This window comes from Passer domesticus, chromosome 5 (genome assembly GCF_036417665.1).
Source record: "Passer domesticus isolate bPasDom1 chromosome 5, bPasDom1.hap1, whole genome shotgun sequence".
In the NCBI taxonomy this organism is placed as follows: domain Eukaryota; kingdom Metazoa; phylum Chordata; class Aves; order Passeriformes; family Passeridae; genus Passer; species Passer domesticus.
In genome coordinates, this window is record NC_087478.1 from 52292954 (window position 1) to 52569092 (window position 276139).

General features: G+C 41.9%; 3 protein-coding genes and 3 long non-coding RNA genes across 12 annotated transcripts; 3 read left to right on the top strand and 3 right to left on the bottom strand.

The window, feature by feature from the left end:
• Nucleotides 1–1541: 1541 nt before the first annotated feature.
• On the bottom strand, nt 1542–160943 carry CHST11 (carbohydrate sulfotransferase 11). Of its 2 annotated transcripts, none has more exons than XM_064420463.1 (3): nt 160671–160943; nt 95335–95420; nt 1542–6402 (listed from the first exon to the last, which is right to left on the bottom strand). In XM_064420463.1, the coding sequence occupies exons 1-3, from the start codon at nt 160786–160788 to the stop codon at nt 5554–5556; spliced, it is 1053 nt and encodes a 350-aa protein (XP_064276533.1). In that variant the 5' UTR covers nt 160789–160943; the 3' UTR covers nt 1542–5553. The 2 variants fall into 2 exon arrangements, with proteins under 2 accessions (XP_064276533.1, XP_064276534.1); XM_064420464.1 differs by having other exon boundaries at nt 160686–160942.
• Nucleotides 9204–23388, top strand: LOC135300725 (uncharacterized). 3 transcript variants are annotated; one of them, XR_010362496.1, is made up of 6 exons: nt 9204–9527; nt 9619–9687; nt 10239–10504; nt 13703–13895; nt 15737–15883; nt 19962–23388. It is a non-coding gene; the product is annotated as an uncharacterized LOC135300725 (long non-coding RNA). The 3 variants fall into 3 exon arrangements; XR_010362495.1 differs by having other exon boundaries at nt 9204–9687; XR_010362494.1 differs by having other exon boundaries at nt 9204–10504.
• Nucleotides 160944–168880: 7937 nt separating the features above from the next.
• Nucleotides 168881–174141, bottom strand: LOC135300727 (uncharacterized). Of its 2 annotated transcripts, none has more exons than XR_010362499.1 (3): nt 172056–174141; nt 170911–171121; nt 168881–170346 (listed from the first exon to the last, which is right to left on the bottom strand). It is a non-coding gene; the product is annotated as an uncharacterized LOC135300727 (long non-coding RNA). The 2 variants fall into 2 exon arrangements; XR_010362498.1 differs by lacking the exon at nt 172056–174141 and adding an exon at nt 171893–172040.
• LOC135300726 (uncharacterized) lies at nt 172194–177560 on the top strand. Its single transcript, XR_010362497.1, has 2 exons — nt 172194–172814; nt 174127–177560. It is a non-coding gene; the product is annotated as an uncharacterized LOC135300726 (long non-coding RNA).
• A 31641-nt stretch (nt 177561–209201) lies between these two features.
• On the bottom strand, nt 209202–244264 carry TXNRD1 (thioredoxin reductase 1). 3 transcript variants are annotated; one of them, XM_064420469.1, is made up of 15 exons: nt 244246–244264; nt 233935–234047; nt 231661–231786; nt 228392–228464; nt 228156–228275; nt 227327–227469; nt 227082–227197; nt 225492–225717; nt 223356–223448; nt 221595–221671; nt 219860–220016; nt 217639–217746; nt 216209–216304; nt 214017–214151; nt 209202–210872 (listed from the first exon to the last, which is right to left on the bottom strand). In XM_064420469.1, exons 3-15 carry the CDS (start codon nt 231751–231753, stop codon nt 210810–210812), a joined length of 1500 nt encoding a protein of 499 aa, XP_064276539.1. In that variant the 5' UTR covers nt 231754–231786; nt 233935–234047; nt 244246–244264; the 3' UTR covers nt 209202–210809. The 3 variants fall into 3 exon arrangements, with proteins under 3 accessions (XP_064276539.1, XP_064276538.1, XP_064276540.1); XM_064420468.1 differs by lacking the exon at nt 244246–244264 and adding an exon at nt 238623–238772; XM_064420470.1 differs by lacking the exon at nt 244246–244264 and adding an exon at nt 236904–237128.
• An 11457-nt stretch (nt 244265–255721) lies between these two features.
• Nucleotides 255722–271388, top strand: NFYB (nuclear transcription factor Y subunit beta). The gene is made up of 7 exons (XM_064420471.1): nt 255722–255879; nt 263911–264004; nt 264488–264618; nt 266349–266546; nt 268254–268335; nt 270646–270725; nt 270947–271388. The coding sequence occupies exons 2-7, from the start codon at nt 263911–263913 to the stop codon at nt 270977–270979; spliced, it is 618 nt and encodes a 205-aa protein (XP_064276541.1). The 5' UTR covers nt 255722–255879; the 3' UTR covers nt 270980–271388.
• Nucleotides 271389–276139: the final 4751 nt, after the last annotated feature.

Consider the following 276139-nt stretch of genomic DNA (forward strand, 5'->3'; position numbering starts at 1 on the left):
TCTCATTTTCCAAAATGATCTGTCCATTTGTTGCATAGTACTAGGATGTGTGCTCCTAAAGGAATGTTAGGTCAGGTTGCTTTTACTCAAAAAATAGCGACAGTCAATGTCAGTCAGTAATGTTATTAAAATATTGGCAACATATTTTTAAATAATGTATAAAGAAATAATATTTTCTATATTTTTTCCTCCATGAATAAGTCACTACTCTTGGTCCTTAATGCCTGACTTAGCCAGCAGGTTTTTGTTGAGAGTGAGTTGAATCTCAGAGTCCAGAGGGCATTAGTAGAGTGACATTTCAAGTAATAGGGGAAACAGTTGGCTTCTTGTCATGCCAAGAGAGAAGATGAAGTTGATTTTACTCTTTTAACATAGATTTCCTTATAAAACTGATTAGCATGCAATCTGGGGAGGTGGCATTTGGATATGTCTTTCAGTGCACTGAGGAATAACACCAGACACTAATATTCCAAATATTTCAATCTTTGGCAAAGTTGCAAGTGCGCCTGGAAAAGCAAGATATTTTTGTGTGGCATCAGGAGTCTGGTAGGTGATGATGTGTAACACAGCTAGTGAGAAAGGCATGGTGCTCCTGGTTGGCAAGCACATCCTCTGATTGCTGCTCTGCTGCTGGCTGCACTTGCTTGATTTTTTAATCTTTTCCTTCCCATTCTCCATATTTTAAATTCTTTTGTAATTATGGTGGAATTGAATGAAATGTGTTTTCATCCAAACAAAGGTTTGGAAGTGTTGGAGGTCACGCCTGCACAGGGAGCAGGTTATGAACAATCTTTCTTCAAACTTTGCATCATCTCTACTGGACTTAATCTCTTTTTTGGGCTGGAGGACACTTCAGTTGTGCAGGATCTGTCACTTTGTCACGCCCTGCAGTGCTCCACATCCATCTCCCAGTGTTGCCCACAGCCCTGCTGCTGCCAGCTCTCCTGTCCTACAGCAGCTGCCTGGGCCAGTACCATGGGGCAGCTGCTGGGTATAAATAGGAAGGGACCTTGTAAATTTGCAGTTATTTAATGGAAAAATTGAGGCTTGCCAAAAGGACAAATCCTCAAGTTTTCTTCCACTGGTGCAAATCAAATTTTTTCATTCTCTGTGGCAGTATCAGAGACTGGTCTTTTCTTTCCACTATCGTACAAGCAATGAAGGAAATCACCCAAAAGCTGTGTACCCAAGGGCTGTGCCGAGAGGCCATTTCTTACTCCATTACCCCAAAAATGGAAGTTTCTGGGTTTGTGTGCAAGTGATTTCAATTTTGTAAAGCCCCCAGCTCCCTCCCTTTGTGGTTGAGTTCTGCAGCTCTTGGTTCCCCCTTGCCTGGGCTCGGTTCCCTGGCTGCTCTGCCCACTGAACCCCACCAAGGGATTTCTCCTGCTCCACAGGAGTAGATAATTTTGAGTGTTCAGTGTGTCCTGCCTATAATATACAATAAGGCAGATGAGAAAGCAAAGCTGTGCAGACAAAAATCCCACCCTGAAATATCTGCCCTGAAAGCATGAGCCATAAATAAAGCACACAGAGAGGAATTTTCTTTCTTCAATTTAATTGAAGTTACTTAGAAAAATAATCAGGCTTGAATGGCTTTTTTTAAGGAAAGATTCATGAGCAGTTCACACTTGTGTTGGCAATGTATAATTTATCTTTTTTGCTTTATTAACAGTATATTTAAGTATGAGGAGATACTTTTCTACAACAAGCCTTCTACTGCATACAAATAGGTTAAAAAAAAAATCCAACCCCACATTGATGTTAAATTATTCGTACACATTGTATTGTGCATGCATGTAAGAAAATAACACTCTCTGTAACAAGAGTAATAGTAAGGACAGTCCCTTTTTGTACCTGAAAAGTGCAGCAGACTACAGTGAAACCCTAAAACTTCAGGGGTCAACTTACTTCTAAAAGCACTTCTGCTTGTGGATTATTTATTTCACTTGTCTTAGCGCATGGTTCAGGCAGTTTGCACGTTTCTGTCGTAATGGACATGGTTTATGAAGAGGCTGAAGCATGGAGTGAGCCAGGTTTGGGGGAACCATCCCACCACCCAGAATTCTCCATCATGTTCAGAGGGGCCAAATTCAGCCTGCACTCCAGGTTAAGGTGCTTGATGCCATTTGGCGGGGGGAGCATGACCCCTCAGCTGTGGGTATCGTGCCAAGTACAGAGCCACCAGCACTGCTGGGCTCAGCCCTGGCCCTGCCAAACGACAGGGAGGCAACAGCTGCTCAGAGATGAGGATCACTGCTCCAGCAGTTTTGAGGGGGCTGGGGACAGAGGTGGGGAGCAGGAATTCCCCCACTGTGTCCTCTCTGTGCTCATCACTACTCAACATAATTGATGCACACCCTTCTACAACAGCAGCTTCCCGGGTGGCCCTTGCAGCCCCACGGGCACATCTGTACTTTACATTTTGCTGTGGCTCCATGCTGCCTGTTTGTCTCCCAGGATCTGCTGTGGCCACAGCAGAAATGGAGCTGGGAGAGAGGCAGAACTCAGGAGCAGACCAGCCCCTCTCCTCCTCCAGCTGGGAGACCCAGGGAAGAGTTGGAGGGTAAAACCAACCCGGTTCCCTGGCTGGCCCCCAGTGCAGGTGGTGGCTGCCAGCTCACTGACATGAGCATGAGCAACCCTGAATGTCCTCCTGTGTGGCTGCAGTGGAAAAACAGATTTTTTGGCTCAGTCAAGACAGCATGCCCAATAGGCCAAAAGAAATGGCTATTCCTTAACTTTTGTCATCCTGCTCTGAGCTGGTGAGGGCTTGCTGCTCACTGCACAGGACCATATCCAGCATGTCAGCTGTTAATTTTAAACACAGATCTACAGCCCATTCACAGCACCTCAAAGTAGATATAACACACTAAATAGCCAGGTTGTAGTAGTTTGGGATCAAGATTTTTCAAAATAAAGTGACTTCAACCACCCACTGAAGTCCACATAAAAGCTTTCTCAGTGCTGAGCATCCACCCATAGAGCTACCCTCTGTGGGGAGCCAGAATTTAGGTAATCCAACCTAAACTGCTAAAAATCCTGGCTGGAGCAACGGTCATCAGATCTCCTGAACACATTTTTCACCTAAAGCTTTCCTATCACAGCTACCATATAGAGGTTTGGTGTCTCCAAAGCTGTGAAACTACAGAGAATATTCCAGAATGCATAAAAATGTGGTGATGGTGCCAGAGAAAAGTACAAAAAGAAAGGGGGAAGCACACCCTGTTCTTTAAATATTTACTTTCTGTACCAACTTTTGTCTTAAATGAAAAAAATCACATCACATTCTGCTGAATGGATTAAGAGTTGACTGAGAAGAAAACTGGACCAAAATATGAGCACCATGGGATGCAAGACCAAACTAGCACAGAAATAGCTTGTAGGAAATATTGGGGGGGGCGGGGAAAGGGGAACCTGCCTCAGACAATTTATTTTTTTTAAACAAACATACAATCATTGAACTAAGAACATTAGAGAGCCAGGGCACTGTGAGAGGTACAGCTCCACATACTCTAAATGAGATTAAACTGCTTTAAAGTAAAACAACAGCCAGTAATCAGCAATGGATCAGGAATTCAGAGGGGTCAGCCAGGCCCTTGTCAGCCACTGGTCCCGTGCTCCAGGTTATAAATAGGGGCTGGGTTATGAAAACTGTGACTGTTCCAGAATGAATAAGAGATTTAATTGTATGGTAAGGTAGAAAAAATAATGACCTAAATCCTGCCTAGGACCAAATCCAATTGTGAAAGGACTTCAGTTGTTGTTTGTTATGTTAATTTTGTTTTTCAATGAGATTTATTCAGCAACTTATTTTTATCAAATAAAATGCAAACTATTTTTCTTCTTTAATCACATCTGTGTCCTGGAAACTAAATCAGTGGATATTACTGGCTACTCTACAATTTGACATTTTTCAGGATCTGGCTCTGATATTGTTGAAACAGCTCTGCCTTCAGCTGAGTTTATTTATATCATCAGTCATTTTTGAAAGGGTTTGTTTTGATCAAAAGATTGACATGCAGGCAAGTTAAACCCCCCATTTTTAACCATCTATCAACTTTAAAACAGATTTTTTCACAAGTGCCTCAATTTAGCCTCTGCCTCCTTTTGCCCATCAGCTGCCTGTGGATGTTGAGGTGGCTACAGAGCATTCTCTCACCTGCATTCAACTGAAACAAACATCTGGAGAAGCCTGAACTTCTGCTCCCACTAGCTGGCTAACAGATCCACACTGAAATCCCATTTTTCATGTTTTATCTGCTGTGTATAGATTAATATTTGCTTACCCAAATCAATCTGCCATCCCAAAAAGCTGTTAAACACAAAACAACTGCTACTGAGATATTCCCCTTAAGAAAAAAGGTCATGGTCTTACACTAGAGATGACTTACATGAATTTCTAACACATTGGAACTTAGAAAAATTCCTGTCAATGGCATTTAGGCATCAGCTAAAAAAGAAGGCTTCTCCTCCGTAGGAAAAAGCCATGAAACCAGCATTTAGGAAGATGAGACCTCTTTTATTGCCTTGCATGCTTAGAGAATCAACATGAAGACAACTTTCTGAATTTTCAAATGGCATGCGCAGATTGTTTACAGCAATGTATCATTACCAGTGTGTCTCTAGTCAGATTTGGTTGCCCATCTTGGGATCAATTAGGGAAGCACGATTTGAAGAGGATGGATGTTCCCACAGCTCCGTCCTGGATATGAATTAAATCAATGCAAATTGCTTTGGGCATTCAAAAAATCTCTTACAGTCACTTTCCAAATGCTGATTCTTTTCTGATGGACCATCCCCAATTCATATGGGCTGGGACGCTTCAAATTAAGAGCCAGTAGGAGTGGTCATATTCTCAAAAACTCATTAAGACTTATAAAAGGAATCTTCTGAAGGTAACTTCCTAAGGAATACATTCACATTTCCTTCAGTTATGGGTTTTAGACACTCACAAATCTACCCAAATCCGGGTTACTTTTCAGGCCTAGAAAGATAGATTTTGTACTAGTACGGAGCACAACATCACTTTCTAAAGAACTTATTTTCACCAATCTTCTCAAAGCTTGTGGTTCCAGAACCATTCCCATATTTATCTGCATCAATGCCTAATGGAAGAATATTATTACCCAAAGCAAGCTGGAAATTGAGGAAAGCAAAAAACCAGACTCCTTTTGTCCACATGTTAGCCTGTCTCTGCTGCTGAAGTGAAACCTACTAAGAGACAATGTTTTAAATAAGTATAAATAACATTAATTAGAACTGGAGGAATGCAGGATCAATGAAATTCACCAGAACACAATTAACATTTGTTTAAACAGTGTAGCAGTATTATTAATTTCTACAGCTAGATCATCACAATCCCGTTACCCTGCAAAGAGAGCTGTCCCTTCTTACAGTTGATTTAAATAATTTTGACTGTGCTGCTCGCAGCATCATTCAAAAAAAGAAAATATTAATTTACAAAATAACCCATTCTCCATATTTATTATGACAAATAAAAATCTTAAATAAAACAGGCCTTCTCTCCCCTCTTTCCCCCCAACCCATCCCTCATTCCAATTTCAGGTAGCTTGGCACTGAGTAATTAAACATTAAAAAATCAAGTTTGTAGACTTCATACAGCTGCGTTTGGTGCAAGGAGCTGATATTCTGGAAGAACTCTGTGGTCATTTCATCAGTAGTTCTCGTAGACTTTGCATAGGTGGGAAATTTCAGGTAGTTACCTACTCCTGCCAGCTGGAGAACGTAATTCGAATCGTCTTCGAGCGTTTCGTACTTTCCTATGAGGTCGTAGTGGATGTGGCAAGGGTGGCAGAGGGAGTACACAGTCTGCCAGTGCTCGTTGAAGGGCTCTTCTCTTTGGGTGTGTGGGTCGATGAGATATGCCACGAACTCTTCAAATTTCACGTCATCACCTTTCCGCAGAGCCTCCTGGGTTGCGTTTTTCCTCTGGCGCCTCACGATTTTGGTGCCGTATCGCTTGTGGAAGGAGGTGTTGTACTTCTGGGTGAACTTGTTCCTGTAGGCTGACACCAGTCTTTCAAAAGGCTCGCGAACAAAGAGGAACTTCATGTAGTTTTTCAAGCGGTGGTTGATCTCTGGGATGCTGTACTGGTTGAGGGTCTTCAGGTTTGAAGACACATGGGCTTCGTTGGCCGGGATTTCCATCGGATCGCTGTACTTCCCTCTTCCCGTCAGAACCATCATGACTCTCTTCCAGTTTGTGCAGGCCACTTTGGGAACATAGCAATAGATCATTTCATGATCCTCATCCACGACCAGGTGCTTGAGATCATTGGGTGTCAGCACACGGCGCTTCCTGCTGGACACGCTGTTTGCTCGGCACGTGTCTGTCACTTGGTCTCGTCTGATCTGGTGAAGAATTGCTGTGTTGGACAACTGCAAAGGAAGCACAGGGACCAGCAGGTCAAGGGCTGGGAAACTCTCAATGCCTTTTTTTGCTTATTATACAAATTCTTAGAAAAGCAGATCTTTCCCTGCATAGAATAATTCATTATGTGGCTGAGTACAACTGACACTATTCTAGAAGATGAACTGTTTCTGTCTCAAAACTTCTTGATACACACTGATTAAATGCTGTTCAGAGAGCATCCAGTACTTGCTTTGAAGACAATATTAAGGAGCACAAGTGGTGGCAAGTGTATTTACAGAACCCTCATCCCAAGATGTGGTCACTGCTTCTCTTAGGCCCGGGAAAAAAAATTTTGCCTCCTCTCTACAGCTAAACCCACAGCTACAGCAGTGTTGGATCTTTTGCTGCCGAGACAGGGTAGAAAGATACTGGAAAATGTGACAAAATGAAAATACTGTGTGTTCTTGTTACTGCTGTCTTTTTGGTTAGAAAATTTAATAGTCATAGCTTGTTTCTGGGCTATGACCTTGAATATGGCATATATGGCTATGAACAGAATAAATGAAGTCCATGGATACTCCTGCAACTCTCCAAGAGGAAGATTCATTCAGACTATGCCAGTGCAGGGCTCCTGTGTTTGGTTATTCAGAGGTGTCTCTGCATGGCATGGAGTTTTTCTGTGCAGCCCTATCCTCACTGCTACAAATAGCGTATTACTTACTGAGAATAAACTGCATCAAAGCAACAGTGGGAAGATGTTAGTAATGTTATTTACATTTATTTAACATAATTTACTTGTGAATTTTGAAGACCCTTATGCTCAATAATTAATTTAGCCTCAAAGACAAGAATTCAGGCAAGTATTGACCTTCTTATTTGATAGGCAGGGAGGTCTGAGATTTCTTCTTGTATGCTGAGTATTTCAAAAGTATTTATCTTGTACCTTCTTGTTGAATTAACAGGAATCACAGGACACTGAAAAGAAGTATTTGAGGCAATGTAGACTCTATGCACCTGCTGTGTGTGTTCCTTTGGCTATATGGGTCTTTCTCCCTGCCAGTATACCAGAAAAAAACAGTACATGCCAGGCAAAACCCTTTGTCCTTGGCAACTGGTTTTGCACCAGCCTGGGAGTTCATAGTGAACCTCCAGTTCCCGCTGTCATGGGTCAAATCTCTGCTTTCAATAGCAGTACTTAAGACATGATTCATATTTAAAAAACCCATCAAAACTCAAAGAACAGAATCCAAATGAACTTTAGAGTCGAAACCCAAATGGAACTACAAAATGGGACCAAGCCAGTGGCAGGATTTCTGAGCTTTGCAGAGAAAGGAATGGAAATTGCTTTGTTACAGACTAGTGCTACGAGCCCAAGTTTGACCCACCCTAGGGGCAGCAAAAGCTTTTGCTGCACGTGAGCAACAGAGATTCTCCCTCTGTCTGGGCTGTGGTGGGTTGCAGAGAAATATCTCCATGGTAGGAGCAACACCAAGGGGCTGGTGCAGCTCAGCTCTGGGCAGGAGGACTTTTTCTTCAAGAGAGTGCCAAGCCTGGGACCTCTGTATTTTGCACAGTGCCACTCACCACTTCTCTGAATTCCCTGATACTTTCCTCATCTCTTTTGCTTCTCTGTTCAGTAAAATTCTGGCTAGTGGTTAAAATGTGCACTAGCCCAGTGCAATTCTTTTAGACAGCTTGGCTTGTCATTTGTGTGTGTGTGTGGTATCCCCCTGGATATCTCCCAGGTGCACTTCAAGGGCAGTTTTATATAACAGTCAAAGAGATGAGAAGCCAGATGTGAAATGTGCTTCGTACTTCCTAGGAAAACTGACTGGCAGGGAGTTTCCAAACTAGATGTTAGGAAGCGGTTGTCAAGGACCACACAGATTTTTCAAGAAAATTACTTTTTACTGTTAAAAAAAATTCCCTCTTTCAATTTATGGCATCCTCAGAACAAAACAGAAGTAATGTATCTCAACCAGCTCTATACTGGTTAGTTACCAGTCAATAATTTTCTAAGAACTAAACAAAACCCTATGCAAATACACAGACATACAGATTCTCTTTTGCAAATAAAAAGCTGAAATCTCTCCTCCTGCAGATTTTCATCAAAAAACATAGAACACAAGACTGCTGTTTGCCCCAGGTTTTAGAGTTAAAAAAAAAGGCCTGAATATATTGCTACATTATAATAAATGCACTGTATCTGATTTTCTGGTGCTGTTCTTAGGATAAATACAGAATTAAGTGGATGAGATTCTATGGTCTGTATTAGATAGAAGGTCAGATTTGATAATCTAATGGTTGCTTCAGACCCTAATCTGCAGATGAATCTTTGTACAGCTGTGCTTTATTCCTGATTTCATTCCTCCATCAATACGCTAAGCACTTCTTCCCCATACATTAACATTAATGAGATTTTCAGACATTTAGAGTAAGGGGAAAATGTAGCCTTAGTATTTGCAATTACCAATGAGCTTGTACTATATTAAATTAATTTAGAAGATTACACTTGTGAATTTTCAAGTGGTACTTTCCTCTCATTCTTTTTAACATGGAAAAAATATGAAGAAATGGCATAAAAGGCACATTTACTAAGTACATAAAAACACCCCAGGGTGAACAGTGCATGTGCTCTGGCCTGCCTGGGGGCACACAGAGTGCATATTAAATAGCAATGCAACAGTAAAAGGGGATTGTCTAGTTCTCATCAATGACAGCACCCTTTGGAATGGCTGATGGATGGAGGGCCACATAGGAAATAGAAAGCTCAAATTCCTTTTTCTTTTATCCTACTGACTTCAGTTTATTAAAAAAAAAAAAAAAAAAAAAAAAAAAAAAAAGACCAATCTAGTGACTGTCTTAGAACAATGCCAAGTGTATCAAAGCCCATTTCTTCTGCAGCTGACTAATATACCTGATGCATCCTAGAAAAGCTGGCCTACCTGCTTCCCCCAGAGACACAGTCCTGCTGGCTCTCCTTGAGGTTTGATGGCAACAGTCCCCTTGCTGAAGCCACATTGACCCTGCTCTAGTGAAAGGCCATGTAAGGCACCTGAGAGCCTTTAATGGAATCCTGAAAGAACCACCAAACTCTCCTTTGCACAAAGGACATGCTCTGTGGACCCTACAGTCTACAGCACCATGGAAGGTAATCATAAGAGCATTTTCAATTTAGTATTTTGAAACCATACATTAACAGTGAGTTAGCTGATGGTAATATGGTTCCTCTTCTCTTAAAGTTACAGGCAAGGCTTTTAAGCCACCTAAGAATTTCACTCCTGAAGCTGGTAAGGGGACCTGGAGAATCAGTAAGTTTAAATGAGACTGGAAACACATTTGTTTAAACTAGAGACCCACTGGGCCAGGGAAAAAGTGCAAATGTGCTCACAGCTAGTGACGAAAATTACCCCACAAATTTAAGCAGCCAGAGAGAAGATCCAAGGAATGGATATCTTTAAACCCATGGATGGTGAAGGACAAGACAAACAATTGGGGTCATGGACTTTTCTTCCTCCAAAGCTGTAACAGATGTGGCTACAGCAGAGTCATGAGTGTGCAGCTGCTGCCTGGACCCTGATGGCTGTGCCCGTGCTCATTACCAGAGGTCCCTGCTGACCCCTCAGTTCTAGAAAGCACAATAAGTAATGGTCTAAATCCACTTCAAGCCTGTGTGCAGATTACCCTGAGAGCAGCGTGGGGATGGTGATAAAGTCTGTGCTCGGGTGTGTCCTCTGACAGTTCAACTTTGACTTCATCAAGCCATTAAAGGTTTTGGGAAGACATCTGATAAAAGCAGCTGTTCTCCCCTGAAAGGATTGACACCACAGATGCACTTAATAATGTTTTTGTTTTCCTGCAGAAGTTGTAAAGGGGGACAGAGAAGAAGGGCATGTCAAGATCAAAGCTTTCCTTCCTTTTCTGATGCAGCAACCAAGTTGAACAGTGAATTGATATGAGCAGCAGGAGACTTCTAAGCTCAGTGGCATTAAAAGAAGAAAAAGAAAAAAGTAGTCTGGGGACACTCTGATCCCAGAAGCTCCTGATCTCCATCAGTCCCAAAGTAAACAAGAGGGGACAAAAGTCCAGCACTCTCTGCCCACGTGGATGTCTTCTGTTCAGTGGAAGGTGGGTGTGTGTGTGCAGGGGTGGGGGAAAGAGAGTGTTTTGTGGAGGGCACTATGCTGACCAGAAATGCATATGCTGACCAACTGCCAGTCATCAACTCATTACAGGCAAAGGTTATTCAAGGTAAACCAGAGTAATGAGATGGGAGGCATTTCCTTCTGGCTACTTAGGCACAGCAGGATAAAGTAATCTTTGAAGACCTTTCCAAGCTTGAGGGCCAAGCAGCAAGTACAGATTTAAACACGGGGATTTTTTTTTTTTAATGATTATAGTAGTCTACTGAAAACTAGGTGCAGAGATCAATTCAATTCACAGGTACCTGCACTGAAAGCAGTTTTTTTAATAGAAGGATGGAAATACTGAAATGTCACTCAAAAAGCCCATTAATTAAATTCTGTTTCACTATAAAAATTATGGTGGAAAGCAGTTCCCTCCACATTTACCAGGCAAGGTTTCATTTATTTTTATTGCACTGCCTGCAGCTAGTTCTGTATTACTGTAACCACAGTCACAGCCTATGCTGGGACTGCTAACATGACACTTGATCATGGAAGACTGAAGGGCAAAATTACCCAAACTAGTTTTTCATGGTGGAAAGAGGATAAATCTTGTGAATAGCGTTTGCAGGCCCATTCCTTGCTAAATTGTTTTTTCCTTTCAATTTTGCCTTGACGAAGACTTTGCATCTGCCTTTAATTCTTCAGTTACCTTTGTGTTTGGAGGTTTGGTTTGTGTCCTACGCTAGAACTGTGCTAGTTGCTGCAGAGCTCCCCTCATCTGTGGTCCATCAGCTAAAAGCCAGCTGACACCTAGCTGGGTCTATCCAGCACTGATAAAACCAAAGCTCATCTCCACCAAATTCTTCTTAATAGTATTTGTTTAGAAGGGGTGTGTACAGCAGCCGCACAATCCACAGAAAGAAAGGTGTTAAAGTGAGAACTGTCAGACAGACTAACTATAGGTGGCACTAATGGTCCTGGTTGTGTGACATCACAAGAGTCAGTTGTCTGAAATCTCAGTTATTATCAGCTCTCCTTCCCCCAGCCCATCAATTACACCATCTGATTTCCAGGAGACGTTTGTTATTCAATATACAAAATGTTTTTCAGTATAACTTTTGTTCTCCCAGATGCTAAAAGGGTGGGGGATTTTTGAGCATGAGGTTACATGCAAGCATGTTTCCAATCCTGTTTTCACATGAAAGGTGTGCATAAGATTCTTGAAACCTTGATGGAGAGCCTTGAAGCTACAAACATGGTTTAGACTATTTTAAGGCTTGGCTTTTACAATGTGCATCCATAACTACTTAGTGTATAGGTGTGCTATACATCAAATTCTAGATTGTATTCTTAAAAATTTTCAGCATTAGACAATAATAGGAACCAGCAATTTTTCATACTTGACAGTCCAAGCATTTCTTGTATCATCACAACTAATTATTACACTATGCAGATTTCTAGAGATGACAGTCAGACAATTGTAGCTGTGCAAATCAAAACACTGTATCTAAAAGAACAATTGCATTTTCGTTAAAGGAATTTTATTAAACTGACCTGAACTGCAACATTTTTTTAAACTAATAGCTTTGCAACTTTTCATACTATGATTTATTATACATTTCATGGCATATTAATTTTGACTTAACTTTTCCAAAAACTTTGAGCACTTAAATGAGGAGCATACCAAAAATTAATATTCATTCAGAGAAAGTATATTGTGTGTCCTGAAGATGGAAATGCTTAACATCTTCCCTGAAAACTTGTGGACAGATAAACTGGAATATGAATTTGCTATGAAAATGTCTCTACAGAGTGACTGGATAATAGAAGATAAAACTAATATTAACTTAGGAGCATTTTTACCAAGTGAGAACATTTTAGAAGCAAATTATATCATCTGAAGGAAACTCTTGAAATATTACAAAGCTGTATTATTTTCTCCATTTCATGCATTGAACCTACTGCTCTATGGAGAAGATTAGGCTGAATATGCTTTTTTTTTTCCAATTCTTTGTATTGCAAACAAAGATAACCACACAATTTTCAGTTCCCATTGCAGAGAATGCACCAGGGCTATGAAAAGAAGGATCAAAGCTCTTTAAAGTACAACACAGTAGCTGCTAACATTGTATTGCCAAAAATCCTGAATTGCTTCATACATTCCCTCCTTCCTCTTCCTATGCACGTCCCCAACTTTGTCCCTGTGTGTCTGTGTGCACTCGGAGAAGGGCACAGCAGAGCAGGGTGAGATAATTCAGCATTACTGTGGGGACTACAATGATTTGATTAAATCCCAAATCCACATAAACTTTGGCATTCACTCGTCTTTAATCAGGTACTACTTGGGTGCTAGAAAAAAACCAACATTGAACCAGGCAAAACCTGGCAAGAGACACACATGCAGCCACAGATGCTGATACTATCCTGGGAAAACTTCATAACTAAGTCATTAAGTATTCGCCTTTTCAGCTTGGAGAGAAAGTAAAGCACCACAGAGAGGCTAAATGATGCAAAATCTGGAAAAAATCAGAGACTGACACCAAATGGCACAGCTGTGTAGAAAACCAGCTTTTTAATCAGGCTAAAACTGTCACACAAGATATTGATCCAGGAAAAAAAAGAACCAGCTCCCTTCCAATGCTACCTTCTCCTATATAATCCCAAACATCTTGGGAAGCCTGTCCATTCCCATTCTCCCTAATAGGAACTATTTGGTATCAGGCCTCATACCATACATAGTGTTTGGGGCTAATAATATAAATGCATACATCTTGTAAAGTATCTCCTCTGAACAAGGAGGGACAAAAGTTGGAAGTCCCAAGCCCAAGGGAGATCATGCAGAAAGACCTATGGCCTGGCCATATCGAGGGTGAAGGATGTGCTGACATGCATGTTGCTGTTGTGAAGCTCTGGGGAAATATTATAAACACAGGGCAGGAAAAACTGATGCGACTGAGTTTAAGTGCAATACATGCAAGAGGTAAGAAATATTCACAGAGTGCTGGAGAAGTCTTGAGCTAGGAACACTTAAAGCAAGCAATCTTCATGCTGGTGGGCTTATTGGAATTTATTTTATAGAAGATGAGTTTGGAGCCTTGTGTTGTGTGTACAATGAGCATTTTGCACTGTCTTTCCAGCAGCTAAACAAAAGGAGGGGGAGAAGGTCAATCCTTTTTTTTCTCTTTTCTCTCATAACAAGAAGAAACGGATGAAACCCAAGGCTGGGACCTCGGCAGCCATGGTGGGGTGAGGGTGATGTATCTGTGCTGCCTTCCCATGGCAGAGGCTCTGTGGTGGGACCTGACCTCTCTGCACTGCTGCCACAGTCGCTCGCTGCCGCTCTGGCATGAAAGGACGGCGTGTGATGAATCTGTTTGCTCTTGGCTCATTCTGTAAGTGCAGTGATAAATCACTGTTTGCATGAAAAAGCTGAAAGGTCTGGCTATTGTATGAATTTAATTTTAAAATGAAAACTCTCTGTCCTTTCCCCTCCAGCACACACACACGGACAGATGTGCACACGTCTGATGGCTGGGGCTGAGCTCATGCTCTCCAGACCTGTGTGTGGAACCTGTAACACACAGGCACACAACCACTGTCCTTCTAACCCTCCCTTCCCAAGGATACACTACTGTTGTCCACAGGTGCTTGGGGAAGGGCCAGGTTTGCAGAACTGTCTCCAAGTCAGCAGGGACAACAGACAGGGTCAAAAAGGCTTCTACTTTTTATCTCACAACTGCCAGGTTACAGTCGGGGTATAGATGAAACATTAACTGGGACAACCCAAACTCAGGGACAAGCACATGGGTTGGGAAGTTTAAAGCCAAGTGAGTGACCTGTAGCTGCTGCACTCTACTATTACATCTTTACTGCAGGAGCTGTATGATTTATGATTTATATGATTTTCAAGGAAAGGCTTGAGAATTGGTTAGGAAAAGGCATGCCATGGACATCAGCAAATGATGAACAAGGAGGAATACTGGGCTGGGCATACATGGAGTCAGCCAGGGTGGAGCTGGGAGTAGCCCTTAAAAAACAGAGTAAGAAACAACATTTTAACATAGCTGGCATCTAGGAGACAATGGAAAAACTGACATTTGTTTCTGTGTTGTAAGGAGTTGTGGTTACAGGGGTGAGATAAACTGGGTGGAGTGAGGAAACCAGATAGAGTAGATACGTAAATACAGAAATACATAAGAAATTCCACGAGGAGGAAAGGAATAATTTGGACTCAGTCTGGTTAGGACAGTAGTAACAGAGCTAAACAAGAGAGACTCAGATACAGGGTAGATCCCAACAGAAAGGTAAGATATGTCTGTGCTGAGACACAGGAATGTCCAGCATTGGGAACATCCATCTACCCAAGAAGGGAACAAATTATCCCACCAGACAGGCAGGTGTTGTCTTGCAGGTCCTTCAAGCTTTGCACACATGGGATGGTGGCTTCTGTAAGCTAAGCTCACTACCATAAATCTCAGGAGCACTCCATGCACTCCAGGAGCAAGGCTTTCAGCAAGCATTGCAGACCCACACAGGCAGGGGCCAGTCAGTACTGTGAATGAAACCCCCTGAGGACAAGGCAACACCATCCACCTCTGCGGCAGGCACAGACCAGGCAGAAGCTCAGACAGAAACTGTGTGAAACCCTTCACAGGACGTGGGGAGAAGATATAGGAGGTCTAAATGCCTGGAGCTGTCTGGGACATATGTGCCCTGCTCCCCTCAGCAGCAATGACCTGGCAGCCAACATTTATGGACGTCTCAGTAACACAAATCCTCCTCCTGTACCTCCAGGTTGCAGTTTAGGTGTCACACAGTTGAGTAGAAATACTTATTTTTTTCTCAGCAGGATATAGTCTATTTTAAGTGAACACAATTTACTGAGTCCCATGCTAAATCAGGGTAATATGTTTCCAATTTTTAACTCAGTGTGCAGCACACCCAGAGCTTTTGAAACCCAAATAGGAGAAACATGAGAGAGTTGCTGCATAGCTGGTTTCCTTACATGTAATTCATGGGCTTTAGCAACCCCCTTGAGGAGAGAGGAACCCTCCAATTACGTGTTTAATGTGTTTAGTTGTTCCCCAATCCAAGCAGGCGTTTGGTTGGGACAATGGGACACTGTGGGATGTCCCTTCCAATATCTCTGAGCAGGTCAGGTGAATGCTACTCCTGTGGGTCAGGGATGCAGGTTCAGGCCCTCACCAAGAAATGCTGTGTTGTTATTTTTAAGGTAAGAGGCTGGAAGTAGAAGTGCTGATGCCTGCCATGTGTAACCCCGCTGTAAGCTCTGCCCTGTGAGCCTTGCTTCTGTCTAACTGGATGGTGCCAAGGTCCAGAGAAGACAGGGAAGACAGAGCTAATCTCACCCTCCCAGAAGGTGAGTGTCAGAAACAAGAACAGATTGCATCTCCTATCTCAATATGGCTCTCTTTTCTTGTAATGATCTGGACAAATACATCCTGACAAAGACTGGCAGAGTACCTAAACCCTTTGGGTAATGATTTTCTTCTCCTTGACTAAACTATCACAAATTAACATTGAGTTTATTTTACTTCCTCTTGGTAAGGTGCTCAGACTAAACCTTGCTAAGGTAACTTTTTGTGGCATGTTTGAATGTGCTGCTCACTAATGCTCACAGAAGGTGACTAACCAGGGTTGTTCATTCTCCATGGCCTTTATTACAGTCAACTGGAAACTTTTCACCTTTCTGCTGCTGTTCAAAAAGTATTAGATGACCTCCTGCTTGAAAAAACAAAAGGCCTCTCATACTAAAATGCTAGCATTCATTTATAATCTTAAAGACAACAGGCTTCCCAGGAAACTTTCCTGCTGCAGAATGTAGCACAGAAATTACGGGTTAGCACAAAAAGCCTGCTTCATCAATAGCTTCCTAGGTCTGATTTATTCTTTATTGAGATAAACACCAGTGACTCCAACCCTGAGGGATATTCAGTCCCAAACAAGCCAACCAGCAGTCTTTTAGCCTAACTAATTCTGTCAGGATTGGGCCCAAAGCGAGATCAAGACAAAAGTCAAAAGATGAACCATGACACAGGAGAGGTAATAATTTGCTTTTTCAATGTTTTCTGTTTCTGTTGAAACCCTCAGCTGTTTCAGTCTTTGTACACCAAAACAAACTCACTCCCATAGCCAACCACAAGTGATTCTACCACAGGTTGGCTGGGAGGCAAAGAGCACATCCATAAGTCTGCTTTCCTTGTTGGCCACTGACACCTCTTCCCAAACACCAACTGCTCCACCCACTGTGCCGGCTCCACACAGACAACATCCAACATTCTCTGGATCCGACCACCAGGCCCTTGCTGGCAACTTCCAGTCCTCCTGGGTTCCTCAGCACAGAAATAAAAGAACAGAAAACACACCTAGGTAACCTTCCTTAGATCCTGACAAGCCTAGGGTGATTTGGTTGCATTTTTAAGCATCTGACTTGCTACATTAATTCTTCCTACGTCAGAGCATGAGGATAATGTTAAAAGTCCCTTTTGTCAGCGATTCAAGACAACTGGAAGGAACGAATATTAGTATGATGCCTTATTAATTTTCCTCACCTCTACAGCTGTGTTTACTGTGATTTCTAAGGGTTCTCTGTCTCATCTAATAATGGATCTATTTAGGGACTGCGTACTAAATGTCGCTTTACAATAAAAGAACAAATTCTTAGTGTTTCTTTAAATGGCAGCTATTTTTTTCAAACTGTTACCTCAATTACAGCCTGAAAGAAATTGCACATCATCTTCTTTTCCTTTTTTTAAAATGCTCGTTCTTTTTTAAACTTCCCAAAGAAAATGAGCAGAAAAGGCCCCTCTGAGCTCAGGCTTCTGAGATCCTTCTCTGGCTGCAGCCAAGTGCTGTCTCCTTGCCCTCTGCTCCTTTCACAGATGCTGAAGGCATGCCAGCCTCTCATCAGTTCCCTCTCTATCTGCTGAAAGGGCTGGCTCCCTCTTCCTTGCTCTTGTACCCTTGTCATCTGCCTTATCCCACCTGCAGCTAAAGCATGCCAGCAAAGATGGGAAGAAAACAGAGCTCCAGGATTGGGTTTTCAGCCAGCTCTCGCTCTGCACGCAAAGCCCCCGGAGCAGGCCCTGCTGTCCGTGAGCTAACACGCCTGCAGCACCAGGCAGGGGCCTTGGCGAGCGCGGAGGGCACGGAAAGATCGGGAAGCTCTCCCCGGTCCCCGAGCAGCCAGGCAAGGCGGAGAGCTGCCAACCCGCAGCCCGAAGGGACGTGGTCCCACAGCCAGCGGTGAGTCGAGGCATTCAGCTGCAGGGCGAGCAGAGCCAAGAGCGTGCGCTCCGTGAGGCTCCGTGGCAAAGCGCCCGTGTGCTCCATGGAACCGTGCCTGCTGCCGCCGTGGGGAACAGGCCGGCTCTGTCCCGCACACAGCCCGGCCTGTCCTGCCCCCGCGGGCTCCTCGGTGGCACAGGGTGAGCCTGGCCTGGAGCTGCTCACAGCAGGGCCAGCTCCTCCGCAGCTCAGGGAGGGCACAGAGCCTGGCAGTTCGCACTCACTGTGCAGCTTCTTGTCAGCTACCCCTGACTTCTGCTTGCCCACCCTTACCAGTCCCAGGGCTTTTGCTTTCATAAGCAACTTATTTTCTCTCTGATGAACAATAATGCCAAGAAGTTAGGCAGGAATGAATGCATGTCCCTCTATACATACCTATGGATAGGGGTATATGCATCCCTACCCACATCCAAGCAGTAAGCACCCAGATGGCACAAGCAGTTACGTGGGTCACAGACCAGGGCTAATGGGTGCTCCCAGGCTGTCCTGAAGCACTGAAATACATTCTGGTGTATAAGTAGGTAGGATTGAAAAAATTCAGTGGCAAAGTGGAGGGAAAAAACATACTTGTTGCTGATTTTTCTTAGTAGGATGGTGTGAGAAGCATTTATGGTGCCCACTCAGTCGGTACATAGAACTGCTGCCACCTCCCTGATGACTTCAGTCAGGACAGCAGAGATGTCTGATGGCTCCTGAGAAATACTGGCAGTAGATGATGTTCTGGTGTACTGAATAGAGGTTGTCCTTCTCCAGAGCTGCCAGGTGACATGGACTTCGGAGCAGGGAAAAGTGACAAGTTCTCATAATGCAGGAAGAACTGATATTCCTGACAGAAGTAGTACACCTAAATTACAGTTTCTTGCTAAGAGAGCTGTCATTTTAGACACTCTGCAGGAGCTTCCACCCACTGGATCCATGAATGAAGAGCTCAAGGTTTCTCCTCCAACTCGCAGCATTGCCTGTCTTCTCAAGACAGGGAGAGCTGCCAATGCTCTGTGCCCCTCAGCTCATGGGGGTGCTTCCATGGCACAAATGTCTCCACAAACACGTTGATAATGAACAGTGGATTTTGCTCTTTGAACATATCCTGTCTTTTATGGATATGTTCACATATCCATAATTATGGATATGCACAGCTGACCTAGGGATTAACAATGACATCCAGCCTGCTTTCAACCATCTTAGTTTTGCATTTCAAATATAAAACTGATTTTATTAAAGTCTGCTTATTCTGTTGTTTCTAAATTCCTTCTGATGGTTGATCCTAGTTGGAGCAGGTCACTGCACGAAGGCCCATTTGTAAGGACCACACTTAAACACTTTTAATCTGGTGTTTGGAACTCTACGCCCAATCTTGCAGTCTATCCCATGGGTATCTTCCACTGATGTGTATCCCAGGCAGCACGAGCAGGGAAGTGTCACAAAGCCTCTTTCCAACTTCTCCTGTTTTTAGAGATATTCACTTCCTGCTTCATGACCTAACTTTATCTCTTGCTTTGTTCGTTTAAAAATAAACTTTGTTCACAGGCAAAAGCAGCACATGGGATTCACTGCTTCCAGGAACAAACAGTAATTTCATTAAATTTATTCTGCTTTCTGAGGCACTCTCTTACTCCAGCTCTCCCATCACTTCTCTTTATGCACCTCCAAGTCCAAACCTACAAATTCAGTCCCTCTTCCCAGTGCCCTTCAGAAGTGGTTATGGCCCCTTAAATCACCTTATCAACACTACCGTGTTCACGCAACCCCTGGTTAATGTGATAGAGGGTCTAAGGTATTCCCAGTTTTAAGGTTAGCCTTAACTCTTCCTTCCACCTGAGCTTCTTTTCCACTTCTGACTTTCACAGCTCTTCCCTCTCTCTCCTTGACTGTTCTCCATTTAACAACCCCTTTTGCAAGCTGCCTTCAACATCAGTGGAACTCAAGTTAAACTTTCAAACCCATGGGGGGGCTGGGAGAAGAGTCGGGGATATGCAAACATTTTCAAAGGAAGACACGGATGTTAAACAGGATGAGTAGAAGACTGCTCCAAAACACAGGTATTCTTAGGAGACTGAGATAAAGCAGCTACCATATACTGCTACTTTAAACCTGATGCAGAACATCTGCTCCTGTTTTGCTTTTCATGATTCATGTCCTCTTGTCTGCAGCTCTGGAGAGAGAAGGATCACCTGAGCAGAGACAAACTGCTGGTTCATTCGACTGTTTCCAGGAGGAGAAAACACTTGCCAAGATTAACTGAGAAATCCTGAACTGCCCAACAGCCAGCTAAGCTATGAAGAGCCTGCACACCAGTGTAACAATATTTTTTGTTCCATCTTCACCCATTGCAGACAGGATTGTGCCCCTCCCATCCACTGGACCCTGCTTAGTTTTTGCGGATCAACTGAGATCAGTAAATCTCAGGGCCACAACTCAGCAGCCTCAAAGTGCAGCTTGTTAGAAGTACTATGAGGTCTCTCAGCTCCCTGTGGTGAGTAGTGGAGCAGACTTGAGTCCACAAAAATATGGACATATTTTAGCTATGACCACCCTCTTTAGGGACTGAAGGCAACAGATATATGTTCAATGGGAATAAATGCTTATTCACAAATAAAGTTCAGGTAAACTGCAGAGGGATCTATCTGCAGGTGCTGGCAGGATGGATAACTTCTCCTGAGGCTGCACCTGGAGCCACTATTGCAGACCAAGGTCTGGGATTAAAAAAACACTCAGTACTTATCTGGTATTTTTTCAATCTGCAGACTTTAAAGTATCATCCCCACTTTCCAGATGTGAGAAGCCAGCCACAAAGAACTAGTTCAGTGTTGCTGCATCCTCTACCATCTTCACAAGCTGAACTTTGTCCTTGTCCAACACCCCTTCTCTGTCCAAGTGCAAATGACAGGCCCAAGACACAGCAACCAAATGCTATCAGCACTTTCAATTTTCTGTCATCTTGCCTTTTTATTAAGGGGGAAAATGGGATTTATTTTTCAGCACTGGTTCCTGGTACAGCTCTTTCAGAGAGAGAATTTCAGAACAAGATATATCTCCAAATATTTATCCTCCCCGAGGTTTCTAGTCCTTTCTGTTACAGTAAGTAAACAGATTAAATTGGAGACTCAAGGTCCAGATTGAGAAACTGTGGCAGTAAGGAATGCTGGAATAAGTAGATTACAGATATTCAAAACATGCAGTTTAGGTTTACACCTTTCCCTCCTTGTCATTTCTTCTCTGAACAGCATTGGGGAGATTCACCTTTGGATGTAACTTCCATAGCAACTTGGTGTCTATGAGAAATCAGTAACAAACATTTGGCACTGCCTATTGCAAAATATTTAGCATGTTCTGCAGTAATGGATATAGCTTTCTGTTTATTAAAACAACTACCTTAAATGCCACTGAGATCTCACAGAAAGAGTTAAGTACAGTCAGAGCACTCCAAGATGTAGCAGGATTTAAAAAATCACTTGAAGTATGAAATAGAAGGGTTGCATGTGTTGGTCTGGTTTTTGATTTAATAATATGAGTTTGCTACAGCCCCGAAAATCAACCTGTATCTTACTGAAAAGAAAAAACAAACCATAAAGTTCACTGATCTTATAAAGCTCATACCAAAAAAATAGAAATTAGATTGAATTTTTTTTTTAATATTGGTTCAGTGCAGACAAGAGAAGTGTGAGAAGCAAACAGTTTATCTGGAATAGGTGGACAATATTAAGATAACCAGTCCAATTTGGAGAAGTAGCATCAAGAAGCTGGTTTGTGGCTATTGGTACAGCTTAAATGAAGTACTACAAATCTGCCTACCTGTTTCAGCCTACCACAACTTACTCTTGGTACTAAAAATAACTAGAAACACAGCAGAGAAAGTGAAGGAAAATGTGAAGGAAAACAAGTAGTCTGAGAAATTCCATTAAAAAACCTCCAAATAGTAACAAAACCACAGCCTGCCTGGAAACAGCCCTCTGGGTTTGAATGGCATGTGCTAAAGCAGCCTGGTACCTCCACATCAGTTCAAAGACAAATGAATGGTCTAAAATGTCTGTCCATGGATGACAAGAGAAAACAAACGCTGGTAAAGTTGTTCCCTCCAAGGAAGCAAGTGAAATCAGAGCCTGGCACTGGTGTTAGACAGTGAAGGGGAAGGAATACAGAGAAGGAAAAAAAATGATACTTAGCAAAAATACTGCTCCTCTATCTCTGGGCTGAAGAGCTTCCTTGGAGAAACTCTTGCTTTTGATGGCAGAGGATGATATCTCTTTGGGACAAGACAGGAAAGGAAAACAGCAAAGTCTGTGATAGATTAAAACTACTAAACAAAAGAGACTGCTTGGGGAATTAATATTTATGAAATGCAAAAAAGATTGTAGTAAAATAAGAGATAACACAGATCTGGTAAAAGCAAAGTTGTTCTGAATTAAAAAAAAAAAACAACCACAGACGCAGAGCCTGCAATCTGGAGCTGTACTATCAAAAAACCAATTCCCCACTGTCTTAGGCAATGTCAAAACAAAAACCCCCACACACAGGCCTGGTTCAAAAGCTATTGAAGTTAATAAAAATTTCCTCTTGATTTCCAAATGCTTTGAAAATGTGACTCCTTGGGAATTTCTGATGTTGTTAAGAGACATATACCAACACTATCACCCCTGAAAGAAATCCTACAGCTCACACCATGTTACACAGAGATTCCATAGGACAGAAGGGGTACAGCCAGAAGTCACCCAGCTTCTCTGCTCAGTAGAGGATGATGGTTCATCCCAAATCCTGCTGTAGGGCATTAGGGAGTGTTACGTGCAGTGTTATGGAGATGATTATTGTTGAAACTGTATATGGGAGTTACTGCACCAGTAGCTTCTTAAAACCTTTGAAAATTTTCCCCATCAGAGCTGTGACCTAGAAAAGATGTTTTCACTTCCTGCTGTGGAGTATCATAGTGTACCATACTCAATGCAGCGCCTGGTCTTGTTTTTGAAGGACATTTGCTTTAAGGGAGGAAAGTATTCTATAATCCTGATGCACTTCTCTGTTGAGAAACATTTCTTTTGATATTCTTCTACAGTTAGGCTCCTTTCCCAACCCATCTCCCCTTAAATATACCCAGAAGATCATGAATGTGGAAATGTGTCAGAAAAGGCTGAATGAAAACCACTGTGAAAACCTAAATTCTGAGTTAGTTGCTCTGTATGTGCATTTCTTGGATGGGGCTTTCATTTTTGGTAGGGTTGTTTTTCATTTCCAGGCCATGGTTTGTTCTGGTTTATGCCCAAGAACTTGCACTAACAAAGCCTGATGGTTCTGTGAAAGGAGTATAAACATAGATGCTGATCACCTGAGAAGGCAAATCTGTACAGGCAACTGCTCTTGGAAATACTGGCTTCTTTCTGGGCAAGAAAGTGTAAGCATTCAGAGGGAAATGCCAAGTCACAGGGCATTTCAGACTTATTAATATAATTTAGAAAGAAAAAGAAAATCCACACTGGGCTATTAGCAACAATCAGGTGTTAGAGTGCAGGGAAGAGGCATAAAACACTGCATTAAATTACAACAGTTTTGCTCTACCTCAGAATATAAAGTTTATTTAATGGCTCCCAGAAGAGGGAAAAATGAATTTGGCACTCAGCAATAAAGTCTATAATTACTTTTTTAATAGAAAATCCATGATTTGTGTCCAACTCCTGGCAATTTTTAATGGTGTTGACTTGTGAATGCTCTTGTCCAGTGCCACCATCAGCGGGAGCAAGATGTGCAGCTGGAGAAGGGTCCTGAGCTATCCCTTGGCTGGAGCCAAGGCAGACAAAAAGCCCACAGAGGAGGCCAGTTCTCCCTGTTATGCCATTGGAAAGGAGTAGGGATGGGTCTTGTCACCTGTCCAAGGTCACCCAGCTACCTGGAGAGCAGGACAGTGACCCATCCACTAAGCTCAGCCATGCTGGAAGAGCCAAACTGATGGATGTGTCTGTGGAAAACCAGGTGTTTGGTGACTCATGGACCCTTGAGCATTTCTAACCATCTGGTTTCCCAGAACTGGCCAATCTGATAGGTTTGCTGCCAAATTAACAAAGTTAACAGAATGTGTGGATATGTGAAATCGTGAGGATGCAGCTAGAGATTAACATATTACTTCATGGAGATGCAAAAAGCTCTGCATCTCTGAATGAGACAGGTTGGGCAGAGGTGGGATGACTAAAAAGGTTCTCTAGCACCACAAGAAAACACTTTTGGATGTTACTTACACAACAAAATTTCATGTTCAAGGTTGCCTGAGTAATTTGATAGGTAGCTCACAGCTATACAGCTACTGTGAAGAATAACAATTACAATTCTGGATGAGAAATTTATAAAGCAGCAGCCTTTCACTAGGGACACTTGTGAACAAGTATACAGCCCATGTCTATGTAGGAGCATGGGCAGTCCCCAGAATTACAAACTCTCAGGCCCACTGTGAAGCATGTAAACATTATCACTGCCCAATAAATGTGAAACTTGGTCATGCTGACATGGTGAGTCAGTGGTAGAGCCAAGCCTGACACTCAATAGTGTCCTGGTGTCCTGTCATCAACATCAGCTCCTGCAAGCAGTAAATATACCAAAATAACAAGACATTCAAAGTAAAGCTTTCCCAGTTTCTTGTCCAACATTTCCCTTTCTGTATCACACTTTCAAATTTTCTTATTGAGTTCAGTGCTCAATGAAAAATGTGCCATCAACAAGGCTGGAATTAATCACAGTATAAATTTCTACCATGTCCACATTTCACTGCAAAAAGACTGTAGCTTGGATCATGTGCCTTATGAAAATTAATGTCAAGCTCGTCAGTGCCTTCAAGGAATCCATAACTTCCTCCACTGTGCTTGTGCAATGTCCAGAACCATGAAGGGCTGATTGCTAGTTGAGACCAATAACTGCTGTTCCAATAAATAGCAAAAATAGTGGGGAAACTAAGCAGACCCAAATTAAAAGGCAAAGAAAATGAGAAAAGTGGGAACATAGACAAATAACGTTAACATACTTTGTCACTTTATAGCAATGTTCTTGTCACTACAAAGCCAGGTGTAAGAAGTTTTATTTCAAATGCCTTAGGGTAGAGCATCAACAGCAGTTCCAGAGGAAAGCACCACTTTGTATAATGAGGGAATGCACAAAAGGTTTTTGTAAAAAAATACCCACAAAGCAGAAAATCTACAAGTGTTTCCAGACTCTATGCCTCTACGGGGCTGCTCTGTTTCATCAGTCTCAAATGATGAAAACTGTCCAGCAGTTATGAAAATATCTACCTGAGAAAGATATGAGAATTCTTGCAGGATGCAACACACACTGCTGAGGGCTCAGCAAATGGCCCACTGACATGAGGGAGATTTATACTATGAGGACAGCTGCTCATGGGTTTTATTATTAAGTTTCACAGCCAAGTTTTCACACAGAAAGAATTGAAAGAAAAAAAAAGACAAAAGGAAGTATTTTAATATCCTAAGCATGAGTCCAGTCCTCAAAGTTTACACAGTGCTGTGACTGAGAACTGCAAACAAAAGAGAAGAATCTGATGTCTAGATCAACACACTGACAGTGCTCTGCAGGTGCCTTCTCTGGTGCTGGGGTTTGTTTTAAGATCTCTCGCTTTGAAGAGCATAATAGAGACATCAAGGGTTGGTAAGTTCTGACCTGAAGACATTTTCCCAACCTTGTAGGTAATTTTTTCCTGCCTCTGCAGACACCAGGAGCCAATGGGACATTCATTCCAAGGCAGTTATTTCATGCTCTGAGTAACATTCCAATTTCTGCAACCAGATTTTTGGAACAGCAAGTTCTTATTTTGGGCAAATCCCATGTGAAGGGCATGCTTCAGTAGACAGATGGATATCCTCAGCTTATTGATATAGCATAACTATTATTAGATGCACAAACAGCTACTGCCTTGTTGTGCTTCATATGTTAAAAACTAGTAATGCAGAATCCTGTTAACACAATAGAGCAATACAGATATTGTAAGTGAAAGAGGAATGCTCTTATCTCAATACTCTAATTTTGATCAAAAAGATTAGCTGCTTTACACTTCATGGTTCAGATGAACTGCAGTGTGTCTGTAAGTGGCTGGGGAGACTTTATCATAGATAAGAGGAACAGGTGCCTCCACTGGAACTTTCTGTATTACACAATCACATCAATTTCCATATTGTACACAATGGCTACAAGACAGAATACTGCCTGTGGGTTCATGCAAAGATGTGGGAATGTCCAGCCAGGAGCTTAAGGGCTGATCTATGGAGAACCAGAACAAAAATCTTCCTGTTTCTACCAGGGATTTATACAAGGCTGCAGCAGGCTGTCATTTTTTTGTATTTGCACATTTGCACAGACTCTGGCAATCTGAGCACAAGATTTCTGCTTTCAGATCCATAATGCACAGAGGATTAGGTAATGTCAATGAAATTCCCTCTTGGGGACCGAATAAAACATGAGAGAGAAAGATGGGTACAGAGACTTGAGAAAGAAATTCTCGCCCTGCAGTTGCAAAGGCTGTTTTCTGGATGGTGCTCAGGAAAACACCTGGCCCATGCCACTGTCAGTCACTGCACAGCAGAGGCATTGGGTTTCCACTACCTTGGACCCTTTTCCAGCCATATCTATGAAGAGGATCAGATTAAAATTTCCAGCCTTTCAGGCAGGCAGCCCAGCACACAACTGGGACTTGCACCAGAGATAGGGTTACACCCTGTGTTCAAGCCCCAGTTGGGTGTGATGTTAAGTCAGGGAAAAGTGTCCCTGCTCATGGCAGGGGGTAGAACTACGTGATCTGCAAGGTCTCTTCCAACCCAAACCATTGTGTGATTCTGTGAATAGTGACCTGCATTGCAGCAGGCCATATGGACATATTCCATGTTCATCTCTCAGACATGATGTGTTTGTTTGTTTGTCAGGCCCACCAGATGGGGAATCACATAACAAAATTACTCTGCAATGCGATACCAGCATTTCCCTTCCTGTCGAGAGCCACAGAGTAGACAGGGGAAACAGCATGATCTAGATGATGCAAAATAAGGTTTTCTGACCCCTGGGCATCCACACCTTGACCCTGGATTGACTGTGCACGAGCTGGAGAAGAGCCCATAGTTGCTACCTCCATCATCATCTACATCACCAGACCCAGCTGGGCACACTGAGGTTGGTCACATCTTTTAAATACCTTTAGGGGTAGCAACTCCACCACTTTTCCAAGCAGACTGTTCCAGCACTTGACAACCCTTTCAGTAAAGACATTTTTCCTAATATCCTATCTAAAACTCACTTGACAAAACTTGAGGCCATTTCCTCTTGTCCTGTGACTGTGAGAAGAGATTCACCCCCCACCTGGCTACAACCTCCTGTCAGGTACTTATGGAGAACCCCCCTGTCTGCCTCCTTTTCTCCAAGCTAAACAACCCCAGCTCCTTCAGATGCTCCTCACAGGACTCGTGCTCTAAAAAGTACACATATTGCCCCAAATACATATGAAAACCAAAAGTAACAAAATTCACCAGGCTTTTTCCCTAGCAAAATTCAGTCTATGAAAATTCTATGAGGGATTTCAGTTGAAAATAACAGGTCTAGTCCAAAGCCCCTTTAAGATTTTTACCCGGCTGCAATTCCCACAGCCTGGACATACTGTCATGCTGTGCAAACGTTACCACACATCACTGCTCTGCGGGTTAGCAGTGCTGAGTGTTGGCCTGAGCTCTGCTCCAACCAAAGTCATGCCAATGAGATTAACTCCCCATTTCAGTGGGGAATTAATTATTATAATGGTGAGTGCTTGCTGAAAATCTCACTTCTTTTGCATTGTAGGCTGGTTTGGTCAGGGTTTTTTTTTCCCTCTTAATTATTATATTTCAATTGAGAAAGGCAAAGTTGGTAGAATTATAGAAAGAATAGCAAAGAAATATTGGAGCCATCCCGCAATACCTGAGTAACTGGCAATGCTCATCTGACCATTTACTCCCCATCTAAATGGGGTCTGTAAATAAGCACTGAACAAATACGTAACACATGTGCTGAATTTTATTTTTGCTATAATAATAAAAGCCATGGAGAGAGATTCAGGATAACATGACTCCTCACTTTACTGCACACAAACAGCATTCATTACATTCTGATGATGTATTTAGCCCTCAGAGTACAAAGAGAGTTTTACCTTTTTTCCTTCTTTTTTTCCTGCATCAATTTGCATGAGAAATACAGAGCATTTAGTCTTTGAATTAATCAAAATATCTCTGCCTTCACTGAATAAATATATTTGAATACATGAATAAATAATATATTGAGTAAAATAATGAAACTCATTTAAAATGAAGCTGAGAATGAGCTCATAGTTTTTATTAAATGTGATATTTTCCACAGTGTTTACACTGCAAGAGATAATGGCCTATATATTTTAAAGTGGGTAACAAACCATCAAAAATCAACTTTAGATAAATTAAAGTAGCTAAATTTTCAGCTAGCTCTGGGCTTTTAACCTGACTTTCTGAAAGTCAGGTTAAGAAGATTCAAGATGAAACTTGAGCTTATGTATCTAGGATAAAAATCTTCATTTAAAATAAAAGGAACCACTTAATTGCCAGGCAGTCCTAAGGACTAGAATTCCAACTGAAAGGTCAGTCTGGCTAAAGCTGTCAGGCACCCACCCTCAGATAAAAATATTTCATCTAGTACTTGCATTTCAGCAACAGACATACCATAAGTACAATATACTGATTATAAGCAAGAATGTTAAGCTTGTACAAAATCCTGTTCCTGGAAGCAAGCAGAGAGCAAACAGGAACTGAACTTGTAAAGCTCTCATGAAAACCCACCAAGCCACATACAAGATCTATTCACCAACAGTTGATTTGAGGACAAGTCTATTTTACTTGGCTGCTTAAAGCCATTGCTTGCCCAGAAAAGTCAGCAAACAAATATGTGAGTGAAACAGGTATAAGAAATGAGCTCAATTAATTCAGAAATAGAAGAGGAAGAAAGGAAGAAGATAAGAGACACCTTCATTAGTGAAATCCATGGGACAGGCCCTATAACTGCCACCACCTCACTCACATCCCAGCAGCCTGCAGTGAGGAAGAGCTGGACACCAATGCATGGTAGCAGCCAGTTGCCAGATTGTTTTCATTTGCTGCAGTCTGCTCAGGGTTCATGTCAATTAGCACAGGCTAATCAGTATTTCATTAAAAACATAATGAAATCCCTAACTCTTAACACAGATTTATACAGTTGCCTATTACCACCATATTTGAGTGCTGTAATTAAAACAGACCTTCATTATGCTTCACCTCTTGTACCTGTGACCCCAGAAGCCTCATAATATTTAGCAGCCACGTCAAACACCCCTTCATGATCTCTTTGTTATCACCTCCATGCTCTCAGATGGCTGAGAGGATGGAGCTTCTCAGAACAAAATGATCCAAAGCACAGCAATATTTGGGGTAATTGGAAAGGTTTGTCCTGCCCTGCTCTTTCTTCCAAGGTAGTGGTGGAAAGGTTACTTGACCACTGATGTGTCACATACTGTGCAGTCACAGTAAAATGGATTAAACACTGAGACCACTTGATGAAGATACCTGACTAAGGGGATTCATATGCCAGCCTTTTTCATCTGAAAGTGTTCCAAGTCCAAGGCTACTCTATATACTGACCAGGTTGGCCAAACTCATCCCTGCACCTGAGCACTGGTCTGCCATGTCCATCCCTGTGGCCAGTGCCATGCAGCCCTCTCCTAGACAGTCCCTAAGTGGGTTCAAGGGTTTGCCCACCCTGGACCATCTGGATGGTCTGGACATGGCAGTCCTGGTCAGGAGGTGAGGCAACTGAGCTGCAGGAAAGCAATCTGTGCCCTGGCAGCTCATCTCTGGGCCAGAGAGCAGAGACTGGCTCTCTTTGCCTGCTGTTAAATCTCAAGCTTTTTCTTCTCTCCGCTCTAAAAAGCAAAATGTTTTGATTTATACTCTGATATGCTTTTGAGTTTAAAAGCCTTTTTGGTCTTTTGGTTTGCACTAAGTAGAATACTTGACATTGTCCATCAATTTAACCTTTTCATTGAAACCTTTATAAATCTAATGCATCCCAAAGCACTCGATTTTCCAGTACAGTGAAGTTATTTGGCTAAAGTAACACTCACAAAGCAAGCAGTGATCTTGGGAAGTCATTAGGATTGGTGATGAAACGATCTGCAGTGTGGCTGGCCCATGGAACGTGCTGAGAAAGAGCTCAAAGTCTTTATCTGGCTTACATAAATCTTCCTCATCAACAAGAAATTATTCATTTAGTCCCACAATAACTCAAGCTGAAGGCTGTCTTTAGGCTGTGGTAACCCCTCTCCACCTAGAAGTCCTGAGGCCCAGCAAGCCCTCCCTCTCCAGCAGTCCTGAGAGGAGCTTCCAGTGGCAGGAATGCATGAGTGGTTTCCACTGCTGTGCCCAGGTATTTCAGCAGCTGAGGAAGTGGGTGGAAGAGGAGTTTGGGAGACATTCTTGGCAAAATGGTGAGGCACTGAAGACAGGAACAGCACGATTTATGGACCCATGGGAGCAATTCAGGTTGCAAGTCAGTGCCAATCACACTGCTATGAATGGTGACAAAGGAGTCACAGAACCAGGACAGAAGCGCTTTCTCAGTTCCAGCCAGTTAACCCTGGCATACCACAGATGGCAAATCCTGATGGTTTATCTAAAGTCATTTTGTTAAACCCCTGCCTTTAAGAATAATAGGCAAATTAATTAAGTACTACCTCCATTGGAAAAAATCAATGCTTTCTGGATACATTTCACACAGCTGGCATTAGATAAAATAGCATTGCTTTAGGGTATCTCTTCACCCCAATCCTTCCTTTTCAGTCTGAAAAATGAGTACCTTATATCCCCTTTAATGAACTCTTTAATTATGACTGACATGTCATATCTCTTGTTTATGCAATTAGAATGATGATTTATGATTTATTGATACAAGCACAGAAGTCCAAAAATACACGTGCAAAACCCTTCCAACAAGCATCCTGCTCAGAGGGGACCAGGTAACTGAGAACCCAATGGTGTCATTATCCTTATTAAATAATGCCCAGTTTGCTAAATGCCATCCTCTGTTACCTGACATGCTCGGATGCTCTGAGCACAAAGTGTTCACTACCACCTTTTAGTCTCATAAGGAAGCATCCTCATTCTGGGAGTGCTTCTGACAAGAATGCAAATTCAATCCTGAATTTTTGTGAGGCTGAGGTTGGGATTGGACACTGTTAGACAGTTAGACCCCGGACATGATGGGATTAGGTTTTAGAGCCAATGTTAAGCCCTCTGCACTGACATGGTGAGCTTCAGAAATTCTCATGAAGATTCTTGACAGGGGTCCGCAGGCAACACTGCCTGGAATGCAGGTCTGTCTCTCATGCTGAAGGTACCTGGAGCATGTGACTCAGTCAGAAGTTAAACTAATGAAATTAGATTTGTTGTTTTGGGGTGGGGTTTTTTTTGTTTGTTTTTGTTTGTTTTAGTTTGTTTGGTTTGTTGTTGTTTTCTTTCCACTGGTTTCTGGCAAAGCTGAAGCATGAAGATCTTCCAGGATAGGGTTTGCCAGCAGAAGGTGCCACTTGGGATGTTGCCCAGGACTGGGTGGCAGAAGCCACCATAATATAGACAGTTAAAGGCAAATAAATGAAATTAAACTGTGCAAGTACAAAGATAAAAAAATGAGCAGAACTGACAACCTAGAAGCACAACCCCTGCTTATAATTAGGCACCAAGATGGAGTGCACCCCAGTGGTGTTGGCAGAAAAGAAAAGTTTCCCATCCTGGCTACCTCCTACCAAGGTCAGAATGGGCAGATGCTATGTACATTTAATGAGAAAACCAGGATTTTTTTTTTTTTTTTTTTTAAGAAGAGTACCTGAGAATAATGTCTTTTATGACCAAGAGCTTTTGAAGCTCTGGGTAAGGAGCATTAATCCTCAGTCCCAGTTTTCTACTCCTACAAGATGTTGGCAATTCCTGCTGCAACATCACATGGAGAATAGTATGCATTTTCCCAGCATTTACAAAATTAAATACACCATGCTCCTTGATTTATTCCTGTTACTCCTGATACAAATAACACTAAGCTGTGATTCATGTTTTAATATTGATCCTGTATTTAGTTCAGTGTAGGTAAGCCTTCATGCTAGATGTAATCCTACATTTACTCACTTGGATGACATTGTAATATTGCGTTTAGATGCTAAACCTTTACAAAGAACCCTTTTTTCACACCGTGTTAACAGCCTGAGGTAATGATGCCTTACCTGAAGTAGACTTCTCATACAACTTGCCTGACGCCCCTCACACACATCCAGATGGGACACGAACAGCACCATCCTTGTCACATAACCTCTTTCAATTCCCTGGGGATGGATCACTCATCCTTCCACTGAAGAGCATCATGGGATTTGGAGAGTGTGGAACCCTGGATCCCATGAAGAGCCATCCCACTGAGCGCTGCCAAGCAGCCTCCACCTCCAACCACAAGGCTGCCAAGGCTGCTACAGTGCCAGCAGCCTCTGTCAGCACCATGGGTGGCTGGTGGAGACGTGGGGAGCACAAGAAGCTCCTTCTGCCAGGCTCTGGAGCAGCTCAGTTATGGCCACCGAACCCAGCAGCATTCCTCCACCCCTTCAAAGCCTCCTGCCAGGAGCCTCAAGGAGCTGAGCTCTGTATCAGATGGTGCAAACCTCCTACCCCTCCATCCGAGCTTCCCTGCCCCATCATCGCGTTACGCCTGCACAGGGGGCCTCTTCTTCCTACAGAGAGAGGAGCAGAATTTTCTCTGCAGTAAAGCAGCCTTCAGCTTCAGAGAAATTCTTCTCACTTTAGATATCAAGAGAATTAGAAATCCATTAGGTAAAGATTAAAAAGAAAAATGTATGTAACCATAATCAGTCTGGTACGGTAGTGTGTGTATAAAGTTCCTGATCAAACTGGACTTCTGGCAACAAACACTACCACAGAAACAACAACAAATCCTGCCAAATTTTGCTACTTGCTGGGAAATTATCATTTAGCAGATTAAACCAAGTCTATACATCCAGTTCTTTCACCAATACCAGCATATGCCCCAGACAAAATACTAAACGCCTATTTTATGCATTACACTGAGTCCTTGGTTATTTTGGGCTTCATTTTCAATCGCACTCACAAAGCACAACTGCGTATTTTCATTTGGTCTTTTTCATAAAGGTAAATTCTTTTAATGATAACTGTTGAGAAACAAATCAGAGACACAGCCAGTAACACAGACTCATTTCAGACATTCAACACTTCTACTGGCATCACTCTCTAAGTTGGAATAAGCTTTGCCTTTCATTCAGGAAAGAGAAGGGAGCTGTTTGTATGGATGGACATTACAGGCACTGTCTGCTTCAGGGTACACATGCCTGAAGTGGCACTCAGCTGATTTACTTAGTGGCCTGCAGAAATCACGTATCACAGATCTTCTAATTTACATATATTTTGGAGAAAATGTCAGACTCCAACTTAGCTCATCATCTCGATAGAGCTGTGCACTTAAGCATGCGTTTAGCATTAAGCCTGTGCTTAGTTGTTGTGAAAATCAAGCAGCTGTTCTGTCACTTTGAAGAACTGTGCCTTCTGCTTTTTTAAAGAAATAGCTATGAAAAGTAATAGAAAAAGTTACTCCATCCCCTGTTACATGCTAAGAATCTTGAAAGCCCTTACAAAATCATCACCATCATTACCTCTTTCCATGACTGCTATGGTTTCTCAACACATGAGAGTGCAATTATCCTCACATTTTGAGGGCAAATGTGTGATTCCAGGGAATCTTGCCATGTGGTATGTGCCACTTGATTTCTCATAAAAAGTATTAGCTGCCAGACAACCATCCTCTATTGCTACTGCCTTTAAAAGGTTAAGAAGTATGTGAGGAAGGCTTTGTGATGCAAAGTGTTGCTACAAAACTGGAGTGCTGCACTTTATACAAATTCATTATTCCCATCTTCCCAAACTAGGCTGTGGGAATGGAGAATTATATATCTGGGAAGTATGTGCCTTCCTTGAGGAAGTTTTCTTGAAACTGGTTGCTTATGTGTTTCAGAAGGACTTGCTTGAGGTGATAAAGTCAGCAAAATTGATAAGTCAGCCAAAGACAATAAATATTCTAGATCAGGACAATAAATGTTCTAGTTTGGTCAGGCTGATTGAGGTTTCAGCTCCAGACTCTGGTTCAGGGGACCAGATTTTCCTACAGTGATGTGTACAACCACATTTGCTCCCATAAGCAAGCAGAGAACAGCATCCCCTGCAGCAATAACATACTTGGGCAGTAGTCCATGTATTCTACTGAGTATTTTTTGACATTTTATGAGATAAAGGAGAGCCAGCACCATTTGACCAAATCTTCTCCTGTGCCAAATGTCCTTGCTAGCCATGGACACTGCCAGACCCCTGCAGTGGATCTGCTGTGAGGCACAGCTGAGAGCAGCCACACTGCTCACATCTTCCCCACACAAGGACCATTCCACACCAGCAAGGTATGACAGCAAAACCATGTGCTCACCAAGCATCTCCATTCCTAACATACAAGCACTAGAATCCAACAAAAGGACATTTCAGGGACATAAGGTCAGACAGCTCTCCTCCTTGAACTTTTGCAAAGAAAACCTGTTTCTAGGCTCTGAAAAATAATGCTAGGGATGGGTAAATTCAGAGTTGTCCTTCAGTCACTGGGACTGTAAGCTACAGCTCTCCCAAAAGGTTAGATTTGCACTGTGATTTAATTACAGGCTGTAATTGCTTACATGGTAGACAAAAAAGGAATTATGATGCCATATGCTGCTTTCTGTACTTCACAGAACCATGGAATCATTTGCTTGGAAAAGACCTTTAAGACCATCGGGTCTGACCCTCAATTTGCTATCTAATGTCTGTGGAAGTGCACCCTGAAAGAAAACCTCCCCTTACAAGCTACTGGGAACGCCATGGGCAAGGTCTTGAATGGTTCCACACGTAGAACAGTAGCCAAAAGGCCTCACATCTCTTCTTTAAACAAAGGATGTTGGGTGCCCAGGGAAGGAAAGCTGAAGCACAAGCCACACTGGCTCCTGTCCTGAGCCATGATTAGTTTGGCTCAAGTTAGAAAGGCCCATGGGCCACATAAAACTACACAATCAAAGTCTGTTCTATAACACCCAGAGGGACTGTGTTAAGGTTACCAGGCATCTCTAATCCTGCTCTCTCCTAAGTTCTCAGAGACTAACTTTTTTTTTCTTGCATTCTTGCATGCAGCCCTGTTTAACCTGAAGTTAGTGATGACCATGACTTTTAACAGCCACAGAACTAAGATAAGTCAAGGGAGCATTTGTGTTATGGCAACAGGAGGGGCTCCAAAGAGAAAACAGACATCCTCAGATGTGCTAAGAAAATTGTTCTAAATTATACTATTTGTGAAAAAATTTGAGAAGTGTCAATATAAGAAAAATTACAAAAATTAAGGGGAATTATTTCCTTCAGCCAGCTATTCATGATAAATGATCTTTTGCTAATTCCTTTAAGCACTCTACAACACGAACACATACAAATGCACTAAATTCTTACAGAATACAAAGCAGTTTTCTCTCTGCAAGAACAACAATGTAGGTCCAAAAATGTATGATCGCCAGGATGCTGACTATTTTGGTCAATTACTGGAATGGGGACAGCAGGTCATGAGCAACAATAGAGCTCTTATTCTTGGAACTAAATACAGTTATTTCCAAAGCTGAACTCACAAAACCAACTCACAGACCTGTCAGTCGAATCACAATCAACATGTTCCCAGATATGGCTGAACTGTAGGAAATAGGAACAAGTTACTGCTCAAGGCACTCTTTTCAGATGAAGTTCACCTCTGTCAGACCATTGTATCTTGTGGAACTTCAGGGAGGGACATCAAGCTAGCTGGAGACAAACAGCATCTTGAGAGATCAGGGTTTACTCACTGTCAGTTCTGCACAGTGATCAGGTATTTAACCATGCTGCTTCTTCCCTAGGGCTCTGATCTGTGGATCTGAGGGCTTCGAAACCTTAAAACAAGGTCAGCTTTACTGAGCTAGAATAACAAAAAACCAAAACAAACCAAGACCAAATAAACAAAAAAGGCTCTGGGAAAAGCTGTTTTTTTACTGTGGAATAGACAGTCTCAAGACTGAAGGCAGTGACACTGGGATAGCACCAAACTCAGAGTTAAAGCCTAACCCAAGAGAGCAGATGGCCTGTGCTGTTAGTGCAATCAGCTACAAAAAGACATATACACTAAAGAAGTATCAGAGCTGTTCTGTGTTGTCCATAAGGATAAGTGCTCATAGCCTTGTGGAATTGTCAGGAATGCAGCCACAGCATAACATTTACAGAGATATACACTGAATTACAAAGCCACACTGAAAACCTGAGCAATAGCTCTACTCCTATTGAGTGTTTTTATTAAGCAAAAGTCACATTCAAGACAACAGAACAGTCTGTAATAACTTTATCATTACAAATAAGCCTCTGTTGCTAAGTTAGCTCAGGTCACTGGCTTCCTTGCTCAGCTGAGGCTGATTTTGAGTAGACATCCTGCAAAACTTTACTAGAGATAGTACATCCTCATGTGTACATCACAGAGCATCAGACACAGCAATGCCTTGTGGGGGAAAATCATACAGTCTCCTGGGCCTCCACATGTAGCTCTCTGGTAGTCAACAGAGTGAGGTCCTGTTCGTATTTCTGGGCACACTGAGCAGCAAAAGATCCTGAAGCAATATGAGAAGAATATCCTTGCTTGAGAGCAGGATGGTCCTTGCAGGACCCTTGCTGCAGAGAGGGCCCGTCAGCAAAGGTGTACCTGAATATATTTCCAGGTGAGCCTGCTGCCCCAGCTCCTACTTGCCACTACACCCAGAAGTGCAGGGTTTGTGTGTGGCCAAGGACTCAAGAATCATTTGAACTGATGCTGCAGAGAAGATAAAATCTCAGCCTGTAGCCCACTGGAAGTTCTCTGTTACACGAATTCAGTTGCTGAAACACAAGACAAATGGATGATATTTCACGCACCTAGGACTTACCTAGTGCAGCGGCCGGAGCTGTTAAAAGATCAGCAATTAACATATCCACATCTTACTCTTGGAGAGGTCACTGTTTTTCAGGCCAAGGCTGAGATCACTCCCAAGGACATCTGTTTACTCATCCCTCGATCTCCACTAACTGCAGTGAAAGCACTGCACATCACATGAATATATGGCAGACCAGTGCTTTCATGGTCACTGTTTTATAAGAGCCTCCAGCAACTTTTAGATAACCTCTACTAAATGAGGTTGCAATGTATGAAAGGGTTCCTCTTAGTTCTGAGTTCTCAGCATAACACAACAGATCAGTTTAATCCCAGTGGATAAAAAATGCAATGATTCTGCCACAGCAATTTATGCACTGGATATTACACACCCTTAACATCAGCCACGGTAATTACTACAGGAAGTGAATCAGAAACACAAAGCCTGGGAGGGTCTTTCAAGGAAAGAAACACATCAGCCTCAGGGTGATGGGGGGGCTAGGTCATGCCTCAGTGCCCCTCACTTGACCCCAGCCTGCCATTACCTGAAATAGCTAAAGAGGGTGGATGATAATGGAGATGCACAAATGGAGGTAGGCACGTGTGCTAAGGCTGAGAGCCATTGTTTAAGGCACTCCACTTTCACCTGCTTTGATTCTGTTACCCTGTCCACACCAGGGCTGCCCCATGCACATGTGCTGCTCAAAAGTGGGTGGAAGAGCTCAGGGTGCCTCTCAAGCCAGCCTGGGATGTGTTTGGTGGAGCCTGTACTGACACAACTCACTGCAGACAATAGGATCTTTGTTGTCTATTCTAAAAACACAGCGACTTCAGGGTGTGCACACAGCTCCGTGTCAGGCACATCTTACACGTATTTGCAGGTGCTTCTGCACAGGCTGCTACCTCTACAGAAGAGGGAAAAGCTCTCGGAAGAGGCAAAATTAGCAAAAAGGTCTTCTCTGGGTCTTAAAAGAGGACGCAGATTATGCGCTAGCCTTCCACAGAGGAATGATTTTCACATGCCATTTCCTGTCCTCTTGTCAACTACCTGATCCTGGTTTTAGCCTCTATTGCTATTTAGAAAAATACTCCTCCCGTACTCCTGTGAAAGCCCAGAGTTAACTCTTTGGTGGTTTGGATTCACAGAGGGGTTTTTTTTGCCTGTTTCCTGGAGGCAATCACAGATCATGCCACCCTCTGAGTTACTTTTCCTTCACACATATTTATCCAAGGACAGGTGAAGCTTTTAAAGTTTCAAGCTAACACCACAGTAACCTTTTACAAATTTTTGAACAAATGTTTAGCTTTAAAGCCCAGAAAGGAAAACTAAGAGGCCATCATAGGCTTAGTCATTTGCTAAGCAAAGTCACTTATCATCAAAGGAGAAGAGAAAGGAATGATATGCATTGATAAAAGTCAGCGAGTCATTAAGGAAAGGAGGAGAAATATGTAGATAGTGTTTAACATACTTTGAAGGATCCCCATGGGATCTAACACTACACAGCATGTATTCACACCAACTGCTCTACCAGACGTAAAATAAGCAGATCCTAGACAACTACTCTTCATTAAGCCTGTGGTTTTACCAGAACACAGATGCCAGATGATTTCATTGTGGAATCTCTTTGTAATTTCACACAGGTGCAAAGTATTCAGCAGCTGTAACCCATATTAAGATGATTCCAGGAGATGACAACAGTGGCCCTGTGTAAAATAACAGATTGTCTTACACTACCTGTACACTAAAGACAGACCTTGTAAAATGACTTGCAAACAATGAGAAGGATTGGTTAACCCCCACCTAAGGCTGGTCCAGGAATCTTACTCCACCAGCATGTAATTGTTCCCTACCACTAGCAAGAACTCTAACAGAAGCTAAGCTTCCAGTTAAGAAAAATGTTTCCACTGTGACCTTTCTTTTGATGTACAGTCAGCAAACCTGCAATTTCATAATCTGTCCTGTTTGGACATGGAAGACACAGTTTGGTCTCCATGGCAGACACCTACGTATGTTTGTGTAAGTATTCAGCTCTTCAAGAATTAACATCACTTTGAAATGCTGTTTTTCATTTCTCAAAGCTATTGATCTGAGTCCATTTCAGAATTACAAAGAGGGCTGTAATGTAAGTAGGTGCAGCACAAGAGAAGGAGGGATGTGCTTCCCCCCTTCCCAAATCAGGGGCTACACAGACCAGCAGGACCTGGGAGAAGCTGCCTCCCAAAGAGGCATTGTGACACCTGGCAGCTACCCAGCAGTATCCTACCTCTGAGCAAGGCTCCCACTGAATTTCAGACCCTCTTGGACTGGACACCACAACTCCCACGTTCTGAAATTCATCTTGGTGGCTGTGCTGAATTCTGCTGCTCCCTGGCATACCTGTTTCCCTATGTGTATTTGCAGGCAGCAAAACAGGTCTGGATTAAATGACATTCAGAAGTGAAATTCTGCTCTCTGTGTCAGAGCTATCAGCTAGAGCAATCTGTGTTAGAGCATTAGGATGTATGAGGCAGGTCTCATGTCTGAGCTCCCTGCCTTGTAACCCCAAACTGAAGCTTGATGAAGTCAGAGGAAGTCTTTCATTATTTTCAGTGAGTGCGGATCAGCATCACTTTAAACTTGAATCACAATACCTTCTAAACACAGCCTTTCATACCTGAACTCTGTGCAAAGATGAACAAAAGGAATATGCTATATATAAACATGTGGAAGAAAGCATTGTGAAATTCTCTATGTTTCTATAATGCTCTGCCTTAATTGAACCTTTTCACTCAGTGCCACATCGCGATAAGAGCCCATCATTATCTTCCCGCATGTAGTATGAAAAACTAAACACAGCCTCACTTTCCTGTACACTCTTATTCTTCCTCACCACTGGAATACCAGCTACAAAGGAGAGCACCAAACCTTCCAGCTAGCAAAGCCAGAGTTTGAGTCACTGTTTAAAAAGATTATATAACATTGCAAAGTCTCAGATGCCTCCATCTCCTCTGAATTCAATGCAGTTTGGCCCAATAATTATCCTGAAGCAAAAGCAGAGAAAGACAGTTAATAAAACCCTCCTCCTTTGCCATCTAATGCTCCATCCTCCCACACTGCCAGTCAACCACTCTTAAAATTACCCTTCGAAAAATTAAATTCCTAGCTTCAGAGGGCTACAAATCCCCTACAAGTCTAATTATATAATTTCTTGAGCCCATGAGACTGACGCTGTATCTTCTTTAGGTAAGGCTAGGTGCCACATAGAAGCAATTGTCTGTATACTGATGGCTCTAGTCCAAAATCAACATGGAGAAAGTCAGAGACTCTATATGCAGCTAGAAATTAATTTTAAGAACACATGGATATATATTTCTTTCACTTTCATACAACATTGTCTACAGTGTAACTGGAATACTCCAGGCTCTTCAAGGAAGGCAGGAAGTACCACACAGTACCTGCTGTGTGATTTAATATCGCTTCATTTGTCTAAGGAAAGCCTCACAAATTACAGACAGCATCTGATGGGGAAATTAAAATATCATCTACATTGCAACTGGTCCGCTGCCAGCTGTATGGATTGCATTTGAGATGCGGCTGCTGTATAAACAGAGCCATTTACCAGCTTCACCTCAGGCAGACGGTTAAGAAGGTTTCAGCTGCCACACAAAAGATTGTGAATCTCTACTTGCCTGCAAATACAGTCTCTGCAGAGCCATAAACATTTTGAAGCCATGTTGCATTTCAAATCCCCCAAATTGGGCCTGAACGGGCTGAGTACATCAAAAAGGTATTACCCAGCTCTTCTGTTGTTGGTAAGAATGTTAAAAGAAACACTGTCGCCAAACTATGTTTTCTTAAAGAAATTTGGAGTTTCAACTTTCTCATCTCTCATAATCCTCACAAAGCAGGATAGCACGTACCCTGGGAGGTGTTTAACTTGAAACTTGTTGAAACAAAAGGCTCCGGATTTCATCAGTATTATGTCTTTTACTTGCTGCAGGCTGAAAAAAAAAAATCCGTGAACAGTCCCATCAAGCTGTTACCTTTGGATCTCATTCTGACTGCTGCCTCCCTGCTCTTGGAGAAAGCTGTTCAGATAAAAGAAAGAGCGCGAGTTGCAATTGAGATAATACACACATAGATCACACTGAGCTGACCAGTAAATTTTATTTCAACGCCTTCCCCTCATGGTTTCATTTGTCTGAGGGACATGCACTAGAACAGAGAAGCATTCAGACAGGGAAAAAAATTGAAATATAACGCAAAATTTGTCTGTGATTTTAATACTAGCAGTTGATTCATGCCATGGGAGGGCGGGGGAGCAGTTCTGTGGCAGTCTAAGTAACAGCGATCATTTTTTTCCAGCATCACCGTAGCAACACTGTAGTTATTGTCAATGAAGCACTTTCATTCTAAGGTGTTATTTTTAGATAATTTTACCTTTCCAGAAGAATTACCCTCTGGGCTGCAATTTATCATGTTTGTTTCTTGGCCCATGGGTGAATTTTAGTGGGACCTTTATTTTATTATTAAAGCAAAACCAACCAGCTGTCTTTTTTTCCCCCGCAGACATTTATGCACTCAGCTCAAAGTGTCTCTGCTACAGTTCAGACATGGCAAGTATCAATGAGGGCTGAGCTTCTGGAAGAACTAGAAACAAAATACCAGCTTCCCTCCCCCAGCAACCACTGGTAAAGACAAGAGGCAGAACAAATACATTTTCAGCACATGAAAAAAGGGGTTGAGGATGGGAAAGGGGGAGAAGTGAGAACAGCTGGAGGGAGGCTGAAGACCCAGCCTTTCCTAAGGCTGGAGCTAATGGTTGCAGCAGCCTCCTCAGCCTGGGCCTTATCCTTCTCCTAGCAGCTTCCCAAATCTCAGCCTTCTCCCTATCACTCCATGCCCTGCAGCAGTATCCCAGGATGCTCCTGCTTAGGTGTTCCATCAGCACAACCACAGGACAACCAGCCTGTGCCATGTGGATGGAGAAGAACATTGGGAAAGCCACGTGTGGATAAGTGTCACTGAGTGTACCCAACATGTTACACTCTACATTTGCTGAGGTTAAATATATATTTGTACAGTGTGTACACAGGACTGAGATTGTTGCACATGTCCACAGAGCTTTGTGGACATGAAGTCCACAGTCCTTTGAGAAGGACTAAATTGACATAGTAATGCCTTGAAATCTTGCCTAATCAGGCAGCCTGAAAGCAGAAGCTGATTACATAACATCCAGTTACAAGACCCAAGTGAGCTCTCTGTTCCTGCTGCTATAAAGTTAAATTGATCCTGCACCTACAGTGTGTAACCACACTCACACGAGATGTTGAACTGGTACACCTATTTCAGCATAAACCTATGTTCCCACACAAAATGCAGAGAAAAATCTCCACATTACACAAATTCTTATGTTTCTGAGGGATTGAGGAATGGTTTAGGAGGCTTGTGATCATACAGCCAGGGTGACAGCCCCAAAGCAATACCACAAGACAAGCGATTAGAGATACCACACAAGACACACCTGCTCAGATGGAGACAGGGCTGCTGAGGAAAATGTCTGTGTGACTCTGGGCCAGGCACATCATTGTGCTTAGCAGTGCTAAAACCTCTGAGAAGGCATGGTGCAAGCCCCACACAACAGTGGCATGCTGCTGGTGGCATCCTAAGGGTCCTTCATGCTGTTTTTCACATCCTAACAACACTTTAGTCTCAGAACCATGACATCCCTGCAGCACTGCAGGGTTGCCAGGAAATGAAGCCAGAAGCACACAGGTTGGGTATGGGGCCCAACATCAAACGTGTACACCATATGCAGTGATGGTACGGATCTGTAGAAAACCAGGAACAATTTCCTATTCGCACTGCTGAATAATGTTATTTTCTGAAACCACAGTCTGCTTTTGGGGTCTGAAAACAGTTCCAAAGTCCCAGGGTTTCCTTAATTCTCTCTCCTGTTCCACCCCTCTGAAATGTGTTGAGCACAATCCCTTGGCATAAATGACATGCTTGTACATCCTCCATCCTGGCAGCCATCCTTGAGCAGGATTTGGAGCACCCCTTGCCCTGGTCCAGCCCCACAGCTCTCATCAAACCCTTCTAATCACGTCATCCTTTGCTCAGAGCTGTGGTCTCAAGACACCAGACACCTAACTCCTACAAATGGGAGTTTGGAAAAGACTAATTTGGCTCTCAAATTTAAAACAGTAAATAGTCCACCTATTACCTTGGCATGGGTTTTGTATGAAACTGCATAAGGGTTGTTGTTCTTAAATGGCTGCTACAAGTGTATGTGACCAAGTGGAGCCCTCCAAAAAGGATGTGTCTCTACAGACCCATTCCTGCCTGAAGTGTTTCAGCTTATCAGTGGCTTCAGGGGGTGATGTGGAGGAAGCCTCCCTGTGGTGTGAACAGGTGAATGACCTCCTTTTGCTGTGATCATGAAATTATAGAGTTCTCGATATTTGGTGAAATGAGAAGGAACACCAATAAGACTCTTACACTGGACTTCCAGAGAGCAGACCTTGGCCTATTTAGGAGACTTATTCAGAGAGTTCCTTGGGAAGCAGTGCTTCAAAACAAAGTTCAGGAAAGGTGGGCAAGCTTCAAAACAAAGATCTTGAGAGCACAGGATCAGACTGTCCCTGTGTGCCAAAAGATGAGCCAACGAGGTAAATGCCCAGCTTGGATGGGCAATGAGGTTTCGAAGGAACTTAGGAATGAAAGGAGGATGTATCATCTTTGGAAGGAGGGTCAGACCTCTCAGGAAGTATTTAAGGGGGTTGCTAGGGCATGTAGAAAAGAAATAGAGAGGCCAAGCTCATTTAGAACTTAATTTGGCAACTTTTGTAAAGAATAATAAAAAATGTTTTTACAAATATATTAATAGTAGGTAAGACTAAACTTTGTTCTCTATTGGATGAGAGAGGTTACTTAATAACTGCAGATGAGAAGGCAGAAGTGCTTAACGCCTTCTTTGCCTCAGTCTTTAGTATCCAAGAAGAGGCAGTAAGAGAACTTCTGAGATGCCTGGATATTCATAAATCCATGGGACCAGATGGGATCTACCCCAGGGTGATGAGAGAGTTGGCAGATGGGCTTGTGGCTCAGCCTGACCTCAGTACCTGGCAAGATAATGGAGCAATTTATACGGAGTGCCATCATGCAGCACTTACAGGATGGCCAGGGTATCAGACCCAGTCAGCATGGGCCGTGTTTGACCAACCTGGTTCCTTTTATGACCAGGTGACCCGCCTGGTGGATGCAGAAAAGGCTGTGGATGTTATGTACCTTGTCTTCAGCAAGGCCTTTGACACTGTCTCCCACAGCAGTCTCCTGGAAAAGATGTCAGCCCACAGCTTGGACAGGAGCACTCTTTGCTGCATTAGGAACTGGCTGGATGGCTGGCCCAGAGAGTGCTGGTGAGCAGTGCTGCATCCAGCTGGTGGCCAGTCACCAGTGGTGTCCCTCAGGGCTCTGTGCTGGGGCCAGTTCGTTCAATATTTTTATTGATGACATGTATGAGGGGATTGAGTCTTTCATTAGTAAATTTGGGCATGATCCTAAGCTGGGAGCATGATCTGTTGGAAGGTAGAAGGGCTCTGCAGAGAGACCTGGAATGGTTGGATGGATGGGCAGAGTCTAACAAGATGAAGTTTAGTAAGTCCAAGTGCCAATCCTGTGTTTTGGCCACAATAACCCCATGCAATGTTATAGGATGGGGATAGTGTGGCTGGACAGTGCCCAGGCAGAAAGGGACCCGGGGGTGCTGGTGACAACCGGCTGAACACGAGCCAGCAGTGTGCTCTGGTGGCCAAGAAGGCCAACAGGATCCTGGCCTGTATCAGGAGTAGTGTGTGGCCAGCAGGAGCAGGGAGGTCGTTCTTCCCCTGTACTTGGCACTGGTGAGGCCACACCTTGAGTGCTGTGTCCAGTTCTGGCCCCTCGGTTTGGGAAGGATGTTGAGACGCTTGAGTGCACCCAGTGGAGGAACGAGGCCGGAGAGGGGCTGGGAACACAAGCCCTATGAGGAATGACTGAGGGAGCTGGGGGTGTTCAGCCTGGAGAAAAGGAGACTCAGAGGTGACCTTATCACTCTCCAGAACTTCCTGAAAGGCGGGTGTAGTCAGGTGGGGTTGGTCTCTTTGTCCAGGCAGCAACTGACAGAACCAGAGGACACAGTCTCAAGCTGCATCAAGGGAAATAAATATAGGTTGGACATTAGGAAAAAGTTTTTCACGCAAAGGGTGATAAAGTACTGGAATGGTCTGCCTGGGGAGGTGGTGTTAGTTGAGGTGTTAGAGAACAGGTTGGACTCGATGATCTTGAAGGTCTCTTCCAACCTTGTGATTCTGTGAAATAACTCTAGTCACAAGTCAAGGAGAAGAACTTAAACAGATTACAGAGCAGTATTAAGAAATCAAGGAATAAAGTATATACTGCTTCCTGTGCAGCCACAATATTTCTATGAAGTGTATATTATACACTGTCACACATTCTTCAAACCTAAACTGTGTTTATTGACTAAGAGGCTCATGAAATAACAAAAGTCTCTGTCTGACACATTACAAAAGACCTACATCGCACCAGTGCTGGAAACAGGACAACACTTCTCACAAAAATACTGCTTTCCCCTTCTGTTAGACATTTTATACTCCAGAGGAAGAAAAGCAACCTTAATTTTTCAATTTTCAACCTTAATTATGTCGAGGCAAGCCGTAGTAAGGCAAGAAATTGGGATAATGTCACTGCTCCCAAACAGTTCTATCACCTGCCACACTTTCATACAAAGAGCACCTCTCGTTAAAGTTTTGTTTTCATAATCAATTAAATGCCCTCATTCTGCTCTCATGTTGTGGAAGCAGTAACAAATAATCATTACTGGAAATTATCTTTTCTGAGAGCTGCTATTATGTACTTGCACATACTGCCATGTTCTTCATGCCTGCACATACCAGAACAACTCCTTGAAGCACCAGCTTATCAATTGTTTGTGGTGACTATGGGGATGTGCTGCCATGCTGAAGTTTCTAATCTAAAGAAAGGAGTGCCTAAAGTATTGCAGCCTCATCATAAAAGAGCACAGGCTGGAAATCTCAGCAGTCCTAAGTTGATTTGAGCAAAACTTGGCCTGATTTTGTAAATGGTAGGTCCAGAAGCCAGTGCCCAGCCAGACCAACAATATACATGAGAATGTGAGTACCCAAAGAAAGCAATACACCAAATCACTGTGTAAAACTATAATTACTGCATTAAAAAAGACTTGAATCACACCATCTTCTCCCTAAAGAAAACAAAGTGAAGTGGAAATATGTAACTAGTGTCCAGGGAAGCAGAAAGAACTGCAGAAGTGCTAGTTAGAGCAAATTTCCTTTGCAGCAATTCTTTTTCCTTCAAAATACACCTCAGGCCAAACAAATCTGGCCACAAATTCCATAAACTTTCTTCAGTCAAAAAGGGCATATTTGTAGTGGGCAAGAATTTAAAATGTTTATTCAATAAAACATTTTAAAGTCACTGGCAAGAGAAAGAAACATAGCCTGCAAGAAAATATTTTTCTATATCACAAAAAATCATTCAGCTTGGGCTGAGAACAAAAAACATAATTTATAATCCCTTAATTTTGAATTTCATTTTAATTGAGAAATCCCTTTCTTTTGTTCACCTCAGACACATTTTCTGTTATTTTGCTGGATGGCCAACCAGCTGAAGAAATCAAGTATTCAGCTCAACTACTACCAAGCCCGTTATAATTCTAATTTAAGGTCCCTGTATGGCAATTGCTTGGTGCTGACATGTGCTGGGTTTTGCAATAGCACAGCCTACATCTTCTGCATACTTGCCAATATTTCAAAAACTATAAATGGAAATCTTCAGAGAGGAAAGTAAGGACATACCTAAGGAAATACACTGGTCTTTTTAAGATTTATTTAAAAAGTCAAAGAGGAATGCAAGTCAAAACTTCTAACGAATCATAACCTGTGCTTGCCAATTAAAAGGGTTGCTAATTACTTGCTTGGAGGCAGAACCTTACCCTAATTTTTATGCACATCTATTGCACAGTTCTGACTCCATTTGGAGCAGAAAACTTTCTAAGCTTCTTTTTACAAACTGGCAGCAGGCATATCTACCTTTGAGATCTCTTCTAGCTCTATCTGGATGACAATGCACTAAGCCCCAGAGTGCACTGGCTGTCCTCATGACAACAGCTCGGCTGAAATCAGTATTACTATATACATGCCTAAACCCAAGTTTAAATGCAGTTTGCTGGGTTTCAGTCTATTTTAGTCTGCTGTTCCATCCTCCAGCCCTCACTGCAGTTTTTCTTCTTTTTTGCATACAATTCCGATTAATCAAAGAAATTATTTAAAGCTACTTCAGTTGGAAGTCAAATGCTGGTTCAAACAGTTCATCATTAAGGTTAAAATTTTAAAAAAGAGTGCAAGAAAACATGCCTGGTGATCCAGTGGCCAGCTTGGCAAGCATGGAAATAACAAACTCCAAAGCAGCCAGGTTCTCCTGGCACTTCTTCCCTGGTCCTTACATCTCTTCTCTGAACTACTACAGTAGTTCATGGATGTTACCATCCACATTTGGTATTTTGCTGTGCTCACCACGCTTTTGGCTTCTGCTGTTCCCTTATAGATCTGAGGTGCTTTGCGCAACCTCTTGTGCACCAGCAGAAACTCTCATGGGGAACCAGGCAGACCCTAAGGGTTCAAGATTCCCCGTACAGGAAGGGACAATTGAGGATATCCAAATCCAGTTTTAGAAAGGCCATATCCCAATAGTATTCCTCAATCTCCAGGATCTCTAGAGACATTATGGTCACTATATAATCCAGCTCAGTACCATGCAGAGATGCCTGTGCTACTGGTACCCTGGATATGAGAAAAAATGAGACCATGCAAAAAGCTCATCCCAAGTATGTTGCACATCTCAGCATGACTCCTAGACTCCATTTATATATTTCAGAGCTAGCCTGGGTGTCTCAAGATCCCTGTACCCTGAAAAAATCTTGAGAGAAGCTAAGCCACATGTTTTGGCTATTTGCTACTGTGCAGGAAAGAAAGGAGTCAATGGCAGGGATGGGCTTAGGGTTCCCCATCTCCTGCATGTCACTCAGTTCAGTCTCCTATCAAGCAATCCCCAATGGAGAAGCAATTTTGGGTTAAAGGATAACTCCCAACCCTAAAATCTGGGAAACACTGAAACCAACTGTTACAATAAGATCTATGTAAATATTTTAATTAAAAGAAATTAATCACATGTACTTTTGCTGTACATCACTCTGGAAAGTCTACAGTTTCCCTTTGCAAGTCTGCAATAATTAATGCATTAAAAAAAAAAAAAGCTTTTTAGGTACTTGGTTTTTTCTCTGCATTTACAGGAGAGGGCACGCTCAGGAAGAAAGGCTGTGTCCTGCAAATCTTCAGCTTTCCCGTGGCCACTGCTTGTTCTTCTTGTTTAGCTACAGCACCCAGTGCAGTAGTCAGCCAGTACCATCTCCCTGGGCCATGCTGGGGACCTGGGAATTGCTTCCATCTCCATCCCACACCTCCCAGAGGCTGCTCTGACTCTGAGCAGCCTCTGGCAGACACAATTCACGGGAGAGGTGCCTCGTCACCCTGAGGAGTGTATGTCCTCACCTGTCCCGTGTATGCCCTCACCTTCAATTGAGCACACAAACTAAACAGTCACATTAGCAATACCATTGCTATGGTTTTCATGTACGCATTTAAAGCTGTCTTTTAAGCTTTAAAAATTCTTACAGCCCTGTGTCCTGGGCTGCTGTGCATTGGCATAGATCACACAGACCTGTGTGCAAATGGTGGGTTTACCTCACCTCTATAAAGCAACAGCACTGTTTTGTATCATTTTATAGTCCTGCTTTGGACTGCAAATATCCACTAAACTATTGTTTGTTACAAGTTTGCCTGCTTCTGCATTATAAAACCTAAAAAAGCTTTATATTTAATTCCTATAGGAAACACTACATTACCTGTGGAAGTCTGATCAAACACTGCTGCTCTTTATGTCCTGTCACTGCTGATAGGCACAGCAATATATCCTGCCTTTTCCAGTATAAACTCCCTTCCATGCAATAGGCTTAAGTTGGGGTATTTAAAATGAAATCCTGTTTTTCACAGGGTCTGGCACCCCTTGACCCCTTCACAGGCGTCTATCACTTCATCAGTTGAATAACTCTTTGTTTCCTGCTGTCTCGGGGTGGGTTTTTTTTTCTCTTTTTCTAAAGCAGTTCTGTATGTTTTCTGGTCTGCTTTCTGTAACCACTATATTGACTCCTTCAGCTAAGGACTGATCATTTGTTTAACCTAACTCTACTTGAAATAAAAGCTGTATTTGTTGTCAGTTGTTTCATTTACTTTTTAATGGTGGCTAATAAAGACAAAAACACATACAAGCTATATATTCCAAAGAAAGCAACAACAAGAAATCAACACAGAGGTGCAATTTTCAATTATTGCTCTGGAGGGGCACAGGAATAGGGCTATTGTCAGGAAAGCCTGGGGTGCTTTGGCGGGGTGAAGGAAATGCCTTGGCGCTTGCCAGCATAATTTCAGGCTGTTCTCAGTCCCGCCAGGTATTGGCTTTTCATAAGCACTGAAATACTTCCCTCTTTTCAAATACATGAATAAACAAATAAACAAAAATAAAAGCAGCACTGCCTGAAATCTTGCAGGAGCAGGAAGGGGTAATCTCAATGTGTCATTTGTTTCAATCCAAATGATCAGCCAAATGGTGCTCTGAGGAGTTTGGCTCCGAGCCCTGTTGCAGAACAGTCATGCTCCAATGTCGCACTGCAAAACAGTTTCCAGTGTGCTAAGGGGCTGATAGAGCTACCCAGCCTGTGCAGTCTGCACATCCAAAATCCGTGGAGGTTTCTGTTTGCACTGCTAAAACTGTATGATGCAGGGCTGGAAGAGTAAACCTGTTGTAGACTTTCTTGCACACTGGGCATAATTTCTGCTGCTTGATCGATTTAATTGATGTCTGCAGAACCATTCATCCATTCCAAACTGGTCACTGTTTCCAGAAGCTAATCCAGACAAAAATAAAAATAGAAGAGAAAACCCAAACTAGGCTTTAAGAATGTACTGGTTTGTAAAATTAGACTGTGCATGAGAGACACACTGGTTATCATTCATCTGCTGAAGCAGGGAATCTCCAAGAATTCCATTTACGAAGGATTGACTGTTCTGTCAGAACCCTGTTCATATGTGCTTTCAAAGTTCTGGAAGTTTTGTTTTGAATTAATTTTGGTTTTCCTAACACAGACTGCATTTTGAAGACCCGGGATCTGAGAGTGTTTTTCAGTCAGCTGCTTCGATTATAAAGCAAGTCTTACAATCCCAGCATGTTCTGGGAGAAGGGATGAGGCTACTAGACGACATTCCAATCTAGATGATCTGGTGAGACCCACCAGGCTGGGGAACACAGGACAATTCCCTGATGCATACAGTCACACAGATAGGTAAACCATAAAAACTTAAGAGGAAATAAAAGCAAACATATATTTAGAAGTTTTGGTTTAAAAATATGCAACTCATTAAGTTTTTTTATATTATTTGGGAGACAATGATGGTTGGGAAAGGTGGCCCTTGGGGACTGCACTAAGAGTTCAAGAGAGTGATTGCCAACCTGTGTATTTTCAGTAAGTGCCAGAGAGCCTCAGCAGTGGCAAAATCACTCTTCTGTTACCACCCTTTGAAAGTTTGTACCCAGCACACAAGATACGACAGTGGATAAAGTGAGAATCCATCCCACCCTTCCTCATACCAGCATCTGAGGATGGGGATGGACTGAGGATGAATTTGAGGGTAGAAAATCCTTCCCTGCTACCATGCCTCTGGATGGCAGTAGAGACAGAAGCCCCATCTACCAACAGTTTGCTTTGGAAAAACAGGAGATGATCTTGACCTTCAGATTCCATGAACAGAGAAGAGAGATGTCCCAGCACATATGAACAAAACAACCCTGTGCAGCAGCTGGCAGCAAAAGCATTGCAGCAGCATGGATTTGGGAAGGGGTGCAAGGGTTTGCCATGGCCCAGGCCTCCAGGGTGGAGCTGCTTGGCTGTTTGGATAAATGGGGGCAAACTCGACAATATGGAAGAAGAATGAGGTTAATGTGTGTCACCACTAAATGGCTAACTACGGAAATTACAAAAATTAAAATCTGCCTGAAATAACAGAAGCTGCTTTTCTGTAGGGGCAGAGAGGCAATTCCTTGGAGAAAAGTGCTGACTGAAGGTGCTGCTCCCCTGTTAAGAGCTATCTAGGTGCAAGTGACTCACAAAAAATAGTAACACAGAGCTTTCTGTTTGTAATATACTGAAAGCTATAGGGCTTGATTCATAAACACTGACAAATCCATGGCACTCCATGTGATTCACTCATATGGGCTTCAGACCAGACTGACAGCAGGTTTTATTTTACACAGAGTCTCAGAAAACCATACATTTATTACTCAGATAAAAGAACATTAACTTCCTCCAGTGGGTATTAAAAAGAAAGAAGAGTTTTCTGGGAAGGAGCAAAGCTTCACTGTTGTAACAGCCAGCCTCACTTAACAAGGAACTTAATTCCTGTTTGTATTTGGGTTTTTTGAGAGCTGCTAGGGTAAGAAGGCAGGGACAGAAGCACAGCAATGCGTCTCCATGCTCTCTCCCACCACTACCAGGAAATACCCAGTGAGCTCTGTCCTGGCCAAGCTGGCAAATGAACCAACTAGCAACTAACATGGCTGTGATACCTGGCACCCAAACTTGCTTCATGAATATAACCATATCTCTGCTGGTGACAGCTCCAGAAAATTAGTCAGTCCAACCAACACAATCCTCGGTTAACATCCGACCACCAAGTGAAGCTGGAAGAGCCCCAGGATGCCCTTGTTTAGATCTGCTTACTCTGGTACTTTGAGGAATTACCCACAGTTTCCACACCTCATGGAACACAGGCATACGGACCAGACTCAGCTGAGGCTTTCTGAGGTTCAAGCACCAGCACAACAAGCCTGGGATGTAGCAGGACATCTCACCCCATTCCCATCCAGGCACTGCTGGTCTGGCACACGAGGGTCTCAGCCCTCCATTTCTGATGTGGACACCACAAGTCATTGCTTGGTCACTCTGGCCTTGACACTGGCTCGTGCTGAGCACATCTTTGCCCATCTTACCCCTGCAGAGCCTGATATTGATGGTTTGAGTTGGTATTACACAGTTCTCCCCTGAGAGCAGCCTGTACCTCACAGCCATGGTGCCCTCAGCTGCTGCACGCCTTCTCTTTAATTCAGGGGAGAGGAGAGCTTTCCTTTTGTGACAATTCTCCTTTCCAAAGAGAAAAAAGGAAAGAAATGTCATACAGCTCCACCCTTCAGAGGCAGTGTCTGCCTGGCACAAGCCATCAGTGTTTTTATTCTGTATTTTTACTTGTCCTGAATTTTAGGAACCACATGTTCAGCTGTGGCAAACACACCCATTAATCTACACAGTCCTGTGTTTGTCCTTGTCACATCCCAAAAGTGAGGTTAGTTTGCATGCCAGAGCAAATGCATAAAAGCAAATACACTCAGAAATTGGTTTACACTGCATTTAACTATCTGCAAATAAACACTAAAAAACATATTTCATACCTTATCAAACTGTTTGATATTCCAAAAGTATGCAGCCAAGTTTTTCAGACTTGTATTAATCCAAACCAGAAGCATCTCCTTCTGAGATCAAGTGTTTGTCATATAAAAATAACCTCAAAGTCAAAAAGACTGTACTCGAATAACTAAAATGAAGGAAAAAGGGATTCATAAACAAATAAACACGACTCTGCAAATAAAACAAAAAAGCTAAAATTACCCGGTTAATTTTACGGATCACACAGAGAACTTTTTCTAACATAAAAACAAACTCCTGATTGTTGAGGCTCAATACCAAGCCCATTAAAAAATGGAAAATGCACTAGAGGCACAGGAACTTTCAGCACAGCTGGTCTAATGTAAAAACAAAGTATGTAATTGTTGGCGATTAACAAAATTGTGCCTTGAAGAGTTGCTAATTTATCCAAAGCTCAACTGTGAGCAAGGACTGACTACCTAATGATTTTCATTTTTCCAAAGACTGTCATACCACAAAGAGGTTGCTAAGAATTTGGCTTCTTAAGCAATGGCTTCAGGGTTGGATTTCTCCCTGTGATACAATAAAAGTGGACTTCTTGATCATCTCTCCTACTTCTCTGTTTCCTTCAAGGACAGTCTGCACCTTCAAAAGAGCAGTGACAGAAAGAAGAGGGGCACTGACATTTTGGTAAGTAGGATAGCATAAACGTCAGTTAAACTTCAGATGAAGTTCCATCTTCACCTTCAGTGAAAGCCACTGTGTAGGAAACCAGGAGGGAATCTCTACTGATTTTTTATGGGAGACCATTAGAGAGAGTTCAGTCCCTTGGGGAGCAGGCACCTGGGACACGGTCTGCAAGAGAAAGGCAGAACCAAGGGAAATATTTAATGGCAAGTGTCCCCTCCCACAGAGGAGGGTGAAGCCCACTGCATTTCCAAGTGGCAGTGACATTCATGGAAAGCCTGCAGTACCTGTCAATCACACCGCACCCAAGAGCAAGTGTGGCTGCCAACAGCAAATTATCCGGGCCTCTAATTTGTTGCTTTTTCGGTATCAAACTCTTTTTCATTGCCAGAGTGCTGTATAAACCCAGAATAAACGTGTTACAAATGTGTTTTCATCTAACTCATTGCATGTTACTGTGCACCTCACTTAATTTCCAAGGTGCCTTCGGATGACCTGCTTCCTATGGATTTCCTACAGCAGCATCCTGAGCGGAAGGAGGGCTCACACATTAACACTTTTAATTACTTTTATATTTAGCAACAAAATCAGAGTCCAAACCAGAGGACTACGTTGGCCCACACAATTAACATAGGGACAAAATGAATTACTCTTTTTTTTTTACCCTTAGGCTGAGTTTCAGCAGAATGCCTGCCAAGGAAGATGATGCTCAGAGATATGCCTTTCAGAAGACATCCATGCCAAGGCCAATAGGAGGGAAATCATTCCCTTAAGATTAAGAAAATGAGAAATCCAAACCAGAGCAAGTGCCCTTCTCCCATCTCCCCACAGATTCACAGGATTAGGGAAGATTACCAGGAGCATCGAGCCCGAGCTACTGCATCGGCTGGAGTGCAGTTTCACAGACAGGCTCCAAACTGAGTAACTTGTCTATGTGAATTTTTAATGACTTTTTGATTGCGAACATATGCCGTGGCTGGGCTTGCTCCAGCTCCCAGCTGAAGTCAGCTGGCGCCTGTCAGGGTGCAGCTCTGTGTCATGCTTCATTCAGTTCAGTGGGGCACTCCAGCCAAAGCAGGTAGTCCTGGTTTCCTTGTCCTGCCCAGCATTTCCTGGATCACATCTGCTCCTAGATTGGACACTGGGGACAATCTGTGTTACTCGCAAGGCTCCACAAAACACTGCCACAAATGCAAAGTTACCAGGGCTTCCTCTTCACTGTGCAGGGGCTTGACCCTGCAGGAGCATCCCCCACCCACCCCAGGATGTGTTGCCTACCTAAGTTTGCTCCAGTGGGAAGAATATCAGGAGCTTGAAAAGTCAGGAATTAATCAATGTTCGTTGTTCAGCTTTTGCACTGTTTGACCATTCAATTTCCAACACTGGCATCCTGCACTTATCTCTGTGCTTTTCCTCCTAAAGAACCAGGTTTTCAAAACATTTTAAGACATCAAGGAAAACAAGAAACCTGAGGTGACTTAACACAAGGAGCGTTATCAGCAGAAGCATTTTGTTAAAGCAAATGTCTTCTGCATTCATCCAGGAATGCACCCATTACTTCTTACTCTGATAAGTGCAAACTGTTTGGAATTTAGGGTCAAAATACAAATAGTATAAAAATACAGTTTCTGCCAGGTACCTGAGCCCCCAAATTTTCTGTTATTCTGTAAGAATAACAACCGATAGCAGCAGAGGCAGTGAGGAAGCTCACAAGCCTGAAATAGAAACCCTTGCTTGCTATTCCAAAGAACCTTAAGAGGGAAAAATAACAACTCCAATTGAAATGTCACAGAAATTAGGTGTCTAACTGCTTTAGGTCCCTTTGAAAACCCTGCCTACTACCTTTCTTTTTCTTATTCTCTTTTGTGGTTATGATATTCCAGAAATAAACACCCTGAGACACTGAAATGGAAAGCTAGATTGCAAGAGAACACACCACACTTCTGATGAGCAAGAAAACCCCCCCACTCTTATTGTTTTATGTTTTTTAGTCTCTTCCCAGGGAACAGTTGATATTTGTGAAAGCTTTGTCTGCAGCTTGTAGCAGCTGTGTAGTATGCATCACATTAAATGCACTGGTGGGTCCTGCACAGTCATTCTGGCACCACTTCTATTTCATACAATGCCTTCAGTTTTTCTATGTAACCTCAATCATTTATCAATCATTCACCAATGCCAATAAATCAAAGGGTCTGGGGACTCTTAAACATAAAAAAAAGGAGCTGTAAAAAAATATTACTACAGCAATTAAAGCCTCAAATAGTAATAAACTCTACTTGCATTACACTTTTAGAAAGCCCCACTGAAATTAAACAAACATCCAATAACAACAATATGAAAGGGGCTTTTTCTTCTAGTTTATAATAGCTATGGGTTTATCCAGAGCAGAGGAAAATTAGGGTTATTTTTATAGATCACGGAGACTAAAATGTAAAAATGGGGGAGGGGAAACAAAGTAGAGAAAAGCAAAATAAATTAGTGAATTTTCTTCCAGAAGACTAGAAGAACATGTACAAGAATTTACAAAATAAAAGTGAATCTTTATTCACAAAGTGTAATCTTTGGTTTGGATCAAGACTGTATGGTTAACAAATCTATTTTGAGTCAACCTCACAAGTGGGTCTTTTAAAGTAAGTTTTCTATTTTAATACATAAACTTCTTTTTTGTTGTTTTCCTCAAAAGGCTTTTTTATTTTCCAGAAAGCTTTTTTTTTTTTTTTTTTACTGCCACCCAAGATGAGGGAAAAAATGATTTGCATCACTGAAAAAAAGAAAATTAAAAATATGAGCCCGATGAGTGAAAACACAATCATGAACAGACCCAGAGATCACCTTAATTAAGATTGCTGCTCAAACCCCTGATGAGAAAGGGCCATTTCTCTTCACAAGGGGTGATGTGCTCTAATTGCTGGGACAGTCTAGCACTGCATTTACTGTAAGAACCTGACCATTAATTTCCACTAAAAGCCACACAGCAACACTGGTGTGTCCCACAGAGAGACCAGGCTTGGGTTTCACCTTATGCCAAAATCCTGAGGTTTTGTCAAAGTATTCCCATCTCCCCTCTCAGGGGATGGGAGCCTGTGACTACACACAGTTTTTCCACCAGGAAGCTTTTGGAAGTGTGCCATGAAGTGGGCCTGGCTCACGCTGCTGTGGAGGGCTCTCCCTGGGCTCCTGTGTTCCACTCATTAGGTGAGGGCAAACACTTGTTGTGAAGAGGAGCTTTTTATGACAGTAAAAATTCTGCAGGGGATCCAAGTGCTTGGATTCTTGTCTTTATTAAAAATTACCAGTCCCACAGTGCTGTTGTTTTGGGCTGGGTTTTGTTACTTGCCCACCACAACTACTGCCAATCCAAAAGGGCTAATGCATCGAACCAAACAATAAATGCTTTGACACTTTTTTATTTTCCCCTGCTCATTTTTGCTGGAGCTGTTTTGATGGGATCAGGTGTGACATCCCACCTTTAAGGGGGCACACCCTTCTCTGGGTCTCTGCACTAACTCCAAGAGCTAGAGGGGGCTGCACCAGCAGCCAGACCTGAGAAGACACGGAGAGGCCCATCTGGGAGTCTCCCTAATGGACCCCAGGTCAGTGCTGTCATGGAACCACGGAATGCAGACCATGGGCTGGAAGGGACCTTGAAAGATCATCCAGTTCCAAACCCCCTGCCATGGACAGAGATACCTTACAGGAGACCAAGTCGTTCACAGCCCCATCCAACCCCACCTTGAATACTTCCAGATGTGCCTGTTAACCATTTTTCTGGCCCAAAGTAATGCATTCATGATTTCTTACATTTATCAATCGCCTCCAAAGTGTGCTAACTAAAAAAAAAAAAAATCATAAATATTGATTTCATCTGAAAGAATAGCACTGGAGACTGAAGGAGGTTTGGTCTGGAGGCTGTACCTAGCTGGGTTTCTGGGATCAGTGGAAATTTCCTTCATGCTTTTTTTGCAACAGTATTCTCTTTCAGTAGTTTCCTCTCTGCTACAAAGTGTGCTTTTATTATATCTGTGTTGAGCCGGTTCCAATGACGCACCTAAAATAGATGAAACTACCCCAGTGTGCTTTCCTGTGTCCAAACACCAAGCTGTGCTGTCTGCAGCAGTGCTGGCACCAAGACCAGGCATTCAGCAAAGCCATGACCTGTGCCAAGCACAGGTACTGCCAATGTCACCACCAAGACAGGGCCAATAAATCCAAACACATTGGGCATCTCTTATCTATGCTCCCTCTGTGCTCAGAAATTCAGGGGCTTCTTTTCCCAGAGAAGTCACTACCCATCTCCAGGCACCTCCACCTTTCAAAACCCAGGCAAGCTGCAAATCTACAGCAGGCGGACTAACAGACTCAGCACAAAGCTTTAGAGAAGCTGCAAAACGAAAAGAGTCCTTGGAAAATAAGCTGTAGGCTTGGAAGATGGCTGCAAGGAAGCCTGGCAGAAGTGGGCATGATGACCTGCACCCAGCCACACCAGCTAGAGATCTGGCTGAGGAGGCTGCACCAAGCATGCAGGGGGACCAGCTGCCTGCCAGCTTTTCACTTTTAATAAATTAGCACAGATAAGGAAGGTAAGATTGGGCTCGTAGACACTGAATATATACAAAACCTCAATGTGAAGGTGCATAAACAGCACTGTTTGAGTCTGACTCATTGTGTCCTTATTACGTTGCTGGTTGCTTGGAGACTGACTCAACGCACACAGCAGCAAAGATGCTGGATTGGGAGTCACTACCCTGCCTTATTTTCTTTTTCTCTGTGCACATAATTTTCCTTTAAAGGCTTGCCTTGCCTCTGCAGATTGCTTGACTCTCTCTGCCACTGTGGAAAACTACAGCAGGGGAGGCAGCCGGGTGTCCGGGAACACTGTCGGTGTTGTTCCACGCTCACCTCCCAGCCCCAGCTCCGTGCACTGCAGGGGGAAAGAAAGCATGTCTTTATTCCTCTACAGGCTTGCCTGGATGCTAAATTTTACCTTAAGCCAAAGCAGTCACAGATTGCTTATTGAGAGACATTCCCACACATTTCCAACAGGTTACCCTGAAATCCTCAAACTTCCTTAGCCAGGAATAAATACCTACAAAATCCAAGAAAGCGGTGGAAATGCAATGGGAAACTTGAGCATGTTCCACTTCTTGACAGGTATGGCACAACTGAGATGGTTAATGTGAAAATCTTCCATGGCTCTTTCCTTACACAAAACTGATCAGAGTGGAGACAATTATTCGTAATTTAACAGGTACTGAAATTTAATGCCTGTCATATCCTGAGTGCTAACAGTATCACACTTCAAAGCGTGAGCCTATAAAATATAAGCTGGACTTTTAGGACACTGTTAAATTACATGGGCTAGAGTCTACCTTAGGATAAAAGTAAGGATTGTGTGTCCATTTCCAACAGCCTAGTATCTCATATATTCTTAATAGCTGGAAACCAAGCAATATGAGGTGGTACAGGGTAATGAATGACCTCTTCTGTTTTAACAGGTCTTTATTCCCCTTATCAATCTCATCTTTCACACCAGGGGAATCAGCTAAAAGCTCTTTAAAAATACATAGGTGCACTCAGGGCACATCCTGCAGATTTTTCTGAAAAGACAATTTCTGTAAATAAATGATTAGAAAGGAAGCAGAAGAAAAGAGCCTTTGGTGGGAGTTTCAAAAGAGTAAATGTTCCCTTTTTGGGGGCCAGAGGGCAAAGGGAGGCCTGCCAGCCTCCAAGCCTTGGGCTTCTCTGACCTCAGAGCTGCTTTCTCTACCCAAAGAGGATGCCAACTGATTTTTGCTGCAATTAAGGAAAAAAGTGGCAATGAGTTACTTGGAATTTCAGGAAGGAAAAAAAATTCTAGCAACAGTGAAGGAAGGAGCCTTAGAGAGTTTATTTATGGTGCACTCAACATGAATGAAATGCCCTGTACTAAGTCCACCTCAGGACTGCAGGGGCACATTGTACTTGCCTGCAGGACTACATGGGTGGCAAGACGAGGGGTTTTGGGAACACTGGTCTCAGCTTTGGGCCCTGTTCTGAAGGCTGGGATTCAGCAGCACATCACTCTGCCACCTGAGCCACCCTGTGTCCCCGAGGCACTGAGCTGGCACAGCTGGGCACCACGCTGCACAAATGAGGCATGACAAGTCTGAATTAATCTATTCAGACAAACTATTCCCTGAATTTCTCTCCTTGCCCTACAGGTGCTCCCAGCAATTCAGCCTGGGAAGGCTGACATATGCTTGGTCAGTAGTCAACTGATCTGAGCACAGCAGGATGCCAAGGCTGCTGTAAGCCGTGCTAGTCCCATGGGGTTGGCACTGTGGTGCTTTGATGGCAACAGGCAGGATCCTAATGGTCCACAGCTGGTGCTGTGCCTGGCAGGATCTGCTCCCCCTCTCTCTGCAGAGACATAACATCTCTGTTAGGCCAAAACCCGTTCCAGAAGTGGTTTTTAACTCACTGTCGTAATTGTCAGCAATGAAAACCAAGCTTTCTGGAAGATTAAATAACCCTTAACAAAAAAACGGGGGGGAGGGCAGGGGTACACCCTTAACCAAGACATAGCTTTTCCAAAAAAAAACGGTATAAAGGTGTGGAAGTTAGTTGCATGCTCTGTGGTAGGGTGGCCACAGAAAGCCTTTACTGCAAGTAAGGTGGGCTGCAAAGCAAAATGTGCAAAAATCAAGTGAACTTAACACTGATGCTGATCATTCAGGGCTTTTTCTTCTCAAACGATTCAGACACAGTTTGGCTCAGGGACAAGATAAAACGAAGGATGAAGTGGCTCTTTAATACCCACATTTGTCCTCCATATATCACACATGGTGAAGTTCTCAATCTCTGCTCTGAAGAAAACCATAAAATCAGACTAAAAATGTGTATAATTGTCCAAAATTTCATCAAAGAAGTATGCCAAAGAAAAAAAAAAATAGTACAGAAGGGTAATCTGGGCAGGCTTCCCTGTGCAGGCCGCTCCCTGCAGCTAATGCTGGTTTTGAACAGGGTCTCTCATTGCATTTCTCCACGGCAGTGGAAGCCAGACAACCAGCTAGTGTATTCTATAATAAATAAACAAACATCCCCCTTACCCCCAGACACATGTAAAAGATGGGGTTTAAATCATTACGATTTACTTAGCTCTGAAAGGGAGTAATTTTTCACCAGACTGCAGAAAACCCCATTGCAATAGATGGACTAAGGCTGAGATTTTCAGAAGAAACAGAAGTATTTCTACAGAATTTCAAGGTAATTTGGCCATGGAGTACCCTTGAGCACCTTTCCCTGAGAACCTTGCTTATACTCAAAGTTAGATTTTTGCTAACGTGAAAAGAAGCAACTGAGTAATAAGGTTACAAGTTGCTCTTAAAACAGCAGTTTACAGAGGGCTTGCTTTTTCCTCCCCATGACTGTACAGTTACAGAAAGGCTAAAGCAGCTCTGTGGATAAAATATGGGATGGGGTGGGGGGAAAGGGTAAAATTCCTTATTCTACTGCTAGCTTTTTGTACACACTTGGGCAGCCAGTTGGAAATTTGTAAGGATTTCTGTGTCCAGCAAGGCATTTTCAAAAGTGCTTAGATTCTCTGGATTTCAAACAAGGACAATGAGGTAGTTTTAAACGACCCTAAATTAAAAGTTTGACAGGATTTGCAAACACTCTGTTGATAAGAGCAAGGATTGCTCTTAACAGCTGGAACTTTCCATCCAAGTAATACCAAAGCTCTTTATACACAAGAATGATTAAGGATGAGAAGTATGCCTGTTACATAGGTTCTTTATTTGCTTGTAGCTCAAATTTGGAAAAGCATGTAAGCACTCCAGGAGGAGGGCCAAGGTAATATTTCATCATAGCAAGACTGAGAGGACTCCCAGGACCTCCTTAGGCTTCCCCTGCTCTATCCAAGGGCTACAGATGAGGTAGACCCCCATCAGCAGCCAGACTGCCGGCTCATTTTGCCAGAATCTTATCCAAGTCCCAGACAAACAGTTCTTCCTGCATTCATGCAGGGAAGCATGGGTGGTTTCTTCTTGCCTAGGGCAGCACTGAAGCCACATGTAAGGTCAGGAAGGCTGATCTTATGTGCTGTCTCTTGCCTAAGTGGACCTTGATGAAATTACCCCTTAGGCCTCAGTAAAAAACTGAGTAGCCCATGTAAATTCAAAGAGGAAAGTGTAGAAGTAATTCCATCTTCATGCAAATTTCCTACCTCCCTTTCCTGCCTCAAGGCAAACCATCAAATGCAATGAAAGGAAATATAAAAAGTCACAAAAGAAGCTTCAAACAACCTTGACTTTCTTCATGCAGCTCTCTCTGTCTTCTCTGTTTCATTATTTCTGATTTCTGACATAAATGTCATACAAATGAGGGGGAGAAATGGAGAAAAGACAACACCATCAAGCATCCAGGAGCAGTCAGACTGGACTTAACCAAACTCACATTTAAGACTCCAGCTCAGAAGAACCTTCACAAAGTATTTCATGGCAGATGCTTATGCCCTGGGCACGCACACATGCACCATGGAGGACACTAAAATTTCCATTACATTTTGCAGAAGCATATTATCTTGTGTTAGCCTTGATCCATATATAGGAGGTGCAAGATGCAGAGTGCAAAGCTGCCCTCCCACACCTTATGGCAGATCCCAGCTCTGCAAGGCTTCACAGCATGTCCTGGTGGCACCACCACACACACAGGGTTTCACACAACTGGAGGGCAAGATCAACAAGGCAACTGCTGGAGAAGGCTCCTACCAATTTCTAAATTGGCAGGAGCCTTCAATTGACTAAAAAGGCAACTGCTTTTTGTTAGAACCAACCTCAGCTTCCACCAACCTTAGCAGTTCCTTCACTGAGCTGTGCTGCACCCTTAGTGAATTGGCACCTGAGGATTTGATCCTAAATGTAGCACAGCCTTTCAATCAAATTCCCCTTATGTGCTGAACCAGAAGCTTGCCAAGCAGTAGGAACATTGAAGCATTAAATAAAGAACATTTTCAGCAGTCAAGGGCAAGGTTAAAAGCATAAGGAATGTGAAGAGTTGTTTTTGCAGTGAATTTATTGTATAGGCAAAGTAATAAACCATTTGCATTTGAAGGATCTATAGCATAATGATGTAGGTTGGTAGTGCTTCTGTTGATTTGTTTTTTAATATATATTTTTTTTTAACGCAGGGAAACTCACTGTTGTCTTCTACAGGGCTTTGCTGATACCCTTTCAGCCATTGTGGCATTTGGGTGAAGGCAGTCATATGCTTACAGTGGTTGGCTCAGAGCAAGCCCTTTTTTCCCAAACCTCCCGCGTTCCTTAAGAAAGGATGCCAGTTGACTGCCTTTTTACACTAATATTTCTGAAGTATAAATTCTCTAATAAACTACTTTAAAAAAAAATTGAAGTTTTAGAGCAGGCTGAACAAGGCTTCCCTTTTATTCTGGACACAAGCACACACAGGCTCTGGTGCAGTCACTCAGAAGCAGAAGGCCCTATCTGCAGATGTCTGCATACCTGGGGTTCCACCAGCAACTACTCAGGCTTGCAAATTAAAAACCTGTCTAAAAACCTGACACTATTCATGCACTCAAATGCTTTTAAGAACATGGGTTTGATCCAAAAGTCCATTAAGGCAAATGGAAAGACGAATTGATTTTCCACTGACTTTGTATTAGATGCTAAATTTGCAGCCAGGTCTAAAGACCATCTCATTCCCTTGGCGTTTAAGCCAAACCTATTCAAAGCCTCAATTTACAAATCCTGGCATTATAATGGGGCATTCAAATGCTGCTAGCAGATTCCCAAAATTAGCTCTTTCGTCTGTAAAATATGCATTAAGCATACCTCCGTGCCAATATAAACATCCAGCTGCAGGGATTTCTAAAAAAAAATCTCACTATAATTGGGCTCAACAAAAATAGGTTACCCCTTGTGATTATTAAAGTGTGAGGGAACCAGAAGAATGAATGAGAAGGCAAAGCTGAGTGACCTCTCTCAAATTCCTCTCCATCTGCCACTTTTTGCTTGCAAAGCTTGCCTGGCAAGTTGACGCTGGCTGACAGCTTTCCAGAAGACAGGGCACAACAGGATGGGAATTCATTGATTGTTAAGGTATGCAACAGGTGATCAAGAACCTTGCACTCTGAAACCAGGAACATATTAAAAGATGCTTTGCAAGGTGACAAATGGTACTGAAAGCTATGGAAGTGTATGTATTTAAAATTACAGCACTTGAACAGAGCAGCTGCTAAGTTGCTTGTGGCTTACAAAGCTGCTAAGTCCCAAAGGCTTCCTTCCCCATGAGGACTGACTGAAAGGCCAGTCAGTCAAGCATCACTGTGGTAGTCCCTGTCCATGCCAGGGGTTAGAACTAGATGCTCTTGAACATCCCTTCCAACCGTGGCCATTGCATGATTCTGAGTCTAACCTAAAATATTTATCTGCTCCCCGAAACAGCAGGTTGAGTTTGAGCCCTCTGCCCATTTGCAATGTTGAGGCACGTACTCTTTGAGACAAAATCCACTTTGATGGAAACAACCTGAAAAGTGGTGGCAAACAAAAGATTTAGAGGCAAAGAAGAGCCCCAAAGTTTTCCTACCTCACAAAAAAACGTAAAGCACACATTAAAATTTACAGTTAATAAACATGTTAACAAGCATAAACAGTTAATAAGCATGAAAACTCTCTTCCAAAACTGCTTTGGTAGACCCAGAACTACTCTACCTCTTCCTGTAGCCTGGTCTAAATACACAAAAATCAAAATTTAATGAAAGCCTGAGGCTGCCAAGTTTCCAAATTTGAGCAAACAATACCAAGAGAGCATCCAACCCCAAACACTCCTATTCCTCCTCTCCCTGAGAGGTCCTGTGTTACAAAAAACTCCTCTTTATTTAAGAATGCCAGGGATAGCTCTCCTCCACAGCACATCACTAAGGACTTCCACGACATACTTCCTTATCAGCTCTTTGATTACCACCAGCCATTGCTGTCCCAAGGAGCCCAGGATGTGCTGTGAGCTGCAGCAGGGAAGTCAGTGCTGGAGTGCTGAATGGAGCCTTTAAAACACTGCTGATTGCAGCAGGAGATGGAGACAGACTCCCTGATTATGGAGTTCATTCCCTGAGAGTGCACAATATGCTGTCTGTGCTGGGAGCTGTTCCTTGTCTCACTGATGTTAGACCCCTCTCAGTAGGAGAAAACAAGGACTCATCTTCAGCTGGTGTTTCGTGATACACCTGGATCCCAGCTCTATTTTTCCTGCAGTGTGCTGTGAACCAGGTGCTGAAAAAAATTCTTTAAAAAGTTGTTGACATAAGACAACAAAGCAAAGAAGCCAGCATCTCTCTGTGCTGGGATTATCGGCCCCGGTGTGCAGAGCTCTGAAGAAGAAAAATGCTGTAATGACATCTTCACTATGTTACACATCAAATGTTCCCCCCAGCTGATGGTGTTTTTCAATTTACTAATGGAGATGGGGGGTGGGGGGAAACCCAGTTCTGAATAAAACAGAAGTCTCAGTCTCTTGTCACTCTCTTGCATCCTCTGTATTCCCTTTGGAACAAATTATATGGAAATATTCAAATACTTGTTGTATTGATACTGGGAAGTGAGGAGATACGTCAGAGAGGGCCTTTGCCAGGCAGAAATCCCAAAAGACAGATGACTAGCAAATGCTTACATCGTGCTGACAAACGCCTGTGATAATTTTTACAGCACGCTGCTGAATGCATGATGGGGATACAATGCCTGCTATCATGTCCAGTTCCCTCTGTTAACATATCCACACCAGAGCTGCACTTCATCGTGCACTGGGTGACTGAAAATTTCCAAGGACAGTAGGACCTGAATGGACTAATGCTGCCAATTTCCACAGCATCCAGCAGCTTAACTACAAACTACCCTTGCAGTATTTTCATTTTTTTTTAACAGACCCTTTCTCAAGTGTCAAAGGGGCAACTTTCAAGGCTTTGCATGAGTGATTTGGACACCCAGCACCCACTTTAGCAGGTGCCTGGCATACCTTGTTGAAATTTGTTTTGTCAGAATATAGTTTTCTCTTCCCCACATACATTACAGCTGTTCTGAATTATCTCAGTCGTAGGTATATCTACAATACACTCTCTGCTACCAGGCAGAATAAATTGACCAGCTCTGTGATTGACTATTACCATCACTCCAATCTGAAGCTGCATGGATCATGGTGCTGTTCTTTACTTGGTGTATATATTTTCCCTTCCAGGGCTGAAAACACAAAGGCTTACAAACTTGCAGCTCTGTTGTTCACTGTCTGACTGCTGTGTTGGGCTGAGGATTTTTAGCTGGCTCTTTTTTTTTAACAAAACACCAAACATTACTGATGAAAACTGAAATACCTTTTCAAAAATTTATTTTCAGTCAGAAAGCCATTTTTCCCTGAATGTAGAGGTGGCCTGAGTGATAACAGTATAATAAAGAACCAAGTAGGGATCTAAATGCCAGACCTGCTTCAGTGCATAAATCACCATTAAACTGTGCTGGTTCTGGGGAAATTGGTTTTAGAAGCACATTTCAGCACAGACATAATAAAAAAGGATATTTTTCCACCCCTGTTAGGCTGTGCAGGTTGAAGAGGGATTTGGGGGTTCATCCAGGAGACTCTGTTTTCTCCTTTAGGCTGTGGGATGAACAAGCAGCCACTCGTTTCAGTGCTGTCATGTATGGTGTGGGGTGGTCTTGCAATTATCATAAAACCCCTAACTTTGGTGGGTCCCAGTGTACTTTAGGTACAAACAATAGCTACAATAGAAGGAGAATCACTTAATGAATCCAAATCTAGGCTTAGGACTGAGGTCTGAACTTCCCAGCTCCTTTGTATGCAGGTATTCACCCTGCAGTCACAGAAGCCAGACATAGGAGATACGGTTACAGGGCACAGGCTCCAACTTCTCTCATTTGCAGACACCCTTGTCTTTTTCCTTTGCCTCCTGAGGTGTCCCACAGAGAACGAGACCGTGAGAGTTGTTTTTACCCTTTGCAGAGCTCTACTCAGATGTCAAAGTAGGAAGGAAAACAATTAAAGTATTTTTAGTGAGATTTACAAAAAATTTGTTTTTGTTCACTTAGGAGATTCCCAACTACGACACACTAGAACAGTTATGGGGTTTTCTAAAGAATATTTCAACAATGTAAGCATTTGAAAAAACTGGATTTTTAAAATCCAATTTGTCATTTTTCATGGGGGCTTAATGACATGAACATTCTCGTATGCCTACCACAGTGTAGTCTCCTAAGATGCAGGAATATATTATCAATAATAAGTTTGTCTAGGTCTAGCAAGGAAAAAAAACACATCAAAACAATACATCTGTATGTTCATTTCCCAACATTATTTTCTGAAAAACAAACAGTCCAGGAAGTTAGGCAGTACAAACTAGACTGACATTTTTGAATACTTTTGAGAGCTTTCACAAAAAATAAAATTTCACCTTCAGACCTTCAGCTTGCATCCATCATTCTCCCAAATAACTGAGGTATTGTCCAAGTGAACCTCCACCACTTTCACTGTCAGCAGCAGACAATCCAAATGTAGGACTGTCCAGTCTGGTTACTTCAAATACACGTACTGTCTCACATTAGGATCTAAAGCCCACCCCTGAAGTTACCAAAAACGATTTCTATTGACATTAATGGGGTTTTAAATCAAGCCCTGTTTCTTATCATCAGCTGCATATTAACTGTTTAATCCTTTAAGTATCTGATTTTGCAGAGTGTCAGCAATCTCTAGAGAGGTGTGGGCCAGCTTGTACTTGTCTCTTTATTCTTTAACAACTGCATCACATACAGAAGTATGTCTTAAAAGCAATAATAGATTAATAACAGAACTCACGTGCCTTATCAGTCTCCCAAGCTTTTATGTTCCAAGAAACATTCAGCTGAATCCGGTGGGCTTAGTACTGAAGGCTTTAAACAAGCCCAACTCCTTCTCAAATCCGTGGCTAAGTAGCACCCAGCCCACATTGAAAAGATCATGAATTAAAGATTATTCTTCAGGAAAGCAACAGATGAGCCAACTCTCCTAGTAATTCATGGTGTTCCTTCAGAGAAGGCTGCTGTCATGTACGGAAATGACACTGAATGGGAAAATGGCTTTCAGAGAACTCTCAGGAAATTGCTATTAAAAATCCTCAGACGATTGCACCAAAATCAATGTCTACCTGCAGCTAGGGAAGGGCTCGTCTCTGCATAGAAATCCAGGAAGACTGTTTCTCTAGATTTCATTGAGCAGAGCTACAACACAGCTCTGCTGAAAGATGGGAAAGTGAAGGCCAGCCCTGGTGGGTACGGAGCTCAGCCTTGTTACTGTGGTGTAGTCCTTGTGGCTGGATTTACTGAGGACATAGCAAGAGACAGGTTAAAGAAAGGCTAGCTCCCACTGACCACACTTCAGAGTGTCCTTCAGATCAGTTGGACAGGTCTGTCATTTCCATCACAGCTTCAGCCATCATTAGTAATATGTAAAATATTAAGACAGCTATTGAATCTCCCAAAATCGTTATGATGTTTGCCATACAGACACATCAAAAAGCCATCAGCTGGTCTCTCTCAGCTTTTAAGGGATGACCTTTACAAAATTCAGAATGCCAAATAATGCTTCCAATTAAGAGCTGCAGTCAGGCAGTCCCCTCTGGAGGTTCAATAGAAAGAGCCTCTATTCAGATACCTATTACATTGAGAAGAATATGTGTTGGTCCAAGTTTTTACCAGTCTCCTTACCAGAAGCTACAGGTTCTGCAACCGTTCTTTACTTTTTAATTTATTTATTTTTTGCCTCAAAAGGGTGAGATGAGCATGGCCCTGGGGACAGACACCACCTACACCTCTGCACAGCAAAACCACAGGCACACAGCTCTGCTTCTGCCTCAACACAGCAACAAGAGGTGCTACGTTCTTCTCCACTGCCAGATGTGGCATTTGTTGCCAGCAACTCTAATTATGTTTCCAGACACAGAAAACCACTAACAGATTTGTTAAGATGTTAGTAGGGATATTCACACTGTAATTTAATAGGAAGATAACTACTGCATTTTCTCACTGCACAGAGTACACCTTGCCTTTCTGCATCACATATCTACTAAGCTACCTTCAAATAAATTTCATTTATTATGCCTTCATACAAATCCCATTACTTGCTCAACAAACAGTTTTGTTTTCCTGTCTGGGCAACCCTCCAAACACAGGCTGCTGTGTATGCTTTTGTAATTACTGATACGCTGTATAAGAAACTGTGGCATGTTTCTGACAGACTAATTAAAGGCAAAGAACAGCCTTCCTGAGACCTTGATTCAATTGTTATTCTCTCCTTGGCTTCCCCTGTGATCTCCACCAAGCCATGTCATCTTTCTACACTTCATTTCCCCACCTGTAAAACGGGGATGGGAACCTCTCATCTGCCTCACCTACTTATGAGATCATCACACAAGGGGCCACGTTAGTTTTACTAACGCCTGTAAAACACGTGTAGTTTAACAAAGACACGGGGCAAGCCCAAGCCTTCCACATTTTGGTCCCACTTAAGTCCCTAAATGGAATCCCCATGGCTGCCAGGCCCCAGGGGCTGCTGCCACTCCCCTGCCCAGGAGGGTGCCAGCATCCAGGGAAGGAGTGCAAACCTCAGCTTCGGAGGCTCCTAAACAAATGTTGAAATGCATGACTGGAAACCTAAGAACAACCTCTTCTTCAAGTCCATGTTTCATACTAAATAATAAATTTTCTACAGCTCAGCTGTCATCTGGTTTTCTTGTACAGTAACACTGAGAGGCAATGACTGTTATCCTCACTGGGAGATCCACGAGGGAAAAGAGGAGGGATTTTAAAACCCCATTACAGAAATTCCTCTGGGTTTTGCAATATCTTTGTGCAAATTAAAAGGAAACAGCTGTCATTTGAAACCAAACATCACATGGACTTGCATTAAATATTTCATGTAAATATAAAGTTTGGAGAAACAGTTAAAGTTGAAATATCAAAACTGTCTCCAACACCACTTGTCTCAGTCTACTAGAGTTTGACCACTGATCCATTAGAGCAACACAGCTTTTCTTGACTAACCACAATTTTTACCCAATTTGTACCTTTTAAGCCCTATTGTACATGCATAATATTAACAATAATAATAATTATTATAATTGGGTGGACAGACAATGCTCTTCAATTTCAGAACTAGAAGAAAAGACCTTACCTTCTCAAAAGCAGCAGGAGATGGGCAAATATTAACAAAAGCAGAGGTCAAATTCTGTATCAAGTGTCACATGGAGAAGCATTCAGGACTGTTATGTCTATTTAATTGGATAAGTAGATGACCTTTTGGTCTATCATCCATCTGAATAAGCTCTCAATGTTTGCCTAATATAATTTCCTTTATTTTACACTGATTGTGCTAAAGGGTTAATGCATACAGGCTAAGCTGGGAGGTCTAATTTTCTCTATTTTCTCTTCAGGTGTAGAGGAGATGAAGATTGCTGCTGATAAATAGTAGAAATTGAAATAGGATGAGGCAAAAGAGAATAGTGACATTATACAGGCTAAATGCTGTCTAGAGATCTGTATGTTAATCTAAGCTTTATTAAGAGGTAGACTAAGTGAAACCCCACAAAGTGGAACCCTGACTTAAAAGGATGATTTTTTTCTGACAAAGACACCAAAATAAAAAATATTTATCTTCTCAACACAATACCAGTATTTTTTATCATTTTTATAACAATTTGGCAAACATAACCATGTAGTATGCTATCTGGACAGCACAAAGTCCAAACAAATTAGAGACTACGTGGAGAGCTCATTTGGAAGAGCTTTTGCAGCTCCTTATAAGCCGAAGGAGAAGTACATTCAGTAATGGTGTTTCCAAACAGGATATCCATGATCCTGACAAATGGGGAATCAGGACTTCTCCGGAGCAACCCAGAGACCATGGCTGAGGCAGGTAAAGCACTCCAGCCATAATGAGCTGCTACACTGAGCCTTGCATAAGAAGACAGGTTATTTCCTTGCACAGACTGACTTTTTTTCCCCTGACACTTCAAGTCTGAACAATACCAGCTTACTCTGCCCATCTTCAACCAGGTGCAGCCTCCCTGTCTTCAGCTACAGCGTGAGGAGCCTTCAGCTCCAACATCCTCTCCATGCAACCTGCCTGTTTCAGAGCTATGCCTGGGCTAAAACCTGAAAATATTACCATGCTTCAGATAAATCTAGTCTCAAAAATATTTCTTTATCCTTTCCTAGCAGGATTTTTTTCCCCTCATCAACCTGAAGAGAGCAGGAAAATATGGCAGGCTGTAAATTATGCCAAAGGTGAGCATGGAAGGAGGGCCTGTGCCACCCCAGCCTGGCAGACAGGTCTCCCTTTTTTGCTATTTCAACTGCTGGAGGTATTAACGAGGTGAACAGGACACAAGCACAGTAGCAAGAAATTTACTTTGTAGTCAAAGTTTTGCACCTCCTTAAATATCCAGGCTGCCATATGCTGATGACAGATAATACAATACCAAACCTTGCAGGTGTCACCAACACAGTCTATATTTAATGTCCTTTTTCTGGAAAAATTGGTGCCTTTAATACTTGCCTCTGGACAAATCCACATTAGTCTAATTTCTACAGAAGCAGAAAACACAAGAGTCCAATTCTGCTTTCCCAGAAATGTGTCCACTGACTTTAAGAAGCCTACAGAGCCCATGCAAAGGAGGACTAGCTTTGTTTCCATTAAAATAAAAAATCAGTGTTCTAAAGAGAAATAATGTTATGTATAATGGGAAGAATTATATTCCTCCAGGCAGTGTCTGCTATTGCTGTAAAAATCTACTACCTTTGGGGCTTCTACTACCATGTTATTCCACCTGCCTGTTTCTCTTAGTAAAAGATTTATGTAAAGCTGATGATTTGAAAGGAGGACTCCAGTGTATGAGTACAATTTACATTAAGGTTTGTCACTAAATGTTATTGCTGTTTCTTTCAGAACACTGTATAGGTTACAAATATATTTTGCTTCAGCTGTTACTCTTTAAAATGAATGCTCCTTTTATACAAATAACTGGTTAGGAGATAGCAAAGCATGATGTGCAGCTTCTGCACATGTGCCTTCTGCACTGAAACTGCTCCATGAGCTGATTCCTGCTGGTTAACACTCCAGTTTTGAGGCAGAGGGTACCAGCTGAGCCCCTTGGCAAATTTAGCACACATCACTGCAAAAGAGATTTTGACCTCAACAGTCCCATTCTTCCACCTCTTTGTATACAAAACCCTGTTGACTCAGTAGCATCAAGTGCTCTGCTGCACTGACAGAGGAAAGAGGGAAGAAGAGGCAGAGGGGAGACAGAAGATTCTGTGATGCTCTAATTTCTAGGGTGGAAACAGCAGACTTACCTGTAGCTACCACTGCAACTTTTTTATATTATGAAAGCTGAATAGGAAGAAAGTGAAAAAGCTGAAACACAATAGCTGTACAGAAGCGTGCTGACAAGAAAATGACTGGCATTTCTGGGGAAAATTACTGACATTTTCACCATGCCCATTTTGTCAATCTTGAAAAGGCCTAGCGTGTATCAGGCATTTAATGAATCATGCAACACATCACCTTGTGAACTGAATACAATCAAGAACAGGCAAATGGGGATAGATTTCAATGAACATGTCATCAGAAACAGAAAACTTGATGAAAGCATGCGTAGGTTCGTGCCACAGCAGTATTGAAACTATCCCACTAAAGGGCACTGTGCAAAGGCTGATGAAGAAAATAAAATGTGAGGGAGCAGTGAAATCCTGTAAAGATGAAGTTGAAAATCAAAACTTTATACTGTCAAAATTGTTCCAGTAGCTCCTCTCTAAACAGTGATCCTCATTTACATACTAAATTTTTCAGTGTTTAATACTGTGACCACTTCAAGTCCTGCCAACTCTGAGTCTGCTCAGTGCTACAGAAACTTACCCACTTAGTTGGAGAGATTTCTAATGGTTTGAGCTTTCTCCTTCTCAGCTGCAAATCTTAAAACTTAGGCATTGCCTAATAAGCCTAGAAAGCTTATTAGATAAGACATAACTTCATTAGGAAGGTTGCTAGCATACTGATCAAATCAGAAGACCAGAGGCAAATTCAGATGAAGGTTTCCATGAATTTAAGGATATTCTGTTGGCCTAATTTTTTCATTCTCTCTTAAGTAAGACTCCATTTATTTCAGTCTCAGATAAAAACCTTTCTTCTCTATGTGCTACAAACACCCTTTGCTTTATTTATAACACTACATTAATAGCAAACACCCAGAGCTGTTGAAATACATCTGCAGAAATATGCAAATTATTGCTCAGTGCAAAATGTGACATTTTCAACCAAACCAGACATTTTATTTCTCCTGCACAGAATTGGAACAATTCTGACCACATGCAAAGAAAATCAAAACAGTCAGAAAAGATGAAGTGCCATTTTACCCCAAAGGGCAGTGAGCAGTATGTGGGACAATCGGTGGTACTGTCTCTCTCACACTCACTCAGTGCTCAGTAATCAGGCAATACGCCTGTAGCCTCTCTGGTCTCTGTAATTTCATACAAATAATCAACATCTGTTCAAGTGGAAATGAGATCTAAAATGCCTTAATTCCAAAAGCTAGTGTCCTAGTGCTGGAGAGGTATAAAGGCATGGAGGGATTTGGCAAGGGGAGAATGGTTTAAATTAAAAGAAGGTAGATTTAGACTAAGACTTTTTTTTTTTTACAATGAGGGTGGTAAAATAGTGAACAGGTTGCCCAGAGAGGCTGTAGAGGCCTCATCTCTGGCAGTGTTCAAGGCCAGGTTGTACTGGGCTCTGAGCAACCTGACCTAGTTGAAGATGTCCCTGCCCATGGCCGGGAGGCTGGACTAGATGACTTTTTTAAAAGTCTTTTCCAACCCAAACTACTGTATGATTCCAAGTCACAGACCTGACATTATGCCCTTCAGGCTGAGAAACATTAGCTAAAAGCACCAAACTAACAAGTAAGGGAAACCCACTAGTAACTCTCCTTCCAGTATAGTAAATCCAGTCCTGAAAAACAAGTGCTGTTGGTAGGTATACCTCTTCTAATGGAAGGTGTCCCTGCCTGTGGCAGGGGGTTGAAACTAGATGATCTTTAACGTCCCTTCAAACCGAAACCAATCTTTGTTTCTACAAAGGTTAGATGGCTGCTTTTAGTATATTGGAGTAACGATCTTAAAAAATTAAAGCTCAGTGCTCCAAGAGCAGCACAGAGCACACTTGCACGCTGGGCAAGACACTGAACCAGGATTAAAAGTGCCCACAGAGACACAGTGAGAGGACGCTGATTCATTGATGTTCACGCAGTACTAGAGATCCTCTGATTGAAGGCTGTACAGAAGCATAGAGAATTATTAACTACAGAGACACTAACTGTGAATTTATGAATAATGAAGAGAGCAGAGGAAGAACAACCACACAGTTCAGTTTCCCTAATCACTGCCTCTCCAACATTCACCCACACTGTCAGATTGGCAGTTGGCAACTGCAGCTCATATCTTATGTAAAAAGAACAGAAATTTAGTAATACAACACTCCCCATACAAGCCTCCATTTGACAATTTATTCAAGTTCACTCTTGAAGCTCACACTTGACTATGAGCTCTGCTGAATGAAGGTCTCAGCACACAGCAGTTCATGAAGCCAGGGCAACACACAAGACAGCAGAGCCTAGGAATTATGGTGAGGGGTGCAATAATCCTTAAAACACTGACTGAGAGCCTCACTCAATACAGCTTGAAGAGCCTCACAGCTGAACAGCACCCTGGTGATGCCCAGCTCTTTGATGTACTCAAGAATACATTCAAATATGCTCTGTGTTGCTAGAAGGTAGAAGGGCTTTCACTGTTGGTTTTCACTTGAGCCCTCTTTATATCACAATATTTACCTGTTGCATGCACCTAACCAGCTCGTGACATGCCACCAAGGCTCCTAACCTGGAAATGTGAACAGGGATTTTTATACAGCAGTAATGGAGAGGTGTCTCACAAGCAGTCAACTCATCAAAAAAGGGTCAAAAGAGAGAGTTCAGGAAGCAGACAGCAGGAACACTACCTGGTAAATATAATTCTATCTAAGACTGAAAATTACTGCACTGAAAATTATTACACGTGTACCAGAGGTTCCTTACCATTTGGCTGGGAGACAGAACTATAAACCCCTTATTTATGATTGCAGTGGCTATAATAGACTTCTCTTCTTAGTCCCATGTTAATAGGTAGGAATCTCATCTCTGTTCCATTTTGAACTGATTTAGAATACATGACTTACTGCACACTGCTCAAATGTAGGGGTATAGCTTAGAAGTCATTACTTACAGAAGCAGCTACCAATGATAAAACAACTATTGTACTGCTGTGACATGGGTTGACAGCATAATGCAATTTTTAGGACTTCCATTTTGGGTTTGCTAGGATGTCTGCAATAACAAGAAAAAGCAACCAAGCAAAAGAAATGGTATTCTGCCAGTGTTTTTGAAGGCTTTTATCAAAAGATACAGAATTATCTATGAAGGACATGTTTTCCATATGAGCTTAGATATTTATTTATATGGCTATCTACAGAGATCACTGCTTATCAGATCACAGTGTCTCAACTGGCAATTAAATATTCTAAATTCAGGGAAATCCTGTGTTGTTCTGGGTTTAGCCTTGAATCGGTAGTAAATGTTCAATTTCTTAATGGTTATCACTGTATGTCAATCTAAACAATGAAACCAACATGAGGCTTTTACAAAAGATAAAAATGACAATTTTCTTCCTTTGAAATGTGCCTTAGTTCTGAAAAGCATTCATGCAAATACAGCTCCACTCTACTTCACAAACCTGCTTATTTATATACAATGCCAAGTGATTAAAAATACAGCCCGAGCTCCAACATCTGACTTTCTGCAGTTTACAACCTGTCAGAATCAGTCCTGTTAAAAAATGCCCAGCTTACACCCCATTTCTCCTTTTCCACCATGAAACAATCCTGTCAAGAGTATTTCTAACTCTGATAATTACTGGCACACCAAAGACAAGGAGTTGAGCCAAGTTACTGCACTCCACCTCTGAGACACTGGGAACAAGGGCAAAAATAGACCAAACTGGAAATTTTAGAGCCTGCACCAGCCTCCCTGTGGATTTTATTTGGGCCACTGAACCTTTTTTATTTCTCATTACATTTTGGAGCAGGGGGAGAGGGCAAGAGAAAAGGAGGAGACGAAAATTTCTCCAGTTTTCAGATCCCAAATGGAGCTTCATGGTGACAAACTCAAGCAGCCCTTCCCAGCATCAGCTGAGAGCACAAGACCCATGTATGTAATATTTTTGTGCAGCAGTTATTTTATGTCAGAATTGCACTTCAAAATTCTCCATGCTGCTGGCTGCCTGAAGCATTTACAGCAGTCCTGGAAAGCACACCACCTCTGTCCTGCACCACAGCTTCAAAAATGAGCACATGGGTGAAGCACAGGCTCCTCCCACCACCTCCACAGTATCCCATCCAAACACCATTTAATTCAGTGGCCCTCTCACCTTATCAGTGGCAAGCAAAGGGTGGGCTTGGCTACATGAATACAGTTAGTACCATCAGCACCACCAAAACATGGGGCTGAACAAAGACAAATGCTGGCTTTCAAATTTAAGATGTGCAGATCTTAAATGGCTCTTTGACGATAAAGTGGTCCATCCCAGTCTTGAGGTCAAAAATCTAGACCTTATGTAAATCCCTGCAGATATCTACGTAAGATCTGAAGAAGTATAAATGATACATAGATGAAGTAGAAATGTGACATACAAATGACCTCGTGCAATGCTCCAGTCAAACCTTTAGCACAGAGTGGCTGCCAAGGAAAAGGACCCAGAAAGCAGATCAAGACCCAGTCAGATGATTCAGTCTGGTTGAAGGATTGATAAGGTCAGTAACAAGCAAAATACATTAGCAATTCCTAAACAACCCTGAACTCTCAAAGCCTGCAGAGGCCAGGATCAAACACTATCACAGTGAGCTGCCTACAGCCATGGCACTGGGAGCCACTGAGGAAGAAAAGCAAAACCAGGAGACATCACTTTCTAAAACACAATTAGAAGAATTTAAACATTGCTTGATGGAATGATGCACTGTTCTGTGTAATTGCTTGTTTGATGAAGAGCAGGCAGTTACAGCTCACATTTTTAGCCTTGAATTATTGCCAAACTGAGTTATTTTGTGAGGTAGAACTGAATCAGCAGTTCACTTACAAAAATTAAGCCCTGGAGAATGTGAAACAGTGAAATATTTCCACTCATTAAAGAAGCTATTGGTGCTGATAGTCAGCATATGGACACAGCCCAGAAAGGTGGAATATTTATGTGTCCAAATCACTTTTTCTGAGATTCATCTGATATGCAAATTGGCTATTACTTGATAACATCTCTTAAATTTACCTCCCCCACAGATTTATAGCCATGTCCTAATCACTGCTTTCCACCACAGGGCCGCAGTGCTCATACAACAGTACCTGACTGGGGTTCTTCCCATCCCCCCTGAGAACCTTACTCTAAAATCAAGCAGTAAAGACAAAGGTTGTGTCTGCACCAGATACAGTGTTAAGATTTAGGAGTCATTCAGTGGTGCATAGAAGCAAACATCATGGTTGCAGCCCCCTTGCCATGGACACACATTCTGATCCTCCAGAGACAGCATTACTTCAGCCACAGAAAATTACTGCAAGGAACTGATGGCTGGATACTGTTCATGCCAGTGTGCCTGTCCCAAGGGAACAGCAACAGATGCTGTAACATATCTGATTTGTGGTTAAATTCACATCTGACAGTTCTTCATCCTTCAGAAAATAAAAAAATTCATGTCCACACATACAAATAAATTACTTTTGGAACATACAGAAGAAAATAATTCGGGACACTTAACAAAGATAATAGTAGCAAGATAATTTAAGTCACAAATAAAAATTGTGTGTATTTCCCTTTACAGTGCAAATTCATTCCCCACTGGATAATATTAGCCTGAGTTGGAATATGTGCAAATTTTAGTTCCAAGACAATTACATGTTTTGGAGCTGATATTTCGCAACTCATCAAAAGCAGAGACCAAAGCTTTTGATGCTTTAAAAGGCAGCATCTCATTCTTCCAAAGAGAATTACAGTACCCCTTTCTAACTTTCACAGATACTGAACCATCAAACTTCACTTTAAATTTTGTCACAGTTGAGAAAAATCTGTGCAATGTAATTTGTAAGAGTTTCTAAATTTTATTTTAATTTCTTCCCCGTCTCCTTGGAGCCTCTGTGACTACTGGAGAGTAGTTTTAGAAGTGGAACATTACTGATGTAAGTCGAGAATGATGCAAATTTGGGAGTAATCTTAAATCCATGCTAATGAGCCTTTATATCACACCTCAAGTGTGTACCTCTTTCTGTATCTGTTAAATGCTTGCGATCTTGAGAAGGATACATCTTCACATGTATCCCCAACCATGCTATTATTACATTTAGAAATCAGAATCCTTGAGTTTAGAACAGACAGTAATGAAAAAAAAAAAAACAAAACCCAGATAAAAAGAAAAAAGAAGCACATTATCCTATGGAAAAATTTATAAGCACAAGTAAGATCCAACATATTTATTCTTGAAACTCTTCCATGATGACTGACTGTCAGGACCCCAGCTTCCTCCAGCCCTCAAGTGAACCATCTGTCAGAAAAGGGAGTCCTGCCCAGCAGTGACTCGAGTCCAGAGCAGGACCTGCAGGGCCATGGACAGTTCCTTGCTCTCTCCCACCTCTGTTCCCAGTGGTCCCAGTCTGATTGTGCTTCAAAGGTCACAGCTGAACAGGATCACAGGAGCAGATGCATATCCCAGAATGAAACACACCGGATTGGAATAACGCATTTGCTATTGTGGAAATTCCTTTCCAGTGCTATTTTTAATACCCAGTATTAAACATGCTTATAGGTATTTCCGTTTCCAGCACAGTTATTACTATTCAATTGCCATTAATGTAAATGGCTGGGGCTGCTTAATGCCAAGCCATGTGATGAAATTATTTCCTTTCCCATCTGGGTTCCTGTATTCTTAAAAAACCAAAAAAGACACCATTGAGATCACAGCTAAAATGTTCATCCTGATCCCCACCAACAACACACCATTTTGGAAGAAATCTCTGTTTTTAGGATAAAGTACATCACAGGCATTATCCTCTCTATCCTACCTAATGTGTAGTGGATAATACTACAGTTAAAAATATTAATGAAAAATGACTAATGGTAACTAAATGATTCACTTAACTTGGCTCCCTCTGTAATGTATTCTTCATATGACAGGCATTTATTAGCTCTCACTGATGACTCCTCAGAAACCCTGCTATGCACAGAGTGCCTGTCTACACATTAAAACTTAATGCACAGAGCAAGAATTATTGATGTTAGCTCTGTTCTGAAAGGGCATATCAGTAGGATTTTTTTCCCCCTGCCATGGCTTTATGTTCCTTACCAACTGAATAATCATGGATTTTAAATTTTACTAGATGCTAGTGCTCAAAAAAACTCTTATCAAAATCTTATTTTTCCCTGAACTGCTGTTTTTTTGTGTGACTGGCTTTTTGTTTTTTGGGTGTTTTTTACAGACATACTAAAGTAAGTACACATGTGATGTTTCAAGACTAAAAAAAACAGCTTGGGAATCCTAGTTCTTGCAAACTGTGTGCTATCTGTAGGCCTGGGGAAGCAGCAAGTCTTAATGGACCTTATGTTTTCCTCAGGATTTCAGCACTTGCAAGAACAGTCAAAGGCTGATAATTCATGGAGCCAAACACTGCATGAAGCTGAATACTGCCTTGAACATGAACATACACTTGTCTTCACTTAATTGAATGTATTTATAGGCTCTGACTGAGCAGGAGCTGAGTGCTTTGCTTCTGCACTGATCTGGCCAAGCATCTCATGTGCCAGAGTAACAACTCACTGCATACAGGCCTTCTCCACCCCAGGTGCTGCTGACTGCCCTAAATCCCAGGCCTAGCTTTTAACACTGCTGGGTGCCCACCAAGATGGCTATTAATGAATGATTTAACTGCCTTCTGGAGTCCCTGACTGAGATTTTCAAGTGCCTACATTCTAGGCACTTGGGAATCTCAGAAAACCCATGGTATCTCAAGTCTTTTGGGAAAACCAACACCAAGTGACTATCTCTAATTATCTAATTATTCTAAAACCAATAGATGTTCCCACTTCTTCCTGAGCTAAACAGACCACAGGCATGATACACACCTTTTTAATGGTGCTTGTCCATCACTGAAGGAGATCCTCTGGTCCCCTGGGACTGTTTAGCTCTCTTTGGTGCAGCACAGCAGTGGCTCCTGAGTGCCAGTACACACAGGGTCAGGATGGAGCTCTGGAGAGCCCGTGTTTGCTGCTGGGGAAGGTGCGTGGGGACCATTTCTCTTCACACTTTAGACAGCTGGACCACAGAGCAGCATTTCCTGCAGCTGGACAGATCCTGCCTGGAAGGATGCAGCTAGAATCTGTCCAAAAGCAAACCTCAGTCAGACGTGTCTGGATATTGCTGTTGCCCTGCAAGGACCTACAGAAGGCACCCAACTGTGGCCACTTCAGGCCAACCCTCCTCTGCCCTGAGCCTGGTGTAAGCCTCATGCCAGCAGAAAGTGGGCAGAGCGGATGCAGAATGATGCTGCCTGGATTTGGCAGACTAAGACACCTGGACTGCAGTCCTTCCCTACTCGAGGAACTGCATAAAGCCTCCACAGCAACTGGAAAAGGGGGAAAAAAAGCCTCCAAGTCGAGCAGTTGAAGTGCTCCCTCTGTTTCTTTTCCTCTGAGTGGAGACAGAAAAGAAAGCACTTTCTAAACTGCTTGAGAGCCTGTACCTAATACTTAACAACCAGAAACCTGGATGAATCACACACTTTTCTAACTGCAGTAACCAGGCTGGAAACTGACTTCAACCTAAGACACACAAGTTTTTACCCTACGCCTAAATATAATTCCCATTAACAATCTGTGTCACACTGCCTTAATATAAATGGCAGCTTAGACCAGATTTAGTAAGGGCCTATAATTTTTTAGCTATGTTTCAACAAAAAAGAGGTCAATAGGTTATTTACCATTATCTAGTTTTAGGTTTGTGAAACTACAAGAATAAGAAAGAAATCAAGCTTGGCTTTTAAGATCAGGAAAGAATGCCTTTCTGTGCATTTTTCTTTTTAAAATAGCTGAATATGGAAGGAAATTGAATGATTTGTTAAATGGATATGTTTGATAAAGGAATATTAATGCATTTTCCAATAATAAAAGTGAAGCATTCTGTTCCAGATAGATATTCCTTTTCATTTTTATTGCACAGACAGTGCTTGATTACAGTTTAGGGAAATAAACTGAAAGAACAGATGTACTATTTTTTTTAATAGGTAGTCAGAGGGGTATTTCATCCAAGAAGATGCATCTGAGAAGAGTTGGAAGGCAGATGATTCAAAGGATAATTGAAGAATGATATTTGAACAGGTTACATTTGTGCCCTTGGGCGTTAAACATAAGAGACTTTTTTAATTCTCAACACAGGAGTTCACATGGCTGAAAAGCAAATGAACACAAGGAATAATTTTTTTTTTCAGAGACATGCAGTTGCTGGCTAGCAAGAAGGGAATTTTCCACAACACTGGGAAATAGCAACATTTTATCTGAAGTTATTTAGAATATGCCAGATGTTATTCAGCTTAATATTCATCAACATTTGTTATGTTATAGTATCATATTTTCAGTAGTTTCAGAACAGAGATCAAAAACATTTCAGGGTAACGCAGGCAATAGCAAGAATGTGCAGAAACAGCCCCAGGTGAAGGACTCTGACTCTCTGGCATTGGGACTCCGATGCAGAGGTCCTCTGCAGCCTGCTGTGACACAGATCACAGCTGGCCCTTGCCTCTGGGAGCTGAGGCTGCTGGTGAAGGCTGTCAGGCAGACACTGGATCAGGTCTACACAAAGCACAAGCGCCTCTGTCCCCTACTTCTGCTGCAAGCTGGGACTCCCTTGTCAGGGCAGAAGGGATACTCAAGGTACACTCAAGATACAACTTTGATGTCAATTTTAATATCAGATTTCAGGAAAAAAAGAGAAAAATGACCCTTCTAAGGGTTTCAGCCCTCACTAATGTGCTCCCTGAACAGCAGGGCAGTCTCTTTAAAACCCCTTCAGGTCTGACACTCCCATATCCTGATTAACAACAGAGCCCACATTAATACTTTTTAATAAAACCAGATATATCAATTAGCAAATTTCAGTGGAGCACACACCCTACATCCAAATCATTGACATGTTAGTGCATCTTGATTAATGTTGTGCATTTCATGCCAATTGAATTCCTAATGATTAGCCACTTAATTCTAAACTGAAGCAATTACTCTTCCCACTGAAAAATACTTGTTTCAGCTCAAAGCTCAGCAGCTGGAGTAGGGAAAAGCCATCTATAGCCAGCCATGCAAGTACATCTTGTGGAATCAAAACACAGGTTTACCAATGCGTAATTTGTATGCATAACGAAGCACTGGGCCTACAAAACCATCCCTTTTCAAGACTGATACAAAAGCTGTTGGCAGGACTGAGCCCATCCCTAATTCATAGACTTCAGCAGCAGCTAGGGCATGCACACACTCATGGCTCATACATTTGTGCATGAGAAAGCAGTTTGCCCTTGGTCCATGAAGGTCTCCACACAAACACTGGTTCTCCCTGAAGTAATTTAGATGAACACTTCAGACTCTATATATAGGTGGAGGCTGCAGAGACAAAGATATATGCCAGAAAAATGAAATGGGTACACCTTAAACAATTATACAAAGGAGCAAATACTTGGCTTGCCTTCAAGTAAGGGAGGAATTTCAGAGGTACATCACATGGCAGCTGTATAGTTTTGGTAGATGCACAATTTACCTTGTAACCAGTAATTACACTTGTCATTTTCTATGATCGAAACACTATGCAGACAATAATTATACCACCAATGTGCCCCTGAGAAACAGGTAAACAGGCAGAACTGCTACAGGCATTACAAGTGTATCAGAGACACAACGATCTGATGACAAAAAGCACTAATGGCAGAACCAGTATTAGGATGTGCGGTGTGCTGTTGGTGCAAACTAGCTCAGGCACTGGCTGAACATCCTGCAGCACGGCAGGAACAAGAACCACACCTTGCCAGGCTGCTGCTGCAGTGACCCTGGTGTGGTGCTGATTACTGTATAATCATTTAGATGGGGATTCAAGGAAGGCTTTAGTGCTGCCACACTCAGACACAGGCTGCAGTACGCAGGGCTGAGTATCGCTGAACAGACGGGAGTTCTCCAGGAACAGTTGCTCAGTGTAGTATTTATACCACAATCAGAGCTGCTAACAGTGTGAGTGGAGCATTTCCCTAAGTGTCTGAAACTAAGGGACTGTCCCTAAGGCAAACTAAGCCACGGAGGAGTCTTTCTGCTGCCTTCAGTAGCGACTGAATGAGACTCTTCTTACGTGTGATACAAAGAGCTGCTCTGACATCTGGAAAAAGATCTCTGTTGACTTTCAAAATGCATCAGGCCATGTCATCACCTATATGCTGACTCACCATACAGTACAGTATTTAGATTTCTTATTCCAGGTGGACTTTGCAGTGAAACACACTCTAGCACTTCACTGTGTAAGAGACTGTGTAAGAGACCCAAGGCTGATGCATATGACAGTGAAGATTCACAAGGGAGTGAGTTATTCCAGGAGACCACTGTGGTGTCCAGGAGATGTTACTTGGTGGAAAGTCAAAAACTGCTTCTCAGAGTAAATTTTACAAAATAAAGCAACAGTGGCTGACAAGTGTAATAGATATGTAACTCCCAATTTCCAGATCAATGCACTTTCAGTGTCTGCAACTGCAGACTGAGCCCTTGCCTTTAGTTTAATCGTTGTTTGGCCTCTGCAACTACCCTCCATGCCCTATTTCTCAAAGACAGAACCCATGTGAAGAAACCACATAAGTATGTTTTCTAAGGATATACACACTGTCCAAGCCCAGTTGCATTCAGATACTTTCCTATCCCCTGTTCTTATTCCTCAGGTCTGACGTGTCAACATGCAAAAGAATAAGAGAGCAAAAGAAATCACAACAGCAACCATCTGGTGGGGCCTGGTGAGTGACCCAAGTTAGTGACCATCCATAGTTCTGTGACAGGTCAACTGGAAACACACACCAGTATCTACATACTCTGCATAAAGCCATCTGCACAAAGCAAGAATCATTTCAATGTACAGCTTCCAAAGCAGGAACAGCTTTAGCAGGGAAGAAAGCTTATTTAGGTTATTTTTGGATGCGGACATCATGTTGAATACATGGATTTTTATCATGTTGGTACTTACACAAGAACAACTTGTTAATGACACAACAGATCTTGAACCCACACAACTGCAGGAGAGCCTTTAATAGCAGATGACAGCACTTGGCCAGTGGCGGGATAAAGAGATTCAGTGTCTTAGCAGATGATACCTTCTGTCTTACTTCTTTAGCCACAGATTTAATTACACCGATGTCATGAGAAGCAAAAATAAATTATTCATTAAACCTGCCTAAGAAATCATTCTTTTATCCCATGTATTTTGTTTCAAGATCATTTACACTTGGGTAAAAAGGCAGTTTTCTTCCTTCCGTGTCAATATTTTATATAGTAACTCACTTAAAAGCCCAAGTGAAAATTGAAGTGGGTCTCTCAGAGAGGACCAGCACATGATACTCTGTGCAAGGCAACAAGGTGATACTTGAAGATTCCACCAACCTTCCCGTGACAGATCAGTGGCTGTGTGAGTGAGGGATCGTAAGGGATCAGGGAGAGATCTGTTACATCCTTTTGAAAACAAACCCCTTCAATGCATTTACATCTCAGTGTCCCATGACTTCTTTAGTGGTTGTTGGAGGTGAAACCATAGGTCTCACACTACTTGTTTTCTAGTTCCCTCCATTTTCATAAACACCTGACCCGTCATGACTTCAGTGACACACTTTCATGTTACTTCTACCGGCAAACAGATAAAATTTTTCTTTTACCTGGTTTGCTTTTGCACTAGTTGCCCAAAATAAACAAATAAACAAGAGTGCAATTTTCAGAGGGAGAAGTGTCTCCAAGTCATTCTTTAACTGTGTGGCTCCACCACTTTCTGACAAAGCCAAGACCATAAACCTACACAGTAATTAATGTAAAAAATATACTCATTTTTGTAAGACAAAAAATAGGAATGGGAGAGGGAGACTGAGCAGAGCTGAAGTCTGAGGAGGACTGAAGCTGAGAAGGAGACTTCAGGACTGGAGGAAATGGCAGGAAGGAATGGAAAGAACAGAGAAGTAGGTCTTGGCGAGAAGACAACCTTACCCCCCTACACACAGCTGCAAACTCAGCAACAGTTTATCACCCCAAGTTTACATGAAATAAAGAAGATAAAAGCAGCTGCGGAGAAAGCAGCAGGATCATTCCTATCCCTCCAGTGAGGCACCCTGCACAGAGTAACTGAGCCCCACGAGGCTGTTTGGGAGCTGGACGTGCTCCCTGTGTGCGCCGCGCTCCTCCATCACTCTGTCAGTGCAGAGCTGTCTGTGCTGTGACATTTCCTACCAAATACACACAACCATGCATCTGTGCATACACATTGCATTCTTTTTTAGCATTACCCCAGAACCCCTGAGTTCCTGCCAGAGTCCATGCCCTACCTGAGCTAGAAACTGTGCAGAGACAGAGACAAAAGCATCTCTGCAGACTCCTGACTGTGCATCAGGCAGGGAGCTTCTTCAGATGAAGACTCAGATTAGCAGAAAATCATGCACAAATGAGAGTCTCATGGAAGGAGTGAGAAAAGCCTACAGATCCAGGGCTTACTCCCATAGTGACAGTGTGCTCCTGCCTGGAAAATGCAGTGTGAAAGGATTTGTTTCCGGGCTGTAAATACATGGCATTTAAGAATAAGAAAGTGCATGGATATGCTTTTTTAGGTCCAAAGTTATGGAAATTAAAGAACGAAAAGCCTCTCCTGTGCTCAGAATACTGACTTTTGGCTATTACTTTACAGACAGATGTCACTGGCACAACAATCTCTTACAGAAAGAAAACAGTGCCTAATATTGCATATCTCACCTTCCCCACAGGAGCCTTCATTCAATTTACATTATGTAAGATGTTACACTTTTGGAGAAGTACCAGTGATTTCAGCTTTTCCTTACTGGTTGAACTAAACATTTATTTTCTCCTTCAGTCAAGCTTTTTATGAATATTTAATGTATCAAAATGAACTGAAAGCTACCACTATGCATCTGCTCTCCAGATCTTTCATCCATCTATTGTCAGCCAGGTTCAGTTCACAAAATATGACACTAACTACATTGCTATGTAAATACAACTCCTTCAACCACTATTTCATAAGTAAAATATATGCAAGGCAAAAGCCAAGTCTGACTTGAACAGATGAAACTGCTCCCTCCTAGCTATAGAGATGTCTTTGTTACTTGGGCTCCTGATGTCAGTTCCCCATGCCAGGTTGTACGTTCATCTTCTGTCCTCTAATTGAATTAATATTCACTTCCTCTTACTAATCCCCAGATGCTTGTCTGAAATTACCTAAGACACAGCCCACATTTACATGGAGAAAAGATTTATATTAAGGCATGAATTTGATAGCTACAGAGGTTGTTAATTTGCTGTGCAGCCAGGCAATCTGACTGTGGGTACATTGTGATTTTTTACTGTTCTTTTAAAATTTGGATGTAATGTTTTGCTTTTAGCCCCGTGCTGGACAACACTCAATATTGTTCAGATGTGATTTAAGGTTGAAAATAAAGGAACACTCCTTCCTGGATTTTCCAGGCACCAGAAATACATATCAGTTGCAATGCACTGTAAATTTTCCAACTCTCTTTGGTTTAGCTTGTATTTATTATGTCACTACCAGGGGAAAAAAAAAAAAAGAGAAATCTTTTTGGCACAAGACCCTCAGTATTTTCTAGTGCAATAGAATGTGTGGAATGATGAAAAGACAGATGAAAAAATACTCACAAATACAGCTCCTTTCTGATCCCCTGGATAAGATATTTTAATTTGAAGTTTGGCCTCTTTAGACCTTAGGAGTTTTGCCATCAATTTTCAACAGATCTAGTTTCACTTTTATCCCAAGGTTATAAATTGATAGAAACATCTACACTGATAGCATGCTGGAAAACCTGGAATAAAAAGCTATTCCTCCTTCCAAAGCAACTGCACAAAAGAATCACTGTGAAGGAAATAAAATTTTGTTTTCATTCTGCCCCCCGCATTTTGCCATTGCCTCATGAACATAGGATGATTCAAATACAAGATCCCATCCACACTAGAATATACAACTGCAAGAGGTAAATAAACCAAGAATGACCTCCTTGAGTGGCCTCAGTGTGATAGGTACTACGTTATTTATAGAGGGAAAAGAGACATACACAATACAAAGACTTTTTTTGTTGCATTCAAATGCTGTATTGGTATTGCCTTATAAAAATATTTTTTTCTTACTTTTCTTTCCACACCTGTTCAATATGAGTAAGAAGCAAGGTCTGAAAACTAGTGAATAAAAGCAGTTTAAGTGTGGCTGCCCAGATGATGATTACTGAAACAACCAATCTTTCAGTCTAATAATTAAACAAACAAATGTAAGGACAACTCCAACAACCAGCAGCTGGGTGTTTGCCATGCATGGGGCACATGTCCACTCTTTGCAGGGATTCAGACCCCAGTTCTGTGAGAGCACCCTGAACACTGGCAGGAATAGCCCAGGACCCTCCAGTTTGTACTCTGGATTCAGTGAACTGTTAATTTCTGCTGTCACAAGGGTTTGATGTCACCAAACAAGACTGTCAGGGCAAGGCAGAATTTCCTCCTTGTTTTACTAGATCAACAGACAAGCACACAAGGTCTTAAATCAGCTGTGGCTGTTATTCTATTATATCCTCAGATCATCCTGACAGAGGCTTAATGCAGAGCCTGCCAGCCTGAAATACTGCTAATTTCTTCTGCTGAGTTTCAGAACACATGACAGCATGAACAGGAGAGACTGAAGACACTCTCTGCACTGTGTCACCTGGATACGTGACCGGCCCAGTCTGGGATGCACAACTGGAATCACCTCAAGTCCATCATTGCCCACACACACACCCCTGTGAGATGAACTCCAAGCCAACCCAAGTGTTCACCACCTACTACAACTGGAAGAACACAGCCCAAATTGCATTCAGCCATTCACAAACGCTGTATTTTCCAGCTGACCTTTCTGCTCAGCCCTGTCCATAACACCATGGAGAGCAGACTCACTCCAGGGGAAGCCACCTCTTGTAGTGCACTAAGTATGGATTGGACTGCAGCACCTGGCTTGACCCACCTTACACTTCCCCACAAACTTCAACTACATGAAAACTTCCTTAGAAAGTGTCCTTAAATAATCTGTGCTTGATTTGATGATTTACACACTTGTACAAAAACTCTACAGCCTGTCTCCCCACAGTACCATCAATTTCCTTACTGTAGGAATCCCAAAAGGCACACTGGCTCTTGAAGCCACATCTTTCAAAGGGCAGTATGGTATGTTAATCTTGCTACGTCTGTGGCATTCACAGAGAAACATTCCTGAATTTCTCTGCATAAACAGACGAGGAGATTATTGTAATTTTACTGAAGAAAGCTTTGGTAAGGTGCAGCTTATTACATTATTGAGGTTAATTAATATTGTACAAAGTGAAAAAGTGAATAAATAGTACACATTGATAGTACATACAATATCAATGGATATTACAGACCATTTTATACAACTTGAGGTTCTGCATCAGATACAGTTAAGTCTGCAAAAATGGAACTTGTGGAATCTAATCTCCTGAAACTAACTGCAAACTTACCAACTTCTTCTGCCCCACCTTAAAATTAAAGTAAAGAAGAATTACAAGTACCAGTAGACAGACTGTATGTCTGTGTTCTCTGATTTTCGTAGTTACATCTATTGGGATACACTACAGTCCTCCGGGGGAGAGAGAGGTTACAGCTGGGCTCTCAGGATTTAAAGAGAACATCTGGCCCTCTCACAAGTGGGCAACAACTCTGCTGCAGTTAAGAAACTTCTTCTACTAAAAAAAGAAAAATACCCAACACAGGGAAAAGAAGGCAGATGTTTAACCAAACACAGCTGCCTTCCTTCACACACCTGAGAAAGCTGCCCCAAAACTACTAGCACTAGAAACAAGCAAGAGAGGCTACAGTTTACAAGGACTAGTCTATAAACACTGGGATACAGCAACTCAGCCAGTGATGCTGGAGCACTTGGATGGTTTTGGATGCTTGGAGCACAGACAGAAAGGAGACACTCTGCTCTGCAGAGACCAGGAGCAGAAATCTGTGCTCATTACAGACATCCTCCCACTGCCCTTTCCTTCCTCCAAACCGCCATATCCTCCTGCATTCTGAAGTATGATTACCCAATTTTTCAGGTCCAAAACTTAAAAATGGGGAGGAAAAATAAGGAATTTCCTGCAGAGAAGAGGCAGGCGAGGTGTCCAATCTGAGTATTACTGAGTTCAGAGCAAGCATTTGACTGAACCAAGAGGGTTCAGGTCTCCAGAGGTCTGATTGGAGACAATTAAACACAAAAAGCCACTGAATGGCACCAGGTCAGAGTGCTGGAGTCCAGGTCTTCTCTCCACCCATCTGTCCAAGTGCTTGCCTAACAGAGCCCACACATTGCATACAGATAATTTTGAAAAGCTGTGCTATCCTCTTTCACCTCCACCACATAAAACCCTTTTGGTTTTGACCACTTTGCTTGTATTATTAAACCTTTCCTCTCATACTTTTATGCCTCCAGAAATCTTTTATACTAAAATTCACATGCTCTCAGAAGAATAAAATACAAATCAAGGACTGGAGAAATTAATTTTATTTTTTTTCTATCTGAGGAATCTGAGTTACTTTGAGTAAAACTATTTTCTTTCATTTCATGCAGGTAACAAGTCTTTTATTAAACACAGGTGCCCAAAAATTCATCCCCACACACTGCAGGAACTTGAATGAGCATGTCCTGTGGATAATTTTAGCCTTGAGTGCAGGTAGTTACTGTACATACTTGTCTGATTAATTCCTCTTGACTTACAAAGGTATCCATCATGTCACAGTGAATGATCTATGAAGCACACCATACCTGAAACCTTCCCCTCCCCAAGTCATTTCCTCAGCATCTGAAACCAGCTCTTATCATTTGTAATCAGTAATTTATAACAAAGCATTCTCACCAGTGCAGTTTTTCTGCAAAGGTTAATGTAATATTTCATCCCAGGCCAGCTGCTGTTTTATGACTTCCAAGCACAACAGTAAGTAATGTCTCTGCACAAGAAGTCATCCACGGAGTAAATCAATTATCTCCTCTTTCATCAGCAGGCATTTTGCTGCAGCAAATGAGGCTAATTACATATGAAGTTGTTGTTTACCAACAGGAGCAGGTACCTAAAGTTTGGCATTGCACATCAACTGTTCTTCCTTATGTCTCCATGCTGTACCTTTCCCATTATGGGGTTTTTAATCTATGATCAATCAAATACTGTGATTATGAGCCATATTTACCATGCTGTTATCATCTGCACAGATTTGCCTACAAAGATCAGCATCAACCACACAACATATGTTTTCAGTACTGGTAGAACTTTTGGGCCACTTCGTGCCCTCGATAAGGACACATACATATTTATGACTCAGTTGCAAAGCATCAATAACTTCTAATATACTGTTCTTTAGATAAACTCTATTTCTCATATTCAAAAGTTCACTTCCCAGGACAGCTATATGGCTGTCTCAAGGAAGAAATCTGAAACCTAGAACATATCGACATGAAAACTGGAGAAAAAACAATGGATAGCACTGGTGCACAGTGCCAGTATAATTTTCTTCTATTACTGGAATTGGCAAGTAACTCTAGAGATCTACTTTTTTTTTTTTCCCTTTCTGACTGATATAGTAATTGCCAGTCATCTCAGGCTTTTCTTGCATGATATAGCTGACAAAAACGCAAGTATGACTCAGGATGCTCATGACCTACAGGTTGTGCTCTGGAAGAGTATAATGAGTTTTTTTATCTTTCTAGTAGTCAGTCACTTGCTGCTGAAGACAAACCACCAGATGAATTGGACATTTCAATGACCCACTCTTTGGCTGCTGTGTTGCTGAGAATGAGGAGCCAGAGCACACTGAAACAAACTGCACAGTGCTCAGAGCCTCAGGCACACCAAAGACATGAAGAACCAGGTCCTAAGCACTGGAACCTTTGTATCAAAGTGCTGTGGAGAATGTGTACACAAAGCTCAGACCACAAAACTCACCACAAACCTCTGTCCAGGAATGGGTACAGCCCCCAGAGTCATCCTAGAGAGTAGAAATCAATTGAAGGTAGCAAACTACAACCCAGGTGGGAGATGTGGGCTGAACTAGGCTGGGATTCACTGGTGCTATCCAGGCAGTCTAAGCCACAGATAATCATAGGGCAGCTCCCAAAAAGCAGCATTTGTGGCCTGAAGAGACTGAGGATGTATAAACACTGTCTGCAAGGCAACAGTTCACTTACTTCCCTTCTCCTGATGGGAAGGAGAGAAGGGGGGGAAAATAGAATAAAAGAAATGGGTCATTTTGGAATGACTGCACCAAACCAGTTCAATACAATTTTATACTGCAAAGGCAACAAACACATGGTCTACAGCTCTGACTCACCAGTTTTAGCAAATTACTAGACCTGGCTTCAGCTACACCAGAAGCAGACACCTAGAAATACCTCTCCTTGACAAAAAGAAATTGGCAGAGTGACCTTTAGCAAAACAGTTAGGTTGATTAATGAATTAAAGTTAGACAATGTCAATTTCAAACTAGAAAGTAAAACAAAGTCATCCTTGGATTTGGATCCTGATGGATAAAGAACTTTATCTCTTCTGTGTTCCTCTCAGAAATCTAGACAGTTAGACTAAGCAAGTGCTACTTGCATTTAATGAGAATTAAATGTTAATCTTGACAACTAGAACACCAAAATCTAACCTTAAAGATGCAATTATTTCTCATTCCTCTAACATTTCTATTTTGGTTTGAAACTTCTTGTAATTCAGTAGCACACCCTCTGTACCAAAGAGATCAATGTTAACCATGAAATTGTAAGCAGTGTTACCCAATTCTGAACTTCTGGTGACTCCAGCTCATGGGCTGACCTACAATTATCCGTTATTCTTGGAGCAGTGGGGCTGTACAAAGCCATGTAAATTACAGGACACAGTTGTATATGTTGTCTTCTAAGAATATGTCTTGCAAGTATTTGTTTCCCCACATTCTTAAATTCCTGGGGTTTCATATGCAATAAAACCCCCACAAAATCTACCCAAGATAAAATGCGAGCTTGTGTCACATTCCTGCAGGGCCCTTCATCTGCGTTCAGTTACATCTAGATTCTCTCCTTTGCCATTTGGTGTGTGATTGAATCCTCTTTCTCTTTCCATTTATAATTATGTGGCTTTTTAATAAACTCATTAAATAAACAATCCATTTCAGCCCTCAAAATTTGCCACTGGTATCTCTGCAGCTTCGTACTAAACCTCCGCCTTAAAAGGAAAGGCAAAACAACAGATAATAAGGTCTGAGACGTGCTGCACATCGCCTGCCATGTATGAGGAGACCACAGCCTGGAAATCCACTTACTCAATGTAAATCCAGTTTGGTTATATTGACTTTCCTTTCCCTCAGGGTATATTAGTGCTCATGAAAAATCTTGCAGTGAAAGCCCTAGAGAAGAAATCTTTTGTCCACAGACAAATGCACTTCCCATTTTCTGCTTTATTACCACAAGCAAAAGAGCAAATGTGTTATTCTTACTTTTCCAATAATCACAAGGCCAGACACCCAGCTAAGGCATAAATCCCACATGGGCTTTGTCATGGACACTTTCTCAAGTCCTAATTCAAGTGCTATTTCTACCCACTTGTCCTCTCTTTCTCCACTCAACATAGGGACAATTATGATTAACCCTCTGAAAAGCTGACTACAATCCTAACATTCAGCTCCTACAAACCACCAAATGACCCATTCAGTCACCTTCAGATCATTGCTACATTTGAATTTCCTAAAGCCCAAACATTCTTTTGGTCTTTTTTTTTTACTGTTATTATTTTTTTTTCCTTCTCTTCTTTTTCCCTTTCCTTTCTCTTTCCTTTTCACAATCATTCATAAGGCCAAAAAAAGATTCAAGAGACAAACGATGGCATCTGCAAACAACTCAAGTAACTCCATAGAAGGAAACAACAGGCCAGGATCAGAGAGGCTGTGATATGTCAACATATTAAATAACAACAGTCAAACTCTCAGCTGGTGGATATCAACCTGTCTCCATCTGGTTTTATGAGGGCAGTGCAACTTGATATTAAACACCGAGTAGAAAAACCTGATTCATGTTAAACTACAGCAACGGAAATCCCAGTGAGTATTGACCCTAGCAGACACCTATTTCAATCAATGACCAACTCCCATTTCCCCAGGCAGGGAACAGCCAGGAGCACACAGAATGCAAGGCAGAATGGGCCCTTAATACATCTCAAATTTGAAGTTTCCTACACTTTAAAATATCACAGCTACACCTAGCTTGCAGTAATCGAAAAGCATAGCTTCAGGGCATCTTTCAGTGGTCTAAGTTTGGTGTTTAAATTACACATATTACTTTGAACTACAAGTATTTGCTCAATCAGCTCTGCTGCTGCTCTGGGGCAGCTGAGCGTCAGAGAGTTTCCGTGAAGGCACACACAGCCACTGGCACCCAGGAAAGAAACATGGATTCACAACATCAGGAGTCCAAAAGGTTCTGATAGTCAGAGGTTAAAAATCTGTTTTCATCGCCTAGATTAGTAAGAGAGATTTTGGCCAAAAATGTCTTTGCAGAATCAAAGATTGGTTTGGGCTGGAAGGAACCTCAAAGATCATCTTGTTCCAACTGCCCTGAGCAGAGACGCCTTCCACAAGAGCTTCCATCCAGCCTGGCCTTGTCTTCTTGCATATTTATTATATATTTGACTTCTGAGCTGACTTTACAAAAGGCTGATTGCAGCTGCTTCAGCAAGGAAACATGAGAGATCTGACCTCCATCCCCCCAATCTTGCAAGTACAGGTGAACTCTTGAGAAACAAACACCCTCCTGCCAAAATATATAACAGTGTCTAATCTGCCACCTTAAGAGAGGTGAGACAGAAGTCTCTTTGGGCACAAATGGAAAAAAAAAATGAACCATATATCTGATGAAGCATTCTAAGTGTCATCTCCAACCTGTTATTTCCTCTGGCAGCCTCAACTCACTGCCTTTTCTTGTTACTGTTTTCCCAGATTGCATACACGCATTTGTCTGTCCCTCTGGTACTGAGGGCAGCATGCAAAGTCCCTTCCAAAAAAATCAAGTACCAACTGAAATCATGGAAAGAAACAAAAATTAAAAGCTTAATAAAAATGGTTATCAGCAAGCTGATGGAAACACTTCTGCATTAAAAACTTCAATAACATCAATAACAATAAACATCTTTAGTTTACCATCAGCTGCCAGAACTGCTGCACTCCCTCAAGCATTGACATTGGCTGGCTCAGCCAATGGTGAGCCCAGAAAGGGATGCTAATGGTTCACTTGATCAGGGTACACAGAAAGGAAGGAGCTGCTAGCTACGTCCCCTGCTTCAGGAAGCTCAGGAAATCTTTTCAGTTGTCCAAGTTTGCAAGGGCTCTGGGATTATGGCCCTTCAGTGGATGGGGATGTTTCTTTCCTACAGCTTGGCCTTTAATAATGTTAAAGGGCAAAAGGTCTTGACTGACACATAGCAGACCCCAGAGAGACTAATTATTCAGCCAGTCTCTTCTCCCTTACCTGCTCCTCTTGAACATCTGCAATGAGTCTTTAAATTTGACCTGCAAATGCTAACAGCTTTCCTTTGCAGCACTGGATTGTTCCTCTTCGGGGCTCCTGCATGCGCTTCCCATTTATGCAACACTGACTCCCATAATGGTCAATAAAGGGCGGTATAACAGTATGACAAACCTTACGTTCCCAGCCATGCCCAGAATTCAAATTGAATTACAAAGTCAGCCTGTGTTCATAAAAACAACTTTAACTAGCAAATGGAACTTTACTGCACTTCATAACAGATATCACATATTTTTGGGTTGCTGTCAATTCTTTATGTAAATACTTTAAATCCGTCAGACTTCGTTTTGCACACTATGTAGCGATCAAATAGTATTTAAAACATTTATTGCCTTGTTAAATCTAACAAGTTAGATTTACTGGGATAGTCACTTTCCCTAATAGCCAATTTAGTAAAACTCAATCTATTCATTGATGGATAAATATATAATAGGCGGTTGTTAAGCTTTAATAAATATTTTTAATAGTCAGCTGGCATTTTCTCTCAATGGCAGCACTTCCTCTCAGCTGCCAACAGGAAATGCCTCTCATCAGTGTGCCAATTCAACCCACATGTAGGGAATAAATTGATCTAGAGGAGCAAACAGGAGCATGAACTTCAGGTAGTTTTCTTATGCTGCTTGTCACAGGAAGAGCAATAACTGAGGTTATTACTCTGAGGTCCTGAGCTGTCACCAAGACAGTCAGGTATTGAACAGCACACAGTGTAAGCAAGAACATGAGCTACAGTGTTTGCCTAGACTCTGTACAAGCCACAGACCAGGAGAAGAAAGGCAGCTGGCTATCTAAAAGTCATATAAATGATATTCAGGTATTATTATGGGAATTTACAGTCTTACTGCGCTCCTTGTCTCGTGCAGGTCATGTCACATACTCTCACCCCATCCTGCCAGTCCATTGCATCAGCTTCTAGCTAGGTACCATTTTAAGGCTTTTAGGTACCTAAGAAAATATTTTGGAGGAGTTCACATCATTGAAACTAAAAACTTTTAAAAATCAGGCTTTTAACTCAAACTGTAGAATGTTATAGTAAAACCTGCAGGTACCAGGATCAGTTCTCCCCAATGAAGGCAGCTGTTGCATGTAAATAAGAAAACACCAAAATATCATGAAAAGAGACTGCATTTATATGCTGAATTGGAAAGCGTAATTATAGCCACAAGACACTCACCTGGGTGGGATTATACAGTTCCTGGAGTGGGCTCCTGGATCCTTTTCGACAGCAAATGTCCATCCCAAATGGATTTCTACGCATTACTGCAAGGGGAAATTGAAATTAGTACAGGTTAGCAACACTGGCTAGCAGAAAGCAATTGCAATACCTGCAGCAAGAAAAGATTTTCTGACAGATCATAGGATTCTAGACAGTGTTGTCACTTAACTCCTGATTTTCCTTTCCCTAGAAATTGTCTAAGAGCTAAATTCCTTATCTATTGTGGAAGTCACTGAAAATAAAATCCCCTTATAAAAGTTGTTATGCAACAACTCTCAGTTTGGATGCACAAAAATTCAAGCATGGGGACCAAAGCAACACAATTTTCAGCAGTGCCAGACACCTGCTTGTCTGATCATCAGGAAGGAGTCAAATGGATTCCTATAATCAGCACCTCTGAGAGGCAATGGCTCAGCCTCTCTCAGACTAAACACAGATGTATACAGGAATCTCATATTAAATTGCATGATTTTAAAGCTTTTGGCCTAACTCTTCTGTTTCTCCCAGAACAGATACTAATCAGTACTCAACATACATACAATCAAACACCGCTGCCCTTCTTACCACAATTTTGCTTTACATATTATAACTGGAAATTTGACTGATCCACAGAACAACATGCACTGTGTTATACCATAAAAGACCAGCTGGCTTTCAAACCAAAGGCTTTGTCAAAGATCTGATCAAGGAGCATTTTGGATGACAAATTTTTCAGGAGAGCTATTGGCCTGAGTCCCAGCAGGGATGCAGACCATCAGCTTCAAGTTAGACCTCTGTGGCCATAAAACTCTTAAGAAGACATTCAGCTCCACCTTCTATAGTCAGGAGGAAAACAAGAGCTTGCTGTGCTTCTTATCTCACATGGCCCACATCATCCTCTGCTAACACTCTCCTGCCCCCATCTCACCCTGGGAAATCGAGGAGCATCAGGCTGTCAGACACCCGCATCCGGCATTGCAGCAAGGAAAGATTTGTCTCATCAACATTTGATTAAGACATAACCAAAAAAAAGGCAATAAGAGATGTTCCTGCTGGGAACATCATGTTATGCCAAGTCAGGCATGCTTTTATCATCTCTTGCCACATTTTGTAACCAGAAGCTATTGAAGCATCCTAGAACAATGAGCTGCACCGCTTGCAGACATGCTATCGTAGGCTTCAAGCCAAGTCAGAGAATAAGTCCAGTAATGCTTTAATACTGAGGCCTAAGATCATAATTGATACACCAAGTAATATAAACCACAGAAAACTGCATATGGTCCAACCTAGAAACATAACTGATTCCTTCATTCACTCAATATCTATTTTTCAACAGGAGGTAATTATCTAATAACTTGCTGGGTTTCTTTTTTCCTAAGCAGACAGATTCCATGGGTCTTGTGGCAGGAGGCAGACATACTCAGTAAACTGGCTTCAATTTTCTTCACAATTAGGACAGTAATGTTAGTAGAGGCAATAATTTTATTTTACACATTTAAACACCTGATTAAATTATGAACATTTTTAGTTATGCAGACAAGTACTGTGATTCCTCCTTTGCTGTGCTAATGTGTCTTTTTAAAAGATAATTTACAATGTGTTTTAAAAAATTAAAAATTAAAAATTAAAAAATGTTTCACAGTAACGTCAGCTTCCAAAGCCTGGAAGTGGTTTTAGGAAGAAAATTTTGAAATGAGGATGTGAGATATCCAACAGCTATTCTAACTACAGAGCTCCTGTCCACCTTATCCCCCCTCCATGCTCTTGTACCAGAACTGTGTCCAGAGAAACTTTCAAAATAATTTTGTAGCCCCTTCCTCAATAAAGAAACCTTTCCAAAATGAAGCCTTCTACTCAAGGGCAAAGCACATTAAAACACCACAGCAGGGGGAAAGGGAGAGGGGAAAATTTTAGTGTATCTAGCTCATTAGACTGTGATTAACTAAGGTCCTGCAACACTGATGCTTTGTTCTGAATTGAGGAATAACAACAATTCTAGTGTGGTGTTCCCTAACTTGTTATTTCACTTTTAATTTCCATTAAATACAGTTAATAGTACAGTGCATAAGTGTATCCATCCCTTCCTACTTCTCTCAGCCAGCAGGTATCAACACTTTATATGCAGCAGTAACAGCAATAAAGATTAAATTATTTACACAACATGAAAGATTTGTTTCTAGATGTAAACAGACAGTAGAAAAAGCTATCTCCCCAGCAAAAGCTAAATGCTAATGTAGAGCCTTAATCACAGAGGCAATTCAACCTATTTTATACTCTCCAGTATTACTTAATTTGTTTTGTTTTTGTCAATAAAGCCTTTAAAATCAGACTGTGGGGTTAGCATAGCAACACTGCACTTGGTTTCCTATTTATTGATGCCAGGAACAGCACTCCTGGTACAATTGTATACAGCACATCTATGCACATCTGGAAAGTACTTGTGCCTGGAGTTTTACTGCAGCACCAAAATAAAGGTGAATACTCCCCTTTCCTCAGCAGAAATCCCACCTGCACTGTTTGTACAACTGTCCTCAAGTGAATAACTATCAGGAACGTTTTTATATAGTTCAAAACACTTTCTGGCATGTCTGTGGGCACACTTACCTCTCAGGGCTCCTACAACATGTTTTCTACTGTCTCAGATTCTCTGAGGCAGTGCTTCATTATGCCAGTGACAAAACCTTTTGGGCCTGAACTTCACATATAGCAATCTGCAGTAAGAACTGTAGTATGGAGGGTAGCTGCAGCTCTACTAATTTTAACAATACTTTTGCTAAGGATCCATCACACCATTGTGGAAGTGAAAATTAAAAAAATCAAGCCCCTTATCCTCACCAAATCTTATTAGCATAGTAAATATCTAAATCTACATTTTGTGGATTGGGCTGATTTCCATACATAATTATGGTTAATTATAATCCAGTGATAAGTACTGCAATATGCATGGCTCCAAGAACCATTCAAAAGATCATGTTCACGCACACCAACAGTGTGAAGCAGCTGACAAAGAAATTTAGAATTGTCTGGGTTGCAAAAGACCTGTAAGATCAGCAGTATTCAGTGACTTTAATGATTCAAGAGTAGTACTAATACTGCAAGTGCAGCAAGAACATGAATCCCCTGAATTTAGCCAGGAGTGTGAGCAACTGGATGAATCGGGAGTTTGTTACTTAAATACAAGAGCTGTAAAAACAAGACATTTGTTCCATCCCCAGGAATGACCTGTCAAAAATGCAGCCTTGGCCCATCTTGCTACAATACATCTTGGAACCACTAGTTATGAATCTAATAAGGAAGTTTGTAGAGATGCTATCTAAGCACCAAATTTCAATTTCTCAAAAGAGGAAGATAAACAGCCCTGCTTATCAACACAACAATCAGCTGTGTATGCATATACAGAGGAGTGTGTAAACCTTAAATCATCCCTGAACAGGAGCATCTGTGCACAGCTCCAGCTTCCAGAAAACTCCATTTAGACCCACCAGTACCAAGAGCAGGAATTTGACTTGTGAGTTACAGTAGTGCACTTAGGACAAGAACATTGAAGATCATTCACATGGAGCGTGAAACGTGAGCCAGGCTTAATCTGTCACCTCTCCTTGGCAAGAAGGCATTTCTAATGCACTTGGTAACCTTCAAAGACCCTATCCTAGAATTGGAGACCTCTGGAGAAAATACTAAATATAAGAAGCTGCATAAATACAATTTCTGCCTCCCCTATCAGGAGCTACAAAAAAACTGAGACAGGGGACATGGTACATGGTAGCATTTCTATTGGGAGATTAAAAATGGCCTAAAATGAATGCGAGCACTGCGATTACCTAGAAAAAGTGAAAGGGTGTCAGGCAGAAATCATGGGAATCAAGATTTTTGAAGACTGAAAGCCATAAAGGTCACCTTCTCACAAAGTGTCAGAAGGGCAAATCAAACAATTTCTCACAAGTCTGTGTGGGATTAATTCCCAGAGGAGACTTTGGTGGAAGAGACACACAAAATAACTGCCACTTCTTCCTCAGCACTGAGAGAGACAAACAAGTGGCATTTCAAGGATGGGTGCCTGCATTCAGCAGCCATCTCTATCACTACCATTCTACTATCTCCTAGATGTCTGAGGCTTCAGTTTCCAAGACTTCTTATATTAAAAAGTACCCAGCTGCTATCTAGCAGCTGCCTCCCTACTTGGCAACATTTAATTTACATTGCTTGGACTACTCTAATTACTGGCATGATAACAAAAGCCAAATGTAAAAATTTTACCTCTGTTCACTGCCTCTTAAGTCTCACATTACAAATATTTGAGAAAAGTTCTGAGGACATATTAATATTTAACTTTTCATTACACTAGTCTAAAGCACAAAGAACAAAATTCCCTAATACAAGATTGCTTAAAGCTGACATACATAATTCATTCCTCCTATTGGGATACAAGTTTTCTCACCGAGGAAGAAACAGTATGCACTGGCAGCAGTATGGTGAAACTCTGGTTGAGGATCAGAGCCTGTTCTTTTTTAAAAGAAACATGCCAAATACATTTCTCTTTTTGATCTGACTGCTCTTCATTTTTGGTCTGATTTCTCCATGAGAGGTTGAAAATGGTTTCTTCTTCTGGCTGAAATACACTGCTCTCCAGCTAATCCATTGCTCCCCTCCTGCCCAACCACCCCTAATTTCAGGCCAGAGTTAATGCTTTCCACAGAGGATCTTCTTGACAGCAAAGAGCAGGTACATAACATAGGAGCATTTGCTTGAGCTGTAACCCACTGGGTTAGGGCCAAACATTCACCTAAACATTCCCTACCCAACCTAGACAGAAAAATCGGTTCCACTTGGTCAAGGCAAGAGAGCAGCACCAATATGGTTACTTACACTTTTGCCATCTCTAGCCATGTTTACACAAGCTACTGCCTTTAAACTTCCTGAATTTTTAAGTCAAAGCAATAATATATAATTATACCCATACTGAAAGTTCAGAGAGAAGCTTTTCAGCTAAAGACCTGGACATGTTTTTTCTTGCATAGATTTCTGCTATGACTCCAAAGCAGCACAGAAAATTACTTCTACTTGGTATGATGCTTCCTATGATGAAGCATTGGAATACATATTTCAATACTATACCAAACACCTTAACCACAGTGAGATATCCATAGCCCAATTGTAAACATTCTCCTGTAAATGGTATTAGGAAACAATGCTCTGTCTGTACTGGCAAGAATTATGCTCAAGGCAAGCTGGTCATATTTGAAAACAAATCAAGCAAGGTTCAATCCAACAGCATTTTGCACATCCAATGCTCTTGAAGCATGGTAACACTCAGGGCAGAGTTGAAGTAAGTGACCCAAAAAAGTAGCCCTTTCTCAGAGTTCCTCAGAGGTTTGGGACTGATTTTTGTTTTTTATTGTTCAATTTGGAACATCTTGTCCACATACCTTTCTGACAGTTAACTAAAATAATGCTGAACAAGCTTGTGATTAGTAAACAGCTCGTTCTGCTTCAGGAAAACGAGTCTTCCATAATGATTTACAACAATTTGCTCTGCAAGACTTCAGCCAAGTTTAAACCACAGGCAAAACAAGAAGCTCAGCAACAAGAAGTCCAACTCATTTCAAATGTCATTAAAATTCCTGTGCTCCCTTCTATGGAGTAATCAGGCTAAGGATACTGAATGATACGAAAGGGTTAATTTTTAATCAGCAACCAGGAACACGAGGAATGAATGCAAAAGCTTGAGTAAGGAGACTTTGAGATAGCTCTCCAGGCAATGATTTATGAACACTAATCCTTCAGCAAAGGCTCACAAAGATCAATGGATTGATAGCAACATCTTGTGACATCTGGGGCCTTGTGCTTTGCTGCATTCAGCTCAGCATGTTAGACTAAATTTTTGGTTCTTCATCTGAAGACCATAGGTACAAGGATTTATGACTAAATTCCTGTCTGGCCTCCTTTGATTTCTTAAGGCAACACTGCAGGTTTCTTCCCTGGGGCTTGAGAGATCTATTCTTAGAAAGTCAGATTCAGATTAGGCATTGTATATAAGCATGCCGAAGTCTTAAATCCAGAGAATGTGACAATACTTCTGTTTATCAATGGAGAACAGATTTTACCTTACACCAGACAGTAACTACAAAAAACAAGGGTTTACTTAGCTTGAGAAACAAACAAAAATGGAGACAACAAAAGCAAAGGATAAAAAAAAATAGCGAGCATACACACCTTAGTGAAATGATTATAGCCAAGAAAAGCAGGAAAGCTGCCAGATATGGGGCCATGGATGAGCAAAGTAACATTCCTCACTTCCCAGGTCAGAAAAGTAGAGGCAAAGACCCTAAAAACTCCCACCAAACCTATTAGTTGCTACATTCTAAATTCATATTAGGAAGTGAGATTTCTATAAGCTACTCATTTGAGCCCCTACAATTAACAGAGGGTCACACCTGCAGAGGTGGGCCACCCCAAGGGGCTCTGGAGGTGGCTCCTCTCCTTTCCACTGACCAGCAATCCTAAATGGTTACGGTCACATGAAATAAATCCTGGCACAGTAAGGCAATTAATCTCAACATTTGTTTCTTGGCTCTAATCACTAATTACAAAAGTTGTAAATGCTCTCCAAAGAATCGAGAGATATTTAATTCCTTTTTGCTTTAGATGGTTTTCCAGAAACAAATTTGTATTTTATCCTGTTTGTTCTCAGATTAGCATGGGGATGAATTTAATTGGGCACAGTGGGGAAGTTAATATCCTTGGGTGAAATTATGCAGAGACTTAGATCTTTGGTCACCCTACGGACATGGCATGTGGCATAAATTAGCACAACATCTTCCCTGTTAATGAACAATGAGAAACTTTTTTCCAGTAATTTTTAAAAAAATGTTAATATATACAGCATTTCTTCAGAAGTCTCAAGAACTTATCCACAAACCTAAATCAAGAGACTCTTCCACATGCTTTACTACTCCCATGAGGAGAGCTCTATTTTGTTTATCTCAAACACACAGGCTTCTTTAAACGCTGCAAGTGGGTGCAAACTACAAACAATATTAGACTTGGTCAGAACTTTTCTGATACAACCTTGTTTTCTCTGACATGAAATGCAGATCTGGGGGCATCACAGTATTTCACAGGTCCATTCTGGATGGATCACTGACCATCTCAGCTGTCTGCTCATCTCTGAGAATGCCGTAATTTATGTCATCAATTACCAAAGCCAGATGTCACAAAATATTGATCAAAACAGTGTATTTCTTTTCTTGCTTCAGTACTTCTAAGTGTTCATAAATAAATTTTTAAAAATTTGGCATCTACGTCAACTTAAGAATTTCTTGGTTTCCTTGCTTTTTTCCATCTCAAATGCAACTTTCTACAAATGAAGTTAGAAGCTTAGGAATTATGACTCGAAATATATATATTTCACAAACAAACACAGGCATTATGAATTTGCATGAATGGACACTGTGGATCCAGTACATCAAATACAAAGAAAAACTCTTTCTAACTCTTTCTGGACATTACACTTCTTCCTGCTTTTCCATTACAAGTCAGGCATGTGTTTTGCCAAATGAGACTGCAATAATCTGGAAAGGTAGGAAGATTTCTAATGAGGCTTACCAGTTTTTAAATATGCCTTCCTCCAATTTCTAGATACTCACTGTAACAACATCAGCAGGCACATCTGCTGCTGGGCTGTCTTCATAGTAAAGAGCTACGTTTTCTACTCTGAATCTTCTTATCAGCCTAGTTTTCAAGCTTGTAGATAGCTGGTTATATCTCATCTCTCTGATGTAAGTTCAAATAAAAACTGTGTAAATGTAGGTCCTAGGGGGAAAAAAGCTGTACATTTGCACTGTCCTAAAAAAATAAGAAGCTGGATTTCTTTTTCTAGATTTTCCACTACTTCCATCTCACTGTTAGTATCAGTCTACTTAACAAAAATGATTTATGAGCTCACAAAAAAAAAAAAAAAAAAAAAAAAAAAAAAAAAAAAAAAAAAAAAAAACCCAGAGAGAACAACCTTTAAAGGAGGAAGGTTTCTTTAGAAAGCTGTAATTTTAAAAGCATTTATCTTGAATCACAGTCAAAATGAAAACGACAGCTGCTGCAGCTGCAGTCTATTTGAGCTACTGTTTCTTTGCTATTCTTCAACAGATGTGCACAGAAGATGAAACAAAATCATATTTGCAATGGATATACTGAGATGCACAGCAAGTCTTCTCACAAGCCAAGCAGAACAGAAAATAGAGCTGCAGCAGTCTTTTTAACCTGCAGCAATGAAAGGCTCAAACTTGTGGTATCTGAACTTGAGGCAGAAGCAGTGCTCACACACACATGCACACCTGACCTGACAAACAGAAGCCAAGGGACTCAGGTCATTCCTGTCCTAGCAACATGTCCAGACAGACCAAGATTTACCACCTCTGTAGCAGTGCAGTCACAGCCCCCTGATACTTTACAGTGATTTATGAGCAACAATTTTCTTTACAAAAAAGAAGCACTAAAGAATTCAATAAGCAGAAAAGACAGTATGAAATCCTGCAGTAATCGCTTCCAGAGCAGTCATTCATTATGGCAAAGAGGATTATGACTGCAGCTTGTTGGATAAGCAGATGAGCTCTCACAAATTAAGAATGCATCTTTCTTAGCAATGTGAAGGCCAAATGCTGATATTAAAAGGAAGAAAGTATTACAGACAGCAAAGGCCTGATTCTGCGATTTGAAAGTTGTCCGAACTAATAATTAATACAGAGCTGGGCTTACTGCCTTATTCCAAGAGTTTATTCTGTTTAATACTTCTAAACTCCAAGTAATCCCAAGGCACAGAGACGGAACGGGCTTCATTGCAAAATCTTTTCCTTTCCCAGCAGCTGTTTATTGCCTCAGCTGACCGGGATCAGCACAACTCCAGGTCTGTAGAGCAATGCTGGCCCCACGTCCTGCCCCAATGGACCACAGAAGTTCTCCACCACTTCTTCTTCCAGCAGGATCCACACATCTGTACAGGGAGGCTGGGAAGCTCCTTTCACACGCTCCTCTCTCCATTAGCAATGAGTGTACACGGATAATATTGCTTTCAGATGTACGAATCCCCTCATGTGGCACTTTTGAAATACCCCAAACCACAGATCCTTCCCAACATTTTACATATGAATAGGACATTGTCAGCTCCCTCAGACCCAGACTGCACTTCACCACACAGAAGAGTAAAATACACATTAGCACCATAAAACTTCATCTCAATTAGCATAATCTGTATTTCCATTATAGAGCCAGCTTTACAGCCAACTCTGGGTGAGGCACTGAGCACTCTGGATCTGTCTTTCTCTGAGGAGAAATTCTCAAAACACAAGAAAACCATTCAGCATGACAAATTCACAAGGTCTCAGTGCCTGCTTATCTTTATGTGGTCCGACTCCCTTCATCTGTCTCCTTCCACTGCCCCCATCATTTCAATGACTTTAATTAAAACCTTCTGATGGACTTTTGTCTACAGTGAGGAAATGCAGCCATGCCTCACACATACACAAGTGGATGAGTAAACTCCACCTCCTGAAGGCACGCCCCAGAGGAAAAAGGAGTGAACAAGGAATGGTTTTTCTGTGATTTTACGTCCAATGAGAGCATTCAAAGGGGAACCACAATAGGCAGCAGTTGTAAAAGATACATAATCTGGTATCACTAACAAATGGGACAGACTAAACACTTTAAATTGACTGTGACTCTTCCTCCAAATAATATAGATATGCTCTATGCATATAAAAGCAACGTGCACAAGTAGCAAGAGGCCACTATGCAAGTAGTTTTCTTCTGCGTTAGATGGGAATGAAGGAACCACACAGCACTTCAACATGTAGTTTCTAAGGCTCCAGAATACTGGATACCTATGTGACCTCTACTGGTAATGACATTATTTAATAATTAGTGTGGTGAAGTGCAAAATACTATGCTGTGCTTTCAGTAAAATAGCCTGCCAACTGCATTGAGAAACTGTCAGTGTTGCAGCTGGTGACCAGCAAGTAGCTAAAATCCAGGATCTCTCTTGACAATATCATTCTGAAGGAGACAAGCAACAAAACTGCTTGACCAAACCATGGAGTCAAAAAGTTCTTCCATAGGGAACAAATGCTGTTCTTGCCATTGTGATGTCTCATGCAGGGAAGGATAGAAAGAACAGGAGAGGAAACAAAGGAAAGCACCCTTTCTAGAGGATTTTCCTGAAATAATTCCCAACTAAGCAATAGTTCACCCTCCAGAAAGACAACTCATCTTGTTTCTAAATTTGCCAGGAACAGAAAATACACCTTGAGAAACTGATTTGATATCAAATTTTCCTTCCCAACCATACCCTTCTGCTAAGCTGATGTGACCTATCTGCACCTCCCAGACACCTGACCTTGTGGTACATCTGTCTCCTCATCCCTACGCATGTAACTTACGATCAAGGCACGTTCTAACTTCCCTTTATTCTGTGACAAGTTCTCTGGGCACCTCATCACTCCTTCCTTTCTTCTGAACACACTCAAAGCTAACACTGCAGCTTGCTGACATCAGGGTGCCCCACATTCACATCACACAGCACAAGCTGTGGCAGGACTCTCAGGATGAGCAAGTGCCACCTCCCCTTGCTGGCCCTGTCCTCCACCCCCACATGCTCTCCTGTGTGCCAGGCAGCAGGCAGGCCAGCTGGTGAACCATCACCCTCAAGCCCTTCCCAGGTCTCACTTCCAACAAAAAAGGCTCCTCTACTAAGTGAGCATTGCCTAAATTTTATTCCTCTATGCATTCAGTGCTGCAAGATGACTAAAACAAAGCTGCCACCCAAGTCAGTGGGTATTCACAATTCTGCATTAATGATTTGCAGTTCTCTTCCTCTCCATTGACCACTGCCCAAACTTTTGCATCCTCTGTAAATTTGATCAATAAATGAGTATGTTTTGTTCTGGATGATAAATTAGAATATTTAACAAGCATGAGCCCAAAATCCAGTGCCCTGGGGATCCCATGGGAAATGTATCTCCTTAGTGATGATTTCCCAGTTACAATTATTTTTAAAAACTGTTCAAAGTTTTTTAAAATCACTAATATGTGTGCCAAATTGACATTCATTCACTTGCCAATTTAACTTTTGGGTTGTTCATTCCCATATCACCTATACAGAAGTAATTCTGACATTCAAATATTGCACATTAAAAGAAAGAGGGTTATCACCTTGGACAATTAATTTAAAAACAGTTACTTCTGAAAAGATATTTAGTCTCATTGCCTGTCTTTAACCTTCCAAGGCTGCAGAGAAGGCTTCTGTGATGCATTCCAGTCTTGCTTTGCTCTCAACTATGTATGGGTTAATTTTATCACAAGTTCTTGAAAGCTGAAACATCAAAACTGCATTTTAATTGAAAGTACTTTAAACTTTCAGCTTAAAAATATAGAGCAGAATAAAAATTACAGTCTAAGTGATGCTTTCCTCAGCCACAGAGGTGAGCTGCAAATTGTTCCCTCCTGATCATTCTTATCTCACATGGCTGCTGCTTTTGGGGCAATTCTTACACTTTATTCTGAAAACTCAATTTGTCTTCATTAAATATTAATCAGCCTTAACCAAGGAGTATACGTAAAAGCTGTGTTAAATAACAGAACACAACAAATGAAAAAAGCTGATTTGATTTCAAATTTGTAATAAGGGGCTGTCACATATCATCCCTCTCCAAGCTGAGATAAATCACCTCAGCTCTATGAACTCAAACAGATCACTGTTCTTCTGCATGGTTGGGAATTGCACCTGAACTGTGAAAGGTAAAAGGAAGATTTACTGAGATTGACTTCTTGAGTCCTCAGCAGGCAAAGCAGTGTAATCATTTCATTCAGCTGGGAAGGACACTATTTGTGTACTTAGGTGGAGCTACCTGTGCAGGTATGATATGAGTGAGTAAAATACACCCATACATGAGCGAGCATATACTTGCATCAATTGATGTTGAAACAGAAAAACAATGTTTAATCCACTGCCAGATGCTGGTTTTGTGGTTTGTTTTTTTTTTATTTTGTAAACAATTTTCAAAAGTTGTAACATGCTGCATTATGTTCTACTATTCAAATCCAACAATGAAATACCAGTTTATTTTGGTTTCTCCTTTCCATTCTCTGTATTTTGAATCTCCCTATTTCATTACAGGACTCCCAGAATGAAAGCTTAAGTAATATTCAGAGAAAATGGCAATGTGAATTTTTCATTTAATACCAGTCTCTTATTTAATAACCTTTTTTTTCCAGAACACACGACTTTTCAGCTACTCTATTTAATCAAGCTCTTGACATAATATTTTCCTGTCAAAACCTATTCTATTTTTCAGGAATCTTTATTGTCTTTTTATTCCTCTCTGACCTTTTCTTTTCTTCCCTCACCCAATTATTCGCCCTTTGCTACTCTGTTGCTGCTTCCCAACTAAGCATTTCTCTTCCGTCATCTTTCCTAGTCTTTCCACCACAATCCAGCTCCCTTCTTCCACCCTCTAAAGACACAAGCCAAGAAAAATCCCAATTTACTCCCCAATCTGGCCACCACACCAGTAACCTGTGTCCTGCTCAACACGGAGCAAGGGGTGGTGAGGACAAGAGGCGCTGAAGGCACGGAACTCAGCCCCAGCAGCTCAAGAGGAAACAGAAACCAGCCCACTCCCATGTGTCCCCCTAGGTTTTCAGGTTTTACTCCCATCCCTGAGACTGGCAGACTTCCATTATCTCGGTGCTCCATTCCCAGCTCAGTGCTGTCACTCCACACATTCCTCTCCTCTATGCCCAGGAGATCCCATTTACTCAGGGGTCCTGCATCAGCTGAAACCAAAAATAATGAACAAGAGGCTTGAGAGGAAGGCAAATTACAAGGCCAGGAGGTACAGCGCAGCAAGGTGAGGAGGCATGACTGGTCTTATTTATAGTCTTTGCTCGAGGCTTTGTTTTTCCTGCAGTTAAAAAATTCAAGAGAGATGACAGAGTTCAAGGCCAGGAGCATTGTCACAGGCACACAAAGGCATAATCAGCCAAAATGTTTGGCGGCAGCATTGTCAAGTGCTTTCCCATTTCTCAATGAACAGCAGCTTTTCCTTTCCTTTTTACATTTTCACTTTCAGTTCTCAATCCCAAATGTTTAAGTAAGGAGCAGTCATCCCTCAGACCATTAAAGGCTGTGAGTATGGAAAGTAATCCAAGACTTTACATGCTACTTTCTGATAGGGTGCATGGGAACTTTACTCTTCCCATCAAGGCTGTGGTCCAGCTAAAATCAGTGTTGGAAAAAATTTTCAGATAAATACAGCCTTAGAAATTAAGACTGCCTATTGCCTCTACCTCAGCTCTGAATGTTTTTTTGTAGGGGGAACCCCAAACAGAAAAGAAAATGAGAACACCACAAGTTGATAACCCACTGCCACTAACCTTGCAGAAACTGCATTTGTAGTATTGTGTTTGTGGCTACCACAAAATGTGTGCTAATTTCAAAGGACAGCTGAATATGAATACTTTAAAAAATCAAATTTAAACCACTAGCACCAACTAATTTTGCTCAAGAACTTAGCTATCTCTTTTTCTTGTTTTACACTGCCCACAAAATAATGAGGGATACAAAGGCTGTAGATGAGACTATGAATGAAACTGAAAAATAAGTGCTTTGGATGACCCCAATTGCAATATAAGTAAAGAGTGCAGGGTGAAGGTAACAAGTAATTTAATTTAGATCGTCCCTACATGAACAGGATTAATTCTATGCCCTGCACATGTCCTACTTATGCTATGCGGAAATTAAAACACAGGGTGGGGTTTGCTGTGTACCCTGTTCACCATGGTAAGAAAATTTCACTGTTTCTCTAGCAACTATGCTACTTCCTTTCTCAAGAGGACAACAGTCCTAAAGCCTGCACCCTCCATCAGCCCAGCACCAAGGATCTTGTGCCTCACTGTGGAATGTCCCTTTAAACAGGAGACTCTCCCTACCTATGTCATCTTGCCATACCAATAATTACAGAATCATGGGATGGTTTGGGTTGGAAGTGACCTTAAAGATCACCTAGTTCCAGCCCCTCCGCCATGGGAAAGGACACTTTCCACTAGACCACGTTGCTTAAAGCTCCATTCAACCTGGCCTTGAACACATCATGGATGGGACGTCCAAAGCTTCTCTGGCAACCTGTTCCAACTCCTCACCACCCTCACAGTCAAGTATTTCCTCCTTATATTTAATCTGAATCTATTCTCTTTCACTTCAGAGCCATTACACCTTGTCTTGTCACTTCATGCCCCTATAAACAGAAATGCTAGCGATGTTAGCTTAGGCTAAAGTTCAAGGTCAAATAACATGTGCTTCAGGATTTAGTATGAACTCTTCCATAAGCTTCCACTTGTGGTTTTCTTTAAAACATTTGACAGCATCATCCAACTTTCCAAATGTCTACCCCATCACAGCTACAGCTAAACACCAGTTTCCATTTGGACAATGCAAGAGCAACCATCTCTTTCCAAACCTATTTTGCTTCACAAACTCCCTGTTGGAGGCAGTTCTCTGCATCAATGCTTCTTTGTGTAGAAAAGGGTGGAAATGCTCCACTTATATTCCCACCATTTTCCATGCAAAGAAGCTTCAGGGAAGCTTCTTCATGGCCGTGTGGGAGCTGAATCTTCAGCATACGCATTAGATGGTGCTCAGGGCTGGTGGTAGGTGGAAGCCCATCCCAACTTGCTCTCCATAAAACCAGCCGGCAGTCAAGTCATCCCTATTCTTAAGTCAACCCCTAATAAAACTCACAGTGGAGGAAGAGAAAAAGGGAAGTGACACACAAGCACAGCAAGCCCCAACCAAATATTTAGGATTTCTCTCCTTCACTTGTTAGCTCTTTGTACCGCCAAAAGACAGAGTTAAGGCAGGCACATGCATAAGAGTTTTCAGCAGAGGAGTTTCCCAATGCTATTTGTCTAATCAAAAAGTCAACAAGCTCCGTCAAGGATTTTTATCCATAGGACAACACTGAAGAAAGAAACCACAAGACTTCACTTCCTTTCTCCCATGTTTTTCAAACAACATCTGTTTGTTCACCGCAGACAAAACAAAACACAGGCTTCTTCTCTCCCTTTAAACTCGAGATTAAGATACTCAGATAGTCTTTAATATTGAGAAACATGTGACCAAAATATTTCTTCCAAACCCAAGCAGCATTCTTCTTCCCCAGCATCCAGACAAAACATGGTCACACCAGTCACAGGGCTCAGCAATCTATCTCCTTCCCAGAATCTCCCTCCCAGCAATGCCATTTATCCTCCTCATAACAAAGCTTAGGTCAGGATTAAAGGAGAGGAGGGAATGTCTGAAATACAACAGGCCTTTTACTGGCCACATCAACTACAATATGTGAGACGGAAACGATAAAAGCCAAAGGAAGATTTTCAGTGCTACTTCCCAGCAAAAAGTAGCCATTAAAAGCAGTCATCAAGGGTGGGTGCCAAGCTAAACACACTGAGGGTGACAGCCAGCTCTACCACTTGTCACTCGGTAAAATCACTGTCTCTGGCCTAATACCTCAACAAGCACTTAAAGACATCTTGCTCCACAAAGCATACTGAGAGGAGATGAGCAGGGATGAACTGCAGGCCGCCCCCAATGGTCACAAATGATGCAATCTATTTCTAACAGAAATATCATCACAGCAATCAGCATTACTGCTTGACTTGAGAAGTGTAGAACACAGCAAGATCAAAAACTTCTTCTTCCCTAAATCACCCCTTTCCTCTTCCCATGGCCTTTCTCCTGAAAGTGTGAAGAAAGTGATAAGGTGAAAATAAGACTAATAAAAAGCTGTGCCTATTTGTCACAAATAAAAAGAAATTTAAAAGCTTCCGAAAAAACCCCTCAGTTTCTTTAAAAAACTAATGATATTCTACTATCTTTCTCTTTGCAATGACAGCCATTACAGAAAAAAATTGTACGCTTTCTTACCCAATTCTATAATTTGACTGCTGTCACTGCACAGGCACCAGTGGTACTGAATTTACTTGGGAGTCACACCCAGAAGGTTATTAAAAATACAAATTACACAATCCAGTGCTGAACACAACAGCTTTCCTGAATTATGGCTGTTTCCTAAAATATGAGCTGGTACCACACTGGCAACTGGAGCCAAAAGCATGACCAATCCGTGTCTATCCAAACCAGGTCAAAAGAGAGCAGCAACAAGAAGTGACTGCAAAGCAGGGACACTCAGCCTGAATTTTGAATGCAAGCACGGGTTTATTATTAGGTTGTTCTTTTGAGTTACACAACCAATGCCTTGGCTACACTGGATAAAAATAAAAGCACAGTTACAGATCACCTGCCTCTCTTGACGCGAGAGCCCATGCTCCACAGTGAGAAGGAGCACCCAGCTGAAGGGAGGCACACAGAGAAGCCGTGTGGCTGCCTGCCAGGGGTCCCAACCACAGCCCTGGGTGAGTGGGAGCAGGGACTAGGTCACACAGACACCCAGCTGGCTGCCACTACCACTAGCCACACTGCACAGCCCTTCCAGAGGAAAGCAGAGAGTAATGGAGAGGTCCAAGGCAGGAAGAGCATGGCCACAAGCCAAGCTTGACCACTCCGCTCTCAGCAATGGGGAGAAAAATACTTCCCTTACTGCAACAGTGTGGGGCTGGGCCAAAAGAACATGGGGGAAGCTAACAATGCCACTAAGGCAGAAGATGGCATTAAGGATTATATCTATTTGGAAGATAGAAGCAAACTAGTCACTGGTAGACAGGATTCATTTTCAATGTGTAAAATCTGAACTCCACTATGAAGGAAAGATAAAAACTACAAGTCTTTTCAGGAATCAGCAAGAGCAGCAAATCTGTTATCTTTCTCAGATTTATACACCAACAGCTACTCACACCACTCAGCAGTGGCTGCCTCTCACCTTCCTTCCCTCCACTATGAGTGACTTCAATGACTCTTCTCTAGGCCCAAAGAATCTTTGAGTTACTAAACTGCAAAACAGCAGCTATTGAAAAACAAAAGAACACAGCTGAAGATAAAACATACCATGCCTGAACTTCAGGAACAGATTCAGCAAAAAAATACTCAGACTTCAGATTCCCTACTAGAAAGAAACCAACCTTTACCTACCAACTCAAGGATACTCTATGACTCTATGATCATTATTTGTCTCCATTTGACATTTCTAAAGAACAGCTCTTATTTAGCAGGAGTTAACCAGACAAACTTGAGAAGTGCCTAATCCCATCATAATCTTCTTTCACATCATACTCATATACCTTGTGTCCTGTTCTTAAATGTAGATATGCACTTCTCAAAGTCCATGGGCAAGACTCAAGTCTTGGGCCAAAATTCTTGCCCAGGAAGCAAAGGTGTCCCCCAGCTGACACCTCTCACTGGAGTTTACTTCTGGCTTCTACTTTTGGCTCCCTCACAGTCTTCTTGTGTAACCTTGGGGGTACTGCTTCAGCCCAAATTCATCAGTATACTGAAGCCCTCGCTTCACATCATGCATATGAGTTGAAAGTCAATGTAAGTATATTGATACAGTCATGACTTCCTGAAGGTCAGAAAACAAACTGGTGACAGAGCTGGAAATAAAGAAGAGACATCCTGATCTCAAGATCAATTCCCTTAACCTCCAGGCCACGTTTGCATGAATTAACAAGGGAAACAATTCATCTGCATGTGGTCTGAGTCATTTTAGTGATCAGGTAATGCGTCCCAGTTCTGTCATTGTTACATTTGATGGCTCTAGGATCCGATTTCCACCCCCGTGCCACTTGCCCAACAATTTCTGTCCTTGGGAAAAAGTAATCAAGTATGATAAGATGACAATCATAATTAGCTTAAAATATAGGCCTGCTGGCATGTATTGAAAACACATTTTATATAAAGAGCTCATGCAAAGGGAGCAAAACTAAAGCAATAGAAATTTTAGATTAATTGCCTATGGATATCCAAACCCAAATTATGAGAAATCATCATTTTAAGAAGTGGTAGGAATTCCCTTTACATAAATTACTCCTTTAAATATTTTAAATCCCACTTCACCCTCACTAGAAATTAATGTTTAATAGCTGCTCTTCTATAACCTGACAGAAGTATTTGTAAAATGCATTTAGCCTGGTCAGTTCCAACCTGCTCTCAAAATATGGGCAAAAGAAGAGGGACAAAGACCAAACAAGGTAAGAAACAATCAAGATTCGCTAAGCTACCTGTCACAAAGTAAATCACTTCCCAGAGAAGAAAGAAGAATGGACTCAAATGCTTGAAGGTGACTCTTTGTAACAGCAACCAGTTATGAATTATATCACATTAGCACCACTTCTGTGTTGTAGAGATTTTCTTTCCAATATATTTGTCCACCTTCTGCCATTTTTCACAGCTAAGCAACTACTGGTCTGTTGGAAGGATGCCAGCTGTCAGTAATTCTGAGTAATTCTGTCAAACTGACACTTCACAAATCTGTAATAGTCCGCATTTCTGATGATGAATTCCTCACTGTGTGTGTGACAGGATAAATTACTGCCAGCAATACCTACACAATGACTCCATGGGTCAGTGGGCTCACTGGAAAGAGAGACAGGCAAGGCGAAAAGCACTGCCATGGGATGACAACTGCCACACTGGGGGATTTAAAGAGAAAGTTGTGTTTGTTTTCTGACCTTCACTGAAACCCCAGCCATCAAAATGCTGGGAGCACTATGACCATGCCCATTACATCAGTAATATGTGTGATAAGAAATAAGCAGAGAAAAGGGATATATCTTTATCAAGGAAGCTTAAATAGCAACACTAGGTTCTTTTTCAGCCACATGGATAGGAATTCTCAGAGGACCAGTTTTAGAACAATAAGCCTGGGTAAAACAACTCTTTTCAAGAGTTTCAGTTAAACATCCACTGACTCTTAAACCTCTTGTCCATCCTACAGACTCATGTATCAGAGATACAGAGATTGATGTCACACTGATAAAACACAGATATCAAAGCATTATCACAATGAGCAGTATTTATCAGAGTGATATTGGTTACATGTATCCACTGCATAAGCCTGCCATGGAAATTACCTCTAAATTTGCCCTAATTAATGTCTTTTGCAGTCCCTACCAACACGTAAGCTTAGCACAAGTAGTAACTCCGGTGTATTTCCACTCCTTTGCCCTTCTCACTGAATTCCATTCTAAGTTACACATTGTCCCATGAGGTGAGGAGAAAAAGACAGTGTGGGATCGGCAAGCTGATAGATAAAAAAGGTTTATTTAATCAACCCTTATTGAGCAGAGCCTGAGTGATTAATCTGTGCAAGTGCTCCACTCTTCCACCAGCTCCTTTGCTCAGTCTCTCCTGAACAACTCATTAAACAGAGCAAGGAAGTATCACCCAGGCAGGATGATTAAAGTCTCTGCATGAGGAAGCAAGGAACCCTCTGAGATCCCATAATAGGACTCAGAGCCAACAGAGGTTTCTTTACAACTGAGGAAAGAAAAGTGATGGTGACTGTGATTAAAAAAAAAAAAGGCACAAAGATATTCCCTTGTTCTTTTAATGATTTCCAGTGCTATCAAAAAACACAGAGGCACATGTACATCTGATACAAATCTCAACAAATCCACTGACTTTGACAACATTACACAAATCTGAAGCACTTGAGATTTTGGACCCAAAATCTTAACAATTACAAATTTTGGTTCCCATTTGAAAACCCAGTGACTGCGGCTAACAAAACTGAAAATACTGACTTAGATTTCTGCTCGCCCAGGCAAAATGTGCTCAAACCTAACAAAGAACTACATGCTGCTTAAAATAACAGCAAATACTGCCTGCTTCCTCCACTCCTATAGTTACCTTTCATTACTGGAAGCGAGCAGTCATTGCACTTAAGTTTTCTGGACAAAACAAAACCAGAAAAAAATACAACAGTCATCATAGAAGAACAAAATGTTTAAAACAAAACAGAAAATATTGAGCTATTTGAAGTTAAATATTAGTCACACAGATTCCATCAAAATTGTTACTCAGTCATTATTACTAATATAGGATAATAATGTACTACAGACAGCACACAAAATGTGTCCTTTTCTAAAAACATAACTTATATATATATAAGTCCATATATAATTTATTTGAAAGACTACAAAACCACAATTGCAGGGAAGATGTACGATACAAAAAAAGATAATACTTTTTCTTTTTTAATCCCACAAACTGCTGAAACATCTGGTTATTTTCAAAACAGGATCCCCATAGTAAATGAAAAGCCACTGAAAATAGCACAAAGACCCCCAAATAGCACTGAAACCCTGACAGAATTAAAGCCTCATAGGAATGTGTTGTAAAATGTTTAACTACAGCTTCCCTAAATAACCCAGCCACACGTGGATTATATAAATCATATTTTTTAAAAGGACAGAGCATCACAAGCAAGTGTAAATCAATAGGCCTGCACATATGCAAGCAAATGCTGAAAGCGAATGCAAAACCCTCTGTGTTGAGGGAGACCTTGCAGCTGCTCCAGGAAAACACCAGAGCAAGCAAATCCATGGAGCAAGGAGTGGAGTGTGGTGGAACAGTATTTGGACAGCACCGGAAAGCTGCCAGCACTGAAACCCCTGAAGAAACACCCTGACTTGGGTTTTTGGGGAGAACAGGGAAGGATCTGGAGCCAGCAACCCACGTCACAGCCAGCTCTGGCCATCGGACTGGAGACTGAGCCACAAGGTAACTGCACCTCCATCCCAGCAGGGCAGGGTTTGGGCTTGTTCCCACATGGACTCTTGATCCAAGTCTCAAAAAAAGGGAGCGATGTCCCTGTGGCTGTATTTACTATGGGCCACATTGACCACAGGGACTGTAAAAACCAAACTAGACATAGGCCATACCAACCAGCCATATTTATGTAGAAATGATTAAAGGCATCCTTACAATTCAAAAGCAGACCTGAATCTTGGACTAATTCCTCCCTAATTTAGGCTAAAAAAAGTGAAAACTTTAATTTTATTTTTTTTAGCAGCACATTCTCCTGTAGCCTGAGCAACCCAGCTGGGACATGCAGAAGGTCTAAACTGGAACTGACTACAGTTTTAAACTAGGATATATTTAAAACATGTTCAATGGGTGGAGCTCTGTCTCCTCTCCTCATTCAGGGCATAACTAGACAAATACTGTAATTTCTTTCTCTATGCAATAAAAATAAACGACAGCACAAAAATCTGGAACTTTAAAATTACATACAAATCTTCTAAACTTAAACAAAAAAAACTACCTGGATTAAAATATTTTTCCATATTTTACCTTGTTAAAACATGACACTGGAATAGTAGAAGCTGTGAAATGGAAAGATACAGCACTCTGCCCTTAGCACATGAACTAAATATTAGAAATAAAAGTAACATCAAAAACTGCATCACAAAAGATGCAAAGTACTAACAGAAGAAATAGTCTCTACATTAGTTTTATTTTTAAAAAAATCAACAATTATTACATTTAAAATAGTGCAGTTTGCAAATCTAGACTTCAACTACTATGACAGGAGTCTGTGATAAAGACACAGAAGACACAAGAGATCCCTTTCTTGACTTACACTGCCAAAACTAAGGAAGGTCAAAGGTAAGCAGGGAAAAGAGGAGAGAGGAAACCCAGCTAGCTGATGCATCAAGGTACAGCTACAGCTGGGAGCCAGGACTGTGATAACTGCTGAAGAAGCCTTTAGGCAGCAAAATGAAGGACATGACTTGAGATCCCACACAGCAAAGGTAGGTAAGGACACTTCCCAGAAACACGGAGGGATCAAAGAAAGGGCAAGTGGTCTCAGATTGGCTGGATCACAAGCACTGAATGGAGCCAGAAGTAAAAAGAAACATGAAAAAAAGCAGCTGTCATTAAAGAGGAATGACAAGACATGTTGGGACAAAACACGGGAGGAAGCACAGTCTGGATTCACTGACGAAAAGAGGACCGGCAGCAGATACAGGCAGAGCAATGCTGCCAGAGTACAAAGCAAGAAGCAGTCTGGGAAACCCGACAGCATAGAGCAGGGCAGAGGCTAAAAAGGATAAATAAAGGAGAAAGCTATAGCAATCAAAATGACCTTTGAAAAAAAAGCTTTCCGAGAAGGAAAAAAAACAGGTGGAAGATGCAGTCTCACATCACCTCCATGCCATAATTCAGGGTAGGAAACCTACACAGCAAGGGCAAAGCTTGGAATAAGAATACAAAATTTGCTATAGAAGATAATCCATCTAAGCATCTCACAGCCTGTTGTGGTCCTATTTATGTTTCTACAGAAAATATCCAATTAAACATCTGGCACTTGGCTGAATACAAAAGAGAAAATCATGTCCTAACACCAACCATGGTCTTCCAGTGGTGAATGCATCATTACCCTAACCAACCTAAGCTTTACATACTTGACAAGGGAAGTCACTGTGAGGAACAAGAGTAGACCATTTCTCTTGCACTTTAACTTCAAACAATTTCTTTTAGACAATTTAATTTCACTTTGACAAAATGAAGACCATGCCTAGCCATGGAATTTTTTCTCCTTTTAATGAAGAGATTTCTCTCTTCTACTTCTAGGATAAAAAAACCCCTGCACACACTAATTCATGACACATTCTTGCTCATACATTCATTTATTCAAGTCTCTTTCAAAGAGATCTGCCCAGATGTCTCTCAAATGAGGCTGTGCCAGCCCTGGTCCCAGACTACCCACCTCCAATAATGTTAACAATTCAAGAACTCACTCTGTGCTCACAGTGATTCTCTACTTTGCTTATCACAATTCTATTTCCTAGTTTCTAGCTAAATTGCCTCTTTCCTCTGTGGCTACTTATTTTCCAGAACAGCTGCTTTTAAAGGAAGGCTTCAGTTTTGAAAATTCAAGTTAGTTACAGCCTCCGGGTCAGTTTTATTTGCCATTATGTTAACTTTCTCAGGTTATTCTTTGCAGATGAAAGGAACCCTTGCAGAACCTGAGCACAGCTCAGGCATTGGCACGTGGCTGGAGTGCAGCCTTGCTCTGACCAGCATGTTCCAAGAAACCTAATTTTGAAAATACAACAGTATTTTACCAATGAAAAACAACATAAGTAAGGAACAGCTTCATCTTTTCATGCCTGGACACTCACTAAAATGGAAATTGCTTTTCCAGCCTCGATGGCAGAATTACAGTTAAAACTTCTGTTTTCTTTCCCTCAACTGCCAATGATAATAGATGCAGACTCTTAATAATAAATCCTATCTAGCCACACCCAGAATTAGGCCACATCAAGACTATTTCTGATGTAGTTTTTGTAAGAAAAGCGCAAAATCAGGTTTTCAAGCCCCACTGGACACAGAGTATTCCCCCTCCCTCATCACACTTGAGAAGCTGAGCTGCCTTTCCTTTAGAGCTTCCATAGCTGGCACCATAGTTCAGTTCTTTCCTTCTTTTCATCTTCCTCCAGTGAAGCCCTTTTGTACTTCTGACCTTTCCAACACCAACCTCATCATCCAACATGAACAACACAAGGAAGGGGAGGCAAAGGGCTTCTGTATGGAAACCAAAAATCTCCAACTGGTGTGGTTCAGCACTTCTGCCTTGCTCCATAGTTTCTGGGAACCCTCTTTCCATATACAGGAAGCTTGTCAGCCAAAAAGCAGAAAGCACGCATCTGGAGGCTTTGCACTGCATGGGGACCTGCACCTATGACAGGACCTGTTTTTTTTCCCCCTGTAGCCTCTGGCCACTCAGTGCAGAAGAGAAAGAGCACTTCCAGTCCCTGCCTGATCTCTGCGGGTGGTCAGCAGGCTGCTTTCATCAGGAGAGAGCACTGATGGTCAGCTCACCTGCTGGAATTACAGCAAGGGACTCCATTAACAGATTAAATCCTGTCCTGAATGCCACCATGGTTTAGCCTCTCTGTTCGACTTGAATTAATAACTGACATTGTTGTGCTTTTGGGTGGAGCTCTGAAATACCCATCAAGCATTTCCACACACAGGGGAAGAGGAGGAGACGTGGTGTACATCCTCTGGAAAAATCACCATTTTCACAACACACAATGCATCCATTTAAAAAATACACACCTTACAATGATAAATAATAACAAATGAAAACTTCTATTAGGTTTCCTGTGCTTATGTTTTAAATGACTGTTAACCACATCCCTCCATCTTAAAGAGCTGCTTCAACTGCAGCAAACTGTTAGAAACCAATCAGTTCTACAAAATACCAATTCATTACACAGGCTAAAATACAAATGCTAATCCCTAACAGCTATCTGGCAAGGATGTAAACTTGATTCTCTTCATGTTTTGCTTATGTCTTGCATAAAATGCAATATTGTCTCACCACTTAATACAATGTAAAGATGGTATGAGTGTATTAGAGAAAAATAAAAGTATTTATTACAGACCTAATCAAATGCCAAGTAAAGCCAGACTAATAATTTTTTAGGTCGTTTTTGTGTGGATTTTTTTTTTCTAAAACAATCAAAGCAGCACTGAGGGCCTGCTAAATAGGAGGATTAACACAGGTGTTAACATGCACCCACTCAACTACTTTTATTTCAAATTTGCTTTGCTTTTAAAATCAGGGATATTCCAGCTTTGAGGAAATAGTTAACACCAAGCTATGGCTGTGATTTGAAAGTACAGCTGCAGGACACACAGCCACTGTTTGCTCACAGAAAACAAACACATTACACAGAAAGGATTTAATTTCTCAAAAAAGATTCTCATCACTTTGTACATGCTTCTGCAATTTAACCTCCGCCATCTGGTTCAAGCAATTTCCCAGGCTCCGTTAACCTTACTTTTGGGGTGAAAGGAAGCAGGAATCATTATTGTTTACTGTGCCTACTGCGTTTCTGCACCAGAGATTTTAATTTGGGGGGTTTAAGGAAAAGTGTAAGGAAATAAATTGCTGTGTGGTACATGAAACAGAGTCAATCTTAGAAACCTTTCCCAATGAGACTCTGAGTCTGACTTTATCCTCTGGGCAAAATATTAAAAATTACTTCATTCCCACATGCCTGCCAGTTTGGATACTGCACTTGCTGACACAAAAGCATAAAAAGAATATGCTAGTTAATTAGATTAATTATAATGATTTTGAAAACATCACTAAGAAACGAGGTTGAACATACTTTCACTTGAGGGATTTTCTACTTCTCTGCAAAAACCAGCAATTTCCAAACTTCCAGACACAGCTCTTTGCAGCTGTGAAGTGCTGCAACAGAGGCTTCAGGGATATGAGGACATCACACAGAGAACTAGAATACTCTCCTTCCTGTGACTTTGATATTTTTTCTACAACATGACAGCTGGAATACTAAAGTCACTTTGTTCTGGCTTTTTACTGTGGTTTGACACTGGATGAATAAAATTTTAAGAGTCAATAACTCCAGATAGTTCAAATAAAAGAAAAATAAGATTTTTCTTCCCCGTAGCTGAGGTACTTGTTTGAGGTGGAAGATAAGACATAAAACAAGATATCCTAAAAATATTAGTTAGAAAAGGCAGAAAAGTCAATGGTTGCTTTTCTTATAACTGAACTACCTTGCCTTACTAAACTATGTACCTGTAGTAGGGCTACAGTTTACATTCACAAAGGTACCTGAGGGTACCTTTTGCCAAAGTGCCTAGTGCCTTTTACTCTTACTGCTTGTTTTAGGAGAGAGGGTCATTTTTGACAGATCAGAGCAGTAATAAAAAATTCAGTCCATAAAGATGACAATTGCTAGGTGATTTTTTTTTCCCCAAAAAAAGAGAAGGAAGTCACCCTTCACCTGGCCTTTTAAATGTCTTCTATGGACACTGTCAGGAAAAGATTGCTTAACACATTGTGGATGCCACTTTCCCCAGAGCAAGAAAGCCTCCTTTGACATCATTTACCACATACAGTGCCTTTCTATGATGTTGAATAATGGCAACTGATGGCATGCTTGCACTGCACAGCTGACAGATACATAATGCTCTTTTCCTCAAATATAAATAAAACATCTCCGTCCTCACCAGCTGTTGCTGCCCAGGCAAAGCAGCCCCTGGATAAGAAAGCTTCCCCGTATGTGCCCACCTGATTGCTTCAGCTGTCTCTCAAATAATGGGTGCTGTCACTCAGGCTTTTATTTAATCAGTCATCTGTCACCCATTTTGTGGCTTGGCAAGTATGACTGGTCTCTCAGGTAGGTTCAGAGCCACGTTTTCATAAAATGCAGCACAGGAATATAGTGCGTGACAGATAAAGAATTATCTTGCCGATCACAAAAGAGATTTAGATTCCCCCAAAAACTCCTTCAGTTACCTGCAGCTTAACAGGAAGTCAGCAAATCTCCAACAACTGGCACCCTTCTGCTTTCTCAAGTACAAACTACTTTTTTTCTAGAAAGAAAAGTAACTTCTTAAAATTTATAATTAATCTGTACTTTTGAAAGAAGTTTGTTCTGCTGCTGCCTTTGTCAGGGAGCAAAGTTACCCTGCAGTTGTCTGAAAAGAGACTGCTTACAGCTCCTAACTGGGGCACAGAGCAGGAGTTTTTACAGTTGAAAAAGGACTGGTAAATCTACAGAGGATGTTTCCACAGGACATCACAGAATTAGCTATGTAAACCAAAAGACTTGGTTTACGGATTTCCTCAACACCACAAAAATAAGGAAGTTGATAAACATTCACATGATCCACTTCAGATAATTGAGTGCTTATTCAACGTATTCCAGTAGTGTTTTGTTGTGTGTTGTCTTGGTTTTGTTCAAAATGTACATATTTTATGATCTTAAATATGCCCATATTTTTTTGGCATTAGGAGTACTATAGGTGGACTACAACATTAAACAAAATTGTAAATAGATTCTTTTCTTTCTTCTTCCAATAATAACAAGTATCTTCATTATCACAGCCACTTTCCTGTGACAAGTCTTTCCAGTTTCTCTGCATTAGTTTCTTCAGTTTTCCATCCCTCTTTCTAGAAATGCAGGAATTATTAAAAAATCTTCATATCACTTTTCTCTGTGCTTTTCTCTCCTGTACTTCTATTAAGAATTGTTTTGGATCTTATACCTGAGTTATTCACACCTTTCCTTAGCCACTCCCCCCTGCAGTACCTTGGGTGAAAGGCAGAGTAGCAGTGGATAGATGTCCAATTTAAGGGTGACAGAGCACCATGGCATTTACAATGTCTTGCTAGAGGGTTCAACAGGAAAAGAAAGGACCATAGGACAGCACTAGGAAGGAATACCAACTAGTTTGAAGGAAAATGCTTATCTCCCACTAGTCTCTGAGAAACAAGGAAAGGAAGACTCACATCAGCAAGGAGCCCCAAGCAATTTTGCTCTCAAGATCACTGTGAGTAAACAACCTATAAAAAGGTACCCTGAACTGTCACCTGCAAGTGATCAGGCACTACAGAAAACTGTAGTTTTCTCCACTAGACTGAAATGAACTATATACACAGAGAGAGATCTCTAGTACGTATGCCTTGGATCCAATTTATCCTCACTGGCTTTCTGAGACCATTCTCTCTTTAAAACATGCCAAACAGCTCCTTTGGTTCCACCAGCATCTCACTAGAACATTTGAAAGAAAAACTGTAATTTCCAGAGAAAGCAGATCAAAGGCAATAAACCCTGCACCTATCTTTGCACTTACAGGGCCCAGCAACACTTTGACTTGCTCACTCAGACAAGCAGCAAAACACACAGCATTAAGCTCTTGAGTAGCTGTCAAAGATGATGCTTCCCTGGCGTTTCTTTAAATTTATTCTGTGGTGTTATACAAGCCCTAGAACTACTGAAGGGATTTTATGCTAAGAGGCCTCAATAACATAAATGTTCATAAAAATTCTGAGCTTTAACGCACGTATATCTGCGCTCAATGGCATGTCAACACAAAAGTGAGACAAAATGTCAGGTTTTGTAAAAGCAAGTTAAAGGGATCTTAGAGGATTTCATCACCAGCAAATCTTCATGGATAGTCCTTTCTGAATTATCTACATCTGGAACAAAAGCACAAATCTGTCTTTAAGAGGTAAGGCTGACCCATGAGCTCCTCCAATTGGGGCAGAGAAGCTGCAACAAGGCAGGCAACACCAGCACCGAGCCAGGCCTTGTCCTCCACACCCATGCTTGGCTCAGACTGCATCTCCAGCCACACTGCACTGGCTTCCACTAGAACAGTTTATTTTCTTCACAGTGGCTATGTTTTGGATTTTATTGAAAACAGTTAGCAACACTGGGATGTTTTCCTTACTGCTGAGCAGTGCTTGCAGAGAGTCAAGGCCTTTCCTGGCTCGCATCCCACCCTGCCAGTGAGTAGGCTGTGGTTCACCAGAAAGCTGGGAGGGGTCACGGCCAGGATAAATGCTCTGTTGGAGCCCTGCTTCATTTGGTGGCCTTGAAATCCAAGATGCTTTGTGGCCACATGACTTTACCATGCAGGGGGTGAAATCAAAAGGAAAAGGTTTTTCACTCAGAGGGTGGTACAGGCTCCCCAGGGAAATGGTCACATCACCAAGCATGTCTGAGTTCAAGAGGCATTTTGACAACACTCTGAGGCACATGGTGTGACTTGTGGGGTGGGTGTCCTGTGCAGGGTCAGGAGGATTATTGGACTCAATGATCCTGATGGGTCCCTTCTATCTCAACATATCCCCTGATCAAATATTTTAAGAGATATAATCTGAATAGGGTACCAGACTATAGAAGAGAATAGGTTTATGAAGTATCAGACTTTCAACACTGATGTAATCTGGATCCTTAAAAACAGTACCTTGGCTTTGTTTTCAAAGAACAGAAAACTTACAGTAGAAAGAATTGCAAAACAGTTTTAACTGCAAACATTGCCATTGAACATTGTGGAACATCATCCAGCCCCAGCTCCCATTTGATGTCTTCCCCATGTGAGCCCTGGCAGGCTGGCAAGAAGGGGCAGCCACAAGGAGAGATGGCCACGGCAAGGCCATCGCCTTCCCTGCCTGCTCCTGCCACACTGCAGCTCCCTACTGCAGATGTGGGATGTGCAGCCCCAGCTCGGACTTGAGCCATGCAGGGGTCTCCCTTCTGTGCTTTTGGCCTCTGTTCCCTGTCTGTACATCTGTAATTAGCCAGCAGACAAAGGTGTCAGCAGACAGCGCTCAAGAATCTGTTACACAGTTCCTGGGACCACCAAATCCAACAAAGCCCATGGCAGATTGCACAGGACTCAGTTGGAAAAGCCCTACCTTGTCAGTTAATAGAGAAGCTATGTATAACTCCACATGCAATCTTTGGAAAACTTAATACTCAGAAACCACCCTGTCAAGATACGGTTGAAGAAAAACAAAATCCCAGTTCTTCCAATCCAGTTTTCATCTCTGCTAATTTACCCTCCAAGCCTCCTGTCCCCCAGGCAGTATTTTATTATACAGTTCACAAAGGGGAGGAAAAAAAATGTAAACAAAAAACAAATTACCTCTTAGGTTGCAAATTCATTCCACATTTCCCTGACTCTACAAAATGACTGCTCTTTCAACACATCCCTCAGCCAAAGTTCTGCACTCCCATTGCCCCAAAGAGCTGCAGTGCAATAGGGAAAAGAAAAAGGAAGAAGATTTCTATTCCAGCTGCTGCTGCCAGGAATTGAGCTATGAACCCAACAGGAAAATTGGAGGACACAGAAGAACAGGGTGAATATGTTACATAGATTCTGCTTTTGGCTCAGCAGTCCAGAAATGCCTCCTGCACACAGCAACAATCAAACTTGTCTTTCTGGACTGAAATTATTAAATAATGGAACAACAAAGTGCAGTTTTTGGTTAAAACCACACAAAAACTCTTTGTAGGGTGAACTTCATTTAAAAATTATTCTCCGTAAGATTTGGCTACTGCACCAGAACAAGTATTCTCAAGGTGACCTTTTCTTCTGAGCAGCTCTGCAGTCTCTGTGAACACAGGAGCTGTTCTAATACACCATGTCTGTTTATGAAATTCATAATAACTTGGGTGAGTTTTGAAAAGGTCTAGAGCACTCAGAAGAATATCTCCAATTATTTTTCAAGAGTGCTCACATGCTGAAGTCACTAAAGACCCACCTTTATGAAAAAGCTAATAGATATATTATGAAGAGGTGTCTGAGGTTAAACATTTTAAATCAAGTGGACGTAATATGGACCATAAATCAGTTGCATGATCTTAATTTAGACTAATTAAAAGCTAAAACATTAACACATGGAAGAAACATACAATGGAATTAAACTGATGAAAGTTTCTGAACCTAAAGTTCACTGCTGTATATACTGTAGATCCTACACATCAACAAGCCTGAGATACTATATGTACTAAACTCTTAAGTATGTGGATGATCAGGAACATGTACCTTATGTACCTTTGTTACAAAAAAATGTATTTAAAGGCTGTCATTTTTTTATTTCCTCCTCCATCTTCATGGCACCATTATCCAAAAAACACAATCATTTAAACAATTAAATTCAAAATCTCAGGCACACATTTTTTGGGTTTGGTTTTGTTTTTTTTTTTTGTTATAAATAGTAGATTCAAAAGGTGAGACCAAAGTACTACTAAATGTCATGACAGACATACTACATTATCCTGAGAAAGGTTACTTGAAAGTGTTACCAGTGGAACAGATTTTGCTGCTGTTAAAGGTCACACACATTTTTTCTAATAGCTTCCATTGGAATAAGATAGGGCCATTTTGGTAACTGCTCTGCAACAGCAAAATGGATAAAACTGTGCACTGAATAAACAGTAAAAGCCTAGGAACAGTTGGGTATTTTTATCTAACTGGGCTATCATTTTGTGTATACACTGATATCATGTATTTACACAGCTAGCAAATTATACCGGTAATGGTTACAAAGCTACAAGGATTAGTCACCAAAATCAATTCTATTGCTACCAATCCCAATAAATATTAATGTCCCACACAAAAATACTTTATCTGCCACAGGGAATCAAAATCATTCCAATTTCACAGAACACTTGTTTATTCCCAAAATTTCATGAGTATTACACCTTACGCTGTTTATAAGAGGAATTAGTGCAGTTCCATAAAATTGATTGTGTAAATCATCCAAGTGGCATCAAAGGACAGCATGCTTCCCTCTGATTTTACAGTGTCCTTCTTTTGATGGGTAGCACAACATTAGAGTTTAATCTTGCAAAGACAAATTCTGCACTGGTTGTAGCAGTGCAGGAGACTGATTTCCAGATAATTCTGTATACAGTAACTTCAGCCAGAAGCTCCAGCACAGAATCAGGGAGACCTGCTTGGCTGCAGAACATCCCCCAGTGCAGCAGGACCTCTCAGGAAAGCATCCCAGCACACACCCTCTGTGTCCTGCAGGGCAGTTCTGATGCATGCCTCATCTGCCACTCCACGGAAAGCAGCTGATGTAGCAGATGAAAGAGGAGCCCTTCCAAGGCAGAGTGGCAGCTGTCACTCATTGATTTTGATAAATGGGTGCTCAACTTTGAGGACCTGGGCAACCCAGCTCTCATTAAGGAGCACACAGCAGAACTGCAGTTTCCCTTTGCATTAAAGCCACAGTGACAAGGTCACTCATCCTCCAACCTTGTGATACAAGCCTCCCAAGACACTTGCTAATTAATACTGAGACTCCTAGAAATGAAGCAGAAATTAAAAAGATGTGGTACAAATGTATTCTCCATATGTGACTCTGACCACAACCTGCTCCACAGTTGCTGCAAGTTTTTCCATGTGATTTTAATGAATAATAACCTGGTTGCTCTCAGCTTTACAGTGATCTCATAGCTGAAAACATTTCAAACAGACAATTCAGAGTCTTTCTCCTTTAGTGTCAAATATAACAGAAGTAGCCAAAAACCCACAAGATTTGCAAACCCATAAAATCGCATTTGGCTTCCAGCTATGGAACAAAAATAGAACCAAATCACAGAGGTCTTACATAGTGCCTGGAAGCTTCAATCAAGAAACAAACACAAGCTGCAGCCTTTGCCCAGTTTTTGACAGATCTCTGTTTCCAGCAAAAGTAAAATGGGTTGATGGTTATTGAGTTTGATCTTCTGCGTAAAACAAGCCTCCACTTTCACTACAGCTGTCTTTGTTCAACAACCTTCATCTAACATGGATCACATTATATAGAATCCCATCCAATTTAAATAAACACTGTGGGCAACTGAGGATTTATCACATCGATGATAATTAGTCCCACTGCTTCACTGAATCCACTGTTAAAAATATCCTTTTTTCCCCTCTTGATTGAGTTTTGGTGACTAACATGGAACCACAGGAAGTAAAGAATCCCCCAAGGAACAGATATTCTCCTTGTGGAAGCAGTTATATACCCTACAATCCAATGCTTTCTTTTTTATGAAGAAGCCAACATGTTTAGTTTAAGTTCTCATTATAAAAACATGTTTTCATAAATTCTCTGCAGTTAATTCCCCATACAGAGTGGTCTGAAAATCTTGTTCTTAATTAAACAATGCTTCTCTTGTACTTTGCATGCTTTCCTAATTATCTTTTTCCTTTTTTTTTTAAGATGAATTGCTTTGATGTGTGAAGCAAAGCCAGTGGTAGTCAGAACATTTCATATAGGCTCTCCACTGTCCCATGCTTTGAGCATCAATACTGCTATCTGGTTTTGAAGATTTTATTCCAGACAAGAAAGAAATATTAAAAAAAAAAGTGTCAGGATGAAAGTAACACAGTTAATCAGTAAATATGGAATTTAATTGGTTAATTAGCTAACTAGTAAAATATGAAAGAGTAGATTACTTGTTTGTGACCAGTTTTCTGATTATGACAGTTACAACAAAGCAATCATTTCATCACCAGCAGTTATTTATTACCTATATGAAGCAACAAAGGAACCCACTCTCCTTCAAAGACAGGCGGTTCCCAAAATCAAAGAAGCATAAACTCCAGCTGGCTGCAGCCAGTAAATGAGGACATGCCAGGGTCTTTCTGATGGCAGTGTACATGCCTTAAGAAGCACTGTTAGAAGCTTTCCCAGTGACTGACAGCTCCTACAAATAAGACATAACCTGGGACATGGACCACAGTGACCATCTAACCTGCCTGCCCACACAGCACCGGCCCCACACAGGCATCCTCCCCTGAGTTCATCAACTTGGGCCAATCTCTGTCAGATGGCAAAAACTCTAAAACCCCCACAAGACACGAAGTTTCACAGGTTGTGTGCATTGCTTCCCAACTGCTTCCTTCAAAGGATCTTCTAATGGTCTGATATCTTTTCAGGGAAGGCTGCCAATACAGCTTTCTGTATGGCCAGGAGATTCCACAACCACTGCATAATCCACAGAGCAGCAAATGTTCTAAGTGGATTTTTCCCTCTTCACTTCATTCATTGAGCACAAGTACTCTTGTCATTTCACTATTAAACTATTTAGTTTTCTTCTACTGTCCAAGTTAGGACATGTCCATGCCCAGTCTTTGATCAGTGGCTGTGAAATACTTCCTTGGCCAATGAATCTGGCCCACAAAACTTGGAAACAAAACAAATGTTTGCACATGAACAGAAATATTTCATCACTACTAAAATCGATAAAAGAGCCTAAGAAGACAAATGCACAGTTCTCAAGTGTCAATCATAACACCATAAAATGGTTTGGGGATTGGAAGGGACCTTTAAAGGTTATCTAATACAACTTCTCTACAGTGACAAAGGACATCTCCAACCAGATCAGGATTCTCAGAGCTCTGTCTAACCTGACTTGAATGTTTCCAGGGATGGGGCATCCAGCATCTCTCTGGGCAGCCTTTTTCAGTGTTTCATCACCCACATTACAAAAAAAATCTCTTCCTTGTATCTAATCTAAATCAAACTTCTTTGAGTTAAAAACTATAACCCCTTTCCAATCACTACAGACCCTGCTGAAAAGTTTGTCTCCTTTCTTATTAGTCCTTACCCACCCTTTACAGACTCAGATACAGATCCAGTAAAAGCTCATGCAGAAATATGAGCAGTAACTGCAGTAGGAACAAATCCTCTCCACTTTGCTTTGTATGGTGACAGCAACAACAGTAAAAACCATGTGAATGTTTTAAAACCCTGTTAAATCACTGCAGTGCAATACATACAAATATCCACTGTACACTGCAGGACTTCAGTACCAGCTAGCACTTCCAGTATATATATATATATATATTTTTTTACTTTGTAAAGTAAAACCAGCCTAATTTTGAAGACCATTGGGCGCCTGCTGCTCCTGCTGATAATGACAGCAATAACTCCCCAGCAGCGATGGGGAGGGAAGCACTTTCACCAGCACACACTGAACTACTTTGCCAGCAGGTGCCTAACTTAATATGATTTTATGTGGATCTGGGCCTGAACAATATGGAAATTTCTGAATTAAAAAATATAGCAGTGTGGTTGGTTTGTTTTTCAAGAATGGTTTTCATAATGTTCATGGAAACTGAATGAACAAAAAGATACCACAAAACCCTATAGAGACTAACCTTTCAGTCTTTGGAACTTCAATTCTATGTACATCAGACAGGATAGGGCAGAGCTGTTTGACTTTTTCTTCCTTTTTTTTAATGTCTGACACTGAAGAGTGTTCAAGAAGGATTTATTATTCAGGACAAAGACAGGCCCTATCTTGCAGTCCTTGATGCAAATTCCAATACAGAGAACAGAGGCTGGGAAGACAAGGAGTAAAATTTAACTTCATATTCCTGTTTTCTGAGGGCTGCAACCTTTTCTAGGTACCAATTCTGCAAGCACTTAAATTGATGCTTATTTTCAGTCATACCAACCATCTCACTACAAGCAAAAGAAAGTATATAAGGCTAACAGGCAAAGAGTTTTATTTGCCTGGGGGTTTCTTGTGACAGTGATGTGTTGATGTATTTAAACTCAATTTCCCTGTTTTCATTCTTACCTTTGCTAAGGATTAAGACATACAATTACTGAAATTGAGACAGACATTCTTTATCCCACACCTGCTCTTGGACAGGCATTTCTAAACCAGTTTCAGTGTTGAGGCAGTTGGGACTACTGGAGATTCACAGAGGAACTCACAGGGGCAGATTCCGCCCCTAAGCAAAGTGAGCAGTAACCTGAACTCCTGCAGCTTGCTGGTGGGTTAAGAATTAATAAACACACAGCTATCAAATTATCCCTCCTGTTCCCCCACATTTAGTCCACAGGATAATTCTTTTCCTCCTTGGCACCCACATCACCAGGGAGAAAAAGAACCTTTTAGCTTCAGTACTACAGCTAAAGTGAAGGTGAGCACTCAATGAAAAGCCATTTGTTCAAATGTAACTGAAAGGTTTTTTTAATGATCTCAAAAGAATGTTAAAATTTTGTGGCTGAACTGTCTAGACCAGATTTGAGCTGTAAAATATTCCATTTACTGGGGAAAATGCACTCAGAAGCAAGTCCACTTTCAAACAGGATACTCTCCCAAACTGCAGGCACAAGAAAATAGTTGCCAGTTTATGTTAGTTTTCACTTCTTCTATTTGTCCATTCCTTTAGACCATCTGTACAGCATCTTGCCTGTTCTTGCCAGATTTGTTATTGAAAGCCTGATCACAAATGACATCAGCTCAAATGAACTGAAGTTTCATCCCTATTTCTGGCTCTCTCCCCAGATGCCTTGCTCCTAAACAGGAATATATTCAGCTATGGTGTTTTCCAGGGACCTCACCAGTCTCTAGAAAAGACTCCAGGCATGGTAGTGCTATTGCCTCTTAGTGCTGGGTATGTTATCACATGACTTTTCCTTCTCCAAAAACCCAACAAAATCTGCTGTGCAGGGAATTATAAAATCACAGATACTGGCTTTCAAATGACACATGGTTCTTTCCTCTCTGTGCACACCCAGCCTGGACTTGAAGCCCCACATCTTAGAGCCTCCAGACACACAGAGGATACTTGCAAAGAAATCAGCAGCACCGCGGAAAACTAATCAGTGTTCCAAGTCTCTGAGTTGTTGTTTGCATTGATGCAGTCTCAGGTTTTTCCTCTCAAAGACCAAAGTTTTCCATGGGATGCAAATTGCCAGATCTTACCAGCTCTGAAGATAGGCATTTGAATAAAACCCAAACTTCTAAGCTATCAGCTTCTTCTGCATAAGACATTATTTCTGTGCAGACATACCCCTAGCTAGGCACATTTCAATTCCTGTTAACTTTAGAGTAACTTTGAAATGAATACGACATAGGAATCTCAAAGTCATCTAGTTCCTAGAACTCTTGGGAACATAAGCAGCAGAGAAGAGAGACTACCAATGTTCCCCATAAGGAAAAGGCCGTGTCTTAGTCCTCATTATAAAGCAGAAATTCAACATTGCATGGAGGAAATGCTGACAGGGAAGATGAAAGGAGGATGTTAAAGAGGCAGTGCTCTGAGCACAAAATCCACAGCTGCATCAGCAAGCCTCCCCATGATGCTGCTGGTGCCAGGTAAGTGCATTCTGCTGTTCCAAGATCTATTCATCTGAATAGAAGGGACAAAGAACTTATCTCTCCAATGGTGTATCAGGTTTTGCCTACAAACATAGTAATCCTGAGCTAGAAACTGTACCAGTTAAGGTCTTAGACTCCATATGACAGACAATTAAAGTACACACCTGCTTGCACACATCAGCATAACTGCTATTGAGTGGAGACCTTCCACTGGATACTGGTGACTACAAAGCCCTGCCAAAGAACATGTCTATTGTTCAGTGCCTTGCAGGGCTGCTCAGATAACAGATGTCTTGCCATAAGTAGCAGCAATCTCTTTGAAACAGAAAATACCCTCACAGAGATCAGCAGCTTTCCAAGTTCCTTAAATTACTTCTAAATGTACACAGTACAGCAGATTTTTTTTTTAATTAAGATATTCATCTGAGCCTTGCAGGAGATCTCAGTGCTGTGTGCTAGCAGTACAAAACCAGAAGCGTGACAAATAACTGTCATTAAAGCATAAAGGTCAGGGCAATCCCAAGCACAAATGTAGGCTGGCTGGAAAATGGATCAAGAGCAGCCCTGAGAAGGACTTGGGGGTGTTGGTGGATGAGAAGCTCACTATGAGCTGCAATGGGCACTTACAGGCAGAAAGCCAAACATGTCCTGGGATGCACCAAAAGCAGTGTGGGCAGCAGGGTGAGAGAGGGGACTGCCACTCTGCTCTGGTGAGACCCCCACCTGCAATGCAGCATCCAGAGCTGGGACCCCCAGAATAAGGAGGACGTGGACCTGCTGGAACATGTCCAGAGGGCTACAAAGGTCATCAGAGGGCTGGAGCACCTCTCCTGTGAGGGCAGGCTGAGAGGTTGTTCATTCTGGAGAACAGAAAGGTCCAGGGACAACTTACAGCACTCTTCAGTACCAAAAGGAAACTGCAAGCAAGGTTGTCCTTTTACAAGGACATGTAGTGATGGGACAAGGGGCAATGGCTTTAAACTGAAGGAGAGTGAGTTTAGGTTAGATCTTAGGAAGAAATTCTGCCTTTTCATTTGTCTTCTCTGCAGCTTCCTCCTGTTATACACCCGTGGCTGGGTAAACTAAATATAGTCCTTCCCCTTCTTCTTCCTCTCAGCGATCAGGGATTCAGACTGCAGCAGCATCAGATAAATCTTGCAGCTGCCTCATTGGCAGATGAGTGGATCCTGCCTCCACCTCCAGTTTTCCCTCCTCCCTGAGGCAGCTGCTCTCAGTGACAGGCCTGCTGCCACCACCCTGGGGCTGCAGATGAACTCAGGTGGATGCCAGGAGCCCCTGCACAACCCACATGCTCCTCATGCCACATCTGCCAGGGAGCCACAGGAGCCAGCCATGCAGAGCCACAAGTTCGGAAGGGAAGTCAGGCTTCCCACCCCATGGACCATGAAAAAGTGCCACAAGCCTCACTTCCGTGAAAGAAATGATGCAACATGGTTTGGTCTTAAATGTAACATCATTTTCCCCCTTCCTCCATCTACACCATAAGCAGAAAAGAAGAAAATTAAATTGTGGACCAACATCTCGAGGCACCTCTGTCAGTTATCATGGGATTGTTTGCACTGGAGGCAGAATAAAGGGCACAGAACAGCAGATACGTGCTTTAGTCTCCTTTTGGGCTAAGCAGCAACTGAAGAACAAAACCCAACGTATGCACACAAAAAACAGATAACATGCAAATCCTAGATTTATCCTTAACTAGGATTTAATTGTCTGCTTCTACCCTACGTGTTCATGTGGTCTCTCATGGGGCTGACTGAAAAGGATTGCCCAAAACAAATATGCCAATACTTTCATACTCTGAGGGTCTTCCAGAGAGATGCAGGGACTAGAATTTTTATTTTTTTTCATTTCAGTACCTGGTGATCATATCCTTTTCCTCAATAGTTACAACACACACCCATGAGCCAGGATGTCTAAGGATCATGGTCAACTTTTTACCACTGATGCTATCTGAAAGGACCATGCTGCTTTGCTACTCTTCAGCTCTCTCAGCTCATTGCAACAAGACAGTAAATGCTACTTATAAAGATTAGAATGTGTTCAAATGCTCTGAAATCCTCTAGGCTCATTTAGAAGAAGGAAAGTGTCAAGAAGCAGAATTTGGGGCAGTTGCTTACGGAGCACAGATTTACAGAAGAACCTCACCCATGAATAATGGGCTTTTTCAATGATCTAGTCCCTGTTTAGCCACCAAGATCAAATCTGAATATTTCTAAGAGAAAATTGAGAGAAAAAGAAGAGGGAGAGCTCCTGGGGCTGAAATCCTGCAATAAAGAATGAATGCCTAAACCCTTCTTAAAAAATGTTTCCTTCACATTTCCATACTTGCTACTTGGGAAAGGTTCCTTAGATGAACTCTAAGCAATCTCTGACAATGATTTACTAGAAGAGAAATGAGTATCTTGAATTGTCTTTTTGTAAGTTGAAGAGAGTCTCTTGTCTCATGTTTCTGAACAACATTTTAAACCAAATTTACAAGAGCTGTCTTAGAAACAAGCAACATCTCACACTAACGTAGGTTTAACAAATTCAGAGTCAATAAACACTTCTTTATATAGATTTTGTGGGCTGAAGGCTGTTAGCAACTTTCTAAAAGTTTTGGAAAAGAAACGAAGTTTTAATGCAAGAAAATCCAAAACTTAAACCAGCAGATTCTGTAGGGATTACTCTAATGTTTAATAAACTGTGCACTTAGGAAAGTGTCAATAAGTCAACAACACAGTGTGAACCTCAAATAAATCAGGTATTGATTTCAAGACAATTCAATTTAGGCAAAGCAAGCAAAAAAAGCTATTGCAACTGCAAGTCATCTGTCTTTATTCTACAGACACTTGGGACTACTGAAGGTCATGTACATGAGAAGTACTGTTCAGGTTACAAAGGAGCTGAAGAACACTTTGAGGCAGTTCCCAACACTAAAGCCCTATAATGCAATGCCAGGCCAGAAAAAGTGTCTTGACAAAATACTGTTATGGTTCAGACAGACTTTTGTTTCTGTTCCTGATCACATCATCCTTCACAACTTGAATCTAACCCTCTTACCATTAATTCTTCACAAAGGTGGTTTTGATGAAACAGAAAAGTCTGGGTCTGCTGTCTTGACTAGCTAAAGGGAGCCTGGACAGCACCTTTATTATTTATCCCTGTTTAAAGTACTCTCTATTTTTCTGTAAAATATTTAGGGTATGTTGTTCTGCCTCATGAAACGCCTCCCCAGACAGATGCAACATGAGGCTTCCCTCACATTCCTTGTGCTCAGATGCAGAACTACCCTGATGATTTCCTGAGTAGCCATGGAAAACAAGACTCAGCATAAAACAACTGAGTGGAAAAGAGCTGCCCACACCATTACTCCTTCCCTGTGACACAAATGTCTCAAGCTGGGAAACCAGACATGGCTGCATCTTCCCTGAGCCCCAGCCAGACCCACCCTGCAGCCCTGTCCATGGTAATTTTAGTATGAAACAGTATCCAGTAGTTTAAAATTAAGATCAGCAATAGCAATGCCATTCCAGAGTCTCAAGGAAAAATGTGAATTACAGCAAGAGCAAGCAAGAAGAAGCCTCAGGAATTATGTTTACATCCATCATCACACACACAACCCACAAGCCCCAGTGATGCACACAGAGCCTGGGGCCAGACCTACCAAGCTGCTATTGACATGCCAGGTGCCAGTCAATGTGACCTTTTCCATATTTAAGCATATACACACTTAGAATTTCAGTGAAGTAAGCTTCTGTCATTCACTGTTGCCTCAATGTAAGTATTAAATAAAAAAGAATTTAGTAAGCTGCAAGTGGGAGGAGCTAATATATGCAGACCTGACTGCAGAGTCAGCAGGAATAGCAGATTTTATTTTAGAGCTATCTGAAAGAAACAGATTTATTGTGAAAGAACTGAACTCTTAAGCACCCTCCTCCTACAGAATGATTAATCTATTTCTGCTCAAAAGCTAAACTACTTTAACTGGCCTGAGTAATCGTAGTGGCTTCTGTCAGCTGCCTGCTTGCATCCCACCCTCTCAGATCCCTGGCTAGGCTATGGACTCAGCACCTGCAACAGGCTCATGAGGCACAGCCTTCCCAGGACAGAGGGCGGCCACCTAAGTGCCCACAGTGCGCAGGAGCCAGGGAGCTCGTGTTAGAGGGAAATGTAAAAGGACTGCAGCAGCTCTTCCAGAGAGAGCCAGCTGTGGTGTGGTTCTGAAAGTTTCCTTTAATAGACAAAAATACACATGAAAATTGAATTTAATACCAGGAGAGAAAACTTATATGAAGATACAGGACAGCATTACTTGGTTTGACACAAAACTGGACTTCATTAACCCTACTAGAGGCTCCTGTATTAACACACAGTAAGACACTGGTGAATCAGCTCCTTGGTGCACATGTTACATGAGAATACAACATTTGAGCATGGAGGAGAGGAGGTTGCAGCTGCAATGTCACACTGAAAAACCAGTGGAGACAGATCAAGGTAAATGAACTAGAGGACTAGTATAGGAGCTTGTCTGAGAAAAGTCTTGTCCTTTAACAAAAACAACTAAGTAAACAGAAAAGAACTGACACAGGAAGAGGCTCTTCTGACCATCAGAGATACAGAAAAAGAAATCCACTTCTACTGGCATACTGCAAAGCAGAAACAACAAACTTGACTGAAATACCCCCACAGGTGTGATGGCCGATGGTATACAGGACCAGAGATGAATCAAGGAAGATGTATTCACTCTCTGGCTCTGCGCTGAATCCAATACAATTGTGAACAAGCTACTCAGTTTCTGTGCTAGAGCATCCTTCCCAGTCCCAACACCTGAAACAATATGCATTTTGACTCAGCCTCAAACCATATGAACATGCATTTCCTAGGATACCAAGGCTCCTGTAATGAAAATATTTCTAAATGTGTATCTGCCTTTTACTGATACAAAGTGGTATCCATGGTCTGACTGTCACTTTGCATTCCCATTAGAAACAAAGGAGTTATTTTTCCACTCAGGAAAGAGAAGACAAAGTGAGTCACTAGCAAGGGGATGAGTCAGTCTACTTATATGCTCTAGCTTTGTGATGATGAATGACAAACCCCACTGCAGTCTGGAGTCTCCTCCAGCCACAGAGCCTGCAGCAAAAAGAGGCCAGATCCTGCCACCATCTCTCACTCCAGCCTGGAGGCCCATAACAGTTCCCAGCTTCCAGAGCCCACAAGTGAGATTACACAGGAATCAAGTTAAAGTGAAAAGCAATTGCAAATTTGAAATCTTGATGGAAGAAATCTAAGTTTTCAGTGGAAGGACCAAAATACTTGCAGTGGAGTTGCTAAGTTAGGAAAAGACATCTTGCTAGTTCCCAACAAGAAACAAGTGGCACCTATCACTGCAACCTAACAAAGCCTGACAAAAAAAACCCCAAACAAAAAACAACACAACAGAAAAACAGTTAGGCTGTCTGTATCTTATACAGAGTAACTCTTCACCTGGAGCTTTTCAAATTAATTTACTTTGGTAAAGTAAAAAGCCTAAATGGTTTCAAAGCCATGCACTCCCACAACCAAAAGCAACCAGCAGTGCTTTGTTTAAAACACCAACAATTTGCAGTACCATGCTTAAAAGCACATTTGGTCTAAATTACTAGCAAAAAAATAAAGATAAAAACAGCAACTATGGAAAAAAAGACAAACCACAACAAGCTTTATCTACTATTTGTCATGGTTTCATAAGTCTGACCTTTCCCAAGTTCTGTCATTCTAGCCTGGCCTTATTTTGGCACAATAGTGACACTAAGCAGTTTTCTGTTACTGCTACATACAGATAGTGAGAACTGCCACCAGCTTTAGAGAACAAGTTTTTGTTCTACTACATAGTCTGTGATCAGAGAGACAGCTTCAGGGTCAAGGAGACACACACTCAAAAGGTAATTATCTGTTTGTAGAAGTCCCAGGCACCAGGCAGAGAAGCTCTGATTTCAGTAGCCTCAAGGCAGGAAGAGATGGTGGTTCCTGCTCCAAAACACTTTCACAAAAGTAGGATCTATCAAAGAGTAGTGTCTTCTTTTAGTTCAGGTCTCTTCAATTTGGTTCAACAAAAATACTGAATCAATGGCTTTCTTAGACTTTCCCCACTTCTGAAAAAAGCGGTTAATGTTGCAGAGTTCACCTTGTTCAGCTCAACAACCAATTTTAACAGAATAATGCTTTTACACAGCAGCTAATGTATCATGGGCACATCCTAGCGGGAAAAACAATGCACTGTTATTACAGTGATGGCCCTTGGATCAGGCTGCTGGATAAGGAGAATTGGGATCAATTATAACTGGACCAGGCCACAAGAAAGAACTCAGCCCAGCATTGGAATGCTCAACTATACCCAGTAGCTTGAACTGTTCATTTAACTGACTAACTGGGGAATGAGGGTGGTGTGACATCATAGGAGAGATTCAGAGTGAAAATCTGCTGTCAGAACCTTAACAAGATTTTTTTTAATATATTTTTCTGCATTTTCAAGATGTGCTTTAGTCTGTGCCCACATTCTGCCTTGCAGTCCACAAGATCCCCAAAAGGATCTGTGATTTGGCCTAAGAAAGTCATTAGCAACATCACCATTGACTTGTACCATTATCTTGTCATATTTTAGACTTTTGGAATGAGCAAAATGGGTAAATTGCTCAAAAAACCCCAAACCAACCTAGAACAAAACACAACAGCCACATCACGGGAAAGACCCAAGAACAGGTGCAGTTATTATGTATTTTGTGGCATACAGATCTAAATCGGCCTTTGGAGGCTGGAACTGAAGTATCTAATAGTGTTTTCTTTTCAAGCACATAGAGATCCAAAATTCAGTGCTTTCTTTCAAGTAAAAGCTATATATTTGCCAGGTGGACTAAAGCAATTATGACTGCCACATGTCCTCAGTGCATTAAGGCATGACTCAGGCTAGTTATTCTAGGGAGTCATGTTCAGGACAGATCATTGCTTCTTACTGCTGCAGGTAGCCATATTCTAAGACACATTTTATAAAGTATTTAAAGGTTTAACACTCATCTATATTATTTATCTTCCTTCTTTTCAAAAAACTCTTCTGGTGGATAATTTATTCATACCCAAAGTATGTATATTTGTCCATTATTTTTAAAAATAATCAGGTCTCCCTCATCTTGTGTCATTCTTGTCAAGTAGCAGTCTCCCCTCACCGGAGTGAAGCACCTACAGCTAACACTGAAGGAAAGACCCAGGCACTTTATAGCAAGGAGCTCTGTGCATTTCAGACAAGGATATTGTGGAAGCAGTTGTCATCCTGATACAGCTGCTTTACTGAGTGCCTTTGACCTAAGAAAGTTGGTGCAGAAAGTTCCTGTTGCAGCCAGATGCCAAGCTTTGGAAAAAATCCTCCCCTCTAAATTGTGGAAAGTCCAAAAGTTTATGGTGTCATACACAAGGTATTTTGGGACTCCACTTCCAAAGGAGGCATCTCTCTCAGTGCAAACAATACATGCAGGTTTTGAATAAAGTGAAGAATCTACTTGGCTTGAGCCATGGCTAAGAACTTGACTTCCGCAAACAATTCCCTGCCACTAACTGGAAACTGGACACAAAGCCAGGTGACCTCCCACCCCACTCAATACACTCAACTTGCAGGTATTCAACTCAAATTCCTTCTTTGTTTCCCTCCATCCAATGGAAGAGATGAGTTGGGAACTGTTCGGGAAGTCATTAATAATTAACTAAGGAGAGGGGAAAAACCTCACCTCTTTTTTTATGCTTCACTAAATTTTATTCTTTATTCAAATACTGGTCAATTATTTTTAAAAATCAGAATTAAAACCTCTTTCACGTACATCAGTGCCTTGATTCACCTACACATGTGGTATCTACTTACCAAGTGATACACTACATGTCTGTAAGAATGAACCTTTGCTTGACAAACACAGGTTTCTATTAGGCATTCCCTCAAGCACTCATTCATTTTAATGGTGTATGGGTCACATTGAAATTCAGCCTTGAAGATGTTTATTATTACTGGTGTTTCATTGCCCTTCTGGTGTTCTACAGCAAACCCTGATGAAATCTGTCATGTGCTTTATTACACACTGCAAAGCCTACCATGAGCAGGGCTGGTTTGGGGTTTTTTTAACCATTCAATGCTTTCAGGGTGCATACCTGGTTGACATACCTTTGAACTCACCTTGCTCTTCACCTACATGACTTTATCTCAGCCACTTAATTTGCTCAACTCACACAGCCAAAGATTGTGCTCTTCACCACAAGTCTCCAAAGGTTCTGTGGTGAATCAGCTTTTTACCACACAGCTTTTCCCTGTGATAGGAGACATTACAAGCTGTAGATCCCATGTTGTGTTGATACATTTGCCAACAACTGAACTCAGATATTGCCAAATTACACCAAAATTAAAAAAAAAAAAAACCTAGTCACATAATTACTAAGAAACTTGATGGATATAAAAGGATGACTTAAAATTTGTTACTGTGATCACATACACAGGAACAGAAGTCAAGACAGGACAGAAGAGGAAATTCCCAAATACAACAGGGACAACATGAATTAAGCTTGCAGCCCATTAGCACTAACCTGTATTCAAATACCCTCCTAAATATCATTGCATGAAGCATGAGATGCAGCAGGAAAAGCACAGCATGTTGGAAAAAGATGTTTATCAAGGGAACACTTTCATTTGCCAAGCAGTGCTTCATATCCATTGTCACAAATTAGCATTAAAGCCCTGCATCCCCTCAGCCAACACAAAGCACATGCCAAATCTATTTTAGTGTTGTTCCCTTATATTAGATATAGAATTCACATGCACAATTCACTGATAGAATGAACATGGATTACATTCTAGTTCATCTCAACATCATTTAGTACCATTTATTTCACATCAAATTCGAAGACGTTTCAAGTTCCTTAGCAACAAACTCAACCAAATATACAGGGTGGCACTGTGTAGAAGTGTAAAATATACTGATACAGGCAAATATCTCTAGCATGAGGCCCTCATCCAGTAATCCTGGGAGTATTCAGCAGTTTAAATCACTGTTTGTACAGCCTCCTGGGCCAACCATCACACAGTGCTGAGAAGGTTCAGACACCAGGACAAATGCTACTCTACTAGTTCATGCACAACTTCTGTCCCATCTGCAACAAAACATGCAGGAAGCATCTTGCACTTAAGTGGCTGTCTTACAGGTGACTTCTGAAATTCAGGTTTGCATGCTTTCTTCAGATGTTGGATTCAAATTAGGTCTCACTTTGCTCACAGATTTCCCACTGTGTCAAAATCTTAACATAACCACAGACATTCCAAGTAGCAGAACTTACAAGCAAAGTATGGAAATAAGTGAGAAGTGCTCAGCATGGACCAGGATGACTCAGCAGGTGATCTTTCATATATATATACACACATATATATATATATACACATATACATATATATACACACACACACATATATATATATAGCTAGATGAGTAAACAGGGGTCCCTGGGGAGGAGGGCTGGTTGTCACTTCAGAAGGGTGGGTTTTGAATTAAATAAATAATACACATTAGTAAGTATTTTATGTTTTAAATTCTCTGAATTCTAATGACACTAAATGGGAAAAGCTGAAGGCAGAGCCCAAAACCAGGCTGCCAAGTACTTAAACTTCCCCATGGAGAACTAGCAATTTCAGATGCTGTAGGTCAGTTAGCTGATAGTGATCCTACAAAACTATGCTATAAAAAGACTGTTGTAGCTCAGTGACAAAATAAGAAATGAGAAACTTTTCTTTTAATTTCTTCTTAAATACCTTTTCCATAATCTTACACACACAAAAAAAAAAAAAAAAGAAAAAGAGCTTTTAAGTTTTCTCCTCTCTCATTTTGCTGAATTTCTCTAACACAAAGTAGCTATGAAAGCAAGAAACTACTAAACTGTTCATTGAGGACAGCAATTAAAGGTGCTGGAAGGAGAGGGCATAACCACCAGGATATGAAGTTCCTTTGGCTGATTCCCTTGGCCAAGTAGAACAGCCTCACAAGGCAGAGGGAACACCAATCCCCACAGCTCAGTGCCATGGGCTCCCTTCTGAAAAATGTGAAGTCACAAAGTTTCTTTTCCCTGCTTCACTGGGAGCCACCTGAGGGATACAATTTCATCTCAATTGAGTAAAGCAGACAGAACTCAAGAGTTTCAACTTCCTTAAGCAAGTAAGCTTTGAAAACAAGCAATTTTGCAGCAGGAGATAAGAAAAAAGAAAGGAAGGGTCAATGAAAAGTTAAATAAAGACAGAAAAAGGTCAAAATAATTTTTAATGGAATACTAACAAAGGAAGTCAGATGACAGTGCTGCAGTGTTCTACATAGAGAAATAGTCTAGTGACTAAGTAAAACAAAACACCAAAGGCAAAGGATACTGTGGAGTCATGCCTGATCAAAAACGTTTAATTAAGACTCTGGGGCTGGTTCAAAGCCACCAGAAACAGTTTGAAACAAAATAAAATTTTTATAGCACCACCAAAAACTATTGTTGTTAGGACGTGTTGGAGGTCAGAGAGCTTACACTGAGCTTGGAATAAAAAAGTTAAGTAAAAATAAAAGAAAAAAACCCTTTCTCATCTCATTTGTGTCCACATCACAGAGCATTCCCAGGAAGCTTTCACTTGACCTGAAAGCAGACCCTGAAGCAGCTTAGACCGACACAGATCCTCTTGGCTTTCAGCGCTCTCTGTGCCCCAGGGAGATGTAGAGGTGACCTAGAACCAGAATATTTTCAGCACCCAGTCCACATTCAAAGCTTCATAAGTTCTTCTTAAAACATAGGAAATCTTGGATTTAGTAATTATATAATCTCATCCTTGTTGAGAATGCCTCCAAAACACAGAAGCTATCATAAAATTTGGATCACTAATGAAGAGAAAATGCTTTCTGAGCTCTTTGGATCCTGCCAAAAAAGACACAGCCGTTCTCGCCAAATGTTGCATTCTTTGCAATTTCTAAAGAGACGTGCCTCTTCCCTGTACCAGTTTTTAACTGGCTCTGTTACAGTCCCCTCCAGATTCACTTACTGGAAAGGGAAAATAGAAGGAATCAACTTAGAGACAACAGAAAATCTGCTTCTTGCTGAAACTCTGATGCTAAGACTCCAGCTCTGACGGAGCTGGGGTAGGGCCACCCTGAGAGCTCACCTGGCTGTGACTGTGCATGGTGTCACCTGCCCCGATCTCACTGCCTGTTTGCAGCTGCACCTCCCCAGCAGCTCTCACACCACACTGACCTCCTGGGCCAAGGCACCCACTCCCTAAAAACTGCCCGAGACACGCACAGGCACACACATCCCGCCAAAAAACATGATTCTGCTGAAGTGCCTGATCAAACAGGTAAGTGCCAGAGATGCCAGAGAAGTGGGGCTGGAGCAGTCAGAGCAGACAAGGACAACAGTATGCAGGTGACACACATCAGGTGACACACAGAAAACTAACGTAAGAAATACAGAATGGTTTCAAAAAATGAACAGACTCTTGCTCCAAATGCACATCCAATTGTTTTACCCCTGTTTTTTTTTCACAGCATTTCCCTATGCCTTCCACCTGTGACCTCCTGGCAACCCCATGCTGTTCACCCTCCCCTCCCAGCTGTCACTGTAGTACCTCACACAGATGAGGACAGGCAGAAAGATGATTCTATGGAATGAGTGTTTTCCTCCACTTCAGCTATGCCAATCACTTCATTTTGAAAGCCGTGCCTGTAAGGGTGATTTAAAGGTGTAACCTACAGCTACAGGCACATCTGAAAACATTCCCTGGATTGGCTTTTCATCACTGTTAGCCATAAGCACATTAGTCCTACACAATGATGCAGCAGCAGCTACATGTGACTATCTCCCACAAAGCTGCTGTCCTCTGAAGGCTACCCAATCCTGCCCAGCCTCCTTCCCTGAGGGAGGGCAGCACATCCCTACTCATAAATGCTGCAACTTCAAACACAGACAAAGCCACTGCCTTCAAACATTCATCCTTAACTCCCTAGCAACAATTCTCTTTTGCCAGAATTCTCCATGCCACTTGCACTTTTTTATTTTTACTGAAGTCTCTTCTTATAATGCTTACAAGTACACAGTCTCACCTTCATCTTCAATAAGTCTTTTAAGCCTCAAAGAGTGAAGATTTTCAGTACAATGGTGAATTTTTCAGTTGAAGTTTAAGTATGGAACAAAATCCCACTTTAAAGTAAGATGCCTCAGTCTGACACTCAAGCTTGAAACAAAATGACATTTAGGCTTTGATCCTCAGTCTTACTCACAAGTCAGCTTTGGAAACAGACCCAAAGTTATCAAGGGCCAATCTCTGAATCAATTTCAAACACGACCCAAATTGTCAGTCTTGCAATTAAGATCCCCTTTGCAGAGATAACATTGTATAAATTGACATAAATTCAAATTCTCCTTCCACAAACATAAATTTTTACAGCCGGATAACTTAAACTTTCCATTTACAGTTTGGCTTCACCAGAAGTCCAAGCCCAAGACTGAGCTCTTGGATGCCATGAAATCTTGTCTCTTTCAGACTAATGTAAATCAGGAAGATTTGGGGGGTTTTTTCAGACAATATATGAAGATAAAACAAGATTCATTTGTTTTTCATGTCAGTGTTGTATCTGCTTTGTCTTCTTGCCTTCCTTCAAGGAGAACTGGCAACACCCATACTGCCAGCACTATAGTAGACCCTGAAAAAAACCGAGCAGCATGACTGCTTCTGCCATTGCAGTTCTACAGCAAGCATGGAAAGATCAAAATAAAAATACCAAACAAATCCACTGCCAGTCTTGCTAGAAAAGTCCTAATAAATTCTCCTATGGCTTCTAAGCATTCTTGGCCATCCTGTTAACTTGTGCTTCCCAGTCAGTCCTGTGCACAGGTAGAAATACCTTCCTCCTCCAGCGGCATTGCCCCGGAGTAATATATTTCAGGAAAAACAAAAGCAGTCAAGTACAAGACAGAAATCACAGCTAAGAATAACCAGTGGTGAAACACAAACCCTAACAATATTAATCAATAATGCATTATAAAAATGCAAGCCTTAGCAGTAGAAAGTGGCATACTAAATTGCTCATAAGAAAGGATTAATATATTCCTGTCATAATGGAATTGAGTGACACATGACTGAGAATTAGGAGAGCTTGTCCTTACTGCTGAAGATAAACTGCTCTCACTGTTACCTCCCAATTTAATTTGAAGTATGTGTTAGCACTGATAACCCAGCCCTAAGGTGGTGACTGTCAGAATGAAAAGCATGGCAACACTGCAAAAGAATATTCATTTGCAAATTAACTAGGATACATGGCAAAAGGATAAAAATGTAAATTAATAATTAAAATTTTACTTATCAATGTATTATTCCAACACAAACTGCAGAATCTGTTGCTAGTTAGGTTGACACTTCTCAGCTGAATCCACGTTTCTTCTGCTCAGTCCTTCAGAAGTACAATTCCCTCCCTCCAGACGAGCCTTCTGCAGAGCAAAGAGTAAGAAGCCCCAGTGTGCAGCAGCTCCCTTTTCCCACACGTACAAAAACGCTTCTCTTGCTTTAACATCAAGCTGCAGGCAATGGCTCGGCACACTTCCTACTTGCACCCAGAGGTTCCAGTGGTGTTCTTTATTTCATGAAAGCATTTCTTTTAACAATATTAAGTTCAATAATCTCTTTTTAATTATACTGAAATTCTGACTCAAAAAACCCCTACCTGGTGACATATTTCTCCTCAGTACTAATGCTCACTAATGGGAGTATTTGAAAATCCCACATTTTAAAAGCAAGATCTAAAAATCCAATTAGACATGTGCTTTGATCAGCTTTTGCCTGCTTCACCACCAGTTCCAGCTTGAGAGGCACACCAACATGAACCATTAGGAATGGCCCAGCATGGAATAGCAGAGAGTGGTTTGCATGCCAGCACCACCAGAGCAAGATAAAAGGACCAGCAGGCAGAAGAAGAGGAAGCAACAAAAGCCATGACCTGAAATGTTCTTGCCTGTCACCAGCCAGCTCTACCAGGGATCACACACTTGGAAAGCCAGTCCTGCCCCTCTGTGAACACGTGCCAGGCTATGTGTATCCTTTTAGCTGGAAGTTACTGGCTTTCCTTTGAATAAATATTTCTGATGAATATATTCCCCTAGGAGGGACTGCTCCTCCTACATTATGCCTTTGCTTTCTGTCCTGAAAGTATACTCATATTTAGCATCCAAAACTGAGAAAAGTCTAAGAAGCTAAGGTTAACTGCAACCCACTACACGAAACATGAAACCCTTACGACCATGGTGGTGGATCAACTGGCACAGCAAATTCTTCTCACTGCCTACCACTTGTCTCTGGGCTCCTCTGCAGCCCAAGGCCATCTGTGAGGGCTGCCAGAAGAGCTTCTTCAGGAGTTGGTAAGTTAGTAAATCATAAAAATGAGCTAGCAAGCCTACTGCCAGAACCCTGATGGAACCAAGATATCTCAATTAACTGGACCAACCTTCCTAGAGTTGCACCTCTGTCACCAGGCCCATCCCTTCCTTCCCAGAGTGCTTGTCCTTGTACCACTGACATTGTCCAAAGACACGATCATTCAGTAGTAAGCCTGAAGCTCACTAGGTTGAACTCCCAGCTCCTCCAACCACTGAAGTTATGGACACATGCTAGGAAGGAAGTTAGTTTTTACTTATTTGGCCAGTTTACTACAACCTGGTCTCCCAACACAGCAGGTGACCCACACAAGAACATTGCAGGGGCACAGCCCATCCCAACACAGATGTCAGGAGAGCATGCTGCTCACAGAGACAGCTCAGCCCAGTGCCCTACAAAGCAGGACACTGCCTGTCCCAGGAAGGAGGCCACAGGACCAACTTACAGAGCACAAGCTCACAGTATTGGTAAAAGGCATTGCAAGATACGCAGGGAAGAACGCAAATGGGAAGCTACAGACAACTTGTGCTTGGCTTACCATGCTGCAGACATGGGTGTACATACTCCTACTCCAGCAGTAATGAAAGGATGAGTGTTTTCTCCATCCATACCTCGGAGCTCCCATGTAGCCTGTATCTGACACAAACCCATTTCAAAGAAATTGCAGAAGTGAGGTGGTAATTGGGGTCATGCCCATGTTCACATTTGAATTTGAATAAAGTTGTCAGAATTATCCATTTGGTAGCCAGCCAGGTATCCATTTTGTTTTCAGCAGTAATTTGCTTTTCCATTGTGCTGGTGATACCCCCCTACCTATGTTAACTGTACAGGTTCAGAGAAGCTCTGTAACACACATCACTGTTGCCACTGCATGTCAGGCCCATCAGACTCCTGCCCTCAACCTCTGCTTTGTGGCTGCCATAAGGACCATGCTTCAGTTGAGCCACAAAGGTGGACTGTGCCCTGGCGCTGCAGAAGAGCAAGAATAGAGATAAAAGCAAGGCAGGAACCAACCCCTCCTTCCTGACAGCCAATTGCTTTGGTCCACTTGAACAGGAACTCATCTTTGCACCATCTGTTCTGGATCAACACCCTTCACCCTTCCCAGTCACACTTTTGCCATGAGTGCAGAAACACGGGGTTCTCAGATCACGTTCATTTACAGCACAACTCTCTTGCAGCTGCCTTGCCTGCATATGAGAAAGTGAGATGCATTTGAGGCATAAGTGCTCAGCTTGCAACTGACCTGCCAACCTTGAGCTGTACTCACAGATTATTGGCAGCCTGGGAAGACAAAGCTTCCCTGCTTCCTGGGATCAACCTCTTCTCCCCAAGGACCAAATTACAACGGGCAAAGAAAGAAGCAATTAAATAAAATCCATTATTTTTTTCCTGAACTTGACAACATTTTCATGTGTCAGAAAACAGCAAACCCATTTGCCAAAGGGCACAGGAACAGATGGGAACTGAAAGGGCTATTACAGAAATTAAGCATGTAAACACTGGTTGTCTGCTCAAAGCCCCGCTCCTGTAATTTCCACGTGTGCAGTATTTGATGTGGCCATAGCACCATTACCACATGCCCTCACTTGAGGAAGATGGGTGCACATTTTTCCAGTTTGCTACATTGTGCTTAAAACTGCCTGCAGCTAGGAAACATGACAAACATGACAGAACCCTGCTATTTCCAGCAAGGGAGTCAAATGTGAAAAAAAGACACCATGTGTATTTTTAGGCTATAATTGAAATTTTAAAGTGGCCCCTCTCCCGAACATCTGAACAACGTAGTGTCCAAGCAATCCACTACCAGCCACAACTTGTGACAGAGCAACATTTCTCATAATTCAATGCAAAATTAATCTAACAGACGAGCAAGAAGCAGACAAGCACCAGAACTTCAGACACAGATATATCTTTTATTAGGCTTGACTGTGAGGGGGATACAGAAACTTAGAGGTCAGCAGAGGAGTGAAAAGGTAGGAAGAAAAGCATTCCTAGATGCCTTGCAGTGATGACAACGAGTCCATCTCTTCAAAATGCCTCACTGCAGTTCTTAGTCCTGTGCACTTGTGGGAAACAATCACACATGTTCAGCAAGACAGATGGGAAACATTTTGCTTCCAAGACTGAGGTAAAAAATACCCTTTCAAACACATTAAGTAGCTTCAATTTCCCCACCTTGCACTGCAGGAAGCATTACTTCTAATGCCCCAGAATTCACAGAAACTGAAAAAGATGCTAGATTGAGATCTGAGGCTGCTCTGAGCAAACATTCATGAAAAGCTGCACCAAAGTTTCCTTTTTCAAGGAACAAATATCAACATGTCCCATAGGCACCACAGAAACATGGGGGTCTAAAAGGGAAGGATCTGGGAGAGCATCAGCCAGCAGCTGCAGCCCCTCACAGAGACAGCTGCTGATACTTTCATGACTTTGACTTTAAAACTGCAATAAGAGACGAATGAGCAAAGTGCAGGGACAACACACTTTACAGAGAGGCAATATTTTAATTTACAGCTATGTTAAACATTGGTGCATGAATGAAAACCCAGGATGCATCATGCACATCAGCTTGATCAACACGTAAAAGCTTTGCTCACATAGCAAGACCATAGAAAGGATACAGTTTCATTGTATGTGCTTTTTTTTTTTCTTCCTTATTTTAGTAAACTTAGATTTGCTGGCAAAACCTCTAGCAGACCTGGACAAAGAGGTAAAAGAAAATTAAAAGAGAAGAGGCAGACCTTTTTTCTACCTATATTGATCCAGTAAAACCTTCACTGGCAAAAGCTGTCCAAGCACAACACTATCAAGCGTAAGTCAGGGTTGCTATTCCGGAAAACGGACTTCGAGGCACAGGTGTGGCCTCCACCTCAGTGAGGTCTCATGGAGGCAACACTTTGTACGGGAGCTTTCAAAAGGAGCTCTCAAAGCCCCATGTATCTGCACCAGGAGCATTTTCCTGTTAGGAGCACTCCACAGAACACAAGACTGTCCACAACCATCATCCTCACAAGCAGAGAGCACACTTGAAGGGGGCTGCAGAGGTGTTACTTGGGCTGAGCGCCGGGAATTGGGTTGTGCCTGATATCTAGTTTGCATACAGTCTATTCCAAGCCTATAGGGAATTGCAAGCCTCACATCATATAAGCTAAAGAAATCCACCCCATACCTCCAGTTTTATTCCTGAATGTGCCACTAGCCTGGTGGAAAACCATTAAACAAATCCCAGCACACATACCCTTCCTGACCATGCCTCAGTGTCCCTAGCTATAGAGTGAAAAAGAAAGCATGGACCTACTTTGTGGACCATTTTGAAGCCTTCTGATTAAAGTAAGTATCAACTGCCCCAGAAGTACAGTTGGACCCAAATTCTTAAAGATTTCCGGAAACACCTCTCCTAACTTGCTCCCAGTGAAAGCTTCAACTGCAACAGACAGCATGAAAGCACAGACTCGCCACTAACCAACATACAACACACATGGCTTGACACTCAGCAGTGTTTACAGGCTCCCAAAATGCTGAAAAAGTACACCAGGCATAAACCATTCTGGCAAAGTAGGAGTGGCTGAGGTACAATCTGATGACAAGAGATCCCCACACGGCTGGAATGGGAACCTAAAATAAATCTCCTGGTCACATCCCAATGAATGCAGAAACAAGAAAAAGATAACACACAAACAAACACACCAAACCTAAAAGGCTAAAAGGAAGGGGGGAAAAGCCTCTGTAAAGACTGGCAGTGGCAAAAACCCCTAGCTATTTTGGACAAACAAGAATTATGACCTGTTTCCCTTGGTGCCCAGGCGCACTGGGGGGAATGAGACATTTCTAGCTGCACAGAGTTCTCACAGTACTGTGTTATCATGCATTTTGTTTTGCATCCTCTGCAAATACTCTCCTCTCTCTGCTCTGGAAGATTTTCTTTAAAAGTGTTCAGGAAACAGGCACAGAATGGGGAAAGACTCACCAGCAACACTGATGTGCTCTGGGGAGGAGAGAAAGAAAAAAAGGAAACAAAAACAAACCACAAAACAACCACAAGCTGGCTCAAGACAGCCATACACGAAGACAATTTTAATTAAATCACGTCTGTCTTATATCATCTATTTCAGCTAATTTAGCATCTCAAACAAGTTTTATCTCAAAATAGTTAATAGCTCTAGAAGCCCCAACTTTTTTCACTGTTTTTTTTCTTTAATGCAATTACATTTTTGCTGCTGCACGAGAAATATTAATAGCCTTTTCTGCATGAGACAGAGAAGCTATACAGGAGAAGAAAGCTTTGATCCTATTGATGATCTGCATGCTGATGGTTACATGCAGCTTGTCTGTCAATGTAATTTCTACTGAAGCTATTGAAAATAGGCAGCAGCCCTCTCAATACTTCAAGCATGCATCTCTATAGGAAAAAAAATTATATTCTCTTGACTGTAGAAAGGACAAGTAAGTGGGAAAACAGACAAGCAAAGCTGTTGTTGTTGTTCTACTGTATATTGGTCTGTAGGAAGACACAGAGGGACAAATTCTGCTCTTCATTATAGTACCTTTGATCCAGAATTGATCTAACCTAGCCAATGGAACTGACCCAGATTTACAGGGGAGAAAGAGTTCAGGGCTCCACCCAAGCCTGCAATCCTATATTTCTACATCCAAGGGAAAAGTATACCCTTCGTACAATCCAAAATCCTCTGCTGTAGCACAGTAGACTTGACCCAGAACTCACTAAAATCAACTGAAAAGCAACCACGGTCTCCTCCAGCCCATTATGCAGACCTCGTGCCATCCACCCACCAGCAAATTCCAACCACTCAATGTACACCTTTCAGGAAAAAAAAAAAAAAAGGAAAATCTTATGTCTTACCCCAAATTCAACACCCTAGCAGGGAGCCACGTTCACCCTATCTGAGCTTCCCTAACCTTGCCACAAAGGACAAGTAAAACTGATTTGGGAAGAGAAGGAATGTGGAGAGGCAGAGATTATCTGGCACAGTCCACAGGATTGCCAGTGCCACGGTGGCAGGAACTCTGCACAATGTCCAGCCGACTGATCCTGTAACAATTAACAAATCCAGCAAGTGGGACACAACAGTGCCTGGAAGTGCACGTGTCCACAGACACCCTTGCAGTCTATCACACTGCTGTATCACCCCAATGATTAGCAGTAACTTCAACTTCATAATTATGTGCACACATACACATACTTAATTCTACAGATGAAACGCTTATCACTATCTAGAAACTCAAATGTACTTTAGAAGTTAACCAACACCAAAATACACAATCAAGACAGGCTTTATCATTTTGTATTTATGACACCAACTGACACATTTTATTAATCACCAAGTGTTTAAATACTGTTAAGGCTCTCCTCCTCAGTTACTATAAATTTTCTGCCACCACTTCCTGCTGTAAAAATACAGATTACTAGAAGGACATATTCAGCTCCTGGTACCCACCAGCATGGGTGCAGAATGTGCTATTCCATGTCAGGTCACTTCAGATAATACAGACGTTTATGTTCTGCCTGCATATCAATCAGCTTTAAAGCACTATAATGCAAATAGTCGTTAAAAGGATTTTAACTACCTAAAGCTCTTTGTTTTAAGACAAGGTATTACAGTAAAGATCATCCAGGAGATCCAATTACAGTCATCTTATTAATTATATGTCTACCTTGCCTAATTCAAAAATCCCTACAAGCTATGCATTTTAAAGTTTTTGATTCTTCCATACAATCATTTAACAGCCAAAAAAGCATGAAAATTACTAGCTACAATGTCATTTATTAAACTAATTAAGAAGGCATTACTCTAAGGGTCCAGAAGCCCACCTATCTTGAGTGTCCATGTCTTAAAGATGAACAAAAGACAAAAAGAAAAAAAAAGAATCCCACAGTTCTCTGCTTTTTACAGAGTACAATGTGTTCAAGAAGTGGATTGAAACCCAACAAAGACTTTTATTCCTTGTGGATAATATATGTGCACTCTGCAATTAAAATCTATGTCTCTTATCACTCAGCCAAATAACATAAAAAGAGACAATCTTTTGATATTAAGATGACTAAGGAGGGCATCTTTTAGCTTGAGACAATACTCAAAGCAGCAGCAGCAGTTCCTCTGCAGATTGAGCACAGCTGAGGATGAAATCCTGCTCTTTTACCTCCTGGAGAAGAGACAAAGAGGGGCCTGATCCTGCAAAACCACGCACTGATCACTTTACTCATGTCCTTGAAACCAAGGCTGCCTCCCCCTGCCAAAGGAAAGGCAGACAACATTTACAGGATGTGAGCATTTCACACCTGTTTTCGCACGGTGCAGTCCACCTACCTCCATGGCATGTGTTGGATAGAGCTACCATCTCCCAAACCCCCAGAATCACAGTGCTGTGAGAAATTCTGCTTGATTGCATTGATTGTATTTTCCATTTCCCCCAGAACCCTTTTCCGTTTTTTCATAGGAGTGTGAAGCCATCGCAGCAGTGATTGATAGTAACGGAGCAAAGTCATCCCTCAGTGTCTACAGCCTAGCACAAACAAGATGATGGCTACCTTGAAGAGGCATTCTTACTGTTTAAATTGATACCCTGACAAACTATAAAAATCCTGGCTCTTCTACAGCCTCTACAGCCTTCTACATTAATTCTACCAGGAATTAATAAAACGATTCCTCTGTAAACCTTGATGTTTCCAAATGTGTAAGTTGAGAAAGAGTAGCAGAAATGAGAAACCACACTTACCACTCATTTCACTTAGTAAAATAACAAAGGCACCTATGTGGAGCACGTGGCACTTCTGGGATTTCTTTTAATATCAAAGAACTTCATACTCCTTACAGCAGCCTTATTAGGAGAAAAAGGTTTGCACTTCAGAAATCAGTGCATTTGGATTACCTGGGCCACCAACTACAGACTTTGTAGAGGGTGGGAAGATGGGTGAGTGCATGTGCACATTCACACACATTGTGTGCAAAGCCCTCTTTTTTTTTTCTAGTCAGCATTTTACAAGTGCTCATACTCAGCTTTTTTAATGCACAGATTCAAATTTGTCAGGGGAAAAGACATGAAATACTTAGTTTCCAAATCTAGCCTCAATGTCAGTTACTGTGTTCTCATGAACATTTTCCTTCAAATGTTCCAGTGGCAGCCATCTAATTTTATTTCTTTTAAATAGCATCCCCTTCTGATGCTTGTAACTTGAATGTTAATGCCTCATTCAGGACCTCATCTCTAATGTGTAAAATTAATATGACCAAAAGAAAAGCCGTCATCTGCTTTCATTGCCAACACTGGGCACAGTGTAAAAAGCAACCCAAAAAAGCATTACTATTTTAAAATAACTCCAAAAACCTTGGATATTTAAATGTTAAATGCGTAAGGCAGTGATTTTTTTTTTTTTACACAAGGAAGCCTTCCTTGACTCCCATGGACACAAAGCTTCCTTGCTGCAAATTAACAAATGTCTGTGCTGCACCTACTTATACCACGCTGTTATCTGAAGTCCTGTTAGCATATCACAGAAATGAGAGTCCTGTCATCCACTGGGGCTCTCTGAGGCTTGCTGCCACAGCTTTTCAATCTCTGAGCTCCCAGAGTGGAACTAGCAAAACACACAGCTCCCACAGACATGCCTCCCCTCATGCAGCTCCCATGTCCTGCCTGAGGGGCTCCCCACCAGCCTCCAGGGATTGGACGTCACAGGAAGGGCAGAGCAGAGGATGCACACTGCCACGGGATAGTCAGCACCCTCATTCCTTTATTCCTTATGGATAAGTGCTCCTAATTTGTGCACAAGTTGCCTTCCATTAATTAATTCCTAGTGATGCTACAAGTGTTATGACAGCCCCAGAGGACACAGGGGAGGAAACTGAAATCTAACATGGGCCACTGATGTGGAAACTTACAATTTCAGTTTCACAGAAGGGATCTACTCCAGACAATCTCCCCAATAGCTAGCTCCTTATGAAGGAACATGTGGAGAGGGCAAGAAAACAAACCATATTCATAGATCAGCATTAAATGAAAAGTGGAGGATGAAAACATTACACAAGAGAAGCAACCCAGAGCCCAAGCGTATATGTGGTAAAATTTTGGTTTATCCATGAAACCTGAGTTTCAGGTGCCAAACAATTACATCAAAGGGGGAACATACTGCACCCACCGCAGATTACAGTCACAAAATTGAAATCCAAGAAAATCCCTGTGGCATTAACTGCAGATAATTAGGAACTGAATTCTTTCACTGGTTCACAGTAGTCTCTGGTGGTCTCAACTTCTAGCTAAGAGCACAAGGCTTGTGCCAGAAACACCACTTGGTCACACACAAGAATTCTGCCCATAACGAAAGGATAATATCTATAACCTGGGTACTGAAACACAAATAATGAGGAATTAAATTAACTCAGTTGGAATTGTGACTGTAAGGACAAATACTTTGTCCACAGAGATCCTACATGATTGAGCTACAGGGAACAGGAACATCCAAAGTATGAACATGCTTTGAAATATTATCCTTGTAAGACAGTAAGTGGCTGCTGAATCTAAGTAACCCACCACAGACAAGTCTTCATCTTTATCCTGGACATGCCAGGCCCACACATTCCTGAACTTAATTTCGTTCTTTTAATGTGAAGGGGAAAACTCCTCTTTTCATTGATTTCAAGTGGGCCCTTCACCCATGCATCTTATGCTTCATTTTATGTACGTTGACACTTCAAGTCACACACAGAACTCAAACGTTTGCTTTGAACAGCACGAACAATCAGAAAAAAACCCATCAGATTCAAATCATTGTGTCCCCCATCCCAGTTCTTAACTCCCTCAGGATCAACTTAGAGTTGATACATAATACATATGCATCAGCCCAAAAGGCTTGAGAGGAAAAAAAACTGTGCTAGAATGACATTCACACAAGGACAACTGCAGCAGCTTTGTCAGGCAGGATTTGATATAGTACATCTGGCAACAGTCAAACAAAATACAGTAATGCTGGCTTTGGAAAAACTAACATGAATCTAATTTCTTCCAATTGTCTGAACCACTTTTAGAGTTAATTACATGGTACAGCACAAGATAAACTACCTGCCACTTCTGAAACGTAATGGAAGCAACTTTAGAATTCAGAAAGATGCTCATATTTCTGAATATGAAATAAAAATGAGATACCAGTTGTAACGAATCAATTGTATCAATTTATTCATAAAAAGCACTGGACATTTCTGCTCTAGATGCTGTTTTACTAAGTTCAAGACAAAGTTTCCATGCATACTGACTTTATCTCTGGAAAAGTTACTTAAACTAATTCATGACACTTCACATCTGTGAATAGAGTGCCTGTGCTCTGAAAGTTAGGACATATATTCCCAATACTGATACACAGTAATAATAATAAAAAACTTATAAAAAGCTACATAGTAGAAAATATAACAGTGGAGTAATAAATATCCTGATAAGTTAAAACATTATAAGACATGACTGCGACATAATTACCCAGGTAATTTTTGCACAGAGACATTTTTATTTCTTCAGTTCAGCGAGCAGTTGTTGCAAAAACCGACCTACACTCATTTGCACTGCAATAGAAAAAGCTGCTCTTCTAATAAGATTCATATTCACCAACCAAGAAGATTTTCACAAGATACAAAGGGCAGCTTAACTCTCAACTCAAAGCAGTTCCAGAGTACCAGTCTCTTTGAGCAGAGTGACCAGAGTAGGTTTGCTCACACTGATGACAGTTCCATGGAAAGCTATGAAAAGCTTTTATAGGGACACCAACAAACAGATACAGCACACGGCAGGGTTTCTGGGGGATGGATTTCATTGCATGCAATTAAATGAGGGCCAGTTCTTGTGGCTGTCAAATTTCTCTGTACCCCAAACAGAATAATTTAAAATCAGTATACAGGGTCCATCAAAGGAATGCCACATACCCAACTGCCTTGCAGATCTCATTCTCCTTTGTAAGCAAGAGAGAAAGCAAGGATCAATTGCAAGATGGGAGACTGCTGCATTGATTTTCAAACAGAATCTGCCATCAAAACCAATGGTGAGCTTGTCTTCAGACATAAGGAAAAAAAATCTCCTGTGGTCTGAGTTGTTCTGATATTTGAGCAGAGGCAGACATCAGCTATCAGCCATGCAGTGCTGCATATGTAACTGAGATGATCATGGAGATGAGGCAAGTCTGACCTGCACGATCTAACCTTCATCAGCATCCAGAGGAGAGCAGTGCAACACTAAAACAGGAGATGGAAAACTGAGGAAAAAAATGCAAGTGGGAGGGATGGGAAGGGAATCAGGTTTAGAATAAGTCAGTTTCATAAACCTGTCTGAGGTAAGATAAAGATGGTATTAATTATCCTGCCTCTGTGAGGAATTTCACACTTTGGGGGATCCTAACACACCACCAGTGTGACCCCCAGCCTGGCAGAGCAGCTCCTGCCTCACAGGAGTGACTCACAGTCCTCTGCCTGCTGCAGCTGGGAAGCCTACAGAACAAAGCAAACACATCTGTGAAAGTGTAGGCAGGCTAAAGACCAGTGAGCAAACTGATTTCACGGGAAACACAGCCGATAAAGATATGATGGGCTATCACATAAAACCCCAAGACTGCCCTATTTCACACAGACAGAAGTTCCAGGAGCATGGAGCAAAAATAAGCTTGCACTCAGTTATCTAGATAGCACATGGCAGGAGAGTGAAAGGGGAAAATATTTGAGCAAAAGAGTCAGGGAAAATCAGCTATATATTGCTATATCTCCAGCTACAGCAAACACTGCAACATGTTTTTTTTTCAGTAAAGGCTAGACAGGCAATAGGAAAACACATCGAAGTCCCCACTACCACTTCTTCCCTCGGGACCCAACACAGCTTCAGATAAGCCACAACAGCCAGGATCATCTCCAGCATTTTCTTCACAGTGGTTCTGAGCACTGGAGAGCTGCACAATTCACCTTCCCTCAACAACAACTGGTTGGGAACCTAACTCGGGAGGGTGGGTTCCCAGCTCTTTGGCAATCTCTGACAAAACTCAAGACAATGCAAAGGTGCAATAACCAAACAGCACATTTACAGCACATTTACACATTTCCCAACAAAGAATGGGAACACAGCCAAAAAGAGAAGATACAGTAAAAACCACCTGATTTCCTTCCAGCAAGAATGTGTTGGTATTTGAGATACGGAACAAGGGATACATCATATGCTTTTGCAAAGACAAGGCTAAGCTCATCTTCCCAGCTTCAGACATTAGGTGTGTTTGTGTTGTTTGGGGTTTTTGTCTTTTTTTTTTAAAAAAGGTTTCTGTTAACTACATAATTTTCTTTTCTTTTTACCCCAAAGGAAAAAAAAACCTATCAGCAGAAATTTGTGTCTCAAACATTTCTAGCAAGAGTTCCATATTCAGATCTCCTAAAATGGAAAATCCCCTCTAACAGATAAATCTTTATCTTAACGCGGATGGGGTTAGACTCATCATCTGGTGGCCTCCTAGCACCTTTCACCTTCACTTTCTCTCACCTGAAACTGACGAGACAGCTCTGTAAGCAGCCTCCTGAAACTCACTGAGAGAACTCTGGGGCTCAAGAAACTGACAGTAAGGACCTGACACTTCTCGTTGAGGATTTATCTGAAAACCTTATTTTCTCTCCAAAAGGTTTGGGTGGGAATTTTTCATCTAATTCTGATTGCAAAGTGCCTCTGCCAGAGAGCATGGTAAGCAAGAGCATGTCACAACAGTGACACTGGCAAGCCAGAGATGAGAGACAGCTCCCTCCTGCAGCCATCCAAAGACATGCCGCAGTGGAGACCAGGTAGAATTTAGAACCCCCCTCAACAACAAAAAGGACATTAACCAAGATTTTGAAAGCTCTTAATACCTCCAGTCCTGACATACTCTGCCCAGGATCTGGCTCCGGTGAATTCTGACTCACAAGAAAGGTTACGAGCACATGTTACAAAAAAAGACTTAATTCCTAAAAATTATCCACTACCCAACGTATACCACATTCACGGGTCTACCACCTCCCTCCTTCCTGATCCTTCAGGAACTCCACATTCATCTATCAGTTGCGTTACCAGGATGGTACCATGTACAATGGCATAACAGACACCTGGGGGAGCAGCAGTCTGAGCCCCACAAACCGTGGGGAACCCACTCTGCGCATGACTAAAGCGGAACTCGAGAACTTGCCAGCAGTTTCTGCTATGGAAACAGCCCACAAAAAAAAAAAAAAAATCAGAATAAGTTATGATGAAAAAGGCAAAATACAGGTTATGTTCTATTTATTTCCATATCTACTCCACTCACACTAACAACCTAAATACATGTCACACACGACATGGGTGCACATTATCCTCCCGGTTATTTCACAGCTTCGCATTCTCTCCTCAGAGCTTATGCTAAATCCTTTGAACTGTACTAAAATATCAGCCTATTTATAGCCTCATAATACAATGAACAAAAAGCCATAATCTCCAATAGTTAACTATAGAGCACATTGAGAATTCTTAAAAGATGATTTTTCTACATTCAAAAATTCACAGAAGAATATTTAGCCTAATCTCTCACCTACTAAATGTTAAGTTTGTGTTCCAGCAGTGTAATTCATCTGAAACAAGGGGAAATAATAAGTCTTGGCCAAATTTTCTGAATATGTGAGCAAACTATATAATCTGTGGAAATCCACCAATTAAAATATCACACTTCTATTAAATTGGTGAAGCCATGTTGCAACCCATAATTCTGCATGGTGCCTTGAAGAGCAGAAATAAAGCCTTCTCCAGGTCTGCTAAGGACTGAGCACTCCTTGTGAAACCAGTAAGCATGGCACAGACACAGCAGGAAAAAGAAGAAATATGCTAATTTTTCCAAGAAGTCGACAGGTATTAACACAGATGGGCACCATACAAGAACACATTCATCAAGCAAATTATACCAACTCTGGAGGAGCAGGCAGCTGATAGAAAAACACCAAACAGGACTTGGCTTCACCACAGAACAGCAGATCTACTGATTCCTAATTCTCTCAGTGCACCAAGCCTCTACCATTTGATGAAAAACTCTCCAGAAAGTTTAAGGAAAAATCACTTCTCATAGAATCATTTAGGTTGGAAAAGACCTCTGAGACTGAGTCCAACCACTAACTCAGCACTGCCAAGTCCACCACTAAACTACGTCTCTAAGTGCCACATGCACATATGGCAACTACGGGAGCCACAAACAGGGAAAGAAAAAGTCGATCTGAATAGGTCCTTTTTCCTTTTACTGCGATTCCCTTATCAGCTACAGCTATGTGCCTGTAGGCAGGACGCTTGAGAGGTGGCAGAAGACAATAGCAGGTACGGCAGGGAAGGCTCGCCTGCTGAGGAGTGCAGCCAGCCTGCCAGCTACAGCTGCTGGCCCACGAAGAGGCATCACTCCCTCTCACCAGCGTCGCTCCTCTGCTCAGCTGTCAGATCCCTCCAGAAAGACACTGCAAGTGCAATTCCCACGTCATTTCTCAGGCAGAAGGGGGAAAAAGTGAGACAGACAGACCAAAATGATTTTTTTTTTGCCATGTTGGACAAATTTTACCAAGCTGCACAAAGCATCCACGAGGGGTCTGTGCACACAGCTGACACCTCGTGAAGTTTCCACAGCCCAAGCCCACCTTTGTGTGAATCAGTAGCTGATCTACGTGGGACTTCCCTGGGAGCCAGCATCCACTGCCCCCGGTACAGGTCCGTCCCTAGGATGAGGGAAACCGGGAAGCTAAAGTCTCTTTAAGGCGTGGAGCCGAGGTGATCCCTGCGCCCCTGCACAGCGCTCCGCAGCCTGCGTCCCTGCGGGCATCCGTGCCCAGCCAGCGGCTCCACCCGGGGCTCCTCGGCCGCCCGAAGAGCGGGACGCGGCCGGGCCGGGCAGCAGCGCCGCGGGCAGGGCCCCGGGCCGGGCCGGGCAGCCGCCCCTGCCGCTCCACACAACTCGGGCGAGCCGGAGCGGAGCTGCCGCCGGCGGTAGCGGGTGCCCTTGCTCGGCCGCGGTGTTCCTGACGCTTCCAAAAACGAAAAGATGGGAAGACGAAGGCCCGCGACCCCTGACAGGAGGTGGAAGCTGGGGTCCCGCTCCCGGCGAGGGGAACCCGCGGGGACCGGGCAGCTCCCGCCGCCCCTCAGCCACGAAGCGCTCCCCAGCCGCCGTCGTCTCCCGTTCCCCCTCACCAAGCGCACGATACAAAGCGGAAAATAACAAAATCCTTAAACAAGCCAACTTTCCTCCCTCCCGCGGGAAGTTTCCTGCGGGGGGCGAGGCGACCTTGCCCGCCCGCCGCCGCCGAGCCCCGCGCCTGCCGCAGTGCCGCCGGGAGCCGAGAGCTGGAGCCGGGGGCAGCCGGCGGGGCTCCCGGGGCGGCTGCCACCTGCGCCGGCAGGGAGCGAGGAGGGCGCTGCCCTCGGCGGTGCCGGCGCCGTTGCGGTGCCCTACCTGGGTGCAACATACTTTGGAAATAGAAGATGACGAGAATGAAGGAGCCCACGGAAGTGACCAGGACCATCCTGCACACCCGGTTCATCCTCATTACTTCCAGTACCGCCGGCTTCATGGCGTTGTCCGGCGGCGCAGAGAGGGCGGCGGAGCGCGCAGGGCTGGCGCTGGGAGCCGCTCCGCGCCCGCTCCGCGCCGAGGAGCCGCCGCCGGAGGATGCCCGAGCACCCGCGCCCCGCGCCGGGGGGCGTTAATGCCGCGCTGGGCGTGACCACGCGGCGCGCCAGGCGGAGGGGCGCTCTGCGCGCGCTGGGGGGAGGCGGGCCAGGCGGGGCGGAGCGCGGCCCCCCCTCGCCGAGGGCAGAGATGGTCCCGCCCGGCGGCGGCGGCGGGCGGGGACGAGCCGGGCGGCCCCGAGGGGCTGCGGCGCCGCGCCCTCACTGCCCCTCACGGCCCCGAGGGCGTCCGGCAGCTGCCGTCCGAGCGGCCCCACTGCCCGTGAACTTGACCACCTCCGGGTCACTCTCGCCCTCTTCAGGGGAGCGGGGTCCGGCAGCCGCCGGCGGGCAGGAGCATCCGTTCCTGCCTGGCTCTGTCCTGCGCCCCGTTCCTGGAGAGAAATTCTCCTCTCGCGCTCTCAGTGGTGCCCGTCGCTCCGCTAACCCTAAATCCTTGCAGGTCTCCCCTCGCTCCGCAGTTCTGTTGCAGCCGGTCCCTGCCGTGGTGTTTTGCGGTGCCGTTCTGTCCCGGCCGGGAGCTGTTCGTGTTACCCGCGGCGCAAACGCCAACTTGAGGCGCACGGAACCATCCCGGGGCAAACAGTGCCACCTGGCCCGACAGAAATGAAAGGGGCTTCTTTTGTTTCCAAACCCGAGTCTTGTAGGTTCTCTGCATTAACTGACACTGCTCATTTGTCAGTGGAACCAAAGGGTCCTTGCCCCGCCGAAGGTGGATCTACCTTTGGGTGCGGAGAGCAGCAGCCGGCGATGAGATACGAGCCCGTACGTGGCAGGAATGCCGAGGAGCTGCGAGCTGCAGAACAAAAGGCTCGGCCGTGCCCAAGCGAGCATCGTGCGGGACAGCTGGGGCTGCTGGGGAGACGGGGCTCTGTGTCCCGGGCGAGGCTTCCCAGCGCGAACCGCACTGCACAGCTCTCTAAATGGGATTATCCCCTCGCCCTGAACTGCACAGGTGTTGAAAGCACAGTGCTGAATCGAAATGTCTTCTTAGCAATATACCATTCATCTTTGTGCGGTGGTGACAGTTCTGTTTGTTCCCCTGACGCTCCCAAATACCGCTTTGCTATTAGTTTTCTTTTTGCTAAACTGAAGATGCTGATACCATCTTCCCGTGTAGGGATTTTTTTCCCCCTGGCGCTTCTTTCTGCTCTTCCGATGAGCTGGGGGAGGGGTCTTTAAAATGAAAATAGCCCTGAACAGTCTGAATCCGAAGCTGGGAAGCAAGTGCAGTAAAACGTACTTTAAGCTAAAAAAACCCTTCCCACTTCCATTCCCTCCCACCCTTGCCCCCTCAGAAGAGGCAAACCCCACAAACAAACAACCCGAAACAAAACAAACAAGCAAACAAACCCAGAAGGTATGAGTGTTCATTCCCAGTTAATTGTGACAGAAACATGCAAAGTCATCACAGTTTTCAATTTCCGCTTTCCAAAACCCAAAGGTTTTACCTCAAGGATAAACCAGTAATTAATTAGACTTTTGCAAAGGAGTAGATTATTTAGTTTTGGCCTGGAGTTCCTTTCATCAGAAACAAATTTCATTGTTCATTAACAAAGGTTTTACACAACATTTTGCTTACTTTCTCTAGATTTTCTCTGGTTTTTTCTTTTAGCAGTTTTAGCACTAATACGCAGTGACCATTTTCTACTCTTCCTAATGTAAAGGAAGCTTTAAATTTGTTTTCCTCTTTTAAGTCCAAACTGCAAACGTGAGAAAAAGTCATTCTATGAAAAGCACTAGACAAAGAGAAGCATTTCTATGTAATGCATCAAAGTGGCAGATTGGGTCATTAAGGCAGCCAGCAAAAGTCAACCAGGAGCAGAGCCTGGCATTTCAGCATGCCCTGGCAATACATGTGCTGCAGCACAACAGCAACGGCAGTATTTTAACAGAAAGAACTGGACTGTCTCCAGGAGCCTGCATAAGACATCGAGGACTGAGGGGAAAAGCCTAGAACTCAACACTCAGCCAAGTTACACAAGAAGAGAAATGCTTTGTGCTGTTACAGAAGGTGGACGGTTTTTCAGTGTGGATTAACAATAGTTACCTCTTTTTTCTTTTTTTCTTTTTTTTTTTCTTTTTTTTTTTTTTTTTGTGAGCATTGTCCTCTAATGGAATGATGGAGAGTTTTAAAACATTGAGAAGAAAATCACCAGCTGTGTTGCCATTTGCTTTTAAAAGAACATTATAAAGCAATAGCATCATTATGGGCACTGGCGATTATAAACTCAACATCCACCCAAATGCTTACAGCATCTCTGCAAATTTCCAACTATGACAACCTTCCTGGTGAGTCAGGACAATGAAATGCAGCAGCCTATTTTTGAGACAGACAGTTTTTTGTTTTCCTACAAAAAAAGAGCATAACTGAGGTAACATAAGGAAACACAGTTGTCTTTCCAGGTGGGTGCCAAGTTATAGAATAAGTACATGAACAGCTCAGGCACTTTTTCTAAAGTATGCCTCTCTCTGAGTGTAAACTCCAGCAGCTCCAGAGCAGCAGGGAGTCTGGATAGTGCCGTGGGTGTGATCACCTACCATTCCCATGATAATAACCAGCGTTCAGTATCTCTGAATAAAAATAGTCCCATCATCCAAGAGATGTCTGGAAAGAGACTTAAGAGCTAGATGCCAGTGACATCAAAAGTACAGACAGTGTTTTGTGGATTATTTTGTATAATAAAGGAGCTTCACAAAACAAAACAAAAAAAAAGGAAAAAAAAAAAAACCAACGCCAACCACAACCACCCACATCACTATTTATTGATAGATCTCAAAAATAGCAAAACTGCAATTGAAGAACAGCAGAGATATAAATACAGCATGTTGTAAATTCAGGGTGCAATTTATCAAAAAAATGACAAGCGGACTAATATCGAAGAGCGTGTTGAAAGGTTAAACAGAATGCCATTAGAAAACAGAGGTATCTGAGACATAGAGGGTCTGTGCAACTTTTCCTCTCTAAGAAAAGAATCTCAGAAAAAAAGTTGTTTTGTTTTATACTGATAAGCTTCAGCCTTTAAAAAGAGAAGATGAAATTTTTACAGAATGTCTAATGTTGTTGAAGAAATACACACAAGCTTTAGGAAGGAAAGTTGCCTTCAGATCTGAAACAGAAACTACAAATTTCAGACTCTGTCTAAGACCATTTCAGACTCTGAGACCATTGTGACTCCAATCCCATCACACCATAGGATAAAGTCAGGTGGATGAGAAAGTCTTCTGGATGTATTTTCTGATTATATTCTGCGGGGATAGTTTTTAACTTCTCTGGTGGAGACAGCAATATTGTAAAGGGACCAGCTCTTAGGCTTTATTCCCCAAGGAAGAAGGACATGGCTTTAATGATTCCAGCCAGTCAGTGGACCTTTCATTTGACAAGCTACCTTAAAATGTGCTGTCTGAAGGCAGGTAGACGAATAAATAACTATGTTAATAGTCAGACACTCTCCCTACCTCAGCCTGAGATTGCCTGTCAGTCAAAAAGTGTTTGGCAATGTTATTCCATTAACTTATGGGAACATCTTTTAAGATACTGATGCTGAGCTCATTAAAAAAAGTATGTGAGTATCTCCCTAACCCAGCTGATTCCAGTGCAATTAGGACAAAGCTAATTTCCCTACACAGATTTCTCCGTCAGCAACTCACTGTCTGCATGAATGAAAGGCCACTCACCTCCGTGAAACCATCTCCATAGAGAACTGAAAGTTCTTTCTGGAGCTAAGCAGATGTCATGCCCCTTCTTCTTCCCTCCAAATAAGACCCCCCATGTACCTGTGAAGCAACCAGGAGAAGCAATATATGATGTATTTCAAGGTTAAAATAGGACCTTCAAGCAAAATCTATACTAGATGTGAGAGCACTTTCATATTAATTGTAAAGGTCTTAGTAAGAAGACTTGGAGGTGACAGGCATAGAAGCAATTTTTAAGCTTTGCTTTGAAGGATGCGATTTCTAGAGGGGATGGATGTTTACACCTGTGCCCACTGCAATAAACAGCTGTAGGGGATCAAACCCAGTGGTCCAGCACTGTCCAGGACAATGTCATTGGCTTCAGAGGAAACATCAGTTTGCCCTGCGATAGGTAGCAGTAGTCAAGTCTGCCAAAAATATGGTGTTTGCTTGTGACATTGATTAGGTAGAGCTTGGCTTTTGTCCTGCAATGCAAATGGCTTCACTTGGGGAACACCCTCCTGAAAGTCAAATCCAAGAAAATTTCCAATGCATCCTGTCACCACAGTTACAACCAGAGCAGCCAATACAAATTCCTGGGCAAAGCAGACATTAAAATATTTGCCAAGTTCCATTGAAGTTCAGCTCTTTTTTTTCCACTGTGTGTATACTTCCTTTGCAGTTTTCTCCATTGCTAGTGAAGGATATTTTTAATGAAGTGAAATATTGGAGTAAAACTTAACAATTCTAAGGGTCAAAGCAGCTGCAAGACAAGCAGAATCCCCTTGTTGAGTTTGTTGGCCGTGTTGAAAGGAGATTTTTAAATGGCCAAGCATTTTCCCCACTAATGACAGTGCACCCTTAAGTTGCACTGAAACTCAGACCTCTTTGTCAGCTGACCTTGGGGCATCATCTTCAGTGTGACTCAGAGCACACAGAGGCTGAAATAAGAGGAATTACTAGCTTTTTGTAGGGTTGCTCACACCAATTCTATTCTCAGACACCAGGGATTACTCATGCTCTTCAGAACATATTGCTGGCATCCTGCTCTGCTGCTCATTAGACACAAGGGTGTCAGAATGAAGCCTGGTAGCCAGGAAGGCAGGATGTAGTGAGCAGAAGCAGCCCAGCACCAGAACAGCACAAACTTGCATATAGTTTACAAAACACAAGCAGCTCCTTCCATTCACCAGGTAGCACTTTCCCAGCTAAAGTTCAAGCAAGGTGCTTTCAGGAGCAAATTGATTTGTCTCCAAGACTTGGAGTGGCTTATGTGTTACTTGTGGGTGGGGAAATCCAGCTGAATAGGAATGAACACACAGGCTTAAAAAAACTCCAAAAACGTCTTTGCAGAAGACATGAAGAGCATCATAGAATAAATTATTATTGGAGGGTTTTTGAACAAGGAAAGATCTGCCCCACCCAAAAAGAAAAAGGAAACTGGAAAACCAGTTACTCATATTGTCAAGATTTTTTTTTTTTTTTTAATAAAAACCCATCTCCTGTTTGGGATTTTTTAAGAACTTTTACATTATTTTTTGGCTCTTCTGAAACAGTCTCTAATTATTTCTAACTATATGAATAAATTGAAATTATATCTGATTATAGAAATAAACTGAAATATCTCCATGGTATTTTCTGTGAAGTGTTTTTTTCAAAACCATTATTACTGTCTCTCCTAGGGTAGATCCACTGCCCCAGCTCTCATATTCCATCCATCTGGTCTCCAACTGGTAAAATGTTGTTACGTGGTTAGTCAACAGAAAACACATTTGCATGACACAATTAATTTGCCCTGTTTTAGACATCCAAAGTGCAGTGAGGTGAATCATGCCCTGAAAGTGCCCATTGACTGAAAAGCTCCTGGATGTCTGGCTCTGCTACAGACACCTATATTGTACAGCTAGGTGAAACAAATCCCAGCAGAGCCTTCTAAATCTTTTGTTTTTGAAGGAAATGCTGCCAAAGCTCATGTTTTCTGTGTGCTAATGTTCACCTTGTATCCTGTTATCTTCTCACCTACATTACAGTCGAAAATGGGACCCTGATTTTTTGTTGTACTTGACCACGTTAATCTCAGTACAGGTTGTTTTAGGTCAATAATATGTTCTCTCTTTTCCTAGATTTTTATATTAAAAATAATATTAAACTACATACAAATATAAACTTTTTTTTAATAAAATGTTTTCCAATAAAAGTATTAACCAATTTTCTGGCAATCATAAGGAACTGAAATCTTGAATGAAAGTATGGAATTTTGAGATAGAGTTTTCTCTTTTCTTTTCCTTTTGTGCCAAAACTGAAGACAAGAACATACCCTCTTTGGATACCTGAAACATATTCAGAAGACCATTTTAAATCAACAGATGCTTGAAAATTTCTTTGCTATTTTTCAGTAGTGAAATGAGTTATATGCAATTTTTCATTCTAGTTTACATGTATAACTACTACATGTTCAAGTTACACACATATTTGTTTAATTGTGTTCTTAAATGTGTTGAATAATTTCCAAAATCAGCAGCAAGTCAACAACATTAAATGGAAAGTTACAGACCTCTTATGTTGTTATGCTTTTTCCTGTGTCTCATTCCTTTGACATTTGCACTGGGAGAAAAAGATCCACTGAAGCCAGTAGAAGTATGGACATTAAAAGGAGATCCAAGGTTGAAAACAAGGTGGGTTTTGTGCCCAAAGGACAACTGCACTACTAAAAATCAACATACTGAAGAGGAGAGGCAGAATTTTGTACTTACAAGTAGGATTTTTCTCAGTCTACACTACTGTGACCTTAGGCTTGGGAAGTGCTACGAGGTGCTTAACTGAAAAGCACTATGGGATTATAAGAAGCAGTTTAGGAACACATTTAAAATAAAAGCTTTTCTAGAGCTAATTAAATGCTAGGTTTTTTCTCTTTCACCATCCCTTCTCAATTAAAAGGTGTGACTTCAGGGACTCTTTCTATTTAAAGGATGTCTAGGTGATTTTACAGGAGAGGGAACAGAGATAATAAATCACACAACAGCTGTTGAAATAATATTATCCAACCTGAAAAGACATTTTTCCAAATCACTTCACACATCCATCACTCCAAGAGTGTCACATCTGTGCAATGAGTTACTCCTTACCTTTGCCCTCTGGTGTGGCTCCCTATTCTTATGAACTGCCCACGCTGGAGTTACAATTCCAACTGTGCTTTGAAGTGCTTGCAAAGGAGAACATGACTTAGCTCCAGCAAAGAGAATCTATAAACCCTGTTGAGAGGTGACTACGGAAAGCCATGGCTGAAACAGTGAAGTATACCCTGGCCTATGTGAGAGGAAAAGTTTGAGTTTACCACTAGTTTAATTATTTTAAGAAAAATTAACCCAATTAGAAAGGTTACCCAGTTCTGGTAATTTGATACATCTTCCTTCTACAGTCTGGAAGGCAAAAAGGGATATTTATGTCACCTTTCTTCAGAACAGAAAGTTAACAATGTCTTCCAGAGCAACAGCAACAGCTACAGTACATTTTCTCAATCCATTCTGGTATGGTTTCAGATCTGATTTATGAAACATGGGCCATAATTCTATTACAGCTTATCTCTTCCTGGAGATGAGCTAGGATAACATATCCATATTGACTCTATAACATCTGTCAAAGGCTGATGAGGAACAAATACCATTAAGCTGTCTGCCCAGTCCTGCACGGGAAGAAGAATGACCATTTGCTACATGTGATTCATCATTAAAAAAAACCCCAAAAACCACCACAAAACAGAACTGTTTTCTGGAGGCTTCATGCTGCCTCATTATTCTCTTGTTGTCAGTATTTAGGCAAAGCAAATAGAGAATGCATATGCATAGTGCAGTCTGCAAAAGACTATGACTGATGACTTTAAAATCTGCATTAGTTCCCTTTTCACTGGTCTCAAAATCAAATAATGTTGTAAATGATCCTGAAAGGCACATTGTTTTTCCCCCAAAAATATATAGGTAACCCTAAGAAGAAAGTCTTCTGTCAATGCAACTGCAAACCCATCTTCTTTCAATGACACAAAACTTGAAATCACTTTATAAATAACAACTACTGGTAGAGATTCTATTTGAATGACAGCACTTCAAACTCAGGCTATTGAAAAGCAAACTGATCTGCTGAGAGAGTGCCGTTTCTGCAAATGGTGCCATGCAATTAAACTGTTGGCATTACTAGGGAGAGTGAGATTTTCTTAGAGGACATCAACTTCTGCCAATTCATTTATAGCCAATTAGAAATAAATATGGTGAGAAACAAAAACAGAACTTAAAAAAAAAAAAAAAAAACAAAAAAACCAAACAAACCAATGACAAAAAAACCCCAAACCCCAATAAAATCCAGAAAAATAACCTCACCTTCACCCCAAATCCCATTCCTCCCAGCTCAACCTCCTGACTCTTCTGCCTCCCTCTCCCCCAAGCAGCACAAGGGGATGGAGGGATGGGGTTTGTGGTCAGTCCATAAAACAGTTCCTTTCTGCCTGCCCTTCCTCCTCACACTTCAGCACAGGGTCTTGCACAGTGGATATCTGCTCTGACATGATCCTCCAGGGGCTGCAGGAGGACAGCCTGTCTCAGCACAGCTTTCTCCATGGGCTGACCTCTGCTCCAGTGCTTGGAGCACCTCCTCCCTCTCTTTTTTCCTTGACCTTGCTGCCTGCACAGCTATTATTTTGTTGGGGGAGTTTGCCTCATTCCTCTCTCTATCACAACTTCTACACAGCATGTTTTACCCTTTCTTCAACACTTTTCCATCAAGGTGCCACCAGCCTCACTGGTAGACTCAGCTTTGGACAGCAGTGGGTGTGTTTTAGAGCCAGCTGTATCTGGGATGGGGCCAGGCCCTGATTTCTTCTCACAGCCTTCCTGCTGCCAAGACCTGGACACATAAGTTCAAGACACTGAGGAAGTAGGTTTGTAGTCCAGACACACGAAGGAAGATTATATCATTCTTCCCCTCCTTTTCCCCTATAACTACCAGTTTGTGAAGTAAAAAATTAAACAGACCTAGTTCACACCACAGTGTGCTCACCCACCATGTAACTGATGGGATTAAAGGGAAAAAAAAAACCCAAACAACAAAACATCTGTGATTCATTCTAAGGAGAATATAAACCATGATCATAAAGCACTTTAGAGAAGTGGATTTTAGTAGTGTGTGCACAGCTTGGATACACATTAACACAACTTTTACTGAAATGAGGTTTGAGACTTTACAGAACCAAACAGTAGCATTCTGTGCCACTGGCACAAATCCCAGGCTGGAGGCTGGAGAACAACACCATCCCTTGCTGCAGAAGTTCTCAGCAGCAGCAGTAGTGCTTCTGGTTCTCCTCAGGCTGGCTGCTTCCTGCAGAGCTCCTGCCTCTGAAGGCTGACCCCAGGCTCCAGCGCTGAAGGCAGAGAGTCCTCCTCAAGGCATACAAGCCATGGTGGTGAAAGTGCACTGACAGGTCCTCAAGTGCAGGCAGGCACCGCTGTGTTTCTGAGTGCTGCTGATCTCAGAGGCTTTCATCCTCATGGAGGAGGGAATGCCCTGCAGTGTGCTAGGAGATTGCCTTTCTCTTTGGGCAGCAAGCAGCGGCTTGTGACAGCGCTTCACTGCACTTTTGGGAACACTGAGAGAAGCTCCCTTGTAAGAGGGTCTCCTCTCCATTCCACCCAAGAGATTCCCCTAAAATACCTGCAACTTTGTTGCTTTGATTTGATGTTATGTAACTCAGTGTTTCAGATTGCCCAGAAGATATGGAACTGAGGGAAGAACAGAAAAACAGGCCATTTCTTTAATCACTATGTTCAGTGGCAGGGCCCACCTTTAGCTTTGTCTTTGCAGTTGTGCTTTTAATTACTTTATTTTAAAATTTATGTTAATTTTTGTAACTATCTCTATCTGTCACAATGCTAGCTGCAGGTGCCAAATTAAAGCAAATATCAAGTAGCTTTGCAGTTAGGGCAGGGAAAAATACATCAAAATTAAATTCTCTCTCAGGGGACCCAGTCATCCTGCCAGTTAACACACACCTGATGAAATGATTGTGCCTCAAATTAAGCCTTCTAATTTGTGTAAAACTAGGTCACAAAGCTTATTTCCTCTTTCCTTCACAGCTCCTATATATGTTAGTGCATTATATTACAGAGAGAAAAAACTATGCTGAAGGTTGGAGCTTTGTAGATGGCTCTTCAGCATATCTACATCATGTGTTAAAAGTACAGCTTGCAGCCAACCTGAAAACCAAATCAAAACAGAGGTGCTCTTTGAATCTGTTACTGTTACCCTGGCCACTAACCATAACACTATCAATGTGATAATATTACCTCCTCCTTTTTTTTAAAATTTCATTTTCCCACTCGTGTCACCAGCATTGAAAAAATCTTCAGGGCTATTTTTTCAAATGTTTCTCAGCCCTTTGAGTCATGCAGGCAATTTCCAGACTGGAATTTGTAAGCTAACTTAATTGTTGTCACTAGATTGCAAAATGGCCATTACAATACACAGTAGCCGCAGAAGATTTCTGTTTTCTTCCCACTAGGTTAAAAAAAAAAAGTAAAAAGATCTAAAGTAATCTGTATTTATTTAAAAGAATTCTACTGTAAACTGGGACATAAAACATTTGTCACACAGGCTGACAAAACCCCACAACCAAAGTCTCTTATCTCTCAAACATCCAGACAAACAACTGATGGTTTTATTTCCCCAACAGATGTTCCAGCTGCTCAGGTTAGCAGAATACACACTTCCATCACTGCCCAACAGCAGCAGACTCCAGCTCTTGAAAGTAACCATCTGACACCAGGAATAAAAGGTCAAACCATAGTCTAGACATAAGCTGTAAACTGGGATGCTCAAAAATACCAGTCTGACAGACCAAAATAAGAGCTAAGCAGGGCCTTTCTCAACAGATTACGTGCATAATATGTATTTTATCAAACATACCTTGCTCAGATTTTGGCTCAAACTCCACTCTACATAACTTAATAGTTGTTTATGATCCCAGCTTATCCATAAAGTAACACAGTTTTCTCTATTTCAGGAAGGTACTCAATCATCCAATGTTAGAAAAGCAGATACAAAAGCACAAGTCAAACACACTATAGACATATCTTTATGGAGGTGGGATCAATTCAACTGAAGTTACTAGAAGAGTTCCAGAGATTCATTTAGCTCTAGGATTAAATTTACTCTTCTGTCTGGAAACATCACATTGAAAAGCCATGGCAAAACAGAGAACTAAACTATACAACTGTTGCACTTCCATTCTTTCTCTTTCCCAACCCATCACAATACTGCTAGTGTTACCTCAACATCAGGTAGTACAGGCTCCCCAGTGAAATCCTTGGTACTTTTATTTGACTTCCTCAGAGCCCAGATTCCACCCCCCCTGTTTTATAGCTCCCTCATAGAATAGTAATCTAAGTGATGAATGAAAAATGCAGCAAAACATTCAGGATTTACACTCAACTTGTGCCTCATTATGTTTCCAACTCTCTATGTTCTGCTGTGGTGTCATGGAGCACAGTTGAACACCTGCATTTTGCTACACAGCTCTAATATGCATGCAGCTCCCGTGCCTCCTGCCTACCCTGAATTCCCCTAATTTTGGCAATTAACACCAGGAGATTAACAATTGGCTCCAGGACAATTGACTCTGGAGGCAATTAGCCTCTTACAGGCACCTCACTAGCTGCCGATTTGGTGGAGGTGAGAGGTGCAGGGGCTATTAATGAAATGCATCAGGAAGAAATAACTGAGCTGTCAGTTAGTCTTGGGCCTCATCCATAATTCTGCTCAACAACAAATGCTGTAATTCCACATCCCATGTGACTCACAGGAGGCTAAAGTGAAGTCACCTTAGATGGACAGTTTTATTTTTCCCTAAACTAGGAATTCATTAGATTCTCCCATTATGGTAACATCCATTTAAAATTGTCCCAATTTTATACAAATTAAGTGGTAGTGAAGTGAAATTACAAGGACATGGCTGTGCCAGCTGGAGTCATACCACTCCTGTCTGACTTCTAAAACACTGATTAGACACATCTCTCTTGCCAGTCTCATGTTGTGTATAAAAACAGATATCTCTGCAGATGAGTGCTGTTTGCAATGCTGTGGTCAGTTTGTAACCAAATCCAAAAATACATGAGCAGTTCCAGAAGCAGAAATACACGAGCTGTTTCAGAGGCAGATGGTCTACTTGAGCCATTTAAACAGCAAAAAAAAGGTAAGTTTTTTTGGTTTTTTTTTTTTGGTTGTTTTTTTTTTTACTATTTGTAGTTTGCTATAAGCTCAGTTCAGCAACCTTTAAATCCTATTTGAAACCTTATTTATATTGGTAAGAGTTGTGGGGGTTTATATCCTTTGAGAATAAAAAAGGTGGCTTCCAGATTTGTACTGTTCAAAGAGCATGGAAATACACTTCATTCAGCAAAGCCTCATGTTAGAAAAACAGGTAATATACAAGTAACACAATGCTGCCATAGCTGTATAGCAGAAGCTTTTCAGAAGAAAATCTATGAAAGGAATTAGATGTTTTAACTCTGCAGAGGAATCTTCCTGTTCTCAGAGATTATCAAGGCTGACAAGTAATAGTGCTGAGCCATCCTCAGAGGGTCCTGAAGGAGAGGCTGGCATCTTGCCTCTTGTCCCCTTCTGTGACTTTATTTCATGGCCATGGCCACTGGAGGCCCCACAGTGAAGTTGCTGCCCTTTGTAGCCCTCAAAGGGGGGCTCCAGGAGCAGACCAGGCTCCCTTTGTTGAACTCTGAGAACAACTCCCTCACCTGCATTTCCACATATCTGTGTTTAGGCTCCTCTCTGTACAGAGTCCTGGACCTGGTGGCTAGCAAAGTAGGGGAGGAAGGTCACCTTGGGCTGAATTAAGAACAAGATCTGCCAGAGGGATTCCTACAAGCAGGACCAAATGGTTGAAAGAATCTAAACCACCCTTACAAAGAGCATTAGCAATTCTGTTTTTTCCTGCTAGCTGCAGCACAGTGGGCAGCAGGATGGTCTGGCTGAAGGACCTCCCCGTGCAGCAAGGAAGATAGGCAGAATTTAACCATATTGCAGAAGAGGATGCATGGTTAAGGCTGCACTTATTTATCCTGTGCTTGAGTCTGTTTCCAGGAGTTCAATTTCACTTTCTCTCTCCCATTCTAAAAACATCTCTCAGCTTGTATAATCCTCCTTCAAAAGATATTTTCCTGTTAACAAATTAAAACTAGTGCTCTGGAGGCTAACAAAAAGCAGTCTCTTAGTGCAGGTGGGCTTTTTAAAAGGTGCTGAGCATTTTATTTGAGAATTGGAGAGGGAGAAACAGTCACATAAAAATTAAATTACACCTATTTGATACCAGTCATCATTTTATTGCACATAAAACCTAAAAAGCAAAACATTTAAACTCTTCTATATTTTCAAGCCTAGTAAAATATTGTATTTAGCATAAAATATATTCTCAACCAAAATATTAATCTTCCACTAGATTCCACTAGACAGAAGGCAAATAAGTGTCAGTTTAATGTCTCCCATTTCAGTTTAAAACCTGTCAGCTACAAAGAGAAGGAGGTTAAGTCATGCCCCTGTATGCACATTGGGCTGGTTTTCTGACAAGATCACAAGCAAGGGATGCACCTGAGGCTGGTCCCTGACTGGGACAGAGAAAAGAAGAGAAACCACAGTGCCAGTGCCCTCAGATAAAACTGGATTGCCTGCACAACAGAGGGAACACAACTGCTCTCCACAGCTTGATTTCTCTTCCACGGTATTGCCTGTGAACATTGGGGAGCACAATAGAGGTGGAGTTGCACACCAGGTATATGATGGGTGGAGGAGAGGGACAGCGTGGCTGATGCTAAGGTGCTCATGTACATAAATGAGACAGGCAGTACTAATGTTGAACATAATTAATCCCCTCTAGGAAGGTGTTTTGGAGGCCTCCTCCATTTATGACACAGGTATTTCACCTAGGAATATATCCACAACTGGATTGTGGATTCACACTCCTCCATGCAGCCTGGAATGTCAGAATTTCAAGGCAAGACAGAGCTGGAAGCAAGCCTGACAGCGTAGGGAGCAGCAAACATTCCCCTGAAAACTACATTCAGCAGTGTCTGAAGGGAGGATCTATACACACCTGAGAGAAACTGAAGGCAAAGTCCACAGAAAACCTGTATTCCTACAGAAACCAATACAAGGACCCATTATCTGACAGAAGGTGTGTTATACCACACTAATTCCAACTGCTCCAAGCTGGGTCCCTCTGCAGAACACCATCTAGAAGGAGAGGGTTGGATATGTCCTTTTCTAGCACGCAGAGCTCCAAGGCAAGAGTGCTACAAAGGAATGACAGCTATGCTTCAATGTGTGCTGGTATTCCAGGCACATCTGTGACAGACTGCTTCAGAACAGGAGCAGAAAAGCCGTGACTGAGAAACAAACAAAAAAATCATTTGGATAGTTTCAAAGCTTTTCAATCCAACCAAAAGCAAAAAACTTCTGCAGAATGTCCAGTCTGTGTGAACAGAGCAGGATGCCTCTCATAATAGGAAAATGTAGCTGTGCATTTTCATACCTAGGAACTGGTATAATGCCTGACTGCCTCACAATAAAAGTCATATCAGAAGCTTAATGGTATGGGGCAGGGAGAAGCCTTTGAATTTGACCCTAGTCAGAAGAGGATTAAGAGTTAAAGGCCACACATGTGGCTGAAAAGCACAAAATTTCTGCATGCAGCTTTGGTAAAACAAATAACCAGAAGAGCTTTGAAGAGCTATTGCTGCCAGTAGAGATCAACTTCTGTCTTCTGACAAGCATATGAACATTTTGAAACTCTGGTCCAGGTGCCTCATCAGCTCTGGGACAATTCTCTCTCTCACCATCCATGTGCAAATTACTCTCACACTATTCCACTCGCCAGCCAGGTCACAGGGTGCTGCTGCTTCAAGCTCATTTATGGTTTGATTTCACACACCCTTCAACTGTTTTTTTCAGTCTTAAGAAAACTCAGCCTCTGCACAGAGGCCAGATTTTTTTTTTTTCCAAAAGAGCTTAAGCTACCAGAGTCTCTTCTTATTCTCAATGGGAGATGAACCCCTTAGAAAATGTCAAATCTTCATTTAGAGTGTGCAGGTCTGTTGGAAATCCAACCCTTGGTGTTTTGGAGAGCATTACACACCCACGTGCTATGTCCATGGCAATTGTTTTGCAGCTGAAAGGAAGTCCAACACTATACAACTGCATTCTTGATGAGTGGTCTGAAACTGGAGGAAGCATGCTCCCTTTTATCAGCTGAAAAGAATGCAAGCTAAATACCTCTGAAGAGGGCAATTAACCTTCATATTTAGATAAGAAATCTTAGGTATTTCATAGCTGTTAGCACAGTAATGCCTGCACAATCTCTTGATTACACTTATCCCCATGTCACCCTTTTGGGATGGTGTTATCACCTCCATCTAGCCGATAAGGAGCTGAGACAGGGAGATGGATTATGTTAAATCACCCAAGGTGCACTGAAAATCTTCACTGAAACTGTCAGCTAATGCAGAATTCTGCTCAGGGCTTGGTAATGAATGTGGACTCTTTAACACAGAGTAACTACAAAATGTGAAATGTATGAATTTATATGCCAGAATTAAAAAAACCCAATCACAGTGACCTCATTTGATTATTTTAAGGAATATACTGATAGCTAGTGCCAAGAATGACTCCTGCATTCTAGACAGGATCCTGATATCAGACAGCAAGCTGTAGGCAGATGGAGAACTGCAGTATGGGTCTCTGAGAAACCTGCAACCACCTTGAGTTCAATACCACACAGCTACTGTAGGCACCATATCAGTAGGAAAATCCATTGTAAAAGAATCTTGTTTGGTGGAATTGCTAAGGGGAGGGGCTTTTTGTTTTTTGGGGGTTTTTTTCTGCCATAATGCCTCTTGGGTGTTAGTGCCTATGGGTGCTAGTCCTATGAACCCTTGGCCCCTTTCCACCCCAACAAACACAGCTGCTCACAAGTATTTCTCAAAGAGATTTTCTTCCATGTAAAGTACTTGCAGAACTGTGTTCTTCAAGACTAGAAACCATCATTTCTGAAATGGGTAGTAGTAATGGATTTTTTTCCCTTTGTGTCAATGAAGCAAGCTAATATTACAAGGACCTTAACAAACATTACTGTCTTCTCCAGAAAATCTTTCAGACCTAACTTATTTACGTGTTCAGCCCCTTTTGAAACTTTCTATACCTACCTTCACCTTTTCCTTACCTTGTCCCCTGGAGCCAGAACCTACCATGCTCTAAGGGCATGGCTGTTGTCATTGCCATAGAGCTTCCTGGTCTACCAGAGGTGCATTCCTTCAAGAGTCCTTGCCACTGAGTCCTGAACCTGGAAATGCTGTTGCACAGCTGAAATCATGCAAAAGGACTTGCCCATTCCACTCTCACTACTCTGTTTCAAAGGCCATTTCCTCCCTCTTTCCTCACGGGCTGGGAACATACCACACACAATTGTGACAGTGTAATCCTCCAGGGCTGCACTTTGCTCACAGAAGATGTCTACAAACTGTTTTCTCACCTGGGTCACCTCTTTAAAGGGATTTTCTCCTGGGTTTGTAACATTTCTGTAGAACATTTACTACATTGCTATTCACCAGCATGAAATCCATGCTCCGTACGAGTTCAACAGCTACAGCACAGCAACTTCCTAGACATCCTGCCAAGCCCAAGGTGCAATTCTTAAATACAATTTTCTCCACTTTAAGGCTGGCTGTCACAGTTTCCATTTGAGACTAATTGAGTAGCTCAATTTTAGAATCTGTTACTCCCAGCAATTTTAGCAAGACTGGTCTAATAAAGGCAATTTTTCAAAGGTGAACTGGTGCAGTTCTTTGTTTCTCCATCTCATTTACAGGCAAACTATTTATGTTCAGTACTAGGAGGACCTCCACTTCTTGAACAGCACTATTCTTCATACAGAGTTATATGTTACCATCATGCTCTCCAGGTGCTGTATTTTCTTCCCCAGAGAAGAAAAGCAGGCTGCTATTTCCAGCACTGTCACCTGCAGACTTCTATTCTGCTTCTACCTCCACTCTAAAGATGCTACGTAAGGCCAGTGCTTCATCTTCTGTGCCTCAGCCCCTTTACCTCCAAAGTACAGATAAAATGGATATTGCCACAAATGTTTCAGGAAAGAGGGAAGACTTTTGGCCTAACCAAAAGTGGGAGAGCAAGCCAGAATACAGCATTTGAATGTTTCCATCCTAGTGATCTTGCTTGTGCTATCTGTAGCTATTTCTCCCACAGAAGCAGTCACCTTCCTCCTTGCATTGTTTGAGTATCATCCACAATCAGTAACAGCTGAAAAGCTCTTTATGGTCTGTCTCACCTCCTCTCCAAGATGTTTCTTGAATGTGTTCTGCACTCTCTGCTTTTGCAATGACTATCCATCACTGCTAATTAGCCACGGTGTCATTACAGGTCTCTAATCAGTGAAAAAGGCCACCACAGAATCTTGTACTGGACACACCTCGAATGAAAAAACAGCACCTCTCGCAGTGGATTTACAGCGTGCAGGGGACCATGAGTCAGTATATGGTTGCACAGAGCTCCAAGTAAAAGATGAGGAGCAGGGAAACTGCCTCTTCCGCCAGCAATTCCGAGCATTGTGTATGACTGGTTAATCCCCTTTCTTCTCCTGAATATCAGCTGCAGATTGATGCATACAACACCCCAGACAGCTTTAGTCCTGGCTTCCTCACAAGGGACCATCTCAGCACATTCCTGACCCAACTCAGGCTGCCACGGCAGCTCCCAGAGCAGCAGCAGCTGCAGCCATGGCAGTGCCCAAGATTAAAGCACACTAGGACAGAAGGGCCTGCCCTTCTCTGCCAGCGCAGGGGAAAGGGAAAGCTGCAGGGCAGCAGTGCCCGTGCAGCCCCTGAGGGTGCTATGCTAGATCTAGATTAGGTGAGGAGATCTGTGCTGCTCCCTCATTTAACTCTTTGTTAAGCTTCTGTCTTCTGCCCTCAAGCAGATGCACATTTACAAACTGGGTCTGGGAAGTCCTGAGTGCAGCTCAGGGAGAAATCAGTGATGAACATCGGCTGCAAAATCTGGCTTACTGAAGAGATTCCCACAGAGGATGGAGACCCTGGTGTTTCTATGGCCTTAAGGCACTTGGGATTTTTGTAGGCTCCCAGGGCCAGCCCTACATATAATGAAAACCACAATGAAAAACAGAGTCCCTGAGGTCTCCTAGGAATAGAAAATAAGGACTCAGACCTGAAAATTAACTTGTTTCCCCCTCTCTTGCCTGCACAGAGCTTCATCTGCTGGGACTGGAATTCCCCTACATTCTCCCAGTAGGGAGGCCCAGGATCCCAGCTAACTGGGTGGCCTTTTGCTAAACAGCAATTTCCTCCTCCTTTGTAAGGACGCTGGAACAGATTAAGGCACAGACAAAACTGAATTTTGCTGCCCTGAGAAGTGGGAGGTGAGTCAAACCCAAGCTGCTCCTACTGTCAAGCCCCAGAGGGGACAGCAGGCTTTCCTCCTCTTGGAGGTGTAGTGGCACAGAGGAGGTGGCACATGGCCTGCACGAATATTTACTACTAAGTTTAAGTTTATGACCATGTCCTTTTTGTCACAGTAACAAGGAGAAAGACAACACATCGCAAAAAAATGCATTGATGTGATGCATACAAAGTTGTCAGTGAGAATTTGGAGAAGAACATCTTTGTGCATGCTATTGTGATAGAAAAAAGAAGCCAATTAACCATGTCTCCCAAAAAATAAGGTACAATTCTTTTTCGCGTGTGTTAAAATATATAAACACATATATAAAATATGTGTTATACGTTGTTTTTGAATCACTGCATCAGTTCCTAAGATTATGTGGAAGCTCAGATTTTCTAGTACCAAAAGAAAGCACGTATGTTCAGGTAAAATTAATAAACCCGTAAGTCAGAATAAAGTAAAGTCCTTAATGCCTTTTAATTTTTTTTCCTAGTACTTTTTCGTGTAGGAATTAAGAGTTCATCGGTAATTAAAAGCCGATAATTTGGGGGTGTGTTGTTTTCCCGCGGCTCGCTGAGGGCCCGGCCCGCGCGGCGGCGGCGCCACCTGGCGGCGCGGGAGGGCCCGGCCCGGCCCGGCGCCTCAGGGAAACGCGGGATTTCGGCCTTATTGCCCCAAAACGGCGCCGCGGGGCTGCGGAACGGCCGCACGAGGACGGGCTGAAGTCGCTTACGTTGTTCAGCCTGGGGGTCTGCAACATCCTCACCAGGGGAAGCTCGGGGCAGGCAGCGATCTCCGCTCCCTGGTGACCAGTGGCAGGACCCCAGGGAACGGCCTGGAGCTATTCCAGGGGAGGTCCAGGTTCGTTCTTAGGGAAAGGCTCTTCACCCAGAAGCTGGTTGGGCACTGGAACACGCCCCACAAGCCTGCCCGAGCTCAAGAAGGGTTTGGAGAATGCTCTAAGGCACAATGTGCGACTCTCGGGGCTGTTCTGAGCAGGGCCAGGAGTTGGACCTTGATGGTCCTTGTGGATCACTTCCAGCTCAGGACATTCTTTGACACCATCAGATCTCCAAGCTCCTAATGGAGACAACCATGGCAGGAGTGCCCCTTGGCATGAGAGGGATTACTTAGTGACCAGGTGGCTTTGGGTAAGAACACCACACAGCTGAAGGAGAAAGGCCTGCAGGGAATGACGTGCTGGGCCCCTTCTGCTCCCGGACATGGATCAATGTGGGATAACCAGCCTGAGGGGGAGGCTGGCAGTCAAGTGCCACTGGCATCTTGTCCTGCAATGAACTCACATCAGCCACACCACCAAGAAGTGGAGAAAAGAGCCAGGTCTTCAGTGTTGTTCACCTGAAGGCTTCTCCTGACATCTGAACCGCTGGGCAAAATGATTGAACTAAGGAAAAAGAGAGGGGAAAAAATGATCTCAGTGTTTTCTTCTCCTTCCTGCCCAAAATAATGATCCACAACCTGCTGAAGCTTGTTTTAGCGATACAGGAGCTTTGTCTGCTTGTTTTACCAAAGTGGTATTTTGCAGCGGTGAAGACCTGAGAACTCTCTTCCACTTGGACAAAGACTGAAGCTGCTAAAGCAGTGAGATAACAATGCTGCACCGAAGGTGTCTGTGTCTGTATAAATAAAACTTTAAAGTTTCTTCTACCCTGTCTTTTTTGTCATTTTTTATTGAGAAATACACTCAGATGGTCCTTGCTGTCACACCAGAACATCTCAAAACTGGTGCAGCACCAATAATCTTATGCTCACCTAAATTTTAAAAGCAGGCCTTGGCCAAAGTAGACTGCCCACAACACCATATTTCAGTTGCCCCCTACCAAAGGCACTTACCAAGCTCCTTAACGGGTACTGTGACATTGCTTTAGAGGTAAGGGCCTTCCTACCATGTGTACTGCTTGAGAAATGAATTAGAGAAAAAGGGTATTTTCTGTAATTTCAGAGTAAACCTCCTCTGTTACTACTAATTTAAATATGATTACCCCTGTGGCCTTTTTGGAGGAGTTTTGACAGGTGGTGGGATGAAGGCAGCTGGTTGGAAATTCTTTCTTGCCCCAGACATAACAAATCCTTTGAAAACATTTTCTTGTTTGCATTTTTGTCAGAGGATCATTGCAGAGATCAGGAAGAGATGCATAAGACAAGGAATGGCTCCAGTCTGTGCTGGAGCTTTATGCTCAGCTACATTTAACTTGAGCTCAGAGGAGATGAGTGAGGTTTGCCCAGAAGCCGCAGATAGAGAGGAGTAGAAGGGAAAACAGCCAAGTGGAATGTAGGGGCTTCTGGACACAGAAAGGAGTGTGGGAGAAGTCCACGCCAGAGTGTTTTATTCTCCCTGGCAGATACTCCCCTTTGAGAGAAAGTGCTCTTCATAAACAGAATATTCTCCAAACCACGTTGTCATACTAAGAAACACACTCTTAAGAAAATGCCTTTCTTAACCAGTTTGCTGTTTCCACCTTTACCTTTTGGCAGGAGGAAAGGCAGTATTTATAACATGGACTACTTCTGCGGAGAACTACAGATGAGCCCTTGTCTCAGCAGAAATGGAGAAATGCCATTGAGAGGGATGTGACAAGTTACAAAGAGGGTTATTCTGAAAAGTTGGATTTTTTTTTCAAAATTGACATTCCTTGCCAGAGAATATTTTATATGCAGAGAGGCTACAACACAAATGTTTATGCTACAGTGGGCATGCCCACACTGCTCTAGGAATTTTTTGTACATAGAATTCACACATGCAGAGGTGGAAAGGGTCTGAGCCTTGCAGGGTTGAACTTGGTATATGCCACGCTTGACTGACAGTTTTCTAGATGTTTCTTAAATACCTTCCCAGCACTGAAGATAATGCTGTCTTCCTGGATAATCTATCCCAGTACCTCACTATCATTCAGGGACAAGTATTTCCAGATGTTTAAGCATAAAGCCTGTGACAGAAATAATGTATGAGATGTGGCTAGCAGTATTGTGTGGTATTTTATCCAGCAAGGCTGAAGGTCATCTTAAAATTCCAAACAAATTGTCAAAATTTCCAAATGCCCCTTGGCAAAACCCCTGGGCACAAAAACTGTAGGATGTCAAATGCATGTAAAACCTCTTCCTGCACTTTTCCATTGGCACTGCAGAAAACCATAATGGCAAGTCAAAAAGATTGCCATTTTAGCCAGTGTCACACATTTTGAGGAAGAGATGATGCAAACAAGACTGCATTTGCGGGACAGGCTCAGTGCCTGCAGAGTGCAAGCACAGTGGGCTCTTTTTCATTGCACAGCCCAGCTCCCACGCAGAGCACTCCTCCAGGCTGGTGCAGTGTCTGCTACTTGGTCTGAGGCAGTGGGAGGACGTGAGCAAGTAGCAGCTCCTGCTGCCAGCTTCACTGGGTGTCCCAGCCCCAGCTTCCTGCTCTGCCTTACTGCACCCTGTGTTAGAGACGTAGCACTGACTTGTGCCTGAAACGCCTTCTCCCTTCAGCATTGCAGCTATTTGGCTTTGCCATCCTGTTACCAAGACATTTTGAGTAGTAGTAGATCCCACATACACCAAGGGATGCTGTGTAAAATATCTGCCATGGAAGGATTTCTACCATATTACCAGCAATCTAGGTAGCTGTTTATATCATCCATCCCTCCAAGAGCTCTTTGTTTCTTTGCGTTTATACAGACGCCTACTTTTGCTGAAGAAACAGGTGTGGGAGTCAATCCAGTTTTAATGTGCAAAATTCTCTACAGCTCCTCAGTTGAAACGCTAAACTGACTATTCTCTGAGGTGACATTCCTAACTGGAACAGCAACCATGCAAGAAAGGTGAACTGTTTGGCTGGCCAACGCTTGCATGATCAAACAATTAATCAGCCTCAAAGGCAAAATTAGATTTCCAGTAACTCTAGTTCTTTGGGATTGGATTTTGGCGTGGAAAAGGTCAGATTTTGTCATTGTTATTTAATTTGTAACAAGAAAAATAGGCTTCCATCCTGAGCGAGGTAAGAGTTTCCTTTTTCTTGTTAAAGTTCATAGGGCAAAATCCTGACATGCTTTCTTAAACCTCCAGTAGTTACTTTTGGCTTCATCCCAGTTTAGTTTCTAACAGCTATTTATCTGCACTACAAAAGCCCCCTTGCCATGAGCAATTTTTTTCACCCACTGGAGAGAATATCCAGGCTGGACAGTCAGGACCCTCTAATTTGCCATTCATCATAGATCTGACTAAGACTGGACTCCTAGCAAGATCTGATTGTGGAGTTTTTACTGCTGCTGAAAGACGGCAGGATCTATCCCAACATGAAAGAGGAATTAATCTTCTTGTGCTATTTTGGATCAGGAGAATGGGTGCAGTGGGAAACAGTGAGCCCAAAAGCACTTGACCCATCCCTATAGAGATGGCAAGCTGTGATGGTGATAGAGCAAACCCCTGGGCCACAAAACATGACAAGAACCTCTAAGTTTTCTTGGGATGCCAATTTCTGGTAACAACTTACACAGATGTAGAGTACAAAGCCTGTTAAATGCAGAAGTTAAGCCCAGCTTCAGAGGTCCTCAGCTGCTTTGAAAGCAGAGATGAATGGGAGAAAACCCAAAGCACTCAAGGATTTTTCCTTCTGTTCATGTGACACTTCACATGCATTCCCAGCACAGCTTTCACACTAACCTTCAAATGGCTGAGTCCATTTCTGATGCTTCTATAGAACCTGAATACATTTGCTCCAAAAGGGGAATCTCCCATTATCTCTAATACTCCAACATTTTAAAAAATATTTCTTTTGTCTATACTTACTTGATTAAAAGTATTTATTATTCCTTGCAGCACTTAAAATCTAAGGAGAAAAGACAGAGCAAGACAAGGCAAGGTAAGAGGGCAGGATGAGAAGACTCTTCACGGTCACTCAGGTCAGTGTGAGAGACTCAGGCTAATTTGTGTTATTGTAGTCCCCACAACCTTCAGCCACACAGCAGGACTCCAGAATATTCCTGACAAGCACATGCTGGGAACAGGCACTTTGGCCCTCCCTTCTGTTTACTGGTAGGCACAGCCTTGTAAGTTTCTTTCTTTAACATGTGAGCCCCTTAAGACACATCTGTCAGTGGTTAAAGAGGGCAAGATGGGGATGCAAGGAAAATACATTTATCCTACAGCTTAGGAGTGGACCAACTAAACAGCAGGCCTCTTTACATCAGGTACACAGGGCATTAGTAGAACTGAATATAATTCATGAGTTGCCTACTGGTGCTAAGCTCAGCCATCACCAGAACTTTCAGTCCTTTCCTTTCCTGAGCAAAGAAATCTCTCCAGTTTGTTTACTTTCTAAACAAGAAATAAAAACTAGGAAGAGTGGTATTTCTAAGATCTCTATTCACTGCCAGTTGTTTACAGATATGCTGCTGGTACAGCAAAGTCTGGTTTAGTGACTGATTGCACTATGAAACGTCCCAAAGACAAATTTCTGTTTTGCCAAGAATAACCTTTCTGTACCAAATTAATTTCCATAGTGAGTGTACAAGGAGGAGTGGAAATTTTAGAAGTATGCTTGAGAAATAACACATTCAATTACAAGCTCTCAACAGATTCTGGAAACATTTTTTTGTCCACACACCTATGTGTTTTAAAAGCATATAAGGTCACAGCATAACTGGAGTACTGTTGCCTTCATTTTCAAATTAGGAGAACAGCAAGCAGATTGCATCTTACCAGGAAACACCTCTGAGGTTATATGTAAATGATGCATGCAGACAGATCAACAAGATGTTTGTTGGCAGTAAGCTTTCAGCTACTGCTTTTCACTCTTCACGGTTCCAACCAATGTCACTACTTCTGAAGAGCAGGCAGAATAAAACAATTTGTACTGCTTAAGGCACACAGCTGTAACACAACCACCTCTTTTGCCACAGAATGGAATATTTTCCATTTTTATCTCTAAGTTACAAGATTCCTCTTAAGCAACCCTAATTCCAATGTATTGAGGAGTAACCAAGAAGGAGGCTGCTAGCTGTGACCTTCTAGTCCCTTTCAAAGATACAGGATCGTCTCAGAGAGAATTCATCGCCAGACAAATTTAACTGTGTCTCGACCACTGAATTACTGAAATGGACTAAACACACCTAAGAGCCTGGATATGTGAAATTGTGATTTTTTTTTTTTCTTAAAGCTGATGTAATTCACTTGAAATATACAGAAAAAATCTTGTTTATCTGTTGCTCATAAAAAGCCCAAACTTAAAATGCCTGACAGGAAAGTTTAAAAACAAGCAGGTCTCAGTCATTGACTACAGCAAACTAGTCCAGGTTCACTCCTTTTTTATCAGCTTAACATAAGGTTTACATAAGGTATAAATGATAAAATTTGTTTAATCTGAACAAAGAGGTGAACGAGGGAAAAGTACTGCTCCTTCTTCACTGATGAAGAAGTGAAGCATGAAGATAGGTAGGACAATGACAGTCATGAAGAAATAGATCTGTGTTGAGCTAGGAAATCCATGCAGAGCCATCTTCCTGAGTTGGATAGAGTGCCTGGTCCTTCAGGACATACATGTGTGGGCTTACTGCTGTGGGTGAAGATATTAAACTGCTGCTTACAGAAAATGTGATGCAGGGAGAATCCAACATTGTGTAAGATGTTCCCTTCTATTCCCATTCTTAGTGATGTGAGCTCACATGAGGCTCAGGATACATCTATTGTTTCAGGTCACATCATGGGTGTAACTCACAAAGTTATTTGATTGGGATGGTGGAGCTGGCAAATGCCTTCTGTGAGGGCTGAGAGGGTCAGAGAGGAGATTCAACATTCCAGTTGATTAGCATCTCAGAAACTTGTGAGGATGAGAAACGGTATTTTCCTGGGGGTCCAGGTCCACTCAAGACATGTGGTGACCAAAGCTTGGCAGGCTGGGCATTTCACGCCTCAGTTGCCAGTTATTCACACTACTGGGCCTTACAGGTCGCTTGCACCCAGCTCTGGGCTGCTGCACGTGGTGATGGGCAAGTTTCTCACAATGTCTGGCATCACTGCGGAGATGCCACAGTCACCCACCTGGAAAAGGAACAGCAGAAAGGTTTCTCTTCTGCTCTACTCCACTGACAAGGCCACAGAGAGTAATCCTTCTTCTGGAAGGAACTACAGAAGCGGAGAAGTCTGCCATGGCAATGTGTCAGAGGCAGTGTTTTCCCCGTGAGTTTTATGAGCCTCCACAAGAAGGAAATTAGAAACTGAATTCTACACTCTCTCCCATTTATAAACGTGTCTGTAATGTGTACGTTGTGCTGTAGGTTAATGATGCAGTTCTCAAGCAAGATTAACTGCTGCTTCAGACAGCCATCAATTTTTTATGATTGCAAGACCATTTCCCTACTAAAAATGAAAGTTACATTCCCCAAGGGATGGGCTGTATTCAACATCAGTCAAGTGTGCAGGGTGGGATGATGGGAATAAAATTAAAAAAAAAAAAAAGAGAAAGTAAAAGACAAGTTAGTTCCCCAGCTCCTACACCAGGGAACAAGTTTGTGACCTTCCTCACTGCCGCTTCTGAGCACCCTTGTGAGAAACAACTGCTCACTTTGAAAATTTAAAAAGGTTTACTAAACCTTAACAAAAATACAACAAAGGACTACATAAGGAAAAAGCTGCAGCACTGGTAACTGCCCTTGTGGATACCACATGGCCAGTTCGTTTTCAAGATGGATGCTCAGTCTTTTATACCCCTGGGGGATGCATCAGACAGCCCTGGCCCCTCCCAAAGTCTGTCAGTCAGCTTTTCTTTGCTATTTATCGGTGTACACTGCTTTCTTGTAACTTGATTGGAGGTCAGGTGTTGCCATGCTGCACTCCCTAAGCAACAAGCTTTTCCATTCCCACCTGCCCATGCAAGGGACACACATGAATGCCTTCTTTTTTACCTTGGCTGTCTGATGGTCATAATACAGGGAGGAAAAGGGAACTATGGGGAGAACAGAGGACATCTAAACTACCATAACATAGCCATACATCACTAAAGCTTTTCTTAATATTCTCACAATAATTATCTTTTAATTGCGAGAGCCAATCATCTCATTATCCATCTATAACAATCCTGAATAAAGTTAAATATGCAGATGGATATGCCACTGACCCTCACTGATGGGGCCAGCTCCCTCTGAAGTGATGTTTGAGGCACTCAGTGCCCAGTAGCAAGCAAGAGTGACTTTGTACAAGTGTCATCCTGCCTCAAAAGTCTGGGACATTGTTCATGCCTGAGACAGACAGTCCAAAGATTTCTTATGCTACAGTTGAGCTTTATATCAAACTTAGCCTATATTTGGCTCAGCTTCTGAGAAGATGCCTGTAGCTGCATCAGCACAATGAAGGAAGTCATCTCACCCACCATTGCCTTTTAAGACATCTGTCTAAGAAAAGTGGGAAGAATGGTCCTTTGTAGGTGTCTCTCTCATCCTTTCTCTCTCTGCAACAACTGCAGAAGGGAGCTTGATAGCTAAATTTGATTAGAAGCACATTTTTTAGATGCCTGAAGCAAGGGGAGATGAATCTTCATCTGAAGTACAAGTTTTTGTATCAGTAATTCATACCAGGTACATCAGGTACTGGTGTGGCTGAAAGGATCCCAGCTATCTTCATTAACAATAACCCACATTTTAACCTGATTGATAAAACCATTACCACTCAGTTGGAACCTTTTCAGAAATCTAAGCCAAAAACCACAGCTGTCATCGCAGGTCCCCAGCTGGGTAATAATTAGCATTGACTCCATGATTCCAGAAGGCTGATCAATTGCTTTATTCTACTATATTATACTATTCTTATTAAGAAACTCATCCCCTTACCGACAGTCCGATACAGACAGATCCAATTGGTCAATTAACCCAAACACCATCCAGTGTCCAATTAAGAAATCATGCTTTGGTAAACAAATCTCCATAACACATTCCACATGTGCACAACAACAGGTGCAGCAAGTGGAGATAAGAATTGTTTCTCATTCTTTTCTCTATCTTCTCACAGCCTTCCCCAAGAAAATGCCTGTGAAAGTCTTGCCTGCTGCTCTCTATGGAGAGAGCTGCAGCTATACACAGCATCTTTGTAACTATATCCTTTGAGTTTTGGGCTGGCTCAGCCTCACATACCTGCTATTTATTGTATGTGGAGAAATGAATGACTTCTATGCAAAGAATCTTGTGTCCTAATAATCATATCTTTGTTTTGTTTTTGACTAAAGAAGTTATGAAAGTTGAAAAAATAAATTAAAATCAGGCCTCATATCACTATCCAACAAGCTACATTGCCTTTACAGTAGAAGTGCCACTGAAATTTTTATTGAAAAATGGGACTGGAAAAAGTTAAAATTGCAACAACCAGCTCCTAACTAAATGCAATCCAGCTACTCTAAAAACTTGTGTGCTGTTTGTTCATAGACAGCAACTGGATAACCTTCAATCAAAGCCCACGCTTAGGTTCATGCTGAACTCTATTTCTTTCACATGCTTGGATTTCACAGCTGAGAACTCTGGGCCTCAATAGCATATTCTAGGCCTCTCCCAGTTTTCAATAATCTCAACTGCAACTACGATTGGGCATTTTTTTTGAGGAAAGAGTTTCTGGGGTTGTTGTGTTACAAGGACTTAGGGTAGAAGGATCCAGATGGAAACTCCCAATTGTTCAGCTCTCTACAAACCACACCCACTACTGAGTTTATCTTTCTACTTCAATATTTGCATGGTATGATACAGCTGGATTATCTTCCAGACCCCATAAACAGTTTGAGTAGGTTTCTTGATAAAGCAAGGATGGACTTTGAATTATTTTGCATAGTAAATATTGTTTTCTAGACCTAAGTCAATGAGGACCTTTCTCGTTAAGCCTGAGTTAACAGACTATAGATAAAAGTAAGCTGATGCATCCATTAAGCAAACAATTTAAATATTTATGTGGCAGGAAAATATTACAGCCAAATATGCAAGGTCTCCTAACCCTCTGTAGGGAAACCCTGTAAATCTTACGAGGATATATTTGTAACTACCCTGAGTTGCTACAGAACAATCATTTATGAGGCAGAATATAAAGCCTACCTGCGAGATTCGGAACACCAGAAGTATTTCCAGTGAACTGTATTTAGGGTTAACTGTAAAGGCTGTTTCCCTTTCAATAAAACCACAATCAATTTAGAATATTGGAAATGTGTGTACCTTCACTTTTAAAAGAGCCAGCTTGCATATCGAATGGTTGGTGTGTCATTCACAGGAGATGTGATGCTTTTCAGGGCTGAGGAGCATCCACTGCATCACTGGACTGCTGAATCCTCACAACACGAAGGTGGCCAGGTCAGGCTGTAATCAGAAAGGCCAGGCTGACTTCTCCCTCACTGACTCCTCAAACACTCCAGCCAGGACAGGAGAATTACTGTAACCTGTCAGTCCACACCTGACAGTGAAAATATTTATCAGTTCTTGGGCCACTACAGATGCAAAATGCTGACACAAAAATGAGTTGTGAGAGGCATTTCTCCCCTGTATCCTTCAGCCATTTGGAGAACAGCAGTAGCTATATTTAGAAAGCTGAAAGGCTTGAAAAAGTAATACTTAAATGCAGGACGTGTGCCAAAATTATAAGTGCAGGGACTCAAGCTTTCCATTCATATGCAGAGCAGGTATAGCAGAAGCTGTAGCTACAGAAACTTCAATTTATCTCTTTCTGTTGTCCCACCATCTCCTGAGTGTGGCAGCTCCCCCTGAGTTCTCTGACATAGTGGTAATATTTTCTCCTTCTGCAGCACATTCAAGATAAAAATTGATTAATCCCAAGCTTGTTTGCCTGTTCTGACTCTGTGTGTATGTGTACATGGAAATTCAGGCACTTTTGCCTGTCTGTTTTTATGCACAGTGCTGCTCAGAAGAAGAACATAGGACATCTACAAGCTTACAGGTATAAAAAATAATTTAAAATCGAGATATGCAAAAGTCCACAGCTCCTGAACTGGCTTCCTTCCATCAGCCTGAAGGGAAGAGAAAACATCATTCTTGGGTACAAATAGCAAGAGTTGCTGTCTCGTTTGCCTAATAAGTACAGGCAAACACACAAGACAGGGAACTAAGTCTGTAAAAAAAATTCAAACAAGATAAAAACGTTAAACTGCACATGCTACATGAGAGTTGTGGCAATTGTGATGGTAATAATTTTCATGTGTCTTAATACTTCTGCAAGGTACTCATTCCACTAGCTATTATACTCCAAAATTGTCACAGTGCAGGGGGGGAGCCGGGATTAGCTTCTATATCTATAATGTGATCACTGCCAATACATCAGTGTATGAAAACAAATGAATGCATTTTCCCTATTACCAGAGTAAGAGCCTACATATCAAAACCATTTGACTTAGCCTTGTGAGGCAAAAATAAATGTTTAAAGAAATAGCATTTGAAGGCAGAAACGCAGAATAACTTTATGGTCATTTCAAAAGAAAAGCAGAAAGCTCAGATGAGGATATCTCACACCACAGTGGCTGGTCCTTACACTAGCAAAGAAAGGAGTAGGAGAAATATGTCCTATTCCTCCTTTTCTCTGTTTTTAATGAAATAATTTTCCCAGTATTTTTATATAGGTGTCCTAGGTTACAATACAAAGATGTACTCTACTCCCATCCTCAAGAGCTGTTGAAGCCAGGAGAAGCATTGTTTTGTTTTATCTCCTGTTAATGGGCCCATCACTGCCTTGCCCATGGCTCAGAGATAACTCCCTCTGAGAGCCATTTCTGTTTAATGGACAATCAAGGACCCACAGCACGACTGACAGAATGATATCAGCCCATTGTGAGCTGCTCCACCCAGTGGGGAGGAGCTAAGCATCCCCACCTGGATATAATCTGGGTTTGGGACAGAACAAGCTGCCCTTATCCACTGGTTTCCAGGGGACAAGTGCTGAGTTGCTGTCCGAGGTTTTTTCTCTACTCCCCCGAGCAGGGGAGGAGTCTGCACCGGCCGAGCTGTGGCACAGCAGCTGACAGCCGGGGGGCACTGCCCGGATGCGCCGGGGGCGTCCGGGGAGCGCCTCAGCAGGAGGCAGCAGTGAGCAGCAGGAAGGCGAAGTAGAAAAGAGGGACCCGAATCAGGGCAAAGTCCAGAGTGCTTTAATGTCTCCAGGGAACGCCAGCCGAGTCGGGACCACGAGGCAGGGGTACAGCCGATTAGAAAGGGACGGAACATAGAACATTTCAACCAATGAGGGAGAACTCGGGAGGGAACAAACTCGTGACAAACATGCCGGCTCGCCAATAGGGAATGTGAGAGGGAGGGACCCTTGTTCCCGATCCAGTCACCCACCGAGGAGGGGAGAACTTTCTGGAAATAGGGAAGGGGACAGTGGCTGATGGACAGGAACTCAGGGAGGGATTGACAGAGGGTAACCAGGGGAACAGGGGTGGAGACAAAAAACTGACACTCAAAAGGAGGGGTTGCCAGGGGAGGTGGGGGGGGGGGGCCCTAGGACCGAACCATTATAACTTTAGGGGGAAACGGAAGAAACCAAATGAACCCTGCACCACAACATCTCCCTCTTCTTTGTTTAAAATAAAAATAAAACTGAAATTGTTCTTAAACTGGCGTAGTAACTGAAAACCATAGGGAGGATTGAGGGGCTTGCTCCCAATGCGTCTTCTCACAGGAAGGTTCTTCAGGGATGGGAGCAGGGTCAGCAGGAGCCTCAACATGGTTGATTTGGAGGGTTGAGGCAAACAAAATTCTGGTCAGTAACTTATAGATTATGCAGAAACCAAAAATTAAACAGAGCAAAACGAAGATAATAACTAAAATGGTACGAATGATGGAGCCCACCCAGCCTGTCACTCCCATTTTGGATAGCCAGTCCCCCAACCAGTCCGAGGTCTGTTGTCGGATGTTGTCGACGTCCTCGGACATCTGGCGGATGGTGTGTCTGGCGTCCTCGGCTCGTGACGACAGGTTCATGCAGCAGAGCCCCTCGAACTCCTCACAGTGATGGTTGTGAAGTAACAAAAGGAAATCGATTGCCGCCCTATTTTGGAGGGTCGCTTTCCTCGTTATTTCCTCGTCAGCTAGGAGGTCCGCTAGGGCAGTTGAGGTCAAATTCGCTTGCTTCGCCACCCAGCACTCGAGGTTGCCCAATTCCCCTAGTGCTTTAGCTGCGGCCACCCACGGCAAAAATACCGAAACCGCAATATTTCTGGGTCTAGACCAATGAACAATTTCGGTGTCACATTCTGGGTCAATTTTGTGGGTGTCTCTCTTAACCCTGGCCAAATCCTGTGTGACATTTTTCCTTTTCCAATTGAGAATTTGAGTATAGTTGGGGGTAAGCAGCGTCAACCGCCCAAAAGTGCAGGGCCCTCCGGACAGGCGAGGGGGAATTCCAGCCCACGCTCGGTTACTGCAAATTAAGAACGTGCCTTTAGGGAGGAGTGCGGGTTGCAAATAAAAGCTATTGGGGACATAAACGGTGGTGGTGAAATTGCACTAGTTCTTTGTTTGATACCTCTCATTCTTAAAGTGTACCACCCGGTCTGGGATCGCACCTTGGTGAGGGAGGAAATGGAGGCAGAGGGAGGCGCGTGCGGAGCCGAGCAGCTCGAATTCCATGGGCTCATCAGTGGTATAATTAAGAAGTTTCATGATTTTTTCCCACCAGTATCTGGGATTGATGGAACCAACAGGGTCGAACTCCAGAAACAGGTGCTTTAGGTGGGGGAGTAAGGGAGGGGGAAAATCATCTAACCCAAATGGAATTCCCACAAGACTAGGCACAGGTGGTCTTGTCCCATCGCTTGAGCCAAGGTTCGCCAGACATTCGCCTTTGGTTGGGGAACGATCCAGGGGTCGGCTGGGTGGATCATCAACAGGAGCGAAATCATGATGAAGAAGGGTCCAACTGAAACAAACGAAGGAAATAGGTTAATACAGAGGGTTCAGCTGGTGGCGGTTCAGCCTGGGGGGTACCGGACCTACAGACTTCTTTTCTTTGTCGTCTCCAAGCTGCCTCCTCCACCTGTGCTGCAGAGCCGATGTTACGGGCTCTTCCTGGAAGGTAGGGCTTCACCCACTTGGAAGGGACCCACCTCAACCCTGTGGGGGTGGACACGCAGGCGTATCCACGACCCCACGTAACCAGGTCAAAGGGGCCCTCCACCTTCCAGGTTTCAGGGTCTTTCACCAGCACAGGGGGTTTCGCCCTTAGGTGCATGTCTTCATAGGTATTAAAGTGTCTTGCGATGGGCGGGTTCAGGCAGTCAAAACTACAGTTATGGAAGTTGATGGTGAATAAGGCCCTGGCCAGCCGGATCTGAGGGGACTCCACCTTCATAGCACCTTTTTACGCTTGATGCTCTGGTGGGCCCGCTCAACCACCGCTTGTCCTGTGGGAGAGTAAGGGATGCCGGTTTTGTGGCTTACCCCCCACTCCTGCAGGAAGCTCCGGAATTCCCTGGATTTATATCCTGGCCCGTTATCAGTTTTTATCTCCTTGGGGATGCCCAGCACAGAGAAGGCATGTAACAGATGCTTTTTAACATCTGTCGTCTTCTCTCCTGTGTGGGCAGAGGCGTAGACGGCCCCAGAAAAGGTGTCCACGGAGACGTGCACACACCGGAACTTGCCGAATTCTGGGATGTGTGTAACATCCGTCTGCCAGATCTCGCAACTTTTGAGTCCCCGCGGGTTGGCGCCGGTAGCCACTACGGGCAGTTGGAACGCCTGGCACTGTGGGCATGTGGCCACAATTGCTCTCGCCTGGTCCCTCGTCAGGTGGAATTGACGGACCAGGCCAGGAGCATTTTGATGGAATCGTTGGTGGCTGAGTTTCGCCTGTTGAAAGGCGTCTGGGAGTGGGGCTATCTCAACTGGGGCGGCTAGGGCATCGGCACGCCGGTTGCCCTCCGCGATGAACCCCGGTAGGTCGGTGTGTGACCTCACATGCATAACATAGAAGGGTTGCTCTCGGTGGGAGACCAGATCTATCAGTCTCGAGAGCAAACTGAACAGGTCCATGTTGGAAACCTCCTGAAGAATTGCACTCTCTGCTCTGGAAACGACACCGGCGACATATGCAGAGTCGGTTACTAGATTAAAAGGCTGAGAGAACCTTCCAAAGACTCTGACCACTGCGGCCAACTCGGCAATTTGAGGTGAACCCTCAACCTTTTCAATGTCTGTCTTCCACCGCTGAGTTTGAGGATCCCGCCAAGTCACCACAGACTTGTGGGATGCTCCGGACGCGTCTGTGAAAATTGTCAGAGCTTTCAAAGGCTTCCGACTCTGAACTGTCTTTAACAACAGTTTGAAATTCATCCCTGAATTAAACAATTTGTGGGCCGGTTTGTGAATCGAAATTTGCCCAGTGAACGAGTCCAGAGCAAATTGGAGAGCTTTGTTTTCCAGGAGTAGATGTTCCAGCATGGCCTTGGTTAGTTGGCCCGAGTTCAAATTAATTGGAACATGAATGCATGAAAAGTCAACACCGGCCAACTCCCGGATCCGGAGGCGAGCCTTCCGGATCAACTCAGCTACCAACTCTTGTGGCCTCGTCATCCTCTTGGACCTATGATGGCTGAGGAAAACCCACTCTATAATCAAGAGAGGGTCCCTCGAACCCTGGTCCTTAGATGTTTTGGTGGATGACTCCCACTGGAAAATCAACCCATGCGGGTGTGGCAGCTTTCCCAGTATGATAAAATTGAACGGCAAGTCCGGGTTGTACCGATGTGCCTGTCTCTGCGATAAGATGTTTTGCACCTTTTCCAAGGCTGTGGCGGCCTCCTGGGTAAGGGTCCTGGGAGAACTAAGCTCCTCTCCCCCTTTCAAAAGATTGAAAAGGGGGGCTAGGTCTTCCGTAGGAATACCCAGCCAAGGTCTTACCCAATTCAAAGACCCACACAGCTGGTGAACATCAGTTAAGGTTTCAATTTTGGTGTTAAAGGCCAATTTCTGCGGAACAATGGTCCGCTTGGTGATCTCCAGGCCAAGATATTTCCAGGGTGGCATCCTTTGAATTTTTTCTTCCTGGAGCTCGAACCCTGCAGAAGTCAATGCATTGATTGTCAGGAAAAGCGAGTGGGTAAGTGTGCTGTCATCAGGTGCACACACCAGAATGTCATCCATGTAATGTAGAATGATGGCATCTTTTGCTGCTTCTCGAACAGGGGACAGCAAGGAAGAGACGTACTACTGGCAGATCACAGGACTCGCCTTCATTCCTTGTGGTAGGACTTTCCAATGATACCTCTTCCTTGGGGCTTCTCGGTTGATGGTGGGAACTGAGAAGGCAAAGCGTGGGGCGTCGTCAGGGTGTAGAGGAATTTGAAAGAAACAGTCTTTTATATCCAATACAGCCAACTTCCAATTTTGAGGGAGCATGGTTGGGGACGGCATCCCTGGTTGGAGAGCGCCCATATTTTCAATAACATTATTAATTTGGCGAAGGTCATGCAGGAGCCGCTATTTGTCTTTGTTTGGTTTTTTAATAACAAAGACAGGGGAGTTCCATGGTGAATTGGACTCTACGATGTTGCCTTTGTCTAGCTGCTCCTGTACGAGCTCCATGAGCGCCTTTAACTTTTGTTTGTTGAGCGGCCACTGCTCTACCCATATCGGAGAATTTGATTTCCAGGTTAATTTTTGGGTAGGGCGCTCTTCAGTGGCCGCTACTGAAAAACCTGAGGAGCCGTTGGCAGGTCAATTGTGGCTCCCCATTGGGCTAAAACATCTCTCCCCCACAGGGGTTCCGCATAGTCCATTACAAATGGGCAAATAGAAGCCAATTGCCCATTTGGTCCCGTAATTTGTACTACGCTCTTAGACTGCTTAGCCAATTGTATGCTCCCTACACCTTGAACGCGTTCAGCCGCGCGTTGCAACTCCCAATGTGGCGGCCATTCCTCACTAGGAATGATCGTCACATCCGCCCCTGTGTTGAGCATGTTACTGATTCTGGTCAATTGACCATCCCTGCTCACATTACACGTTAGTCGGGGTTTCCCCTTTCCAATTGCATGAGTCCAGTTTACGCGCAATGTTGGTGTTGTAGCATGTGTTGAAGGTGGTATTGTGTTTTCTACTGATTCAAATAACTCCACAGGGATGGCCTGGGCTATAATTTGACCTTTTTGCAATGTAACCGGTGGGCGTATGCAAAAAAATCTCACTGCAAATGAATCAATGGCATGTGGTAATAAACCCGGAATGATGGTGATTTCCGGTGGTGTGCACTTAGTGTCGCCAATGACAACGCACTCACTCTTGATCCGGTTCCAGGTACCTGGTGCCTGAGGTGCGACCATCGCAAGATGGCACTGGGAGTCCATGATCTTAACTGACTCGACTAACTGCAACCTGTAGGGCGAAACCAAAGAGGAGGTGGTTTAGAGACGTAAGAATCGGTGTTTTGCAAGAAGTCAAGTCCGGTAAATTGTGTTGAAGAGTTGGGTGGGTAAATTGGGATCCCCTCCCCAAATCCCCTTTCTTAGATGTTGAGTCACCCGCTCCATTTTTGTCCTCGCGCAGGGAGGGGCTGCGCTTCTGCCTTAGTTTTTTTGATCTTTCTTAAGACCCTCCTGGGATGCCGTCTGCTTCCTCCTGAACTCATAAAACTCAGTTCGGAGTGGGCAGTCCGGCATCCAGTGTTCGGTGTTGCCACAGAGGTGGCACTGTCCACGCGGCGGCGGCCTTGGCAGGGTAGGAGTCCATTGTGGCTGTGCGGGCATTGCTTCAAAGAAGTTCCTTGGTTCGGCGAAGGACACCCGGCGGGGCGATGGCTTGGTGTCAGTGTCCTGCCGAGCGATGACCGGAACCTTCGTCTGGCAAACCTCTATCATTGCCTGGATGGTGGGAGGCGGGTCCAAGGGCAGGCTGAGGATGGCTGCCTTGCAGGCGGTGTTTGCATTGGCGGCAGCCATCTCGAGCAGGACGCTCGGTCGAGCACTCTCGCTGTGGACTTGCTGTTCTATAGCCCTGCGGAGACGCTCGACAAAGATTATAAAAGGCTCCTCACTGCCCTGGATTATTTTAGAAAATGTAAGAGATGGTACTGCAGTCTTCAACGATAGGAAAGCCCGCTCCGCTACCTTGGCGCTTTCCCGGAGCACAGCACGGGGGATATCCCTTGCTTGGATTGCTCCGTCGGCCTAATTTCCGGTACCGATAAGGTGCTCGGTACACACCGCTTCACCACCACGGATTGTGCTTGTTTGGGTATCTGCCCATAAGTCTGGGAGGATGTCCCTTACTCCCTTTTTCCATGCCTCTTCCCATACCCCGAATTCAGTGGGGTTGAGGAGACATGAAAAAAGTGTCCGCAAATCAGCGGGAACAACATTAGTTTCTAATAAAGAGGCTCGAAGGAGTCCCCGGAAATATTCACTCTCTCGGGAGAACTCCTTTTGAGCCTTGCACAGCTCCTTGATGGTGGAGTGGGGGAATGGGGTCCACTGCGCTTTGACCGGTCCCTGTCCCTCCTGCTGGTATGTGACAGGGGCTGCAGTGATCACTGGTGCAAGCCCTGTGTTCCGGTTCTCCAACCCTGCCCCCCCCCCCGGGAACCGGGTTGTGGGAACCAGGAGGTGGGGCGTGGGAACCAGAGCAGGGGAGGGAGGGGCATTGCGTGGGAACCTGGGTGGGGCTGGGAGCCTGGGCGGAGTCGAGAGCTGGGACATGCTCCGCCTGTGGGTGGTAACTTGGGGGCGGGGCTAGGGGAGGGGGAGGAGGAAAGGGCGTGGAAGAGGGTGGAGGAACAAAGGGTGGAGCGAAACAGGGGTGGGCAGGGTTTTGTAGGGGAGGGGAGGGGACAACAGGCTTGGAGGGAAAAAGAAAAGGATTGTGGGAAGAAGACAGGGTTTTGGAGGGAAAAGCCATGTGGCTACCTCCATCTTGAGCTCCATGGGAGCCATTTTGAGACAGAGTCTGAGAGTAGTCACCCTCTGGAACTAAGAACTCAGCTTTGGGCTTGACAACCGGGGACTTCGGGGTGGGGGAAACAGGGTTCGGGGAAGAATCCCCTGAAGTCTGGCCAGGACTTCGGAGGTGGAGGGGTGGAGGACCCTGAGGAAAACCCGGGGGATGGCAAGAACCCAGAACTGTGCCTGTGTGAGCTGTTTCCCTCAGGATCCCCTTATTCTGAGGTACAGAGGAGGTGGAACAAGGATCTAGGACTTGGGGACAGGGTGAACATGAACCAGGGGATAGTTGTTTCCTCAGTTTCCCTTGTTCTTTTAAAGCTATAATAATTTGGAAGCTCCAATAAACTAATTTTTTACTCTTTGATTCCCCCTCAGAATCTAATTAGGATAATTTTGTTCCAACCGAATTCCAAAAATCTATCCTATGAACCATTTCAGGGGTAATCTGAGGAAACTGAGTAAACAACCACATTATCAACTGCTTTAACTCCCTCTTAATTAACTTAATATTTCTCCCAGCAAGGATAGTTATAACTTGGAGATAAACTCTTTTCTGCTGTGTCGACAGTTTAGCACTCATGCCGACACAGAAAACCCACCCCTTGGAGTAAAAATAAATATAACAGGAACAGAAAAAAACCCTCAGCCACCAGCCCTAACCCCACCGGGTCTGGGACGAAACCACTGACCCGACCAGACGAAACTGGGGGGGGGCTAAGCGAGGGGGACCACCCGAAGATGGGGAGCTGGGGGTACTCACCCTCTGACCAGCGCCGACTGGGATAAAACTCCAAGGGAAGGGACTTCGCCGGGGACCGACTCCGGGGTGCAGAAGCTGCCGATTCCGTCCAGGTCCGGAGCCACGCCTCTAAAACGAGGTCTGCTCACAGACAGGGTAGTTTTGACGTCTACGGAGTAACTGATGAACTAAGCAAGAAGGGCAAAACTTGCCTGCTGGCCACTAACCTCCTGCACCACAACAGACAAGAGCTACCAGATCTTTTCTATGGGATCACCACTTCAACAAGACCATTTCATCTGGACTGCTACCACCACCCTAACTAGCAGGGTGTCAGGTTGTATTCAGACTCTGTCAGTGGTTTTTCTTTTGTATTATTGCATGTAATTTGGTTGGGTGTTTTTTTTTGTTTTGTTTTGTTTTTTGGGGTTTTTTTTTGTTGTTGTTGTTTTGGTTTGGTTTGGGTTTTTTTCCCCTTTTCCTAATAAATTGTATTTCTTACTTGGAGTCTCTCACTGGTCTTTCTTTCAAACCAGAACAATAGGCTATAAATATTAAAACATGGCTGCACATTCTTCGCTGGAGGAACCTGGCAAGCTTATTGTGATGTTGCATAAGTTTGTAACTTTAATAGCAGATCGTTTCCTCCCCCAGCTCAAGTTAGATGGAAGGCATACTGAAATTCACGCCCAAAGTTTGGCCCTTTCAGATGAGCCCCTGCTTTGCTTCTCAGCTTGCTTGGAGCATAAGAGGTTTAGCTAAGGAAAGGCATAGAATTATAAGGTTAAAGGGGAAGAGGGAGAAGAGAACAGCTTGATTTACTGATCCTTCAAACACTTTGGCTATTCTGAATTCACAATATAGTGAGACTTAATGAGGCAGAACTGTATTCAACATTAAAATGACCCTAAAATTGTTAATGCTCTATTGCTGAACACCACACAAGAAACACAAGGCGCGCTCTTGGACCCACTTTCAGACAGCCATAAGGAACCAGTCTCCCTTTCAAACAGATCTGCTTGTTATGGAGCACATGAGGGACAGGCAGGTGGACCAGAGAGAGCAGCAAGCCAAGCCAAGAGGGGATGGCAGTACAGAGAAGGAGAGCAGAAGAAAGTTCTATGAATTACTACCACGGGCTTGGTTCTTCCATCTCAAGTAGGAAAGGCCACAAGAATGATACTTACCACCTGCTCATCATTTCTCCCTGTCACATAGGGTATCAACAAGTATGATATGAATCACTTTGCGAGGGACAATGATGCTTCCAATCTTGACAGTTTCAAAAAGCGAGGCTGTGCAGTGGTGGCTTTGAGGCTGCTCTCACGGGCCTCAACACTCCTGGGTCTGGTTTGGGGCTCTCCTAATCAAGCAGAAAACAAACAACTTAGTTTAAACTATTTTCTAACCGAGAAAAGATATTTGTGTGTCTGTCTTTAAAACAATCCATACAATGCATTTGGAAAAGAGAAAAACCCAAAACAACAAAACTAAGTATTACAATTATAATTTCTGTATAATTGCATGTTATAAATTCTTATGAAAGCCAGCCTAATGCATATGTGCACCTAAAGACCATCATCTTCATCTTCCTGATATGAGGAGCAACTAAAGATCATCCTTGCAAGGGAAGAAGGGTGTGTAATCTTCATGCTTTTTTCTCCTAAATCTCATCCTGGTTAGTAGATTTATTCAAAGCTCTCCTCACTAGAATCCAGCATGGCAACTTTCAGCATCAATGAAAATGGTAAATAACTTTCATACTGGTTTCAGTTTTCTGTCAATTTCCTCCTAACCATGGGCAGGTCCATAAGAGACAGGACCATAAGGCAGTCCCAGAGTCACTGAATCCAGGCCTGCACACATGCAGACTAGGAGCTCTATGGAGAAAAGATCTGTCCTGATCACCCACAAGGGACAAAATTCAGTGTCTAAACATGGATGTACATTCTGCACCAGGAGAGTTAACAGCTATGGTGTTTAGACCCAGATCCCTTTGAGTCCAGGGGAAAGCAATTTTGGACTAAGAGACAACACAACTCTATTTCCAGTTACATCTGCCCAATTAATTTACTTTGAGCTGGATTAGAGAAATTGTAATGTTTGGCTTGTTTCCTCATTGAGCATTGTGACCCTGACACCAATGACACAAATTAGCACAGTCCCAAGGAAATAAGCAAGGAAGACAACGGATACAATCTGTAGCAGTATGAATGATAGACTGTCCCCAACATATATGGTGACATTTCAAATGTCTGATGCATTTGGATAATTTTCTTTAGGCTCTAGACCTGTGAAGGGAAGCGAGTCAGAGAGAAGTTGAGGAAGAAAAGAAGCTCTTACCACGGGTGGCTCGTGACCTTGATTTGCAAAATCAGGCAGAACTCGCCACTTTGCAATCCAGTCGAGGTAGCATTCAGCATCAAAGATGGGTTTCCACATGTGTCGCCATTCTGGATTTATTGCTGGAGAGGAAATGAAAATACAATAATGAGCAACCTACCTTGTAGGCTAAGAGCTAATTATGCACCTTCCTTCACAAAGTAAGTGGGAAACACACGAGCTTGGAAGATATCCACGGAGCAATTAAACATGCACTTGTCAACATGTCATAAATACTGTGTTTTTACAGTTGAAATGAAAACACAAAATGCCATCTGATTGAACTTCAGACTAATTAGCACATCACAGCACACAGCCACAACAAGTACCTGTCAACAGCTATCAGCACAGCAATGACATTTTCCACTGCAAATAATAATGTCATTTTCCACTTTGGAGTAGTAATGCTATTTTTTTGTCTTTTCAAAAAGCGACATTGTTTATAATAGATACAAATATATTCTCCATAAAACAAGATTTCATTCTGCAACATTAACGCTCAAACAGAATTATTTTGCAACCAAGCTTTAATTCCACATGTAAAAGTCAATGAACCTCTAATTCCACCTCGTAGCTGGAGGGAGAGGAGGAGGCAGCTTGTGGAACACAGTTTTTATTAGCCAATGGCTATTTACTCCCAGAACACTTTCTCTGTAAGCCTAGATTCATAACCAGCAGTGCTCTGGACTTGTACTAAATGGGATATTTCTTCCAGGAAACACACCAATTAAAAAAAAATATCCCACAGTCAGGTACTGTAGGTGGTTTTCAGAAGTTTGCAGGCAAGATAATAATGTCAGCTTTGATGTTCTCCAAGAGTAACTCATTAACAAAGGTAAGGACAAGTAAAAAAAGTTTCTGTAAATTTTTATTAAAGTTTTAAACTGCTCTACTAGTCTGTTTTCCGTAAACAAGCTGGTTATTAATAGATGTGATTTAAAATGCGAGTTGAATTGCACAGACTGGCACATTCACCATTTTGGGTGGCTGTGTACAATTTTATGCTTGTTGACTATGACTTTAATTAACAAGTCATATGAGTTTAGACTGTTTTATGTCTTTACAGTCCATTAAAAAAACATAGTTTCTTACTAGCAACAACAGACTGAAAAACCCTACAAGGACAAGCTTTGAAAGAAAATCTGGAATAAATCAGTATAGTGACAGCCTTGAGTACCCACGGTAGGGCAGGACTGGGGGAGTCAGATCCCTTATTTGGTGCAGCTAGAATGAAATCACTGTCTTGATTTGCCTGATGGAGCATGCAGTTTTCCAACTTGCAGCACACCGGGCTTTCTTCTTCCACTCTGCCTGTGCTCTGAAAGATCACAGCACAGAACAGCACCATGTGGAGATAATGGAGCTGCCTTCCAGAGCCTGAGGCTTGGGTGGCAGCATGGAATAGCCAGGCTGGCTGAGCACGCTGCCCAGGCTGAGAAGGAGGGAGGTAATTTAGGGGGAGTATTTCTGCATGAAGTACTGCTCTGTCGTGACACAAAGTTTTGCCTTACATGATAGGCAAATCAATTCCTGTAGCTATTGCTAACTTGACTTGTCTGCCCACCAGAGTGACAGCTTTTAATGCCAGCTGGAATAAGATTGGTGCCATCACAACAAAAATTCTCAATTTATATTAATAGGATTAAGTAACTGATCCATGGAGATGTCTCTTCTCCACTCAAAGCACAGAAAACCTCCTCCACAGAAATCTGTATCGTTATATCACAGTCCAGAGCAGTCAGTTCTGTCAAGGCTTCACGTTCCCTAGCGCGGGATTTGGCTCATCATGATTTCAGCCATTAAAAAGGCAGTTTTTCATCTTAAGTGGTAGTGATGGCTTCTGCTATAACCTGTGGAAAGATACCACTATCTCCAGACAGGGAAACTTCTCATGTGTCCCAGGCACTTGTATCTGCAGTTTCCAAATTATGCAGAACAACTATCTGACTATCTATAGTTGCTGACAACTCTCCACAAATCTGCAATGCCCCCAGAATTTCTGTAATGACAGAGTGCCTGTTGTGTTGCTGCCTGCCCTGCCCTGCAGCCTAGTGTCCCAGAGCAGAGATGGCCAGCCCCAGCTGTGCACACCACCAGAGTCTCCCCCAGAAGCTGTGGGATGGGGCCACCACCTCATTCACTCTGTCAGTGAGAAAACTTGAGTGGTAGGAAGCCAGAACTCAAGAGTGAGAACTTGAGCTCTACAATAAACTTGCTGATTACAGATGAGACTGTAATTGCAAGCAGCAGGGATTTCCTGTTTGGTTTGATTTTAGAGCCGTGCAGATTTAGAGATTCATGCCTTGTGCAGACAAGAAACTTGTGTGGAAGTTTTCAAACAAACCAACTACTGAGCCCCTGTGCTGTGGTCAGTCATTGTGGCTCTACAGAGTTCACTCATACTGTCCTGGAGCTGCAAAGAGTGATAGTGTGCAAGTCTAATAGCTTGCTTGCAAGCCACTATGAACTGAAAGACAGTAAATCTTCCTTAAAACTAAAATTACCTGGGGATCTACTGGAAATTCACCAGTCAAGTTTAAGAAATTTCCACTCCACAGGCATTAGGCAGTGAATTTTGCCCTTGTTGGAGGTGAGATGGGCTGTCACCAGAAGAGCTGACCCTACTCTCCTGTCCTTCTATTCCATCACCTCCTCTACTGCTCATCCAGCTGCTTGGTAAGCAATTTCAGACCTCAGACAATTAGCCCAGGGGAAAATAAAAGAAAAGAGGGCAGAATACATCTCCTCATTAATGATTTCTATGTTGTTTTTCTTAACCGATTTAATGTTTTTGCTTGTTTTGATGGGTTTATCCTCTTTCAGGAAAGAAAGGAAGAAGGTCTGAAAAGAAAACCCACCAAACTGAAAAATAGATGAATGCAGGGCCAGCTGGGGAGAGCTCCCTTCTCCAGAGAACCATGTAAGCAGCTCAGAAGGTAACTGAGCTTGCAGTCTCCAGTACAAATCACCCTTCAGAAACAATTATTGTAATTCTTCTGTATCCACAGGGTTTGGTGTCATCAGCCAGGGCAGACACGTGGGAGACTCCACAGCCACTGTGCATGAGAGAATTCCCATAGGAAAACAGTGTTAACAACTCTCTCAGCTGAAGTATCTTAGACAGGATAATGCCATTTTTACATACCAGTGACATTGATTCAGCCCATGGCACCACTGGAGGAGAACTGAATGTTCTTCAAACAGCAGTATGAACACACCTTGCAACAACTGCACAGTGCTAGAACCACTCCAAAATGGAGACAAAACACTTTCATGTAAACTGCAGGTCTAACCACTTCACTAAAATTTATTAGTTAAAGGTTATATAAGAAAACCCATAATGAATATATACTGATGTTTCCTGCAGGATTCCTGCCTAAGCTTCCACCACTTGGGGTTGTAATGACATCCTGCACCATAAACTGCAGTCAGATTTCACTAACCACCACTCTGTATGCATACAATTAATCTCCTTTTCAACATAGGTGTGTTTTTATTTTATAACGTACCATGACAGTGACTTGCACTTAGTTATGTGTAATGCAGAAAACCCCAACCTTTCTTGACTGCTTCAGCCATAGCTCTTCCATGGTGAGAAATGGTGAATCCTTGCTCCTTGTTTGCCTTTCCCACAAGTTTTATGATTTTAGGACTTCTAAAAACATGCAGAGAGAACTCCACAAGACAAGTCTAAAACAATAAAAAAGTCATAAAGGAACAAAGGGAGAAGAAAGACAAGCTGATTAAAGCAAAAGTAAATATGTATCAACTCAGAGTGTTAAAGCTCTGCAATATTTAAATAGGTGTTGGTACCATGCCTCTTTTTCTAAGGAAATCAACAGCACCTCACATTTCCTGAGTGCATTGCTTTTCTCCTGTCTATTTTGTAGGAGACAGCATGTCTAAATCTGGCACTACTTTGAGGTGCTTTATGGCAACTTCCCCACTGGTTTTATTTTCAGTCTGCTTTGATTTCCACTATGATTTCACCTGCAAAGGTACTTCACAGCATGCACAGCTGATGGTTCATGTACACATCCCCAGCCTAGTCAAGAGTCTAACTCTTGCTTTGACACACATTTTTCATTTTTATCTTCCTAAATTGAAAGGTACACATGTACACACCCCAACATACTTCCCATCAAGTGTCCCAGCCTAACAACTGTGCTTTAATGGCCTCAGGCATTAAAAAGAGCCCAAGAGCTGTCTGAGCACTGAACTGTGGCTCCCATACATTTTCCATTGTTTTCTTTTAACGTTGTACCTCAGATAGCAGAGAAATAAACATAGGCTCGGTACCCATCTGTCAGACTCATTAAAATAACACATTCAAAGGGGTTAGCAGCATCCCTGCTTTGCTTCCTCTTCGGGCCCTGCAGTAAGAGCTGCTCAGACTGTTCATGAGGGGGGTGATCTGCCCCGACAGAAGTAGCCTCAACATGCTGCCTTCACCTGTCCCAGCCCTGCGACGAGTTCTGCTCATCAAATGTCCTCCAGAAATAACCCACAAGTCCATTGTGGAAGCCCTCAGGGAGACTACTCACCTCAGACATGGGCACCTTTCTACCTTCCCTGGATTGTAGCTGACCCTCCTCCAAGAAGAAGCAAACACCTCCACAATCAGGATTACCTGTCCAACTTCAGCTACCAAAAAGAAATCTGGAGGACGTAAGCTTTAAATGTGCAATAAGCAGCCCTTCTGGCATTCCATGTTGGAGTGACCAGCGCAACTTTAACAGTTTGACGCGAGTGTAAGCCATTAATTTAGCTTGGTTATTTTTAGCAGCTGTAGAGGTAAGGAAGAAATGGTGCTTGCAGAGCCAAGAAAAACATAAATAAGGGTGGTGTGGTCTCTCTGTATTCCCCCTTGTAGTGGCACCATGGTGCTGACCTGCCGTGCCCTCTTCCACACACAGCTCCATTGTGGGCCCCCACACCCCCGAGGAAGTTAAAACAAGTCAGAGTTTTTATTTTAAGATACACTGGTGGTGTTGGGTCCACGAGACACCTCACATCATGCAGTTTCTCTCTCTGCATTATCCTTCCCTTCCATGATGTAGCAACCTCAAAGTGTCACCCAAGAGAAAATATGGCTGCAAAGACATTATTTGGGAGCTGCCCCATCCCAAAGTTCGTGTATATGTATCTGTATATACATATAGATACATGTAATTGTGCAGAAGCTCCAGAATGTGAAAAGCTACTGTGGGTCAAACCCAAAACCAAGTTACCACTTTTGCCTACCTCATATCACACCCCATGGCATACACACACTTCTCATCGTGGGTGGTCAATTTACATTGACATTAAGAGGGAAAGAAAATCTTCAGGCTAAATATGTTACCATTTATTTTTGAAAGCTAGTGAAAAGGCAGAGCTCAATTTACTCTGTGCCTAACCTAGGATAAACCCTATTTCCATGGAAAGAATCACTTGATAAGACAAGTATATACAGAGGAAGGAAGGAAGGATCTGGAGTTTAGCTGCAGATTTGTCACTATGTGCCTAAGCTGGCTTCTGTTGCAGCCTAGAGAAGGGGATGGATACTTTGGGCTCATGGTGGCCACTTGCAGCGGGGAATGGGCTCACTCAAGGGTCTGGCCACAGCATAGCCTTCCTGGCAGAATAGCATCCCTTGCTGGCATCTGATGGTCAGCCAACTTGATGGGGCAGGTCAGGAGTCACCGCTGGTGCTGAGCAGGGGTTTGCTAGGGGAAAGGAAAGCCTTCCCTCTCTCTCCTGATCTACATCCCACTTGGCACCAGCTTATTTCATGATTTTAAGATGCAGAAGTGCACTGGGAGAACTCCCGCAGACAAGTCTGTAACTAGGAAGATTTCTAGCTTCTAGAAAAGAGACATAAAAAGAACAATTGAATTGAAAAAGAAATTGTATAAATTGTATGTGTAAAGTAAAATTCTGCACAACAGAACATGGGTCAGGAGCATTTGGCAAATAAAAGGAAAACAAACATATTTTGATCCACAGGTTCTTGCAAACCCTGCAGGATGAGCCCAGCTGAAGGACAGCCCCTCATTGCAGAGGCCCTCCTGCATTTCCCAAGCTCTAAGGAATCTTGGGAGCACTCTCAGCCATACCCCCCCATCAAGCCCTCTGGCACCCATCACAGCATGTGACCTGCACTGTGCCTTTGCCTTTCCACACTGGCAACCCTTCCTACTCTCCCTGATGGATGCCAAAGCCCTTGCTCCACTCCCACCCCCTCCACCAGCAGCCCCCAAACCAAAACACCCTGGAGGCACAAATGGTTGCCTTCAGGATGGAAGTATTTCAGGAGCATTTTGCCATTTTGTGCATGAAGAAGGGAGGCCAGTGGTGTGGCAGATCCCCTGGTGCCTTCTTTCTAGGTTTTTTCTTTGTACTTTTCAGGTTTAATTTCTCTCTGGAGGCCAAACAGGCCTTGGCAAGAATAGTCTCACACCATCCCACACTGAGGACAACTGAGCAACCAGAAAAGGCGGTCACCAAAGAGAAAGGGCTGCTGAAACGTCACTCTCTGCAGGGCTGACAGTTACCACCAACATTTACACCCTATTTTGACCTGAAAGGTGTCTGTCAGGTCTTGTGTAAAAGACTCAGCCATCTGGCTCCTCCTGGCACAGCCAGAATCAATAACAGGCTTTATGAGTGCTGGGTCATCCCAGCCGGCACAGCAAGATGCCTACTCTGTCACGAGATCTCCAGCATCCACGGTATCCCCAGAAAACCCACTGTGCCTGGCACAGGTCCTGCCCAGCCTGCAGCTCCACAGCGAGGGAGCCTCCTGCACCGGGGCTCTGCGCAGCCAGAGGGGCTCGAAGGAGGGAAGGTGGGATGCAACTTGGAATACAAAATTTCCAGAAAAGTTAGGATTGCTCAGACAACTCGCACCAAGGGGAGAGGGGTAAAAAGGGGAATGAACAGCTGGGGTAGACAAGCTTAAAAAAAAAAAAAGAGAGCAAAAAGAGAGAAAAGAGAGAGAGAAAAGAGAGAGAGAAAAGAGAGAGAGAAAAGAGAGAGAGAAAAGAGAGAGAGAAAAGAGAGAGAGAAAAGAGAGAGAGAAAAGAGAGAGAGAAAAGAGAGAGAGAAAAGAGAGAGAGAAAAGAGAGAAAATTCTGGGAGCTGTCAGTGAAACTATTGAATTCTCCGTTCATCTGTAAAATTTCCTGTCAACATTTGTATCTGTGGTATGTGAGGCTGATTCTGACCCTCATGTAAGAGCATCCAAAAATGTTGATTACAAATCAATACGAGCAGAACATAAATACTGATTAGCTTAGTAAATTTTCTAGTATGTGCTTCCAAAGCATGCATTACCCCAAGTATGCTTAATTTGATAAAAAACTCTGAATACTTAGCTTTGGTGTTTAATAAATACTTATGTGATTATAAGCATAATAATATATAATTATTTAGTAAATCCTTATGTGTATATTATATACCTCTATCATCATGCACAGATGACATAAATACACATCCTTATGGAGGATTAACAGAAAAAATCCTACCAAAAAACGTCTCACAATTTTAAATCTGAAGTAAAAATAGAAGTAATTAAGCCAAATACCTGAATTAGTGTAGAAGCATGCATCATAAATGATGACATGACCCAAGAATAGATATGTGTAGGTCCAGCCTTACAAAGCCAAGATCACACATATCTTTATTTCCTCCAGGAGTAAAGAATCCTAATCTCCAGAACCTTTCTTAGACACCTGCTTGAAAATGCTGCTATCCATGTGCTTAAATATGAGCAGCTACACTGCCCAGCAGCTCAGGAACCTGCACTCCTGGGTTTTCAGAAGTTACATGGATGGCAGCTGGTGCAAACAGTGTAAGATTTGTTTCCTAATTATCTTTTAAGTATGTCCTTCTCAAATATTTAACATGCAAAATAAATGTGTATGAAACAGCCTCAAACCCTGTTTTTAAGAGAAATATCTACCTTCAAAATGCAAGATGTGAAGGCAAATCAAGCTGGATTTATCATGGTGCCCTCTTCTGGCCCTTGAAAAACAGTCGCCTTGCTGTCATCTGGTGTCTGCTTGGAAAAGGCATCACAAGGAGCATCTGCTTGTGCAAATCGATTTATTTATTAAACTGGCCAGAAAAATACCATCACAGACCCTTGTAGATACCATAGAAAACACATTTAAAAATTTAAAATGGGTTTGTAAAAATAACTTACAACACTATTTTAGAAATCTCAGGAGAAATACATGAATTTGTTACCAGGTAGGAATTTAGGCATGAGGCATTCTGCCCACAGGGCTGGGGAATTCACCCCTGTTCACGCTGCACTACTGAACTCCCAAGAACCATTTAATAAAAGTAATCCAAACCTTTCTGCTAAAAGAGAGGGAAATGGGAAAACAGATGAAAAAAAACACATTCATCTCCATTACAAAGAGCCACTTGACAAGTAAATATGCAGCTTATCCAACACAGGAGGGATACTCAAGAATCTGGTATTTTCACTGAAATTTCCATTTTAAAAGTATTGTTTTCTTAATTAAATATAAAACATAGCACACATGGAACTAAATAGAACTTCCAGACCCTATCTACACAACAGATTTTTCACTACTGGTTTTTGGAGTTTGGCTGGAGGGTTTGTTTGGATGGTTGTTTTGGGGGCATGTTGTTTGGTTATGTAATTTTTTTGATTCTAAGGGCTCACTAATCTTCAGGAAATCTCAATACTTTTATGTTCAAAGTGGGTAGTTTAGACCTGAAATAGTGCAGCTTATGACAGCTCACCTGGAAAGAAAGAAATTTATTCAAATTTAATGAAGTTGCACAGAGTTCTTGGAAGGACAATTCATTCAATATTGGAATTCTGTCAGCTCCAAATCAGATTCATTATAATCACATAAGCTTCAGGAAGAGCTAAGATCATCACATCTGCATTATATGCATGATTTCAGGGAAGAAACACAATAACTTTCTGTATCAAAAGACCTTAATTATTTTCCTTTCTCACTGAGAAGAACGTTTTCACAAATAAGGCTCTCTAAATAAAAAGTCACAACAGAGTCAGTTTGGAAGGCACGAAATATGTTATTTTAGGTGGTACTAAACTTTTTTCTAAGGCTATTTTCTTCCTCGTGATCAAACAAGTAGAACTTGCCCTCCATAGGCATGTGAGCTGGTAAAGCGTGTGCTCATGAGGAGACCTTGCATTTGCTGTGTCATGACCCAGAACACAGGAGCTATTTCATCTGATACAACTACCTGGATTTGGGGGGGATTTTTCTGAGTTGGAAAGTTCTTTTTTCTGGAAAGAACTAGAAAGGAATGTTCAGGAAAGAAACTAGAGAGGAATAAAGCCAAACCAAAACAGTTGTTTTCCAGCTGTGCTAGCAGTTCTTCCATCACTGCCCACCAGACAATGCAGGCTTCAGGCTGTGACTTCATGAATGCATATATTACATGCCCTGCTAATCAGCAGCTCAACAGTCAAGATTCCCATTGCATTGCTAATTGCCAGCCAGGCACCACAGGTGATCAGCTCCCACAGAGCTCTTCTCCTTAGGACGATGGAGTGTCCAGGTTAAGCTCTACACATTTCTGCAGGTATCCAAGGGTGACTTCTCTCAAAATCTTCTGAATCGCAGGAGTCAGACACTGTGATGAAAGTCAGTCTCTGGCAATAGCAAGGATGGGGGAATTTAACCTCAGCATCCACTCACAGTGGTGCTTTCACCAGAACGCTTAGTCACGGACAGGGTGGTGAATACCTTGAGACAAAAAAGAAAGAAAACTCAGTATGGCTAATTTTGTTTTTCCTCTGGAAGATTAAATTGAGCATGATGCTCAAAACAGCAGTCATTTCTTAAAGTACGAAAATAATACATTTAAAATCCTTGCCTTGAAACAGCACACACACATACAAATGACTTTTATTCTCTTAATTTAGCTTATGTTCTTCCTTTTACAGTGGAAAAGAAAGAATTAAGGAAGTCACATGGCTTTATACCACCTCTTGTCTTAATTCTCATAAGTTTTTACAGTGGGAACAAGCTCAGCAATAACTGACTCCAGTACACCTAATGAATAAGTGTCTTTATGGCTCAAAGAAAACTCCTTTGTTTGGGAAAGTGAAGTTAACTCAAGGCCTGGGCATTTGGAGAGAATTTTGCCTTTGTGCCTTTCTAGACATTACAGAAATGTGGAAGTGATTGCTGATGAAGGCATTATGTCTGGGATCTGTGTCCTCTCAACAATAGCTATGGGAACACTGAGTAAAACTAGTTTGAAAAATTCCATTCTTTACTGCTTTCAAGTCACATTAAAGAAAGTAACATATATTTATGTATATATAGATATATAAATTCCTAAATAATTATTGTAAAATTAACAGATTAAAATTTGGGAAGGAAAATTCTACAAAAATTTGCTTAATACTGGTACTTTACTATGCAAATAATTGCATGGTTTTGCATACATACAATATAGAAAGGAAAAAAGGAAATCAAAATCACTGCTATCTAAATGCTTCAAAGTTGCAATGATTAATTATCATCAGAGCCATCTCTCAGGAAGAATAAACTTAGCACAGAATAAAGTACATACATGTTTCAACTATGCAAATAACACTGAAGTATCTAAAGATAATGAGGATCAGAAAGACCTATATTTCTTTAAGTAGAAGCTTTGCTGCATTAAGACTGCTAGCAGCTCTTCAGAGAATGACATCAATAAATTATAAACCTTTTTCACTTTCTATAAGCATGAAAAGCATTATACACAAATCAGGAAGACATGCATGTCTAATATAAATGGCATAAGAACAGCGACTTATCTAAAATATAGTGCATGTCTTGAGAGAGGGGTTTGTAGACTTTATTTCTGATCCACAGCCTGACAACATATGGGAATCAGGAATCTTCATTTATTGTTATTTCACTTCAAAAGACCAAGATTGAAAAGCACAAAATTTATCCGCTTTCCTCCTGGCCAGACTGCAAGCTCCAGGTGTGGGAGGGGACCACACTGCTCCCTAGTAAGCCAGCTGAAGTAATTTGATAATTGTTTGAAGCAAGTATTTTTAGATAGAATTTGTTTGTTACTTAAGAGAGGACAAAACCTTAGATCCAATGGCTGAAAAGCCATAATTAGCTACCTAGAAGAATCACCCCAGCTTTCAGAAGACAATTTCTCTTCATCACAGATTATCAATAGTACCCCGCTGAATTTCAGGCAGCACAGTGCGGTCGAGGCTGAGATGTAATTCTCTGTAGGGCTGAGATCCTACCAGTTCTGTGCTTGCAGTTATTTGCACTTAACCTTGCAAGAAATACCATTCTGAGCTCCTGTTTTCTGCAGAATAAAATGCTGCTTCAAGAAGAGAAGGGGAATCTGGCTCTAATTTGTAGACAGTGAGAATGTAACACTTGGTCTTAAGGTTTTCTTCAAGTGGAATAAAACCATGTTTCACAAGAGACTTAACAATTAATTAGCACTAGTGCCAGTGAAGATGTCAGCACTTGACCCTGTAATACTGGCCCTTTCCTGTTCAAATCAGATTTCATTTTCTTTAACTTTTACAGGGATGTAACAGTGATATTATCCATCGTTCTATTCATCCAATATGCTCATCCCTCACAAATCCCAGTTTTCAAGCATTTTCTAATCAAAGAGTGCCATCTTGCACTTTGATTTTTGTTTACCGCTCAAGAGATTAAATTAAGTAAAAGCATAAAAAAACCTTTTGAAGACTGTCACTAAAAATGATCACTGTTCCCTGGAGCTTTCAAATAGCGTATTTCTTCTGAGGCAATTTCTTCCTCCCCCACTCAAACAAATATGATTATCTGAAATTACCTCCCTGAATTATGTCTAATCATCATTCTATTCAGTTTCAATTTTAGCAGCTCAGATGTCCAGAATAAATTATGACTCTCATCCTCTCTTCACACTGCATATGCTAATACTCCACTTGAGTTCACAGGTTTGAATGCTGCCCTCAGAGATCCCCCTCCACAGGCCTCCTGGGAAGATAAGGACCTGCTAGCCCTCTTCAAAGGCCTCCAAGAATGCCATTAGATGGTACTACAAAGAACAGAATATATTGTGGATGCTTTGCAGAGCATTCAGATTGCTAGCAGTCCATTAATGGAGCCCTTATTACATTGCTTTTACTAAACCACCTAGAAAGTAGGAAAGAAGAGAGGTGGATGTCACTTCTGCACAGGAGCATTCTGGTGCTCCCTTGTACTGCTTTAGTTCTAACACAGCCAGAGACTCTGTATGAAGACTTACACAGGTCATAAACAAGATTTCAGGGATCCTCAGCAAATATACAATGGTCCTAATGGTACTAAAATCAATCTCTGATTTACATCTGGGAGGAGCTGTTCCACACCTGCTAGAGCTCTTCATTAAAGAGGAACAGCAAGATAAAAAGAAGAAATATTTATGTGCCTTCATGAATTGAAAGCCTATAGGATAAAGAAAAGATCTTCAAGAGAGAGTTTAATAGGAAAAATGTCATGTAGCTGGTCCATTTTCCCAGCACTAGTTTGTAATCCTATTTTGGGAACACTAATCTAGCTATGACAACCACTTCAGCAGAAATAGTATTTGAAGCCTTCATAATCTTGAGTAGGATAAAAATTCTACACTTTCCAGTAGAGAGAGAACTGGATTAAGGGAAGCCATACATTTTTAACAAATGAACATAATTAAAAAAAGAAAAAATATCCCAGACTAAGCCTAAGTGTTAGAATTCTAAATATTAAAACAGGTAATTTCTTCTGCTTTCCTCCCCGCTACCTTCCTGCAAATTTGGACCTCTTTAATAGAGCTCTGTTATTCAGATTTCCAACACCTTACCCCAGAATGCCATGAAGCGGGGCTTAGAGATGACATTGTATACAAACCTCTGCACAGACAGGATGAATTCCTACGGTGCTGTCCAGCTGTTCTTTTGTCAACCCACATTTAATAGCAGCTGCAAACCCTTGGGTGACTTCTCCAGCATTTGGACCAAGGACATGGAAACCAATGACTCTCTCCTAAATGCCAAAGACAATCAAATGCAAGCACAATCATGAATTCAGTTCTCTTTAGAGAATGTGTAAAGCTTTCTTATTCAGAGTATATAATTTAATCAGCTCACAAAACTTATCACAAATTAATGTAACCACTAAAATGTGAACTATTATTAGCACCAACAGATGTGAGGTGGTGTAATTTTGTTCTCTCTCTCCCAGGATTCAGCTAGGAACTCGGGAAATTTTATTCAGGTGAGTTATTCCACTCATGCCAACAGAACACTTGCCTAAGTAGAGGTGAGCACCCTGCATTAAGGTTTTCAGTACGAGGGCCTGTGGTAGGGGGCTACAGGGTCTGTATCTGCTGAAGAATTTTCAATTTGATAGTTGCTCACAGGAAAGGACCACAAGCTGAAGTTGTGGCCAACCAGACACGGCAAGAAGTCTATTATAACTGAACTGTCAGTGACTCTTGTGGCAGTGTTGGTTTTCAGTGGGAGATAATACACTTAGAGACTGGCAAAAACCCCATCCAGTTACAAGGAAGGTGCCATTCACACTTCTCCCCTGTATACTCCTGTTCCATTGCAGAACACGTTACACTGCACACACATCCTCAGAAAACACCCAGCAGAACAATCTGTACTGACTTGACTTGCTTTTCTTAATGAGAGAAACATGAAAATTTAGCACATGTCACCTGCTGTGAGCTTTAGTGGAATGATGAATTCAGGGAATTCATCAGTTTTTGGTGAGCGTAGATGTAGCCCAGTTGAGTATCAAAAGTTATCAGCTCTTCCTGCTAAATATCACATATATTTGGTATAGTGAATTCTTTCAGTAAGTCTGAGGACTGAGATTTACCACAGGGTTTATTTAAATAAGAAAAGCTACAATTGGGTAATAAGTAAAAGGGAATTATCCTAATTTTCCTTTAAAAATACTGACATATGTCATAATAAAACCATAGCAATGAAACCAAGGCAATGAAAGTTTTAAATAGTTACTGAACTATTTTTTTTTCCAGGGTAACTTTCAACACTACCCCTAGATGTTTAAACACGTTTCAACTTTTCAGGAAAAGAAGTGAAAATAAATTAATGAAACACTTTAAATCACCATTAAAACTTTGCATTTTCTTAGTTGACTCTGGATTAGAGCATAGCTAAAGGCTCTAAAATACCTTCCATGCTACTGCAAACTCCTCCAGAAAGAGGAGATGGATAGGTTTGCAAATTTTACAAAGTGTTGACAAGATGCTTAAAAAGACTGCAGGAAGATAAATCTGTATCTAAGAAAGATGAATATAGGTTAAGTAAGTTTTGTTTTTTTCTCACAGGACAGATAGCTATGCCACCATCTAACAGGAATACATTTTAATAGACTATTACTCTTCATAATAATTTATATTAATAAAATCAACTACATTTTATTGAACAGATGATGATCATTCTGAGATGACCACGCCAATTCTTCTAACCAATTACTAGCATTGCTTTTGCTCCAGTGGGTACAAATTTCCATGGCCAGGAAATTTGATCCTAGTCCAAGGATAATCCCGGCATTATCACCCTAAATAGGATTTGTGCAGGCAAGATACATTATCCTGTTAGGACAAGCTCACGAGTTTTATGAACACATGTGAATTTGGAAAAGTTTCAAGTTGTGATAGTTTCTGAGAGACCTCAGTTTCAGAGAGAAGAGTCTCCCAGAAGAGAATGTCCCAAGTCTGGGGCAGAGAGAATAAACCAATAAAATTTCTAATCATTTTTACATGCACTGATTTGCTCACTTCTCAAAGTGAATCAACAGTCTAAAAGATCTCTACTTCTTATTTTACATATATGGAAGAAGTACCATATGCAAATAGCAATGGCAGAATTTTGTATTTTACTGGGAGTTGGTTTTGTATACACAGAAATATGCACCACTATAAATATTTATAACACTTCAAAAGGTAGGCAAATTTAAATAAATTCTAATTTGTTAGAAACAACCTATTTATAGCTGCTGTATCATCAACAGTTTTAGGATAAACATTTAGATATTGTTTTCCCAGGAAGGAAAGATTCACTTACATTATCTTGAATATTGCAAATTATCTTTGCATAGCATTTGTTGTTATCTCTGGATGGCACAGTCCACTCCAGTGGCCAGAAATGACTATGGTACACCTGGAAATAAAACACAGGTTAAAAAAGAGTTGTAAAATTTCCAAGCAGAGAACATGAAAAGCTGCCAGATTATCCTAAATAATGAGCTATGTACACAGCATTTAGAGCATCTGAAATCATGATGATACTCTTTTCCCTTAATGAATGCCAAAGACAGAAGTCTCTATAAACCAAATACTAGTGACATCCAATAATTAAAAAAGGAGAAGCCATAAGAATATTACACTTCCAGGACACAGTTCACCATGTTCTTACTAAACTACAAAATCACAAGTGACTCAATAACCATATTGAGGCTTGCAAACACAAAAGCCAGTAAGGTGACACAATAAAGAGGTCAGAATACACTAAATGAGGACTTAGCCAGAGCACAAATGCTTCTGGGTGCACATTTTAAAAAATAAAATGCTTTGAAAATCAAAAGCCCATTTTCCAGAATAAAGGGTCCAGTGTTTCATATATAACACCAAGAATTTCACTCAACAACAAAAATGTTGACAAACTTTGCAGGGAGAAAAGAATTTAAGCCTTTGCCCTGTGGTCAGGTTAACTGTATTTTTCACACAGCCATTTTGAGTTGTATTTACTTATTTTCCTCCGCAGTTCAAATCAGAAAATGTCAGCTAAGAGGGGGGAAAAGTTCTCAACTTCATGCACTACCACTTACCCACTTATTTCTGTAAATAATGCTCCTCAGCTGATATTTGCAGGACATAAAAGTTCAGTTTATTGTGAGATTTCCTCCCCTCATGCTTTTAGTAGTGTGGTCAGTATAGCATTTTGGAAGAACAGCCTCAGGCACTAAGTGCTTATATTTGTCTAATTTTACTCCTGACCAGCAATCCCAGGGAATGAAAAGGGATTACTCACATGAGTATAATTAAGCACATACCTCTTTGTACAGTCAAAGTAAACAGGAAAAATGAGCCTAACATTTGGCTTTATAAAGTAAAAATCACTATGGTAAGGAATTTGCCATGCTGTAGGTACAAAAGCTCCACTTTGGCATTAAAACCAGTGTATGGCTTCCAGCATATACCCAGTTTAAAATTATCCTGAAGTATTTTCAAACACAAAGAAACCCTTTTTCTATTTTTTTTTAACCAAACATTCCACCTTTAAGCCCCCCTTTGCCAAAAATAGAACATATCTGCAATTAGAGTTTGGAATTGAGGATTATTTTTATAACATGTCTAGGAACAGCCAAGGAAGACAAAAAATGTACCTGGTCACCTCCTGTCCTTAAAGCAGAAAATGCTGTTTTAATTTACTCTTAACATTATTTAAAATTACAAATTGGAAAACTAAAACTCAGATGAAATTAAGGCATTTACCTCAATGTTTTCCTCCCCAAATTTCTCCACTGCGGTCTCTTCAGAGTACCCACAGGCTCCATACTCCAAAGGAGTAAATACAGTAGTTGGAACATTCACATAGTCACACTGTACGGCATTCAAAACAAAACAAAAACCCACACAACATCAGTAATAAAACCAGCATACAGCAGTCTGAAACACAGCAAGAAAAGCTTGATTATTCACAATTCTGAAAGCTCTTTTGTTTTTTTTTTTTAAATTGTCTTAAATTAAGGTACAATTTTGTGTTTGTTCATTCCAGAGGTGTTAATTAGAGCAAGAAAAAAAAAAAGACAGCTTAAAGCCACTCAAACATTAGTATGCATTGATTAAATGGAAAAGGAAATTCACTGCCCCATTTTAAAAATGTACCAGATCACAGGCCAAACTGGAAATAAAAGTTGCCTGTTCTACCACTTCTACAAAGCATACTATTTTTAGTTGGAGATGCTGCAAGGGCACGACTACCATTCAAAACTCATTTTTCATCAGCTGTGGCCTAGGTGACACCAAAGAACCAATGACATGTAGTACAACCATCTGGGGGGACAATGAAAACTTGTCACTTCTCCCAGTTTTGTACCAGCTCCAAACTTTCAGAGGGTGCACTTGTTCTCAGCATCCAGATCCACTAGTTTAGCTGTTAAACAGCACAAGAACCAAGCCCAAGCCTGTGGCACACCACCAGTGACTGGCCTTCAGCTGGTGTCTCGAATGCTGGTCACAGCATTAAGGCTTAAAAACTTGTCTGTTCAGCCAGTTTTCAACCCAGCTCACTGCCCACTTACCCAGCCTGCAATTCATCCCTTTGTCCATGACAATGTTATGGAGACAGTGTCAAAAGCCTTCACTGGCTCAAAATAAACAAACCTCCACTACTCTTCCCATTATACACCAAATGAGTAATTCTGTCATAGCAGACTAGCAGGCTGGTCAGCTCTATTTCATGTCTAGCAATTTTATTTTCTACATATTTCAACTCTAATTAATTTCCTTTGTGACTGGGGGTCAACTAAGGTGCTGACTACTGTTCTTGCCCCACCTATCCGTAACACCTCATTACATTTCAATCACTTTCTCCAGATTTGTTACCAAGGCAGTATAAGCCACACTCCCATATTTTTTTAAGTAGTTACTCATTTCTTGGATTCACTGAATAAGAATGCTTCCTTTGGCAGCGTAACAATTTTTGCACCTTGACAGACTTATCTGGCATAAAATATAAATTAAGACATATCCATAGCATTGTAGCAACAAAAAAATTTGGCTTCTGCTACGGTTTGTTAAACCTTGCCTGGCTATTTCAATGACATTATGCACACTGATTCAGGGTTCTGTTACTGCAGTACCTGCCAATGTAAAACAAACAACTCAATCAAGCTCTAAATCTGGCTGATAGTTGAACTTGCTATGAATACAACAGGGTCTGAAAGGGACAAACCTTTATGGTCGTTCCATATGGTTATGAAGGTGAGACAAGCACCCATATCAGTGTAACAGTTCTTTAAGGGCACTCTCCTTCTGGTTTAAACATAAGGTGTAAATGAGCACCTACGTTACTCCCATTTGAACAACCATAACCTGGCTGAAAGCCAGAACTGCACTAGTACAAAACATGAACACTGAATCCATTAATTCAACTACTCAGGTATAAACGTGAGCTGAGTTACTGGTACGTCTGATCTTCCTTCGTGTCCACATTCAACTACAATTAGAACTGACTGCATATTACACTGAAAACATACAGATGAGAAGTGAAAAAAAATTCATCAAAATAACTCTAAAATTAAGATCACAAACTCCTATACCACTCTATTTAGGGACCATAGGAAGGTTCAGCAAACTGCATTTGAACTGGTGTTACAGCACTTAACAGGATGGGAAAGATTGCTGACTTTTAGGCAAGGCAGTAGAATTAAAAACAAGTTAAATTATCTCTGTTACTTTCATTATCATTATACTTTGAGAGAAAACTAAACCCTCTTAATAGGAAAAAAAAGAGACTACTGCTTAATCCACAAGGTATTAATTTCATCCTACACAATTAGCTGAACACATCTGCAGTAATATCTTTGCTGGGGGAAAATTAAAACGATCATCAAAGCTAATACTTAAAATTCTATTGGGTTTTCCACAAGCAAACAGACTTGCACTCCGCACTCAGAGCAGTGACAGTGTTTCATGGCAACTGGGTCCTTACCTTAGCAGTTGCCCCAGCATAAAGCCTCTGAACTAACAACCTTCCTGCCTGGATTGCCACTGGCGTGAGCTCCAGCTTGTCCTGCAGGATATCTCCAATAGCATAGATATACGGAACATTTGTCTGCTCCTCATCGTTGACAGGAATTTTTCCCGTTCTGCAATTAGAATTAACAAGAAAAAAGATCTAAGTGTTCTGCTGTGAAGGCTGGAGGTGTAAATAACCTTAGGTTTAAGAGAAAGACTTGTTATGTGAAGTATGAAGGAAATAATTCGTATTCATAATCTTACAGACTCGGGCAGGAATATAAAATAGGGCAAATTTGACCAAAACTACAGGAATTAACGCACTGGATAAGGAGGTAGCTTCAGAAGCTGCAATTCATCTCCTGAATCACTGAGGTGAAGCATAAATCTCTTCTTGAAACACCTTCTACCACCAGCTGAGCTGTGTACTAGCAACTTTCAGGAATGACAGGAAGAGATATTTTCCCATTCCATTTGTGGGACAAAACAATTTTTCCACTACTGAAATTTCAGTCCAGTGGCTGAAGCTCTTTATAGAAACTTATCCTTCAGGCTCCTACACAGAGACAGGTCAAGTTGTTACACACCCTACCTAAGGGAAAGCCAGCAAGCTTTTTAGCTGTAAGTGCACTGAGCTAATGGAAGTTTTTAATTATTAATATTTCCTACTTCATCAATAAATGAGATAATGCAGTAATCACCACAGGAAACACATGTAACAGGGAAACCTAATCAGACAGATACAGAAACAGTCACACAGTTACTGGAGAAACCAGTAGCAATTCCCATATTAAAAATCCAGCTTCCTCAATTTTGCACTTGTTAAAAAATATACAGTTTATGCTAATAACTTTATAGTTCATTCTATTAAGCTAGTAACAGGTGTCCTGACACCAGAAAGATGTGTACTGTTCTACAAGCCTACGTGGGTCTGCCAATTTTGAGTGGACCAAAATTTCCACTTATTTGTTTCCCTTGACAACATCAGTTACTGCATTCATATATAAAAATTCTTCATTGGTCAAGGTCATGGTCCCTTGTCTTCTCTTCAAAGGGAAGACCCACATGCCTGCAAGATGTTTTAGTTACCAATACTGAAAATGTTACTGACAGCTCCACTCACTGGTACAACAACCTCACTACATTAAACATCAAATACTCTTTTACAGAAGACACAGATTGTATCCAAGGGCTGCTTAAAGGCAAGAAATAAATAATAAAACCCTCCAAAACCTAAAACACATCAAGAATTTAACCTGGGAGTTTAAGGAATGCTACTTGAACCTTATCTTTCAAAATAACATATAATAGCTTTTACATTAAAATATGAACAAAACTCACTGCTCTAAAAGCCTGTATGAACAAACGGATTTTTATTCCAAGAGTTGATAAAAGCAAGGAGATGAGAAAAAGAGAGTACGAAGAACTGACAGATCTTAGAAAACCCTGTAACTGGAAGAAGCTAAGATAGAATGAAACAGACACTTTTTTCTCCCAGGAATTAGAAATTGACATTTCAGCAACAAAAAAGCAAATGTAGCAGTACTATGGGAGAAAATGCAGTTATCTGCCACCTGGTCTCCATCCAATTGTACAGAAAGAGGAGACAAATTTTTCTTCAAAGCTCTTGGGTGCCTCTTCACCACTACCACTGTAACAGCACATGACACAAGCTCAGCAGTGAGTGGTGCACATACATCTGTCCTTACCTTTCATTGATATTCACTCCAACTTTGTCCAAACCAATTTTTCTTGTGCATGGATCTCGTCCAATTGCCAGCAGCACCTGCAAAACAGCAATGCACATGACTGATTTTTAAAAACTCAGAAGTGCATTTTCCTTTGGCTATTATCTTTAATATATACTAGAGATTAGTATCTAAGGCTTGCTCACAGTAAGGTGAATACATTTGTTATCCATTGTACATTCATAGAATTTAAGACAAGCCATGTTACCACCATGACCTAACAATACCAGGTTTTAATGCTAAGATTAAAAACAGGCAAATAGCTTTCCCTAGAAGAATACCCCAAGAATATTCTAAACCAATCAGTTAGGGACAGATTCTTTATTTCCTTCCAGTTTTACACCAAGGTATTATCCCAAATCCTTACCAGAGTAAGTGACCTCAAAATGCCCCATAAAGAAAGGGCTCTTTAGGAAAGAAACTCAGATGCTTAAGCAAATAAAAATATCATAAAATAGTATTTTTTAATCTGAAAATATAATTTACTCATATAGGCTCTCAGCCAACCACTGTCAAAGAATATGATTTTTGAATATTGTTTGTTTGAACATTTGTCCAGGCTGAAATCCCATCCTATCAACTCTGCTAACTTAATAAACCATGTTCCAACTTTTGCCATCACAAAGAAAATTGCTACATGCTTTGTAGTCTTGGACAACTGCCCAGATAACTAATAATGTTTTTCATATGACAACTAAGAACTGTCCTGAAGGAATCCCAAGATCTCAGATGATCAAATGCACCACATATTTAGAGCTGAAGGTCTTAAAATGCAGCACACACAGCTCACATCTTCTATGAGGAGCGACAGCATTTCAGTGACGATGTAGCAACAAGAAACCAGAGGTTTCATTAATGAGAGGATGGTATTGATTTCCTTGCTAGTAAGCTTTCACTATTATGGACTGGAAAAACCCCAGTATTACAACCCTGTGCAACAGCTCTGCTACCACTGTTAAACTTTCTCACAGTATTGGCTCACAGATACACTGAGGTGTGTCCTTGTTAGGGGATGACTGATGCACTGTACAGGTAAACGAGGTCACTGGCACACAGTATTTGCAGTCTGGAGTCTCAGGCTGGCAAAGGCCTGCCTTTATGCATTCTGTGTAGTTCCAAATACTCTATTCACAATTTTTTTTTCTCCTTTCAGCATCAAGGCCTATGAAAATGAGTGGAGTGGCGTGTGATGGAAACAGTCAATCAAACATACAATACCATGCCTGCACACTGCAATTTTACTGTTTTAAGTGTGTAACGAAGTTTCCTGACTGACTTGCCACAAGGTATTAGCTGTGTTTGTGAAAATGTGTCAAGACATGTCACCCGTTTGTTTAACTCCTGCACTGACCATTGTTTTGTGCTCACTACAAAACGTGCCCTAATTACTATGAAAGATAATAGAAATCATTACTGATCATTTATTACAAATATCCCATGAGGAAAAAATCCTGCAACTGATTCCACAGGACCAAGTTCATCTACCCCCTAAGCTAAGAAACAGGTTTCAAAAGCATGCAAACTGATTTGGCAAGGCAAAATAACCATTGACATTGGGACTTTTATTTCCAGATTAATTACCTGCTGAGTGTGTGCAATTAGCATATTGTAATGACTAAAATAATTTTTAAAAATCTAAAGTGTGGATAAAAACACCCCACAAAATATCAACATTTAATGGAAGGCTATTTCCCATTCTTCATGCATATAGACAGAACTCACAGTATTGTACTCCGCTTCAATGATTTGGTTCCCTGTTGTGGACTTGGCTGTAACTTTCAGTATTCCAGGAGCTCCTTCCTTAACCCGCTCAACCTACAACAATTTGGGGATTGGATGGGGTAAAAAATAAAAATTTTCAAATAAAAATATACCAATGTATATTTTTCCCACCAAATATCATTGAGAGTTTTAACCATGATCTAAAATTAGGCACTTACTCCAAAGATTCTTTACATTTCTACTTGCATATTTTAATGTGTTTTTTTAATGTCCCTGTGTTTATTCTTACGACCAAAACAAAATCTCATTTCTGTTGTTAAAAGTGGACACATGGTTAAATTCTTGTCCAAGCCCATCACATGACCTGGGGACGTATGCCCTCATTCCTCTGGGGACAGAGGAAGCAAGTAGGAAGGAAACTCTTACAAGGCCTGGAAACACCATCAGACATTTTCTCTAAGTGCTGACGTCATTCCCTCCACCCATGGAAAGCCAATGTCATAGAAAACCCTCATTGGTACATACAACAGACATGTAAGTGTGCAACACTTAACATAATTCTGGGAAATTTTAGTGTTCATCCTACAGATGAAAAGGTACTTTTCAACACCACCTTGTTCCTACTTCATGTTCAATATTTAGAGGCAGAAAGAGCAAAGTTTCTGATGAAGATTTTGTGTCCTTTTTTAATTTAGAAAAGCCAACTGCGCCATCCTACCAAACTTAAAGGATCACTGTGCTGAACTGCTTCTATTCAAAGGCAGCATTATTTATAATAATTCATCTTCTATCTTCAAAAGTCACAACAAAGGGTTTTAATAAGCACAACATGCATAACCTCAAACACAATGTCTGAAAGAGATGAGAAAACTACCTACCAAGTAACTTAAGCTGAAAGATATTCTCAATCAGAAAAAGGGCCAAATATTTTATTCCCATTGAAATCAAAGACATATAGTGAAGGAACAAGGCAAAATACACAGAAATGCATTTTGTGACTGTGGTGATAGACTGCTCATCACAGGATGCATCTGGAGGAACCTGCTTGGCATTTAGTTGAAATTACCTGCTTCTAAACACAGCTTCCTTCTTTCTCATTCCCCATTAGAGCTTACAAAAGGCCATGTCTGCAACAAAACCTAGATAATCATCCCTACTTTTTATACAGCAGGGGATTTATGCCACAAAAAACCTGCATAAAAATTAAGTTCCTGGAAACATCCATTTTGTCTTCTTACAGCAACTCTCATTCTGTGAGAGAGGCTCAGACCCACAGTAGTAACTGGCAAGAGCATTTTTAAAGCTGCTCTTGATACTGCTAAGAGTGGAAATGAACAGTCTTCCTGAATTTGATGTTTTAAACCCCAAAGTGTTAAACTTAGCAGTACGCTGGTTTAACACCAAACTGAAATTGCTTCATATGTGATTTGCTATTTCAAAATAAGTAAGGACTATTGTGAAAAAAAACATAAAGAAAAATACTGTTAGCACCCTCTGAAGTCTTTGATAGGGCAATTTTCCATTAGAAAAGCTCCAGAAATTCTGATCTGGTTTAAATTCAACCTGAATTTACCTATATATGCAACTATACCTGTATGTAAGTGGCTGCATGAGTACTCTTACTGAATTCAACCAAAATTGAGCAAGTATTTAAGGAATCTGCCAAGTAAATGATACAGATGATACTGCTAAAGCCCATTTACTTTTCTGGATAGTCCACTAATCCTCAGCATATAAACAGAATTTGCTGGCTGAAAATTTGAAAATTGGCAATGAAAAATGGAATTGTTTAAATGTGCTGGACCCTGATCTTAGAGAAAATTATGCATCTGCTTAATTATGGGCCTGCAAGAAGAACCAGGACAAGCAGGTGTAACATTTTCAGTGTAACATATACTAAGCTAGGTCATTCTGATAAAAACAATGAACTTCATAATCTCACAAAATTTTCATATTAAAATTAAATTATACCTTTCAATTAATTAAGTTTCATGGAGTTGGTTTAAAACAAAAATTAACCCTATGTCACAGCAGATACTGTAATGAAAGTTCAACTTTTGTATTAATTAACATAATGTACATCTTAAAACATTATGATAGGCACATCCCAATCAATTGTAGTCACTTTGAGCCTACCTTGATTGGCACAAACTCCCTAATGAACTTGACTCCATGTTCTGTCATATATTCACCAATTCTGTTTGCCATGTCCTGGTCAAATCCTCTTAAAAGAATGGATCTCACCATTACAGTGACATCTAATCCGAGGCCTGCAAGAAAACCAGCACACTCCAAGGCAACATAGGAAGCTCCAACCACCAGGGTTCTCCCTGGACAGTAAGGCAGAGAGAAAAGGTCATCACTGGGGGGAAAAAAAAGGAGGGAAAAGGGAAATTAGAGGCAGGCAGTCAGAAAAATGTATTGTGCTTGATATTTGTCAATTATTTTTTTTCTGTAAGAATAGAACTTTATTCCTTTTCCTGTTCACAAAAAACCACCCTGCTTAATTTTTTGGAAGTTCATTTGGAATACAAAATCAGTGTGTGACAGATGTAAAAGTTATATTTAGCAGTACACATAAAAAATAAAGGAGTATGAAAATTCTGAATCATCACAAAAACATGGAGAGTTTTTTCTAACAGAAATTTAGGACAAATTGTTGAAAGAGGCAGGTGTTGATTTCCCCTCTGAATCTTGCTTTAAATATTTTGCTGCAAAATTTAGCTCCTGAGAACTGAAAGTAGAAGGGGAAGCTTTAAGATAAAATACCATCATCACTTTGAAGACTTATCCTTTTGCTAAAGCATTATACACAGTGCCAGATATACATAGACAACAAACCACAGTACCAGGTGAAGACAGAAGTATGAAATTATGGAAAACATGCTCCTTTGCCTGCTTTTCATTTCTTTCAACTGCTTCATCAAGCCACATCAGTTCTTCCACACTTTGGACCTAGGCTATAAAACTAGGGCTTCTCCACAGAGCCAGGACTCAGGGAGGCACCACATTTACTCAGCAGACAGAGTCTGGCAATACAGTTCTGTGTATATTTGACTCTAAAATAAGTGCCCCTTTTCTCAGGGTGATGCAATAAAATGTGATTGTGCAATTAAAGGCTGTAGCATAGCTCCTGTACTCCTAGGATCACAGTGAAGATTACACAGTGTCAATCTGATAGTCTAACTCTGGGATTTCTGACTCCTCCATCTTGAAGCTACTTTAAAGTACCATTTTACTTTAATGGCTGTATTATCTGTCACCTTTAATTTCATTACTACTTATTAAAAGGGAAACACACCACATGGTGTTTTGGTTTCAGAGGAATTGTGCCAATTATTTATTTCATTGCTATAGGTTTGCCAGTCTGTAATTCCAACCTCTGTTTCTACAGCAAGTAACTTAAAAGTTACTCTGATATGAAAACACATTTTATCTTCATATGACATTTTTGCTTGGCAGTACAAATGAACCAGACACTCAAAAACAGTTTTTTCAAATGTTGAATTACCTTCACTGAGTAGCTGGGGAAAAAATTGTGCTGAGTTTCAAGACTGCCCCAATGCATGAAGACAGATTCCTACCAACTTCATAACATCAGCAGCTATGCTATTCCCACTTTCCCTAATATCTAAGTACAGAGTTTTCTTTCAAGCAGACTGTGCTCCTCAGTATGGGGAAGCATTTACACACAAGGAATGACTTTGTATTCCTCTCTGTTTTTACCTGCTAATGCAATATTCCTTGTCTCCAGGTATACCCAGGTAGCGTGGTCGTTCACCAGTGGCAATGATAAATCTCTCAGCTGTGTACAGCTTCTCAACTCCCTTTTTGTTTGTTGCCTGCATACAAAGTGTTAGTGCCAAGTGAGTGTTTTACAGTCCCACCACAGGAAAAATTATTCTATTTGACAAGCATTTCTATTCAGAGAGCACTACAGGAAGACACAGCAAACAATGGCTATGAAGTACCTTAATTGTGTGTGGCCCGACAAATTGTCCATATGCATTCTCATACGTGACCTTCTTGTCTCTCAGTGCAACCCGATAGCCCCAGTTCAGTGAACCAATGTAATTCTGAACAGATTCTGTCATGGTCATCCAGTTGTGTTTGACTGTCAGCAACAAAAGAGGAAGGTTCATCTTTTAGTCTTTTTCTTTTTCCACAGCAAAACTGCAATTCTCAAAGAATGCAATAGGTATGACTTAAAACATTGAAAATTAAGACTTACTGAATTATTGGCAGTTTTATATTGACAGGTATATATTGACAGCTGTGAGCAGGTGACATTGCTCAACAAATGAAGACAATGCATGTCTGAGAGGTGCCTCCGCATGCTTCCAAATAGAGGATTGCAGCCTAAATAAATCATAATCCTACAACCATGCACATCAGAGATAATAAAAAGTAAAATCTGTCTTCTTACACAGTAGTGATGGACACTTAGGGAAAGGAAATCCTTGCTTGTAACTATAAGAAGCTTCTGTCAGTCAACATTCTGTTGTGCTCCCTTGGATGTTGTGGTACATTCAGAAATGGACCAGTACCTTTTGCTTTTGTTCACACAATAGTCTCATCAATTACTAACATGATCAGGAGCTATTAACAAACAGATAAAACATGGAGGCAATGAGCCCCATGGCTTTAGACTTGAAAAGCACTAAGTTTATGTGTAAGCTCTCCAAAGTTGCCTCACATTGTCAAAGCCAGCACATGCTGCAGTGCAACAAGCACCTGATTATGAAGCACCTCAGGATTTTCAGTGCAAATGACAAAACTGGAAAAAGTGTTCTTCTTTACCTTCTTCTGTAAACTGCCACCCAAATTTGCGTGAATCTTGCAAGGCTTGTCCCAGTAAAGCTGCCTGATGCATCAGTTTTTTAGGTATACAGCCCACATTTACACATGTTCCTCCAAGACCTGAGAGAAAGGAACAAAATGTGGTTTTCACATCAGTGTAGCAGATTTCAAACAAGAAAACCAGAGTCTCTGAGTAAAGCCCCTTTATAACAGGATTACAATGAAGAGAAACTTACCCCACGAGCTTCCCTGAGGTGTAGGCATGACAAAGTCCAGCACCATCACTTTCTTTTCATATTTGGCAGCCTCCTGCAAAACAAATTAAATAAGACACATATCTAAATATTAGAGGTTAAATTTGGAGCAGACAATAACATCATGCATTGCTGAAAAGCTTTGTGACTTTTAATTAAGTAAGAGTGAATGATTTGCAAGGCAACAGACAGTCACTAATCTTCTGAATTCACCTGTGTATTCAGGTGAATTCAGGAAAAAGAAGATGAAAGGCAAAATAAGGCATTAATTCTACTACAAAACAGCATGGCACCAACTGATATACAGGAGACTCTGTGAGTCCAGCCTCCTCTTCACTCCTCCATCCTGTCACTTTGTTCAGACTATTTCCCAACATACCCATGTACTTTTAACTTACTTAACAAATTCCTAATTAATCCAGATTTCCCTTCAAAAAATGGTTTCTCCAGCATTTGTTTGAAGACACATGAGAAACAACACAAGCAGTCACATGGCCAAGCATGACAACCTTAATGACTCCATGATCCTATATTTCCCCTAAGAAATTTCACTAGCAAATCTACAGTTAATGCCTGTAAATGATACTGAGAACTATATATTAATTTCATGGCTCCCTTTGTGTTTTTTAAGAAAAAGGCAAAAACTGACAGGAGTAAACTGCTGCCATGGAAAAGCACTTAGGTAAGCACTAGGTAGCTGAGAAACAACAAAGACTGATTCCTCCCATAAGACGAAGCAAAATAATTTTGCTACTTGAAGTAACCACAACTATGCTGGCATCATATGATGAATTCTCAGACATGTGAGCAGTAACAACTATATGAACGGGATATTACTCTAAGGCCTTGGGTTTGGTTTGGGAGGAGCTGGACAGCCTTCAGCATTCTGTTACCAGTAATACTTGTTAATCCAAATACTTGACAATCAGAATTTCAATTTTAAATGTATCTTACTACATGCAAAATGCAAATCACACTTGAAATAACGCAGGCTATAGACACCTTTGGAAAACATTGCTGTACTGGCTTTCCACTTCCAATAAAGATCTAGTCTGGCCAAGAAGCTAATTCCTATCCATTAGCAGCACCTCTGTGAAAGTTCCTCAGAAAGGCACTTAGGGACTGAGACGGGTCATTAAAGCTCCTTATGATGACAACTCTTAAGCACTGCTCCACAGAGCCTTAATCAGGGTTAGCTAAGCAGAATGCATGGATTCCCAAGCTTCCCTCAGCTACATGCACACATAACACAGCACAGCATTGCATCGCCACCTTGGCAGAGATCATACACAGGTATAACCACTTCTGGGTGGGCTGAGTCATCTGCCCACAGCCACAAACCTGCCCTGTAGGCTCTCAAACCTTTCAGGGCTCAGTGCAGTGCCCTGAACACAGTGCAGGAACACAACAAGGCTGCGCAGGGAGCTGTTCTGTGTGAGCTGAGAGCAGGGGCCTGGCACCATTCTGAGTCTGTAGCTGAGTTGCACCCAGTCAGCCTGGCAGTGTTTGCACTCCCTGTGGAGAATGGCCTCCAAAGGAACAAGCTCTGAGCACAATGTAAAGAGGAAGATGTGCACACAAAGGTGCAGGCTTCAGAGTGAAAAGCACACATCTAACCAGTCTAGGTAAACTGCTGCAAACCTGAGTGCAGATATCTGCAACTTTGTATGAAAGCTGTGTAGCTGGTGTTTTTTCAAATCACTGTCAGTTAATTCTTTAAAAAAATTGAACAATCTAAGTGAGAAGTTTATGTGCGTAAAACAGTTTCACTTCAACTACATTAAACTGATTTCAAATACACACATTACAACTGATAGGGATATTGACTTTATTGATCTACCATCTTCTGTTCTGCTTAACGATCAGTTGAGAACACTGAGAATCAATATACTTCACACACTGGGTTGAAGGAATTAGGCAGTTTATCTTCCTACTGCACACTTTTTCTATTCTACAACTGAAAAATTATGCAAGAAACATCACTTGTTTCTTGTCAGTCTCCTTATAGAAATTTCAGCAGATGGCTTCTTATTACTGCAAACTCTTTTTGCATTACTGCAAACTCTATTTTACTCTTTTTACTCTCTCCTGACCCGGAACATCTCCATCCTCTGAAAACCAGGATTTGCTTCTCTTTGTTCTCAGAACTTTCATAGATCTTTCCTTCAATCCTCAATCTACACCATGACAACAGTGCCCCTATCGATAGAAAGCCACCAAACTACCAAAATAGATGGATCTACAATCCATGACTCAGCCCTGCACATTTCCCTTATAACAGAAGTACTTCTAAGGGACCAGGGTTCACTGTGAATCCAACACAATTCTAAAATATTTTCTCCTTATTGTCTTTCACTGTGCAGTGACCTCCTCCACTTCTTGAGAACAAAAGAAATGCTCCCAAATGGAGGAATAATCCAGCTCCAGGTCTTGAACAACAAAGTAGTTTTATTCACAGGAATGCTCAATTCACTTCTAAATAGCTAATCCTACCACAGACAGAAGAGACACAATGTGCCTGACTACTGATGTAAGGAGAGCTACTAACTTACACTAAAATTCTTCAAGTTTAAAATATTTGGGATTATGACAGCTCTAAGAGCTGGTACATTTTGTACCACTGTGAATTCTTTCATTTACTTCTAGATATGCTTCTAATAGCAATATTCTAACAAAATCACATAATTCATCTGACTACAGGCAGGAAATACCAGACCCTAAAAAGGGAGGGTGAAACCATAGCTTAAGTATAGGCAAAATCTCCATTTATGCAACTATGTAAGCTCAAAAATCACAGTCTCCCTCATAGCCAATAATTAAAACAAGATACACATTTATGTCTGAAAATATAGTACTTCTATACAAAAGTAGATACCTCCTGATGTTAATTCTGAATAGAACCTTTTCATTATTGATTTGAGTTTAAATTGAACTACTAATAAACACCATTAAGATATCTGCTGTTTTCCAGCAGCATCATCTCCCATAAATGGGGCCCAAGTTTCATTCTAGTAAGGAGTGTTAGGGAATATTGAGGAGTATACCATGTTTTCCTTCTTCAGAACATAAAGAAAAGAATATTGAATAATAGGCACTAACCAAAACAGTGAAAAAGTGAAATAGTAAAAGAAATTTCACCAATCAGACAAAAGTGTTATGCCCCTACAGTGTTAAAGATACCAAATCCAAGGCACTGGGGATGTCACCCACCTACTTACAAGGAAAGTATAAGTGTGTTTTCCCTCTCATACCTTGGCAGCTGCCAGACCTCCTGAGCCTCCACCAATGACAATGAGATCATAGTCATAGGAATCTGGCACCGGCTTGAGCCCATTCATTTCCATTGTTTTCTGAGGATTTTCTTCTTCCTTACGCGCCTGAACAGAGAAAACAAAAGTATTGGGGAATATTGAAACATTACCTACAGTGTTCATAAATTAGTATTTTCAGTAGCAAATATTGTGATAAGGGAACATAATTGCATCTGAATTTTCTGAGCTCTGCTTTTAATTAGCTTTTAAGTTCATCTTCCTAATCCATCTATGAATAGCTCTGTACCTGCCAGATACTGAACTATAAATTTTCTTGTTCATTGGAGCACTGGGCTTCCTTGCAGAGCTGTTTCTCACAACAATGCAACCCTAGAGCCTCCTCATACTGTACTCCAGGATGAGATATGTACTCCTGACATAAGCATTCCATTAATTTATTTTATTCTTTTCATCTGCCCTGGACTTTCCTAATTAGTGTTTTTCCCTTCCTCCTGCATATGTTTGTAGGAAAATACAACAATCCTATGCAACGCTGTACTAATCCCCAATAATTACCAGCCTTACTAACAGAATGAACAGAAGTGAATGAAGAAAACTTTGTCTGAAATCTGTGGTTTTGTAATATGCCAGTGTTTATCATCTCTTTGGTTTAGCACAACTTTGGCATTAAATGGATCAAATGTGATCACTATGGTTTCACAGAAGATTTTTTTTTTAATCACAGCTACTACCACAGAAAAACTACCTATTAGTCCTAAAATGCATTTTGGCAGCTTATGCCACAAAGAACATGACACTGTCTTCATATATACTTTCTAAAATGAACCTTCATACTTCATTTGTAAAACTCCAATTTATTAGGGCTTCAGACCTTCGAGCCTTTGGAGTTGTGGCAAAATTCTTAATGCCTCTCAAATGGCAGGACAAGATCTGGAGTGAATAAAAATCAGATTCCTTAGCTGATGTAAATCAGTGAGCATCAACTAAAGTAATGAAAAAAACTTTTAAGACCCAACCTATCAATTAAGAAACCCATACTTTGCCACTTTACATATACGTCTTTCTGTCTGCCTAGCTTGATAGAACTTGATTCGGTACTACTGGAATAGTTGTGGCAAATCAAAGGAAAGAGAAGAGCCCAAAAAGTTTCCCTTGTCTTTTCATCCTAATTTTGTTTTGCATTAAACAGCCCTTTGTACTCAACCCATTTTACTGTTGCCTTCCTCTGAGGTTATTCCCTCTCTGTCGCCTTCCTCTGAGGTTTGATTAGTCCCTCCCTGTAACTATGTCTACTCTACTGACTGCTGCCAGTGCAGCCATCCCATTGACAAAAATCCCCTCTTGCTCAGATGAATTACACAGCAATGTCAGGAGAAATTCAGGCTGTACATCTGCCTGCACAAAATTAGATTGTAGTAGTGTTTCATAACCCCAGGCAGCATGTTAACAGTAGAAACAAAACCTCTAAAACACCTGAGGCCACTGTGAAGACATTCAAAAATACCTCATTCTCCTTCCTCTTCTCGTCCTGCTCCACCACCCCAACACACACCCCTGCCACTGAACCTACTTTGTGCTTGGTTCCCTTTTCTCTACTTTTTTAACACTGCCATTAGCCAGGATCAAAGAGCAGAGGGGCATATATTGTCCTGTGATAAGCAGCTTCACTTCATTTGTATTTAGAGATATAAAATCAGAGAAGGGGTGCCTTTTCAAAGCATACCTTCTTTCTAGCTTAGTGGAAACAGGACGGTGTGAAGCATAAAGGGAGACTAACTCCTCCACAGTCATCAGACCCAGCTACCAAGAATGGTATCTTTATGATGCACAGAAGGAAACCACACCAACTAGTCATTTGCTTAGATCATTACTTTTATCATGATACTTTTCTTTCCTCCTTTTACAAATGCTTTGTTTTCACATGGATTATGAAACTTCAGCTTTTATTTCCTACTGTTTGGTTCATTTCTCATTAATTCTTCATAATAGCTCTTTATAATAACATATTAAAAGCTTAAATTAGACTAAGTACATTACTAGCTTCTGCTCTTCCTCCTGAACCCTGCTCCAAAGCAGCCAGGCTCTTGACAAGCTCCACATCCCATTTACAGGGGGAACTTCTTCATGACCATGATCCCATCCTGGGAACAGACCTCTACTCTTCAGAACTACAAATTTTACAATAAATTCTACACTCTGATTATTTTTCAATGTCAAAACTAAATTACAGACTTTGAAATGTACTCCTCCTACCTTTAAAGTTCTCTCATGATCTCCTGTTTGCTTCTCCCGCGCAGAAACAACTGGCTGGGAAGTTGCTGCTGCTGCTGCTTCACGCTGCCCTTCTCTCTGCTTTGGGGCTCCCCCTGTGAAATCAAGGATAAAGTAACGTAGTGTCTGGAGAGATGTCCTTTATGAGGGCTGTGCTCCTCGAGAGAAATTATCTGGGGGAGTGGCCTGGCAGCTTCATCACTTCCTCATCTGTGGCATGTCTGTCCCAGGGGAGAGTTTCCTAAGGCGACTCGTGACTCATTTGCAGCGTTAGGATGACTTGCGATATTTTCCTGCTGAATAAAATCCCATACAGAGTTGGCTGAGATTTCAGTACTTTTGGTCAATCTAACAATATGATTGGATCAAAGCAAGGAAATTATATTTCCTGTGGCTAAGCCTGAGACTTCAGTCTTAAAAGAACATGATGATTTTTATTATTCTTGCCCAGAAAGCGACACATAAAATCTCGTACTTTTTAAACTTAATTGAAAGTTTTTAGTTTTCTTCTGCAGTTAGTTGCTTGGAAACTTCTTTCAGTTCAATATATTGATAAAAAGGCTGGGAAAGATCAGTCTTCCCACTGGTCATAACTGATCATATATATATATATACACACCCCCAATATAAAAGTTCAAGAATATTAGTGAAAAGAAAAAAAAAACATACTTACACACAGTGAAACTTTATTTGATGTGGCATTGAAAAAGAAAAATGTGTAAAATCTAGTAGCTGATTGGAATGCATTATCAGCTCTGCTTTCCGCCACATAACCCTGAATTACATTACGCTTAATCTCCAATAAATGGGTCAGTACGCAGTTGTTTGTACTTAATCACATACATACTTTGCACAGTACAACCAGCATTAATTAGCAACCCCTGACACGTGCCTATACTTAGAGAAACAGCCCTACTGAATGCTATGTATACATTCCTTGGGCACTGAGCCCACAAACCTGAAAAGCATTCACATACACACAAATCAAAAAAGGTAGCCATTGAAAACTGGTCTGTAATCCTTGTAATTTCTGACTTCTTCTCTGAAGCTTGTTGCTAAAATTCCTTTATCTCACAAAGGTATTGGGAAGAGTACTTTGGTGATGTTGGTAAAGGGGTTTAAAAGATCAGAACTCTTAACAGTAATATTAGTGATGGATACTACTTATCCTATTCTAGTTGGGGAACACACATGTAAAAAAAGAAAAGCAAGAACACAGGTTTTGAACTGCCTTCACAAAGGATAAATTTTTGCTTCACTATATTATATTAAAGCTACAGTCCTGTGCGTACCTGAAGTAACTGAAAGAATATTTTATTCCTGCAAGTTTGAACAATCTCAGGAATGTTCACCTAAAACTGTAGCTTCAGTGAGATAAAATCTAGACATTACCCAACACAGGTACTTGTATAAATATCTCTAATTATTTTCGTGTAGATCTGTGCCAGAGGTACCAGGTTTTAGCAATAGCCCCAAAACCCAAAGGCAACCATAGCCCCTGGCAAAGACTTGAAAGAGTTTGTATGTTGGCTGGCTCTGCTTCTGGGGGCCTCTCCCTTGTTGGTTTGGGCAACCTGCCACAGGCAGCATGACAAAGCAGAAAGTGTTCTGTGTGTCACCAGCTTGCTCTCTATAAAATTCCATCCGTTAACAGCAGTTGTGATAACCCAAGGTCCTGGTGAATAATTGATACTTTCCAAAAACTAGTCAGCAGACACCTTTATTCAGAGTGAGACTGTTAAAGAGAACCCAAACCATGAATCTGCTTTGAATAACCCTCCGAGATGTGGTGGTGAGGATGACTCTGCCTGGTACGTATCAGTGTTATTCAACAAGTTCGTAGCAAAGAAGCCCAGTGAGGCTCTTGCCCTGCACTACCACCAACTTTTGGTTTTGTTAATCCCAGTCTAGGAGGTGGCAGCTGCTGAGGTGGCACCTTCCCTATGACCTGCCAAGTGCTCCTTGATATGGGGTGAATCAACCAATACTAAAACAAGGGGACAAGTCTATTCTTTCACCACACTTTTTTTCCTTCTTGGCGCCTGCATACTTGGCACCAGTTCTGGCAGACCTCAGACCCGTACATGAGCTAAATCAACTCATTAACCTAGGAGAAAACTAACCCAGGAGAAGAAAAGTTGTGGACAGTTTCCCACCAGTCTAACAAGCTCAACCAGCTCAAGGAACAATCTGTGATCACCACAGCTGGTGCCAGGACAAAGGCATTACCAGACCATTAGAGAGTAAGAGGAGGCAGCTACATCTCTCACTGGTAGTGGCAAAACTGCCAGGTTTGCTCAGAACTTGTTAAACCAGAAAAAAACCCTACCTGGGGAGATAAAAAAAATACAGTGAAACAACTGTGGTGTTTTCAATCCATATCCTTCCTTATTGGGAGGAAGCTTCCTCACAAACCAAAGTCCTCCCTAGCACTGAGGCCTCTGAACTTTTGACTTTTTGTTCTGTAACTTCTGGCTAGAATGAAAAAAGGTACGATTGGTTTCAGAAGGCTTTGATCAGGTGGGAACAGGACCAGCCCAACCCAACAGCCTGGATGAGCTTTGTAAGCAGAACTGCTCCAGGATAAGAATTGCCTTACGCTGCAAAAGTGATCCAGTGATCCCACCAGCTGCACAGGCAGGACATGGGCACCAATGGAAAGCACTTGCCTTTCAACTACTCACTCTGGAGGTCTAGAGGTGGTGCTTCAAGGCAAAAGTCTCCACTGATTTACCTAGAGTTTCTGTATCACAGAAACGGACATTACCAACAAGAATAAACTTCACATTTTAATAAACTATAACTTAAAAAAAATAGTTGTCTCTACTCCAGGAGTTCAGAAGACACCTCTAAATTTGTAATGTTTCTGAGCAAGCACATGAATTGCTTTACAGCTCTATCTTCAGGCATTTGGGAAGTACAGGCTATTTCATATGACAATGAATATTTACCTTATGCCGAAGTGATCTCTGTAGGTTGAGAAATTTTCATGTTTTCCTTCTTCTAGATATGCTCATTTCTGCACTATCCCCACAGGTCACTACCTCCCCTATTGCGCAAACTAAAACATTTCATAGTGACGGCAACAGAGCCATTACATCATTCAGATTACCAGGGAAAATCCCCGAGCCCTTAAAAGATACACCTCCAGCCTGGATCAGATCACAAATGCACACTGAGAGGTTGCCTTGCAATCAGCTGAACTGACAAAACTCAGAGGAAATGGAAGCCTGCAGCCTTGCTGGCATGGTGTCATTTGCTTTATCTACTAAATTGTCTTTGTCCCAGTTTTGAGTTTTCTCACCTTCACTCTTCCAATTTTCTCCCCATCCCACCAGGGAGGAGTGAGTGGGGAGGAGTGAGCTGTCAGCTGGGCTCTCAAACCCAAAACCCACCAAGCTTTAATACTTGACAAGCAAAAGAGTAAAGTGCATTTTCCTAAGAAATGAGAAATTCTCTGAACTATGTTATTGCTTATATTTATCCAGTATGTTGCTGCAAAGCCCTTTAATTTTAATTCTATTTTTTTTCGTGTCCTTTTCATATCTAAGAGCTTAAAACTCCTCCCATTTAAATAAGGGACTGCTTGAATAGGATCAACATCAACGCACAATGTGGACTAACTGAACTTTGCAACTAGTTGAAGCAAGGGCTCTACTTGGTCAGACTTCTGTTAGCAGAGTCCTGACAGTGGCACATAGTACTACTGCAAAACACCTATTTCCTTAATGAAAATATAAATTCTTTGTTTTTACCACAACTATTTGAGTACAAAAAGCATTTAAAGTAAATTCTATAAGTGGAAAAACATTTAGATACAAACTTTCTTCAGGGAACTTTCCAACCTAAGTGTTGAGTGCTCTAAGCCAAAAGAGAAAAAGCCCCCACCATTCTCAGCCAAACAAATGCAGTTAATATATGAAAAAGGCAGGAAACAGCAGAAAGCCCCAGAGCACAGTATTCTCAAAGGAATTACAAAACCTAGAGCAACCAAAGAAGAAACACTGACAGAGGAATGATGAACACCAGATCAAAGGAAAGACAAACATCGCAGAGCCTGAATAAAAGCTCTCTATACCCAGCAGAAAAGTTCCCACTCAAAAATGGCATTAAGTAATAAAATTCACCCTTTCAGGTTAATTTTCCAATGAACATCTGGGAACTGACTCAACAATATCCTCCAATCAGTTTTCCACTCAAGATAGGTCAGCACTGTGTTTGGAGGGCTCCAATCCACCACCTTTCCATCCAAGAACCTAGGACAAAACACTCAAGCATCCCCTTCTCTAACAATCATCCACTCAAATTCATAATCTGTCTCATCCAGATAGTCGGAAAACAAGGGTTCTAAAACTGGTCTCAGCTCCTAGTTCCTAGCAAAAGAAGTAATTCCTACTTCCAGGCTTCTGTCTTCCTTTTGCTTTTCTGAGTACTCATGCAGCTACCACAAAGTCCAACTGCTTTAAGAAAAAGTATATTAAATAGGGATTTTAACAGGGACATCATTATACTTCTTGGTTTGTTATGAAGTCCTACAAGATATATTTCTCCCATAATAATTCTGGAATTTAAAATCCCACTCCAATAAAACCTGGGCTTTCTTACAGACGTTCCTACTAGCACTCTCACTCACAGAAGTTTCTCAGTAGTATCAGGCAGTGGGTACTTACCCTTGAAAGTCTTCAGCCATTCCTCATTCCTTATGTAATTGTTTACAGTAAACCATACAGGAATTAGCCAGGTTGCTCTAATTAGCACTAATAGGGATGTTTTCTGAGAGCATAACATCACATGCTGACCTCAAGTATTTCCAGAACATCTACAATACAAACTCTGTTGGCTTTAACAGAACAAGCTGTACAAGTTTAACAAAAATAACTCTCAGATTCTCTCCTCCTCAGTAAAAGGCAACCAATCTTACATTACTTATGTATCTTGGACCACTTTCATCTTTAATTTTATTTCATTCTGAACTAAACTAAGTAGGATATGAAATTCTTAATATAAAACTTGTCTGCCTCTGGAACTGTGGTAAAAGCTACAATATCTCATATAACAATTTATATGCAATCTTTATGGAAAATATCACCTTACAACACCAGTAATTTTAGCATAGATTTTTGTCTATTTCCTTCAAAAGTCACAGTTGCTTTGGGATTTACTAATATTTGCTAATGCTTAATCTAATCTAGATCAAAACAAAGGAAGCTGGCTTCTGATACAACTACCTGCAAAGTGTATCATGCTCACAGTGCCATCCATACTGGCTCACCCTTTATTTGGGATGACCTGAAACAGCTGAGCTTCCTGACTTTTCTTCTTGAAATTCCTGGGCCAGCACAAACCTGTCATTCCCACAAACTGTGATCAATATTCTCATGCTACTTTTTTTTTTTTAATTCCTGGTCAGTAAATAAACAACCCTCCGACACAAGGAGGAAGCATCACCAGCCTCACTGGAATAAGTGTGGCACCTGAGGCCAGAGAGCTAAAACAGTACTTAGCAGGGATGGAACAGGATCTCCTGGTGCTGGTGCCATTCATTAGTCCCTTCTGCCACTGGCCATGCCTTTATTGTTTCTACCACAACTAAAGCCATTTATTCATTCACACATTTCTTTGTAATCAGGCTTGCGTTTGAGTCATAGAGAACATAAAAAATGGTGGAAAACAACTCACACACAACCAGGGTTTTTTGTCTAATGACCCAGTTATTAAAAGTGAACACAGTTAAAAGAAAGCAAGCCTGTTGCAGGTAATCTTACAGTAAGGGCAAGAAGTTTAAGGCAGGTACAACACCACGGAAAGTACCTGGGTACTTGGTTCAGAAACATGTGATTTATTTCTACCTAAGTAGGACTTTTTAAAGAAGTGAGAAAAAAACCCAGATATTTTAATCCAGAGTAATCGAAGTTTTTTGTCTTTGAAAAACAAAAGGACTTGAGTGGAACCATTTAATCCTGTAGCAGCCCAGCAAACAATGACACAGCATTTCTGTGAGGAGAGGGAAGCAGCACAGTCTAACAGGTCACTCACTGCCCTCTAAACTCTCCTGCCACCAAAGCAATCCAACAAACTAACCCTGTGCACACAGCCCTTACAAAGGTCTGCCTGGGAACAGTTGTGAGGGTGGCTGGAAAACAACAAACACCTTACACCTGTGAGCCAGAGCTACTGAGAAGTGCTTTGTGTCAGGCTGTGCAAACAGCAGAGAAGATAAGGAAGTTGGGAGTTTCCTTCCCACCATGCTGGGGATGCAATGCCAGGACACAAGAGAGGTGACCTTGTCAAACAGCTCTTTCTTCCTTGAACATCTGACTCAACAAGCAAAACAGGCAACTTTGCTAGAACAGGAGATAAAACGAGATGGTATCTCCATTCACTCAGTAAAACCAGTTCATTAGCAGATTCTTAAGAAAAGCTAGGACTACACTAGACTAAGTCACCACTATTTCCTATGGAAATAAAAGTATTTGCATGCTCTAATTACTTCCTCTCTTTGCATTTGTATCTCTTTTATGCAAAAGACAGCGCTGGGTCAGATAGGGTTGTAACAGCCAAAAATTATGGGGGATCACACAAATCCATAGAGTTGACCATAAAAGAATCCCTTTACTTACTCAATACTACATGGCACAAAGAGTACATATAGGAAAGGCAACATGCTATGGAAAGCAACAGCTGTGACCTTGTGAACTTTTTGGAGGAAAAACAGAAGGTAAAACCAAACTGAAGATAAGGAAAAAGACAGGGCATCAGATATAACCAAGCAAGTTAGGGGATAGTTCTGCAAGGAAGACCTAAAACGTGACACCACATTCAAAAAAGGAAGTTATTTAAAAGCTTGAATGGGGAAAAAATTGAACAAGCAATGGAAAAAAAAACCCCAGGAAATACATGAGTTGAGCTATAAACTGGAAGGCAGCTGCATGACAACAGGCAGGTATAAAAAACCAGATATCAAAAAGAAGGGAGGCACTGTAGATAACAATAGATATCTACCACTATAGATAGCAGTGGTAAAGAAAAAGGAGAATAATTTAGCAATTCAGTACACTAAGTAAGCCCCAGTGCACAATTTTATCTGTTATTTGGTTTGTTTTCTACAAGCAAAACCAAAACAGAAACAAGGCACCCTACCAAAGGGTTACTGAGATGGGCTTAATGGAGGAACAACCTTCAAACAGGAGCAAGCAATGGAGTTCTATCTCCAAAGTTTTGAAAATAGAGAAACCACAAAAAAGGACTAGAAAAATGAGACAAATACCAAACACTGTTGAAGGCCAAGGACTGTTTCTGTTCACAGAAGAAATTAAGGGGATGGCATCATTATTAACAGGGGTAGAGGAAATGCATGGGCATCCAATAAGCCACATCCAGGATTTGAGTTCACTGTACTTTTTTGCACAAGGAGTGCCATGACACATTTATTATTGTCACCTGAGCAACTAATATGTAAATTATATGGTCAACACATTTCCAGGAAATACTGCAAAAGTAAAAATATTTGGGGCCTCATTACTGTGACGCTCACCACATGTAAATGTCAACACAACCTAATTACCACTGGTGCTCGTACTACTGCACAGAATTAGGACCACCAAAGTGGATTCCCTGTTACTCCATCTCACAGTTATGCTGCATTCAGAGGCTCTCATATTAGCACTAAAAATGAGGAACAATTATGCTAAAACTACTTTTTAAACTGATTTTGTAGATTCCAGCCCAAATTTCATTCCCAGTCTACTTTCCAGGCCCACCAGTGAGTGTGTCCTGAGTGCCCAGTCCTGAAAGAAGCTGAGCAGCTTCAACATACAACAAAGTCAAACCAAACTAAAACACAGCCCCTCATAATATTCAACTATGATGGTCTGGGATGAAAAAAAAAGTAGCACTTGATATCATAACAAGTTAGAGTCCCACAGAAACAAACTATGTTTTATAAAGCAAAAGCTGCAACCCAGGCTATCTTAATTCTGAGATGTCTAAGTTTACTCCCTTATTGTACAGCTTTGAATTTTGTCCTTAATCCTTTCTGCAATAAAGTGCATGTTCATAACACAGAAAATTAAGTGTGGAGATAATTTAACAAATGTATCAGGAAAAGCACTGTCTTCTCAGTTACTTCTAATTTTCATACCTTTACACTCACAAAATGCCATAAATACTGCATGTGCAAAAATGCATTTGTTGAAGTATACTGAATGCTATTTGAAGATTGAGAATAACCTTTTTGAAAGCACAAGGTAAGGACATGGGAATGTATTTAAGACCTTTGTTATGCCAGCTATATATAAGCATATATATAAGCTATATATAAGCAACTCTCCTGCTTGTTATGACCAACTATAGAAAGGGGGTAATTTTAGATTGCTCATGTTTCAGAGTCAGTTAAACAATGAGTAATTAGCATATTTGGATTATGTTTCCGGTTTCATGTAAATTGTGTATCTCTGTTCAAATTTCTGTAAAATATTTTGCTTTAGTGTTGTGTATAAGCCCTTCAACAGCACCCAAAACTCCTCTCATTTCTTGTCCTAAAACCAAAAAACTTTCTACACTAAAAACTTTGATGTGTTCCTTTAGAAAATGGACATAGGGTTTCAGATAATAATTTACTCATAAGCAACTATCCCAGAAGAAAATCTGCCTTGATGCTGAAATATAAACCTTGTCTCACAGTTTAAACCAACCTTCCTGGAGAATTACTTTAAGATGCTGCCAGAGTTCTAGAATAGGCAACAGGGAATAGTAACATCTTAAACTGAAAAAACAAAGATACAGGAGAGCACATAAACCAAAGCCCAAACAACATGTTCTTTTAAGTTGTTTAGCCTAAATGAGTCAGCTTCACGATGCTGAAAATGCTCATTGAGATGCAGGTTTCATTTCTGATTTTATGCCAGCAGATAGATTGTTGGCCAGAGAAACCAGGTTTGGGTATAACTCCAGAGCAGCTCTCTCTGCCCCAGACTCCATGCTACCACACCTGCACAGATTCCAGTATCTGATTTAAAACTAAATTAGGTACTTCTAAATCATAACATGGTAGTGGCAGCATTAGGTAAGGGAACTGCTGTCAGGTCACAGCAGTGCCCCGAAAATTTAAGGACAACTGGACTCTCTAGACAGTGCTTTGAGAGGTTTTTTTAGTTTTGTTTTGTTTTTTATTTTTCTTCCCCATTCCTTCTTCTTAGGATCAAGGAACATCTGGGGTTTCCAATGCTCAGGCTGGAGGATTTTATGTTGGTGTAATTGAAAGATCTAAGCAATATGGAGCCATAACAATAAGCCTATTTCAAGAGTTTTAACTGTTGCAAATGTCATCTTTGTATTTGTCAGCTTCTGCTGTGCCTTATGCAAATTCTTACTGCACAGGCATCTTTACTTTTTGTTTGCCAAGGTTTTGACAATTTCCGTCCTGCATAATAAGACTTAAAATATCATGTAACACCTTAAAGCTCCCAAGGTGGTTTTCTGTCAATGTCCTCAAATTACTGCAAGTGTAAGAACACGTTTAAAAACAGTCTCCTCTCCCAGGGATGTGGTAGAGCTGAAACACTCCTATAGTAGTACATGCTCAATGAAGTACTACATCCTAAGAGTGCCTTTTCATTTAGGCAGAACTGCTGTTCAGCGCCAGATGTAAGCATAGGCTCGTTTTCAGGTGTTCATTACTTCGAGCCCATTATTTAGCTTCTTTCATCGGGTTTATAGAGCCGGCGAGAGCACGGTTAATGCTGTGCCCATGGAGGATCTCAGCCTGAAGCTCTGACTCTGACGAGGTACAGAGCAGTCAGCTGAAAGACAACCTTCCCCATTCTGTTGTGGGAAGATGGTAGGCAGAAATCATATCCATGGATCAGAGGGCCATTTAACTCACATCTAATTCCAAATGGTGTTCCTAACTCCAACTCTCGTTCCCTCCTCAGCACAGACATCCTTCAGGCCACACTGTGGCAGCCCTGGGGGAGGGGGTCCCACAGCCAGCACAGCTCTGATCTACCGTGGGCAGGGCGATGCGCACAGCCTGCCCCGTAAGGCACTCAGGGGACAGCCGGGCTCTTTGGGGACAGCTGCCCAGCACCCGCGGGGGACCCGCGGTCACCCTGCTGAGGGCACAGCGAAGTTCTGCAGCGCGGTACCCCCGCGGGGCGCCCGGCCGCCAGCAAGGGAGGGGGCCCCAACTCCTCCGCCAGGGAAACCGGAGCCGCTCCCTCCGCCCGCTCCGCCGTGCCCGGAGCCCGCCAGGTGCGAAGCGCTGCCGGGCGGCGCTGTCCGCCTGCCGCCTACCTGCCGGGCGCCGCCGCTCCGGGGGCGCGCCGCCGGGCGCCTGCCGCACCGCCTGGCTCTTCCGCAGGGTGCTGCCCATGGCGCGGCCCGGACAGGAGGGGACGGACGGGACGGGCTGGGACGGGGTAGAACGGGATGGGGTAGGACGCGACAGGGTAGAACGCGATGGGGTAGGAACGGATGGGGTAGGACGGGACGGGATGCGACGGGCCCGGATCGCCGCCCCTCGGCGGCGGCGCCCCCTGGCGGCCGCGGTGCCCCCTCAGCCCCGCGCCCCAGCGCGGCCCGGTCACGATGGCGACCGAGGCGGGCGGGCCCAGGCCCTGCGCTCCCCGGCGAGCCCTCCCGCCCCCGGGCTGAGAGCTGCAGGCGAGACAAGGGCGTTCAGGGGTGTTCTGGGAGAGGATTTCCCCTCACAATTAATGGTTCGTGCTGAGAAATACAGAGATAGAAGAGGCGCTGTAACGGGAAGGTCACCTGCGTGAGGCTGGTCACACTGCTACTATGAGGGCTTGGGCCATTATTTGCCACCATTACCTTGCAGTGCTGTCGAGCCTGTGGCCCCGTCCTGGTGGCTTACACTCCAATATATGCCAAGAGAAGCATCTGCAAAGGACTCCTGGAATCAGCTGAGAAGCCAAAGCACGATGAAAGCCGTAACCCTTTAAAGTACTATCAAGCCTGTACACAAATGTCCGCTGTTGTCACCGGTCAATATGAACTTTCTTCACTCTCCTAGTGGTTTGGCCGTGGCTGGATACCAGACACCCACCAAAACACTTCTGTCCCTCTCTTCCACAAGTGGACAGGAGAGAAAAAAATATAACAGAGGATTCATGGTGTAATAAATATGTATGATTTGTGCGGATAAAATTGAAACAGTAATCAATATTGATATAGTAATTAATATATATCTATAATATATATATATATAATTCATAATATATAATGAAACAGTTAAAGGTGTAATGCCAAGAAAGAAAGGGAGAGGAGGGGCTCCCCCCCCCTCACCTTCTCCTGTAGATGTTCAGAACAGGAAGAAGCAAGAGATAACTATTACTAAATTTAGTTAGAAGAGAGGAAAATTTGGTTGGACCCCAGTAAAATGTTAATTATATGAGATTTATTGCTTTAATGTTAGAACATAATATTGGCTTATACTATACCAACTTGGTGCACATGTGTAATCCAAAAGGTGAACTACAGGACGCCGAGGAAGAGGAGAGGCCTTCCTCAAAGAAGACCCCCAAAGAGTGGCACGACCCCCTAAAAGAATGGTGGAGCATGCAGTGATGATGAGGGCAGTGATACAAGTGTGACGAATCAAAAATGGGAGGAGATGGTGATGACATACAGCATAAAAGGGGGAATTTTGACTTGACAAGCTGGTACCTGAGGTGGCAGGGGTCAAGCCCTGCACTCTGTACCCCGCACGGTTATTTTTGCTTATGCATTATTATTAGAACCAAATTAATCCTTATTTTAACCAAATTATATTGTCAATATTTCAAGTGTATTCAATTTTATATATTTTAAGCTACTTAATTAAAATTGCTGTTACTTTTTTTTGTTTGTTTGTTTGTTTTTTAATTAGATAATTGGGCAAATATAACAATGTGTTGAGATAGTGTCTGGGAGAGAGCACTTACCAAAGACCATCACAGGCAAAACAGACTTGAATTGGGGATATTAACTGAATGTATTACTAACAAACCCAGAGCAGGATAGTGAGAAGTAAAATTAATATTAAAAACACATTCCCCTTAGCCCTCCATCCTTCCCAGCTCTACCTCGTCTCCCCCAGAAGCACAAGGAGACAGGGAATGGAAGTTATGATCAGTTCATCCCAGGTTGTTTCTGCTGCTGCTCAGGGAGAAGTGTCATTTCCCTGCTCCAGCATGGGGTCCCTCCTACAGGAGACAGTTCTCCATGAACTTGTCCAACATGAGTTCATCTCATGGGCAGTGGTTCTGCATGAACTGCTGCAATGTGGGTCACTCTTCCACAGGGTGCAGTCCTTAGGCACAGCCTGCTGCAGCCTGGGTACCTCACAGAGTCACAACTCCTACCAGAAACCTGTTCCAGTATGGAGTCCTCTCTCCACAGATTTGCAGGTTCTGCCTGGGGCCTGCTCCAGCAAGGGTTTTCCAAATGTTCACAGCCCTGTCTGGGGCACCTGCTCCAGCATGGGTCTCCTCCATGGCTGTAGGAGGATCTTTGCATCCCCATGGACCTCCATGTATTGCAGAGGGACAGCCTATTTTGCCATGGTCTGCACCACAGCCTGCAGAGGAATCTCGGCTCCAGCCCCTGGAGCGCCTCATCCTCCTCCTTCTCTATTGACCCTGCCATCTCCAGAGTTGCTCCTCTCACATATTCTTACTCCTCTTTCCTCTGTCTGCAATTACATCTATACAATAACTTTTTTCCCTTCTTAGAGGGAAAGCTTCTGGCATCTTCTCACAGAGATCATCCTTGTAACCTCCCACTCCAAAACCTGGCCACACAAACCCAACAAAACGCTTCACGATGTGTGACATTACATCAAACAAGGCAATTTACCTGGTCAGCATTCTTGTTTACAGCAAATACTTGCACTTGTTTGAAAGGTTTTAAAATTATGCAAACTTAACCATTGATGGTTTTGGCTGGATGAGTCTTCTTTTCAGTTGCACTGGTTGACTACTGGGATCTGTGGCTGAGTGAGCACGAAGGATGCTGTGCCACCAACATATGACAATGAAATGAATGTTGTAGTCCAAGGAACTCTTAGTCTTAGTGACTGCTGGGTTGCTCTGTTGCCCTGCATAGGTCCTAAGTGTTCCACAGTGTACAATGTGTCATGTCTACTTCAGTACTCTGCCACAAAAGGAATAATGAGCGGCCACAAAGGATCAAAAGAAAGGGAAGCAAGAGAAACAGGATAATAACTTTGAGTCTTGATGTTTAAGAGGCACTGCCTCCCTCTCTCCACATTTTTTGCTCAGAGGACTTCAGCAATGACTATTTGTGCTTCTGTATTACTCTTTTACTCTGCAATGATATCTCCAGTGTCAGCTGGAGTTTCAAACACAGAAAAAAACAAACCTAAACTTAAGACTGTTAAGTGGAAAAAAGTCTCTGAACTTATGAGAATTACCACTGTGATTTTAGAAGTTATGTCTTCAATATAGCTATCCATAACAACAAAAATTATAATAATGAGGATAATAATTGTTGCAGGCATTAATGAATTATTATGGCTTCAGAAATACAGTTATTAAACTAATTTGCTGAACAAGCTTAGGGAAGGAACTCTATTCTACCAAACCCATCTCAATATTTTCATTACATGAGGACTACCAGCTGGCAATTCAGCCAATTTGAGAAAAATCAAATTTAAAAAACCACCTTGCAGTCCTGTTAATCATTCACAGCACTTCGTTTTGCTTATTCTTTTGCAATTATCTTTTAATCAGGTTAATCTTTTAACCTTTCATTAAGAAAAAGGTCTTACATTGCTGAGGTGCAGATCCACTGAAGTAATGAAAAAAATTAAGTTCTACTTTTGAGATGTTTCATAAAACCAGTGCATACAAAAATCAGAATTACCCAGTGTCACTTATAATCAGGGAGTCTAACTGTAGAACAGTGGTGTGTTCACCATCTCTACAAATCACAAAGATTATGTTAAATTAATACCAATTCCTCTAACTTCTAGCAAATCTGCAGTATGTCATCTCTTACAGTCGATCACTCAGCATGGTTTGCTTGTGACTTTACTCAAATACCTTGAGAATCAAGTATTTTAAGGACATTACAAACACACGGATGTGTCAGTTTTAATCATATACCAAGATGTGACCTGTAAAACTTAAGACATGGGACATTTCCTTTGATAATTTTGAAATGGTAATTTCAAAAGCAGTTGTATACCTCACTAAACACATGACTCCTACAGCTCTGGCGTGTGTTACACACTGGTATTCCCCACATGGCATTTTAAAATGCATTCTTTTTAGACATAAAAAGGGGGAATGCCTGGTGCTATCTATACCCCAAGTCATTGGACACTATGAGAAGGATTTTATATATTTAAAGATATGAGGACTTGAAGATTTTATCTATTTAAGGATATGGACCACAGACCTGAACTGAGATAGACTCTTTCTCCTGTTTGTTGGTTTTCCCACGGCTCTAAAGTTGAAATATTTTCTGTTTGTAGAGTTAAGTTGTAAATTTGTGACTTCCAAGTAATAAGCCTGTGGCATGCCATTTTGAGAACTTGTATAGGTGGTAATCCCGCCTGACAGCTCCTGGGAATGAATATTACAACTTCAACCATTTATGGGATGCATCACTGGCTGGGAGAGGCTAGGCATGTTGAGTTGGATGAAATCATTGGTGTCATCATGATGCGTTGTGAAGGCTGACCTAGAACAGAGGCTAGACAGAGTTAAAGAATAAAGTAGGTATTTATTAGAAGGCCTCAATGGATACACCTTGGGAAGCACAAGAGCCCAGCCAGGGCTACACCCAAGATGAACCCAAAATGATCACAAAATGGATGACCGGTCATGAGGTCTCTCACTTTTATAAGTTCTGGTCCCTTAGCATCTTGGAGTTAATTGTCCAGTTATAGCTTTTAGTTATGAAGTCCCAGCCTTCTTGTTTTTCTCTCTTCACTCCACCATTGTTTATGCTCTTGGGCCTGAAACTTGGATCAATTGTCCTTGGTCCCAAGTTAGGAAAGGAAATTTTTTTGTCTAGCTACCCTGTGAAGAGAGCTTACCATCACTTAATATGAAGCTCAGAACTACACACTAAAGCAGTAAAGGATCTCAAAAATATAAAAGCTAAAGCCTAAGGCATCAATCATGCTGTCTTGTCATCCTGTCTGCAAGGTGCCTGCAGAGGGATGACAAAGAACACTTTGCATTTTTTAAAACAGAAAGGGGGAAGTGTAACAGCTGTAGCTGGTCTATAGCTGCCCAGATAATTTGGCATAGCAGACACCAATTTGACCAGCCTGGCTTATCAGAGAGTGGAAGTAAACAAGCCCCTGGACACAGTACTGATAGGTCAGATTCCATTTCAAACTGGGGATCTCTGCCAAGCCCTCTGAACTACGAAGGGAATGCATCCATATCATTGGCCAGTGGAAATTTGAACCTCCTATAAAAGGCGACCAACAATAAAATCTGGCTGTTGCTGCATGATCTCCGTGTGTTCTTATCACATTCCTATCTTCGTCATCAGAGACCAATATTAATGTAATTGAAATACCACTGGTCATTTTTGCAAGCTGAGATTCATTTTCTTACCTCCAGATCTCACCTCAAAGTTTGGCCTCTTGTGTAAGCTCTGGATCTAAGCTCCTTCTGCAGCCAACAGAGAAAGACAGGCATATCTAGGTGTTAGCCCATCCTTCTGAAGAAAGGCACTTCAAAGGGTGACCTTATATCGAGTCCTTAGTCCGGACAAGTTCAAGAGAAAAGAATTTCAGCTTTCATGTTTAAGTTGACAGAAGTCATCTATGTCTCTGCCTACACTGCAAATGCAATGGTGTCAGTCAGTACGTGAGTTCAGGGCCATGGCTAAGATGTTCCCTGTGTGACCAACTGTAAGAGAACAGTTTTATTTTCATCATGCTGCTGACAGAATGGTAATGTACACAGGCCTTTGAAGCAGTGTAGTTTAGGGTCCCATATCTACAAGAAGGAAACTACAAATACTGACAAATGCCATAGCCTCTGGAAATCTCTGATACCTCTAGGAAAGTCCTGAATTCCTCCATTCATGCTGGGTTTGTCTGAGAACGAGTTAGTTTTTTCCCCAGCAGTTAGCACAGTGTTTGTTTTAGATTTATTATTAGAATAACGTTGATAATATATTGATGTTTTAGTTGTTGCTAAATTGTGTTTTACTCTAAGTGAAGGACTTCTTGTCTTCCCAAGCAGTGACAGCTAGCAGGGGTACAAGAAGCTAGGGAAAGCACATAGCGAGGACAGCTGCCCCGGGCTTGCCAAAGGGATAATCCATACCATAGAATGTCATGTTTAGTAAATAAACCATGGGCAGTTGTCCAGAAGCTGCTGATGACTGCCTGGGGTCAGGCTGGGCACTGGTCAATGGATGGTGTGCAACTGTGTTGTGCATCACTTGTTTCTCTGGAGTTTTATTCATCTTTCTCCTTTTCTTTACTACTACTACTACTAGTATAATAGCATTTTATTTGAATCATTAAATTGTTCTGATCTTGATCTATGAGGTTTACTTTTTTGTTCAGATTCTCCTTCCAGCTGAGGTGAGGGGGACTGAGTGAACAACTGTGTGTGTGGAAAGTGCTGACTGGGGTTAAACCATGGCACATGCCAAGAAAACCAAGTGCTCAAACCTGTTAAGAGCTGTGCAATTCAACCACAAGGACCCAATGTGAAAACATGGGCATTATGTAAGCAAATATTAATGATCCAGAGAAGAGCTTAGTTCTGTAGCCCAGCAGATCTCCTGCTCTGTAAATCTGCTATGCCAATGCTGACAGCCTCAGGGCTTCTAGAACTGTAACTTTATCATCAGAACTGGACTGGGCAAAAGTCCACATTTCCTCACTTCCCATCTTCATTTGACATGCCTTCTGTGCTCCCTCTGCAGTACCCAAAACAGAGCTGTAATGGAACCCAGCTTCCCCACCCCTGGGAGATGTAGGATTTCACTGCATAGCCATTAAGCAGCTGCTTGTCCTCTTGCAGAGTAGGATTAAATAAGACATCTTTCACCCTACTTGTACCGCTGAAAACTTTCAATCCCACATGTAGCTGGTAACAGGGAGAAAATCCAAAACATAACCATAGAATGCAGCTGAATACTAGTGATATCTGACAAATCCATGTGAATAACCCTTGCAAATGTGTAATAAATTTAGTTATGAAAAATTAAATTGAAGTTTTACCAGAGCTACTTAGCTTTTTCATTTTATACCTTATATTACATGTCATAAGGTTTGAAAAAGCTAAATGATTTCAACATTTGCTATTTAAAATGAGCATTGATTTTTTTTCTCTTCTGTGTTTTGAGAAGAGACAAAACCAATGCTAATGGTTTTATCCAGGAGGTTGTAATGGCACAGTTGAAAAGCAAGCTGTTCTCAGATTGCATCACAAAATGGTGTAGTTCCTTTTTTGAAAACAAAGCAGAGGAGATATTGTTATAGTTTCACCTCCACCTGTTGCTGTATTACTCATGTACAAGTTAGAAGCTTCTGCCAAGATCTCTTCTAGTCCTTCAAGTGGTTCTGTCTTGCATGTGTACTTTGAAGTTTCTATTGCTTGTGTGGAATGTCTATACTTGATGTTTTAGACATGTCTTAACATATAAATTACCTGATTACAAGTCAGTGCTGTTCCAGCTACCTTTCAAAGGGATTGCCGCCAGCCACATTTAACCCCACCGGGCTTAGATTAACTAGCAGACCTAAACTTCAAGCTGTATCTTTGCATCTATTTGCTTGACTATCCATTCCACTGGTGAAAACAGTAAGCTGGTTTTTCTTTTCTCTAAAGGAACAATATTTAGGCATGAGGTACAGCCTATTTGTCTTAGTTCCCCCAATAAATTTTGAAATGTTGGTCAATTTTAATAAAGTTTACTTGGTGGAATATGTCTCAACATAGTACATTTCTGTGCATCCTGTGAAGGAAAGGCAGTTGAGCAGTAGTGACGAAAAGGCTCAAAAATTAGTTCAGCTCTCCTTAGGGATTGGCATACAGCATCTTGGTCTCAAGAAGCCTTCAGAAAATAGTTTCACTTGTCATTTCTTACCTCTGGTACTCCTGCCCCCACTGCTTTCCCAGTATCTGAGAATCTGAGCCATTCACAGCTCAGCTCAAGATAGGAAAATGATACTGCTACTGATTTAGCAGACGGGGAATTGAGGTACAATATGATCGAAATTCAGATTTTCACAGGCATTTATGCATGTCTCAATTGAAATCTGATGGTTTGGATTTACAATAATTTGCCCAAGGTCATACAAGAAGCATGGAATAGGCCTGGGAAATTGTATCCATGGTTGCACATTGCTCTTTGGACCATACTTCCTAAATGGGATGTAGTAATTTCAGAATTGCACCTTCCCAGCCCCCTCTTTGGTGGGATACCAGTCTGCTGTGAATAAACACATCCTTTGGTCCTCATGGCACGTGCATCAAAGCTAGCTACTCTTCTAGATTGGCCTCTCAAGTGCACTGGCACAATGCAGATGCTGTACATGTCTGCCCTTCATAGCTGTGGGATCACACAGCACAAAGGCCACCTGAGCACACAGCTCATTCCAAGTGTAGCAGATATTTTACTGTTAAAGGGGTACTACTGCCTAAAAGGAAGGCATGTCTAATTAGCTGAAGAATTTTTCAACATAACAGCGAGATACTGATCATTAGAAAAATAAAAATGTCTTGAACTTCATTTAATTCCACCTGGTCTCTTCCCACTCTGACTTGGTTAATTACCTGTAGATAATTTCTTCTGGATTTCCACATTTCGTCTTTTTCAGGTAGCATTGCTTAGCTCTGTAGCTTCAAGAATCTTTTATTCAGGATCATCGAATACAAATAAGAATGCTCTGATCTACAAAAAAAAAGAAGAAAATTAACATTAGAATGATCACTATGAAGAATGAATACCAGTTCCTGATGCCCCATGGAGTTCACAGTTTGATGACAGACCTATTTCCAGTCTATTACACTAAGAATTTCACAGTTTTGAGAACTCTGAAGAAAGTTAGACGAACAACTCACTCACCCTACATTCAGTGCTATTTCTACAAAAATCAGAATTTCTTATTTCAAGCACTTATTTTTCCAAATGACAGAGTCCACAGCACTAGTAAGGCACATTCTGGAACAATGGATATATCTGTTCTGGTATAAAGAAGCATACTTGCTCACCTTAGCTAACACCTACTAAATGGAACAGATACCTGAAGATTTTGATTTCCTCAATGAAAATTTTAGGCACAAAATGACAATTTCAGGAAGTAGATCATTGCCTCACAAAATATGGAGCTTGAGAATATACTTAGCATGGGAATAAAATAACAAACCAATTGAAGACTGAATTACAAGTGTGTGATATAAATTGTTACTAAAGGAGGAACACAAAATAAAATGTTTGTAAATGGGAATGCTGGCTTGGATTCCCTGGCTGCAGCTGACTGACAAGTTTAACCACTAAGTGCTGTTCTGTCACCAGTAACAGTGAACACTTGTTCCCACTGTGCTGTCCTAAAGAAAAGTGCTGAGTAGAGGATAAGAGGATAAGTAGTTTTTCCATCAACACAACATTGATAAATATCAGTACAAAAAACCACAGGAGAAACAATATTTTCATTTCAAATTTGAAAAAAATGCAGTAGAAAAATGTGAGGGCTATGTTTTCAAGAAGATTTAAAACTAGTGACTAGCAGCTCAAAAAAGGGCACTGTCTACTCTGTGCCCTGGAATACCTGCACACTGGTCAGCGCTCGTTTTTCTAATCGCTTGTGAAATTCTGGGCTGGCATGACAAAATCCACCCAGAGATCTTAAGAGTGCACAGATTAATAGTGTATTCACACAGCACTGTACTTAGTGAACACAAGCTATAAAATAGATAAAGGGGAAAACGCATCCCCTAAGGTCCCAAACTTAGTGAATATTCTTGCATTACTTAACATCTTCTGGGCATTAAAAAAGAAAAAAAATTACTAATTACTGCTCACAGTACCCATGAGACAGGATTAAGCTGCATATAGCATTTGTAGTCAAAACCCATGGCCACGCAAAATTCTCCTCATTTGATGTTTCACTTTAAACTCAAAACAATCCAAACACATGGACATTTTGAGTGAATCGAAAACTTTATGATATATCAAAGCACATGAAACTAATGTTGTTATGTGAAACCATGTGGAAATGAGTTTCACTTTGTGTAAATCCCAGTGCCAGAAGAGAGTTAGGAGAGGCGTGTATTTATTGTATTTATCAGATGTTAACCAGAAGAGGATGCTAGCAGAAGCTACTGTGAAATGGGACTTTCATACTAGTTTAGTTAAAACACTTAAGATCTTCAAATAATGAAGGTTATTAAGAATTGCACAAACCAAAAATATTCTTATTACCTCTGTTGAGAGGAGGTTGCACACACACACATGTGTTGGTGGCGGATGTGTGGAATATTTTGGGCTGCTTTTTGGCCCTTTCTGATTCTAATTAATGGAGGGACTGGTGGATTATGAAGTGTTTCATATAAATGCTTCATAAGAGAGGTTTATAAATCCCAGTGGAGAAGTCAGTCCAACTAATATCTTCACTCAGCAGCCTGTATTTCTTCAGAAGTGGAAGAAAAAGGTTCTCTTTAAGCTCTGTATCACCAGGGGGAAAGGATCCTTTTTCATTTGCAGTAAAATTTTACTTTTTTCTGGGAAAGGAGAATGGGGAAAGTAATACAGACCCACAGATCCCCTCTCCCAAGGTTCTATTCCACCAAATGATTGGTTAGACCTGGGTTCTATGAATCATCCTCCGATTTCTCAGGCTGCACGAAATGTAAGAAGTCACTGGGGAGGTCACCTGTTCTTCTCTCAGCTGGTAAATATTGATGCAGGTGGAGGACAGATTGGAATAGATCTAAGGAACCTTCACAATAATGGTGCCTGCCTTGCTGAACACAGGCACCAGGCTGGTGAGGCAAGAGGGGCGTGAGGCCAGGGACAAGGCCAGTGGGACACAGCCGGCCACTCTCCCCCATCCCCTACTTCCCACGACAGCGAGGATGACTGGGGGACTGCAGCATCTCTCTTATGAGGAAAGGCAGGAGGAGCCTCAAGAACAGATGATTGAGAGGGGATCTCATCAATGTCCACCAGTATCTGGAGGGAGGGGGTCACAGGATGAAGCCAGGCATTTTTGGTGGTAACAAGCAGTAGGACAAGAGACAACGGGCAGAAACTGATGCACAGGAAGTTCCACCTGAGCATGAGGAAGACCTTCTTTACTGTGTGGTGACCACACACTGGAACAGGTAGCCCAGGGAGACTGCAGTCTCCCTCACTGGAGACACTGCAGAACTGCCTGGATGCAATCCTGTGCTTGTGCTCCAGGATGACCCTGCTTGAGCAGGGAGCTCGGACCAGCTGTCACACTGCGGTTCCTTCCAACCTGACCCATTTGTGATTCTGTGAGACCGAGGCCGCAGGAAGAGCTGCCCCTAGTCAGAGGCCCCGCTACACAATCGCCAGGAGCAGCAGCAGCCCTGCGGGACCGAGCCCGGTGGCAGGGACAGCTCTCGGTGGCAGGGACAGGCCCTCGGTGGCAGGGACAGGCCCTCGGTGGCAGGGACAGCCCTCAGCGGCCGCCGCCGAGCCCCGGCCCCGCGCGGGGGGGCGGGCGCGGCGCCCCCGGCCCAGCCGCTCCATAAAGGAGGCGGGCAGGGCCGGCCCGGCGGGAGGGTGCGCGCTCAGGGAAGAGCCGACACGAGTGGCGGGGAGGCGGCGCGGAGGGAGGGCAGCCCGGCTGCGGGAAGCGAGGCTCCGCGCTGGGACTGGTTCCTTCGCAGCCATTTTCCGTCCAACCAAACAGCCGATTTGCGGAGGGAGCCAACCAGGGCCGCACTGGAGGTTTGTGCCTGGCTCCGGCCAATGATTGGTAACCGGTTGCACTGCAGGCTCGAATGAAATGTCCGTCTCCCTCCCCGGGCCCCGGCGCTGCCGCCGCGCCGCCGCCGCGGGCACCAGGAAGTGCGGGGCTGCCGCCCCGGGCCCCGCACCGGCCGCGCGTCGCTTTATGCGGCCGGAGCCGCGGGGGCCGCGCGGCCGGGAAGCCGAGCGGGGGTGGGCGGGAGGGGAGCGGAGCGGGCGGACGGGCAGGCAGGCAGGGAGTGGAGGGAGGGAGGCGGCAGCGAGGGGGGTGTCGGCAGGGGCGGCGGGGCAGCTGCCCGCACCGCTGTCCCGCTCTCTCCGCGGGGCCCTCCTCGCTCCGGCTCCATTTTGCGGCCTAGGCAGGGATGGGGGCAGCAGGCGGAGCTGCCCCGCGGCCGGCTGGCATCCCTCACCGCCGGCTGAGAAGCAGCGGGCACCCGCGGGGCGCACGGCCTCCCGCCACCCCTCCGTGTCCGCGCTCGCTGCGCCCCGGGGCCGCGGCTTTGTGGCGGCCGCGCCGGGCGGAGGGGGCTCCGCGCTCTTTGTGTCCCGCCGAGCCGCCTCCCCTCGCCGCGGGAGCGAGGGGCCGTGACCCCCACCACGCCCACGGCCCCTCGCCGGGCCCAGAGTCGGGTAGCGGCGCTGCAGCGGCCCGGTCCCTTCTCCCGGTCCCTTCTCCCGGTCCCCCCCGCGCCGTTGTCGGGACCGAAATTTCCTGGAAGGCTTGGCGGTATTTTGCAGGGATGAGGAGCGTAGGGTGAGGCCCTGGGATGTGGTGCCATACCCGGCTGGGCATGCGAGGCCTTGGAGGGCTGCGCGGGGGCCCGGCGGAGGCGCCCGGCCGGCCCCGGGCAGGTGCGGGCAGCGCGGCAGTCACAGCCAGGGTGACCGACAATAAAGTTGCTGATTAACTGAGGAGTCGTCGTCTTGTGCCATTTGTAAACAAGGGGTCACGGTAGACGAGTTGCCTCTCGATCACATGCGAGCTGGGTGCCAGGAAGGCTCGGAGGCTGTCGGTGTAAGTAGGAGGGTGTCCCCCTCGCCCCAGCGCTAGCTGCGTTTGCATCGTTGAAGGGCATGAAATCAGGAAATGGGATCGATCGGCTCGCAGTGGCACAGAGGCAGCTGTGTGGCTGTCCTGTGACACACATGACAGATGGGAGAGACACGGGACCCTGCCATTATCAATGTCTGCACAACTTTTCGGTGTGTGGGAGGTGTTCTTGGGCAGACCTGTGTGTGCTAGCCACTGTGCTGCCTCCAGAAATTATGTAGTTGGTGATGCTGAAGAGTACTGTGGAGGTTATTCACAGACAATCCTATCAGAAAACCACAAAAATTCCTGTGTTCTAGTAACGTTTCTGTGGCTATGATATATATTCTGCAGTACAGCAGCAGTACAAAATCAACTTCTAGCTTTACCAATTTCTTTGAGGCTTAACCAAAAAGATTTTTTCTGAACTGTCAGGTAAAAGCTACCTAGTGTGCTTGGGTTGCTTTTGGGATGGCAAAATTACTGATAACAATGATCTGAACATTTTTAGACAATGAGGAACACAGAAATCTGTGTTCCAGCCCATTCATTGACCCTATTACATGTAATAACCTTTCCTTGGCATGTTGGTAGATGGCAGTTATTGTCAATGAAAAAAAAAATTCGGCTTTCTCAAAAGAAGCTCTGGCAAAATGATTGGAAAAAGGAAAATGGCAAACACCACTTTGGGCAGTATTCAGAGTCTGGTTTTAATTGGCTTGCAGAAATGGAGAAATATATAATCATTAGCATACTGTTCCTAAACAATAAGCTGGTGGTTGCTTTCTTTTTTTCTTTGCTTATGTGGCGTGTGGCATGACAGTTGCAGTGTAAAGGCAAGATCCTTCTAGAGTTCTGTAGGACACCCAAGATGGCTCAGTTGAGCCCTTCTGAGGCCTGTGTGAGTTTGGTGCTGTGCATTGAGCAGGTGATAGACGTCGTCCTGGCTGCTGGCATTTACAGCCATGGCATTATACTGGGAGAAGTTAAGAGCACTGCATGTTACTCTTTAGACTTCAGGATTTGACAGTCACAGCAGTTCAAAGCTTAACACTTATTTGTGGTAATAATTACATGAAGGAGGCAATGTTCAGAAATTGAATGAAAAATAATGTTTAAGGTAATGTCAAGATATGAAACATTAAACACTGAAAGTTTGAAAGTCTGGTGCCTTGTTTTGTCAACATTTAAAAAAGGTTTGTAAGGTTCTTCCTTTAGTGCTTTCAAATATAAATCTGATGTTGCTCCACCTTTAAAATTTTGCTTAGAAAGAAACTTGACTATGTACTGAGTTTTGCAGTAGTGTTTTGAAGAAACTTAGAATATGGAAATTGATGTTTTAGTGGCAGGATGCTTGTAAAAAGAGCAAAACATGGCTATATGTGCCCATAAACAATATGGGTAAATAACATTGATAGAATAAAAGCAAGTGTCAGCAAATCCAGTAGTTTTGGCCAAAAATAGGCTGGTCTGAAGCTAGGTCAGTCTGCTCTGAACTAGTTTTGTAAAACTCTTACTTGCCCTGTTGCTTGAGAGGAAAAAAGCTGCTTGGCATACTTGAGTTACTACCTCAACAAAGGAAAAATAACCTACTTTAAAATGTTCTTCTAAAAGGAAAAAGACAGGATTTATGGATTGCTGCTTTAATAAACAGATAAGCTTAGTTTTTTACAAAAAATACTAGAGAAGTATCAAAAACTTACTATTGAAAGGTAATATGGGGATTTCAGTCAGGTTGCTGAAGGACTGAGGTTCTAGTGCAGTGTGTTCAGCACTGCTTTCTTTTTCCAGCTTCTGCAAAAGCAATTAAACTGCCTCCATTCCTCTGCTCATCTTGTTTATTTTCTCCTCCAGCTTCTCTCGTCTACTGCCAAAAAAGAGAAAGTGTGGAAACTCCATTTCTCCTGCTTGCTCTGTATCACTGACCCTCTCCTTGTTGTGAAAATGCATGAGGTATTAGTCCAGCCATGTATATTGGAGCTAACAGTGCTTGTGGATATTAGCCAGCCTGGGAAGGAGCCACCAGCTGCTCTAGCAGAGCTGGAGGGGCCTGTGGTCAGTGGCACTGGGGCTTGTGAGATAAGACATAAAGTTGATAGAGTGTTACATGGAGTGGGAAGGTGTAAAGGTGGCAGTGCCTTCTTTGGATTTCATAAGAGAAAGTTTCCTCCCCATGGGCCAGGGGAAGGATTCTGGTACAGCCCAGATGCAAATGAGACTTGGTGACACTGTCTGGTCCTCTCAGCATCAGTCTGCTTTTCCCTGTGTTATTCTGCTGTGGGGGAAAACACTGAATGTAAGGGATTAGAGACACCTGAGATGGAGAGAGAGTGCAGCATCTGGTTTTGTTCTAGCCATGTGCGAAGGGGTTTAGCATTATATTTTTGTGTGTCTGCTAGAACAATGTCCTGTGAATGCATTCACCAGTTGGTATTTCTTACATACCTGCAGGTGAGAATTTAGTGGGAAATCGGGGTCCCCAGAAGTCACTGAAAAATAGAAAGAAATAGGTGTATTTTTAATTGAAAAATTAACAGGCAAGGGTGCAGAAAGCTCAAATAAAACTCTGTGTCTCTGCTGTTACGTACTGATTCACAGTTCTACATCTCTTGTGACAAGATGTGGCAAAATGAATGATGTGGTTACTACCTACAGCTTTAGCTATTGTTTCTGTCCTGCTTCTTTGGCAGGCATGACTGCATGAAATGTGTACCAAGTTCATTGCCTATCATTTGCTACTGTCCCTGTCATAGGGTAGCAGTTTTGGGAGACAGGGTGAATAAATACCACATGAAATACTTCAATCACAAGAGGTTTTTGGTTTCCTTTCAAGAGGTCCGTTTGTAAGTCATTGCCAGATAACTTCCTCGTTCTGAAAACAAAAATCTTGTTTCTTCAGTTTTTTTTCTTCTTTGTTTTTCCTTTTATACTGATCTAAGCTTTAGTCCCTTATCAGTGCTAGCAGGCTTGGGCTTGTATTCTTCTTTAGTTATAATTTAGCTGAGACACTGATATTGACTGGACTCTTAAGAGAACTTACAAGATTAAACAGGATGCAAGATTTACTTTGAGATACTGATGTTTTATTAGTTTAGTATAGACATATTATAGGAACAGTCTGAGTTATGGGCAGCTGACAGTAGCAAATTTTTTTAAGCATCCTCAAGAATATTTATATCAAATGTCAGTGTAAACATGTGTGTTCACTCATGTGCATCTTATCACTGAACCTTCTTTGATGCTCTTGAACTGTTTCTCTTATAACATATTTCTTTGGTTAATTTCCACGCATCAAGTAGTTTGTATATCTCTAGTAATATTATTTTTTTATTGGAGAGAGAAAAACCAAACAGAAAGCGACTATCAGAAAGCATTGTGCTGCTGCTCTGTATTCAGATTTTTCTTCTGCAGTGTAGTGTTGAATGTTTATGTCCTGTACTTGTTTACTCTCCCTGGTTGTTGATAAAATCAGATAGTGGCATGGTCATTTTAGAGACTGACATGTCACTCTGATATACTTAGCTCTCTGTCTTGATTCAGTCCATGTGTATGCATAGAGGAACTTCAGTGTCTTCCTAGCACTCCAGCACTTCCTAGCACTGGAGCCTGAGGATAATGTACAACCTGTAGTAATTGCTTCCTGCAGTTATGCACTGCACTTGCTGCTGGAGGACTGAGGTGTTGCAAGCCCTCCCTCGTGTAATTTGGCAGCCACACAAAGGTAGGAGATGCTCTCATATTAAAAGGCACTGCAATGTTTGCATGCTGAAACTGCCATGCAAATGTGGTGTATAATCTGCAAATGGCTACTTCTCCTTAAAGCAAGTTGTAACAACTCAGCAGTCTAAAGCAAAATCTGAGAGGAAAGCTCTTGCCCACCTGAACCTTTTAGGATTAGATCTCCCAGGATTTTGCCTATTGTAGCATCTACTTCCATCTAAAGTAGTAGGTCTTCCTACTGAATGGGCCAATATAAGAACTGTTGGCCTTTAAGTCTCTCAGTGACTGCAATTAGTGTATGCGAGGTGGTGTTTCTGTGCTATATTGGACTATTGCCTTTTCCAGGGCAACTTCATGGACACAGAATTTAGTTTGTGTCATGGTTTTGGAGGGGTTTTATTGGTTTTTTGGGGTGTTTGTTTGTTTAAAGGAGAGAGATTAATTAGCAACAGTGTAGTGAGAAGAGTGCTTTCTCATTTTCTGAACATTGTCAAGCTCAGCATAAGTTCTGTAACACATATAACAATCAGGTAATGTGGTGATTGACTGGAGTTTTGAACATCTGAACTGAAAACTGTAATGTGTGAGCATGTAACTGTTTGTTATGAGATGACTGGGATAGCAGTGGTCACATTTTCTTGCAAGGTCATGTTTGCCATCCATCGGGCTCAAAGAAATACTAGTAGGGTGATTTGGATGGCATATTAATTACAGTTGCTATATTCAGATGCCTGGATCTAGATTTGAATTGAATGACAACTCTGGCTGAAGTTCTTCCATCAACTTACTTTAATTGAAGTAGTGTGCTGAGATCCCCTCCCTCCCTCATGGCATGGTCAGCCGGGCTGTGGAAAAGGCTCGTGGGGCAGCTGGGCCAGCTCTGTCTGTGGTGGCCTTCAGGATGTGGCTGGAGAAAACCCTGAGTGCTCTGAGCTCAGAGCTGCCCTGCTTTTAGCAGGGGCTGGAGTAGAGACCTCCCACAGTCACTTCCAACATGAATTACCCTGTGGGCCTGGATCAGGACCTGGTTATGCTAAGCATTATGCAGAAGGGTGTTAGTGCTGTCCCTAATCTCCTGTCCCAAGGTTGTCCTGGCAGCTAAAAATCTTTCTTCAAGTAATACTGACAGAAGTAATTTCAGTTGATGTTAAGCTGTCAGTGCCTGTTTTCCTTATCTGAGTCAGATCTGTGGTTTTTTGTTGCAAGCCTTTTCCTGTCAATTTTGCTAATCGCTATTTTAGATTCATAGTGCTGATAAATGTCCACACAAATTCCCATTAATGGTGAAATAATACATCCTGTAAGTAGATCTGGAAATGTGCACACAGAAAAAAATAGAAACAAAGGTACTACCTTGAGGATGCATTAGTCTAATATGACCAAAATGTCTGTAGATGCAGCAGAGGTTTGAAAGAGATTCAAGCAGGAATTGTCTTTTGAAGGCAAGCTGGGCTAATGAAAGCAAGGTGATTTTTTTATTTATTGCTAGGTCTTGGCAATAAAGATTCAGAGGGAGTAGCCTGCAGGAGAGGTGAGCAGAAACCACATCATGGCAGAAATTTGAAGAATATTGCAACCCTGGAGGAAGGAAATAATTTATAAGAAATGTTTCACAGAAGATTTAAAAAAAAAAAAGAGGGAAAGAAAGATCAAGGTGTTTAAAATACTTTGTACTGGGGCTGGTAAAGATTGAGATCCTGAATTAAATTCCAGCAGGGATCAGAGAGCCAGAACTGAGAAGAAGACTACCAGAAAACTCTAACTTAATTTTGGAAGTAGTTTTTGGGATTTACCAGACTACAATTTTAATTGTTTCAGAGTGCAGAAGGGAGAGAGAGGCACAATTCTCTTAATGATGTGTGATGTCAGTTCAGGTGATCATGGCATGCAGGATTGTGGTATCCTTGCATTGTCATTACAGTAAGCTGAGTAAGGAAACTGCAGACCCTTTGGGAGATTGAAAAGCAAAGTTAAATCTCCCAACAAAGAATCTGCAAAATGTGGACAAAGTGAGTTTATGTGAAGGTTGCCACACAGAAGGTTAATGCCTAAAATACTGCCCTTCTTTTGGGTAGAGCTGCTGTGAAGGAAGTGAAGCTGGTTTACAAAAGCCCAGCAAAAGGGACCTGAAATTCTTTATAAAAGTGTGTGTAATATTCTGCGCAATGAAGAAGAGCTGGAATAGTCTTTTTCTCTTGAACAGCTCCTAAGGCTCCGTCCAGCTGTTGTTGGAATGTGAACAGCACTCGTCTTGTTTGTGCATCTGTGGCCACAAGCAAAGTACAGATTAGTGGGAGGTTAAATACTCATATTTCTGGGTAGGTGTAAAGATAACACAACATTGCCTCTCTCTTTCTCTCTCTCTCTCTTTGTTTCTCTCTCTTTCTCTTTATCTCTTTCTCTCCCTCTTCCTGGGTGTGCGAAAAAGTCAGATCTGTGGTCTCACTGACAACAACCATGTGATCCTTCAAAGACACCAAGGTACCCACACAGTGGGTGTGGGGTCAGTGAGTGAAGTCAGCTGGGCTCTGCCTCTCCAGGGGCCGTATGTGTAGCTTGTCAGTAGGAAGGAGGGAAGCACAAGCTCTTTTGGCTTCCCTTTTTCTCTTGGCATTTAAGTTACCTATTAAACTGTGACCACCCCCATCTCCAAACCCTCATGAAGAAGTCTTCTTGTTGGCCACCACATCAGAACCTTTAAAGAAGAGCACATAAGGATGCCCAAAGAGTGAGGCAGGGCAGGACCAGGTAATGCTAGAATGTGACTCAGAAAGCATACAGGAGTAACTGATGTCTCGGGGAGGATGAGGGTGCAGAGCTGGTCCCATGGTCTGGCTAGAAGTTTGTCAGTGGGCTTGACAAACCAACATGGAGGGTAAAGGTGAGTGAAGGATGCATTCTGTGTAGGAACTAATAGGTAAAGCATTCAGAGAACAGCGGGCTGTAGATTTTGAGGATTGGTCAGAGACACCTTACATGTTCTGGTTAGACTTTCATGGGAGCTATGTGCTAGATAAACCAAATGATTCTGTGCATAGCCTGTGCCTCTGGCTGAGTTTTTTGAAAATCCTCATAAAACAGTTGAACTATTTCCACTGTCAGTAAAACTCATTAATGACAGTGGGGATACTGTTCTCCAATAGCAAAATATTTATGCTTTGTATAAAGGGATCGCGTCGTTTGTGCTGGGTTTGAGTAATAGCTGCACTTAGTGATGTAACAATCACACCTGAAAGGTTTCCTTCTTCTGGTTGTAGATGGATGGTGACAGCTCCACAACAGATGCTTCTCAGTTAGGAATTGCTGGAGATTACATTGGTGGCAGTCACTATGTCATACAGCCTCACGATGGTAAGAAGTGAGAGAGTAAATGCTACTATTTCTCTGCGAATGTGTGTATACGTCTATTTCTTCCAGTACTTGTATCATTCTCTGCTATCTTCTCTCAGGCTAAGAATTTGCCATTGTTTTTGTAATGCCTCACTGTATAAAGCATTTTCTGCAGTCTGAAGGCGGGAGGTTGGATTTCTTGATGTTGGCACAGAGTCCTTGAGGGGATAACAAAAAAATTGACCTTATAGGAAGCAGTTTGTATTTTGACGTGGCATTAATAATGGTTGTTGATCAGCAGCCATGTACACTTCTGTGCATAATGTGATAAAATGCTATCTTTATAAAGGTATCCTGATATTGCATATATTTTAAAAATTATTTCTATGATGTTAAAACACTGTGCTTTCAAAGGTCTTCATCCTTCAATATAAGACTTTAAACTGAATTATTGCCTGCTGTCTATCAAATACAATTTCTGTTAACTTTTCTTCATTTCATTAGACACAGAAGACAGCATGAATGATCATGAAGATACTAACGGCTCAAAGGAGAGTTTCAGAGAACAAGATATATATCTTCCAATTGCAAATGTGGCAAGGATAATGAAAAATGCCATACCCCAAACAGGAAAGGTAATACTGTTGTCTGGTAAAGAAAGTGTGTTAATGAGTTTTATTCCTTCCTCTCAGTGAACTTGAGCTGATTAGAACAAGATATTTTTCCAAATAATGCTGGTTTATTGAAGAAAAGCGTTATAAAATGAAAGGGAAAAAAGCCCCAGGAGCAGGAGGTGATTGAGACCAAGCCAATTTCTCTTAGATTTCTCAAAGCTTATAGTATCTTCAGATGTGTTCTCTGAAATTGTCATAAAGGATCAGACTTGATGATAATCACTAAGAATATTTTCTATGCAATTCTCTTGAGAGATTTAGTCTGCTTTCATTGAGGTGCATAAAATTTGGAGTAAGTGAATAATAGAAGTGGCTGAAATAGAAATTCAGTACTCGTCCCGAAGGAGAGAGAATGGTTAGCTTTCCATCACCTGAATATTCACATACCCAAATGCCAGAGTGACCTAAGAAGTCTGCTTTATATTCGTGGAGCAGATAAGGCCAGATATTGAAAGCCTTATTTATTTCTTACTTCTAAGAATAGACTTTTTAATCCATTCTGCTGAGCTGGTGATTGTATAAGTACTTCATCATTCTAGCGGTTTATCTTAAACCTTTGCAGGGCTCCTATGATTTGCTGTTTCTCTATTGCATTCCAATACAATTCCAGCCACAGTAACATTTCCTCCAGCTAAAATTGATCTCTCTTTTTGGAGATCACTCTAAATAGAAGCAAGACATAATTTACTCACATCTGCTTGTATTTTCATAGTGTTCAGGGCTTTCTGGAGATCTGGATGTTACATTTATAACTTTGCTGTGAAAAACTGTACCCTAGTCCATATTGTCATAAATTTTTAGTGATCAAGATGAGATTTTTCTTGAGAATTTAGCATATGGGATGTGGAGCTATCTTGAAAGATCAGGATGATTTTTTTGTAAAAAACTGCGAGGGAAGCTGCTGACTGATGACTTCTGAAAATCTCACCCTACGTGTCTGAAAATATCAGAGGAGCTAGTGAAGACTCTGCACACAGTGACTGCTTCAATTTTTCAAGTTCTTTTCATGTGAAGAATAAGAATCTTAAGTATTATTATCTTCTTGTTGACTTCTGTCAGCTTCCCAAGTAATCATGAATAATACTTGCTGTAATTTTAAGTCAGGTAAATGACTTTTGTCCAGCTGAAAACTGTAATCAAATTTACTTACTTCATTCTTGCCAGGGGCATATGTTGCTTCATTTGAATTCTCATGTGGTAGATTTATACCAGAATACTAAAGCATTAGAAAGGCTTGCTGCTAGGTGTATATTCTGGTCCTTGAATCTAGGCAGGATAAAAATACTTGTCAGTGCTGAATTTGTTGGAATGTGATGGGGTAGGGTTTCTTAAAAAGGTCTCTTAAAAAGAAGAGGAAGAGGGCTGTGACATTGTAATGAACAGGTTTGAAGAAACATAGGTAAGCAAAGCAAGAAGCATCTGTGTGTGAAAGCCTGTATAGAAATTAGGACTTCAGAAGATCCTGGCAGTTGGCTGAGCTGCTTGAAATAGTAAAACCTGGATAAAATCACATTGCAGCTGGTCTTGCGTAGAGGAGTGAGGCCATCCAGTGGTTTGCTGTGCAGGTGTTGCCTAAATGGGTTTTGGGATGTTTCCTCTATTATCTGTTCTACTCTTTGGGGGGTTTGTGGTGAGTTTTTTCAAGTCTTGTGTATTCATTAATGATTTTATGATACTTATTTCCTTACTAGATTGCTAAGGATGCAAAAGAATGCGTACAAGAGTGTGTAAGTGAATTCATCAGCTTTATAACATCAGAAGCAAGTGAGAGGTGTCACCAAGAAAAAAGAAAGACCATCAATGGAGAGGATATTCTCTTTGCCATGTCTACCTTGGGGTTTGATAGCTATGTTGAACCTTTGAAGTTATACCTCCAAAAATTCAGAGAGGTTGGTGTATATGGTTATTTGCTCATTTATTTAATCTGCTGGTGTTTATCCTTAGCTCTCTGTTGTTGTAACTATAATGGCTAACTTTCACAGTATCTCACAGCTCTTGGTCAGGGAGTAAAATAATGTTTAAAAGTATTCCAGAGAATGTCAAGAGAAAAAGGAGGAAGTAAGCATTTTGATTAGACTTGCTTATTCAGAGTAGTTAAAGCTTTCAACTGAATAAATTCTCTAATATATGTGGTAGTAAATTGCTCTGCTCTTTAAGGTTCCTATTAAGAATGTTTAATTGGATCTTTGGGCTCAGTCAGTATGTACTGACTGCATCCTCTGAGGAACTGGCCTCATGCCTATTGTTTGTCTGGACTTCAGGTCTGCAAAAGAAAAAAAACTGTTTTTCTCATGTTGGAATAATGATTCACATGGAAAGCCATTGCTTCAGTGGGGTTTTTTAAATTATTATTTTAGACTGTCCCTTGATTTGCTTTTGATACATAGTTCATGCTAGGTATGTGATTCAAATCAGTTAATTTAATTTAACCCTTCTCTAGTAGAAAGTGACTTTCTTCCTTTCAACAATTTAGACCTTTTAAAAAAAGGAAGTTGCTTCTCCTTGGGTTTTTTGTTCTGGTCTGCCTTCCCTTGTCTAAATTGGCAGAACAGTAGATAAGGATGTTCTTCTGAGTTTCTTTGTTTTGTAAACCTAAGATTTTTTTAGTTCAGACTTGCTAACAATATTTGTTTTGCTGACAGCACTTGAAGCTTCCTCTTCCCAGAAGGTCATTTGCTGGATAACTGAGTAACAGGAGGTGTAATGTAGTTGGAGTAGAGCTGTGTGCTTTTTCCAGTTTTGTGTAGCAGTTGCACATGCTGTGATAGGGCTTTTAAAAAGGCAAGTATTGCCTAACTAGTTCCAGTTCCTACTGAATAAGTCTGAAGTGGGTCTGTGATACTTTCATTCTTAATTGACCATTTTTGCAGATTATAGATGCTGTGGTAGCAGAGTAGTTGGATTGGATTTTAATTGCATGGATGGGTTAAACAGCTTTGCTCATCAGTTTTAAATCTCCATTCCAGCAAGGGTGTCTTCAGGGTGAAATACTTCAGTTTTCTAACTGAGTATTTTGTCTGCAGCAAGCAGTTGCAGAGAATCTTTTTTTATGCCCACATTATTTTTCTAGATGTTCTTATGTAATAGCATAGAGCATCAAACTTCAAACTTGTAAAACTGCATGCAGATGACTGGGGCCTTGGCTTTCTATGCTGATATCCTTTCTGGCTGTAGTCCTTGATGAAAAGAAATTCCACATCTTGGTTTTAAATGGCAGCTCTTAGTTTATGGTGATGCTGCTTGTGTGTGGTTGGTAAGCAAATGTTGCACATTCTTGGTAGGTGAGATTCTGTGATTTCTTGTAAATTCTCCTTCTGGATTACCATAGATTTTGAACTTTCTGCAGAGGGTGAAAAGCCTTTCTTAGAACCATACAGTCCTAGTTTGCCAAGTTTTTTGTTTCAGGAATATGGCTAAAATAAAAAACACTCATGTAATATGCACATTCTCAAATCCCTTAGAGTTTTAACAGTTCATGGGATTTCAAGCTCCAGCTGTTGCACTGTAACTCTTCTGCAAGTTTCAAACCTTGGCTAGAGCTCCTGGGGCTTGAAAAAAATCTCAAGCTTTTTTTTTTTTTTGCTCTCTCTTCTTAGGCAATGAAAGGAGAAAAGGGAATTGGGGGAACAGTTACAACTGCAGATGGTCTAAGTGAGGAGCTCACAGAAGAAGCATTTAGTGAGTAATACTTTTTAATTTATCATGTTATTACTACAGCTTTTATAAATACAGCACTTCTGTCAGGCATCAGCATTCTTACTTGAGGAATATATCCTGGACTAATTATAGCTCATGTCAACTGTGGGAAATTCGTAAATGCATATATTAGTGCTTGTATACTTGTACACTTAAACACAGGTTGTAATGAAAGGTGCAAACCTTTTTTTTTTTTTCTTTTTCCCCAGTAGCTACATATTTAGGCCCCACCCATTCTACTTGCAAGACTCTTGGGGGAAAAAAGTAAAATGAACTCCTCTTGGTGACTTGAGGAGCTCATCTTTGAGAAATGAGGTAGAGAAGAAAATCATCTTTGTCTAATTCTAAAGAATTTAATGTATCTTACATTCAAAAGAATGCACTGATTGGCAGCTCGAAGGTGTAGGGTGAGGAGTATCATGTGCATTCAGCATAGTTTTTCTTCCTTTTGCTGTAGATAAAGCCTCAGTTTTTTGGGATTTACTGATTTTGTTGGTGCTGATTCTTGCATGTAGTCTCCACCTTGGCTTTTAAATCTTACGGCTGCTAATGTTGAACCTGATAGAAGAGGAATTGGGAAACACAGCTCTAGTCTTATCTCCTGACAAGATTTAGTTTTTTAAGTACATGATAAAATCACTGGTAAACCACCAAACTAGCACAAATTCAAAGCCTGAGGACTAAAATGAGCTATTCAGGATTGGAAATATTCAGGATTGTTCCCAGTTTGACTTTTGCTGCATAAAACAATGCAGTCTTCTTGGGTCTCTTCTAGCCTGGAAGAAGAGTTTTAAAACTGTCTGGAAATTAAGAATCTATATCTAAATATTGCAAGGGTCCCTTGTAATATTTAGATTTAGATTCTTAATTTCCAGACCTTGGAGCCTCAGAGTGCTCTTTGAAAAAACTTAGGTTGCTGTGATTTGAAAAGAGCAACTTTAGAAATGTCCTCACAGGATTAAGGGTGCAAAGGAGATGTTGCAGTATTAAAGCAAAGTAAAAAATAGGGTTAAATAATCGATCATGTCAAGTGCTGCAGGTATTTCCCTCCACAGGGCCAGCTATCACTCTGTCTAGAATGAGTGATCGTGTCACTGCAGCAGTAGCAGTGATAGCTGTTCTTCTGTGGCATAACCCCCAGCTCTTTGTGGTGGCCTCATGCCAGGGCTGGGTCAGGGACTGTCCATTAAGCTGTGTTGGATGTGGAACGTGCACTTTGAAGGGCAGTAAATTTTGGACCTCCCAGAGCCACTCTCACTAATCTTAATGCTTCTCTTAGCCTGCAACTGAAGCAATTGAAAATTTGTTCAATGAAGGAGGAAGGAAAACAAATAATAACAACCTCAAATAACCAACCAAAAATCTAATTACAAAACCCTCAAGCATCAGCTTTCAAATGAAAACTGTTAGGATTATGCTGTGCTTTCAGAATTTGTATTGGTTATACATCTTGTTTATATTTAGTAACTACATGAACAAAGCCTCATTATTTGTGTCCTACCGGGAAATGTGCTACAGTGACAACCTACAGTATGAGAGTTGTGCTGCTTTGCTTTCAAATAGCAGTTGTAAGGCACCTACTCTGAGTGTGAGAGCTCCAATTACATATTGTGAAGGTCTGCCTTGGAGCATCACTCCCTGTGTTTCCTCTCGGTATCTCAGAAGTACTTTTTACTCCTTTTGTTGGCCTCCCCTTTCCTCTGTGAAATCAGACTCTTCTGTGTGCCCTGAAGGAGTTGCTGAAGTTGACCAGTACAATGTCAGGCTCTAGCAGTGCCTTTTATTTTTTGTCATTGTCTGTTCCTATTGTTCTCTTCTGCCTTCCATGAGACTTCCATATTATGGAGTCCCTGATGGATCCCAGTTTATAAAGCAGTACAATGATTTAATTGAGTTCCTCCCCCATGGCTATGCTCAAGTGCTAACTTTGTGTTTAAACTAACTGAATTCTCCAGGCTTGTTGGGTTACTGAGCACTGGAGATGGCCTTTTCAGTGGTCAGGGTGGTGAGCTTCACTCCATTTGCCTGTGTGCAGGTTTCGACATTCTGCTTAGCCTCACAGCAAAATCAAGTTGGATTTTATGTGTTTTTTCTGAATGGGAATAAACTTGTTCACTTATAACACTTGGTAACAAGTGTGACTATACCAGTGTAGGATAGTAACTCAGGAGATTAATGGCTCTGTAGTCCTGGAGTGGATCATAGTTATTTAAAGGTGACAAGACACATCAAACAAGGCTCTGTATATCAAGCAGTTCCTGCCTAATGTTTTTAAAATGCTCTTTCTTTCAGCTAACCAGTTGCCAGCAGGCTTAATAACCACAGATGGCCAACAGCAGAATGTTATGGTCTACACAACATCATATCAACAGGTATGATCCTGTATCTTGTCCTCTACTCTCCCTTCTGCTGCTAAAATCCAAACAATAGTTCAGCTGCTCTGTTCTGAAAGATGAGAATTAATTGTATTTAGTTCTTTGGTGGTGGCTGTCATGCCATTCCAACACTGAGAATTCATGGCTGCTTGCTGTGAACTGCTCTGCAGCTTCAGAAAATGTGCAGTGGAATGTAAGCTTGCATTTTCTTTCTCTAGATCTCTGGTGTTCAACAAATTCAGTTCTCATGATTTTGAAGAAAACTTTCCATCTGGGAACACGACACAGAAAACCAGTGCAACTCTAACGAAGAGGCAGTTTTAATGACTGGTGAAGAGATTTATCTCTTTGTATATTAAATAGCTGTAATGTAGCTACCAGAAGCTTGACTAATTGAGGTGTGAGTTCTGACTCAAATCTTTTTCATGATGATTTTAAAGAAATAATTGGATTTTAAAGGTATTAAAGTATTTTTGTTTTGTACAAGAGTTTGTTGCTCTGTATAACTCCTGTATGCATTGTATATTGCAATTTATTACTGTCAGAGATTTGTAGACAGTTTCTTATTTTCATATTGAATCATGTTACTTTTGTAATTCAGGTAAACAGCTGGGTTAATTCATGTTTACCCTTTGAATAAAATTGTAAGGGTAAAGTTCATTTTTGAATGCAAGTTGCCTTTATTATAAAGTTTGAGTTAGTCTTGATTTTGTAACTTGTCTTGCATGACAACTTCAACTAACTTGACATGTCAGCTTATTTATTGAGATTTTGAAAGGGAATTTTTTCCTCATGAAACTAGCAGCTCAAAAGAATTGCTACAATTGTTTTTTCTAATGTAACTTCTGAATTTAAGATTAATCAAAACCAATGAATGCTCTACTACATTTGGAGGTTTAGAGCTTATCAACAGTGTTAATGAAAGCACTGACTGTGAGATGCAGGTTTTCTTTTTTTAAATTTTTTTCAGTTGCATTAACTCTCCTTAGACTTACTTTGATACTTTTAAGGTAGTCTTTCTGCTATTGAAATAACTCCTCCTTTTTATGTATGGCTTTTAGAATCCCAAACTTAGAAACCCAAGGGTAGGGGAATTTTATAGTCCTTGTGGTAAAAGATCTCATTTTAACTTTTTACTGAAATGTTTTAACATTTCTTGTGAGCCTGTGGGAACTCAAAAGTGGTAGTGACTTTGTGTCTGGGCTGCGTGTTGTGTGGGTGTGTATGTGCATGAGTGGCTGACAGCTGAACAAGTGATACAAATCTGAAATGGAAGACAGACTTCAGGTTTGCTGTCTCTTCCCTGGTTTTGCAATAAATTCTACCTAGGTAATGTAGTTCTGTATATTTAGTGAGCTGTTCTTGGTAACATTGCTGTTTCTTTAATAATTGGGTGGGTAATTTTGGTGCCAAGTCTTAGCCTATTAGGATAGGGGTGGGGGTTTTAGTAATATCTTACTCAGACTGGATTTTGGGACCTTCCGTATTTTTACTATTTTCAGTGGACTGAAATGTAATATATTAATTATCTTTCCACATAGCTGTTATTAATTTAAGCAAACCACACTTTGAAACTTGATTGAAATATGATTTCTTGCTTGTTTTGTCTTTCCTTAAAAAAAAAAAGAAAAATAACAGTTCAATATTGGGAAATCAGCATAACCTAAGATATCCCAGCTCTTTAGCTAAACAAAAACTTCATATGCAGATTTGAGCAGTGTTTCCTACCAGTCAGCATCCTGCTGGCAGAGCCTCTGGAGGCAATCCAGTGTGTTCTGGGCAGTCTGCATGGATGTTCTGGGCTTTGTGGCAGCCTGTCGTTTAGCAGCTATGAATAAATGGAGTTTCTCATTAAATGTAAAACTGAATAACACAATCCCTACAAGAGCCCCTTCTGTTTGTATTCCATTTATTTCAGGCCAGCATAGCCTGTTCTTGCTGTTCCCAGATTTGCAATGGAAAAAGGCTGTGATACCAACTAAGGAGAAGCTAGGAAAGATTTGGTATTTTGATGTATAGAAAGCAGGTTCAGGTGATCCCACACACTTGCTTGAAACAGGCAAAAGTTTTCAGGCTCCCCTCTCTGCTGTGAGTTTAGGTTAAAGTGTGTTAAGTTTGTGGTTTATACTCCATCATGTGAGCAATGAAGCTGATATTTAGTTTTTCCTTTTTCTTTCTTCTCCCCTCACCCTCTGAGGGCCAGGGACAAAACTGCATAACTTCTCATTCTCTTCCTGAAACTACAGCAGTAAAAGTAATAGTACAACACTTTGTTCCATGTCTCTCTGAAACCTTTCTCCTAATAAAAGTTTGCAGGGTACTGTAGCCATGGTACACCAAATAAAAAAAATGTGGTCTGAAGAAATACTTGCCTAATTTTATTAGTAGCAGCACAACCAGTGCATTCTTTATATTTGTTCAACAAATCTGTGTTCTCATTTTGCTCTGTTTGGGTGTTTACAAGTAGCTAAAACCTGAACCAAGAATGACCATTCTTGCTACATCTCATCTGCTTCTACAACATTCCTGTCTTTGGTCTTCTGAATGTTTTTTTTTGAACTAAGGTACCCCCAAACTGAGCTTGAGTTTGAGGCAGCTGTGGCAGCGTATGTTAAGACTTGGAAAAGCAGTCATGTTCAAAGATCTTTTTCCAAGAAGAGTGATTTTTTTTTAGGTGCCTTTTCACAACACAAGCAAGTTTTACCACAGCAATTTTTTGAAAAATGCATTTTTGTGTAACTTGATCCTTCTGGTATTTCTTTATAGGGTGCTTTTGGTGTCTTTATAAGCACAGAATTGCTGTTATCTCTAGTCCAAATGCAATTATGAGAAAAGCTAATTTAGATGGTGTTCTTCTACATCCCATTTTCATTACAGGCAAAATGGGAACTGAGGCTCTGCCTTTCCCAGCCTTGTTGATATACATATGCATTGTTAGCTATTTTATTTATTCCTCCCTTCTGATCTCTACTGAATGCTAAAATATGTGGCTGGATGGTGTAGCCAGAACACAGATGGAGTTCTGGCGTGAGGTGGTATGTCCTAAACACCTACTGCCCCATGCTTGGCTGACTGTAGCTAAAAATCAGCCTGAATTCTATGGGCTATTCTTTCAAGAGCTGTCTTCCTTGAGCTGCACTCTGGATCACTCTGAATGCTGTGGGATGATTCCTGTTGCAGAATTTGAGGGTGATGCTCATGAACGTGTTGTAGGCATGGAGAGTTGATTTCTATCTAGCCTTTGGGAGGAGAGGAAGCATACGGGCAACTGCACACACAGAAGAGATTGCTGAGTGCAGAGCAAGGGGCAGAGCCAAGGGCTAGTCTTTTCCCCAGCACCTTGCTGTCATGATATGGGCTGGCAGCAGCTTTGCTTATAGCTATAATATTCCTTATTTTGCAGAGCTCTGTGTGTGATTAATGTGTCCAGTTAAATCACGGAGATTCACTGCCTCAGTTATATTTACAGCAGTAAGACAACTTGCCTTTAAGTCACTGTGTTACCAAATGGTGCAGGCTTGATGGTTTTGGGGTTTGATTTGTACCAAATAGAAGAAAGGAAGTTTTTCACTGAAACTAGGTGTGAATTTTGTGTCTGTAGATGAAAAAACCTCCAAAGCTGGATGTAGATTCTAAGACAAGTAATGCTATAAGGAAACTATATATGCAGTCCTATAGAAAGAAGTTTGATAATGTTAACTCTAACGGTTCCTCTTATTTTTCCCCTGTTGCACTGGTTTGGTGAAAAGAGCAGTGGTGGGAGGGCGCCTTTTGCATGTGGTACACATGGACCTAGTTGAAAACATCAACCAATTTTTCTTCTTTGAAAATCAGATATGCTGTTGTGGCAAAATAATTCACACTTTCACCCTTTCAAAGGCTGAAAAATACATTTAAGCAACCAAATATTGATCTGTTTACCTATTGATTTGTGAAATTGGCATGGTAATGGACTGCAATGTTACTTCTGACCCTCAGATGTAAAAGTTTAATGGGAAGCTCCCTGGAAACTGCCAGTTCAGCTTGCAGTGACATTCAAGGCCATGTGCTCTTGGGAGGGAGGGCAGTTTGCTGCTATGCACAATAGTCTCCAAATTGGTGCCAGCTGCACTGAGTTTATTAAATCCAAGTCCCCAAGGATGGCTGTGGAGACAGGGCCAGAGTGATGCAGTGCACAGCAGGTCTGAGGGAGTCAGCTAGCCTGCTTTAAGAAATCTTCCAGGCAAAGTTCCAGGCTCATTTCCTGGAATATTTTACTGCAGTATACCAGGCCAGAGGGCCCATTTATCAGAGCAATGGCACCTGATTTGCTTATGTGTGAAAGAAAACTATTGAAGGTTTAAATCTGCTGGGCAGAGGAGCAGCCTTTGGGCTGCTAATTTAATCTATGTGTGCCTGATGCTTACCCAGCCTGTGAACAGCAACGTGAACAGCAAATAAAACCACCTCCAGCAGCACAACCAAGACTCAGTTCATGTGCAAGGGCCATGTCACTCGAAATGCAGCTGCAGCTAAAACATTTGCAACAGTATATGCTATTCCTACTCTCTGCACCCTGAGGGAAGACAGTCCAGCAGAGCCCATGTCCCAACACTGTCAAGAGCAGCATGACGCAGATAAAGGATACTGGGATACACAAGTTTGTTTCTGCACTGTTCAACTCCTCCTTGGCCCCAGCCAGGAAATCCAAACCCACCAGACACCTGAGCTCCCTGTGCAGTGTAACATCCTGGTAAAAGCAACCTGGTGAACAGGCAGATGCCAGGACCCAGCTGACAGGAAAAGCTAAGCACTGAGGGAGAAGGGGAAGGATCTGAAATCTCACCTCCAGCCAGCTGGAGAGCATTTCTGCTACAAAGAAACAGGCTCCAGCCCTCTGGGATGAGAACATGGAGACTGTGGAGCCTGGGGAGGGCTGCAGCAGAGGATGAGTCTGCTCTCACTCTATCCAAAACCATAAGCAACAGCCACGTTTTACAAGCCAAGCAGCTGAAACTCATCCAAAATGTTTCTGGAGTAGATGCAGTGGGATCAAGTTCTGTACACACAAGAAGAAATATTGACAAAAACTGGCCATTTTATGTTGTCTGGCTTGACAGCTCTCATGTTGCTTCAGATGGCTGAAATGTAAGTAGCTGAAATCTCAAGCTGTTAGATTGATATTTCAGGTTTTCTTTTTCAAGACAGTAATTCCAAAGAGTTGCTCCCAGACTCTAAACGCTTTCCTTCTGGAGCAGGCAGCATTTAAAATTAACATATAAAGTCTCTTTCCTACTCAGGCAAAATACAATGAGGAAATAACTAGGAAACTGCTGCTAATAAGAAGAGTGGGATATTTGTTAATACTGCTCAAAGTTACAAGATAACTGCTTGTACTAATAACTTTTTGTTAAAAGAGAATTACCAGCACT

Excerpts from the sequence above, each read along its gene's own strand:
- CHST11 (XM_064420463.1), bottom strand. The coding sequence starts at position 160,788 with ATGAAGCCGGCGGTACTGGAAGTAATGAGGATGAACCGGGTGTGCAGG. Across the intron at positions 95,421-160,670 it reads CCAAAGTATGTTGCACCCAG|TAATGCGTAGAAATCCATTT; the intron begins GTAGGGCACCGC and ends TTCCCCTTGCAG. Across the intron at positions 6,403-95,334 it reads AACTGTATAATCCCACCCAG|TTGTCCAACACAGCAATTCT; the intron begins GTGAGTGTCTTG and ends CTTCCTTTGCAG.
- TXNRD1 (XM_064420468.1), bottom strand. The coding sequence starts at position 238,740 with ATGTTATGCTCTCAGAAAACATCCCTATTAGTGCTAATTAGAGCAACC. Across the intron at positions 225,718-227,081 it reads AAGGAATATTGCATTAGCAG|TGATGACCTTTTCTCTCTGC; the intron begins GTAAAAACAGAG and ends TTTTCCCCCCAG. Across the intron at positions 221,672-223,355 it reads TTGAAGCGGAGTACAATACT|GTGCTGCTGGCAATTGGACG; the intron begins GTGAGTTCTGTC and ends GCTGTTTTGCAG.
- NFYB (XM_064420471.1), top strand. The coding sequence starts at position 263,911 with ATGGATGGTGACAGCTCCACAACAGATGCTTCTCAGTTAGGAATTGCT. Across the intron at positions 268,336-270,645 it reads GCTCACAGAAGAAGCATTTA|CTAACCAGTTGCCAGCAGGC; the intron begins GTGAGTAATACT and ends TCTTTCTTTCAG. Across the intron at positions 270,726-270,946 it reads ACACAACATCATATCAACAG|ATCTCTGGTGTTCAACAAAT; the intron begins GTATGATCCTGT and ends TTCTTTCTCTAG.